Raw genomic sequence first — 278,371 nt, forward strand, 5'->3', positions numbered from 1 at the left:
CTGCTTTCAGCTCGGGTCATGATCTCGGGGTCCTGGGATCGAGTCCCACATCTGGCTCCCTCCTCAGCGAGGAGTCTGCTTTTCCCTCTCCCTCTTCCTCTATGCTCTCTCTCTCAAATAAATAAATATAATCTTTTACAAAGTGTGTGTGTGGGGGGCAGCCCAGGTGGCTCAGCGGTTTAGTGCTGCCTTCAGCCCGGGGTGTGATCCCGGAGACCCGGGATCGAGTCCTACGTCAGGCTCCCTGCATGGAGCCTGCTTCTCCCTCTGCCTGTGTCTCTGCCTCTCTCTCTCTCTTTCTCTCTGTGTCTCTCATGAATAAATAAATAAAATCTTAAAAAATAAAATAAAATAAAAAGTGAGGGGGGGGAGGGACTGCTTTTTTTTTAAGATTTTATTTATTTATTCATAAGACACAGAGAGAGAGGCAGAGACACATGCAGAGGGAGAAGCAGGCTCCCTGCGGGGAGCCCTATGTGGGACTCGATTCCCAGACCCCGGGATCATGCCCTGAGCCAAAGGCAGATGCTCAACCACAGAGCCACCCAGGCGTCCCTAGGGACCGCTCTTTCATACTGCATTAAGTGTCATTTATCTAAGCTAGAAGTACTTTCAATCTGAGAGCAGGATTGAGAACACCAGCCAGCCCATGGGTAAGGACAAATGAAAGATATGAAAAAACCCCCATGGTGGCCCAGGTGGCTCAGCGGTTTGGCGCTTGCCTTTGGCCCAGGGCATGATCCTGGAGCCCGGGGATCGAGTCCCCCATCGGGCTCCCACGATCCAGCCCCAAAGGAGTGGTCCCCCCTTAGATGAGTGCCCCAACTGGGTAACAGTTCCAAATCTGTCCCTTCCGGGAAGCACGCAGTCAGACATAGCTAGGATTTAATGTTCATCAAGGGTTGAGTGTCTGCCTTCTGCTCAGGTTGTGATCCCAGGGTCCTGGGATTGAATTCCGCATCGGGTTCCCCACAGGGAGCCCGCTTCTCCCTCTGCGTGTGTCTCTGCCTCTCTCTCTGCATCTCTCTGTGTCTCTCATGGATAAATAAATAAAATCTTTAAAAATAAATAAGTATGCAAATAAATAAATAAATAAATAAAACAATGCAGGCTATACATCAGGCTTCTGGGCTGAAGATCAACTTTCTGGGGTGCCTGGCTGGCTTAGGCGGCAGAGAATTCGACTCTTGATTTCGAGGTTGTGAGTTCAAGCCCCATATTGGACACAGAGCTTGTAGAGGTTGCTTTTAGGCAAAGAGGCTTGAATGAAGGAATGTAGAAAGGGTCCAATGTGACCACCTGGCTGAACAGGGACAGGCCCATTAGGTGACCCAGCTCAAAATATCCATAGGCTCTAACTGATCAATGGGCTATTTGAAACCAGGTGTAGTTTCCAGAAAAGGAAGAATTCCGTATATCGTCAAATCTCCTCATCTTCTCCATTTATTTATTTATTTATTTATTTATTTATTTATTTATCTATCTATCTATTTATTTTTAACATTTTATTTATTTACTTGAGAGAGAGAGAGAGCGCACAGGAGCAGAGGGGAGGCACCGAGGGAGAAGCAGACTCTCCACTGAGCAGAGAGCCCGACCCTGACCCTGACCCTGACATAGGGCTCAATCCCAGGACCCTGGGATCATGATCTGACCTAAAAGCAGCTGCTTAACTGAGCCCCCAGGCCGTCATCTTCTCCCTTTAAAAACCACTCCCCCCCCCCAAAAAAAAAACATGCCTCCACCCCCTGCCTCCTTGCAGAGGAGGTGTATTCAGGAAACTTTTATCTCCTTTTCTGTGCCTCCGGCGAATTCTTTCACTGCCCTCACCCCTGGCTTCCGTCTAATCGTGGCCCCATATTTCGGGGCCCCCATCCGATCGAGAGACACCCCTTTAAGACACCAAAGAGCTTACTTAAATTAAAAATAAGACAATGGCCCAGAGCCTTAAAGAAAATAAGTGAATATTTTTCTGTTTCTCTCTGTCCTTGTAACAACGGATACCACCGTGTCAGGGCAAACCAGCTGAATGTCATCCGTGACTACCGAGTTAGGGGTGTGGATTGAGTAGTTCTAATTTCCTTGGTCTTTTGTAGCCAAGATCATTTATAGTGATGCTATTTAATTACATCTTGTTTTGGGGATCCCTGGGTGGCTCAGTGGTTTGGCGCCTGCCTTTGGCCCAGGGTGCGATCCTGGAGTCCCGGAATCGAGTCCCACGTCGGGCTCCCGGCATGGAGCCTGCTTCTCCTTCCTCCTGTGTCTCTGCCTCTCTCTCTCTCTCTCTCTCTCTGCCTATCATAAATAAATAAATAAATCTTTTGAAAAAATAATTACATCTTGTTTTTAATGTTGGGGGCACTTGGAGTTGCTTTGGGGATTTTTTTCCTATTCTCTTAGTAGTTCTCAGAGTTGAAGGTGGATTAGAGTCACCTGCAGAGGGATGCCTGGGTGGCTCAGTGGGTTGAGCGTCTGCCTTTGGCTCAGGACAAGATCCCTGGGGATTCTGGGGTTCTGGGATTGAGCCCCCTATTGGGTTTCCTGCTCATTGGGGAGCCTGCTTCTCTCTCCTTCCAGTTTATGTTCTTTCTCTTTCTCACTCTCTCTCTGTCTCTCAAATAAATAAACAAAATGTTAAAAAAAAAAAAAAAGTCACCTGCAGGGTTATACTGAAAATGCATTTTCTCCTAACCACCCATTCAGAGTTTCCACTCCAGTCAGTCTGGGGTCCTCCAGAAAATTTGCATTTCCAAAGAGTTCTCAGATAATTCTGATGCTGTGAGCACCACACTTTGAGAACCACTTTTCTTTTTTTTTTTTTTTAAGATTTTATTTATTTATTCATGAGAGACAGAGAGAGGCAGAGACACAGGCAGAGGGAGAAGCAGGCTCCCTGCGGGGAGCCCGATGCAGGGACTTGACCCCAGGACCCCGGGATCACTACCTGAGCCTGAGGCAGACACTCAACCACTGAGCCACCCAGGGGTCCCAAGAAACTTTTCTAATAAACATTTTAAGGTATCAAACATACAGGATTTTTTCTGGACAAAACAATAGATAGGAATTTTGTGCAGGGGCTCCTGGCTGGCTCGGCTGGCAGAGTGTGTGACTCTTGATCTGTTAGGATCAATAGTTTGAGCCCCACATTGGGTGCAGAGATTACTTAAATAAAACTTAAAAAAAAAAAAAAAAGAATAAGTGGAACATTACACATTTGTGTTTTTATTCCTTGTCTCAACTGTAAAGATGATCTCTTCGGATGGAAAGTTCAGAGCCTTATAGTTTCAGAGAGGCAACTTAGCAAGCCTACCTCTTCCTAAAAGAGGAAAAAATTATTGCAGGAGAAATCTGCAAAGCCCCATTTGGCAGTAAGAAAGATGTCCGTGAGTCTACAGGGACAGTTACCTAAGTTGCAAGGCTTCAAATTTCCATATCCTTCAGAAACAACAGCTCCCAGCACCAAACATGAAATTCTAGGAGGGCGTTCAATCATGTCAAAGGGATCCATTCCCTCTATCTTTCTAGCCAAGGATCTGTCAACATAAAATGAACAAACCTTTTAGAATCTCTCTCTTTTAAAAATAGGCTCTATGCCCATCATGGGACCCAACACAGGGCCTGAACTCATGACCTGGAGATCAAGACCTGAGCTGAGAGCAAGAATCGCTCAACCAATTGAGCCACCCAGGTGCCCCTCTCAGAAACTCTCAGAGTAAGAAAGAGAGTTTTTTTTTTTTTAAGATTTTATTTATTTATTCATGAGAGACAGAGACAGAGAAGAGAGAGAGGGAGAGGGAAAGGCAGAGACACAGGCAGAGGGAGAAGCAGGCTCCCTGCGAGGAGCCCAATGGGGGAGTTGATCCCAGGACCCCGGGATCACGCCCTGAGCCAAAGGCAGATGCTCAACTGCTGAGCCACCCAGGTGTCCCAGAGAGAGTTTTTATTCAAGCCCAACTGAGGACAGCTGCCCGGGAAACCTGCTCTGGAGAATGAACAGCCTTATACACTTCTTTACATCTTGTCAAGGGGTCCTGGGATGGAGCCCTGCATCAGGCTCCCACCTTAGCAGGGAGCCTGCTTCTCCCTCCCCTCTGCTCCTGCACTCTCTCTCTCAAATAAATCAATAAAATCTTTAAAAAAAGATTGTATCTACTGTGTCTAGCATGCAGTTAAGGCTTTACAAATATATGTTGATCAGTGAATGAATCCTTTAATATGGGCAAGGAGCATATTTATTCTTTAAAATTTTAATTTAATTTTAATTTTAGGAACATCTGGGTGGCTCAGTGGTTGAGTGTCTTTTTAAAAATTATTTTTTTATTGGAGTTCAATTTGCCAACATTTAGCATAACACCCAGTGCTCATCCTGCCGAGTGCCCCCCTCAATGCCCATTACCCAGTCACCCCCACCCCCCCGCCCACCTCCCTTTCCACTACCCCTTGTTCATTTCCCAGAGTTAGGTGTCTCTCATGTTTTGTCACCCTCTTGATATTTTCACTCATTTTCTCTCCTTTCCCTTTATTCCCTTTCACTAATTTTTATATTCCCCAAATGAATGAGACCATATAATGTTTGTCCTTTTCCAATTATTTCACTCAGCATAATACCCTCCAGTTCCATCCATGTAGAGGCAAATGAGCCACCTTCTAATGGCTGAGGAATATTCCATTGTATACATAGACCACATCTTCTTTATCCATTCATCTTTCGATGGACACTGTGTCGCTATTGTGGACATTGCTGCTATAAACATCAGGGTGCAGGTGTCCCGGCATTTCATTGCATCTGTATCTTTGGGGTAAATCCCCAACAGTGCAATTGCTGGGTCGTAGGGCAGATCTATTTTTAACTCTTTGAGGAACCTCCACACAGTTTTCCAGAGTGACTGCACCAGTTCACATTCCCACCAACAGTGTAAGAGGGTTCCCTTTTCTCCGCATCCTCTCCAATATTTATGGTTTCCTGCCTTGTTAATTTTCCCCATTCTCACTGGTGTGAGGTGGTATCTCATCGCGGTTTTGAATTGTATTTCCCTGATGGCCAGTGATGCGGAGCATTTTCTCATGTGCGTGTTGGCCATGTGTATGTCTTCCTCTGAGAGATTTCTCTTCATGTCTTTTGCCCATTTCATGATTGGATTGTTTCTTTGCTGTTGAGTTTAATAAGTTCTTTTTTTTTAAATTTATTTATTCATGATAGTCACACGGAGAGAGAGAGAGAGAGAGAGGGAGGCAGAGACACAGGCAGAGGGAGAAGCAGACTCCAAGCACCGGGAGCCCGATGTGGGATTCGATCCCGGGTCTCCAGGATCGCGCCCTGGGCCAAAGGCAGGCGCCAAACCGCTGCGCCACCCAGGGATCCCGAGTTTAATAAGTTCTTTATAGATCTTGGATGCTAGCCCTTTATCTGATAGGTCATTTGCAAATATCTTCTCTCATTCTGTAGGTTGTCTTTAGTTTTGTGGACTGTTTCTTTGGCTGTGCAGAAGCTTTTTATCTTGATGAAGTCCCAATAATTCATTTCTGCTTTTGTTTCTCTTGCCTTCGTGGATGTATCTTGCAAGAAGTTGCTGTGGCCAAGTTCAAAAAGGTGTTGCTTGTGTTCTCCTCTAGGATTTTGATGGAATCTTGTCTCACATTTAGATCTTTTTTTAAAAAGATTTTATTTATTTATTCATGAAAGACACACACACACACACACACACACACAGAGGCAGAGACAGAAGCAGGCTCTATGCAGGGAGCCTGATGTGGGCCTCACATTTAGATCTTTCATCCATTTTGAGTTTATCTTTGTGTCTAGTGTAAGAGAGTGGTCTAGTTTTATTCTTCTGCGTGTGGATGTCCAATTTTCCCAGCACCATTTATTGAAGAGACTGTCTTTTTTCCAGTGGATAGTCTTTCGTGCTTTGTCGAATATTAGTTGGAGTGTCTGACTTTGGCTCAGGTCGTGATCCCGGGGTCCTGGGATCAAGTCCCACATCGGGCTCCTCCCCGCCTCGGGGAGCCTGACTCCCCCTCTGCCTATGTCTCTGCCTCTCTTTCTGTGTCTCTCACGAATAAATAAATAAAATCTTTAAAAAATAATAATAATTTTAATTTTTTGGAGCATATTTATTCTCAGCCAGGCCCTTGAGTTAGGCATCGTTGGACACAGTGGTGAGACAGCCCCGGTACTGCCCTCAAAATACTCACAGTCCAATGGGGAAAGCAGACAATGATGACCCTGAGGGCACAGAGGAAGACCAAGGGGGCATCCAGGAGGGCTTCCTGGAAGGGATAACCGAGTTGAACATTGAAGATGAGTAAGAAATGAACCAATTGGGGGAGTGTTTCAGGTGGAAGTTCTGACAGTTTTGTCTTCCCTCCTTCCTCCTCTTTCCCCAATAAACTGTGACAAAGCCCCTCTGGGTTCCAGCATCCCCCCGACCTGAGGTGTCTCAGTAAGGGACAGATCTGTCACCCCCACACTGGCTGCCAGCCCTGGGAGGGGAATGCCATGGCCTTTGTGATCACTGCTGGGTTCCCAGGGCTGCCTAGCACTATAGCGGGGGCTCAGGAAATGTTTGCTGAATGAGTGTCAGTTTTACATGTGTGTTGAAGTGTCTGAAATAGTTGTAAGTGCTTTATATGAAGGGGTCAAAGTTCAAACCCCTCAACACTCAATTTCCAACCTGAGAAATAGGAGAACAGTGGTAAAAGCATTGGAGCCCAGCTGCCAAAACTCCTGCCCTTCGACCTCCTCATCTGTGCCTCAGTGTTCTCATCTGTGAAATGCTACTACCCTGTAGGTTTTTTGAGGATGAAATGAGATATTCACATGAAGTGCTTAGAACAGTGCCTGGAATGTAGTAAATGCTCATTGCATGTGAGCTGCCTCCCCCTACTTTGTAAAAATCCTGTCTTGTCTTTGCTATTTCAGCCAGAATCCTCTCCTGTCCCCATCTTTTATCTCCAGCCATTTGACTCACCCATATTTGGGCTCCTGGGTGGCTCAGTGGTTGAACTTTGGCTCAGAGAGTGATCACGGGGTCCTGGAATCGAGTCCCGCATTGGGCTCCCTGTAGGGAGCCTGCTTGTCCCTCTGCCTGTGTCTCTGCTTCTCTCTGTATGTCTCTCATGAACAAACATAAATATTTAAATAAAAAAAAGAATCACCCGTATTTGCCCTTCTTTGTGACATTTGGTGTCTCTGAACCTCCCTATATGCTATTTCCTCTGCACCTGCCACCACGTCTAGAAGTGTCCACTCAGAGAACTCCTACTCAACTGGCAACACTCAGCCTTCAAGTCACCCCTACAGATCTCCAGGTTTCAGAAGCCAGTTTCTGCAGCTCTCGGATCAAAGTCTCCTTTACTGCCCCCCACCTTTTGACTTTTTTCAACCATCCAAGCTCTGGAAGTGGTCAGGGCTGGTGACGCATCCTTTTCTTTGGTTCCCTTGGTGCTCTGTCGCCCCCTTGTGCCTAGTCTTAGACCTGCAGGGAAGAAGCGCAGGCGAGTCTCTCCACGTGCCCCCCCCCTTCCTTCTCAGCCTTCCTTCTCCTGCTCCGGACCTTGGGAGGCTGCCCTGCGTGGACTCCATCCGTGGGGATCCCTTGCCCTCCGCCTTCCGGTTGAGTTTTGCCCATTGGAGGCACTGACAGGAAATCGGAATGTGGGAGGAGAAAAGGTGGGAGTATTTATTTGGGCGCCCCTCCTTGCATCCCTGCTGTTCTGGCAGTGGCCCTGTTCTCTACCTAGAGTTCCAGGTTCTATGGGCTCCCCCCCAAACTCCAGCTTCCTGCCCTCGGGTGGTAAAGGCTTGCCTCTCCCTGTGGCTGGTCCCCTGGTGCCCTTCATACTATGTGGATTCCTTCATCCTGCCCACCCCTCTGAAATGTACCTTCATAAGTGCTCCCACTTAAGCTCCCAATGGGTACCTATTTCCTACCAGGACTGGATCAGCACAAACCTAGGGTGAGCCCAGGAGAGAGAGGGATCCTCCCCTACCAGTGGACCCTTAGAATTTCTTTATAGGAGGAGATTGAAATGACCAAGGTTGTGACAGGTGGGCTCTATGGGACTTGGTTTGAAACTGATAGGATGTGTATGGGGTTACTTGGGGAGCGGCCACAGCCTTCATGATACCTCCCTTGGTGCTTTCCCTGTCTCCTTGAGGGAGGATGAAAGGAAAATGCTTTTATTCCCTCGTGCATTGCAGGTTGCTTGGGTGCTCAGTTAACTCTCTCACTTTCTGTGCCTCTCAAGAGCCCTGAGAAGAAGTAGGTAATATGGCTCAGAGAAGTGAAGTCACTTGTCTGAGGACACACAGCAAATGACTATTAAGAATAGGTGCCTGGGTGGCTCAGTTGGTTAAGCATCTGCCTCTGGCTAAGGTCAGGATCCCAGGGTCCTGGGGTCAAGTCCCACATTGGGCTCCCCGCTGGGTGGGGGGGTTGGCCTCTCTCCCTCCACCCCTCTCCATGGTTGTGCTCTCTTCTCTCTCTCTCTCTCTCTCTCGCTTGCTCTATCAAATGGATAAATAAAATCTTAAAAAAAAAGAATAGCTACCTTAAAAAAATCCCAACTGTATTGCTTCATTTATTTATTTTTAAAGATTTTATTTATTTATTCATGAGAGACACAGAGAAAGAGGCAGAGACATAGGCAGGGGGAGAAGCAGGCGTTCTGCTGGGAGCCCGATGTGGGACTTGATCCCAGTATCCCTGGATCATGACCTGAGCTGAAGGCAGACGCTCAACTACTGAACTACTTGTATCGCTTCATTAATATGAAGTTCTAGAACAGGCAACACTAATGTCTGGTGTAAAAAGAAAGAGTTGCCTCTGAGGGTGAGGTAGACTGTATTACCTGGAAAGGAGCGAAGAACAATGCTCTTAGGTGCTGGACATGTTCTATGTCTCGATTTGAGTGCTTAGTCACACGAGTGTATCTGTTTGTCACAATTCATTGTATTGTTCCTTAAGATCTGGATATTTTCGTTTTTATTAACGATAAAGAATGAGGGGCGCCTGGGTGGCTTGGCAGGTTAAGCATCTGACTTCGGCTCAGGTCGTGATCTCAGGGTCCTGAGATGGAGCCCCATGTGGGGCTCCATGTTTAGTGCAGAGTTGGCTTAAGATTCTCTCTCCCTTTCCTTCTGCACTCCCCCCCCCCCAATCGTTCTCTCTCTCTTAAAAAAAAAATTGGGACACCTGGGTGGCTCAGTGCTTGAGCTTCTACCTTCGGCTCAGCTGTGATCCTGGAGTCCCTTGATCGAGTCCCGCATCAGGCTTCCTGCACGGAGCCTGCTTCTCCTCCCTCTGCCTATATCTCTGCCTCTGTGTCTCTTGTGACTGAATAGATAAAATCTTAAACAAAAAATTTTGTGAACCCAATAACTGTCATTTCTGAGTGCTACATGATCCTAGGTCTGTCTGAAGTGCTTTGACCAAGAATGAATTCTCACGACCACTTTATGAAGGACGTGATAGTCATGATAAAAATCAGCAAATACTTTTGAAGCACTTACCCTTCACGTATTCACTCCCTGGAAACATGTGTCTTGCACACCTATCATGTGCCTCCTCGTCTTCCCCCGGGGCAGTGGGCAACAGACACACAACAGTAAACAAACCAGATGCAGACAGGAGCCCTCCCCCCATGAGGGGGAGGGGACAGACAGACAATTTTAAAAGTTCTGTGGGGAAAAGTAAATAAAACAGGGAGGAATAGAAGGATCGGGGCGGGGGGCCGGGGGCATGTTTTACAGACTTGATAGTATTGACACTGAAATGACATCTCCATGCGGAAGACAGTGAGTGACCGCTTTGACAGAAGAGGAAACTGAGGCACAGAGAGGCCATCAGCCTTAAGGTCTGGCTGGCCAAGAGGTGGCCCTGACCGCAGGAGCGGGGACTTAGACTCGTTTGTTCTCTCCCTTGGGAAGGAAGGCGTGCAATGACCACGAAGTTAAGGACTCGGGGCCTCAGAAGGGAGGAAATGGCTCAGCTCAAGGAAGGTCAAAGGCTGAGGGCTGGGTCCAGCACGAGGTGTGCGGGTGGAGGGAGGGAAGCAAACGGGTTAATGAGACGGGGGCCTCCAGGCTGGGGACTCGAGGCGCAGGCGAGGTTTCCCCGGGCCTGGAAGCCTGCAGTGGGGGCAAAGCCCCAAGGGGTTAAGGGGCGGTGACAAGGGCGGGGCTAACGGGGGCGGGGCGGCGGGGGCGGGGCTTCGGCCGGCGGCGCGGCCCGGGGCGGGCACGAGTCGCCGCCGGGTCCCTGCGCCGCGGTCGAGCCCAGACGCCGCCGCAGCCCCGAGAGGCGCCGCCCGCCCCGTCCAGCCGCCGCGCGCAGGTAGGCGCCGCACCTCGGCTGCCCCGCGCCCCCGCGCCCCCGCGCCCCGCTGCCTCAGGCTCCGCGCCCGCCCGTCCCCGCCCCTCTCGGCTGCCCGCGCTCCCGCCGTCTCCGCGCCGACCGCGGCTCGGGGTCCGTCTCGCTGTCCCCGCGCGTCTCCGCTGGGTCTCTGGCCGCCGCCCCCTCTCCCTCCGGGTGCGCCCGCCCTTCTGCATCTCTGGAGGTCTCGGCGCCCCTTTCTCTCCCCGCTCTCCCCGCGTCTCCGTATCCCTTCCTTCTCCCCGCCTCCCCTGGCCTCTGTGCCTCAGTCTCTCGAACTCTCAACCCCTGTGGGTCTCTCTGTCTCCAACTCCACGGTTCTCCCCGTCTCTGTGCACCTCTGTGCCCTTTCCCTTCCTGTCTGGCTGCCTCTCTCTTGCGTTTCTGTCTCTTTCGCTCTCTGTCTGGAGACCCTGGTCTGGCACCTTCAGCCCACCGTCGTCTCATTCCAAATTCTCGCGCATCCCAGAGCTTTCCCCTGGGCTGAGGAGCTGCTTGGGAGTGTGTGTGTGTGTGTGTGTGTGTGTGTGTGGAGGAGTAGGGTTGCCACTTGGGCCAGGTGCACTCTGAGTGACGCTGTGACCCCAGTGCCCCCTTTAGAGAGTCACCCCACTGCTCCTGAGGTCCCACCCACCCCACCCTCCAATTTCAGGAATTCCTGGCTGGGGGGTGGACTTCCTCCCCCACTTCCTCCCTTCCAGGATTTGGCTAGGTCACCATTAACTCCTTCCTGCCTCCACCTCACTCCCCCCCCTCCCACCCCGCTTGAACTGGACAGCCCACCACCCCCGACAAGGCTGAGAGACAGTTCTGGAATTTCTGTGAGCCATTGTTGGTAGTGGGATGTGTATTGTGCACTCAGACAGGATGTGTGCTGGGGGATTGACTTGCTGGCACAGATGGAGATGATAGGGGCCCGCCCCACTAGTACCCCCCACCCCAGGGCCCTGCTACCCCCCCCTCCTGAACCCACCAAGAGGGCACCTTCCAAGCTCTGTCTCTGTGAATGAACTCAACTTCGGGTTTGGGGGGAGGATGGGGAGGTTTTCCTTGGGGGGGGGGTTCCTACTAGGAGGAAATAAGAGATGATGGGCTGCTCCTGAATTCTGGAAATCATAATCAAGAACCCATGAACGTAAAGTCTTTGAATGGAAGGATTCAGGATGTGAGAATGATCAGAGGGAGGACTGGGGCCGCACAAGCTCCAAATCAAAGATCCTCGGGATACATGAACACTTCAATCCAAAAAGATTAGTGTTGGAATCTTGGAAGCTTTCAGTGTTCAAAGCGGAGGAGCTCAAAGGGCTTATGGAGCCATCTAGGTCAAGCACCCATTTTACAGATGGGAAAACTGAGGCCCAAGAGCAGGAGTCCCCACAATGAATCCATGCCAGGCTGGGGGCTGGGACTCCGGTTCCACCGAAGCCCCAATCCAGAGACCTGGCTTCTTTTGCTGCCACTAAGTCGGATTAATTTGGGAAAAGAGGTCTTCACAGTGAGGAGGGAAGAATGCCAGGGTGAGTATGAACAGCTGGAATCCTGAGGGAAGCATTTTGAGAAGCAGAGAAGAGAAAATATTTCCAAAACCATGGTGGTAGGGAGGGGAGAGGGGACCAGAGTTGGTTTGGGTGGAAGGGTGGAGTTTCTGAAGGGGGAGGGAAGTGAGGGGGGTGCAGGGATTAACTCCCGCCTGCTTCTGTCTCCTGACCCTCCCCATGAAGCCCACTGCTCCCTCGGGACAGGCCCTATAATTTGGTTTGTGTCTAGACAAATAATAACTCAGCTGGTGTGAGCGAGCTGGGAGGGATGAGGGAAGGCCGGCAGGACAAGGGGTACGGAGGCAGCCTGAGCTCCTAGCAGGGTCCCCAGGCAGTGAGACTTTAGGAGCTCGGTGGAGGTGACAACTCACTCCCCCCAACCTCCCGCGAATCCCCAGAGTCTTGGAATTCCGTGCGACCTTAGACCTTTGGGGTGCTGGGCTGTGAGAAAGCAAAAGAGACAAGGGGGGAATAGGAAGTGGGGTTCACCATATATCTGAGTATGTTCCCATTTCTGTAAAAATGAAAAGGGAAATACGTATTCGTGTTTGCTGGGCCAAGATAATAATCGCTGAGAGTTTAATAATAGATTATGAAAGTCGTAGAATGTTTTAAAAAAATCATAGAGCGTTCTAACAATAGAACTTTAGAATCTTGGAATGTGAGACTCCTGGAATATTAGAAACTGAGGACGTGGAAAGCCGCTAAAATAATAATAATAGAATGAAGAAAGGTAAAGCGCTAGAATGTTTTAATAATAGAACGGTAAACCATGAACTGGACTAACTATAGATCCTGAGGATTTGAGAGAGCTGGAATGGACAGCGTTGGAGGGATAGAGGAGGAGGAGGGGAGGACCCCGGTGTCCCTTCTGGGGGGTGTGGGAATGAGGGGGTTGGGGGGGACTCCTTTGATAGAAATGGGGAAACTGAGCCCCAGTGAGGTGGTCATGGTGGCCTGACTGTCCCCCGGTTTCCGCCGGCCCGCCAGGGCACCAGGTGGGGAGCGAGGCGCGGTGATCACATTTCGTCCCCTAATGAGCAGACCGGAGCCTGCCGGTCCCCCGGGGCTTCCCAGGGGGTGGAGGTAAGCGGGAGCTTGCAGAGGAGGGAAGGGGGTGCAGAGAGGCGGCAGTCTGGTTGCTTCCAGGACAAGGCTGGTGAGTGAACCCTGAGGGTGACCAGGGATGTGGGAAGCCACATCACCTCTTCCTCTGGTCCTCTCGACTCTCCGGAGTCCTTTAACCTTGCTTGATTTCGGGGTGGCCGCTGGGGCGCAGGGACTTATCTGGCTTGAACAGCCAAGGCATGAAGTGGGGGCGGGGGGTCTGACCAGTCTTTCCTGTCCCTGCACTATCGCTCCACACTCGGTCTTATCTCCCTTCCCTGCCCTTCTGGGAGGGGCTAGTAGGGACCAGAGAGGGGGGACTGTGGGGTAAGGGGAGCTTTTTGTTAAAGATTTGGGGGTTGAATCGGCAATAAAGCTCAAGTAGGGGAGAAAACCCAGATCCCAGCTGAAGAGGAGCCGGACCTCCCCGCCTCCCGTCCTCCCCCCATCCCCCCCTCCCCGCCAGGAGCCTGGGGCAAGGGAATCAGAAGGGAGTCAGGTGATGGAGGGGCACAAAAGACGGCCACCTGCTTTTTGGCGGTGAGAAAGTCCTTGTCTCTTTTAGCAGATCCTCAAAGGGGGTTGACAGCCCCGGAAAGACTTGAGAACCATTGCAAGGAGCACTGGGAGTGAGAAGACAAAACATTCGGGGAAGGGGAAGCTCTCCGGTTAAGGTTAAGGACGGTTAAGGTTAGGTTAAGGTTAAGGATGATGGGAGATCTGCCCAGTCCTGACACATCGTGTGACTCAGACAACTGTGTGGCCACTCTGGGCCTCGGTTTCCCCATGTGTACCAGGAAGAGATCAGAAATAGCCTTGCACTCCCAGTTGGAGCATATGGACCTGTGGCACTGTGGAATTCTTAAGAGTCTCAGGCTCTGTGCTTTTGAGGGTTTCATGGTGGGCAGATCACAGGGGGGTAGGGGTGGGGAAGAGAGAGCTGGCTGCCCCTCCCCCATGCCCAGAATCCCCAGGAAGCAGGTGGGTTGAGGAGGGATGGGAGGAGGGTGAGATGAGCACCCAACCCATTCCTCCTGGAGGAAATTAGCAATGAGAAGTGTATTTCCTCTGGCTTCTGGAAATAAGTCTCATGCCTGTCTTACCCGCTTCCAGCTTCAGCTGAGCCCAGAGGGTCTGGACAGTGTTGGGTAAAGGGGACTCCTAGCCTTGGTTCCTTTCTTGTCTCAGCTCTCCTGTGCCCATGGAATAACAATTGTTCAAATGCTGCGTATGTTATAAATGATACTATGTCCTACCAAAGATTTTGTCTGTGATGGGACTAGTATAAAAGTTTGCCCCCCCCCCACCTCCTTTATGCAGAAGGAGAAACTGAGGGACGCCTGGGTGGCTCAGTGGTTGAGCACGTGCCTTCAGTTCAGGGCGTGATCCTGGGGTCCTGGGATCGAGTCCCCTATTGGGCTCCCCGTGGGGAGCCTGCTTCTACCCCTGCCTATGTCTCTGTGTCTCTCATGAATAAACAAATAAATAAATAAATAAATATCTTTAAAAAGGAGGAGAAACTGAGACTCTCAAAAAAGAATGAATTTTCTCCATGTTACAAGAAGAGGGAGAGACAGGTGAGAGAGGCGGATATCAGGGGTCAGGAAGAAGGGGAGACTGAGCAAGGGTTTTTTTTTTTTTTTTTTTTTTGTGAGTGACTTGGTCTGGGTGGAGAAGATTCAAAGGGAGGGGCCAGACTGCACTGTTCCAGCCTCGAGCAAGCCCTGTCTCCACCCTTTGTCCACAGGATCCAGGAACCTTTGTCCGTGAATCTGGGGTGGGGGAGATGCTGGGCTGCTAAGGACCCCACAGGAGGTAGGGAGGGCTTACTTAGGAGGACTCAGCTCTGACCTTTCATTTTTTTATTTTATATATTTTTAAAGATTTTATTTATTTATTCATGACAGACACACACACACAGAGGCAGAGGGAGAAGCAGGCTCCATGCAGGGAGCCTGACGCGGGACTCGATCCCAGGACTCCAGGATCATGTTTGGACCAAAGGCAGGTGCCAAACCGCTGAGCCACCCAGGGATCCCCAAAGATTGATTTTATTTATTTATTTATTTATTTATTTATTTATTTATTTATTTATTTATGAAAGACACACAGAGAGAGGCAGAGACATAGGCAGAGGGAGAAGCAGGCTCCCTGCTGGGAACCAGACTCAGGACTCCATCCCAGGACCCCTCTGGGATCATGCCCTCAGCTGAAGGCAGAAGCTCAACCACTGAGCTACCCAAGTGTCCCAGCCCTGACCTTTTAAAGTCAATTATGCAGCGGATAGATCCTGCCCTTTTCACTTTTTCCCTCCCAAGCTCTTTTCCTGGGGACCCTGCAGGGGACTTCTTTGAACTTGTAGCTGCCTCAAGGGAAGAGGGAGCCTGCATTGTGGGATGGGCTGACCCATGCCTGTTCCTTCAACCCACAGTCATTTATGGAGTGTCTACTATATGCTGGGCCTCTCCAGTTGGTGCTGCTCCAGTTGGAGCAGTCAACACAAGGTTACTGCCCTCCTGGAATGTCCGTTTCAGATAGACAGACAGATGGGAACAAGATACAAGGTGATGTGAAGAGAGAGCCCTGGGGGTGGGTAGCATCTCTCTGAGGAAGTGCAGGAAGTGAGGTGGCTCAGTCCTGGGAAGATAGGAGAAAGAACAGAGGTTTTGAGGCTGAAAAGGTCACAGGCCTTGAGCCTGCTGAAGTGGGGGATGGAAGGGGGGGGGGCAGAAGGTCAGGCAGTGCCTTGTCACCTGGGGCAAGGAGTTTGCATTTTACCCAAAGTTCAGTCTACTGGGAAGGCACTGGGAGATATCAAGCAGGGAAGTAAGGAGAGCTGATTTTCATGTTAAAAAGACCTCTGTGGTTGCCCTGTGGGAAGTGAGTTGAAGGAAGCCAGAATGGCAGCCAGGAAAGCAGAGGAGCTACTGCAACAGTCCGAGCAAGCCAAGCCGCCGTGATGGTGGTGCAGAGCAGGGAGTGGCGGGGGGATTCCCAGAGACATGCATGGATTGAGGGCTTATTGTGGAGGTAGGGCCAAGAGAACTCTCCGTGGAAAGATGCTTTGGCATCTGAGTGGTTCCTGAGAACCCGATGTGTGATATTGGGCTTATCCTTTCCCCTCTATGTGCCTTGGTTTCCTGATAAGTCCAATTGACTCAACCAGTGGTTTTTGGTTTTGTTTTTAAAGATTTTATTTACTTATTCATGAGAGACACAGAGAGAGAGGCAGAGACACAGGCAGAGGGAGAAGCAGGCTTGCTGTGGGACTCAATCCCAGGACCCCAGGATCACGCCCTGAGCCAAAGGCAGACGCTCAACCACTGAGCCACCCTGGTGCCCCTCAACCAGTGGCTTTCTAAGTGTGTCCTGGGGATTCTGCAGAGGTGGCCCCTCTCCCCCGACCTCATTTCATTGAAAACACAGAGCAGCTGCTTTTTCCCACTGTCTTAGAAAGGTTTCCAGTTTACGATCTTGTTTAAAATGATAGTAATAAGAATAATAAAAGCTTTCACAGGTTAAAAAACTAACCCCGTGCAAAGCCCTGGATAGAGTAGCTTCCAAAGTAGCCTCTGATTCGGGACTTCATTCCCCCACCCTTTGGGGCTGACAGTGATCAGGGGCTGGCCCATGACTGTCCTTTTCCCTGTGTTTGTGGGTCTTCCCAAGGGGGGAACAGGCCCAAGGTTGTCACTCAGGTGGAGCAGAGGCCATGTGGGAAGTGGTCCCGAGGGAGGACCATGGGCCCTGCTGCCAGGCCTTCCCCTTGCTGCCCAAATGTGATCACATCCAGCAGCCCCTACCCCCTACCCCAGGGCCCCTCTCTGTCCAGTTATTCTTGGGTGGAAACATGCACTGGCTGGAGAAAGAGTGAGAGCTGAGATGGTCCCTCTGTCATCATCAGGACCTTGGACAGGTCTCCGAACTGCTCTGTGCCTCAGTTTGTCAAATAGGAAGGATAACAGTGCTTTCCTCGCAGGGTTTCTGAACGTGTAATGAGTGATTACCCATAAAAGTGCTTAGGACAGGGTCTGCGATGTAGTAGGACTTCATTCGACTTTATCTGTTAATATCCATCGTCACCATCATCAAGAATGGGATGTCTTGAGTTAGCAGTGGAAGACTGGTCCCAGCCCTCCTTCCATCATGGCCTTGCTCTGCATCCTTGGTGGGAGTGAGCAGCCTTTCTGGGTTTCATCTCCATGTCTGGGAAATGATAGGATTGCATTTTACACGGTGCATTTTACATGGTTTCTGGAAGCAAGTTCTAAAATCTGAGTTAAGTGTTTAACATCTATCAGGGGGCAGCCTGGGTGGCTCAGTGGTTTAGCACCCGCCTTCAACCCAGGGCGTGATCGTGGAGACCCGGGATCGAGTCCAATGTCGGGCTCCCTTCATGGAGCCTGCTTCTCCCTCTGCCTGTGTCTTTGCGCCTCTCTCTCTCTCTCTCTTTCTTTCTCTCTCTCTCTGTCTCTCATGAATAAATAAATAAAATCTTAAAAAAAACATATATCAGGGAACATAGACCTGAGCCCCCGAATCTGCAGTTATAGAGATGTGTTTCTTAGAATGAGGCCCAATTAAGTATTGTCTGGGCTCTGCAGCCCACAGCTTATGGTGAGGGTTGTAGGGAGAATGGGGTGCCCCTGACTCCCCTCACCGCAGAACTCTCTCTCCACAGGCACTGTCAAGTCAGCTTTGAACGGTGAGACGGGCCACCTCATCCCATCTGCTCAGCTCCCACCAAGACCAAGCTGGAGCCCCTCCCCTGCCCCCTTCAAATTCCTCACTCCATCCGTAGTCCTCCATAATAGCCCTTGCTCACCTTCTTCCTAAACACCCTGCTCACATTTCCCAGACCAAGGACACCCCTCCATAGTCTTCTCTTCACTGGTTACCTTGTTTGTTTCCTTATTTCTTACTGGGGTCCTGGGAAGCGCCAGCACCCTGACTGACCTTGCCTGGTATTCTCAACCCTCCCTAACTGTAGTCTGTCCTGTCTCAAAACTACCTCATAGATTTTACGCATCTTCTAGTACATTCCACCCCTGCCACTGTAACATGGCCACACGTGCTTTCTACATCCTGTACAAATAGGTCTCTTCCCACTGCCCAATGATGCCTTCATCTCCTCCATAAACACCCCCCTCAGCCAATTTTTGTGCTACCCTAATAATGCCCTCATTGACGCTCTGTTTGGGTCTATAAACGCCCCCTTGACAAAGCTCTTTTTTTAAAAATCCTGACATTCCCCCCACCCCCCGAGCCTCCCTCCTATCTTAATTCTATCCTTCCTCCAATTTTTCACCTCTCAAGCTCTACCCTTCCCTGCCCAGGCTGGCCCACAATTCACCGTCACCCTCACCTCTTCTCTGTGGACTGCCCCCCATCATGTCCCCCTGAGCCTCCAAGGAGGGGGCTCAGGGGGCCCAATGGCCTCCCGCCCCCTGTGGCCCCACAGCCCCCGTGGGCCAGGGGAAGTGCCTGGAAAGCCCCAGTGCCGAGGATGGGCAACCGCACGTGGGAGGGCTGCCACGTGGACTCGCGCGTGGACCACCTGTTCCCGCCGTCCCTCTACATCTTCGTCATCGGGGTGGGGCTGCCCACCAACTGCCTGGCCCTGTGGGCAGCCTACCGCCAGGTGCGGCAACGCAACGAGCTGGGTGTGTACCTGATGAACCTCAGCATCGCTGACCTGCTGTACATCTGCACGCTGCCCCTGTGGGTCGACTACTTCCTGCACCACGACAACTGGATCCACGGCCCCGGCTCCTGCAAGCTCTTCGGGTTCATCTTCTACACCAACATCTACATCAGCATCGCCTTCCTGTGTTGCATTTCCGTGGACCGCTACCTCGCGGTGGCCCACCCACTGCGGTTCGCCCGCCTGCGCCGCGTCAAGACTGCGGTGGCCGTGAGCTCCGTGGTCTGGGCCACGGAGCTGGGGGCCAACTCCGCACCCCTGTTCCACGACGAGCTCTTCCGTGACCGCTACAACCACACCTTCTGCTTCGAGAAGTTCCCCATGGAGGGCTGGGTGGCCTGGATGAACCTCTACCGGGTCTTCGTAGGGTTCCTCTTCCCGTGGGCCCTCATGCTGCTGTCGTACCGGGGCATCCTGCGGGCCGTGCGGGGCAGCGTGTCCACCGAGCGCCAGGAGAAGGCCAAGATCAAGCGGCTGGCGCTCAGCCTCATCGCCATCGTGCTGGTGTGCTTCGCGCCCTACCACGTGCTCCTGCTCTCGCGCAGCGCCGTCTACCTGGGCCGCCCCTGGGACTGTGGCTTCGAGGAGCGTGTCTTCTCAGCCTACCACAGCTCGCTGGCCTTCACCAGCCTCAACTGCGTGGCCGACCCCATCCTCTACTGCCTCGTCAACGAGGGTGCCCGCAGCGACGTGGCCAAGGCCCTGCACAATCTGCTCCGTTTCCTGGCCAGTGACAAGCCACAGGAGATGGCCAACGCCTCGCTGACCCTGGAGACCCCGCTCACTTCCAAGAGGAACAGCATGGCCAAGGCCATGGCAGCTGGCTGGGCGGCCGTGCCGCCCTCCCAAGCGGACCAGGTTCAGCTGAAGATGCTGCCGCCGGCGGCACAGTGAATCTCCACTGGACAGCAACCCCCCCCCCATGTTATCCCACAGTCCCTTCCCTGCTGGTCGGGTGTATGCAAATTTATGTAAATAAGGCAGTGTTAATATTCATGAGCAGAAGCACCAGGGTAACTAGTGAGGTCGGTGAGGTTGGTGGGTCACTGGTCAATCATCATCCTCCACTGAGATCCCCTAGGGATTCAGTCGAACTGTGCCTAGCGCTGTCCTGGGTGGTGCTAAGTGACTACAGGGGTGACAAATGACAATGCTGGCTGGCCTTCCTTCACATGCTCCCACTTTAATCAGGGAGACAGACCTGTCCCCAGATGATGATCCAGAGTGGGTAGGACTCAGACAGGTGAGCCCAGAGGGCATCTGACCCAGTCTGAGGGTCACAGAAGGCTTCCTGGAGGAGGGAACAAGTAAATTAAGTCAAACATTTGGTTTGTTATCCAGAGGATAACAACAAAGAGGGGGATAAAAGGATGATTTTCAACAAGGAGGTAAAATTGAGTGGCTGAAGGGGAATGTGGAAGAAAAAATTCACTGAGGGTATAGAGTGGGTCATTTTCACCCCTGGGAAGTCCCTGGTCGTCTAAGGGAGTAGGGGCATGAAGAACAAGTGTGAGTTTCTAGATAAATAACATTCTCCAAGTCAGGGCTGGAAGGAGGAGGGAGGCTGTCAGAACCCAAGTAAAGTCCAATCAGGGCAGACTGGCTGGAAGAGCAGTGAGCAGGACAGGCTTTTGAAGAGGCTCAGGACAAAAAAAAGGATATTTATTCATTCATTCAACAGAAATTTATTTATATCCACTCTTGGCCCAGTCCTGTGCTGGCTGGGGCTGGGGACACAAAGGTGACCAGGACAGCCTGGGCCCCACCCTTATGGGGTTCACAGGAAACAAGTAATAAAAATAAATATAATGTTTGGAATCGATAAGTGTACTGGGGAAAAATAAAGCCAAGTGAGGGGAGAGGGAATGACATGGACTCTGATCTAGAGAAAGAGGTGAAGAGACTGCTCACTGGAAGGCAACATTGGGACAAAGAACAGGGGAGGGGGTCAGCCCTGTGGCTGTGGGGGAGTGGAAGAGGACTTCAGGCAGAGAAATGAGTGCAAAGCCCCTGGAGCTAGAGAGTGCCTGAGTTTTGAGTGGGGCTAATGGAGCAGGCGCTGCTGGAGCAGGGGGAGGTCGGGAGGGGTGCAGCTGAACCAGGGGGAGGCCAGGTGGGTGAGAGGAATGGATGGTGATTAATGGTACTGGCAAGGGATGGGGCCAATCTTTCCATCTTTCGGGGCTTGTAGGTCCTGGTGAGAATTTTGCCTTTTACTCAGAAGTAAAGGGGAGCCACAAGATGGCTCTTAGCAGAGGAGGGATGGGATTTGACTTAAATATTAACAGGATCCTGCTGGCTGGCTGGCTGCTGAGTGGGCAACAGAATATGTGAGGGGCAGAAGCTGGGAGGTGAGAGGTTGCAGTTGTCTGGGCCGGGCCGGGCCGGAGATGCTGGCAGCTGAAAGGGGGTGGAGGTGGGGGGAGTGAGCAAGGAACAGTGGTTAACTTTGGGATTTATTTTGAAGGGATACTTCAAAATGATGGAAGAAGCATCCATCATTTTGATACTTTCGGGATTATGTAACATGAGCCCCTTGCCCATCCTGAGAAAAGGGTGACCAGGGAGCCTGAACTGCTGGGACCTGTGGGAATGATCCCAGGCCCTATTCCAGGCGGTCACCAGAGAGGCCAAATGACTAGGCCAGGGTCACACAGCGGGTGAGTCAGCACTGGGATTATCCTGGGCTCCTTTCCCCCTCTCCATCATCTCTGCCTCTGTTCCCATGCCCCAGGGTGGCTGAGGCTGCCTGCCTTGGCTGACGGTGTCACCCTCCTTTTGCTGGCCCTCAGGGATCACCAGGAACGGCCATCCTTCCATTAACCCGGCTGGAGAGCAGGAGGAAGCACCCAGCCCTGGACAGGCCTTGCCCTTTCTGACAGGTCACCTCCCGCCCTTCCTCCCAATGGATATGTAACAGGCTCCAAGCTCCTGATGAGACATGAAGGTCCTCCTCCTACGCACATGCAGCCTCTTGTCCCAGAAGTTCCCAGAAAAGGTTCCTGGAAACCCTTCTCAGAGAAGAAAGAGGAGGGAGGACGGGAATGAGAAAAATAAATGTATTTAATGAGGAAAATGGTTTTGCAGGAGGGGGGTTACTGAGATGCAGGAAGTTGGGGCTTTGGTATTGGGTGTGGAGAGAAAAGAGGGAAGCCTGGGATCTATGGGGCCTAGTAATTTTCCTACCCCAAAGCCATAAAGCTACTGGGATGGAGATGTAAGGGGCCAGAACCTTTTGGAACACCATCCCCTCGGAGTCAGATGAAAGCTTGCCCTCTACCTTTCCAACCAAATGCTCATTCCTATTCATTCAATAAATATTTATTGAGCATCTACTGTGTGCCAGGCACTGTTCTAGGAGTTGAGCAAACAGTAGTGAAATAAACAGAAAAAAAAAAGTCACGTACAGTTTGGAAGCTTCCTGAACCCATCATGGGGGACCTCAGCCCCCGAGTAGGTCTCTGGGCCCCTAACACCCCCAGGAATCAGGAGAAGACTTGGCTGGGACTCAAGAAATCCTGGCCTTGGCTCCATTCTGATTACCCCTGGAGCTTTAGGTAAATCCTTTTCTTCCTCTGGCCTCGGTTGGCTAGTCTGTAAAATGGGGAGGGGCTCAGTCCCACATAGATAATGGACCTTGAATAGGCCCCAAGCTGTCACACCTTCAGTCCAGAAGGGATCTTGGGGAAGGGTTGTGGGTTTTTTATTTGTTTTTTTTTTTTTTTTTGGGTCTGTTTTCGTTTTTTGTTTGTTTGGTTTTTTAAAGATTTTATTTATTTGAGAGAAAGAGTGGGGGCAGAGGGAGGGACAGAAGAGAGAGCGAATCTCAAAGACTCCCGGCTGAGCCCAGAACCTGACCCGTGGGGCTCGATCTCACGACCCTGAGATCATGACCCCAGCTAAAATCAAGAGCCAGACTCTGAACTGACAGAGCTGTCCAGGCGCCCCGGAAGGGTTGTTTTTATGGGGTCTTGGCAGGAATTTAGAATATTTGGGTTCATGCATGTCAGTATCATCATTACTGATGGAGGAACGGAGGTCCATCGTGTCAGGCATTTGACAAAGGACATTAAAGGAGTCAGAGTGGACACAGAGGAAAGCCCTGGGTCCCCTGGAAAACCCCAGGGGTCCCTGACTCTGCCTTCTGTTGGGTTGTTTCCTCCTACACACTGCTCCTCTGCCCTCTCCTCTCCCTCTCCTAGGCCCTCTCAATTACCCATCAAGACTCCACCATCCAGAAGTTTCTCTCAACCCCTTCCTGACCTTGTTTATATGATTTTGCTCCCTGCTGGCTAAGGGAGGACAGTCTGGGACATGTCCTTAAACTCCTTCTTGAGCCAGTTCCCTGGGGACCCTCACCCACCAGTAGAGCAAGTGGGGCTGCCTGAGAACGGGTGAGGTTTCATTAGCCAAGACTCCGGCTATCACCTTCTGTGGGCTGAGAGACCTTCTACCAGCAGTCCCCCCCACCCCCCACCCCGGGGCCCCTGTCTGGGCCTCAACTGGTCAGTTATTCAGGAAAGGGCTGGATTAGCTATTTCTGGGGATGAAATGCACCGTCAGGCTGGAGTGAGCGATGTCAGTGTTCAGACCCGTAGAGCAATACGGAATGTTCCTCGAGGGCTTACTGTCACTGGCACCATTCTAAGCACTTAGCACGGTTCACTCCCTGTTTTCACAGGCAAGATTCGCATGCAAGCCTTACTACTCCCCAACACGGCTGTTATTATTTTTCAAGATTTTATTTTTATTTATTCCTGAGACACACAGAGAGAGACAGAGAATGTTGGCAGAGGGAGAAGCAGGCTCCCTGCAAGGAGCCTGATACGGGTCTCAACCCCAGGACCCTGGGATCACGACCTGTGCCAAAGGCGGACGCTCAACCCGAGCCATCCAGGTGCACCGGTTAGGTGTTATTAAAATTCCCACTTTGCAGACGGGAATACTGATGCCCAGAAAGGTGACGTCACTGGCCTCACACCAGCATGTAAATGGCGGAGCTGGGAATTCCCAGCCCAGGTCCTTCACTACACGGTCGGTTTCTTCTTACTCCCAGTGAGAGCTCTCATCTGCGGGGAAAGCGTATTTGGGACTCATTAGCCCTAATTAGGACTAATGAAGAGCCTCCTCCAAGCGGGGAAGCCACCTAGGTACAAGACGTCACGAAGGAACACGGTGACAGCAGCCAAGACGGGCGTGGGAATCCAACCACGCTCCCGCGAACGGCCGTTTAACGGCACCGCCCCCTGACCCGCCTCACTTCCGCCTTTTATTTGCATATTCAGCGATCGGACGACAGGCGTCAGCGTCGACGCGGTGACATCAGAGAGCGCCCCTGCAGTGCTCCACCCCTGAGCGTACGCACGTACGCACGCACGGAGACGAGCGGGCGGGGGAGGAGGGAGAGATCGGAGGCGCCCCGCCCAGTGAGCAAGCTTGCGCGTGCCCCGTGCGACCGCCAAGATGGTGGTGGGCGCGTTCCCTATAGCGAAGCTGCTATACCTGGGCATCCGGCAGGTCAGCAAGCCGCTTGCCAACCGCATTAAGGAGGCCGCCCGCCGAAGCGAGTTCTTCAAGACCTATATCTGCCTCCCGCCGGCTCAGCGTGAGTTTGACCCCACGTCCCTCTACCCTTTCCATTCTCCAACCCCTTTCTGGTGGTTGTTCAGGGGATGGCTTCTGTTTACAACCAATCACAGCCTCAACCGGCAAAGTCCTGTAGCCAATAGGGAGGTTCCTTGGAAGAAGGGCAGGCAGGTAGCCCAATAGTAAGAACGGCCGTGGGGCAGGGGGCGGGGCAGGGTGCTGGTGCCCTAGTTGGGAATACCAGCCAATAGAAGAAGAGAGCGCGTGGAGACTGACGTGTGGACGAACCAATAGTACGGGGGACAGGAGTAACGTGGGTGGGACATCCCTGGACGGAGAGGAGGTAGGGGCGGGACCGAGGACGGACTGGACCTGGTCGTTTGTCAGGCCATCCCTAGATAGTTTGGTTTCCTAAACCCCACTCCCTGCCTCAGTTTCTCTCCCGTCCTGGGAGGTGAGATGCCTGGCATGGCGTTCAGGGAGGGTTTCATGGCAGAGGAGACCTCTGTGCTGGGACCTGAAGGGTGAGGAGAATCTCACCAGACAACAGGCTGGGGATGATGTCGAGGGAGAGCGGGGAGCTTGCTCCAAGGCCAGATGGTTGAGGGGAACGTACCTGTTTTCCTTCTAAGTCTGGGTGCTTAAAGTTTGCAGAATTGGCGGTCCTTTGGTGTTTAGTGGGGCCTCCTCCAGAAGTGCAGATCTTCGGAAGGGAGAAGTTACCAGAGTGCTCTCCTGTGGGCTCTCATTTGACCCTCACTTTTTTTTTTTTTTTTTAAGATTTTATTTATTTGTTCATGAGAGATACACAGAGGCAGAGGGACAAGCAGGTTCCCTGCGGGGAGCCTGATGAGGAACTTGATCCCAAGACCCCGGGATCATGACCTGAGCCGAAGGCAGTCACTCAACCACTTTGCCACCTCCTTGCCCGGACCCTCACACTGTTTTTGTCCCCATATCAGGGAGGGGAAACGACTCCCCCCAGGTTGCAGAAGAGAAAATGTGCCTTGACACCAGAAGTGAATTGCGTGGGTCACACATGGGAGTTTGTGCAGAGTCAGGACTGAAACCCTGCACTGCGGGTTCCCAGGGCTGGTTTCTGTTTCCTGCCACTGCTTTTCTCCTAAACACTGTGATGTGTCTTAGCGCCGTGGGGTAGAAAGTGACTTCTTGGGCGGGACTGACATGGATTCTAATCTGGTCCCGACGACTCCTGAGTCACTTACCCCTCAGAGCTTCGCTTTCTCTTCTGTACGATGGGTTATATATGATAGCAACATTTAATGGGCACTTGCTTTGTGCCAGGCCCTATGCTAAGCATTGCATAGTCTTTCAGCACTAAATCCTCAAATTATGAGGTAGACCCTGTTATTATTCCCATTTTGTGTATAGGCTGTATGTGCATTTATGCTGTAAATAATACTTACGATGTTGTGAGGAGTAAATGGATATAAAATGTTAAGTCAGTGGGTGGCACAAAGATATGGCTGTTGTATAGATGTTAGAAAAGAAAAAAAAGCGAAAAATCTTGTCCTTGGGGATTTTACATTCTTGGGGCAGGGATGGGGGGAACCGACCAAAAAAATAAATTGTGAAAATATGAATTATATTAGATAGCAGTACTTGCTCTGGAGAAAACATCAGGGATGCAAAAAGAGGACTGTCTGGGGGGAAGGCTGAAAGTTTAGATGGGGGGTCAGGGAGACCTCATTGGGAATAAGGGGGAGAGGAAGGAGCAAGCTGTGCAGGTATCTGAGAAAGAGCATTCTTGCACATGCAAAGGCCCTGAGGTGAGAGTTTGCCTGGTATGTGTGATGAACAGCCAGGAGGCCTGAGCAAAGGGACGGGGACTGAAGAGAGAAGGAAGTAGTGGAAAGAGGGGCAGATTGTGCAGGGCTTGTGGACCACTTCAGTGCTTTGGCTTTACTCCCAAGCGGATGAGACTCACTGAAGGCTATTAGCAGAGGAAGGACACGGTCTGAGGCACAGGTTGATAGGATCCCTTTGGCAATCATAGGGTTAGGTGTTGTTGTTGTTTTTTTTTTCTTAAAGATTTTATTTATGAGAGAGAGAGAGAGAGAGAGGCAGAGACACAGGCAGAGGGAGAAGCAGGCTCCATGCAGGGAGCCCGATGTGGGACTTGATCCTGGGACTCCAGGGTCACACCCTGGGCTGAGGGTGGCGCTAAACCGCAGAGCCACCCAGGCTGCCCCATAGGGTGAGGTTAGATGCAGGGAGGAGGTCAGCATGGTACTCCAGGTGGGAAGTGAGTGGGAAGGAGAGGTCAGTTTCTGAAGACATTTTCTCCCCTTCTTTTTATTTATTTTTTTTTTATTTTTTGCAGGTTGAATCACTGTGTTTTACTAAGTGTACAGGTCCACTGGGCATCCAAACAGGTCCCAGTGGCAGTAGAACTTTCCAGAACCTTCCACATGCATCCCTGCTGTCCGATTCCACCCCTGAAGCCCCTGGGCAAACCCGGGCGGGCCCCATCCCCCCCTTCTTTTTAAAATTTCAGACCCTCAGAACAGTTGTAAGAAAGAATGGTGGTAAAAGGGCACCTGGCTGGCTCAGTGGGAAGGGCATGTGACGCTGGATATCGGGATCAGGTGTTCAAACCCCATGTTGATAGTACAGATTACTAAAAATAAACTTTAAAAAAAGCTTAAGTTATTAAAAATAAAATTATATACCCTTCACCACCTAGTTCATCAGTTGTTAGCTGCCAACAGATTTGCCTTGTCATCACTCTTGTATATGTATGTATGTATATATGTATACACACACTTTTTTTCTGAACAGTTTGAAAATAAATTGTGGACGTAACACTTTACTCCTAAATATTTTAGCCAGTGTTTCCAAAGAACAAAAACATTTTTGTATATAACACAGCACCAGTATCACATGTGAAAAATTTAACATTGATACCAATGATATTGATAACAATATTATTTAATATATAACTAATATTTAATATATATAGCTCATATTCTGATTTCTCCAGTTATCTGCAAAATGTCCTTTTTTTGGCTCTTTATCATTATTTTTAATCTAAAGTCTGCTCAAGGATCATGCACCGTATTTGATTGTCTTCTTTTCTTTCTTTTCTTTTCTTTTCTTTTCTTTTTTCTTTTTTCTTTCGTATTTATTCATGAAAAGACAGAGAGGCAGAGACACAGGCAGAGGGAGAAGCAGGCTCCCTGTGGGGAGCCTGATACGGGACTTGCTCCCAGGACTCTGGGATTGCAACCTGAGCTAAAGGCAGACACTCAACCACTGAGCCACCCAGGTGTCCCTGTCATGCCTCTTTAATATCCTTCAATCTATAGCATGGCTCAGCCATCCTACCCACTGCCTGTCTTTGTAAATAAAGTTTTATTGGCACACAGCCACACTCATTGGTTTGCATCTTGTCTGTGGCTGTGGTATTGGGTTTTATGGCCCACAAATCTAAAATATTGACTCTGTGGCCTTTTATGGGAAAAGTTTGCTGATCCTGCTCTATACTGGTATTCTTGTTTTTTCTCTTCTTCTTCTTCTTTTTTTTTTTAATGGCATTGCCATTTGGAAGAATCCAAGCCGGGTTGTCCCATAGTGTCGCACAATCTGGAGTTTTCTGATTGCTTCCTCTGATTTGATTCACACTGAGCATCTTTGGCACAAACACCACACACACGATGGTGTGTCTAAGGACATCACCTCAGGGGGCTCCTGATGGCTGTTTGTTCCGTCATTTGTGATGGTGACTTGGATCCCTTAGCTAAGGTGGTGACCGCTGAAAGACCACCTTTCCTTTTCCCCTTAGGAATAAATACCCAGTAGATTTGTTTGGAAGGCAGCACTGGCAGGATTTCCCCTGGAGTGGGCGTGACAGGGCCAAGTGAAGGAGGAGCGCGTTGGACAGAAAGGACCAGAGGCTCAATTTGATGACCAGGGTTTAGTTGACAATGCTATTACACATTGGGCTGCACTGACTGATTATATTTATACTTTAAAAATTATGCTATTAATTAAAAAAAAGAAAAAGAAAAAGAAAAAGAAAAAAAAACTTATGCTGTTACCATCCTCACACAGCTGTTTGCCCTTTGCTGTGCGCCCCTCCTCCCCCCTCTCCCCCCACATCCCCGGCCAGGCCCGTGTGATTGGAATTTTCCAGCACCTATAGCAGCTGTGTGTTCTCCTGGGTTAGGCCTCTGGTGCTGACCAGCGCATCTAGCATCTGTGTCTCTGGCTGAGGTTCTTTTGACTCAGCAGGGTAGGGCTGGCTGTCTTCTCTCAGTGGAGGCTGGGGTGGGAAGGGTGGACGCCTGAGGAAAGAACAGTAAGTGTAAGAAGCATAAATCATCAGTATTGCGTTGTGTTGGGGAGGCAAGGATCTGTGTTATTTAATTTTATTTCATTATTTCTTTCTCTCTTTATGGAGGTAGAAGTTTATTGGATACACTGCATGGGAGAAAGCCAGCAGGATGGCAAAGGAGGGACTGTCTGCTGGGAGGCAGTGGTGGGGGGCTGTAGTTCAGGGGGACAGTGAAGAGGAAGGGGAACTATTGGGATTTTTTTGGTACCTGTGCCTGGTTGTAAGTAGCCCACTGGTCAGCCGGAGCTTATGGATATTTCAAGGTGGGCCACCCAGTGGGCCTGTTTGCATTTAGCCAGGGGTCACCTTGGGCCCTTTCTTTTTATTTTTTTTATTTATTTATTTATGATAGTCACAGAGAGAGACGGGCAGAGACACAGGCAGAGACACAGGCAGAGGGAGAAGCAGGCTCCATGCAGGGAACCCGACATGGGATTCGATCCTGGGTCTCCAGGATCGCGCCCTGGGCCAAAGGCAGGCGCCAAACCGCTGCGCCACCCAGGGATCCCACCTTGGGCCCTTTCACCTTTCCTCTGGTTTCCAGTGCTCAAGCCTGTTGCCTAAAAGCAGCTTCCACATTCCCTGCTGACAGATGGACAATGACAAGTCTTTGGCATTAGGGCAGAGGTCTCATCTTCAGTAGCTGCTTCATGCTGGAGTTGGGGGTGGGGGGTGCTGTCCCTCCCTAGACTTGTTGGTCCAGCATGGGGCGGGGGGTCTGTGCAATGACAGACCAGAGGATGGTATTAGATTAATGTGCTGGGACGCCTGGGTGGCTCAGTCAGTTAAACGTCTGCCTTTAGCTCAGGTCCTGGGGTCCTGGATGGAGCTGAGTCAGGCTCCCTGCTTAGCAGGGAGCCTGCTTCTCCCTCTCCCTCTGCTGCTTCCCTACTTGTACACTCTGTCTTTCTCTCTGTGTCAAATGAATAAATAAAATCTTAAAAAAAAAAAAAAAAAAAGATTAATGTGCTACTAGGCAATTTGAGTGGAATTCCTTGGTGGCCAGGGCCATGGCATTTAGGGGATGGTACCTCCAGGGGATGGACGGGAATTTCTCCTTCCTTCATTCCTCCGTACTTAAGGAAGGAAGGAAGGAAGAATGAAGGAATCCTTCAGGAGGCCGGAAAGGAATCAGCCTCCCTTCTCGTCCTCCATTCCACTTCCTCCTTCTTCATTCCTCCTCCTTACTTCCTCCTTCCTTCATCCTTACGTCTTCTTCCTTCACTTCCTTCCTTCCTTCCTTCCTTCCTTCCTTCCTTCCTTCCTTCCTTCCTTCCTTCCTTCCTTCCTTCCTTCGTCACACAGAGAGAGAGAGAGGCAGAGACACAGGCAGAGGGAGAAGTAGGCTCCATGCACCGGGAGCCCAACGTGGGATTCGATCCCGGGTCTTCAGGATCGCACTCTGGGCCAAAGGCAGGCGCTAAACCGCTGCCCCACCCAGGGATCCCCTGGACTGGAATTCTTGTTGAACTATGTCTCGTATGTGGAATTGTTGGATTCACTCAGATGCCTAGGAATGCATTTTGTCCGTAGATCGAGATGGTGCCTGGACCTATGAGAACAAAAGGAAAAGGGGATGTTGGGGGAAAAGCTAGGTGGCTGAAAGTCAGCTGGCAGCAGGGCAGGGACCCATCCGAGCCCATGACATGTGCAGGTTCGCCCCAGATGAGCTGCCACTGCCAGCTGCGCCACACATTGGGATTGGAGGCCGCACGGGGGCCAGAGTGGGAGAGGAGAGGAAAGAGGTCCTTCACCCCCACAGGCTCCGACACAGTCTGACCTGTTTGGCCTTAGACCTGCAGACATACCTGGGAGCCACCCTGGCCTTGGGTTGTCTGAGGAGTACTAGGGTTAGGCTGCCAGAGGGCCAGAAGGAGAAAAGAGAAGAAGGAAAGGATCCCTTTAAGAGGGCGATTCCCTCACCCTTTCGGGCTCGAGGAGAAGTCCCAAGAAATTCCCAGAGCATGGGGAGAGTCCTTAGCTGCAGAGGATCTCCATGAGGGCTACCAAATGTGGGGCAACCAGATGGGGGGAGGGTGCCAGCACCACAGGCGGTGAAGGAATTCACCCAGGGTCAAACAAAAGAACAGAAGTTTCTGGAATATACTGCAGGGGAGCAGCAGGCAGGACAGCGGAGGAGAGACTATCTGCCAGCAAGGATCTTTTTAAACCAGGGTTTCTGGGGGAAAAAAGAAAATAAAAGTTTGGTGATGCCAGGCAGGTTGGGACCTTTCCTGCAAGGAAAATCCCAGTTTGTTTCTGCTTATTCCTTTAGAGTATACTGGTCATTTTTCCAGTTTGCTGCTCATAGTAGGCAAGATAAGTGTGCCTCAAAGATGTCCAGATCCTAATCCCAGGAACCTGTTGAATGTGTTAACTTCCACGACAAAGATGTGATTAAATCAAGGATTTGGGCCTAGGGAGAGGTTCCTGCATCATCCAGGTGGGCCAGTGTAAGGGTCATTGTAATTGAAAGAGAGAGATAGGAAAGAGAATGATTTGAACATCCTGCCCTGCTAGTCTTGAAGCTGGAGGAGGGGGACGCCTGGGTGGCTCAGCGGTTGATCATCTACCTTTGGCTCAGGGCGTGATCCTGGGGTCCTGGGATCCAGTTCCACATTGGGCTCCCTACAGGGAGCCTGCTTCTCCCTCTGCCTATGTGTCTGCCTCTCTCTCTCTGTGTCTCATGCGTAAATAAATAAAATCTTAAAAAAAAAAAAAAAAGGTGGAGGAAGGGCCACGAGCCGAGAAATGCAGGCAGCCTCTAGAAGCTGAAAAAGGCAAGGAAACATATACTCCCCTGCCGACACCTTGAGTTCAGCCTCCTGAGCTCTGTTTCAGATTCCTTGCCTCCAGGTTCTGAAGGGAGGATCTGTTGCATGCATGAATATGCTTAGCATAGGCCTGGCACGTTCAGTAAACAGCAGTGTGGCTGAGCGATCCAGGTACCCCTCCTCTGGAGCTGCACTGCCTGTGTGCGAATCTGGGTCCTGTCACTTTCTGTGTGACCCTGGCCAGGTGATTTAGCTTCTTTGGGCCTCATTTTCGTTGTCTGTAAATTATATTGTTATGACAATTCCGTGAGCTAATATCCATAGAGCATTAAACAGTGTCGCGGCCCTGAAGTGCTGCATAAATGTTGAATGTATAGAAATGCCAGGCATCATTATCGTTGTTACTGTTGTCATCATCATCATCTTTTTTTTTAAATTTTTATGTATTTGATTTTTTTAAAAGATTTTATTTATTTATTCATGAGAAACAGAGAGAGAGGCAAACACACAGGCAGAGGGAGAAGCAGGCTTCCTGTAGGGAGCCCGATGTGGGACTCGATCCTGGTACCACAGGATCACGCCCTGGGCTGAAGGCAGGCGCTCAACCACTGAGCCACCCAGGCGTCCCAGCTTTTATTTGAGAGAGAGCATAAAGCAGGAGGAGGGGCAGAGGGAGAGGGAGAAGCAGGCTCTGCACTGAGCAGGGAGCCCAATGTGAGACTCCATCTTAGGACCCCGGGATCATGACCTGAGCCAAAGGCAGACGTTTAACTGACTGAGCCACCCAGGCACCCCATCACCATCTCCTTAATGCTAAACGTTCCAGTGTGATCCTCCTCATTGCACACTCCTGGCTTGCTGTCTGTAGCCCAGCAGTCAGTACTTCCCACCTGGCTATGGTATTGGTCCCTCTTCCTCAGTCAGCACTCACGGGCTTATCACAGGCAGAAGGGGCTGGGCTTTCCCATGAACCTTTCTCACCAGCATGGGGCAATTACTGTGTTTGATTAGGAGCCAGGGTTGGAGTTATAGCTCTAAGTCAAACAAAGAGGGCAGTGTGGGGGAGTAGAAGGCCTCTCACTACCTGAGGTTTCACAGAATATTTAAAGCATCCTTTGAAATGAATGGTGTACTTGCAAGGAAGGAAATCGACACCCCCCCACCCCAACCCCCACCGCCGCCCCCAGCAAGGAGAAAGTAGGAGCAAGGAGCCAAGGAGGGGAGTGTAAGTATTGAAGCTGCCTTATATACTACAGGGGTGTGGACAGATTCACATGCCCTTGGGAACTGGGGCTGACCTGTGGGAACACTGGGCAGGGGACCATCTTGTGCAAAACCAAATCCCAGGAAAGGCACTGCTTAGGTAAGGGGTGACCTAGAAAAAAACCCCACCATGCAAAGGCACAGCCTTAGGGCTGAATGGAAATTGAAAAAGTCTCCTTAGGGACACCTGGGTGGCTCAGCAGCTGACTGCCTGCCTTTGGCTTAGGACGTGATCCCGGAGTCCTGGGATCGAGTCCACATTGGGCTCCCTGCAGGGAGCCTGCTTATCCCTCTGCCTGTATCTCTCATGAATAAATAAATAAAATCTTAAAAAAAAAAAAGCCTCCTTTGACAACTTACAGCCACTGACTGCCCTTCTTGGGGTTCTGGAACCTAAATTATACTTTCTGAAAGGCCCTAGAAATAGCAAACTGAAAATGAACCTGTGTGTTCATGAAGTGAAATGAACTAGAAATAGCAAACTGAAAATGAACCTGTGTGAAATGAAGTCTGTGTGCCCTTGATAAGGACAAAGCCTCTCTGGAGGAGTGCCTCTGCTGCCTGAGCCTTGGAGAATTCCTCCAGATGGAGTTCCGGCACATCTCATGATAAATTACATACTGGGCGGAGAAATAGGCACCATGAGCGAGAGGCAGCAGACACCAAACACAAGGCCTGCAAACACTGGATATCAGAATGATCAGATGTGTTGCCTATATTTGTATGGGAAAAGGATAAAATAGGAGGGATATGAAAGCATGAGTCCAATCAGAAATGACCAGGAAGTTGGAACAAGAACCAAACAGAACACAGCTGATGTTCAGAGCTCAGTATAAGGACTAAGCAAATACCAGATGAGATGTAGCTGTGGAGAGGCTGGGTGCACTGAAAGATATCTGAAGGAAAAAAAAAAAAAAAAAACAAGTTTTGTGGGATGCTTCCCTGAGCTACTGAGGAATACCACCTGTAGGCCCTGAATGGGTCCATCTGGGGAAGGAAGGGCTGGGCATTTTTATTTTTAACATTGTCCAGAGAGGATCCTCCTGTGCCTGAACATTTGAAAATCACTTCCCTGGAGTCTATTTATAATCCCCAGAGCACCACATGAGTTATGTTGCATGACAGCTAGGCTGCTGCTGGTGACCTCCAAAGGCTGCTTTTATTATGCTCTCCTGTTAAGGAAACATGTTGCAAAGGCTACTTTTATTAGGCTCTCCTGTTAAGGAAACATGTTGCACATCCTGTGTGTGTGTGTGTGTGTGTGTGTAGTTAGCAGTCATATATAGTGCTGACATAAAATACCGTGAATATATGGTGTGCATTTAAAAATATTAAAAAATTGGATCCCTGGGTGGCGCAGCGGTTTGGCGCCTGCCTTTGGCCCAGGGCGCGATCCTGGAGACCCGGGATCGAATCCCACATCGGGCTCCCGGTGCGTGGAGCCTGCTTCTCAAAAAATTGGAAGGTGTGGAATCAATACTTTAAAATATTTAGTGATGCCTGGGTGGCTCAGTCAGTTAAGCGGCTGCCTTCAGCTCAGTTTATGATCTCAGAGCCTTGGGATTGAGCCCCGCATCGTGGTCTCTGCTCAGCAAGGAGTCTGCTTCGCCCTCTCCCTCTCTGTGATCTCTGGCTCTCACTGTCTCTCAAATGAATAAATAAAACCTTAAAAAAAATAAAAGTTTTATTTTATGTGTTCGTGGCCACCCAAATGCTTTTGCTCTTGCTAAAAATATTTTCTTATGCAGACATTGTTAAATACATTTGGAGACTCTTGCTGCAGCCCTCTGTGAGAGTCTAGTTTTGACATTCTTTGTGTTCGGCCAGCCGTCAGAGCTGGCAGAGAGAGCCAAATGAGAGACCTGTGCTGTCAGCTGTTTTTAATCCATTTAATCCCGCTGCTCGTTTTTTCTGGCCCACCCTTCACATGCAGAGGAGTTTGTTGGAATTTGCCTGAGCTCACATTGTTAAATCTTTAGTCCATGTTTTTTGAGCAGGAGGCTTCTTTAAGAAGCCTTAAAAAATATTTTTATTTATTCATTCATTCATTCATTCATTCACTTATTTACTTACTTATTTATTTGTTTGTTTGTTTATTTATTTGAGAGAAAGTGATGGGGAGGGGAAGAGAGTGCAGGGATACTGCTGAGCAGGAAGCCCGATGTGGGGCTGGATTCTAGAACCCAGGGATCATGACCTGAGCCGAAGGCATACGCTTAACCCCTTAACCGACGGAGCCACCCAGGGGCCCCTTAAGAAGCCCTTTTGTGCGGGCTGGTTGATTCGCAGCCTGAGACTGTCCCTGTCCCCAGGAGTCGATTTGTCTAGGCTGCACTATGCGGAGTGGCCAGGAGAGGGCGCCTGTGTCGCCCTTTCAGCATCTGAGGTTGCTGATGGCACTTGCCTGCTGGGAGGCACTAAAAAAGCCTGATTTCTTTTTCTCCTCCTCCTCCCCTTCCTTCATCTTGTTACTCTTCTTTCTTCACCCTTCCCTCCTCCTTCTTCAAAACATAAGCATAACCAGTTCTTTTTTTTTTTTTTTTTTTTTTTAGCATAACCAGTTCTGACATTTTCTTCCAAACACCTTGTCTGCTCCTCTGTGCTCACCCCTCCTTGAGACTCTGTAGTCATTTCCTGGCTCAGCCCCCCAGGATGTGCCTCTGCCCCTCACTGGAGTCTTACCCGCCATCCGGCTTCTTGACTTGACTCTTGACTCCTCCTCTTTTCCTGTTTTCCTGCTCTAGTTGGCCCCACCTAAGACTCCTAAGCCCCCACATAGCTGGTGATTTCGGCAGGAGCTCCCTTGGTCCCCCTCTCTACTCAGCTATCCCTCTGCTATCAAACCCCCCAGGTCCTACCTCTGATGAGCAAAGGGCCACAGCAGCTACCCTCCCCTGAGGGCCTAGTGTGCTGGGCAGCTGTTTTTATCTCTTTTGAAATGGGAACACATTTTATGTTACTTTTGGGTTTTAGGTGGTTGTTTTCTTTTCCTTCAAGGTTTTCTGAATCAACTAAATTTACAAAAATCATATATTGCTTACTGTGAAAGAAAGAACAAGATACGAACCACTTTGTGCTTATCCGTGATTAATTGAAAATCCAGCCAGTAAATCTTAATTAAACCTAAATCAAAAGAATGTTTTTTGTTGGGGGAGGAAGGTGGCTCTGTGGTTGGTTTGGAGTTAGTGGTGTCATTAGGGGCCTGAGGACTCTTTCTGTCTCTACCATCTTTGTGTTCAGTCAATAACTCTCCTCGAGGCTTCAAAGGGCTGCTGGAGCACCAGACATCGAGCCTTTATACAGCACTGTCCAAAGGAGGGAGTTTGTGTGTGTGTCTGTGTGTGTATGAGGAATTGGGGTGGAGGGCTGGGAACAGCATGCTTTTCAAGTAGAAAAGTCTTTTCCCAAAAGCCCACAGGAGACTTCCCTCACTGCTTATTGGCCAGAATTGAGTCGCATGCCACTGCTTGCTCTGTGGGAGGTCAGGAGGATGAATATGCTTCTAGACATTAATGGCAGAGAAGGATATTGTTAAGAAGGCAGTAAAGATGGGGATCCCTGGGTGGCTCAGTGGTTCAGTACCTGCCTTTGGCCCAGGGTGTGATCCTGGAGTCCCGGGATCGAGTTCTGTGTCAGGCTTCCAGCATGGAGCCTGCCTCTCCCTCTGCCTGTGTCTCTGCCTCTCTCTCTCTTTCTGTCTATCGTGAATAAACAAATGAAATCTTTAAAGAAAATAAGAAGGCAGTAAAAATAGTGTAATAAAGTGAGGGTGCCTGACCAGCTCTTTTGGTAGAGGTTGCAACTCTTGATCTCAGGGTTGTGAGTTCAAGCCCCACACTGGGTGTAGAGATTACTTAAAAATAAAAAAGAAATCTTTAAAAAAGAAGTATAAAGTAGCATTAATAATCATGAATACAGGGGATCCCTGGGTGGCTCAGTGGTTTAGTGCCTGCCTTTGGCCCAGGGCGTGATCTTGGAGTTCTAGGATCAGTTCCCACATCGGGCTCCCTGCATGGAGCCTGCTTCTCCCTCTGCCTGTGTCTCTGCCTCTCTCTCTCTCTCTCTCTCTCTGTCTCTCATGAATAAATACATTAAAAAAATCATCATGAACACTAAGGCTTAAGCATTAACACTGCCTTAATAGATGAAGAAACTGAACAGAGCTGTTCACTGACCTGATACCGTTCATGCACAAGCCCTGAATGTGCCAACTTCCCTACAAGCCAAGAACAATGATCTCCATTTTGAGAAAGAGGAACTAGAGACGCCAAGAGGTTGAGAAATTTGCCCAAGGTCAGAGCAAGTAATTAGCAGAGCCAGGACTTGAATCCAGGACCACCTGGCCCCAGAGCACACTCCAGAGCACTCTTAGCCTCCTTTATTAGCTGCTTCTCCTGTGCCTCCAAAATTCCCAGATGCCGCCTGTACTAAGTCGAAGTGGTCTCTCCAGTTGTCGATGGGGACTAAAGGTGGGATTATTGTCTGGAACAAGGACATATTTGGATAATCCACTCACTCAACAGATCTTTGCTTAGTTCTTGATGTATGCCAGAAACTATTCTAGGAGGTTTGACTTAGTAGTCAACAAAACAGACAAAAATCCCCTGCTCCCAAGGAGCTCACATGTGAGGATATTAATCACCTGCCTGGTGGGGCGCCTGAGTGGCTCAGTGGTTGGGCGTCTGCTTTTCGCTCAGGTCTGCCTTTGGCTCAGGGTGTGATCCTGGGATCCTGTGATCAAGTCCTGCATCAGGCTCCCCATAGAGAGCCTGCTTCTCCTTCTCCCTGTGTCTCTGCCTCTTTCTGTGTATCTCTCATGAATAAATAAAACCTTAAAAAAAAATTACCTGCCTGGTGCCTCCAGAGCCCAGAGAGGTCCTTCTTCCCAGCAGTCCCACCCAGATTCCCAAGCTGAATCTCAGTAGTCCAGTCTAGGCCATATCCCCATCCTTGAGCTAGTCATTGTAGCCTGAGGATTGCAGTCTGATTGGCCAGTCTGAAGGGTAGGGTTCCCCACTGCTGAATCCTTTAGAGCCAGCATGGGGGAGATGGGATTCCCCAGATGCGTGGTAGACAGAACCAACTATGTCCCCTGTGGTGACTGGTGGCAGCGTGCATCACTGCTGTCTCACAGAGGCAGTGATAGACGATGGGGCCCAGTCCGTGGGAGGAAGCTCCTGCCTGGCTTGAGGCACCACAAATCTTCTAACACCTAGAGCAGTGTTGGGATTGGCTTTCAACTGACTGGAACACATCCAGGAAAGGGCATCCCGGGCAGGGACCAGCTCGAAGCTATTTACTGTTTGTAATAATTCTCAACTGATAATAACAGTTTTCACTTATGCTTTCTATGATCTCAACAAATGATATTAACCACTTTATTAGGGAGTTTATATGATTGTCCTGGTTTTATGAATGGGAAAGAATCTCAGAGAGAGAGAAGCAAGTTCCCTGGGGCAACACAGAATAGGAAATCAGCCCATTGGCTTCCAGACTCCTCTTATGTTTAATTATTATTTTATTTTTTTGCATATTCCTTATTGTATAATATATTTATACAATGCAATGTGCAGATATAAAGTGTTAGTTTAAAGTGGCTCAGGTGGTTGAGTGTCTGGCTCTTGATTTTGGCTCAGGTCATGATCTTGGGGTCATGGGATTGAGCCCTGCGTTGGGCTCCGTGCTCAGCATGGAGTCTCCTTAGGGTTCTCTCCCTCCGCTTCTGCTGCCGCTCCCCCCACCCCACTTGTGCAAGTGCTCTCTTTCTCTCTCTCTGAGAAAAATACAGTAAGATAAAATGTGTAGCTTGATGAGTACTGATAAAGGCATATACCCATGTAACCAATTTCCAAGATCCTAAACATTTCCATCACCCCTAGGAGTTCCTTCCTTTCCTGGTCTGTCACCTGTGTGACTTCTTTCACTATAGATTAGTTTTACCTGTTGTTTTTTATTTTTTAAAAATATCTTATTTATGCATGAGAGAGAGAGAGAGAGAGAGAGAGAGAGAGAGAGAGAGGCAGAGACACAGGCAGAGGGAGAAGCAGGCTCCATGTAGGGTGCCCGACATGGGACTCGATCTTGGGTCTCCAGGATCCCACTCCGGGCTGAAGGTGGCGCTAAACTGCTGAGCCACCGGGGCTGCCCAGTTATACCTGTTGTTAAGCTTCATGTAAATGGAATCATGCATATGAACTCAATGTCTAGCTTTTGTTCATATTCTTTAGAGATATTTCTGCTTTATGTATCAATAGTTCATTTCTTTTAGTGCTCTTAGTATGTATTCTTTTATTCCAATATATGACCATGCTATATTTGGTTTATCACCTCTCTTAATGATGGACATTTGGACATTTGGGTGTCCTTTATTCAAGTTTAATTTAATTTAATTTTATACCAGTAAGGCTACTGTGAACATTCTTGTATGGGTCTATATAGGAGCATGTTTTCATTTATTTTGGGTAAATACCTAGGAGTGATATGTCTGAGTTATATGATTAAGATAAAGGTATTCTTTTTTTTTTTTTAATTTAGGGATTTTTAAATATTTATTTGAGAGAGAGCAAGGGCAGGGGGAGGGGCAGAGGGAGAGGGACAAGCTGACTCTGTGGCAAGTGCTAAGCTAGACAGGAGGCTTGATCCCTCAACTGAGACCTTAGCTGAAACCAAGTCAGATGCTCAACTGACCATGCCACCCAGGCACTCCAAAGATAAAGGTATGCTTAATTTTAGAAGAAACTGCCAAAGAGTTTTCCAGTGTGGGTCTAGTTGCTCAACATCCTTGCCAGTAATCATTGTTTTCACAGTTTAATTTTATCCATTCCATTTGGTGTAAAATGGCAACTCACTTGCTTTTCTCTGATGAATTGTGATGTTGAGTACTGTTTCATGTGATAATAAACATTTATCATCTCACACAGTTCCTGAGAATCAGGAATTTAGGAATGGCTTTGTTGAGTGGTTCTGGTGGAGTGTCTGAAACGGAAAACTCACCAGGCGCTGAAAGGTCTGCTTCCTAGCTGTTGGCCAAGAGCTCAGTTGCCCTGCACATGGACCTCTCCTTAGGGCTACTCATGATCTGGCAGCTGGCTTCCCCCAAAGAGAGTGATCCAAGAGTGAAGATGACTAAGACTGAAGAGTCATTGTCTTTATAACGTAATTGTGGAAATGACATGCTACCACTTGTGCCATATTCTATTGGTCATACAGACCAACTCTAGTATTATGTGGGAAAGAACTATATAATGCCAAGAGACAGGAATTATCGGGGGCTATCTTGGAGGCTGACAGCCACAATTCTATTGTTACCATGAATTAAAATATTAATTATTTTATTTTTTGAAAGATTTTATTTATTGATTCATGAAAGATAGACAGAGACCTAGGCAGAAGGAGAAGCAGGCTTCCTGTGGGGAGCAAGATGCAGGACTTGATCCTAGGACCCCAGGATTGCAACCTGAGCCAAAGGCAGATACTCAACTACTGAGCCACCCAGGCACCCCAAATTATTTTTTTAAAGAATAGTAAATCAATCTTGTATTCCTGGATAAATGCCACTTGGTCATGGTGTGTTATCCTTACATTTTGATGGCTTTGATATGCCAATATATTCCTAAAGATTTTTTTTATACCTGTGGCTATGAGTGATATATTATGTAATTTTATTTTCTTGTAATGTCTTTGACAGGTTTTAATATCATGGTTTTGCTGATCCCATTAAACAAATGGGAAAATATTCCCTCATTCTCTATTTTCTGTGAGATTTTGTATAAAACCGGTATGGTTTTCTCCTTAAATATTTGATATAAATGTCCATCTAGGCTTTCAGTTTTCTTTAAGGGAAGGTTTTTAATAACATTCAAGTTTCTTTTTTTTTTTTAATTTTTATTTATTTATGATAGTCACACAGAGAGAGAGAGAGAGAGGCAGAGACATAGGCAGAGGGAGAAGCAGGCTCCATGCACCGGAAGCCCAACGTGGGATTCGATCCCGGGTCTCCAGGATCGCGCCCTGGGCCAAAGGCAGGCACTAAACCGCTGCGCCACCCAGGGATCCCTTTTTCAAGTTTCTTTAGTTCTTATAGGACTATTCAGATTTTCTACTTCTCTGTATCAGTTCTCATAAGTTATGTTTTTCAAAGTATATAGCATTCATGTAAGTTGTTGAATTTGTTGGCATAAAGTATTTAATAATATTCCTTTGGTAGTCCTTTAAAAGATTTTATTTTTTAAAGTGTTCTCTGTATCCAACATGAGGATCAAACTTGGAACCCCAAGATCAAGAGTCGCATGTTCTGCTAACTGAGCCAGACTGCCCCTCCTGTTGTATTATTTTAATAATTGTAGAATCTGTAGTAATGTCTCCTCTTCCATTCCAGATAGTGGTAATTTATGTGTGTGTGAGTGTGTGTGTGTGTGTGTTTATTCTTGATTACTAGTCCTGCTAGTGGTTTATCAATATGTTTCAAAGAATCACCTTTGACCTTGTTATTTTCCTCTCATTTGTCTGTTTTCAATTTCATTGATTTCTTTGTTTTTTTTGAGAGAGAGAACGTGGGGTGTGTGTGCAAGTGTGAGGAAGGGCAGAGGGAGAGAGAGAATCTTAAGCTGGCTCCGAAGTAGGGCTTGATCTCATGACCCCGAGAGCATGACCTGAGCCAAAATCAAGAGTCAGATACTCTGAGTGAGCCATTTGAGTTTTCTTAACTGTTTCCTATTTCATTGATTTCTGCTCTTTCATTGATTTCTGCTCTTATCCTTAGTTTCATCTATTTGTTGGGTGTAATTTGTTCGTTTTTAATAAGATAGAACTTTAGATTATTGCTTTTTAAACTTTCTTCTTTTTTTGTATATTCAAATATGTTTCCCTCTAAGCACTACTTTATTTATTATTATTACTATTTTTTTTAAGTAGTCTCTGTGTCCAAGATGTGGCTTGAACTCATGACCCTGATATTGTTACATACTCTATTGACTGAGTTTGGAGCCTGATGCAGGCTCAATCCCAGGACCCTGAGATCATGACCTGAGCCAAAATCAAGAGTTGGATGCTTGCCACCCAAGCACCCCTCTTCTAGTAATTTTATAGTCCTGTTTGTGTACATGTTTAAGTCTTTGATGCATCTGCAATTTATTTGGGGTATTAGGTGCGAAGTAGGGATCCTTCTTATCTTTTCTTGCAGTTGGCTGTCCACTTGTCCCAACAGCATTGATTGAATAATGCATCTTTTTCTCATGAAGATGATATGGTTTTATAACTCAGACTTTTCACTTTTGGTCTCATTCTTTCAACATACATCTCATGAACATTTTTTTTTTTATTCCATGCTTTGTGCTAGGTGCTAGGGACACAGGAGTGAAAGACACCCTGTCCCAGCTTTGTTTATTCATCTGTTCTCATTCATCCATCCAGGACTTCCTGGAATCTCCTCCGTGTTGGGTCCTGTGCTAGGTAGCGGTCCCCAGACAAGTGGTCTGTGCTAGGCTGGGGGAGTCTTGAGGGGAGGGTCCTTAGCCAGTCTGGGGCTCGGGGAGGGGCTTGAGGAGGGGCTTCCAGGAGAAGCAGATGGCTCAGAGCTCAAGGAGAAGTGAGCCAGACAAAGTGGGAACATGGAAGCATAGGTAACAGCATGTATAAGGGTCAAGGTGTAACAAGGACAACTTATGGGAGGCTGGCATGGCTGAAAGTAGATGATGGGATCAGAAGTGGCAAGAGAAGAACCCAGATGGCTGTTCAGGGACAGATCACACTGGGCCATGTTAACACATTTAGACTTGATCCAGAGAGCAGCGAGGACTCTTGTGTTGTGGTCACAAAAGAAACTGAGGATAAAAAGGAATTGAAAGGAATTTGCTTTCCCATTTTTCAAAGAAAGTTTGATTCTGTTTATAAAAGTATTACTTGCTCTGTGTAGAAAATCTATCCGTGTTTGTCCTTCTAGCCTTTTTGCTGTGATTTGGTGTCCTGTTCTACACACCCACATTCATAGGTGTCTACTTCTAGGTGTTTCCCCTGCATGGCTACCTGCAGTCCTGTTTGTCAAGAAGGGGTGATGACCTCACCTTGGCTCCTCCCCCAGCCCTTATTTGCAAGCAACAGAATCCTGCTGTACTGGACAGATGCCTAAACACTCTGGAAGTATCTGGCTTCAAGCTCAACTAGGTTCAGGAACCCGGACAATGCCAGGAAGTCATTGTCTCATCCCTGGGCCCTGTATTTCTCTGTGCTGTTTTCTTTCTTAGGCAAGCTCTCTTTTTGGGGGGACAAGATGGCCTCGGTAGCTCCAGGTTCACATCCTGTTCACTAAATAACCCCAAAGGAGGGAGAGGACAACTTCTTTTCTGACATTCCTGGAAAAATCCCAGGGCTGAATGCTAGCACCTAAAGCTGAGGGTGGGGTTGGCCTTCCCTGAACCATGTGGAGGAAGAGTAAGGGATGAGTTTCCCCAAAAGAGAGTCGGGCAATTTCCAGAAAAAGGGGCGTGGATGCTGGGCCAACAAACCCAGCAAATACTCACTTCACTGTGGCTTTGGAGGGAGAGAGGGGAGGGGTTGCTGTGTTCCTGAAGAGGGGAGCAGGAGCCTGGAAGCCACTGAGATGTCCTTGGCCCAGTCTTTTCCAACTCCTGGGATGATCGAGGCTCACAGTTGAGGAGAGCCCCTTTTGGTACCTCATGGGAAGCTGTGGTTTCGCCTCCTTCAAATCCAAACCCTAGCAGACTCTTGACCTCTGTGCATTGGCCACCAGCCCCATGCTAGGGGGCAGGCCTGTGTTCAACATAGTACCTTGCCATCAGCTGTTCCAGGAGTCCCCCTGTTTTACCCTTTGAAGTCCCCTCTCAGGCCAGAAGGGTCCTGGGGGTCCTCAGCTTATCCTCACTCTCTCCATGGGTACCCAGGTCGGCCTCCATACTGGCTCAGTCACCTCACTGCCATCTGCATCCCTGAGGCCTGTCTGGATGCCTCTCTTTCACTTCCCTCCTTTTCCCTGTGTACTTGTGCCTTCTAGCTTCTTTCCACTTGACTGGCATTTCTGTGGGCTTGAGGAGAAAGTAAAGTGTCCAATCTAACAGGCTTGACCAGGAATCCTGGGTCCTGGGGTGGCTTGTTGTTGGTTGGTTTTGTTACTGTTGTTATTTTATGACAGCCTATTAAAAGATAGTAAGTTCTCATGGCTTAAGGTTCAAAAGAGGATGTAAAGTCTCCCTTTACTTCTGTTCCCTGGGGTACCTTGTTCCCCTCCGTGGAGACAAACCACTCTTATCTTGTGTATTTTCTGGAAAAAAACAAAAACAAAAAATGCATTTCCAAGCAAATGCTAATGCATACCCCCCCATACACACACACAACTTTTTGCCACGAGCATAGCAAACAGTGTACCCCATGCTAGACCTCACTGCTTTTTACTACCCTCATTATCCTGGGGAGAACATCTATCAGCACATAAAACAACTTCCTTATTCTTTTGTTCAGCTGCTCACAGAATTACTGTAATTTATGAGGCCATAGGTAGTCTGGTAGGGTCTTTGCTAGCTTTTTGTTTATTGTTATTATAAACAGTGCTGCCAGACTAACGTTCCAGGCAAGCCTTTCCCACTTGCTCGGGTAAATGTGGCATCCATTCCCAGAAGCAGAATTACCAACTCAAGGGTGTGCAGCACCCCTGCAGTTGGAAAGGGTCTCTGTCCTCACTGACTCACCAGCCAGAGGCTGTTTCTTTTTTCATCTCTTGCCTTCAGTTGATGTTGAGATTTACAGAAAAGTTGTAAAACCAGTGCAAAGAGTTCCTGCATCCCTTGCCATCAGCTGTTCCAGGAGTCCCCCTGTTTTACCCTTTGAAGTCCCCTCTCAGGCCAGAAGGGTCCTGGGGGTCCTCAGCTTATCCTCACTCTCGGTCTGCTTCCCCCGATGATCCATCCCTGTATAAACACAGAACACCAAGCAAACCCAGGAAGCAAATGTGGCTCAGTACTGTTCCCGCAGCAACGGGCCTCATCCACATTTTACCAGTTTTTCCACCAGTGTCCTTTTTCTGCCCCAGGATTTTATCCAGTATCCCATGTTATATTTAGTTGGTGTGTCTCTTTGGTCCCCTTTAACCTGTGATGGTGTCTCAGTCTTTGTCTTCCACGACCTTGATTCTTTTTTTCTAAATTAACTTCATTTTAATTCCAGTAGATTAACATACAGTGTTGTATTAATTTCAAGTGTACAGGGATCCCTGGGTGGCGCAGCGGTTTGGCGCCTGCCTTTGGCCCAGGGGCGATCCTGGTAGACCTGGGATCGAATCCCACATCGGGCTCCCGGTGCATGGAGCCTGCTTCTCCCTCTGCCTGTGTCTGTCTCTGCCTCTCTCTCTCTCTCTCTGTGACTATCATAAATAAATAAAAATTAAAAAAAAAATTAAAAAAAAATAATTTCAAGTGTACAATATGGTGATTCAGCACTTCCATATATCGCCCGGTGCTCATCATGACAAGTGCGCTCTTAATCGTCATCACCTATTTCCCCCATCCTGCTGCCCACCTCCCCTCTGGTCACCAGCAGTGTGCTCTCTATAGAGAGAGTTTCTCAGAGTCTGTTTCTTGGTTTGTCTCTCTCTTTCCCTCTCTCTTTTTTTTTTTTCTTTGCCCGTTTGTTTTGTTTCTTAAGTTCCACACGAGTGACATCCTATGGTATCTGTCTTTCTCTGACTTACTTATTTTGCTTATTAGCATTATATCCTCTAGATCCGTCTATGTTGTTGCAAATGGCAAGATTTCGTTCTTTTTTATGGCTGCATAATACTCCTCTGTATATATATATATATATATATACAGCACATCTTCTTTATCCATTCATCTATCGATGGACACTTGGGCTGCTTCAATAATTTAGCTGTTGTAAATACTGCTGCTGTAGATATCAGGGTGCACGTATCTCTTTGAATTAGTGTTTTTTATTATTTTGGTAAATACCTAGCAGTGCAATGACTGGGATGTAGGGTAGTTCTATTTTCAACTTTTGGGGAACCTCTGTACTGTTTTCCAGAGTGGCTGCACCAGTTTGCAGTCCTACCAACAGTGCAAGAATATTCCCCTTTCTCCATGTCCTCGCCAACACTTGCTGTTGTTTGTGTTTTTGATTTTAGCCACTCTCACAGGTGTAAGGTAATATCTCATTGCGGTTTCTATTTGCATTTCTCTGAGGGTGAGTGATATTGAACATCTTTTCATGTGTCTGTTGGCCATCTGTTGTGTCTTCTTTGGAGAAATGTCTGTTCATGTCTTCTGCCCATTTTTAATTGAATTATTTGTCTTTGGGCTGTTGAGTTATATGAGTTCTTAACGTATTTTGGATACTAACCCCTTATCAGATAAGTGATTTGCAAATATCGTCTCCCATCCTGTAGGTTGCCCTTTAGTTTTGTTGATTGTTTCCTTTGCTGTACAGTAGCTTTTTGTTTTGATGTAGTCCCGATAGTTTATTTTTGCTTTTTTCCTCCTTGCTTCAGGAGACATATCTAGAAAAATGTCCCTCTGAGACCTTGGCCCTTTGGAAGTGTACTGATTAGTTATTCTGTAGACTGTCCTTTAGTTTGATGCCTTCTCGTAGTCAGGAAGATGGTTCTGCTTTTTTGTCAAGAGTGCCACAGGACCGATGCTGTGTTCTCCTCAGTGTACCACATCAGAGCATCATGATGTCAGATTGTCTTATTTGTAGTCATATTACCCTTTGTCACGTGATTAAAGTGGTGTCTGCTGGGTTTGTCCACTGTATTATTTTTTTCCCTTTATGAGTTAAATATCTTGGGGAAGATACTTTGAGACTATGCAGATATCCTGTTTCTCCTCCAAGTTTTGCCCACTAATTTTAGCATCCATCAGTGGATCTTTCTGCAGAATTTTTATTATAGTATTTGCCTGGTTGATTTCTGTTTATCTCCTTCCTTCTCCATTTATTAACTTCAAGCCTGATGTGAGAAGAGCTGTCCTTTCTTCTTGGAGGCTGTTTTATCAGTCATCCTACTGACATGGAAAACGAGGCTCTTGGAGGAAGTGGAGACTGGGTATGAGTTCCGGCTTGGCCCCTCTCTGGGTATTGCTTGTCCCCCAAGCGTCCAGGAGCACATCCCAGTGTGTTTTCTGTCATCTTCTTCTACACCAGATGAAAGCTTTCAGTTTTGAGATTCAGCATCCCTGCGTTGGGCCTAATTATAACAACAGTGGCTACTCTTTATTAAAACCTTCTGATGGAGCCTGGCAACAGTCTTGGTGGATCTCACCTAACCCTGCAGGTGAGGATTATTATTAAACCCATTTTATTAAACCTAGGGTGCTGTACAGGTGGCTCAGTCAGTTAAATGTCCAACTCTTGATTTTGGCTCAGGTCGTGATCTCAGGGTCATGGGATCAAGCCCTACATCTGGCTCTGTGAGGGTGTGCAGCCTGTTTAAGATTCTCTCTCCCTCAGGATGCCTGGGTGGCTCAGTTGAGTGTCTGCCTTCAGCTCAGGTTGTGATCCTGGGGTCCTGGGATCGAGTCCCGCATCAGGCTCTGCCTATGTCTCTACCTCTCTCTCTGTGTCTTTCATGAATAAATAAATAAAATCTTTTAAAAATTATCTCTCCCTCTCTCCCCATGTCTTCTCTTTCTCTTTCTAAAAAAACAAAACAAAACAAAACAAAACAAAAAAAACAATGGGGGGGATCCCTAGGTGGCGCAGCGGTTTGGCGCCTGCCTTTGGCCCAGGGCGCGATCCTGGAGTCCCGGGATCGAGTCCCGCATTGGGCTTCTGGCATGGAGCCTGCTTCTCCCTCTGCCTGTGTGTCTCTGCCTTTCTCTCTCTCTCTCTCTTTCTCTATCATAAATAAATAAATAAATAATAAATAAATAAATAAATAAATAAACAAACAAACAAACAAACAACAAAAACAGGGCAGCCCCTGGTGGCGCAGCGGTTTAGCGCCACCTGCAGCACATGGCGTGATCCTGGAGACCCCGGATCAAGTCCCATGTTGGGCTCCCTGCTTAGAGCCTGCTTCTTCCTCTGCCTGTGTCTCTGCCTCTCTCTCTCTCACTCTGTATCTCTCATGAGTAAATAAAATAAAATCTTAAAAACAAAAACAAAACTACAATATTATTAAACCCATTTTATGAATAAGGAAACTGAATCTTGGAGAGAGGGTGTTGCTGTAGCTTCATCCTGGGAACCTCTGAATCCTACTAACTCTTAACCAGCATGTTCTTCTGGATGAGGGAGCCCAAGGGAGTCCTTCCCACCTTCTCACCTTCCTTCCCAGGCCACCCAGGGAGGGGAGTCAGAAATCCAGTGACTCTTGAGGTCCCTATTCTTGGAACCTTGGGATTGTACCCAATTCTGCCTCCATTCTTGACTAGGAGATTTCTCCCTCTGTTGGGCACCTAGCTGAGGCCAAGACAGCTGCTCAGTTCACCTATTACATTTCTATATCTGCCACAGAAAGCTCTCATCATTTTTGAGGTCCACTGCATCGTCAGGGGTCACCTTGGAAAGAAAACATTCTGGTTTTTCCAAGAAAAAAGGGTTTTTCTCCTCAACATTTTATTATGAACATTTCAAACATATAGTAGCACTGAAAGATTTTTATTTTATTTTATTTTTTGAAAGATTTTTAAATTGAACACCCTCATACCCACCATGGAGATTCTCCCACTAACATTTTACCATACTTGCTTTATCACACTTTGATGCATTGGTCCATCCCTCTGTCCATCCATCGATCCATCTTATTTTTGATGCATTTCAAACTAAATTAGGCAGAATGCAATTTAATACAGAGAGTGAGGCTTGCAAGTCATTGGAAGGGCTGTGTGAATCAACTCTTGGCTGGGCCTCTAGATGACCCTGCAGGACTGACCCACCACAGGGGAGCTTCTGCCTTTGAGGCTGCCCACTTAAACATTGTGTTGAAGAACCCATAAACCAAATGCCATCCAGGGGCCAAAAAGCCATGGTGTCCGCAGAGTTGGTGGTCCAGCCTTGCCAGCAGAACCCAGCCGAAGCTGCAGTTGGGAGGCCTTGTCTAGCTCCTTCCATCTTGCAAATCCTGGATGATGCATCTCATTGGTCCCCTCTCTCACATCCTGGGCCTGTGTGCCAGGGCACTTGGGGAAGTTTCCTTTAGAGCATTGCAGTGTCATGGGACAAGAAGGTCCAGTCCCAAGGGACTGTTGCGTGCAGGAACAGGGAATCATCTTCTAGCAGTTGGGTGGTTTCCACATTTCATGACTGCTCTCAGCTTCACTCTGGCAAACATCCTTGAATGCCCAGCTTTATCTTCTTGGACCTGTTGCCTCTCAGGTACAATGAGGATGACCGAGGAGAGGCCTCAGCTCAGGAGAATTGCCAGGAAGGAGGAGGTACAGAGAGAAGTTCCTACACCAGACTGGGGTGGACTCAGCAACCTGGGGCCTTCACTCAGTCCAGGAACTTGCTAACAGAAAGAAATCTCCTCCTCCACAAAGAACTCTGGGTAAGGGTTTCCAGAACTTCATGCTTCATCTTCCCTGGCCGTTGGGCCTTCATCCTTACTCCACAGTCAGAGCTGGAAGCTTCTCTGATTAGGTCTGTTTTGCAGACAAGGAGCCAGAGGCCCAGAAATATAAGGTGACTTACCCAAGATCATGCCATAGGAACCCATGGCCTCTAACCTAGATTCTTGGAAAGGAGGAACCACTGGGTATGTCCCAAACCCTTAAAAACGGAAGGTTTAGGGGACATCTGAGTGACATAGTCAGTTGAGCGACTCTTGGTTTCAGCTCAGGTCATGATCTCAGGGTCATGGGATCGAGTCTCAAGTTGGGCTCTGCGCTCAGTGTGGAGTCTGAGATTCTCTCTCTCTCTCTCAAATAAATATATATTTTTAAAATTACCAAAAAAAGCAAAAACAAAAACAGTGAAAGGCATAGGAGGAAAAAGGAGATGTTGAGGGGAGGGGAGGATGCTTCACGGGGTCTGGCTGTTCCTGTTATATTTCCTGCCATCATCATATTCTGACTTGGTACTCTTCTTGAAGATGACTGAGAACTCCTTCATCTCAGCTGCGCAGCAGCACCGCTGGAAACCCCACATGCCATCCTGGAGGTCCAGGCCTCCGTGTGCATCACCAGCACCTCACCTGTGTGCCAGAAACAGCTCAGCCTGGGTTGCCCTGGGTCCCCGCTTGCCTCCTCACTCAAGTTCAGCTCTTTTGTCCATTTGTTTAATAGCTTTCCTGTTTTATTGAACAGATCCATGTTTTGCCATTAAATACTGAGCCTAAGTATATCCTAGCCTTAGGATATACTTAGTAAATCTGAGTCAGGATTTCTGAAATGGGAAGCTAAAACGGGATGACTTTGAGATGCCTGGGTTGCTCAGCGATTGAGTGTCTGTCTTTGGCTCAGGGCGTGATCCTGGAGTCTGGGGATCTAGTCCTGCATCAGGCTCCCTGCAGGGAGCCTGCTTCTCCCTTCGCCTGTCTCCCTGCCTCTTTCTCTGTGTTTCTCATGAATAAATAAATAAATCTTAAAAAAAAAATAAAATGGGATAACTTTAAGGATGTGGAACAGATTGAAAACCAGAGAATCTATGGGGTGGGAGATTGCATCCTACAGTAAGCGGCACAGGTGAGCTCTAGGGAGAGGAAGATATATGTAAAACCATGCATTGGAATTGGAGAGAAAACCCACTCAGATCTGGAGGGTGAGGGCCTTGGCTGCTGACAAGAACCGCCCCTCAACTTCAGACTGCAGACAAACTGACAGTAGTGTCTATCAGTTGACGAAGGCCATGGAATCGCACACAGTCCCCATCAGGCAGGAGAAGCAGCAGCAACGGGGCAGACGGAGGGACTGGCTCCCGCCCACTGGGGCCTTGGGGCAGCCAGTCTGCAGAAGGCCAGGCTGGCTAGGCCGGAGGGTGGAGAGCCGGCCAGAGCTGCGGCTCAGCTCAGGGGTCATAGGGCACCAGCACCGGCTGGACAGGATAGAGGCAAGTGGTTAGTGCGATCCTCAAAAGCCCGTGCTTTCCAAGCTCTGGGAGGCTTCCCTCAAATAGGGTCAAGTGCAGCTCTTACCTCCCTCCCGGGAGCTGCTCCTCGTGCCCCTGCCAGTACCGACTCCTCTTCCTTCCTGGCCGGCTTGGTCTATCTGGTTCCGTTTTATTCTCACCCGTTTCTTTTATATTTTGTGGCTTTATTGAAGTGTAACTGACATACAATTAACTGCATATATTTAAAGTATTCAGTTTGATAAGTTTTTTTTTTTTTTTTTAAGATTTTAGTTATTTATTTGTGAGAAAGAGAGTCCTCTTGAGCCAGGGGAGGGGGGCATAGTGGGAGGGGTAGAGGGAGAGAATCTCAAGCAGACTCTGTGCTGAGCACAGAGCCTGACACCGGGCTCAATCTCAGGACCCTGAGCCCATGACCTGAGCTGAAATCAGGAACTGGACACTTAACTGACTGAGCTACTCAAGCACCCCACAATTAGAAAAGTTTTGATCATCATGTATATTCATGAAACTGTCACCACAATCTGGAGAGTGAACATATCTGCCACCCCCAAAGTATCCTTGTGCCCTTTTGTAATCAGCCCCTCCCCCCCCACTCCCCAGTCCCCTGGCAACCAATGATCTGCTGGAGATTAGTTTGCATTTTCCAGGATTTTTTTTTAAGGCTTTTATTTATTTATTCACAAGAGACACACAGAGAAAGAGAGACACAGGAGAAGCAGGTTCCATGCAAGGAGCCCAATGTGGGACTCGATCCCCGGACTCCAGGATCATGCCCTGGGCCGAAGGCAGGCTCTAAACCGCTGAGCCACCCAGGGATCCCGATTTTTTTTTTTAAGATTTTATTTATTTACTCATAAGAGACACACAGAGAGAAGCAAAGACATAGGCGGAGGGAGAAGCAGGCTCCTGTATGGAGATCCTGATGTGGAACTCCATCCCAGGACCCCGGGATCATGACCTGAGCCAAAGGCACTCAACCACTGAGCCACCCAGGCATCCCTGCATTTTCCAGAATTTAATATAATTGAAATTATACAGTATGTACTTAATTTTTTTTTCTATAAAGAGATGCTGGTCATTATACACAAGATCAGTTTTGCAGCTTATGATTGTAGATATGCAATTTAAAAACTCCTGCTCAGTGTCTCACCCCACCCCACGTTGTGTGTTCACCTCTCCTCAGAAGATCCTAGCCTTCACACCTCCTCACCCCTGTGCTCAGCCTTGGGTTCTAGACTCAGAGAGAGCAGGGAATGGCCAGGGTAATCCATCAGAGAATTGCCAGAGCAGGAGACAAAGGATTTCAAGGGAGAGGAGAGTGAGGGCTGGGTTTAGGGTTCCACAGATGAGTGTGGGGTCCCAGCACCTGAGCTGAAAAACGTTTCTCCATCTAGCTGGAGCAAGGCCCTTGGCCCCATTACACTGGCTGCTGGCAGAGCCCACCGTCATGCGGATGCACACTCAGCAGCAGCAAAGATTCCCGAAAGAGATCCAGAGACTCCTCAGATCCCAACTGAGATTAACATCCCAAGGACCCATCATCCTGATGAGGATTATTAAAAGTGACTTGTCATGTGGCCATAAAACCTTTGGGTCACCAGATGGTGCCAGGTACCACTCACGTGCCTCTTGCCCTACAGGTCACCCCTACACTCCCCTTCTCAGAGTCCCAGCAGCCTGTAGATCAGCACCTCAGGGGTGGCTGGTGCTCAGATTGCATCCTCCGCTGTTAGTGGCTGAGAGCAGAGCAGGTCCCTGGCCTGGAAGCTGAAGGAAGCTCCTTGCTAAATGGGCCAGGCATGTTGGGGGGCAGGAGTATGTTTCGTGGTATCTTTCTATACTTTCTGTAAATCCATAATTCCTTTCTTAGCAAAGGAAGTAACAAACTCCTAGAGTCAGAACCGTGGTTCCAAGGATATACAATTAGCATTTTTCCATGTTTGTTGTAGAAATAGAGGAACAATCCATGTTTATTGTAAAAAAATATTTCAATATAGATAAAAGAGCACATTCTATGTACTGGTTCTCACTAATAACTAGACGTTAACTTTTGGTGTGTTCCCCTCGTTTCTTTTTTTTCATTCCCTAAGCCCTGTGAGTATTCACTCTGAGTCCAGTTTTGTGCTGGACAGTACTGGGGCCCCGTCCCGCTGTCCTAGGACTCTGAGTCTATTGGAAGAGACATACTCATCCCTAGATGGTGGTGGCTCCAAGTGGGCATCGCCAGGCAGGGGACCTTAGGAGTCTAGGAGAGACCAGAGGGACACCTGACCTAGCCTAGGGGTCAGGGAGGGCTTCCTGGAGGAGAGGCCCCTGAGCTGAGCCCTGTGATGAGGGAGCACATGTATAACAGTGTTTTGAGGGACACCTGGGTAGTTCAGCGGTTAAGCTCCTGCCTTTGGTCCAGGGCATGATCTTGGAATCCCAGGATCGAGTCCCACATCAGGCTCCCTGCATGGAGCCTGCTTCTCTCCCTGCCTGTGTCTCTGCCTCTCTCTCTGTGTCTCTCATAAATAAATAAATAAAATCTTAAAACAACAACAATGTTTTGAGCACTGCAAGTAGTTCAGCACATATGGAGGACTGGTAGGAGAAGATATGCTGATCATATGGGACCTTAGGTCATTTTAAGGAATCTGGACTTTATCTTAGTCAGTAGAAGCCATTGATGGATTTTAAACAGGAGAGTACCTTGATCTGATGTTCATTTTAATATGATGACTTTGAGTATGGAATGTGCATGAGGATGGGACCAGAGATCAGGGAGGTAGCTAGGCCAGGGCAGAGGACTGGAGAGCCAAAGGCAGTGCTTACCCTTTTAGCTTAGAGAAGTTGTATTGTTTTGTTTTGCTTTACGTGGAGGTGTAATTGGCATGCACCATTATATTAGTTTGTTTTTTTTTAAAGATTTTATTTATTTATCCATGAGAGACACAGAGAGAGAGAGAGAGAGAGAGAGAGAGAGGCAGAGACCAGGCAGAGGGAGAAGCAGGCTCCATGCAGGGAGCCCTGACGTGGGACTTGATCCCGGGTCCCCAGGATCACACCCTGGGCCGAAGGTAGAAGGTGGCGCTAAACCGCTGAGCCACCAGGGCCGCCCTATATTAGTTTTAAGTATAAAACAATGTTTTTGATATTTCAAGTATGAAACATAATGATTTGATATTTGTGTCTCCACAGTAAATCTAGTTAATACCTGTCACCATGTGTAGTTATACAATTTTTTTCCTCATGATGAGAACTTTTAAGATTTACTCTCTTAGCAACTTGCAAATTTGCAGGATAGTATTATTAACCGTAGTCACCATGCTGTACATGACATCCCCATGACTTGTTTTTTTATAACTAAAAGTTTGTTCCTCTGAACTCTTTTCACCCATGGGCCTCCCCTCTGCCTTCCGCTTCTGGCAACCACCCATCTGTTCTCTGTAGCTATGAACTTTTTTTTTTTTTTTTTGGCTTTTGTTTTAGATTCCACATATCATACAGTACTTGTCTTTTTCAGATGTGTTTCACTTAGCATAATGTCCTCAGAGTCCATCCGTGTTGTTGCAAATGGCAAGATTTTATTCTTCTTTCATGGCTGAATCACATTCCATTGTACATATATGACACACTTAGCACATTTTCTTTTTTTTTTTTATTTTTAAAAATTTTTATTTATTTATGATAGTCACAGAGAGAGAGAGAGAGAGGCAGAGACATAGGCAGAGGGAGAAGTAGGCTCCATGCACCGGGAGCCCAACGTGGGATTCGATCCCAGGTCTCCAGGATCGCGCCCTGGGCCAAAGGCAGGCACCAAACCGCTGCGCCACCCAGGGATCCCGCACATTTTCTTTATCCATTCATCTGTCGATGGACACTTATGTTGTCTCTATACCTATTCCTTAGCTTTTTTTTTTTTTCTTTTTTGGTAGAGATTTTATTTGTTTGAGAGAGAGCATGAGTGGGGCAAGGGGCAGAAGGAGAAGCAGACTCCCTGCTGAGTCGGGAGCCTGACCCAGGGCTCCATCCCAGGACCCTGAGATCATGACCTAAGCCAAAGGCGGATGCTTAACCAACTGAATCACCCAGGCGTCCCTATACCTTGGCTCTTATAGATGAGCCTGCAGTGAATTAGTATTTTTTATTTCTTTGGATAAATACCCAGGGGTGGAAACATTGGATCATATGGTAGTTCTGTTTTCAATTTTTTTTTTTAAAGATTTCATTTATTTATTCATGAGAGACACACAGAAAAAGAGAGCGAGGCAGAGACACAGGCAGAAGCAGGCTCCATGCAGGGAGCCCAACATGGGACTCGATCCTGGGTCTCCAGGATCACACCCTGGGCTGAAGGCGGCACTAAACCGCTGAGCCACCCGGGCTGCCCTGTTTTCAGTTTGTTTAAGAATCTCCATACTGTTTTTCATAGTGACTGCACCAATTCACATTTCCATCAACAGTGCACAAGGATCCCCTTTTCTCCACATCCTCGCCAACACTTATTATTTCTTGTCCCTTATTTGTTGAGAGGTTTTTGATTACTGACTCAGTCTCCTTACTGATAATTGTTCTATTCAGATTTTCTGTTTCTTCATGATTCTGTATTGGAAGGTTGTATGTTTCTAGGAATTTATCCATTTCAGATTGTTTAGTTTGTTGACACATTAATTGTTTGGAGTAGTCTTTTAGTCTTTCTATTTCTGTGGTATCTGTTGTAACATCCCATCTTTCAGGTCTGATTTTGTGTTTGCTCTTTTTTTTTTTTAAGATTTATTTATTTATTTATGATAGACAGAGAGAGAGAGAGAGAGAGAGAGAGAGAGAGGCAGAGACACAGGAGGAGGGAGAAGCAGGCTCCATGCCGGGAGCCCGATGTGGGACTCGATCCCGGGACTCCAGGATCGTGCCCTGGGCCAAAGGCAAGCTCTAAACCGCTGAGCCACCCAGGGATCCCCTGTTTGCTCTTTTTTTCGTGGTGACTCTACTAAAAGTTTTTCAATTTCTTTATCTTCTCAAAGAATTGGCTTTTGGTCTTACTTGTCTTTTATATTGCATTTTTAGTCTGTATTTAATTTATTTTTGCTCTGATCGTTATCGTTTCCTTCCTCCTGCTAACATTGGGCTTTCTACTTTTTCTGGTTCCTTGATGTATAAAGTTAGGTTGTTGATTTGAAATTTTTATTGTTTCAGGGCACGTGGCTGGCTCAGAGGAGCATGCAACTCTTGATCTTGGGGTTGTGAGTGCGAGCCCCATTTTGAGTGTAGAGATTACTTAAAAATAAAATCTTAAAAAAAAAAGGAAAATTTCTTGTTTATTGCTGTGAACTTCCCTCTTTGAACTGCTTTTGCTGCATCCCATAAGTTTTGGTACATTGTATTTCCATTTTCATTTGTCTCAAGGTATTTTTCATTTCTTTTTTGATTGCTTCATTGGCTCATTGGTTGTAGTAGCATGTTTCATGTTGACATATTTATTTATGAATTTCTCAGTTTTCTTCTTGTAACTGATTTCTAGTTTTATACCACTGTGGTCAGAAAAGATGGCTGATGTAATTGCAGTCTTCTTAAATTTGTTTAAACTTTTTTGTGGCCTAACATATGATCCTTAGGGTCATAGAAGGGTCTGAGTTGCACCTGGAAGCGGAGATGGTGGAGAATGTTCCATGTGCACTTGAAGAATGTGGGTTTTGTTTTTTTTTTTAAGATTTTGTTTCTAAAGTAATCTCTACACCCAGTGTGTGGCTCAAACTCACAACCCTGAGATCAAGAGTCACGTGCTCTACCAACTGAGCCAGCCAGGCGCCCCAAGAAGAATGTGTATTCTGTTGCTTTTGGATGGGATGCTTGGCTTGGGCAGGTTTTAAAAATGTTTCTGTTTTAAACATTACATTAATTACTAATGTTGTCAAAGGAGTACAAGTGCTTAGTTTTAAGAGTCAGATACGTCTGTGATTTATGATAAAAAGAAGAAAATGCAAGGGCGCCTGGCTGGCTCAGTCAGAAGAGTGTGCGTGCAACTCTTGATCTCAGGGTCGTGAATTTGAGCCCCACGTGGGGCATAGAGATTACTTATATAAATAAACTTTAAAAAAAGAAGAAGAAAACACAGCTATTTCCTTTCCCACCTCAATTCCTGCTCTCCACAGGTACCCACTTTAACTCTTTGAACTGTTTCTCGTATTTACCACCATATTCCTTAAAAAGGTGCTAACACTTCTAGTTTTACATTTTTTCCATTTTTTACTACCTGCTGACCCCCTAATATGGAAGATAAAGATTAAGTGCTTTTATTCTCCCCCATATTTAAAAAAGTGCTTCTTTCTCAAACAGTTAACTATCCCATTACATTATATTTAGCAGTTCAGTATTTAGTGTCACTGTCCTGACCCTTCCATCACCCCAGGCTACATGAGTAGCAGGTACAGTTAGTAGGTAGTGTGGTTACGATGACTCTTTCATTGCTCACAATGGAGTGAAGGCCCATATTAGGAGCACTTTCCCTTTATTTTACAAGGAAGCAGCCACTGTGTGCATGCAGACATGTTTCCAATAGCAGGGAAGAGGCACTCAGCCCTGTCTCGTGTCAGTGAGCTCCCGAGGCGCCTGGCCCCCACTGTGGAGGAAGAGGAGTCCTTGTCTTAGCAGTACAGTTTCCTGAGGAAAAGGTTACATTCCAGCCACCTGCAGTTCCACGCTCAGGAAAACACTTTCACAATAGTTAGCTATGGCCAAGTACTTCATTTTAATGGGCTCAGTGGGTTAAGATAGCCTTCCTTTCCCCCTGGAAGACTCCTGGGGACTGGTCAGCCATTGTGCTGTGACCTGAAGCCTCTGAGGTGCCCAGGGTCTGGAGCTTCAAGCCCTGGACTTGGGGTCTTGAGGATCTGAGTTGTCCCTGCAAGTGAACGTGATGGTTGCGTGAGAAGAGGGCCCTGGGCAGCAGTACCTTGAGAAATACCAGTCCCTAAAGCCAAGGAAAGGATACTTGAGACAGATAGGGGCAGCCTGAGGAGTGAGGAACTGGAGCCAAGAGAAGCAAACACCTCCCAGAGCCATTGGGTTGAGGGGACAGATGAGATAGCATGAAGGGCGTGGGTAGAGTCAGGTGAGAGGAAGGCATGTCTAGGATCCTTGGCTACCTCCTGTGGACTTCTACGGATCAGCCCTTCCATTGAGTACCTGCCCTATGCCCCACCCAGGGCTGGAGACACTGCAGTGACAGAGTCAGCCCCAAGCCCTGCCCTCGTGGGGTTCACAGTCCAGTTGGGGAGATAGGTTTGTCACCATACAACGATTACCCAGCTTGGTTAGAGCTTTGGCAGGGGTCCGGGAGTCAGGGCAGACTTCGTGGAGGAAGGGATATCTGAGCTGGGATACTCTGTGATACAGAGGACAGATCGAAGGGAGCAAGACTAGGACACAAAGACCAGTGGGGAGACCAACAACAATTTTATGTAGCCCAAGGGCAGAGCTCGGACCAGTGGGTAGGACCTATTTCCAGGAATAAAATTCCAAACGGGAGTCAGGAAGAGGATGCTAATTAATTAACATTTGCTAAATTTAGCGATTTCTCACTTAGCCTCTCATTGCCATTCTCCCAATCCTGACGGTTGGATATTTTATAATAATTTACTGACAGGGAACTCAGGCTCAGCTGGCACATCTAGAGAGTGAGAGAGCCGAGATTTGAGTCCAGGTCTGTCTGACTCCAGAAGCCCTGCTGACTTCTATTAACCCTGGTCCTGAGCTGAGAGGTTTTTGCGTGATCTCATTTAGTTATTTCAGCAGTACTGTCCCACAGGTGGAAGTGTCCTCATTTTAAAGATGAACTAATAAGATTTGGAGTAGAGAGAAGAGCACTCCTTTACCCACAGCCAAATGGCAGAATGTGGCTGGTGTGCCTCTTTATCAGATGCACAGGCAAGAGGTGAAAGCAGTACCCAAGAGGGTGCAGTGGTGAAGTCCCAGCAGGGTGGCTGAGGGCTAAGGCCTAACCTGTTAGGCCGAGTATTGCCTTTTCCATGGCTAAAGCAACCTGTTGCTTTCTCTCCCTCTCTGGAAAAGCAGCATTCTTTTGATTTTTTGGAGGCAGGCCTGAACATCAAACTTTAGTAAAAGTATAAAATCAGTAACAGAAAAGAATGCTTTGACATAATTTGGATGTTTATAATGGCATTATATACCGTAAATATGAGGAAACTTCAAGGAAAGATGAGCTGTTCATCCATTCATTAAATACTCCCTAGTGCCTCCTATTTTAAGAAAGAGAATCTGCATGGTATTTTAAAATAATTTTACCCAGAATAAAAAGTGTTGTGATGAGGGAAGCCTAGGGAGCTTTGGGAACATAGGGCTTGTGTCTAATCCAGCCTGGGGATCAGGGAAGACTTCCAGGAGGAAGGAACACTCCAACTGAGACATAAAAGATGAATTGGGGTGAGGTAAGAAAAGAGGAGTGGGCGGGTGGTATCCTTGGCAGAGGTGAATTTAGGTGTGAGATAGAAAGGTGAGCAAAATAGCCATGAGTCCAGCCCTTGAAGAGCTCATGATCCAGTGGGGGAAATAGAGTCAACAAGTGACACTCAAGATTGATCAGGACTAGGATGTAGGAACCCAGGGGACATGTAACTCAGTCCTGAAGAAGGAAACACCTGAGCTGCATCCATGCAGGACGACTAAGAGTTTGCAGACAAGTAGTAGAGAAATGCAGCATAACCAATAGATAGTTCTCTAAAGAGATTAATACTACTCAAAGGTTAAAAAGAAAAACAAATTTCCATTAAAAGGAATGAAAAGAATGTGGCATCTGTACAGATCCTAACTATAGGATGACAAAAGGTTACTCATCAACTTTAGCCAGTAAATTTGACAATGCAAAGGAAATGGGCAGTTTTCTTGGGGAAACAGAGTTTAACAGTATTGACGCAGAAGAAATAGAAAATCTGAATAGTCTGGGTGCCTGACTGGTTCAGTCAGTAGAGTGTGCAACTCTTGATCTTAGAGCTGTTAAGTTCAAGCCACATGTTGAGTATAGATAGGGATTACTTAAAATCTTTAAAAGAAAGAAAGAAAGAAAATCTGAATAATCTTGTATCTGTTAGAGATTGAATCCATAATTAAAGACTTTCCCATAAAGAAAACTATGGACCCTGGGCACCTGGGTTGCTCAGTCAGTTAAGCTTTTGTGGGGGTTTTTGTTGTTGTTATTGTTGTTTTAAAGATTTTATTTATTCATGAGAGACAGAGAGAGAGAGAGGGAGAGAAGCAGAGACACAGGCAGAGGAAGAAGCAGGCTCCATGTAGGAAGCCTGATGCGGGACTCGATCCCGGGACTCCAGGATCACTCCCTGGGCCGAAGGCGGATGCTAAACCACTGAGCCACTCAGGGATCCCCTCAGTTAAGCTTTTGATTCTCGATTTTGGCTCAAGTCATGATCTTTGGATTATAAGATTGAGCCCTGTGTTGGGCTCCTGGCTCAGTGGATTCTCTCTTTCCCTTTGCCCCCCTTCCCCTGCCTTATGCGTGTGTGCGTGCATATTCTCTCTCAAAAATAAATGAATAGGGATCCCTGGGTGGCGCAGCGGTTTGGCGCCTGCCTTTGGCCCAGAGCGCGATCCTGGAGACCTGGGATCGAATCCCACGTCAGGCTCCCGGTGCATGGAGCCTGCTTCTCCCTCTGCCTGTGTCTCTGCTTCTCTCTCTCTCTCTGTCATAAATAAATAAAAACTAAAAAAAAAAAAACAAAAAAAAACTACAGGCCCAGATGGCTTTGCTGGTAAATTCTTCTAAACATTTAAGGAAGAAACAATACAGGGATCCCTGGGTGGCTCAATGGTTTGGCCCCTGCCTTCCGCCCAGGGTGTGATCCTGGGGTCCCGGGATCGAGTCCCACATCGGGCTCCCTGCATGGAGCCTGCTTCTCCCTCTGCCTGTATGCCTCTGTGTCTCTCATGAATAAATGAATAAAATCTTAAAAAAAAAAAAAGAAAGAAACAATACCATTTTCTAAACTCTTCTAAATAATAGGGAAAGTGGGGACACGTCCTTATTTAATAAGTCCTTACTTAATTCAATAGGATGCTAATAGCAAAAACCTAACAAAGTCATTACAAGAAAGGATGGCCAAGGTCTCTTGTGAACATGGATTCTCATATCCTTTTTTTTATTTTTTTAAGGTTTTATTTATTTATTCATGAGAGACACAGAGAGGCAGAGACACAGGCAGAGGGAGAAGCACGCACCCTGCGGGGAGCCCCATGTGGGGACTCATCCCAGGATCCCTGGGATCACGACCTGAGACAGGCAGGCACTCAACCACTGTGCCACCCAGTCGTCCCTCTTACAAGTTTTAGAATCAACTTGTTCCTAATTATAAAAAGCATGTTAGGAGGTTTACTGGGCTTTTTGAATCTATAGTTCAATTTGGAGAGCCTTAATAACATGAGTGAGTCTTCCAATCCATGAATAGGGTAATAATCTGTTTTGTTTGTTTTTAAGATTTTATTTGTAAGTAATCTCTACACCCAATGTGAACTCACAACCCCGAGATTGAGTCGCATACTACCAACTGAGCCAGCCAGTTGCCTCTTTATCTCTCTATTTTTTATAAGTATTCTTTAATTCCTCTCAGCAATATTTTAAGTCTTCAGGGTAGAGTTCTTGCACATCTTTTGTCCATATATTTCTATATATTTAAAGAGTTTTGGTGCTATTGTGAATGGTATTTTAAAATCCATTGTCTAGGGACCCCTGGGTGGCTCAGCGGTTGAGTGTCTGCCTTTGGCTCGGGTTGTAATCCTAGCGACCCAGGATGGAGTCCCTCATCCGGCTCCCTGGGGAGTCACTTAAGTGACTGAGCCACCTAGGCATCCCAAGTGCTTTTCAAATAAATGCAAAAGGACCTTGCGGTCTTAGAATAAATCCCACTAGATCATGATTTATTATCCTTCTTATATATTGCTGGATTCTGTTTGCTAATATTTTTGTTTAGGATGGATTAGTTGGATTCTGGGCGCCTGGGTAGCACAATTGGTTGAGGGTCTGACTGTTGGTTTTGGCTCAGGTCATGATCTCAGGGTCGTGAGATTGAACCTCAAGTCAGGCTCCACACTCAGCATGGAGTCTGCTTGAGATTCTTTTTCTCCCTCTGCCTCTCCTGCTCATGCTCTCTGTCTCTAAAGTGAATGAATAAATCTTTAAAAAATGAAAAGAGAGCTATGCACTTTAATTTGTATGGTATTGAATGAGCTGGTTTGTCTCTACATTATTAAAATGTATTTATTGATTACCAACATTTTACTTCATTTTGTGATAAACCTCTTCTCTGCTTTTATTTACTGATGACTTCAAGAGTATCACTTGTGATTCCAGGAATGATAAGAGAAAACTGAGAGCTAATAGAACATACCATATGAGTCCAAAAAAACAAAACAAAACAAAAATCCCAACCCCTTGGACCATCTAGAACTTACCCAGGAGGCAGCAGCAAAGGAACCCACCGAGGACAAACAGTGAGCTCTGGCATTTTTCCCATCCAAGGACCACCCTAATAGAAAGATCCTCAACCCTGGCTGCTCTCCCAGGCTGTGTGAGTTAAATCCGCTGATGGATGAGGAGTACCGTCTCCCCATTTTCCGTCTTCTGGGTGAGGCAGAGTTCTGTGACTCAGCTGTTTTACTGCTGGAAAAGCTGCTATTGTAGGTGCCCTAAATGCCCATGGGCAGGGCATGGAAGGCCCAATTGGTCCATCCACATGACAGAAGACAACTCCTTGATAAAAAGAAGCCAAAGAAGTCTGTGGCAACACAAGAGATCTCATAGGCATAATGCAGAGCAAAAGAGGACAGAGCAGGGAATACAAATGATTAACTACAAAGAAATCAGAATAGGACTTAGAGTATACTTATAATCATCTATCATGGGAGGTCAGAATAGTGGTTTCTGGGGGTAATTGGAAGAGGGCTTGAAAGTGGGAGCCTTTCAGAGTGCAGAAATATTCTAGATCTTAATCAGGGTGATGCTTACATATTAAATTTTCTGCTGGTACCTAGCTGCTGAGTTGGAGCATAGGACTCGTGATCACAGAGTTCTGAGTTTAAGCCCCACACTGAGTATAGAGATTATTTAAATATCAAATTAAAAAAAAACATTTTTTTATTAAAGATTTTTTTTTAATTTATTTATTCATAGACACGGGGGGGGGGGGGGGCGCAGAGACACAGGCAGAAGGAGAAGCAGGCTCCATGCAGGGAACCCAATGTGGGACTCCATCCCGGGTCTCCAGGATCACACCCCAGGCTGCAGGCGGCGCCAAACCTCTGCACCACTAGGGCTGCCCCCCAAAAAAAACATTTTTTAAGACACCTGCATGGCTCAGTGGTTGAGCATCTGCCTTTGGCTCAGGTCATGGTCCTGGGGTTCTGGGATCGAGTCCTGAATCAGGTTCCCTACAGGGAGCCTGCTTCTCCCTCTGCCTATGGCTTTGCCTCTCTCTCCCTGTGTGTCTCATGAATAAATAAATAAAATCGTAAAAAAAATTTTTTTAAATTATCCTGCTCTACACTTACTGTGTATTTTATAGAAGTTCTATTTCATTAAAAAGTTAAAAAAAAAAAAAAAAAAAAAAAAGGGCAGCCCAGGTGGCTCAGTGGTTTAGCGCCGCCTTCAGCCCAGGGCCTGATCATGGAGACCCAGGATCAGGTCCCACGTCAGGCTCCCTGCATGGAGCCTACTTCTCCCTCTGCATGTGTCTCTGCCTCTCTCTCTCTCTGTGTGTGTCTCAAATAAATAAATAAATAAATAAATAAATAAATAAATAAATAAATAAATAAAAAAATCTTAAAAAAAAAAAGAATGAATTTAGTGAGGTCACTGGTTAAAAAAAACTGCATTTATATTACATAACTCAGTTTTATTTCTATATACCAGCTGCCACCAAAATGAAAGTGGATTTTTTTTTTTAAGATTTTTTTTTATTTGAGAGAGAGAGAGAGAACATGAGCCGGGGCAAAGGGAGAGGAAGAAGCACCCTCCCCACTGAAAAAAAAAAAAAGACCAACATGGGGCTCAATCCCAGGAACCTGGGATCATGACGTGAGCCAAAGGCAGACACTTAACCAGTGAGCCACCCGGGTGCCCTGAAAGTGGAGTTTAAAATGCTATGAATAATACCATCAAATAAATCAATACAAGGATGCCTGGGTGGCTCAGTGGTCGAGTGTCTGCCTTTGGCTCTGGGCGTGATCCCAGAATGCCAAGATCAGGTACCACATCGGGCTCCCTGCATGGAGCCTGCTTCTCCCTCTGCCTGTGTCTCTGCCTCTCTCTTTCTCTCTGTCTCTCATGAATAAATAAATAAAATCTTTAAAAAATAATCAATACATAACAATAAATACAATCAAAGAAACGGAGAGAAAAAAAATTTAAGCTACACCCAACATGGGGCTCAAACTCACAACCCTGAGATCAAGAGTCACGTGCTCTTCTGACCCAGCCATTCAGATTGCAAAGAAAATTAGAGACTAAGTGGAGACCAAGAGTACATTTATGGATTGTGGATTGAGAGACAACATCGGGAAGATGCCGCTGTCCTGGAAATGATCTGTAAATTCACTGGAATTCCAACCAAAATCTGGGACAATGGCTTTTAGCCTTTTGACTGTATTCCAGTTTACACACACAGTCACACACAAAACAAGGACAAAAGTTTTGTGAAACCATATTTGTCCTGACTACTTAAGATTGCCTTTGATGTTTTCTGTTATATTCTAGGGTGTTTGTTTGTTTTAATATCCATGAGCTTGGGTTCGTTGTTTAATTCCACATACAAGTGAGATTATATGGTATTGGCCTTTCTCTGACTTATTTCTTTTTTCTTTTCTTTTTTTTTTTTTCTGACTTATTTCTCTTAGCTATACACATCACTTATAAAAATAGGGAGTGGAGGAAGGACAGGCTGCATGGGGATAAAGTGATAATCTTTTCTACTGGGACTGAGGGCCCAATAGAAAATGTGTAGAAGGCAGCAAATTTCCAAGTGCAAAGTTCAGAAGAGAGGTGAGCAAGGTACACTTATTTTCAGATGTCAGGGCAATGATGCTAGCAGAAGGCAGGCTGGTGAGGGTGAGATTTGGGGGGCCATTTGGGGTGGACCTAAGGATCAGGGCCAGGTGCATGGGACCCTCTGACTTTCAGCTTTATAGTTTGATTACTTTATTTTCATTCAGTGTGTTACTTTTATTAATGAAAAGAATGGCATTTTTTTGGTGTGTGTTTTTGTCATATTTTAACCAGCTCCTGACTGCTGCCATAGGACAGCCACAGGGGCATGAGGCTGGGGTGGTGACCCGCTGACGCATTCAATGGGGATACTCTAAGCATCACCTGTGTGCCTGGCCTGCTGCTAGCAGGTGCCAGGGATACCCAGTGACTGTGACCATGGGGCTCACGGGGCAGCATGGGAGACAGACTGCAGACAAGTGACTGGATGACAAGACTATTCCCAGTTGTGATAGGTGCTCTGAAGGAAACAATGGCAGGAGGGACAGAGGTCTCTGAATCAGGAGGTCAGGGAGGGGACATTGGTCACAGCCAAGATGGAGTGGATGCGGGTATGGGAGATGTATGCTGAGAGGCCGTGGGGCAGGAGAACACCTGAGTCCCAAGTCTCTGGCCTGGTGACAGGATGGACGAAGAGGAGGAGGAACTGTCCAGTGGGCCAGGGAACCGGGGTCATGTCTGGACACAGTGAATGTGAGGCGTCTGGAAGGCATCTGGGGACCTGCTGGATCTCAATTTTGGCCTGTCCTGGCTCCTCATGGCTGCCCCCTTTCCATCCCCCCATTCCCTCATGGACCTTGTTTCCTGAACCCCAAATCTGGCTGCTGACCTAAGAGACTACCATCAGCCCCTGCTCTGAAAGCCTTCTCTCTCTCACACACACACCCCCTACTTCATTTCCTATGCCTGCGTATGTGCCCCCACCCCTCGTGCCTACACTCAGGCCCGACTGCTGACCCAGGTCTTCGTGCTCTGTCCACAGTGCCATGTGGGGACATTCCCCCAGCAATGCCAGTAGAAGTGGTGCTTTACTTCGTTACCACTTTCCGGCCACAATGCCCTGTGGTCCCGGCGTGAAGGATCAGGTGACAGTTACAGGCCTGGCACCCTTGCGGCTGGGGTTTGGTCATCACCTCCCCATTTTACAGAGGGGGCTCAAAGTGGGCTGTCATTGCAATAGGCGGCAGAGCTTCAGGCTGACCCCGGCTTGACCTCAGTGTGGGAGGGGTCTGGACAGCCAGGACTCCAGGAACCCCACAACACCAGGGCCTCCATAACAGTTCGTGGTAACAGTGCGTGCCGCAGGGGCAGTTCTCGGGGGGCCCTGGGTATGCTCCTTTAGATCTTAACTGCTGAAGGCAAGCAGAGCTCCTCTAAACATTTTTGCTGCCTCACCCCTTTAAAACATTGAAAAGTTATATACCCTCTGGTGCATTTTCAAGGTGACAGCTAAAACTTCTGCATGAAATCAAGTAGATGCAGAGGATATAATTTCTGGTGTGTCATGAATATTGACATTTCCAAGCAGAGTTGGCGCCATCCTTCCTTGGAGGTATCTAATGCAGTCCCCATAACTCTTGTGATTTGGCGCCTGCTACTCTTGGTTTGAAGGGGAGAAAAAAACGAACCTTTTTTTACACTCAGAAATTTCACATTGTTCCTTGACCTTTGTCCTTGAACTTCTACTTACATTTCCCTTGCAGCATTCTTTCTAATAAAGTCTGTGTCAGCAACCAAAACATGTACAGAAATCCAAATTTCAATTTTTGTTTCATTTCTGGTGACCTTAAGGTTATAAATGTTTAAAAATATCTTCCTCTGAAATAAATAAATCTTTAAAAAAAAAAAAAAAAAAAAAAAAGGGCAGCCCTGGTGGCGCAGAGGTTTAGTGCCGCCTGCAGCCCAGGGTGTGATCCTGGAGACCCGGGATCGAGTCCCACATCGGGCTTCCTGCATGGGGACTGCTTCTCCCTCTGCCTGTGTCTCTGCCTCTCTCTCGCTCTCTCTGAATGAATAAATAAATCTTTAAATAAATAAATAAATAAATAAATAAAAATATCTTCCTCTGGATTTTAAAAATTATTAGTGCACACTTCACTTAAAACATTTCATACAGGGGATCCCTGGGTGGCACAGTGGTTTAGCGCCTGCCTTTGGCCCAGGGCGCGATCCTCGAGACCCGGGATCCAATCCCACATCGGACTCCCGGTGCATGGAGCCTGCTTCTCCCTCTGCCTATGTCTCTGCATCTCTCTCTCTCTCTCTCTGTGTGACTATCATAAATTAAAAAAAAAAAAAAAAAAAAAACATTTCATGCATTATGCGTTTGTGTGGATAATTATGAAACATTGAAAGCAAAGCGCTGTTGGACACGAACCTCCAAATGAACTAGACAGCGATGTCATGTATCCTGGATGAATATGAATTACTGCAGAGGGAGTCAGGGTCCGGCATCAGTTCTGCCTTGGTTTTTTAAGACTCACATGCTGAGAATCTCCCTGCACAAAGAAACAGCTAGGCAAGAAAGCTCTCGTTCCAGCAGTACCAGTCAGCTCATGAGCTTCTTTCAAGGTACGTGCCCTACACCTCACCACGAAGAGCTCACAAGGCCGTTAGCTACATCCTCAGGGTTGGTGAAAATTAAGGATGGGAGCCACCAGACCTGCCGAGAGGATGGTCTGTGGACAGGTCTGTGAACCCCTGTTCACAGTTGCTTTGCGTGCATTCCCACATTCCGGCTCCCCTTTCTTTGGAGCTAGGAGGTCCCACTACCCTGCAGCACTAACTCGGAATTAGGGGAAGATTCAAAAAGAAAGACAGGGCAGGGGTAGGGGGTATTGAAGGTCTGCCTTTCTTCTGAGAAGTGGGTTGGAGACTGTGTCAGGGGAGGAGGATGCTTGGCTGTCCTGCTGGTGGCTTGATGGGAGGAGCAGAGGGAGCTAAGACTCTGGCAATTAAGCCTTCACACCTTCCAGGGACTTTGTGTCCTGGGAGCTCCTTGTAACCCTACAGGGGCGTGTGTCTCCATCCCACCCCCAAGTCTAAGGATTTCCCCTCCTGGGCAGGGTTTCTTATTCCTGGATGCTTGGCAAAATCCTCTGGGAATTTTTAAAAGATACCTTGGGATCACCCCAGGCCAGTGACACAAGATCCCTGGGCTAGGCCAGTGCAGATCTTGTTTAAGGCAATGCCCCTGGTGATTCTGGCTGTGGTGTCCCAGGTGCTCCAGCCTGGACACCGAAATGCGGAGGGGTGGGGTTTGTAGGGGTCTCCTGGCGCACGACCTGACCCCTCTCTTCCCCCACAGTGTACCACTGGGTGGAGATGCGGACCAAGATGCGCATCATGGGCTTCCGGGGCACAGTCATCAAGCCCCTGAACGAGGAGGCTGCCGCCGAGCTGGGTGCTGAGCTGCTGGGCGAGGCCACCATCTTCATCGTGGGCGGTGGCTGCTTGGTTCTGGAGTACTCGCGCCACCAGGCGCACCAGCGTCACAAGGAGGAGGAGCAGCGCGCCGCCTGGGACTCCATGCAGGACGAGGTGGGCCGCCTGGCGCTGGCGCTGGAGACCCTGCAGGCGCAGGTGCAGGCGACGTCGCAGCAGAGCGCCCTGGAGGAGCTGCAGGCGCAGATGCGAGAGGTGCGCGCCCAGCTCTGCATCCCGGAGCCATCGTCGGTGTCCCAGGCCACATCCACGTCCAAGGCAGTGTCCGCGTCCCAGGCACAGGAGCCTGCAGAAGTCTGAACTTGGCCGTGGTTGTGTGTGCTCTGATGTGGCCTTCTCCCCATACTCCCCGCTGCCTGTGCTGGCCCAGCGGAAATCACCCGGATCTTGATGGACTTGGATTCAGTCGGCCCCTACCGACCAGTGGTACCTTCCACTGGGGCCAGCCCCCAGCCAGTGAAGGTGCCAGCGTAGCACCCTCCAGCTCTAACTCATAGGTACAGACCACGTGCCCATCGCTGCCCCCTCAACCACACTGACCTGTGAGGTCCTAGCCAGAAGGACAACAGGCTCACTCTTCTGGCAGAAGAGAAAAGGGACCCAGACTTGAGCTGAACCAAGCTGTTACCCCACCCTCACCCCCATTTCTGTGATAAATGTTACCCTTCCCTGGGCGCTCATCGTGTTCACTGGAGCACCCCCTTCCCTTTGTCAATAGGCACAGACCATTGTAAAGAAATGCGGTGTCATTCAGTGAACTTCTGTCCCCCTCATCTAAGATTGGCTCTAGCTGGTTTCCCCACTCTTTGAGGGGAATAAAGAAGGGATCCTGCCTTGCAGTGGATCCACTGAATGTTATATCTTCCCCCTTAACCTGATCTGTGGCACCCTACCGAGACCCCCAGATGACTATTCCAGCAGATTCCCCACCCCCCAGTCCTGCAGTCTGGCACAACCCACTGGAATGTCTGTGCAGCGCCTCTCCGGCACTGCCCTCCCAACACCACTTCCATGGGTGGAAAAATTGAACCTGCTCAGGCTGATCCAACCTGCCTTTCCGCCTGGCCCCCTGTCCTCCCTCCTCCAAGTCCCTGAACCTTTCCTGACATGTTGTTTCCTACCTTCCTCACTGTCTCCTTCAGTGGCCTCTCTCAGCGCACTGCCAGCCACGGATTAGATGATCACATTCCTCATGTTCCATCCAAATCTCTTGACCTGTGTGCCCTCGCCCTCCCCCACTGAAGCTCTGGACTGGTCCCACAGCCGCCTTCGTCCAGCGGTGCCCCCCTGCCTCCAGAGCCCTCAGCCCCATCTCCCTCCCATTGGGCCAGGCCACCAGTTGGTCCTAACCTTTATTAGATTCCCAGGGTGACCATAACATGACCACAAATGTGATGGCTTACAGCCACAGAAATGTGTTCTCTCACAGTTCCGGAGGCTGGAGATCTGGAATCAGAGTGTCAGCAGGGCAGCCCTCCATCTGAGGGGCATTGGTGGGAAGATCCTTCCTTGCCTCTTTTAACTTCAGTGACTGCACATCTCCAGTCTCTGCCTCTGTCTCCATGTGGCCTCTTGTGTCTCCTGGAAAGGCACCTGTCATTGGATTTAGGGCCCACCCTAAATCTAGGATGATGTCACTTCGGGATCCTTATTTACAGAGTTGGGGTTTTGTTGTTTTGTTTTCCCAGCTATGCTTACAGTCACAGGTTCCATGAGTTATCGTGTGGGAGCCACTGTTCAACCCACTATACCTCTGCACCCCAAGAGTATGCTGGGACTCTTGCCCATCCCACGGGATGTGTGGCCTTTCCCTCAGGGGTGATAGGAACCAGGAACCAGCCTTTGCTGCTGGGTCTCTTCCAGGAATCTCACTGATGCAGGAGGGCTGTGGCTCCCAGCAGTCTGCATTCTGTTCTGCAAACTGTCAATGCTCTATTGCCTGAGTAAAAGCCCGAGAGTGAGGAAGTCATCTTAAGGATGTCTGAGGACATAAGGATCCTCAAAATTGGTACAAGCCTCGTTAAAATTAGAGAAGCTGATGTGCACTAAATTAGGGCAGTCATCTTATGAACTCTTTCCCAGATTGGGAAATAAGCCGAGGGGAAGCAAAGGGACATGCCCAAGGCCACGAAGCCAATGAGGGACTGGCTGTCCATGGTAATAAGAGAAGTAATAAGTACATAAGAAGAATGGGGGCGAGGGCTCAAGGAAGGAGATGGGGAAGGGGTGCAGGGTGCTGGAAAGCGCCAGTGCTAGCCGAGGAAGGGGAGCAGGGAGGCAGTTACTGGGGAGGAAGAGTGGTTAGGGACCTACACAGAAGCCCAAGGCATTTCCCAGAGACAGTGTTGAGAGTGGGGCACCTTCAATTTCCAGTCCAAGCAGTCCCAGACCACACCCGAAATCTTAGCATTTAATGAGCAGAGTTAGATCCAAGATCCACCTTACCTGGCCAGGTTCCAAAAAACTGTAGGTGAAGTGGGAGAAACAGGCTTGCTCACCACTCTTTCCTTCTTCACCTCACCTCCAGGGGTTGGGGTGGGGGTTGGCGGGGTGATCTGGACACCACACCTCCCTAGACAGAAAACCAAGACACTGGGGTCCTGAAAGATCATTGTAATTCCTTCTAGAAGGGGAGGAGAAGCTGACCGTAGAGGGAGCTGAGGAGGTGGGTCCTGGGTGGAGGTGTCTTTAAAGTCAGAAGTGACCTTACTGGATAAATGAGAAGATGGCCAGAGATATCAGTGTGGATAGAGCCAGCTGAGCAGGCTTAGTACCCAGTTTCCATGGCTACTCCTGGAGGCCCCCTGTGGCACTGATCCGTCTCTGGAGCACAGGTTGCTGGACGTCAGCGACTGATGTATCCTCCCCTCCACCCATCATGTCAATACATAGTGGCCATTAACAGTATTTTCTCCATTTCATTCATGAGAAAATCAAGGCACAGAAAGGGGAGAGTCACCCACCCAAGGACACACAGGCAGGAAAGAAGCAGGAGTTGGACCAGAAGATGGACAGTGCACCAGAGCCCGAGGTCCTAACCCTTGCACCATCTTGACCCTGATGTGGCATCATTCTCACATCCCTGAGACTCAGAACTCAGCCCTGCGTGGCCTTCCATGAGGCAAGATCTTGTGGGATGCATGGGCTTCACCCACTGGGTGGGATCAGGGTGTGTGGAAATGCAAAGAATCCCCTCTCAAAATGCACAAGGCTGAGACCAAAGGATGGTTCATCACTCTGGTTTCCTGCTAAAGTTTTGTATACATTCTCGACTTGGGGAAGGGGGTAGAATAAATTTATAAATGAGGTTGGTTGTCTTCAAGTTCGTGTATTTTTTCATATGTGTGTGTGTGTGTGTGTGTGTGTATACACACACACATTTTAGAAACCCCATTACAACCTTAGAAAAAATGTCTTTGATTATTCTTTCATTCGAGAAACTTTCAGTTGTCCACTGTGTGCCCCAATCTGTTTTGTGTCGCGCTGGGGTCCCAGCAGTGAGCGGGACAGCTGCAACCCTGCCTTCACTGCTCTCCCAGTCAGAGAGGGGAAGAGCACATACAGACATTTGCTTTTCCAGCATTACCTGCCTGCCCCTCCATGACTGGGGAAGAAGGAGCCCGGCTGAATCCAGACCCTCCCCTTCCTGAGCACTCAGCACAAGCACAGGGGTAAAACACAAAACCCATGAACACTGGCTCCTAGAAGCCTCATACTGTCCCCATCCCTGGCTAGGCCCTGTTGTCCACTCTGTTGGTTTCCCATTCAGGCAGGCCTTGCCTGGAGAAAGCCACCCCTAGAGAAAGTGGATTTCAGTAAGCCCCTGCCTGATTCATGGGGCCCTATGGCCGTCCCTGTGCTAGCCACTGTTAACTCTTGAAGGGCCAGGCCTGGGCTCCCCACCCCAATGGACTGAGGGAGGGAAGCGTGCCCAAAGGAGAATCCAGTAGGCATCTTTCCACCCACTCGTTAGACAAATGTTTACTGAGCACATGCTGCATGCCAGGCCCCATTGTAGTAGCTGGGAATGAGCCAGGAACAAGACGAGGGCTCTCACCATCATGGAGCTGACATGTAGCGCGGGAGATGGGCAGTAAAGAGGTGAAGGGCTGGTCCTGTGGCAGTGTTCAGGATTAATGGCTCATTTAGATCAGGATGGCTCTTTTGAGATGAACCCCAATGTCAGAGTTGAGTTTTTGCAATAGATATCATATGGCCTTCAGAAATGAAACCATTTACTATCTGGCCCTTTACATCAAGAGGTTACTGACCCGGAGCCCCTGGCTGGCTCAGTCAGAAGAGCATTCGACTCTTGACCTTAGGGCCCTTGACCTAGGGGTCATGAGTTCGAGCCCCATGTTAGATGTAGAGAGTACTTAAATAAACAAACCTTATAAAAAGAGAAAAAGTTTACTGATCCATAAAATAGACTAAGGAAGGGGAGTCAGCGGGAATGAAGACTGGCACCCTTGTCTCAGTTGTCCTAGTTCTGGAGGCTCCTGCCAGCTCTGGGCACCGTGTAGGACCGAGAATGAGACCGGTGACAACATCTCGCTTCAATGACTCCAGACCCAGCTCTGCTTCTTTCCCTCCCCACCTGTAGGCATCATTCCACCAAAGACTCTGCCATAACCCTATCACACACACATCACAAGTGTCTATGGGGCGCCTGGGTGGCTCAGTTGGTTGAACGTCTAACTCTTGATTTTGGCTCAGGTCATGATCTCAGGGTCATGAGATCTGAGCCCTGCGTTGGCCTCCTCGTTCAGCGTGGAGACTGCTTGTCCCTCTCCCTCTGCTCCTCCTCTCTCTCTCTCTCTCAAATAAATAAAGTCTTTAAAAAAAGTCTCCATCTCAGCCCATGGTGGCAAGCCATAGTGAGAAGCAGAGTTTATGCCATATACCTATTTATATAATTCACTGTTCACACTTACGAATGTATTATAAATATGGCATAATCCATGCATTATGGGACAGTATATAACAGAATATGAAAATATTTTTATGTAATATGTAACAACATTGTATAGCATATGCTGTGTGTGCTTGTCATTGGAATGAAAATTTCACTAAATACCGTTAGTATGTACAGTGCAATCTGATACTTCTTACTGTGTTCCTTTTCATGAAGAAAAGCTACAGATACAGATGTGTCCTATGTGCCTAATATGTGTGATAAACATACACAACTCGTTCTATGTATTCTCTAACACATATGCTGACGTCATACATCATATATTACATATGTGGTCAGAACAGAAGTTTTGCTACCTGCTAATTGCCCTTACCACGTGCCATGCACTCTGTTCCTTTCTTTTTATTCTATCTCATAAAGAAAGGCCCATATATATGGACGAATTATGCGGATCTACATAAAGGGGGCTGCCTTGGGCCCTTGGCTTGTGTTCTAGGTGAGGCATGAGCCACAGGAGGCTCTGAGCAGAGGAGGGACGTGAGTTGACTTAGGATCCCCCCTGACCGGCTGTGGGGGGCAATGATGGAAGCTGCCAGCCCAGGGAAGAGATGACTGTGATTGTCTATGTGTGGGGGTCACGGTGGCTGGACCGGGGGGAGACAGCAGAGGTAGGGAGAAGCGGGATTCTGGGCATGCTAATATTTCAGACGTGGAGCAGAGAGGATTTGCTAAGCGAGGGGATGTTGGGGAGTCGCTGACAGCTTCCAAGTCTTGGGAGTCTTGGCTGTGTGCGTCTAGAAGGGAAACCCTGGCAGGTTCTGAGATGGTGAGGCTGCCGCAGACCAGGCACGAGGAGATACTGAGACCCCCTGCCCTTCACTGTCCCCAGATCGCCTCAGATTTGGGCGCCCTCTGACAGGTTTTTGTTATTTGTCCTGAAGTGTATTGGCAAGGGCTGGAAACACGGTGCTCGTCTTTAACAAACCTCTGACATCACTGAGCTCACGCTCAGGCTGCGTCTCTAACATTCTTTCTCTCGACTCCTCCATCAGGGAACGCTCTTGATGTCCATTTGGGACCTCCTAGAGGAAGGAGGAAAGGGAAGGGTGGCCTGGGACCTGGAATCCTTGGTCTTAGAGTGTCTCTTGGCCCTGGAATGGCAGTGCCCAGGCCAGGCTCCCCGGAAGTGCTCCCGCCAGGTAAGGGTGATTGTGCACCTGGCGGGGGCAGGGGGGGGGTGTCACCGATGACTCCGCCACGTCCAGTGTGCCCACCTTGCTCAAAGGGCCCATCCCCGTGCCTTGATCTGAATTTTGTTCTAAATTGCACACTCTCTTCAAAAAGTTCAGCCATTTCAGAGAAACCAAAGTCCCCTCCTCAAAAGGAATCCTGTCTCCAGTTTGGGGAAACTCTGGCAGCCCTTTTAGGAATGGTCTGGCCATACTTGAGATCCCTTAGGAGCTGTCCACTGCTCTCCTTTTGGGACACTGAGGTCTGCATGTGCTTCTCTGGCCAGTGTCTTTCCTTAGGGAGATACCAAGAGCTGAAGGAACCGAATGCATTAAAAAATATTTATAGTTAATACTAAAACACTCTTAAAAATTCTGTGGAGTAGTAGCAGAGGAACTGTCAACACTTGGAATGTTCCAGCTTGAAAATTTTTCAAACCATAGAAATGCACATGAAATGTAATTATTCTTTTAACTTACATTTTCCTGCTTACCTGTAGGTTGAGTGTCTTGGTAGGCGTTTATCGGACATTTGTGCTGCTTTTGGGAAATGTCTGTTTTCATTGTGCCTATAATATCTGTTTCTGGTATGTGTTGTTCAACTGAAGTTTTTCGTTTTAAAATAACCAAATCAGGGATCCCTGGGTGGCGCAGCGGTTTGGCGCCTGCCTTTGGCCCAGGGCGCGATCCTGGAGACCCGGGATCGAATCCCAAATCGGGCTCCTGGTGCATGGAGCCTGCTTCTCCCTCTGCCAGTGTCTCTGCCTCTCTCTCTCTCTCTCTCTCTCTGTGACTATCATAAATAAATAAAAATTAAAAAAAATAAAAATAAAATAAAATAACCAAATCTGGGGTGCTCGTATGGCTGAGTCGGAAAGAGCGTGTAATTCTCAATCTTGTAATTCTCAATCATGGGGTTGTTTGAGCCTCGTGTTGGGTGTAGGCTTGACTTAAATAAACTAAAAAAAAGTAATAAAATAACCAAACCTGTTAGTCTTTTTCCTTTCAAGCATTTGCATTTCTTTCTGGCCTTATTTGAGAAGGACTCTTTTACTTCAAGGATATCTATCTACAGCTCTATTTTCTCATACTTTCATTCAAGTTTTCTTTTGAGTCATTTGTCAAGAATAGGTTTTTGGGGTGCCCTGGGGGGCTCAGCCAGTTAAGCACCTGCCTTCAGCTCAGGTCATGATCCCAGGGTCCTGGAATCAAGCCCTGAGTCCGGCTCCCTGCTCAGTGAGGAGTCTGCTTCTCCCTCTCCCTCTGCTCCTCCCCCTGCTTGTTCTCTCGCTCTCTCTCCCTCATAAATAAAATCTTTTTTTTTTTAAGTAGCTTTTTGTTATGTTTTAATTTTTGAGGCATGTAAGGTTGGGATCTACATTCCTCAGTTTCCAAATGAATGGTTGGCCCACATCTTGAAGTGTGAGGGATGCCCCATCCTTTCCCACCTCCCCTGAGACTGGACAGCAGTACCTGCTATGTCCCCTTGACACTGGTGCCTCTTTCTCATTCCTGTCCCACCGTCCATTTATGTGTCATGTCCCAACACCATCTTGTTTTGAATGACGAGTTTGAAAATATATTTTGATCTCTTCTGAGCTACCCGGCAGTCTCGTTCTTATTTTCAGATTTACCTGAGTTATTTTTTTGTGCCTTTGCTTCTATTTGATATACATTCTTAAAAAGTTAATAGATTTTATATTTTTTGAGTAGTGTTAAGTTTGCAGAAAAACTGAGCAGAAAGTACAGAGAATTCCCATATATCTCTCCCCAACCTCCTATACACACAAAGCTGCCCCTGCGATTAACATCTGGTGTTCATGAGCTGTATTTGTTACAATTGATGAGTCGATATTAACATTACTAAAGTCCATAGTTTTCTTTTTCTTTTTTTTTTTTTAAAGATTTTATTTATTTATTCATGAGAGACACAGAGAGAGGCAGAGACAGAGGCAGAGGGAGAAGCAGGCTCCTTGCAGGGAGCCTGATGCGGGACTTGATCTTAGGACCCCAGGATCATGTCCTGAGCCAAAGACAGTTGTTCAATCACTGAGCCACCCAGGTGCCCCAAAGTCCTTAGTTTTCACTGGGTTTTCAACTCGGTGTTATACATTCTATGGGGTTGGACAAATGTATAATGCCATATATCCACCAGTACAGTATCACATAGAACAGTTTCCCTGGGGGCATCTGGGTGGCTCAGTGGTTGAGCATCTGCCTTTGGCTCAGGGTGTGATCCTTGGGGTCCTGGGATCAAGTCCCACATCAGGCTCCCCGGAGGGAGCCTGCTTCTCCCTCTGCCTCTCTCTGTGTGTCTGTCATGAATAAATAAATAAAATCTAAAAAAAAAATGGTTTCACTGCCCTAAAAAACCCCTGGGCTACACCTGTTCCTCCCTCCCTCCCCACTCCCTGAGCCTCTGGCAACGCTAAATACTTGGAATCCTATGACACGCAGCCTTTTCAGACTGCCTTCTTTCACTTAGCAATATGCATTCAAGGTTATTAGATGTCTTTTTGTGCTTGGTAGCTCATTTATTTTTATCCTTGAGTAATGTCCCACTGAATGGGCATACCACAATTTGTATATCTACTCACCAATTGTTGAAATGCATTTCTGAAACAGCTCGACTTCCTTGAAAAAAAAACGTCTGCCTTCGGCTTCAGGTCGTCATCTCAGAGTCCTGGGATCGAGCCCCACATTGGGCTCCCGCTCAGCAGGGAGTCCTGCTTCACCCTCTGCTTCTGCCCCTTCTCATGCTTGCTCTCTCTCTCTTTCTCTCTCTCAAATAAATAGGAAAAATATTTTGCTCTTTATGTTGCAAGATTGATTTGGGGGAGAGTTTTTGTTTTTTGTTTTAGGTGTCGTGTTTCCTGTAGAACATCTAGGTTCTGTGGAATAAATTAATAATAATGATGTCAATCTATTGAGTGTTTAGTATCAAGCTGGGTGGTCAGTGCTCTTTATCACAGACCCATTTAATCCCTCCATTACCTCTACCGCAGAGCTTCACTTAGCATCCTAAGGTGCCAGGAATATTGTTGGTGGGACTGAGAGCCAACATCAGTCTTTCCATCTGCAGTGAATGTCATGTATTATCTTAAACGGTGTTCTAAGGGAGGTGCCGCATGTGGCGGATCTGCCAGTTTGGAGTTGGGGGGACGGGAACATCTAAGCACAGGTTAGAGTTTGTCTTCCAGGCCTTAGCATGCCCAGAGTTGCCACGTCCTGCACGAGCGTGAGCATCTCCTAGGGCCATGCCACCAGATGTTGTGCCAACCGTGTGTCTGCATCTCACTTGGGACACACTATGGTCACATGGAAACATAGTGCCTGGCTAGTCACGACCGAGCAGGGAAAGTGGTAGAAGATGAACACTCACTCTGCTCTCTGCAGCTCTCCTAAACCAAGTTCCAGTTATGTAAAAACAGAGAAATGCAGCATCACTGAGAAACAAAAGGTGTGGGGTAAAGAGAAAGTCCCTCAGAGGGCCCTGTTGCAGCCCTGTGCCCTCTCCTCTCACCCCATGTCTTAGTTACTGCCCAGATGACTCAAACTTTAACAGTTTTTTTTTTTTTAAGATTTGATTGATTTATTTGACACAGAGAGAAAGAGCGTAAGCACACAAGCAGGGAGGAGAGCAGAGGGAGAGGGAGAAGCAGACTCCCCAAGGAGCAAGGAACCTGATGTGGGGCTCAATCCCAGGACCCCAGCATCATGACATGAGTCAAAGGCAGATGCTTAACCAACTGAGCCACCCAGGTGCCCCAAACATTAACAGTTTAAAGCAAAAACCAATATTGCTGAGGCTCAGAAAGTTAGGCTTAGCTGGGCACTTCTGGGTGGTTCTGGCCCTGGATCTCTCGTGAGGTTCAGACTGGGGCTGCAGTCATCCAAAGACTTGACAGGTGCACAGTCCAGTTGCAAGGAGGCTTACACACGAGGCCAGCAAATTGGTGTTGGCTGTTGGTAGGTGCCTCAGTTTCTCCCCACCAGGACCTCTCTAGTGTGGACCCTTTACGCCTCCCTCTGTCTCTCTCTAATACTCCTGCATTTGCTGAGTCAGTGAATCCTTGAGAATCACAGGATACCTGGCCAAATCGCAGCCAGCCTGTAGCCTCCAGGCCCTTCTACCCTGAATCTGGAGTGGGCTGGTGCTCGCTTCGGCAGCACATATAGTAAAATTGGAGTGGGCTGAATGGTGCGCTCCCCTCCCTCCAAAGAGCACAGGTCCTAATCCGTGGGACCTGTAAATGTGACCTCATGTGATAAAAGTTTTACAGATGTGAGGAAGTTAAAGATCTTGAGATGCAGAGATTTTTCTGGATTGTCCAACCGAGTCCTAACTGCCATCACAGTGTGCTCACAAGAGATGGTCAGAGGGAGATCACACACAGAGGAGAGGCCATGTGAAGGTGGAGTTGGAGATGGGGTGGGGCAGCCAGAAGCCCAGGAATGCCAGCAGCCACCAGAAGTTGGAAGCCACAGAGAATCGACTCTTCTCTTGAGCTTTTGGAGGGACTGCAGCCCACCTGACACCTTGATCTTGGCCCAGTGATGCTGATTTTGGACTGTCCTCCACAACTGTGAGAGGAAAAAAAATCTGGATTAAGTCCTCAAGTTCATGGTAATATGTTACAGCAGCCAGAGGAGACTAATACATTCCCACAGTCTCTGATGACTCCCCCTGAATAGCTCTGACCTCTCAAAGAAAGAACAAGCCTACTCCACTTTGCTGGTGGTCTGAGGGGGCCCGGATCTTCCAGAGACTTCTTGTGACTTTCTGCTGTGTTGTCTGGGACCAAAAAAATCATTTCTTGACTATGGATATAGATATTTTCATGGGATGTTTGTTTGTTTGTTTGTTTGTTTAAAAGATTTTATTTATTTATTTCACATAGAAAGAGAGGGAGAGAGAGAGAGCATAAGCAGGAGCAGCAGGCAGAGGGAGAGGGAGAAGCAGGCTCCCCGTGGAGCAAGGGTGCAGGGCTCCATCCCAGGACCTGGGGTCATGACCCAAGCCAAAGGCATATGATTAACCAACTGAGCCACCCAGATGCCCCTCCACTGGGATATCTTCACACAAGACTGTGCACAAATCTTCGTATGGATTTTATTTTCTTTTTCTTTTTTTTTAAGATTTTATGTATTTATTCATGATAGACATAGAGAGAGAGGCAGAGACACAGGAGGAGGGAGAAGCAAGCTCGATCCCGGGAACCTGACGCAGGACTCGATCCCGGGACTCCAGGATCACGCTCTGGGCCAAAGGCAGGCACTAAACCACTGAGCCACCCAGCGAGCCCCTCTTTTTTTTTTTTTTAAGATTTATTTATTTATTCATGAGAGACACACACACACACACAGAGTGGCAGAGACATAGGCAGAGGGAGAAGCAGGCTCCATGCAGGCAGCGCGATGCAGGACTCAGTCCTGGATCCTGGGATCAGAACCTGAGCCAAAGGTAGATGTTCAACCACTGAGCCACAGGTGTCCCTTTACGCGGATTTTCATTCTATTCTGTAACACGTAGGAAGAGAAACCCAGACACCCTGGTGTCCAGGTTTAGAGACAGAGTTTCTCTTGGCCTTGAAATACCCCCATGAGAGAACCCTTGAAGGGGGCAGCAGGTGGCACTGCTGGTGGCTGGTGGCCATTGGGTGGTTTCCACGTGGCCTTGACTTCCAACAACCAGATGAGCCTCTTTTCTTGGCCCACACACCCATTCCTGCACACATGTGGAGTCAGACATTCTTGTGGGACACCCAGGGGACTTCCTATCACAGACATGGGGATCTGGGACCTGGGGGGCAGTGAGGATGGACTCAGAGAACCAGAGGAGGTGCCCCACTGACTTGCAGACAAAAAGGACACTCCTCTCCAGACATGTCACTTTGGGGGCTGTGGGGAGAGACCACGAACACCCCAGCCCACCTCTGGCTGGATAAGAAGTTCTTCTGCGTACCCTTCACCTGGTGACAGGTAAACTGGGCCCAGAGAGGGCGGGACACTTGTCCAGGGTCACCCAGCGGGAAGCTGGGTCACAGCTAAGTGTTGACACTGGTAGCATATGTCTCTCCGTGGAGTGCAGAGCTCCTGGAAGGAAAGGAAAGAGGAATGGGTCTCTGTGTCCCCAGGAGAGCCGAAGGATCAGAAGGGGAAGGAAGCCACCAAAAGGGCCAGGACCTACCTAGGATTTTCTGGATGTAGGTCCTGCAGTCTTCAGCCTCAGACTTCTGGGGATCCATGGGGATGACGATGAACTTGTCCCAGGTGTAGCAGCATCTCTGGGTGGGGCGTTGGAAGGGATAGAAGTCTCTACAGCAACTCCACTTGGAGTCTCTGGGGCCCAGGGCCACATTGCCACAGAGCAGCCTTCTTTCCTTTCTTACCATTAGCACCTCTCCTGGGGATCAGACACGGCTCAGCCTCCACCCTTCTTCCACTCCTTATTTCCCTCGCCCTTTTATTTCTTTAAGATTTTATTTATTTATTTATTTATTTATTTATTTATTTATTTATGCATGAGAGACAGAGCGAGAGGCAGAGACACGGGCAGAGGGAGGATCAGGCTCCATGCCGGGAGCCGGATGTGGGACTGGATCCCCAGGACCCCAGGATCACACAACCTGGGCTGAAGGAGGCACTAAACCGCTGAGCCACCTGGACTGCCCCTTATTTATTTATTTGAGAGTCAGACAGCCAGCCAGAGAGAGCACAGCAGGGAGGAGAGGGAGAAGCAGGCTCCCCACTGAGCAGGGAGCCCACTGGGGGGGCTGGATCCCAGGACCCTGAGATCATGACCTGAGCCAAAGGCAGATGCTTAACCCACTGAACCACCCAGGTGCCTCGCCTTTTTTTTTTTTTTTTTTAAGACACCAAGTGGGGTTGCAATACAGAAATGCTCATAGAGAAGGTTCACAAAAAAAGAAAGAAAGAAAGAAAGAAAGAAAGAAAGAAAGAAAGAAAGAAAGAAAGAAAGAAAGAAAGAAAGAAAGGTTCACCAGGACAGTCCCTGTGGCGCAGCGGTTTAGCGCCACCTGCAGCCTAGGGTGTGACCCTGGAGACCTGGGGATCGAGTCCCACGTGGGGCTCCCTGCATGGAGCCTGCTTCTCCCTCTGCCTGTGTCTCTGCCTCTCTGTCTCTATGAATAAATAAAATCTTTAAAAAAAGAAAGAAAGAAGAAAGAAAGAAGAAAGAAAGAAAGAAAGAAAGAAAGAAAGAAAGAAAGAAAGAAAGAAAGAAAGAAAGAAAGAAAGAAAGAAAGAAAGAAAGAAGAAAGAAAAAAGCTTCACCAGCTGGGCCCATAATGAGACGGGCTTCTTGACTTTAGCACTTTTTTTTCTTTTTTTTTTTTAAGATTTTATCCACTTACCCAAGCCAAGGGCAGATGCTCAACCACTGAGCCACCCAGATGTCCCGACTTTGGCTCTTGACATGGCCGATCACACCCTTTCTCCCTCTGAGCCCAGCAGATGTCCCATTTCTTTTTTTTTTTTTTTTTTTATTCATCAGAGACACACAGAGAGGCAGAGACATAGGCACTTATGTCAGACACCTTAACCGCTGAGCCACCCAGGCGACCCAGATGTCCCATTTCTGCTCCCACCCAAGAAGTACTCCCTAGCTCCAGCACCCACACTCAGCTTGAGGGGTGTCCTCATAGGGGCTCCCCAAGAACCCGAAGCGGGGAGTGGCAGGAGGTAGGTCAGAACTGCAACCCTGAGGCTGGCACTTGAGCAGAGCAGAGATGCTCCCTGACTGCAGGCAACCCTCTAGCCCTTCCCTTCTGGGCCCCACCCAGCACCGCCTGCCTTCCCTGTCCAGGCCCCTGTGGGCCGAGGATGGGGTCCCCAATGGCAGCTCTGTCCTAGTACCGGCCCCTCTGCTTTTATGGTTTGGGTTTGAGGTTTGCATAATCCCAGTTTGTGAGAGCCCTAAAGATCTGACCCTGTCTCCTGCTGTTTCCCTGACTTACCTCAGGTCATGGGGGGAAGGGTCCCACCCCCACCCCCACCCCGCAAAGCCAGCTCTGCAGTCTCCCCTTCAGAGGAATCACAGCCTGTGATTCTTAAGGGGCTGGAGCCCTTGAACCCCTGGCCAGGGATCCCAGCTCCTCCAGAGATTGAGGTTCAGTTTATCACTCGGTGTCTCAATTGAACTGGCTGCTATTTCATATTTGCCTCTCAGACATCCCCAGAAAGCCCTTCTGTCCTCTGCCTCTCACTGCTGCTCGGCCACCTCAGGGGGGTCAGACCTCCCGGCCCCCCACACCATGCATACTCGCCTTTGGAGGGATGGAGGCTTCCGTGCAGAAATGGAAGCAGCAGGTGGAAGAGAACTGCAAGGGAGAGAGATATGAAGGTGGAGGAGCCTCTGGAGAGAGGGAACAGGTGGTGGGAGGCCCTTACCTAAGAAGATGAGGAGTCTGGACTCCCAGCCAGTGCTGCTCCTGGGCACTGGCCTGCACCTGGCTGTCCCTTGTTGGTGCCTATCATGGCAGCCACAGCTTGTGTGTGGGGAGAAGGTTACTAATCACCTCCCTTTGTAATTGGAGGGTAATGAAGAACATATCTGTTGACTGGTTTTACCAGTTCCATATAGCTTTGGAAGCCTTTGTTAAATTCCTAAGTGATAACTGTATTTTTGTTATGCTCCTAAAGTGACTTTGAGTGGGGCTGATTGGGAAGACCTCACATAAGATTATGACTAAACCTGGGGGGTGGCTCAGTGGTTGAGGGTCTGCCTTTGGCTCAGGTCGTGATCCTGGGGTCCTGGGATGGAGTCCTGCATCAGGCTCCCCGCAGGGAGCCTGCTTCTCCTTCTACCTGTGTCTCTGCCTCTCTCTCTGTGACTCTCATGAATAAATAAATAAAAACATAAAATATTTTAGCAGCCACATTCAAAACACAAAAAGAAACCAGTAAAATTAATTTAATTTAATTAATTTATTTTTTTAAAGATTTTATTTATTCACAAGAGACAGAGAGAGAGACAGAGAGAGGCAGAGAGACAGGCAGAGGGAGAAGCAGGCTCCATGCAGGGAGCCCCACGTGGGACTTGATCCCGGGTCTCCAGGGTAAGGCCCTGGGCTGAAGGCGGCGCTAAACTGCTGAACCACCTGGGCTGCCCCAGTAAAATCAATTTTAAGGATATATTTTGCTTTGCCTGATATGTCCAAAATATTATCATTTCAACATGTAACCAGTATAAACATTAGTACTGAGAAACCCTACCTTTTTTTTTTCATACCAAGTCTTCAGATCTATTTCTGTGTTTTCACCTACAAAGAAGCCACTTTTTGGCTAGTGACATTTCAAGTGCTCAATAGACACCTGTGACCAGTGGCTAGGAGAGTGTTGCTTAGCTCTGGAACCTTCTAACAGAAAGGGAAACCTAGTACTAGCCATTAGAGAAAAGGAACTTTTTATTTTATTAAGAGCAAAAATTGGGACACCTCAGTGGTTGAGCACCTGCCTTCAGCTCAGGTCATAATTCCACGGTCCTGGGATTGTGTCCCGCATCAGGCTCCCCACAGGGAGTCTGCTTCTCCCTCTGCCTGTGTCTCTGCCTCTTTCTCGGTGTCTCTCGTGAATAAATAAATAAAATCTTAAAAAAAAAAAAAAAAAAGAGGGATCCCTGGGTGACGCAACAGTTTAGCGCCTGCCTTTGGAGGCGATCCTGGAGACCCGGGATCAAGTCCCACGTCAGGCTCCCGGTGCATGGAGCCTGCTTCTCCTTCTGCCTGTGTCTCTGCCTCTCTCTCTCTCTCTCTCTCTCTATGTGGGACTATCATAAATAAATAAAAATTAAAAAAAAAAAGATTATGACTAAACCTGCCTGACTTTCTGGCTCAATCACAGAGCCAGGAATTCCATCCCTCTTGCCCACCTGGTGGGCCTGAGCCAATTCCTGGTTGGCAGCCCTATTTGAAGGGCGGGTGGAAAGCGTTCTCCCGTGGAAGCTCCAGGATCCCTCCTACGCCTTACCTCCTGTGTATCTTTTATTATAAAACCACAACTGTAGGCATAATGTTTTCAGGGCATTCTGTGAGTTGTTATAGCAAACTTTTGGACCTGAGGGAGTTGGCAGGAGCCCTCGAATTTGTAGCTGGTTGGTCAGAAGTGCAGGTGGCTTGGGAACCCCTGCTCATGGTTGCTGCCTGGGGTGGGAAAAGTCTTTGGGACGGAGCCTTCACCCTGTGGAGTCTGCACTGATGCTGGGGGATTATTGCCAGAATTGCATGGCAGTACACCATACCTGTCGGCCAGCTGGGGGTGAACCAAAGCAGTACCTGGACTCGTTTCTCACGACCAAATTATCTTTTCTTCTTAAGTGGACAAAATGTACATAACATACACGCAATCATTTTAGCCATTTTAAGTATTTAATTCAGTGGCATTAAGTACACCTACAGAGTTGTGTAACCATCACCACCCTCTTTGTCTAGAATTTTTTCATCATGCCAAACAGAAACCCAGTACCTCTTAAACAACCAAGTTAGTTTCTCTTCCCCCTTTTTTTGCTACAAATAGGGCCCCTCATTCCTCTCTTCAGAAAGTAATTACAGGAATATTGGGAGAATGAATTGCTGCTAGCCCTAGACTGTTTGAGGGGGAGGCACAAGATGTTCTTTTGGACGAAAGTGAGAGGAGAGAGGAAGGAAGTCTTTACAAGGTATTTAGAGAACAGGTTACTTCTGTGGGCATCTGCTGCTTAATCTTGCAAGATACAGTGTGTGTGTAAGGCACCTGAGAGCCCCCTGCCTCTCTGACTTTCCCATGAGTCTTGAGCTTTATTTTGATTTTTTTAATTAAAAAAAAAGTTTTGGGACGCCTGGGTTGTTTAGCAGTTGAGCGTCTGCTTTTGGCTCAGGGTATGATCCTGGAGTCCTGTGTCAGGCTCTCTGCATGGAGCCAGCTTCTCCTCCCTCTTCCTATGTCTCTGCCTCTCTGTGTGTGTCTCTCATGAATAAATAACTAAAATCTTAAAAAAAATGTTTTTAATGTTTTAAGTAATCTCCCATACCCAATGTGGGGCTTGAACTCAGAACCCCAAGATCAAGAGTTACATGCTCCACCGACTGAGCCAGCCAGGCTGCCCTGGGTCTTGAGCTTTAAACTTAGAAGAGGGACATGTCACACACCATACAGTGGCACAGCCTCTCCTTGCCCTGGAGGGCACTACCCCAGCAATTAGCAGGGAAGGACCCCCTCAGAGAGCCATGCTAGGCCTCAGGGACCCTGGGCTAATTTTTGTGTGTCCCATTGTTACTTTCTTAAGAATAATTCCTGGAAATGACAATGGCTGGATCTGATCACATGTACATTTTGAATTTTCCTCTTTCATTTAACTAAGCAAGTCCTCAGTATTCATAGGAGAAAATTTAAAAACCAAGAGCACCATAAAACCTACCTGCTAGAAATCATCAGCACTTACTTAAATTTTGGTACATTTTCTTTACAAACTAAATTTTTTTTTTTTTTTTTTTTTTTTTTTTTTTTTTTAGTTCTCCCCAACATCTTAATCTGGAAAACTGTCAAACTTACAGAAAAATAGAAAAAACTGTACAATGAACACCCAGGTGCCCTTACTAGATTCGCCACTTGTTCAAATTGTGCCCTGTCTGTGCCCTTCAGAGATCTTGGATCTGCATGTTTATGTCTATGATTATGTCTGCTGCTCTAGCAAAATGCCACCGGATGAGGGGCTTAGACAACAGACATTTATTTTCTCACCGTTCTGGAGGCTGGGAAGTCCAAAATCAAGGTGTTGGAAGATTCGCTTCCCAGTGAGGTCCTGTTTCCTGGCTTGCAGACGCTGCCTTCATGCCCTGTACTCATATGGCAGAGAGAGAGAGAGAGAAAGCCCTGGTGTCTCTTTCTCTCCCTTCTTTTTTTTTTTTTTTTTTTAAGGATTTTATTTATTTATGCATGAGACACAGAGAGAGAGAGACAGAGAGAGATGCAGGCTCCACGCAGGGAGCCCGATGTGGGCCTTGATCCAGGGCCTCCAGGACCCCACCCCAGGCTGAAGGTGGCGCTAAACCGCTGCGCCACCGGGGCTCGGGGCTGCCCTCTTTCTCTCCTTATAAGGACACCAATCCCTAGGGGGCGCCTGGGTGGCTCAGTCAGTTGAGCATCTGACTCTTGATTTCTGCTCAGGACATGATCTCAGGGTCCTGGGATCAAGCCCTGTGTTCATCTGGCTGCCTGCTCAGGGGTGTCTGCATCTGTCTCTCTTTCTCCCTCTGCCCCTCCCTCCTGTGTTTTCTCTCTCTCTCTCTCTCTCTCTCTCTCTCTCTCTCTCTCTCTCTCTCTCTCCCTCTCAAATAAATAAAAAAATTTTTGTAAAGGACACTAATCCCATCCTGGGGGGGTTCTTGCCCCATGAACTTATACAAACCAAATTAACTCCCAAAGGCCCCACCTCCAAATACCATCTTCATGGTATTTCTAGTCCTGGGGGTGTGCACAAACTACATGTAGTCCAAAACACTTCACACCTCTATCTGTCTCTGTCTCCATACATACACAGATTTTTTTTTTCCACTGAATCATTTGAAAGTAATCTGCAGATGTCATGACACTTTACCTTAAAAACTTAAGTGTATGTCTTCTAAGAATAAGGACCTTCTCCCACACAGTCCAAAAAGGCCATCATACACTATACACATCATAAGAAAATTCTTAATAATTTCAGAATGTCATCTAAGAAACTTTTTTTTTCAGATCTCTCCAACAATGTCAAAATGTCTTTATAGATTTTTTTCCCATCCAACCCAGGATTTAGTCATGGCCCACACATTACATTTTATAGTCATCTCTTTAATCTTTTGAAATCTAGGGCAGCTTTGCCTTTTTTTGGATTTGTATAACTTTGGAGTTTTGGAAACTTCTAGCTCAGTTGTGCTGCAGAAGATGCCCCACACTCTGGACTCATGAATAGATTCAAAGTGAGCATGGGCACCTGGTTGGCTCAGTGGTTGAGTGTCTGCCTTTAGCTCAGGTTGTGATCCCGGGGTCTTGGGATTGAGTCCTGTACCGGGCCTCCCACAGGGAGTCTGCTACTCCCTCTGCCTCTCTGTGTGTGTCTCTCATAAATAAATAAATAAATAAAATCTTAAAAAAAATTTGGGGATGCCTGGGTGGCTCAGCAGTTGAGCTCCGTCTTCAGCTCAGGGCCTGATCCTGGAGTCCCAGGATCGAGTCCCTCATCGGGCTTCCTGCATGGAGCCTGCTTCTCCCTCTACCTGTTCTCTGCCTCTCTCTCTCTCTCTCTCTCTCTCTCTCTGTGTCTCATAAAAAAATAAATAAATAAAATCCTAAAAAAAAGATTCAAAGTGAACATTTTCAGCAGGAAAACCCTGTGGGTGATGCTGTGACTGTCCCCTGAGGACTCCATTGGGTCACAATATCAGTTGGTCCCATTATAGATGATGCTGAGTTTGATCACTTGGCTTAAGTGGTAACCACTGGGTCTATCCACTGTGAAAGTAAAGTGCCTTTTGCCCTTTTGTAATTAATCAGGAGGTTATTTATTCATTGGTTGACTGATTGATTGATTGATTGATTGATTGATGTTTTTAATAAATATTCCCTGAGTACCTGCTCTGAGCCTGGCCCCTTACTAGGCAGTGCTGGGGGTGATCACAGGAGTGACCAAGACATTCTTGGTCCTCCATTCTTGGGACTCCCAGTCCATGGGGGAGACAGACTGCTCCCCAGATGGTGATGACCCAGAGTGGTTGGAGGTTGGATGGCAGAGCCGGTACAGAGGGTGACAGACCCAGCCTGGGTGGTCAGCAAGGGCCTCCCACAGGAGGAAGCATGTGAGCCAGGACCCGAAAATTCAGGGTGACTCTGGTGGGAAAGGAGTGAGTGTTGCAGGCAGAGGGAATGGCATATGCAAAGGCCCAGAGATGAGAGAGAGCACAAAGGGGGCTGAGTACTGAATGAGGTTCCGTTGGAAATGGCCGGAAAATCAGCAAGGGGAAAGATCACATACGGCCTTGTGAGCATTTTAGAGTCAGGACTCTCAGTTCTTCTGTCTGTTTCTAAGCTGCTTATCCTGCTTTACCTTTTTTTTTTTTTCCTGAAAGAAGCTTTAGTGAGATGTAAGTGACACACAATATAACGCACATATATAAAGTGTGTAACTTGACTTTTGACAAATGTGTGTATCTGTGAAGCCACCTCCACACTGGAGAGAGTGACCGCATGTCATCACTCCCCAGGTTTGCTCAAGCCTCTCTCCTCTCCCCTCGCCCAGGCAACCACCACTCGGCTTCCTGTCACGACCCAATACAAATGCCAGGCCGCAGAGCCTGTGGACAGCACAGTTTGTTATCTCTGTGGCTTCTTGCAGTGAGTGTAGCTCGAGGGGGAGGGACATCCTTGAAGCCTTGCTCAAGATTTCAGGTCCAGAGAGGGAGCAAAACGACTGAGCCTGGCCCACCAGTCTGAGAGCTGTTTGCCAGGGCAGGAGAACAGCAAAGGGTCTTCGGGTGGCTGTAGAGAGGTGAGGTCCCACCAGCGGCACTCACCTTGGCAGACACTCTGCTTCTTCCCAAGTCACCAATCTCCCCCACCTCTCTCTCCATCACGAGAACCCCAGTTTGATTAGGTAGAAACATGTAGCCAGCCAAGAATGTTGGACTCGCCTGCAGTGAAGGGTGGCCCCAGGGTATGGAGGCCAATCTACTCCATGGGGTTTTCATGAAATCCAGTAGTTTCCTCATAAAAAGGGACAGATCAGATGCATGTGCTTTCTGACCACCCCTGCCCTGCCCACTGCCCGGAAGGAGGATATGGCACCCAGAGGGGCAGCAGGCATGTTTTGGACCTGTGGCTAAAATCCCCATAATCATAATGAGGGAGAAGAAGCTGAAAGAGAGAGAGTCTGGGTCCCTGGTGACATCCCGTGGCCACCATGTCAGCCCTGGCTGCTGGCCTCGGGCCCTGTGGTTGTGGGAGAAGAGGAATCCCCATCTGGGGAAGCCATGGGATTTTCCAATTTCTATTACCTGCTGGTCCTGGCTGACAGCAATGGTGCATCCCCAGACCAGGAGAGGGGTTTAGATTTTGGAAAACTGAACACCCCACAAATCCAACCACTCATTCTTGAGGCCACTGCCCTTTGGCGAGATCCCACTTGGGTTCAGCAGGGAGCCTTTGTCGTCAGTCCGCACACCTGCTCATGACAGCATCCATCAGTTTCAGGGGCAGCCACTCTGAGACCCTGACATTTTGCTTTGTTTGTTGGAACAGTTTTTATTGAGGTATTATCTACATGCCATAACATTCCTGTTTCTTTTTTTTTTTAAACATTTGTTTTTTTTTAAGATTTTATTTATTTATTCATGAGAGACACAGAGAGAGAGAGAGAGAGAGAGAGAGAGAGAGAGAGAGAGAGGCTGAGACACAGGCAGAGGGAGAAGCAGGCTCCATGCAAGGAGCCTGATGTGGGACTTGATCCCGGGTCCCCAGGATCACACTCTGGGCTGCAGGCGGCGCTAAACCTCTTCGCCACCGGGGCTGCCCCAACATTCCTGTTTCAAGTGGATACTTTAATTATTTTGGGTAAATTTACATAGCTATGCATCCGTTACCAAAATTCAATTTTAGAATATTTCATCACTCTAAAGAGATCCCATGTGTCCATTAGCAGTCACTCCCCACCCCCACCCCCGCCCACCTCTCACCCCTACCTCCACACTCCCACACCTCACCCCTACTCCCACCCCACCCCCCACCCCCCCCCACCCCCGCCCAGCCACCCCTAATCTACTTCCTGTCTCCAGAGATTTCCCTGTGCTGGATATTTCATATAAAAGGAACCGTACACTATGCGGTCTTTTGTATCTGGCTTCTTTGACTCAGTGTGATGTTTTCAAGAATTCATCTGTGTTGTAGCATGGATCACTGCTTCACTCCCTTTTATGTATTAATAATACTTCACTGTATAAATACACCAGATTTTATTTATCCATTGACCAATCGATGGGCACTGCATTATTTCCACTTTCTGGCTCTTGTGAATAAATGCCACTGTGAACATTTAGTGCACAAGCATGTGATTGTATGTAATTTATCTTGCATAGATACCTAGGAGTGGGTTTGTTGTTTATCTTTTTAGGAAAGTGCCAAACTGTTTTTCAGAGTGGCTGCACCATTTGACTTTCCCACTAGAGGTACATGAGATTTGCTTTTGCTCTGAAACCTTGAAAGCACTTGGGTTTTTTTGTTGTACTGATTATAGTTATTCTAGTAGGTGTGAAGTGGTACCTCATTGTGGTTTTGATTGGTGTTCCTCTAATTATTAACACGTGGAGCACCTTTTCATGTGCTTATTGGCCATTTGTATGTCTTCTTTGGTGAGATGTCTGTTCAAACCTCTTGCCCATTTTAATTGGATTATTTACCTTCCTAATGTTGTGTTTTAAAAGCTCTTCATATGTTCTAGATACAAGTCCTTTGTTAGATAATAATTATATTATTATTATTAGGTTATATTATTTTAAAATAAATACATTATTATATATAAATATATAATAACATTATTATATATTATCTGCAAATATTTTCTCCCAGTCTGTGGCTTGCCTTCTCACTTTCTTAATGGTATAAAATTTCTTTTGTTTTTTTTGAAGATTTTTTTTAAAGATTTTATTTATTTATTCATGACAGACACATACACACACACACACACACAGAGAGAGGGAGGCAGAGACACAGGCAGAGGGAGTCCCGACGTGGGACTCGATCCTGGGACTCCAGGAGCACACCCCGGGCTGAAAGCGGTGCTAAACCAGTAGGCCACCGGGGCTGCCCTTTTTAAGATTTTATTTATTTATTCATGAGGGACACAGAGAGAGACAGAGACACAGGCAGAGGGAGAAGCAGGCTCCCTGCATGGGGCCCAATGCGGGACTCAATCCCAGGACCCCAGGATCACGCCCTGAGCCAAAGGCAGACGCTCAACCACTGAGCCACCCAGGCGTCCCCCATTTCTGTTTTTTAAAAAGTAAGCTCTATGCCCAACTTGGGGCTTGAACTCCCAACCCCAAAATCGAGAGTTGTGCATTCTACCCACTGAGCCAGCCAGGTGCCCCGAATATTCTTTTTTAAAAAAGATTTCATTTATTCATTAATTTATTTATTTAGAGAGAACATGAATTGAGGAGAGGCAGAGGGAGAGAGAGAATCTCAAGTAGACTCTGCACTGAGCACTGAGCCAGACGTGGGGCTCAATCTCATGACCCTGAGATCATGACCCAAGCCGAAACCAAGAGTTGGACACTTAACTGACTGAGCCACCCAGGAGATCTTGAAGTTTTTTTTAAAGTAGTCTCTTTACCCACTGTGGGGCTTGAACTGAGATCAAGGGTCATATATCCTACTGACTGAGCCAGCCAGATGCTCCTCCTGTTTTTTAGAAGACAACTTCTTTTTTTTTTTTTAAGATTTATTTATTCATGAGAGAGACACAGAGAGAGGAAGAGACATAGGAAGAGGGCGGAGAAGCAAGCCCCACAAGAGCCCAATGCGGGACTCAATCCCGAGACTCCAGGATCACAACCTGAGCCAAAGGCAAACACTCAACTGTTGAGCCACCCAGGGGTTCCTAGAAGACAAAACTTAAGCCTCATTGGTTCTCTTCCCTCTCCCCGCACCTGTCCTGAGGATGCTGAGTATTATTCCATTGAGACTTTATACTTTTCCTAGATACGTGTCTACCATCAATGCTTATTCTTGTTTTTATCCCACTGTAGGTACCTTTCAGAACTTTTTTAAAAATTTTAATGTTTATTTTTATTTATGATAGTCACACAGAGAGAGAGAGAGAGGCAGAGACACAGGCAGAGGGAGAAGCAGGCTCCATGCACCGGGAGCCCGACGTGGGATTCGATCCCGGGTCTCCAGGATCGCGCCCTGGGCCAAAGGCAGGCACTAAACCGCTGCGCCACCCAGGGATCCCCACCTTTCAGAACTTGTATGTGTTTCTCCACTTGACATTATGTTTGGGGAATTTTTCTGTGTTGAATATATAAAGCTCATTTTTTTCCTTTTGAAATTTCCGTTTTTTTCCCTTTTGAAATTACGACATTTAATAGTGAAACATTTCAGCATTGTTGGTCCGTAGGCAAAAGCATGGCTGTGGTTGTAAGTCACTGCTAGGGAAGCAAACATGAGTGATTTCACCATTTCTGCTTCGTTTGCTTTTAACTACTGGGCTTCACAACCACAGCGTAATTTACAGATTGTGACATAAAATCCCCCTCCGTTTTAGGCTGTTTCCATTTCAAGCCTTTACCTTAAGGAACTGTGTTTAGATTTAAGGAGGACATGGACATAAGAAATTTGAGCTTTGACAAAGAACTGTGGTAAAAATCACATGCTAAAATTATATAAAGAAACCATGGAACACCTTCCTAACCATTCATCAAATTTGTGTATTTTTTCCATCATATTTTTTTAATATACTCATGATAGAGAGAGAGAGAGAGAGAGAGAAAGGGGTAGGCAGAGGGAGAAGCAGGCTCCATGCCAGGAGCCTGATGCGGGACTCGATCCCGGGACTCCAGGATCACATCCTGGGCCGAAGGTGGCGCTAAACCGCTGAGCCACCCAGGGATCCCATACACATCTGGCATTTGTGGTGAGAAACCCCACTCTAGGGAAAACTAAAAATTTCATACAGTAAAATAAAACTCTAAAGATGAGAAAACTGGGCACCTGGCTGGTTCAGTTGTAAGAGCATGCAACTCTTAATCTCAGGGTTGTGAGTTCAAGTCCCATATCGGGCATGGAATCAGCTTAAATAAATAAATAAATAAATAAAGTATGAAAAGACTATTTCTGGCATGATATGTAGCACTGTTTAGAGCTGCCAATTAATGTTACTGCTTCAGATGGCAAACACAAAATTACATCTTCGTTATGGATTTACAGTGATTAGTATCTACATAACCTTAATTATATACAGGATCTATATTTTCACTTTCAGACTCAGTCTATGGACAGAGCACTGAAGACTTATTTTAACCTTAGAAAGACACCATGGCAGGGCACCTTGGTGGCTTGGTCGGTTAGGTGTTTGCCTTTGTCATAGGTCATGGTCTCAGGTCCTGGGATGGAGCCACATTGGTCTCCCTACTCAGAGGAGAGCCTTGCTTCTCCTTCTCCCTCTGTGCTCTCTCTCTCTCTCTCTGTCATATAAAAAGTAAAATCTTAAAGAAAAAGAGAAAGAGAGGGATCCCTGGGTGGCGCAGCGGTTTGGCGCCTGCCTTTGGCCCAGGGCGCGATCCTGGAGACCCGGGATCGAATCCCACGTCGGGCTCCCGGTGCATGGAGCCTGCTTCTCCCTCTGCCTATGTCCCTGCCTCTCTCTCTCTCTCTCTCTCTCTCTCTGTGTGTGACTATCATAAATAAATAAAAATTTAAAAAAAAAAAAAAAAAAAAAAGAGAAAGAGAGTATGGCAATATAAAAGTAATAGTATGAGCTACTGACCATAGGAGGTAGGGGAGTGGAGGGTAGGTACTTATGGGTACACTGTCAGGAAGTTCAGGTAATAGGCATATTATTCACGATTACAACGATTACCAATACACAACAAAAAGTTAAACTAAGGGGATCCCCGAGTGGCTCAGTGGTTCAGCACCTGCCTTTGGCCGGGGGTGTGATCCTGGGGTCCTGGGATTGAGTCCCGTGTCAGGCTCCCTGCATTGAGCCTGCTTCTCCCTTTGCCTGTGTCTCTACCTCTCTCTCTCTCTCATGAATAAACAAATAAAATCTTAAAAAAAAAAGTTAAAATCACTTATAAAAATCGAGGGGGGGAGGACAGGATATAGAATATGTGATAAAGTCCCATAATATGGGCGGGTGGCAGTAGAACAATCAAAACATAATATTTTTGAAAATTCAACTTAGAAAATCAAGAAATGGAGGCGTAAGCTTGTTATTTGGCATCACAGGGTTAAACTGGAATAAATAAATGCAGAACAGACCAAAAGTGGTTGTAGTAGGAGCAGGACTGAAGCTGGAACTGGGAGGGTGGACTTCTGTTTTTCAGTCTAACCCCTTTTATGTGGTCTTAAACCATACCCCCACCCCCACCCCCTCACACACGTGCATATGTTATTCTTCTACCTAAAAGGAAGGAAATGGGATGAGATCAGCTGTGGCTGCTGTGGCAGGGGCGAAGTATAAGATGTTTTCAGAAATTCGTTTCCTAATGAGCCAGAGGCCCGGGATTTTCCCCATCAATTCCTGTATCTGTGGATGGATATTAATTATTCGTGGAGTGACTTGGGGTTTCAGCACCGTGCTCTATGCTTGTGTTGTGTTTACGAACGATGACAATGCTCATAACCCTTATTCACCTGAATAATTGATTAGGTAAAGAAGCAGTTAGCACAGCCTGGCTCAAGCCCTGAGCTCCTCCCAAAGCCCCAGGCCCCACAGTGAACACATCTCAGGGCAGCGAAGCGTCGGGGCCAAGTTCAGGGGAGGAGGGAAGAGCCTGGCTGGCGCTGGGCGCACTGGGGAAGGCGCTGAAGGAGCAAAAGCTTTACACCTGCCCTGGCTTCGTAGCACCCACCACCGCCCCGTCCCAGAGGTGCGGCCCCCACGCAGGACCCCCCCCCCCCGCCCCCGAGCAGCATTTCTCATCCCTGGCTGCTCGCCAGAATCTTCTGGACGCTTTCAAAGGGGCCACCCCAGGCCAGATGGCCAACCCGGCCCCGCGCCGGCCCCTCGGTCAGGCGCCCGCTCCCTAACGCGGGCGATGCCGCTGCCGCGTCGCGGTGGCTCCGGGGACGCCCGGGCGTCGAGCGGCGGGGACTGCGGCGGCCCCCGGCCAAGATCCCTTACCCCTCTTCCCCGCAGTGTACCACTGGGTGGAGATGCGCGCCAAGATGCGCCTCATGGGCTTCAACGCGGCCGCCGTGAAGCCGCTGAACGAGGACGCGGCCGCCGAGCTGGGCGCCGAGCTGCTGGGCGAGGCCACGGTCTTCGCGGTGGCCGGCGGCTGCCTGGTGCTGGAGTTCTGGCGCCACCAGGCGCACCACCGTCGCAAGGAGACAGCGCGGCGCGCCGCCTGGAGCGCGATGCGGGACGAGGTGGACCACCTGGCGCTGGCGCTGGCCGCCCTGCACGACCAGGTGCGGGCGGCGCCGCAGCAGAGGGCGCTGGAGGAGCTGCAGGTGCAGATGCGGGAGGTGCGCGCCCAGCTCTGCGCCCGCGACCCGCCGTCCGCGCCCCAAGCGAAGCCCAAGGAATAGGGGGCTGCCGGACCTTGGGCCTCCATGTGGCCGTGGCCTGGGCTGTGACGTCTCCGACACGACCTTCTGTCCACACTGCCCCTTCCTGAACCGGCCCAGCTAATACCACCCGGTCCTCTCAGGGGCAGGAGGGAGGCTGGACCGGGGCTGAGGCAACCAGGCTCTGGGACACCTCCCTACCCCAGTGGTACCATCCACGGGGACTCCCCACCCACTGGTGGAACATTCCAACAGGAGTTTCCCACCCCTTGCCCTACCCTCACCTCCACCCCCAACCCCAGCCCACTGATTTAGCAGTCTTCCCCCTGGATCCCACCCACCCACAACTAGGTGGGCCAGCAGGACACGTGGACCCAGCTAACTCATTCTGTCACTCACACCTCCACTTACCTGAGTGGCTTTCCCGGCCGGGACACTCCTCCAGTATACCAGAGCACCCTTTCCACATTCTTCATTGGTACAAACCATTGTAATGAAAATGCAAACTCCCAGTGACTTTGGACCCCATACTTTCCATCTACCTCGCTTTGGAGGGGGCAGAGAAGGATGATCTTGGAGTGCCTTAGCTCCACTGAGTCACCCTGTGGCTCCTGCCTTTGGCCCACCAGCCATCGGTACCTCAGTTGATCACCCCCTCAAGCAGACCATTCCAACAGATACCCTCACTTTAGTGGGTGCCATAACCTATGGAAAGGCTGTGCAGGATCCCCCCGCCTTCTGTTGTCTGTTCCAGCAGGACTTGGTCCTTTGGGGTAGAAAAATCAGTTCTGTCCAGGGATGAACCATTCTGTGTTTTGGTCTCAGCTGTTTACCTGTCTGACCTACTGTTGTCCCTGCCTACTGTCCTCCTCAGCTGGTCCCTCATAGAGACCCCCACCTGTTCCCCTACCACCTGGGTCACTTGTCACATCTGCCATCTCCCACCCGAACCTGCTCTTGAGTACTCTGGGATTCCTTCTTCCTGCTTATCCTTCGACTGGTCACCCAGTCCACCCTCACCCTCCTTCATACAAAGGCTTCCTCAAGTGGGACCATCTGGCCCTCAGCCCTGAAGTCGCCCCACATCCAAATGGAATATTCCAACCAGGCAGGGTTATCTACCCCCCAACCCCCTACCCAACCAATGAACCCCTGAAGGGGGTGTATATGAGCTCTGTGATTTCTGAATTCTATTTTTTTTTAAGACTGTAAATATTTTATAATTAAAGGAGCTCTGGGGTAAATAAGTCATCTTTAAGAATGTGTCTGAGCACCATGGCGTACATCTGCAAAATGGGTACAGGATCATTGGAATTAGCAGAGAAGCTGGGAGGATTCCCACTGGAAGGGTCAGAGTCATCCCACAAGCCATTTCCCAGATGGGGAAACTGAGGCCCAGGAGTAGCAACAGGACTTGCCTGATGCCACACTGTGAGGGACTGTCCTTAGCTTTCTCCAGGGTGGCAGATTGGTTGTCGGAGCCTGTGGGAACTGGAGCAGATACAGGATGGAAGAAGAAAGAGGAGGGGAAGGCAGATCACTGCCGGGAGGGGCACACACACACCTCCACCCTCACCAGAGCAGCCCTCCGAATCAGTCCAGAAATCTTCATATTTATAAAAAACTGGCAGATTTATTCGGTAGGGGCCCATTTTCAAGAAGCTAAAGGTGAAGGTGGGAGAGGGGAGGTTTCCTCCCCCTTTCCTTTCTCCCTCATCTTATTTCCCCAGGGGGACCCCAAAACCTACCCAAATAAAAAACCAAAAAACTGAGGTTCCAAAAAGTTATAGCATCTTAATTCCTCATAGAAAAGGGGAAGGAGCCAAAGGGAAGGGAGCTCCCTGGGGTGGGGGTGGGGGTGGGGGAGGTGCCCCCAGCCTGGTGGGACATCCTCCCCCTTAAATAGCTGCTCCAAAGGGGACAAGCCCTGGGCATAGCATTTAAAAACTCCCCACACCCCAGTTTTATCAAAACGAAAGAGAAACAAAATTTCCCTTCCCCCCAAAACCTAAATATATATATATTTTTTTTTTTCCTTAAAAAAACAAAAATTCGAAGGCATTAAGCGTTAAAGTGAATCTAGAACAAGGGAATGTGAGATTCCCTCCTTCCTTCCCCCTTACTGTGGGGTCACTTGGTCCCCAATCCCCAACAGAGGAACCAGCCCCAAGGGGATGGCGAAGGGGAAGGACCAAAGGGAGCAAAGGGTGGGGGCCTCCCCAGCCAATCAGCAGCCAGTATGGGTGTGGCCCTGGGGCCACGGAGCCACACCCCCTTGGTATTTTCCAAGTAGGACAGGGAGTGGGGGAGATGCATTCCTGTGTGGTCTTTAGCCAATTCCAAGTCGAGTTGAGGCAGGGAAAGCAGGGTGACAGGCGGGGTGTGCAGAAAGGAGATACAGGATCTTCTGGAGCCCTGTGGTCAGGGGGAACCCCGCTTCCTCAGCTCCTGGACAAACGCTGGAAGGAAACAAGGAGCAGGGGTCATGGGCAGAGCCTCTTCCGCCTTCCCTTCCAACAACAGGGCCCTTTCCAGGAGACGGGATGCCTCCAAAACAAATGTTTAAAATTCAAAAACCACCTCACCTTCAATGATCTCTTCTTTTACTTTCTGCAGTTCCTTCCTCACCTCTTCCAGAAGCTCCTGGAAATAATGGGGTGCAACCAATCAGGAAGGGCACCCTGGACTTGCAGAAATGAAGCTCCCCTTTTTTAAAGAGAAAGTCCCCTTTTAAAATAACTCCCCCCCTTTCTAAAGAGAAAGCCCCCCCCCCCCCCCTTTCTTAATGGCCAGAGGAAGAAGGTTCAAGACCCTTACCCACCCCAACACACACGCGGGGACACACACACACAGTGACATCATTGATAAGGCCAGAGAGTGACTGGAGAATTCTCAGGGAAAATTCTGGATCGTTGGAGCCAGATGAAAAGGACTGGAGAGCATCCAGTATTAGGGCTGGCAAATATATTTCTGTCTCCTGCCAATTCCGATTGGTGCTGTCTGGGGCTAGTGTGCTGGAAAGGACTCTGGGTGCTCATCAGGAATGAGTGCAGTGATAGATTAGTAAGGTCTGTGACTGGCGCTGGAAGAGGAGGCTGTGGTATGTGTGTCATCCCTGACCTGATTCAATCTCTCCATTTCTCAGGCTGAATAACTGAGGTTTCTGAGGCCTTTTCACAGAATCACAGGGCAGATGGATGGCGGAGTTTGGCCCCAGATCTCCTTTCCACCTGTGGCCCCTTTCTAGCCGGGGCCTCCCAACACCCGACCCCGCACCCTCCACCCCCCGCCAAGCTACCTGTTTCACTCTCTCCAGGTCTGACTCGTCACTGGAGCTGGGCGTGGAGGGGTGGGCCTCGGAAGTGGTCACGGATGAAGAGGACTTCATCCTAGGAGAGTCAGTGTGGTTTGGGACAGAAATGAGGTTAGAGAAAGGGTCGGCCTCCCCTGCTTCCCGTTCCAAGGGTCGCCTGGTGTCCCTTCCTACAAAGGTGACAGATCCATCTATTTATGGGAGGGGAGGGACCCAGCACTGATGGCGCACCTTGGCAAGGTTGTGCTGTTCTTCTCCCAGGGTCTCCGCACAGTTTCTGGAGGACAGGCAACAAATCAGGAAGATCAGGGACAAGGAAGGCCCCGCCTCAGTCTCCCCACAGCCTCATCAGCTCCTGTTCAAAGGGTCTCAAGGGACTACAGTCCGCAGCATGGCCTGCAGACTCCCCCAGGAGGGGGCATTCCCCCTGAGAACAGGGCATCCGGAGGCCCTACAGGCTAGACAGGCTCCACTCACCACTCTGGGCTGGGACTGGGACTCTGGCCTCTGGCTCCTCCTGCTGGTGGGAAATAAAACTGCCATGAGACCGCCGGCTGATCCTCGCCTTGGCGTCACCCCGCCCCGTTCCTGTCGCACCCCGGCCCTCCCCAGTATCCCTACCCGAATGGTACAGCCTAAGGTGCACCTGGCAGGAAGAGCCCCTAACTCACATTGGCAGATTCATCCTTGGGGGGTTTCTCCCCAACTTGTGTGGCTTTCCTTCTGCAGGAGGGACAGGCAAAAACAGATGACTTCAGCCCTCCCTCAGCCACTCAGTAATTCTTACCAGAGTTCTAGAAAGGTGGATGCTAAGGTGTAGAGTTCTGGAATCCTCAAAGGGTAAGGAAACTGGAGTTTTAGAAGTTAAAGAGAGTGCTGTTCTCCAACTGGGGTGTGTGTGTGGGGGGAGGGGGGGTTAGGATTCTCACATTTGGGAATCACAAAAGTCTAAGGGTGGAGGATTCTCGATCTTACATGGCTGGGATTCTAGGAATCTGAGTTTCCAAGATTTCGAGGCAGGATCTCCTCTAAGGGGAGACCTCCTCAGGTTCTAGAATTCAGGGTTTCAGAACATTCTGGAGGCTACCCCCAGGTGATTCCAAACCTCAGCCATCTCAGGAGAATGTAATCTCCAGCACTGTCGATCCCAAACCTGCCTATCACAGAAGGAACTTTCACCCAAAGAAACAAACCAGATGGGAATCTGAGCCCTCCCCCAACCTGGCCCTACAGAACTGGAATCTCCAGGTGCTAACTGCAGGTCTGAGAGGTTTCTTCCCAGAGCTTTCCAAGGCATTGGCGGCTCCAGGCTCCAGGCTCAGGCTCACCTCCGGGCCAGCATGGCATTCATCTCTTCCATCAGCCCCCCGCCCGTGCTTCGAGTGCTCTCTGCTTTAGGGACTGGGGGCCCCCCTGAGGCCTCCTCTTGCTGGAGAAACGACAAAGAAGAAGGGGCTTTATGGGTGGGCCTCCTAGCCCCCCTGGCCCTCCTGTGGCCCCACTCCCCCCTCCGACCCCTGCAACTCTGGTCTCATCCCATCAGGGCCATCCCCCCACATCCAGCCATACGTGGCCCCCTCACCTTGCTGACTTTCCTGAGTTTGGCTCCGGCAATGGCTGCTGCAAGACCGGGGGCCCCTGTTCCCCCACCACTGGTGCCTTGTGCTGTGGGGAGAGGGGGCGCAGGGGGTGGGCCTCCCCCTGCTCCGTGCCCTGCCGCAGAGCCCCCTGAGAGGGACACACCAGGGGGTGGGGGGGGACCCGGAGGAGGAGGAGGTCCTGGAGGGGGAGGCGGTCCCCCAGCTGGGGGAGCAGGAGGCCCTCCTGGAAGAAACACAGAAAAGGAGGATGCTAAGAGAGGAGCCTTACTCCTTCCTATCCAGCTGGCCCACCCCCTCCTTGGGAGGTCATCCCCCTACCCCTGTCCCCATCCCCCCAAGGCCACTGAGCAATCACCTGCATTGGAGACTCGGCGCTCCAGGTGCTCTGGTGGGCCCGGCTGCTGCCTGTGAAGGGGTGATGGAGCTGCCATCACTGAGGGCCCCAAGGATGGCCAGCAACCCCCCCTTCTCTCCCAGATCTCCAGGGAGGCTGACTGCCAATCCCCACCCTCGCCTTCCTCCCCCAGGGACCCGGGGAAGGAGTTGGGGGGAAGGGCAGGGACAGAGTGAGACCAAGATGTTAGCATTCTTGTCATCAGACTGTCAAGAACATCTGAATTACAAAATGCCCAAGATCTTTTAAACAGCCAACTTCTGGATTCTGGGAATGTGGGGGGCTGGGATTTGAGGGGTCAGAAGGTTCTGCAACTCTGGGTATGGGAGTTTCTTGAACTCCAGGAGGTGGGGTTTCCTGAAAGCCCTTCATGTCTAGCCTCCTGGGAGTAGGGACATTCTGGAAACTGAAAGTTGGACAGTTCTGGACTCTGGGAGTCTGGGGTTCTGGAACATCCTAGAGCTCTGGTGCTGGTAGGGTTCTCCACCCAGGGGCTGGCCCCACCTTTTCTGCTGCTCCACCTCCTCTGAGGCGGGACCATTCTGGACAGACCAGGTGGGAGGTGCTGCAGGTGGCGGGGGTGGCGGAGGCCCCCCTCCTGGAAGGTAAGAGTTGGAAAGTGTGGTGAGTCAACCCCGGAACTTGGCCCCACCCCATGATACTCTCACTCAGCTCTCCCAGGAATCTGTGCCAGAGGCACTGGCTTCGTTCTTTCTCCAAGAGTCTGACCCTCAGGCTGGGGCGTGGGATGAGGGGCAGCACTGGCCTCCCCTGACTGGCCTCCCGTGACTGAGCCGATAAGAGGCAGGTGCTGTGATGATGCCGAGCAAAAGCCCAGAACTTTCCTGAGTCACTTGCCCATGTCTTACAGACCAGAATTTGCATGAACAAGACCAATTCAGGCTGATTTCTAACATCCAGGCTCTTAACCACTGTCACCGCCACTCAGACCCCAGCCCAAGAACACTGGAAGGTTGGGAGCCTCTTCCTCACCCACCTCCAGGCCTCTGGCTCCTGCAACCTGAACCACCCACCATACTCTTCTGTGCCCCCAGCCAAGCAAGCCCTTCCCCACTGGCACTGAGGCTTCTCCAGGAAGCAAATACCTCTGCCCCCAGACCCTGGATGCACAGCGGTTTCCTAAAGCCTCGCTCTGCTGTGCCCATGGAGTGGCAGCCTTGTCATCACCAGGGCACTGGTTACAAATGCAGAGGCTCAGGCCACGCCCCAGCTCAGGGGATGAACCAGGATCTGCATTCACCCCCATGCTCAGGGGATGCGTGTGCATGCTCACGTCTATGAAATACCAGCTGGAGAGCTTTCTCTTAATAGTGATGCCAGAAAACTAACTGATGACCCACCACTACAACGGGGATCTAGTAAAGGGCACAGGGAGCCTTCTAGGGGCTGGAAGGATCTGGATCGGAGAGGCGGTCACCGGTCACCGGGGGAAAAACTCACGGAGCAGGCCGCACCCTTAGGAATTGTGTGTTTTAGACAGGGGTGCGCATGGGGCACACAGGCACCTCTACAGAGTCCGCACCATAATCCTCCCACGGTAGCGGTGCAACAGCAGTTCGTGAGAAGGGGGCTAATTTGCGAGTGGGGAAGCGGCGGCCCCGGGCAGGGCTCCGTGCTTCCCCGCTGCCCACTCTCACCTTCCAGAGCCTCAAGGGCGCTGGCCATGGCCGCCGCGAACTGGGTGGCATCCTCCTTGCTCCCAAAGTTGAGGCCCCAGACCTGGCGGGCATCGCGCCACTGGTGGAAGGTGGGGGTGGCCTGGTTATACTTGATACCCCGGACGATGGCACAGTTGATGACCACCTTGGCAGGAGGGGAAAGATGGGTGAGGATGGTGGGTGCAGGGCGCAGCCTGTGGAGGGAGAGGGGGAGGGAGAGGGAGGCGGAGGTTCACCTGCTGGTCTGGCTGCATCTTCCAGCCCACAACCCGGAAAGAATTGGCCGTGGGGTTGTGGTAGATCTGGACGCGGCTGAAACTCTGGGGGCCCGTGCCTGCCGGCAGCCATCGCTTATTGCTGTCATCATAAAGCATCACAGTGGCCCAGCTGGAGCAGATAACCGTCTCACTGCGGGGAGGGGGGGAAGGGCGGGTTAGTGGAGGGGGCACGGCCTGCACCCTCCAGAGGCCAGTCACCTCCATCTCGGTCACCTGGGGACACTCAGAGATTCCCGGCATGTGATGTGGGGGGGAGTGGGGGGAAGGAGAGAGGCAGACGGGGAGACGGAGGCAGAGATGGGGAGAGAGAAGCAGACAGGTGGACAGAGACAGATCTGGAATAGGGGAGAGAACAAACAGAAAGGCAGGGGCTGGAGAAACAGAGACAGCACAGAAGGGAGTGAGACAGGCAGGCAGATGCGGGGGTGCACAGGTGAGAGAGCCGGCAGGGTGGACTTGGGAGAAGGGCCGGTGGGGACCGAGCAGGAGTTCCGGGACTAGCTCCCCCCTGCTGATCTCAGCCTCGGTTTCCCTGCTTGACCATCCCCCCCGGCCCTCACTGCCTGCTCCGGTCCCCAGGGGAAGCTGAGACGCGGGGAGGGGAAGGGTGAGGTCCGCAGGGTGCTGGGCATGGATGCAGGAGCCTAGACTCTTCCGCCCCATCCATCCGGCTCCCCGGGCCCCGGCGGCCACCAGCAGACGCTCCCTGCTCTGTCAAGCCTGGGTTTTGGGCAATGATCCAGACAGTCCTGGCCCCACCCTCTGGGGTAGGAGCCAGTCCTGTCCCCAGACAGTGCCAGCCCCGGCCCGAGGGTCAGGGAGGTCTTCCTGGATAAAGTGACATCTGACTCAGCTTTGGCAGGGAGGGGTCAGGAAACTGGTTCAGAGTTCAGGATCTGACATCCACAGAACTGGGTTCGAATCCTCACTGAGACACTGACTCCATGACTCAGGGAAGTGACCTCCCCACCCTGTACTCATCTTCCTTGCCTGCAAAGTGGGAAAATGACAGTCCCCCCCCCTTCCTGGGGCAGTGGGAGGAGTAAATGGAGTCCAGGCACAGAACACTTGGCACAATGCCTGGCACATACTGAGTGCTTAGTAACTGTCAGCATCCCTTTCACGGTCCCCTGAACAGACACCACTGGGGAGCCAGACAGCCACATCCCTCCGGAGCCCCCACCAGTCCCTTCTGGGGAGGTTCCAAGTCCCCTCCCCCCAGTGAGGAAACTCAGGCTCCCAGACGGGAAGTGACTTGCCCAAGGTCACACACAGACCAGGGGGAACCACTAGTCCCCACCCCCACCCCCAGCAGACTTTTTCCTTAAAAGAGGAAGTAGGTGGTGAGAGGTTTCCGGGGAGATAAATTATACCGGGCAATGGGCTGTCTCCACGAGGCCGAGGCTGGGGCGTGACGCTGATGTGGTAAAGGCAGGGCAGGGAAAGCCCCTTCAGCTGACCCAGCTCCTGGTTCCTAGGCCAGGAAGCTGAGCCCCATTCCCCCCCATAAGTTTATACAACCGCAGCACCTCCTTCTTAGGGTGTACTTCAGCGAGTCAGGCACTCAAGGCCCTTTCCAAAGAGATGCTCATTTTATTCTCACCACAGCCCTTCAAGATGGACACTAGTTCATCTTTGTTTTGCAAGTGAGGACTATAAATGGAGGCCCAGAGAGGTTGAGCGACTTGCCCCTGATCACACAGCTGGGAAGCAGCAGAGCGAGGATTTGAAGCCCGGCCACCTGGCACCCAAGTCCACAGTCTTAACCCCCCAAGACTGCGTGGGCCCTACCCAAATATCAGGTGCTGTTTCCAGACAAGTGCAGCCTCGGGGATTGTTTCTGGTTCCCACTGCCCTTGGCAGCGCAGGGTTAAGGCCTCGCCCACACCTGCTACCCACACCCAGGGCAGACTCTGGCCAGGCGCCCGAGGCTATAGCTGCTTCCCCACCCTGGCTGCACTTTGCTCTCCCAAGCAGTCTTGCCCTGCTGAGTCTCTGGCCTGGCTGGAGAACTGGGAGTCTGCTGAGTGACCCCAGGCTGGTCCTGCCCCTCTCCAGGCCACAGTGTCCCCATTATGGCAGAAGGATCCTATTAAGGGATCCCTGGGTGGCCCAGCGGTTTAGCGCCTGCCTTTGGCCCAGGGCACGATCCTGGAGACCCAGGATCGAATCCCACATTGGGCTCCCGGTGCATGGAGCCTGCTCCTCCCTCTGCCCATGTCTCTGCCTGCCTCTCTCTCTCTCTCTCTCTCTCTGTGACTATCATAAATAAATAAAAAAAGAAGTAAAAAAAAAAAAAATCTTTAAAAAAAAAAAAAAAAAAGAAGGATCCTATTAAAACACCAGTCAGATCAGGTCCCTCCTCTTCTCGGAAAGCTCCCGTGGCTCCCCACAGACTAAAAGCCGAGTTCTCTCTGTGGTTTGTGTGAGCTGTGGGATCTCTGACCTCATCTCTTCCCTCCCTCAAGCTTGCTGTTCCAGCCCCACTGCTCTGTTCCAGCCCCACTGGGCTCCGTGCCGCTCTTTCAGCATGCCAGACAGATCACCCTCTCGGGCCTGTGCACTTGTTCCTCCTCAACCTAGTCTTGTCTCCTTGGGGTCTCCACTTCCACGTCACCTCCTCTGAGAAGCCCTCCCTGACTACCCTGTCTGGAAAAATTCCTCCTTCTGGTCCCAAGTTCCGTATTTCACAGCAGGGATCCTACCTGAGAGAGACCCCTGTCTCCCCTACCAAATAGTCAGGGCAGAGATTCTTTTTCTTTCCGTCCGCCTGCTATGTCCCCACAACCTAGCACCGTGCCTGGCACATTGTAGGTACTCGCTAGTTGCCAAATTAGCTAATGAGTCATTAATCGTTAAAAGGAAAAACTCTTAACAAAGGCGCTGATGTTTATGGGTTGGCCTGAGTCCCGGACACTGTTTGGGGTCCTGGGCCCCAATTTACACCTGACCTCATGGCACGGGCTCTGGCACTTACCCTTTTTTAAGGGATGAATGACCATGGGCACAGAGAGGTCAAGACGCTTGTCCCGGGTCATTCAGCAAGTACACGGAGGGGCTCATATTTGAACCCTGGTCTACCCAAGTTCTCAACTTCATTTAAAGATGAGGAAACAGCTAGGCTGAATCTTTTAAGAGGCGAGGTATAAAGTGGTGCATATCAGGGGTTTAAAAAAAAAGGTGAAAGGATATAAATATATCCGCACACAAGGCAACGAGGTGATAGAAGCAGAGGCCGCTTCTCAAGCTTCTCAGGAGACTAACAGAGGCTGTCTCCTAGGAAGAGGGCAGCTGGGGCCGGAGGAAGGAGGGAGGAAATGGATGTTTAGTGCTGTTTACGCTTTTGAATTGCTCATTTCTTTTTTCTTTTTCAACCTCTGGGCGGTATTACCTAGAAAACACCAATTCATTACTTAAGTTCAAAACAACCAAAACTCTAAACCAGGTAAAAGCTTGATGGAAAATCCCACAGCCCAGGAAGCGGGGAGTGGGTCTGAAACAGGGGTGTGCCTGATTCCCATGGGGCTCCTGGGGTCTTGCTCCCTCAATTTCCCAGGAGAGAGTCTTATTCTCAGCCAGCTCAGGACCCTCCCCCACCCCCACCCTGCACCTCCCCCAGGAAGTCCCTGCATTCTGGAAAACATGTGGTGGATGACAAAGGGTTCAAGTCACTCCCTTGCTATGTGGCTTCACCTCTCTGAGCTGCAGTTTCCAGGCCTGGAAACCAGAATTCACTGGGTTTGCTGTAAGGATTGAAAGAGATAAGAAAAGCCCTAAGTTCAGGACCTGGGACTTGGCACACACTCTGCATGAGGGAGCTGAACGTCCTAACTGAGAAAGAGAGTTTCTCATCACTGGAGGCAATCAAGCATAGTCACTCTGGTTTACTCAAGCCTTCCAGATTAGAGGCTTGCCCTTCCCTTCACCCCTTCAATCCCCCCTCAGGATTTACCCCACAGTCTCTCTAAACCATAAAACTGGGATCCCTGGGTGGCGCAGCGGTTTGGCGCCTGCCTTTGGCCCAGGGCGCGATCCTGGAGACCCTGGATCGAATCCCACGTCAGGCTCCCGGTGCATGGAGCCTGCTTCTCCCTCTGCCTGTGTCTCTGCCCCTCTCTCTCTCTCTCTGTGACTATCATAAATAAATAAATAAATAAATAAATAAATAAATAAATAAATAAATAAATTTAAAAATAAAAATAAATAAATAAACCATAAAACTTGTAATCCACTCCCTGCAAACCCCCATGCACACACCAACTATAACCCTTCCAAAACTGCAAGTCTTTGAAGCAACCTTGTACAAAGAACCAGATCTATGGGCTTTGGGTTTGTGTGGGTTCACTCTAGCTGCTCCTTCCCTATAAGCCTCAGTTTCCCATAAATGAACAGAAAGGTAAAAGATTCTTCTTGCTTATCTGCATTATCTTAAGTGTTCACATAGTGCAAACATGTTACTTGTTTTTTTTTTTTTTAATACCATTAAAACGTTTTATTTTCCTTTTTCTGTAATAGCATCGTAGTCTGGAGACTGCCCTAAATTCAAATCTAGAGCTGCCTACTTCCAAACTGACTTGAATAGGTTATTTGCTTAATTTTTCTGTGTCTCAGTTGACCCATGGAGGTGGGGCAGTCAGAATAATACAGTGCCTGGCACAGAGCACATGTTTGATCAGATGGTCTCTTATTATTATTTAAAAAACAACAACTTTGTAAGGTAATAATAATTACCATTCCTGGAAGAGGAAAGAAATGGACCTAAATACCGCTTGCAGCCCTCTGCCCTGAGATTCTCAGACCTCTGCCCCCTCTCTGAGCCTTCCCAGAATCCCAGCTGAGTCTCGCACACAGCAGACACTTAACAAATATTTGTCAAACTGGGAGAAAAAGAACTATATCTTGTAACTTTCCATTTTAACATCCTCTCTTCGCCCAGCCAAAGCAGACAGAAGTCAAGTCGCAGGATCCCAGTCCCCTCCCCTCCCTCAACACTGCCTGAGGGATCTAGGGCGAGCCTCAGTTTCCCTGGCTGCCCTCATGCAGGGGCAGGGGTCTTTTGGAATCCTAGAGGTCCTGGAAGAGGGGGCGCAGCGAGTTGGGCGTGGCCATCAGCAGGGAAGACCCCCTGGGGAGGTGCGAGTGACCCTCCGGTGGGAGGCCCAGCAGTTCAACCCCTGCCCACCGCCCCCCCACCCCCCAGGAGGTGGGAGCTTTGGCCGCGGCCAACAGTAGGGGGACCCTGTGGGAGGGCGAAGGCCTCCGGGCCTGGGGGAGGGGGGGCGGGAGGCCGGCCCAGACACTGCTCCTGCCCTTTTACGGTCTCACAGTGAGTGAGGCAGCACTAACTCGGACATCCGCCATCCGCCTTCCACGGTGCCTGGGACCGGAAACGCGAGGGGGGGCGGGGGGCGGGGCGGGGGGGCAGCCGTGGGAGAGGAGGGTCCCCTGGGAAGAGGGTGAGGGAAGAGAGCCTGGCTCCCCCCAAAATGCCCCCTCTCCGGGGCAGGCCTCGGAGGGATGTGGCTATAATGGGGGGTAGGTAGGCGGGAGACCTCGAGGGTGGGTGTCCGTGGGTGCCCCCTCACTCCAAAATGCTCCAACACTTTCACATCAGAAGGAACACAGGCGGAGGGGGTCTCTAATGGTCCTAAAGGGCAATGCGACTCTTGATGTCAGAGGGCAGGGGCGTGTGGGGGTAGTGGGAGGATGTGGGCACCAGGGGGTTAATCCCCAGTCCTCCTCGGGGGGCCTCCCCCTCAAGCTGGGGGCTTTGGGGGCAGGAAGTCCCTGAGAGAGTGGAGGAAGGGAGATAGTATTGTCAGGCTCGGGCCCCAAGGGAGAGATTATGGGGGGCCAGGGGGAGGGGAGAGTGGGGGAGGGTCTACTCCGGTCTCCCAGCCCGCCCCGGCCCCGCCCTCAGGTGAGCCCAGGAGTTCTGAGGTCCGACCCGGTAAGACAAAAATCCCTGGGTCCTCTGGGCCCCCCAACCCCAGGATTAAATTCCTGGGAAGGTGTCTGGGACTGTCTTGGGAGCCTGGGTCCCAGGGGGAGAGGGCTATGACCTTGAAGCTTTTTACAGCGCCCCCCCCCCCACCCCACGGCTCTGGAGGGCCGGGTAGGGGGGCGGTGGTGAGAGCAAGGGGCGGCGCGTGGTGGGGAAAGCAGCCGGCCCACTGCACTCCTTGCCCGCCCCCCCAACACCAGCTGTCTCGACAGGTGAGTCAGGAAGACAAAGGCCCCTCTTCCCGCAGCTGCCGCGCCCCCTCCCTCCCCAGGACGCACAGGTGGGGGCGCGGGGCCGCCCTCCTGGCCCCGGGCCGGGGAGCCGCCCTCCGCGCCGAGCCCTGGAGCTCCGTCCTAGGCACCGCTTGTTTTAAACAGAAGGTGGGTGGGGAGCGGCGGGGGAGGGGAGTCCCAACCAGACCCTCGAGGCTGTCCGGGTCCGTGGGTTCGTCTGCACTCACCTCCACCGGAGGACGAGAGCCCCCCGAAATTTAAGGGGTTAAGTGCCCCCGAAGTTAAGAAGCGAGGTCCCACTTGGGAAGGCTTTTTCCAGCGCCACGTAAAAGCAGACCCGGCAAACCAAGGTCTACGTCCCGAATCTCTCTTCCAGGTCCCAGGAACCCCCAACCCGGTCCCCTCAATCCCTCCCGGAGCCCGAGTTGAGATTTTTGGGGGGGTAGTCTGAGCCCTGCCTTAATTCTGGCCTCCATGCTGGCAGGATCTGGCAACTTGGAGGTTCTCTGAAAAAGTCTTTAAGAAATTCGGGAGTCCTCGGGGCGCCCCCAAATCTGAGGGCTTCCGAGAGAACCTCTGAGGCACCACCCGAGCCTTAGGAGTCATGGCGAAGCGGTCAGTATTTGGAACTCGTCCAAGGGGGCTCGGCCTCAAATCCGAGGCCCCCAGTGCCCTGTCCCCAAATTCCAGCTGGGGGAGGGGGACAAAGGCGGGGCGGGGAGCCCGCGCGGAGCGCGGAAGGGTTTGGAGGCAGTTCGAGGCTCACCTCATGGCTGCTCAGCGGGAGGGCGGCGCACCCACGGGTGGGTGCTCCCGGGGCGCCCCTGGCTCAAGGTTCAGGGGTTCGGGGCTGGCTCCAGGTTCTGCTCAGTCTCCCCCAGGGTCCCGCCCCATAGAGTCCGGCTTCCTGGGGGGGAACGTGGACGGGGCCGGGGCGGGTCCTCAGGCGCCTCCTCCCTCTGGAGGTTTGATCGGGGGTCCCTGCGGCAGAAAGGGGGTGCGGCGTCCCGTCCCCGGCGCGCCCCCTCGGCCGGCGGCGGGTACAATGTTACTCTTACTACTGTACTTCTCTTCGCTACATTTCGTTCCAAAATTCCACTCCCCGCACCCACAATGCCCTGCGCCTTAAAGGGGCCGCGGACACCTCTAGGCGGTGGGGGGGGTGAAGGGCGCTTAAAAGGGCAACGCGGAACCCTACACTTCCGCTATTTACCTCTTCCCCAACGTTAGAGAAATGGGGATGCACGCTGAGGGTCACCCCCAAATTAGGGGGTAGGTCTGGTGGAGGGCAAGGGATCCTTCCTGATCGCTCATTCGCTCCTACGATGGAAATTCTTAGGAGGATCTTAATGGGGACAATTCCTGCTCACCCTCCCCAACGACTTCTCCATTTCTTCACGTTCTGCTCAATTTGGGGGGTGGGCGCGAAGACGATCCTCTGGTTAAGCATAGATTCTCTCAAATTTTCCCCCTTAAATGATACCTTAAATGCTACCCCCAGCGTCTCTCTTCTCTGCTAATATATGAAAGGTGACTAAGGGATGAACCCCTTTCCCCAGCACAGGGGGGGGTGGGCGGGGAGGGCCCCATCCCTCTCGCCGCCCCCCGCCCGCCCCAGGAAGGTGAGGAGGAAGTGGGCCGAGGGGGCGCGGCCGGCCGCTGACTCACTGCCTGGGGGTGGGGGTGGGGGTGGGGGCGGGGGCAGGGGTGAGGGTGCGGCGCTGCCCCTGGGTGCGGATGGGACTCCAGGTTCCTGTGTGGTTAAAACCCCTGGAACCTCTCCCCACGCACCCCCGCCGTGACTCAGTTTCGCCCGCAGAGGATGGCGGGATCATCCAGCAATAGGAGGGCGCGGAGGCAGGGGCACCCACCCACCTGGTGCTGGCTCCTAGGAACCCCCTCCCCCACGCAGTAGCTTGGGTCTGAGGCCCAAACACCCTCCCAAGCTTCCGCAGCGGGTCCCGCAGGCCCCGCCCCATGTGACTCCACTGGTGGCCACTCCCCTCCCGCAGAGCGCCACCTGGCCCGGGTCAGGTACCCTGGGGCTGGATGCCTGGGAAATCATAGGTTCAACGTTCACAAGTGGGTAAACTGAGGCCTGAAGGTAAAGGAAGAAATCTGGGCCATAGCCCTCTTGCCTGAGCTCCTGAATCACAGGGGTGCCTAGGTGCAAGGTAGGGGTGTGAAACCAACAATTCACAGGACCCAGCTGACTAGGGGAGAGAACCACCATTCCCAGCCTTTGTTCAAGCCAGGTCCTCTACCTGGATTCAGACCTCCTTCACCTCATCCTTCCAGGCCATGCTCTGACATTAATTCTTCTCTAAATAACTGAGTAATTTTCTCCCCTTTTCTTTTTTTAAAGATTTTATTTATTTATTCATGAGAGACTCAGAGAGAGGCAGAGACAGGCAGAGGGAGAAGCAGGCTCCATGCAGGGAGCTTGATGTGGGACTCGATCCTGGATCAATGCTCTGGGCCAAAGGCAGGCACCAAACCGCTGAGCCACCCAGGCTCCCCTCATCTCCCCTTTTCTGCCCTACTCTGGGAGAGCTTGAACTCTCCTCCATCTAGGTTATAATTATTTCCCACTGTCTCTCCTAAGCTGTGAGTTCTTTGGGTTCAGGGGTAGCCTTGATCAGTATCTTTTTTTAAAAGATTTTATTTATTTATTCACTAGAGACATAGAGAGGCAGAGACATAGAGGGAGAAAGAAGCAGACTCTCTGAAGGGAGCCTGATGTGGGACTCCATTCCAGGACCCAAGATCTCGACCGGAGCCAAAGGCAGACACTCAACCCCCGAGCCACCCCAGTTCCCCAATTTGATCAGTTTGTGTGCCTCCTTCAATCCAGCTGGGCCCACAACAGCAGTTCAATAGACATTTATCCAACAGAATGAGAACCCCAGTTCCGGAAGATTTGGGGCAACTTTTTTCTCATCCCTGTTGCTCAGCTTTCACATCTGTGAAATAGGAGGGTGAGGGCTAGTCCTTCTGTAGAGGGCTAGCACTTTAGTCAGCAAATTTTCCTATAAAGGTCCAAATAGTAAATATTTCGGGCATATCAGACGTAGGGGCTCTTTCACATATTCCCTTTTTCCTCTGATCCTTTTAAAAGTGTAAAACCATTTTTTAAAAGATTTTATTTATTTATTCATGAGAGACACAGAGAGACAGAGACAAAGACAGAGACAGAAGGAGAGGCAGTCTCCTCACAGGGAGCCTGATGCAGGACTGGATCCCCAGATCCGGGATCACGCCCTGAGTGGAAGGCAGACGCTCAACCACTGAGCCACCCAGGCAGCCCTGTACAAACCATTCTGAGCTCAGGTGCTGTACAACACAGGTAACAGGACCCTTGTGCTAGAGAAAGTGGCATGTGTACACAAGAAGCCTGATCAAGGATCTTTGTGGCAGCAGTGATGTGAAAGCAAAAAATTGGAAATAGTTTGAATGTCCGTCAAGGGGCACCTGGGTGTCTCAGTTAGTTGAGCATCTGCCTTTGGTTTAGGTCATGATCTCAGGGTCCTGGGGTTGGAGCCCCACATGGGACTGTCTGCTCAGCAGGGAGTCTGCTTCTCCCTCTCCCTCTGCCCCGCCTTCCTGCTCATGCTCTCTGTCTCTCTCAAATAAGTAAATACTAGCTTTTAAAAAAAAATAAACATCCATCAAGAGGAGAATGGATAGCAAAACCATTGTACATTGTACCTTGTCTGCAGTGCTGGGCAGCAGAAAAAAAAAAAAAAAAGAGGTGTGTAAACGGCATGAAAGTAGTCTCCAAGGTATCACCGAGGGGAAAAAAGTAACTGCCAAATGATACACGGTATGAAAAATAAATAAATAAATAAATAAATAAATAAATAAATAAATAAAAAGAAAAGAAAAAAAAAATCAAGGAAACACCAAAGCTACCACACACTGCCGAGTAAAAGGTCTGGAAAGATCCACTCCAAACTCATTACAGTGGTTACTAATAGGATAGAGAATGGGTATTTGATGGTCATAGACATCTCGAGACATATCAAACTTCATCTTGAAAATACCAGGTTCCGTCCAGCCTCTAGGCTTTTGCACTGACTATTCCTTGTGCCTTGGGACACTCTTCTCTGTGATCTTTGCACTCTTCTCAGAGATCTCCCCGGATCCCCTGTTTAAAACCCCAGGTGGGGGGGATCCCTGGGTGGCTCAGCAGTTTAGCACCTGCCTTTGGCCCAGGGCCCGATCCTGGAGTCCCGGGATCGAGTCCTGCATTTGGCTCCCAGCATGGAGCCTGCTTCTCCCTCTGTCTGTGTCTCTGCCTCTGCCTCTCTCTCTCTATCATAAATAAATAAATAAATAAATAAATAAATAAATAAATAAATAAATAAATAAATCTTTAAAAAAATAAAAATAAAACCCCAGGTGGGAAATTGAGTGGCTAAGGGGTAGGGAGGAGAAAGACTTTTCATTTTTGTATACCATTTTGTACCCTTTGAATTTTGAATCCAGGGAACTTATTACCCATTCAAAAACAGGGGGGGTGCCTGGGTGGCTCAGTCAGTTGGGCATCTGCCTTTGGCTCAGGTTGTGATCCCGGGGTCCTGGGATCAAGCCCCACATCCAGCGCCCTGCTCAGCAGGGTGTCTGCTTCACACTCTACCACTCCTCCTACTTGTGTGTGCTCTGTCAAATAAATAAATAAAGTCTTTTTTTTTTTAAAAAGAATACAATTTAAAAAACAAAGTAGCCCCCCCCAGACATCTTACCACCCTACCCTGTTTTATTTGCCTTAAGACACTTATCAGTATCTGAGATGGTAATATCTGTTTCCTTGTTTGCTGTCTCCCCACACACTAGGAGGTGTGTCCCTCGGGGTGACAGGGATTTCAGTGGTCCCGCCTGGTTGATGGCTGTGAGCAGGGTCTAGCACACAGCAGATGCCCAATACATATCTGCCCCATGACAAGAGAAATAAGGTCTAGGGTTTTTTATACATACATACATACATATATGAAATTTATTTTGAGTTATATCATTAAAATTTAACAGTAAGTCTTCTCTCCTAACTCCCTCCAAACAGATGAAAAAATGGGAAGGGAAGAGAAGGTTATTGAACTGGGTTATCACTCAAGGATCCATTCAGCTTAAAATATTTCAGAAGCATTTGATTTGGTTTGGGGTGGGTTTTTTTTTTCCTTTTAAGTTCAGATGGGTGGAATTTCCCCATAAGACTTTGTGTGAGAGGGAAGTAGGAGAAGGGGAAATAAGCATTCTGGGGTTCCTCCCTCGGGTTGTCTTCCTTCCTCTGGCCTGTGTAGCTGGGGAAGGGGAGTCTTCTTCCTCAGTTCCTTTGAGGCCCTGGCTAGGCACAGGGTCCTCAAAGGGCAACAGCTGTCAGGCCTCCAAGTCCAAGGAAGAGTTTCAGTGGGTGCCAGTGGGCTTTCTGGCCCCAGTTGGGCCCTTTTGTAACAAAGAAGGTGGGAAACGGCTGATAAGAACCTCCCCTTGGTTCTCAGTATCTGCTTCCCTATATTCTGGAAGCACCACTTTTATTTTTCTTTGAGGGGCCGCCATTCCCCATCTGTCCATCAATCCTTCTGGGTTGGGTGGAGTGGACCTCAGCCCCAAGTCCTAGGGGTGGGCATATGACCCCAGCCTGGCCAGTCAGAGACACAGTGACTGATCAGACATGTGGGCCAGTGTGACCAGTGAGAACCAGCCATGGAACCAGAGCTTCCGCTACTGGGAACCTGGTGAATTCTCTCCACTGGGGATGTTGGGCTCCTGGGACATGAGGCTGCTAGAGCTGCAACTGTCTGCTACCTCATGCGGAGATCCTGCCTGGAAATGAAGTCAATGCAGAGAAAATAAAACCAAGAGATGGTTCCTGATATCATCTGAGAACTGGATGTAGTCAATGCCTTATGCCTGAACTCTTCAATTAAGTGACCCAGTAAGTTCCTTGTTTTTCTGTCCCAGGTGGAATTGGGTTTCTGTCGATTACAAATCAAACAATCTTGACAAATACCTCCTTCTGCTGCTGGGGAACTATCAACAATCTCCCCTCCCTCCATTTCCTCCCGGACTCCCACCCGTTGCCTGACTTTATTTGGCTCCACCCACCACCTCTTTGGATAGCTCCAAATTCTTGTAAGCTATCTGGGCCCTACTCACTCATCCAAGACCCTGACCATCCTCACATCCAGGTCTTGGGATTGGTCATAAACATTCCTTGAATTTTTCTGCCTTATTTATGGATGAAAGGGGTGGTGCTTGGGATAATGGGTTGTACGGGCTAATGCAGGGGACACCTTTCTTGGGAAGAGAGGCAGTCTCTTCTCTGCTTCTGCTTCCCCCCTCCCCTACCCCTATCATGTCTAGCACAATGATTCAGGGCCAGGAGTGAGAATTTATTAATATGTCAGGAAAGCCGCTTGTCTCCTCAACTTCTCCAACACTAAAGGAGGTAGGAGGGCTGGGTTACATGCTTCCAAGAGAAACATTCAAGAACATGAAGTCCTTACCTGCCTTTCGTGTCCTGAGGCTTGGTAGAGCTGAGAATAAACTTCAGCAATGACAGCCGCCCTGGAGAGCAGAGAGAGGCCCAGAAGGGGACCCTCCTTCTACTACCCCTCCCCCCATTACACCTCACCACGCCCCCCCACACTCACTTGCAGTGCAGCCCTCCCCCAGGAGGTAAATCTGGGATGTCCTCTGAGGCCAGAGTCCAGAAAACCGTGTTCAGGCTGGGGGGCTCCTGAGCAGAGGAACACAGCGCTGAGAAGGAGGGAAGGATTATGGGGGTGTCCTTGCCCACTGACCACCCCTCCCGCTATGCTCTTGGAGCCTCCTCACCGGCGACCCTGTGGCCCAGGGCTGTGTCCAGCGCTAACTCCTTCTTGATCGCCTCCTCACAAGGCCTGGGGGCCCCGGGGAAGCAGACCAGGATGCAGGTCATGTTGTCCAGGCTGCCCTGGAGAAAGTGGAGAAAAAGGAGCCTGATGGGATGCAGAGCTTCCCAACAATCTCAGCTTTCTAGTGTCCTCCTCCCCAGTCTGGTTAGGGCCGTTTCTCTGATGTCTTGCCCATCTGCCAGTGTAAACCAAGTCCTCTCACCAGGACGGGTCACCTAGACCTCTCACTGTCCTAGCCGCACTCTATCAGAGAACCCTGCCTGCCCCTTCGCCGAGGCTCCTCCCACTCCGCCGTCCTGCTGCTCTTCATAAAGGCGTGAATCAGACCTCAGGATCCACTACTAAATCCCAAGAAAGACCACGCCTTTCTCTCAGGTCCCTCCCACTTACCTATCCATCACTATGGCTTTCGGATCTTGCACAGACAGCCCTCTGTCTCGGCCCCTCCAAGTTTTGGCCCTGCCCACTCGGCAGGCCACGCCCTTTACTGAAGCCTAACACCCTCCTGTAGTTCGAGGGAGCCCTTCCCTCAAAATCCCTTGCTCCCTAGATCCTTTAAATTCTTCCCCTCAGTGACTCCAAGCCCCGCCCCTAGGACCTTGCACAGACACGTGTCCAATAGCTGCGCGCAGAGAAGCTCCGGGGCCAGGCCCAAGCGGAGGCGCGACGCCACCAGTCCCGCCAGGGCAGCGCCAGACATCGCGTCCCACACACCGTCAGAGGCCAATAGCAGGAATTCGTCCTCAGCCTGGCGAGCCAGGGCGGTGACCTCAGGCTCCGCAGAAACGAGCTGCAGCTCAGGGGGCCTTCCCGGAGCCTCTTTGTAAGCAAAGTCGCCCAGCGCTCGGGATACTGCCAGTGAGCCTTCGAGGCGCCGGCGGCGGATGGTGCCCCCCGCGTTGTGGATGCGCTCCCGTTCCCGGGGCCGGAGGGGCCGATGGTCCTCGGTGCTGAAGGCCACGGCGCCGGCGCGACTCAGCATCGCTCGGGAGTCACCGCAATGCGCCAAGTATAGAAAACGCGGGGAGACTAGCAAAGCCACGGCCGTGGTGCCCCCGGGCTCGCCACGAGGCCAGAGCGCACGCAGGCGTGCGTCCGCGCTCAGGAAGGCTCGGCGTAGCGCCCCGCGCACTCCCTCGGGCTCGCCCGGCGCGGGGCCCAGAGCCTCTAGCACGTGGCCCGGCAGGTGGCGCGCACCGAATAGGGCAGCTCGCGCCCCGCCGTGGCCGTCGAGGACCGCGAAGAATGCCCAGCCTGGGGGTAGCCCGGGCAGCTCGAGCCAAGCGCAGTGCGCGTCCTCCATGTGCGCGCGCCAGCCCTGCACAGCGCTGGCCCCGAAGCGCAAGCCGCAAGACGCCGCCGCACCCCCGTGCGGCCGCTGGACGCATCGCGGCGCGTCCAGGAGCGACCGAGGCCCGTGGTGAGACCTGCGCCCCTCCTCCTCCTCCTCTGCCTCCTGTTTTTTGCAAGCTGGCCAGAGGAGATGCTCCAGCAGGCGGGCAAAGGCAGCCATTCTTCAGCCCTGGGATCAGGACGCCTCCACCCTCTGCACCTACCCCCCCCCCCAACTCCATTAATCCCCTCCACTGTGAGATTTTAAACCACCTAAATCTCCTTCCTGTACCCTTGACCTGCACTCAAGTCGAGTTACTAGAAGAGATTGGACTCTTGGGGGTCTTCTCTCCTGTACCTTCAAAATGACGTTTGGGGATCTGGGTCACGAAAAAATAGTAGTAAACAGCACTTACCATGCGCTACCACTATTTTACATCATCTCCGATGTACCGAAGAGGAAACTGAGTCATAAAAGAAGTAAAGAGTGTTTCGGAAAGAGCTTTAGAATCCGTGTTCTATACACTGTTAGTTTAGTGTCCTGCCCCCCAACCTCCCCAGTTTCAAAATCTTTAAATCCTTTATTTTTTTCAGTTCGACCGCTCCACTTCTGGGTCTTGCCCTGGGTCTTCGTTTTCTCCGTTTCCAGGTCCCACCCGTGCATTCAACCACACAGCCTCAGACACTCCTAATTTTCAGTCTTAGCTCCGCCCCTTAACTACAGACCCAGTCCCCACATTCTGGGGAGCCTGGCCCCCTGCTCTGTAGGTTTCTCCTACCCTCTGGGCTGCGCCCCTTCCCTGCCTGCTCTTTCCTACTTTTTCTAGGCCACGCCTCTACCTTCTCCGTCTTTGACCCCGCCCAACTACCTGCTTAATTCTAACTTAACTTAAGCCCCGCCCGCATCTGAGCTCCTCCCCTTGCCTCAAACTTTCCGTGTAGTTTCTCCCGCCGCCTATCCCACTCCCTCTGGGGTTCTCAGCTCCGACCCCTCCTCAGAGCGGTGGTCTTTACATCCTCTGCTGAATGCCTCCCCTGGCTCCGCCCCAACCCATACTGAGATCCACGCCCTCATTCTAGGCGCGTCCATCCTTCTCCCCCCGAGCCCCTCCCCGGGTCCTACCCTAGGCTCCTCCTCTCTTCCGCTAGAGGCCGCGCCCCGTCCATCAGGCCCCGCCCTTCAGACCGCCTTCCGCGCCTTTTCCGCCTAGTAGCATAACCTATTAGCCCCGCCCCCTTCGTAGAAAGGCCACGCCCCTCCTTGCCCCTTGGTGTTTACCCGCCCCCCGCCCGCTTCTGAGCTCCGCCCGCTGGTCCTCTGGCCCCGCCCCCGGCCCCGCGCTGCAGTGCCTTCCCCACCGCGGCCCCGCCCGCCCCCGCCGAGCGGAGCAGAGGGCGGCGGCGGCGGGTGCTGCTGCTGCTGCTGGAGCGGCCCCGGAGGAGGAGGCGGCGAGGATGGCGGCGGCGTCGTGGGCGCGGCGGAGATGAGCGCCCGCGGCCCCAGGCCCAGGGCGGCGTGGCCGGAGTGGGCGGGGGTCCCGATGCAGGCCCGAGGAGGGCCATGGGGCAGGTCCTGCCGGTCTTCGCCCACTGCAGTGAGTAGGGGGAAGCTCAGGCCTGGTGTGGGGCCCAGAGGCTCGGGTGGGCTCCTCCCCAGTAACCCCTCCGTGCCGGGTCGCGGGAGAATTGGGATGGGGGAGGAGATGAAGGAGACAAAGGAAGCTCTCCCCTCCCCCCGCATTCCAGTGGCGACGGGGGCAGCCTGACCCGGAGGACCTAAGTGAGTCCAGGCGGAGGTGGGGGGCACCGAGGTAACTGGCGAGGGTCGCGCCGGGCTCTAGGATATGGCGCCGGACCCCACCCAGGGATGAGGACGCTCTCCGGGAGCTGTCCCCTCGCCCTGGTGCTGGCCGCAGCCTGCGGGGAGGGGAGTTGAACGGAGGGGTAGAGCCAGGATAAAGAAGAGGGATCCACACTCCACCCCCCCTCATCCATCTTCGCATCCCACCTCCGTCTTCTGCCCAGACCCAGAGGCTTCCCCGACCTCGCCCAAATTGTCCAACATCCTGTCCCTTGGAAACAGCTATCCCTGGGTTGGGGCCAGGACTCCTGGGTCCTTACTTGAGCTTTACCACTGATTAGTAGTAACCCTGGAAGACACCCATTATACTCCGGGCCTCCGATTCCCCAGCTGCCAAAACGAGGTGGGGACGGGGGTGGGGGGTGTGCATCTGATTTCAGTTTCCAAGCAGCATTGAGCATCTCCTGTAGGCAAAACCCCAAGCTAGCTTTGAGGGGCTAGGTTCCACAATTGAAAAATGCCTTATCTGATCCTCACGATCTCTGAGATCAGGGCTCTAACAGTCCTGGGCTAACATCTTCTGTCTCACACCCCCGTGGTTCCCGCAGCTGAGAATTTCAACACTCTCAGATCTGGCCACTTGCATGTCCTAGGAGTCCAGATGCCAAAATTCTGAGCATTTGTTATTTTAACATTAAAGGACATCATCCCAGCATCCTAAGATCTTGCCCTTACTTTGGCTTACAAAGGAAGGCCCTACATAATCCCTACTTACCTCTCTCTGCCCTCATCTCCCACCCTTCTTCCTCCCAGTCACTCTATTCCACCTCTCTGTTCCTCAGATTTGCCAAGCATAGTGCCTGTCTCAGGGCCTTTGCACTGGACTTTTTTCTCTGCCTGCAAGACTCTTCCCTAGACACCTGTAGGATTCCTCACTTCATTCAAGTCTCTGCTTAAATATAATCTTATCATAGAAGTCTTCCTGATCCACCTGTCTGAAATAGCATCCTCTCACTTTCACTTCCCTTACCCTGCTTTATTGTTTTCTGCACACTTAGCACCCAGCATCATATATTTGTGTACTGTCTATCTCAACCACGTAGTATAAGCCCTACAAGGCAGGGATTTTGTCTGTTTTGTTCATATTTGTATTCTCAGTCTAAAACAGTGCCTGGTACATAGTAGGTGTTCAATAAAAGGTTTTTGAAAGAATAACTGATTGAAGCCTCCTAAAATTCCTAATTTGAAGACTCTAAGATTAAGATTCCTGGATTTGAGGGGCACCCGGATGGCTCAGTGGTTGAGCTTCTGCCTTTGGCTCAGTCATGATTCCGGGGTCCTGGGATTGATTCCAGCATTGGGCTCCCTTCAGGGAGCCTGCTTCTCCCTCTGCCAATGTTTCTGCCTCTCTCTCTGTGTCTCTCATGAATAAATAAAATCTTTATTTATTTTTAATTTTTATTTATTTATGATAGTCACAGAGAGAGAGAGGCAGAGACACAGGCAGAGGGAGAAGCAGGCTCCATGCACCAGGAGCCCGACGTGGGATTCGATCCCTGGTCTCCAGGATCGCGCCCTGGGCCAAAGGCAGGCGCCAAACCGCTTCGCCACCCAGGGATCCCAATAAAATCTTTAAAAACAAAATCCCTGGATTTGAGCTTATAAGGGTGAACTTCTGATAGCACTATAGTAAGGTTTTACAGTCTGTAGAATGTTCTAAAGGTCCTGTGATTCAACTATTCTAAGATTCCTTAATTCGGACCGTCCAAGTTTCCAGGACTGGCACACTTCTGTGATTCCGACAGTCTAAGCTTCTAAGAATCTTCGATTCTTTCCTTCTCGCAGAAGAAGCTCCGTCTACAGCCTCCTCTACCCCTGACTCCACAGAAGGTAAGTGGAGGGGGAGGATGTGAGAGTGAGCCTTGAAGGGGCTCACAGCTGGGCCGGGGGGTTGAAGAGAGGGTCAGGGTCCCACTTAGAGTAGCTCATACCCTCCTTTGCTCACTGCAGGAGGGAATGACGACTCAGATTTTCGGGAGCTTCACACAGCCCGAGAATTCTCAGAGGACGAGGAGGAAGAGACCACGTCGCAGGACTGGGGTACCCCTCGGGAGCTGACCTTCTCCTACATCGCCTTCGATGGTGTGGTGGGCTCTGGGGCCCGCCGGGATTCAGCTGCCCGCCGCCCCCGACCCCAGGGCCGCTCAGTCTCTGAACCGCGAGACCCGCCCCCTCAGCCTGGCCTGGGCGACAGTTTGGAGAGCATCCCCAGCCTGAGCCAATCCCCGGAACCTGGGCGCCGCAGTGGCCCTGAAACTGCCCCTCCGGCCGGACGCCCCCTGGAGGACCTAGGGCTCCAGCTGGACCAGCTGGGCTGGGCGGCCCGGGGAGCGGGGTCCGGAGAAGACTCTGCCACAAGTAGCTCCACCCCACTGGAGGACGAGGAGCCCGACGGCTCGGAGGCTGGAGAGGCTGGGAAAGGTGAGATGTCAGAGGCGCTGGGACCGAAGCCACAGGGTGGGTGGTCTTTCCTCAGGGCAGCTGCAAGGTGAAAACTCACGGCCTTCTCTTTCTAACGCGCCAGAACTGGACCTACAACTCGGACTCCCTCAGTCCTTACCGCCGCCGTCGGAAGTCTTGACTCCGCAGCCCAGCCCGGGCTCTGGAACCCCTCAGGCGGGTACCCCGTCCCCACCCCGATCCCGGGATTCGAACTCTTGGCCTGATGAGCCCTCCCCGGACCAGAAGGAGGAAGAGCCGCGGGGGCATCTGGAGCAGGAGCCAATCACGGGGCAGTGCCTCGATAGCACGGACCAATCAGAATTCACACTGGAACCACTCCTTCTAGGTAATGTGCGTGAGTGAAGGTGCTCCTTTGGACCACAGCGAAAGTGGGAGGGTCGGCATTTAAAGGGACCCACCTCGCGAAGGAAGTGAGGATCCTGGAGAAGAGAAGGTATTGCCGTTGGCTAGATATAAACTCCGCCCTTTTAGGCAAATTTTCCCGTTATCTAAGATTGCCATTGGCTTTTTATATGGTTGTCCCTCCCACGTTGAGACTTGAGCCCTCCTTTGAGCATTACGATTGGCTGGTGGCTAAAAAAAAATTCCCCTTTTGGGGTGCTCCTCCTAGAGGCTGCTTTTGGACAGGACAGATCCCCGAAAAAATAACTGCTGTCTTCTGGTTGTGGCCATGGGACATTAATAAGTTAACTCTGCGCCTTTTTGAAACGCTCCTCTGCCCTGACCGCATCCGTTGGCCCGTTGCAAACAGACCCCACCTTCCTCTAAAATACGCTTAGCCTCCACGAATGGCCGTGGGTTGATTACAGACAGCACTGCCTTTGGGTGTTTACAAAGAAAGCCACCCCTTTCTGGAACTGTCCCCACCTCTAGGGAGAGCCATTGGCTGGGTACAAAGGGGCCCCGCCCCCTACTCCCTCCCTGCGAGTTCCACCGAAGCGGGCAAAATCCCTGAGAAGTAGCGGTGTCCGCAGCCTCTCACTTGGAGCCGAGATGGGGAGTAAAGGTGGGCTTGCGGAGCGGGCTGGTGGGACGGGGTTGGGGAACGGCGTCAATGGGTCCAGATTCTCTCTTATGCCCCTCAAATCTGCGGGTATGTTTCCTACTGGTCCCAGATTCCCTGGAGCTGCCGGCGGAGGCTGGGGGTGTGTGGGGGTGTCTAGAGAGGGAGTGGAGGGAGCACGGGGTCCCCTCTCCCCCGAGCGGAGGTTTTGGGGCCTGAGAGCAGGGAGGCCCCCTTCCCCCAGCCTCAGGCCCAGGCGGCGCTGTCACTCAGGACCTGGACAGGCCAGCACAGCTGTGGGCCAGGCCCCCTCCCCCCAGCGTGCCTAAACTTAGCCCCCGCCTAAGACGACCCGGCCCCTCCCCCACCAGTTGGCACAGGCCCTGGGGAGCCTGCAAGGGAGGGCCCTGCATTGCGGGTAGGGGGAGGCCTGCCCTAGTTAGAGATAGATGGGAGGACGTGTTATCAGGATACAGAAGTGAGGAGAGTCAGACTCTGAGGGGGATCAGTTTGGAAGGGTCAGAATTTGATCCAAGTGAGGGTCAGAGGGTGGAGCATCTGGAAGGGTATTGGGCTCCTGGTTCAGGTCTCAGATGGGATCACATTATTGGGAAGGCTGTTAACATTTAGATGGGCAAAATGAAACGTTGGAGGGGCACCTGGCTGATTCAGTGGGTAGAGCATACGACTCTTGATCTCCAGTGGTGAGTTCAAGCCCCAGGTTGCACATGGAGCCCCCCTCCACCCCCCAAAAAATGAAGCATTAGAGTCTGGAGGTCAGGGCTCAGGGTGGGCTTGTGAGGCAAATTTAGCATCTCAGAAAGGAGTCAGAAATTTGAATCAAGGCTTAGAAAGGAGGATTTTTTTTTTTTTTTTTTTGAGGATGGTATTTTTAATACATTTAGGACTTAGAAGAGTGTGCTGGTGGGAGTATCAAGAAGATACCACTTTACACTTGTCAGGTTGGCAAAAAATGAAAAGAACAATAACACCCATTATCGGGCAGGATGTGAGAAAAGATCACTCTCAAGTTGCTCATGGAAATGAAAATTGTTAATAGTTCTGCTAGTAAGCAATCTGATAATACTAAGGACATTCAGAAACACAGGACTAGTCCACCTGGCCATTTCACGTCTGGGATTCTATCTCAGAAATAGAACCTCCCTGCAGGGAGGTAAGAATATCTGTAGAAGGCTGGTGCTTACAGCACTGTTGAGGAATGGGGGTTAAGAAACCAAATGAATGACCCAGCAATAGATAAATGTTGAATGAAACGAACGATGGTACAGCCACACTACAGAATACTGTGGAACCCTTATAAAGAATGAATTAAGAGGGATGCCTGGGTGGCTCAGTGGGTTGGGTGTCTCTGCCTTCGGCTCGGGTCATGATCCCAGGGTCCTAGGATCAATCTTGCATCAGGCTCCTTGCTCAGCAGGGAGATTGCTTCTCCCTCTGCCTGTCACTCCCTCTGTTTGTGCTCTCTCTCTTTCTCTGACAAATGAATAAATAAAATCTTAAAAAAAAATGAATGAATTAAGAGCTATTCCAACTGACGAGGAAGGAATTCTAGGAGGGAAAAGAGTAGGACGTGCATGATGCAGAAAAGTGTATATATGATTCTATTTTTCATAAGCAATGACCAAAAATTGCATCCACACATACTCTATGGGCAGGACTGAGATTAAGGGAATTTGCTAGATGGTTAACTTGGGCTTTCCAGGAGAAGAGGGGAAGCAGCTCGGAATAAAAGAAGATAACTAGAAATTGGGAAATTGAGTTCAGGTGCAGGCCAGGTGTGTTCAAGAAGTCAAGGTTCAGTCCTGAGACAGGAAGCAGAAGGTCAAGAGATCAGTCAGGCCAGGTCCAAAGCCCAGACTGATGGTCCCCTCTCCCTCCACAGTGGCGGACCTGCTGTACTGGAAGGACACAAGGACGTCAGGAGTGGTCTTCACAGGCCTCATGGTCTCCCTGCTCTGCCTCCTGCACTTTAGCATCGTGTCCGTGACCGCCCATGTGGCCCTGTTGCTGCTCTGTGGCACCATCTCTCTCAGGGTTTACCGAAAAGTGCTGCAGGCCGTGCACCGGGGGGATGGTGCCAACCCCTTCCAGTGAGAACCCCTGGCCCCTAACCTTGACCTCTGTCTAGACCTCAGTGTTGACCAAATGGGTGGTGTGGCCCTTGAACTCCAACCAGGCACAACTCACATTGACCATGACCCACCTGTTCTTGTTTCTGACTCCAACCCGACTCTGACCCCGATTTCCAGCCCTAACCTCTCTGATTCTAACCTCTTACCCTTAATCCTTGACCTCATCTCTTGCCCCTGACCTTGACCCTAGGCCACTACACCTGGCCTCCTCACACCCCTAGTTATTGCTCATGTCCCAGACACACCCCTCAGACTGGGCTGGTCCACACAGTGAGGTGCCTGACACCTCTTTGTCGTCCCAGGGCCTATCTGGATGTGGACCTGACCCTGACTCGGGAGCAGATGGAACGTTTGTCCCAGCAGATTGCGTCCCGAGTGGTCTCTATGGCCATCCAGCTGCGGCATTTCTTCCTGGTAGAAGACCTCGTGGACTCCCTCAAGGTGCCCCCGAAACCCCCACTGCCCTCCTGGGTTCCCAGCTTTCACCTTGCTGCCCCTGGGGGGTAGGAGGGCCATTGCTGGGTAAGGTCACAGCCTGGGGACTGCCCTGCGGGCTCTGCTGACACTGACCCTCACCTCCAGCTGGCCCTTCTCTTCTACATCTTGACCTTCGTGGGTGCCGTCTTCAACGGTTTGACGCTTCTCATTCTGGGTGAGTTGGGAAACCTGTGGGTGGGGAGGTGGGTCACTGGGGTTTGGTGGGGGACAAGGTTCTAGATGGAACTGTTAATCTCTTGGGAGAACCCTGATCCCCATTTCTGTACTTACAGGAGTGATCGGTTTATTCACTGTCCCCTTGCTGTACCGGCAACACCAGGTGGGTGTGACAGGCCCTCCATTGGCAGTGTCCCAGCAAACACAGGTGGTCTGACTCCTCCCTCGCCCCCCACCACAGCCAGTGTCCTACTGACACATGTCCCAGCCAGGCACAGGTGGTCTGCCTACGGCCCCTCCTCAACACAGCTAGAGTAGAACGGATATGTTTCAACAGCCAGAGATAATAAGCATTTTGATTGGGGTCCCCTTAGCAGAGCCAGGATCCTATTGACACGCCCCAACCCAAGGCAGGAGGACTAACCGATGCTTTCACCCCCAAACTGCCAGGGACTGACATCTCGGTCAACCTTGGGTGGGATGGCTGTGGCCCAGAACACTGAGAGAACCGAGGCCAACTGCCATATATCCTATCCGGAGACAGGCAGATGGACTGACATTCCCTTTCCCGGCACAGCTGAGAGCCAAATGATACACATGTCTGCCAGAGATAGTACTAACTCCCTCACATGCTGGAATCATCAAGACTCTCAAAGGCGGTCACACTGTGATTTAAACTAGTATTTAAGTCAATCCACGCAGCGACTTGACAACCAACCCCAATGCCCCATACTCTCACCCGACTCACACACAGACACACGCACGTACAACTCACTCGAAGATTAATAGTCATTCCCGGGAAACAGACTTACTGGCAATTTCCTGCGTGTCTACCCGACATCATTCCCCACGCAGAGCTCGGCCCGACCGACTGACACCTCAGCTTGAACTTCTGACTTTCAAGGGTATTTTATTAGGCTTGGAGTCGAAGGTCCAGTGGTGGGCCACTCTCCCCAATTGCTCATTTGGAGGTGGGAGAGGAAGCAACCTCCTGAATGAATCCGGAAGAAGCTCTCAAATCTCTCCTTTTTGGTCTTTTCCAGGCCCAGATGGACCAGTATGTGGGATTGGTGACCAATCAGTTGAGCCACATCAAAGCTAAGTAAGGGCATGGGATGGAGATGGATGGGATGGGGGGGGGGGGGGGGGAGAAGCTTAGGAACTTTTTCCCGGATATTATCTATCCCTAAATTTCTTGGGGTTAATGTCCCCTCCTCAAAAAAGTTTCAACGCAGGCCATTAGGTGGAGGGCAAGGACTGGCTCGGGGCACTCAGCTTGCCCGCGCACACACACACACACACACACACACACACACACCCCGCCCCCCATCCAGATTTCCCCCTAGTTCTTAGATTCCTATGGGTCTCTTGCCCCACCTCATGACTCCACTTGTTTCTCCCTCAGGATCCGAGCTAAGATCCCAGGGTCCGGAGCCCTCGCCTCGGCAGCAGCTGCAGTCTCTGGATCCAAAGCCAAAGCCGAATGAAAGGGGTGTCTCTGCCCTCGGGACGCCTGCCCCCATCCCCTGCAGCCCTCTGCCCAACTCCATCTCCCTTCCGTCCCCGCCCGCCCTCCGCCTCCGCCCGAGCCATTTCCTGAGCGGCCAGGACTACATCTCCCAAGAGGCTCTGCTCTAGGAGTCCCGGAAAGGCGAGGCACCTTTGGCCGTGGCGCCTGCTGGGACTTGTAGTCGCCTAGATAGGCCACCCGCCCTGCACTTCCGTGACCCCGCCGCTGGAGGCGCCGTGAGAGATTGGTGTCTCCTGGACGCCACTAGCCCCAAAGCCAGGGCTTTGCATGGGGCCCAGGGGAGGCCTGAGCTTGGATTTACACTGTAATAAAGACTCCTGTGGAAAACCCAAGGCCTCCTGTGCTTCCAGCCTCCTCCAGCTTTCACCTTCCTGCACCGAAAAGCACCTAAGTGGTATTCACGGAGGAACCTTCCCCAGCCTTCCAGAAGAAGCTCCCTCGTAATCTGTTTATATTATGAAATGATCGAGGGGAAGATGCTGAGAGACCCTCTGTCCCAGGGCTAGTGTGACGGCAGCTTTCCATGCCTCTGCCCAAGGCAGACATCACTAGTCGATCCCCGCACCCTACCTGCCAGGCAGCCCTCTCACCTGAGCCCCAGACCCATGCCCACCTGCCTTCTGGACAACTCCCCCCACAAACATGTCCACACCTTTTATTGCCCTACCTGATTTCCAGCTCAGGGATATCCCCTATGCCACTTTGTCACCAGGCAAGAGACCTCTTTACAGCCCTAGATTCCTACTTCCTCAGCCCCAACACCTAATAAGTCAGGAAGCCACGGCTATTCTCTTTCTCAAATGTCCTCATCCAACCACCTCTTTCTATCTACTTGCCTTGGGACCAAGTAAAGGGCCTCATGGCTTTTCTGGGCCTCAGATTCCAAAACCAAGGGACAAGGAGGCAGGAAACTGGGTGCTAATGACCCAGAGACCTGGATTTGAATCCTGGCTTCACTACCTCTTGGCCATGTGACCTTGAGCAAGTGACTTCACTTCCTTTTTTTTTTTTTTTTTTTTTTAAGGATTTTATTTATTTATTCATGATAGACACACACAGGGAGAGGCAGAGATATAGGCAGAGGGAGAAGCAGGCTCCCTGCAGGGAGCCTGATGTGGGACTTCATCCCAGGACCCTGGGATCATGACCTAAGCCAAAGGCAGATACTGGACCATTGAGCCACCCAGGTATCCGGTAATTTCACCTCTTGAAGCCTCAGTTTCCTCAAATGGAAAACTGTCATCATAACTGTGTGGACTTGTAAAACCCTTGGTGCAGGGCCTAGCACACACTAAATGCCCAGTAAACAGAAGCTGCTTGTGAGCTATGACATTGTTTCCCCGAATCTCAGTCATTCCCTCATTAACCTTCATGATCTTTCTATCACCCATTCTGCTTTTCATCTAATATTTTTCTTTAAATCGGTTAATTAAAAAGAAAACAAATGTCTTTTAAAAATATTTTTTTTATTTAATTTTTTGAGGGAGAGCATAAGCGAGCGGAGGGAAGGGAGAAGCAGGCTCCTCATTGAGCAGAGAGCCTGATGCAGGACTCGATCCTAAGATCCTGAGATCATGACCTGAGCTGAAGGCAGACACTTAACCGATTGAGGCACCCAGGTGCCCTGAAAACAAATGTCTTTAAAAAAAAAAAAAATATTTCACGTCTATGGAAGTATCACTTGCTAGAAATAGAAGGTAACAGTAAAAATAAACACAAAAGTATTAACATTTAAACGGTTTGTTCGTGCATCACCTAAAATCATCTCACTTGCAGCTAGAGACGTATGTCACATTTTAGGAGATAGATAATGATGTTGCAGGACTAGTAGTTACAGCCCCGGTCTTTGTGTGTAGGGGTTGCCTAGCAGCAGCTATGTAACAAAAAAGAAGAAAAGAAAAAGAAAGAGAGAGCTTAAGGGGGCTTCGCTTGAATCTAGACCTGCTAAGCAGGGACCATGTTCTCCATTTCCAAATTTAAAAATAATGAGATTTCCTAAATATGTTTTTATTCACACTTTCCATAAGATAGTGTCGCTTCGTAATGAAGAATGGAAGACGGTGTCTGGCTTGCTTAGTGGAGCTTCTATTCTTGATCTCAGGGTTGTGAGTTGGAGCCCCGCATTGGGTGTAGAGATTACTTCAAAGTAAAATTAACTACAACAACAAAAAAAACCTATAAAAAATGAATGGAGAAAGAGGGACTGGTTGAAATTATGGGTTGGGGCACTTGGGTGGCTCAGTTGAATGTCTGCCTTTGGCTCAAGTCATGATCCCAGGGTCCTGGGATCGAGCCCCACATCCGGCTCCCTGCAGGGAGCCTGCTTCTCCATCTGCCTATGTCTCTGCCTCTCTCTGTGTGTCTCTCGTGAATAAATAAATAAAAATCTTTAAAAAATAATTATGGGTCCAAGAATGGTTAAAGCCCCCAAGCCCATCCTTAGCACCCTTACAAGAATCTAGAAACAGGTTGGAGTTTGAAACAACCTTTAGGGAGTGCACCCCAGAGTTTTATATCCATCTGCTCATTTTGATTCCTCCACAACTGGAATCAGTTGTACTAATCTTGTTTTCCAGATGAGGAAATCGAGGCTCAGAGAAGCATGGTCTTATATCCATCCTACAAACATTTACCAAGCATATGCTAAGTTCTCAAGCTCTCTTTAGGCAGTGGGGACTCAGAAATAAACCAAAACAAAGTCCATAGTGTAATGGAACTGATATTCTAGTGGGAACAGACAGACCATAAGCCAACAGGCATAGAATATGGTAACTGGTGATCAGAAGTGGAGAAAAGCCCATCAGGGTAAGGGGATAGAGTGCCAGGACTTGCTATTTTAATTTTTTAAGGTTTTATTTATTTATTCATGAGAGACACACACAGAGAGAGGCAGAGACATAGGAAGAAGCAGGTTCCCCATGAGGAGCCTGATGTGGGACTTGATCCCAGGACTCAAGATCAAGCCCTGAGCGGAAGGCAGATGCTCGAGCACTAAGTCACTCAGGCGTCCCCAGGACTTGCTATTTTAAACTGAGTGGTCAAAGAAGACCTCACCAGGTGGTGGTATTTGAGCAGAGGCCAGAGCGATGGGGGGCAGTGAGTCAGTGGACATGTGGAGGAAAGGAGATTCAGGCAGGAGGATCAGCAAACACAAAGGCCCTGGGAAAGAACCATGCCTGGTGTGTGCAGCAGGAGATCTGTATTCCAGATGCCAAAAAAATGAGGACAGCAGATTAGGAGATGGGGTCAGAGGAATGAAGGAACTACAATATAGAGATTTTTAAAGGCTGTGGTGAGAACTTTGACTTTTATTCTGAGATGGGAGCCCTCGGTAGGTTTCATGTGGTCCAGAACGAGTGACTTAAATTATAAAAGGGTCACTTTTTTGTATTAACAATTACGATGGCACAGGTTTGATTCCCCCAGGTGAATGGGTCGTGTAGACCAGGGTACGGTACTAATCTGCTTCTAAGCCTAGATTTCCTTGGCCATAAGATATAGGTGCCTAAATTGATGACCTCTAGTGTCTTAAGCTCAACGGGTACAGAATTTCTGTCATCCCGTGGCCTAGGACAGTGCCTGGGACTCAGTAGGCGCTCAATAAATATTTGAAAGAACCCTGGACTCTGTAGGCCGGTGAAGTTCCACAAATGAACAGCAGGTGTCGCACCAGCCCCATAACCGCCTACCCGGAGTCCGCGGGGCTGGGTTTCATCAAACTCTAGCAGGAACTCGCTCACTCGAATTCGGGTTTTTTTTTTTTTTTTCAGGGAACGGGCTTCTGAAAGCCGACTTATGAGTTTCTCCTCCTAAAAAAAAAAAACCAAACTTCTCACTTGGATAAGGGGACTTCGGGCCCTTTAACAGCTAGAGGCGACTGGGTCCTGTCCCTGTCCCAGAATGCGCGGCGCTATGCAAATGAAGATGGTTTCCAAAGCGAGGATGATTCATACCATGCTAGAAAAAAGGTAACATTTTGGAAGGATATATGTCGTAGTTGGGGAGAATTTATAGATATCAGAGCCGACAATCTCACACCCTCCCAAACTGTACGACCATAATTGTAAAAAGATAGCGATTTCTGAGTTTTATATAGCTGTGTGGAGAGAAGCGAGCCTTGCCCGGATGATCCTCAGTGGTCTGGGGTGCAGGCTTCAAACCTGTAGCTGTCTAGCGACAGAGTGGTTCAATTCCACCTTTCGGGCGACACAACAAACTTTTTTTATTCCTTTCAAACTGCACATTAGAGCGGATTGTCGTGAGAAAGAACATCCCTCTGCTCTACGCCTAGTCACGTCACTGCAATCCTCGGCTTCACATTTTAATCTCCGCCAGTCGGGTCTCTTCCCACGGTGACACTTTTCCTGGGAATATCAAAGAAGATTCCAAAAGATGATGAAAATCGTCCTTGATCTCTCCCCTTCACTTGCTTATTCTCCTATTCAGTGTATTTGCTCATTCGTATATTTAATCACACATGCACTTCTTCATAGGTCAGATATTCATTCATTCATTCATTCATTCATTCATTCATTCATTCATTCATTCAACATGTATTTACTTGGTGCCAGGTGCTGGCACACAGTGTTGATCACAGCCCTGGCTCCAGCCTCATGATGTTCCCAGTCCAGTGAAGGAGACCAATATTAATCAATCATTAATTACACATTTAATGAACAATCACAAAGGTGATAACTACTGGGAAAGCAAGTGCCAAACTTAGAGGCCATGTAATAGGGAGACCTGAGTTCAGGTGAGGTGTCAGAGTTGCATGTGGGCAGACACCTGAAGGATGAGAGGGGATGAGCCAACAGAAGGGGAGAATATTCCAGGCCAGGGATCAAGGTGGCCCCAATAACAGCAGTGAAGAGGGTGATAACTGTACCTTCGTTCTGCACTCAGCATCGGCAGGCATAAGCTTCCCAACACCTCATAGCCCCATTCTGCAGATGAGAAAACTGAGGTTCAGAGAGATGAAGCCTCTTGTCCGAGGTCATCCAGCCTTGGTCCCAGGGCTCCAGGACTCTCAGACCCCTGGCCCATACTATTTACTACTGCCCTGTGCTGACTTTCACAAGCTAGCTTTTCACTGAGTCCTGTCTGTTCTGCCTCCTACTGTCTTTTCAATTCCGGTCCTCCTCTCTATCTCATAGCCTTGCCCCTATTCCAGGCTTCCCCGACACACACCAGCATGCCCACCTGAGGCCCCTCCCTGGTCTCCTGCCCCAGTCTTGCCCCTTTCTCGGCCAACTACCCTCCACTTGGTGGCTAAAGCTGTCTTCTTGAAGCAAAAACCTGCCCCTACCTTTCGTGCACTCAAAACCTGCCATGGCTCCCCAGTGCCCACAAGAAAAGATTTAAATTCTTAGTCTGGAACTTAAGCCTGCAGAATCCTGTCCTTGCTAAACAATTTCTCTACACACTTTGCTCCATGAACCTCTAGCTCCTTCAATGTATCAAGCCATTTCCCTACCAACAGCTCTTTGTACTCACTGCATCTTTTTCTATCCCCTTCTGTACTTTCTGTTTAGCCTCCAGAACTCAACTCATCCATCCCTCCTCAAAGAAGGATGACTCCCAGACCAGGTTATGTGCCCCACTGGGCTCCCCCAGCCCCATGGATTCCCCCAACCCTGGGCACTTTGGATCATTCCCGACAGATCTATGTCCTTCACTGGACTGTGAACCCTAGGAGGGCAGAGTCTGGAGCTGTCTCAGTCCCTGCTGTGTCCCCCACACTGCCCAGCAGTGGGCTGGGCACAGAGTAGGTACTTAGCAAATGTTTCATACTGATTAATAAATTAAGTGATTCCATCATGACAACTGCCCCTGCTTATTCTTTTACAAAGGCTTCCAGACCATCACTTCATTCCCAGAGTACTTGCTGCCGTGCAAATAAGACAGGGCTTGAATTTTGCAGTGGGGATGGTTCATCTGTATCTTTGAAAAGATGAAGTGGCAATATTTTTGGTTCATTCCATTTTAGGTTGGCCTCTATATGTTCATAATCCAGAAAATATGGTCATGGGAAAAGTAAAAGGAAACTCATCTTCGGTGTAAAGTGATCCATGTTTTTGTGGTTCATATAACCCTGAGGATTGCTAAGTATTTTTTTTATCTCTAGTACTGTGGGATGCGTGGTTCGAATTTCTCTACCTGTTCAAGCTTCACTCAGCTCATCCTGAGCATACAGGGGCTGGTTAAGTTCCTCTATTGTCAAGAAACCCCTAAAACACCCTTTGGCATTTCAGTTCCTCACGCCCACTGTTCTGCCTCAGTCCCTCTAAGAGGAGGCAAACTCTGTGGGAAGTCCTCTGACTGCTTAGCCTCCTCTGTCCTGTGGTCCTGCTACAGACTGATTCACAAGTGGGAGTCCCAGAATGTGTGATGTGTGTGTCCAGCCCCCTCAGCAGATCTAACCTGGCACCCTCCTGCCAAAGGAGGGGGACGGGTATCAGGGACAAACAGACCCTACAGCTTGGCAGACTCATATTTAAGAGCTTTTTATTGGCGACAGTGCAGAACCATGGCGGGAGGGTCGTGGCCCAGTGCCAGCCAGCCCCAGCCCCCCCACGGTCAGGTGCAAAATACAAAAAAAGAGAATCACAAATACAGCATGGGGTGGGGGCAGTCGCGGAGTCAATAAGTTGTGGTCCGGCAGGGGCAGGCCCTGCTCACAGTCTCACACTCACACCCAGAATCCTTAAAAGATACAGGTTGTAAAAATCTACGATCCCTCAGGCTCGTTCACAAGAGTAAAATCTCATGTCCCCAACACACCCAGAGTCAGGAGACAGCTGGGGAGGATGGGGGGGCCATCAGAAAAGAGACACACTGGGGGGTGGGGGGGAGCGGGCACAAGACCAGGTGAGAACAGGCAGAGAAGAGACCAGCGTGGGAGGGACTCGAGAAAGAGACAGCCAGAGACACTGCCCCCAAACGACCAGAGGGGCCCGGGACAATCAGAAGAGACAGCTAGAGACAGCCAGAGGAAAACGGGAGCCTGACACAGGCTGCCTCGAAGGTTCCAGAAGCAGTGCTTCCAATTCAACGGCACTGCTTTGGGGGGCCGGACGTGACCTAGGCCGACGCTGCAGAAGCGCTCACACACACTCACGCGCACGCGCACACGCACACCCATATATAATATATTTATTTATACATAATAGATATAAGTGCCTTTCGGAAACCAGGAAAGGGATAAATAGCCACGGGGACGGGGGGCGCGGGGACGGGGCACGTGGAATGTTTCCCATGCAGCACAGAAGGCGGCGTGGCCCACCCGAAGTTAAAATTAAAAAAAAAAAAAAAATACCAATCAGCCTCACGGTAGAATTCCCATGAGGTGAAGCACGGGGAGAGTAGGGATGGGGAGCCCAAACCAAGAATCTGGGGCTGGGGGCCTGGGGGGCTAGGAAGCTGGGACTGTGGAAGTCCAGCCCCTTTGAGTTTGCCAGTCCGAAAATATTGGGGTTGGGGGGTTGGGGGTGGGGACAAGGCCTCAGCCTTTAAATCTTCTCCGGAAAAAAATACTGGGCCCCCTGGCAACCTCCCATTAGTCTCTTTCTAGAAAGGATGTAGGGGTGCCACGAGGAGGGAGAAGTGGGCGTCCTAGGCCGGGGTAGGGGGACAGGCCTTAGAGAAGAAGGCCAGGGCTGGGGGCTGCGGGGTCCTGAGGACAGAGGCCACGCGGGTGGATAACTGTCACCCCCACTCTTGATACTGTCACCCCTGGAGTCTAACTAACTCACTGTTGAGGGGAGGAAGGAGGCGGCTGGGAGGAGGGGAGACCAAGGAAAGGCTTTGAGGCGTGGGGAACACAATTCTCTCCCCGCCCCCAGGAAGGGTTCTGTCCCACTGGGCTTCCCTCCCCCGCCCCCCACTCCCCACCCCACAATCCGGCCAACCCGGTTCACAGTATAAAGCACTCCAGCAGGACGGGCATCACAGCGCCCCCCTGCTGCCTGAATCAGAGAGGCCCAGCAAGGAAGGCCAGGAGGGAAGGCTGAGCCAGGCTGGGAGGCTTGGGGTAACACTGTAATCAGAAAGGAGGACTGGGGGCTGAATTGGACGGTGGTTGTGATGGGGGATCCTTAGGAGACCAGAAATTCAGAGCCACTTTTGCTGGGAGGGAGAGGCTGGACAGCCAGGGAGGGAGGTTCACATTTCAGACTAAGTCTGGGTGGCAGGGAAGGAGATTATCATAGGGTGCATCAACTTCCCTTAAAGGGAGGCTCAATTCAGAGGAGGATCTAACCACGTGGAAATGTCAGATAAATAAGCTAAGGTCCGGAAAGCAGGGAGAACCGGCCTGGTTACCCCCTGAAGGGTGGGCGTGGGCAACATCGTGGGGCAGTGGTCTGTGGCGTTTCCTTGTCGGTCCTCTCTGGGAAGACTCCAGTCCACCCCGCAGCTCACCACCAGTACCCCTTTCCCTCCGCCCAAAGCGAGACACCCTCCCCCCACCCTCTCCCCTCCCATCCCCAGAGGTTGGGTTGAGGTGAAAGGGCCAACAGGCAGCTGGGGGGAGGGGGTCCATTCCCTCCCCAACCCCTGCCCCCAAAGTCACCAGCGTTCTGGCCTCACCGGGCCACAGAAACAAGAGGCGGCACAAAACACAAGGAGGTCCTCCTGTCCGATGACAGTGGTCGCAGAGAGTCAGACAGGAGAGGCAGGAAGGCCACACACCCGCTTTGTCTCTTCCCCTCTCTCTCATCCTCCTCCTCTTCCAAATCTCTCTCCCTTGTGTGTTTGTTTGTTTTGTGTCTAAAGAGTTCACAGAGCAAGAAGGGAGGGCGAGTTCAGGGGGTCGGTGGGCTGGTCACTGCCGCTGGGGCGTTGGGTGCCGGCGAACGCGGAGACCTCCGGGCAGGTGAGGACAAACGAGGAAGTGTACGAAGGGTTAACAACAGGGAAGGGGTCGCCGAGGACTTGAACTTCACTGTGTGTAAAGAGAGAAGCTGTCAGGTTGGGGGCTGCGTCTTGGCTGGTCTGGAAGGGCAGGGGCGGTGCTGGCGGGGGCGGCAGCAGCCAGCTGAAACCATCTTCCTTAGTGGATGCTGACCCCGGCAAATCTCTCACCTCCGCCAGCGGGCCAGGACCCGGCCCCTCTTCGTAGGGAATCTTGCAGCCCGGTTTGTGGGCCACCAGCACAAACTCCAGACGCTCCTTCTCCTTTTGGAGCTCAGCGATCTCCGACTCCAGCTCTGCCTTTTCTTCCTCCAACTGATCTGTCTCCTGAGGCGCAGTCGTGGAGAGGAGGGAAGGAGAAAAAGGCGGTGAGTGACCAGAGAAGGTGGGTCGGCGGAAAGCAGCTCCCTTAGACGTGCTGCGGAGGCCCCGGGGGCTGGAAGGCAGCTCCACATGGAGAGGAGAGACCTCCTGATATGGGGGTCCCGGTGTGCTATGGATGGGACTTGGGACAAGGGTCTTGCCTCCGAGGAGCCCATTTTCCCCATATGTTCAGTGGGAACTGAGAACGGTAGACATGGGGGGCTCTGGTTGCAAGAGGCACTCGGAGGTTTGTTGAACGAATGAGCAATCGTTACATGATTTTAATGCCACCTCCTCTTCTCCGTTATCCTTCCCTCCCCGTCTCCCAGGGAAGAGGCCAGGTGGCACAGGGAAGGAGAGGATCCCACCCCCTCTGCCCTGATTTCCTCAAAGGGCAGCGGGTCACCCTGCAGGCACAGCTCCCAGACCGAGGTGAATTGTAAAAAAGGGAAGGGAGCGGTGGCAGATGCCACCTGCCCATGGTCTGAGAAGCATGGGTGCATGTGACAAGAAACTGACCTAGGAGAAAAGCATTTTGTTTCCCAGACTTTCCGGAATGCCAAAACTAGGAGGAACCAGGAAGGTTCCACGAGGGATTGAAGAGATGGAGAAACTGAGTCCAAAATGGGTTATGGCTTGCCCAAGCCCGAAAGGGAGGAGAGAGGACAGGACCTCTCTTAAAGGTCATAAGCCAGGGCAGGCAGGGCAGGGAGTACATGAGGGGCTGTGTGTGCGGGGCGAGGGGGGGGTGTTTTACCCTGTCTGGCCACACCCGTACCTAGTTCCTTGAGAGGAACCTGTGGCAGTGAGCCAGGCCAAAGGCGCAGGTGGCAAGGGGTAGTGGATGGGGAGCCCCCCACCTTGGGTCAGTGTACCCTCACCCTGCCCCAGGGACCATGCTCACCGCCTGGAGCCGGTCAGTCAGCTCCCTCCGACGATTCCTACACTTAGCTGCTGCCAGTTTGTTTCGTTCCCGGCGAACCCTTCTCTTCTCCTCCTCCTCCGGAGTCAGCTGAATAGGGGAGACAGAGGCCATGAGGTTTGGGGACATGATGCACTGCCTCCATCCATTCCAAACCTCCTCTTCTTCCAGAAGGCCCAAGGGCCAGAAGAGGACCCCTCTGGTCCTCACTGACTGTGGGCAAGGTTTCTGTGGCACTAAAGCCTTGCTGGCCCCTCACCCCATGAGTGAGAAAGTTCCCACCTCTCTTGCTTCCCACTCCCAGCCCCAAGTTCGGGTGCGCCTTACTCACCGTCTCCTCTCGGGGTCTCCTAGGCCGGGCTCGGGCGGGGCGGGCAGGCCCAGGTCCACTGGTGGTTCCGCTGGTGGAAGGCCCACCGCTGCCACTAGCTCCGCCACTGCTGTAGCCACTCATGCCCGGCGTGGAGTAACTGGTTCCTGGCATGTCGTAGGGGTCGACAGCCGGGGGCTGGGAGGCCAGTGGTTGCCCCTGGGACTGGGCCATGGAAGAGATGAGGGTGGGTTGCACGAGCCACTGGAGGTCCTGGCTGGTTGTGATCGCGGTGACCGTGGGCACGAAGGAACCGGGCATTTCCCCGAGACCGGCGCACTCCTACGGGGTGACACATACACACACAGGCGTAGACACACAAACAGAGACACCGACACACACACACCCAACACACATACACACACCGACCCCGTGAGTGAGCACAGGGCGAGCGGGTGTGGATGTGTGTGTCACAGGCAAAAAGCCACAACACCCACCCTTCCACTACACCGTGACGCAGTGGTTAATGAGAGGATTTCTGCTCAACTGGCTTCTACCTCCTCCTTCTTCTTCGGGGAAAGGTTGCACGGTTCCAGCGGGTGGTGAATCACACCCCGGGTTGGTGACTCTTAGGTGGGGGGGTGGGGAGGAGGCTGGACACAGCCGGGTGACAGAACCCCCGGGAAGGAGTCACAGCCACACACACAGCCACAACACCCCACCCCCACCCCAGAGGCAAGGGGAGGGAGAGGGAGAGGCCTTAGGCCAAGCCTTCCTCCACACTCACACACATACACACACTCCTCTGAGCCGGGGGGACGAGAGACTGGAAGGTCCATGAGACCTCCGTGCAGGGGAGGGGGGTGGTTCTTAGTTAAAGGGGTGTTGGGGGACTGGCCTAGGAGTTTAGAACAACGTTTCAAGTAATTGTCTCTCCACGGAGTGAGGCCGACAAGTGACAGGTTACGGTGGACGGACAGGTAGAGAAAAGTGACGACCCGGGTTCCCTCAGCCTGCCACGGGGAACGAATGGAGCAGGTCCCGAGCCCCCCCAGCCCCAGCGGCGCTCAACTACCCCCACCCCCAAATGGAATCCTAGAACTGCTCGGCAGGCTTAACTACTCTCCCGGGGGCGTGGTGAGGGATGGGCTGGCTCACTGGCCAATCAGAGCCCTGGAAACCCAGAGGGGGCGGGGCTCCTGGAGACCACCTGGCTGGTTCCCCCAGGGTTAGCGTTTCTAGTCCCCTCTTCGGACACAGCGGAGGGATCGGGCGTCCGGAGCAGGGGGATTGGGGCTGTGTCTGTGTGTGCCCTGGGAGGAGGGTGACGGGCACCCATGTTTCCCAAAGAGACCCCGGCGCACGGACGCCCGCCGCCCCTGAGATCGGAGAGTCCTGATCCCCGCAAGGTCCTCGTGGATCCATTGGATCGCAGAGGGTCGCTCCTGTCGCGACAGGAATCCCATCACTCGGTCTCTAGAGGCCCGTAACAGAGACCCCAGTGCCGAGGAACCACGAGTTCCGGGGACGGAGGGGAGGGGGAAGGGAACCGCACCCTACAAATAGGAAGGGAAAGTTGATTGGCCAAACCCCGCGCCGCGGCGGCCAATCGGAGCGCCGGGCTGCCCCCTCCCTTAGCAACGTGGCCCCGGCGTTCCAAAATAGAACGCTCCGGGACGTCAGGGGCGGGGCGGACGAAGGGGGCGCCGCGCGCCGTGCGTGCCCCGCGTCAGACGGAGGATTCCAGCGCGTCAGCCGTTACGCACGGGTCCCCCGTTACGTCTCCGCGCAGGAGGCGGAGGCTGCGCTTCCAGGCGAGGGTTCGAGGCCAGCTTGCCGGCGGGATCGAGGGCAGCCCGATGCCGGAGTAGGCGCTCCGATGGAGAAGGAAGGGGGAGGAGGTCACTGGCAGCTTCCCTGGGGTTTCGCCCACCTGCCTAACTGCTCTAGCTTCAGGTTGGGGACTGAGTCGGGAGCAGTCCCGGAGCGAGCTAAAAGTTCTCAGCCCTGCCACCGCATACACGTTGCACTGAACGGAGCATTCTCCCCACCCCCAAGCTTACCCCTCCGCGTTCCCTCCCTGCGAGCCGCGCACACCACCAATTGCAAACGCGTCCCGACTCTGCAGTTTGCAAAGTGTGCGGTGAGCCTGTCTCTTCTCAGATCCTGAGTTTCGGTGCGTCTTTATTTGGGGAGGGGGGATTGCTCGCTCCACCCCGATTTAAAAATAAATGAAATAAAACCCGTAAAGCAGCAGCCCAACCCTCCAGAACTTACCTGGGAGGCGGCGGCGGTGGGTGGACTGCCGAAGGAGTCCACCGAAGACAGATACTGAGACTCGGCGGAGGGTGAGGAGCTGCACCGGGAGCCGGAGTCGTAGTCTCCGGGGAAAGCTTGAAACATTTCCCTGGGCACAGGGGGGGCCCTGTGACCACGCTGAGGTCGCCGGGAAGCCAAGGCTATGGCCGGGTGGAAAAGAAAGGTGCGAGTCCGGGGTGAGCCGAGCGCGTCCCCAAAGCGCGCTGTCCGAGAAAACTCGGGATGAGGGCAGCGTCCCGCTCCAACAATGGCAAAGTTTCTGTGCAATTCCTCTGCGGTGCCCAGGCCCCCACAAGATGCCGCTGTGCCTCGAAAGTCCAGGCTCCGTAGGACCCAGGGGCGTGGGGGGGGATCGCTCCCCCAGAGGCTGAAAGCGCTGTCTTGCCGTACAGAATCTGCTTCGGGTGCGGTCTCCTCCACGCGTCCAGCGGGTCCCACGGGGGGAGGGGAGTAATAAAGAAGACAAAAAGAGTAAGTCGCTCCTCCAAAATAAAATGTAGAATTATCTAGAAGAATCCAGCCCCCAAAACTTTCTCGCCGGAAAAAAAAAAAAAGCTGAACTTCACAGCCCCCAAGAAGAACCACAACAATCAAGTCCCCAAGTCCCAGCTCCGCCTGTCCCCGCCGAGGCCGTAGCTCTCAGTTTTATGAATGAAGCCCAAAGCCGCCAGCCTGTATTTATATGCCCGGGGCCCGCCTCTCTGCTTACGTCACCCTACCCAAGCTCCACAAACTTCCTAAAATCTCTGGCCCCGCCGAACGCAGCCCCGCGCCGTCCGGCAAGAGGTCTGCCCTGGCCTCGGTCTGTCCACCTGCATCACCTTCGCGACCCTGGGGGTCGCGGGGGCTACGTTCCAGAGCCCTCGGCGGGAGGGGATCCCGGCCCCGCCTCCCAGAAGTTCCTGTGACGCAATTAGCCATATAAGGAGCTCGGCCGGCGCGGCTGAGTGTTTGTTTGGTATCCTAGCAATTACGTCAGAGGGAATCCCTCGCTCGCTCGCGCGCTCACCCCGCGCGCCTGCGGAACCCGCCCGCGCCTGCGCAGTACCGCCCCGCCCCGGGGGCTGAGTATTATTAGGCTCTGAAACTAGCCTGGGGAAGACCCCGAGAAGCGGGTACCCCTCACCTCTGGCGGGCCCCCTCAGTTCTCCCGGGGGTGCAGCGCCCCCGCTCAAGAGGAAGGTCAGATCCCCAGGAAGAGACCCTGGCTAGCGTGGCGTGAGTCACGTAGGTGGGGAAACTGAGTCTCGAGCGGAGTGGGAGGGGTTTTGCTGCTCCAGGTGAAAGTGGAGGTGGGGGTGGAGCCCCGAGGCTCTTGGAGGCTTTCGGCCCTGACTCGGGAAGTGTTTTCCCGCTCTGAGTTTCAGCTTCAGTTTTCCCGGCTGGACAAAGGATGTGTGTCTTGGAACCCGCTGGCCCCGCAGCCCGGCGTTCGGGGGAGGTATGCAGGTTCGGAGCGGGTAGAGAGCGAAATTCAGGATGAAGCGTCCCTGCTGACGGGGTTGGTAACCTCTCCTTCCCGCGTTATAATCCTACCTGTAGACAGAACGAATGTGTGCGTGAAGAATCATTAATAGTAATAATAGATGCTGGGCGCCTGGGTGGCTCAGTGGTTGAGCGTCCGCCTTTGGTTCGGGTCCTGATCCCGGGTGGGATCGAGTCCCGCATCGGGGTCCCCGCAGGGAGCCTGCTTCTCTCTCTGCCTATGTGTCTCTCAGGAATAAAATAAAAATAATAATAGATGCCCTGTATTTAACAATGACCAAATACCAGCTCCTGTACTAAGCCTTTGAATATGAGATTTGTAATCCTCGAAACGGTGTTTGAAGGTTAAGGGAGGAAAATCTTCACTTTATAAAAGAGGAAAATAATACTCAAAGAGGTTAAGGGACTTGCCTGGGATCCGATGGCAAGAGATTCAAACCCAGAATGTTTAACTCCAGAGCTCCTACTTTCTTCCTGATTTCTGAGAACTGCCTGGTTCAGCGAAACTCCCTGAAGAAACTGGGTCTTGGGATTGTTGAAATGATAACGGTGATACTGAGCAGAAGCTCTAAGCCTTGAGAACCTGCCTGTCTGCTCCCAGTGTACTGTTGTGACCCAGGCACAGAGGGGTAGAGTTGCTTACCTGCGGCCCCTCCCAGTTAGGAAATAGAGTTCAGGAGTTTAATCTGGGTATTTGGGATGCCACAGTCCCTGGCTCTTAAGTGCCCACTGGAAAGAGTCCCACCTGCTGCTTCACAAATCTCAGAGATCCTGGGTTCGGTACTTCCCCTCCAGTGTGGAGCCAAACCCGGCCCTGGAGGGAGAAGCGCTTTGAGATTGCTGAAGCCCAGAGAGGGGGAGGCTCTGGCTCAGGGTCACACAGCAGGTCTGAGGCAGAGCAGGAGGGGGTGGGTGGACCCTGATTCTCAGCAGAATCTTCGTACCCTGCTTTGATAGTGGGGAGGGGATGGGGAGACGTGGAAGGCTGGAGGAACACAGGGGGCAATCTGGGCAGGTCAAGGTTTCCAGACAAAAGTCCAGCCTCAAGCTTGCCCTCCACCCCATTCCCCTACGCCCCCTCTGTCTGCCATCAGTCTGGAAGTAGGGACAAGGACTAGGAGATGACACAGCAACCACCAGCAGGCAGTGACTCGGCTCCAGCAGCAGACAGGGAGTGACCCCTCGTTCCCTGTCCTGTCTAAGCCCCTCATCTCTCCCACAGAATTAAGGAGACACACAAATACCCTGGCTGCCCAAAGATCTTCACACCCTTACACCCCGACACAGGTGGCCCACACGTCCACACAGTCACCGGCACATACTCACAGGGTCATGCGGGCATTCAGACATTCACCCACGACCAGCAACATATATGGCCACACAGAAAAACAGCTTCACCCACACCCATGTATTGAAATACACAACTGTCATGTGGTCACTGACACACATGACCCACACACCTTCACTGTGGATGCACATGGACGCTCTGCACATGATCATAATGAGGGCTAACTCTTCCCCAGCCCTCCTACTAATTTATTTTCTTCTCACCACACTCCTGTAAGGTAGGAACTTTCATTTAACCTGCAAGGAAATAGAGGCCCAGAGAGGTAGAGTCACTTTCTTAGAGTCACACAGCAAATTAGCGGCAAAGCTGGGATGCCAAGACAGCATGTCAGAGCCCATGCTTTTATTTTGTTTATTTATTTTTTTCAGATTTTATTGTTAAATAATCTCTACACCCATCATGAGGCTTGAACTTACAACCCCGAAATCAAGAGTCGCATGCTCCACCTGCTGAGCCAGTCAGGTGCCAAGCCTGTGCTTTTAATGAGTTATGTATGTCAATATATTCACATGCATATGATTATGCTCATGTAGACACTTTGCATTTATGCTCTTGACAGGCAGACCCAGAATCTAGACACCCTGGGCTTACATTCTTGTCCTACCACTTAGTAGTTGGATGACCTTGATTTAGTGATGTTTGGAGCTTCCATTTCCTCATCTGGGAAAGGAGGACAGGAATAGTGCCCAGCTCATGGAGCTGGTGGGGGACAACATAAGATGAGTATCAGGAAAGCTTCTGGATCACACCTGGCACATTGTAGGGAGTTGTTTTGTTATGAAAACAGAGCCACCCTGGGGGACCTGGGTGGCTCATTTGGTTAAGCATCTGACTCTTGATTTTAGCTCAGGTCTTGATCTCTGGGTTGTGAATTCAAGCCCTGTGTTGGGCTCCACACTGGGCATGATGCTACTAAAAAAAAAAAAAAAAAAAAGAAACAGAGCCATCCTGACCTTTGCAGATGTGCACCCTCCTAAAGATGTCACCCTGAAGCAGAGATGCACAAGGTCACATTATAAGTCTCTTGAGCCATGGATACTTTTGTTTTCATTGCCTTCTTCCTCCTTAAAGACATCTAAAATTATATTTTATGCAGCACTTGGGTGGTTCAGTCATTTGGGGGTCTGACACTTTTGATTTCGGCTCAGTTCATGATCTCAGGGTCATGAGATCGAATCCTGCATCGGGCTGTGCACTCAGTAGGGAATCTGCTTGAGATTCTCTCTCCCTGACTCCATCTGCCCCTCTCAATCTCTCTCTCCCTCTCAAATAAATAATCTTTTAGAAAAATAATAAAATGGGATTATTATGACTGCATTGGTATAAAGACAGAGAATACTATATATTAGAACATTTTCTTTTACTTAGAAGTTCAGGGTTTGTTTTTTTTTCTTCTGATGTTAAAAGAAATTGCATTTTGGGGGTGAGGCCCTAAAACTATCATAGGCCCTAGTGTCGTGCCCTCTGTGCCTTAGGGAAACGTTAGCCCTGGTGACCACACATGCACACACACACAAACACACACACAGGTATGCACACCTTGTTCACAGAGTATGGGGTGAGCAAGGCAAATCTTTCTTCACAGGGCTCAATCCCAGGGAGCTTCCAGGAGGAGGAGGACTGGAATATAGGGGAGAGGGCAAGACACACACACTCACTCACACACGTACATACCTGCTCTGGCTCTGGAGGGCTTGGCTCTGCATGGGGAGGGGGAAGAGGGAACCCTCAGCCTTCTGCCCCCATGGGTGGGGGCTGGGGTGGCAGTGCCAACTCCCCCCTTGCTCAGAGGATCCTGTAAGCAGCCCTGGAGGCAACTCTGCCAAAGGTGGACCTCAGCACATCCTTCTATCTTTCCCTGAACAAAACTCTTGCAACCCTGTTCCTCAGTTTCCCCATCCACAGAGCAAGACAGCTGGATGACAGTGGGCTCTGAAAGCCCTTTCTGGCTCTGTAATTTAATACTGAGAAGAAGGAGGAGGAGGAAGAGGAGGAGGAGGAAAGCAAATGCTTAGTAGGCTGTGCTGGGTGCTTTTATGCACGTTACCTCAGTTAATCTTCACAGCGGGCCAGCCCCAGGAGGAGGTTGTGTTATTATCCACATTGTACAGAAAAGAAACTAGGATGTGAAGCCTGAGAGCAGGGCGTCTCAGCTGTTGGTGTGATGGCGAATCAGTTGGGGAATCTGGTTACAGGGCTGATCTGATGGAGCCTTTTGCATTTCCAGCAAGCCCCTGGGTGATGCTGGGGCTTCAGCCCCCAAGAGAAATGTCTGTGGGGGTTTCTGCGTCATGGAGTTGGGTGGGGGTGGGATGCACCTGCAAGTGTGTGTCTTGCTGTTGTGACTGTGACCTCCATGACTGTAGGGCCAGGCGGGTTAGTTACTGCTGGCCCCTTGGTACCCAGCATTGAATAGTTTTACTGGCTAGCTAGGCCAGCTCCCCACTCAGCAGTCCTGGAGGCCTCCTGGAGGGGGTGTCTGTAGCCTGCAAGGGAAGCCAAGTAGTCCAGATGAGGGACTCCTAGCTTGACTTTCCCAGCACACTTGCATTTGGAATTCAAACTCCTCATTCACCGTGGCCCACAAGGTCCACCATAACCTGGCCTGTGCTAACTCCATGTTCTAGACGTCATGGTCTCCCTCCTTGTCTTCAGGTATTTGAATGTGCTCTGTCCTCTGCCTGGAGCACTCTCCCTGTCCCTTGCTTAGCCTCTTCCTCCAGGTAGCCCTCCGAGGCAGCCCCCCTCCCAGCTCTGTCGCTCTGTATTCATCACCCTCTGGGAACTGGATCTTTCTCTCCCACCAGGCTGCATTGTAATTGAGGCCTGGGCTGAGGCTGTCCGGGTCACAGCCAGGTCCAGCACAGTGCCGGGCATTCAGTAGGCACTCAATAAACATTTGTTGACTAAATGAATCTTCACCATTCACTCATTTATGCATTCAAACCCTGACAGATTGTCTCAGGCAGAAGCATATCGAGGCCTCTCTGTTCCTTTGCCATCATGCTCTTTGAGGGGTAAAGATGTTATAGACCAGTTGACAGGCGGGGAGGCTGTACGTGGGTGTTGGGGCCTGGCTCCAGGTGTTGATAAACAGTCGGCCTGCTCATACTTCCTGCCTGGATCTAAGGGGGGAACTGAGCCGAGCTGGTGACCTTGGGTCTTTCCGATCCTTGGTGAGTTGGGTTGGGTTGGTGTGGACACATTTTTCAGGGGTACAGCAAAGAAGCAGGTTTGGTTTACAGAATCCAAACCGTGGAGGCAGAAAGACACGTACACGCAGCAGATACACAGGCACATGCCTTTCACTTTTGTCTGCATAGATACACAGATAACGAAGTCAGTGCACAATCACACACACACACACACACAGCCAAACACACACCATTGTGCATCCACAGCACAGAGGCGTGCATACACCAAACCACATAGGTACTGACATGCTCCTTTGTCTGTCTGCACAGACACACAACTCCACATGCACAAACTGGCTGAGTTTACCCCACTGCCAGGTAAGATCCCCCCAGAGCTGTGGACTCACGGAATTTCTTTGTGCTGAGATGCACCCACAGATGCATAGGCCCAAAGAGCCTCCATGGACTTGCTCAGAGTTGCATGAAAACCTATAGAACAAGGCACACAGATCACACACCCTGCTCCAACATGCACTCACACACACAGTTCTACATCTGTGGGCCTGCAGACCTAGCTAAGCAGACGCCACTCTCAGCTGCTGGCCTGTCTCAGGCCATGGGCCAGGGGTGCTGTGAACCCCTTCACTGTGCAGGCTAGCTTCTCATTCACCCCCAACCTAGACCCGCACAGTGCAATGGTGTGTCACTGGCTATCATCACTCCAGGCATTGGGTGGCAAAAGTGGTCTGCGATGTTGGAGCAAGCCAGGAGAACTTCCTGGTAGAGGTGAGTCTGGACAACCACCACCAAGTCCTGAAAAGATTTAGATAAGGAGCACTCTCTCCCTACTGTAGACATGTAAGACCAAAGAAGGGGAAGCAGCAGAGACTGTGGAAAGCTGAGAGGAAGGACCAGCCCGAGGTGTTGAAGATGACTGTTTTGAAGACCTTTCTGGCTGGATTTAAGATGAAAATAATCAGAATAGCAGTAATAATATGGTAACAGTCATTTAAGAAAACGACCATGTGCCAGGTGCTATGTTATACAGAACCACTCTATTCTCTTCTTTAAGCTAGACAACTCAGTGTGGGGCTCCAACTCATGACCCCAAGATCAAGAGTCACATGGTCCACTGAATGAGCCAGCAAGGCCCCCCTAGAACCACTGTATTTTTATTTTTTAAGATTTTATTGATTTATTGATGAGAGAGACAGAGGCAGAGACACAGGCAGAAGGAGAAGCAGGCTCTCCATGGGGAGCCTAATGGGGGACTCCATCCTGGGACCTCGGGATTGAGCCAAAGGCTTAGCCACTGAGGCGTCCCACCCAGGCATCCCACCACCGTATTTTCTTGTTTAACCCTTCCAGTAACACTATAGGGTGGGCACTAGCTGTGTGACCCTGCACAAGTAACTTAACTTCTCTGAGCCTCAATGTCCTCATCTGTGAAGTGGGGAGAACCAGGACACCTCCCCCCAAGCCTGGTTTTTAGGAGTACATGAGTTCATATGCAAAGTGCTTAGAACAGTGTCTGGCAGAAAGTATGTTCCCCCTGAGCTTAAGCGCTCAGGGCAAAAAGTAGTATCATCCCCATTCCCCAGATAAGGAAACTAAGGCCGGGAGCCCTTGCTGAACTTGCCCAACTTGCAGGCTTGCGTGTGGTGTGAGGCCCAGGTGCCAACCCAGGCAGGGAGGCCCCGCAGCCCCGGGCTGGATGCGCTGGATGGCTACAGGGCCTCACCACCTGGGGATAGGAGTGTGCGAGATCGCGCGTGCCTGCAGGTGTGGGTGTGCGTGTGCGTGCGTGCGTGAGCGCATTGTATGGCGATGGCCCTGTTCCCTGACCCGGTGGCTCCCTGCGCAAGCAGCGGGGGCCCACCCCACCCCGGCAGGTCATCCAGCCGCGGCCCGCAAGCCACAGCCTCCCGGTCACACCCACGCGGGCTTCCTCCTCCAGCGCTGGGGCCTCCCCGCCGCTCTCCGCCCCCTGCCCCCCCCCCCACGCTGTCCCTCCTGCACGTCGGGGATGCCTGCGGCCGGTGGTCCCCGCCGGTAGCCGCCCCGTCCCTGACTCAGGCCCCGGTGCCCCCTCCCTGACCCCCGTGCGGCCTGCCGGCGGCCCCCGCACCCAGACTGGCCGCGCGGAGGTGTCTCCTGGGGGGGTCACAGCGGGCCACGTGCCCGCGCCCGCGGTGGCTGAATTCCGCCTGTGATTCAGTCCGCTTGTCTGGGCTGCCGGGGGTGCCCTGGCTGGGTGATGTCAGCGGCCAGGTATGCGGCCCCGGGGTTTCTCTGAGGTGACTCAGGCGCCTGAGCTACCCTTTCCCTCCTGCAGCAGACACTCCGGGCACCCGTCCAGGGCGGGCAGCGGCCGGCCGCTTGCCACTCCCTTCCCGGCCCCTTCCACGCCCTCCGCGGCGCTGAGCTGTGGGAACGGCAGGGTGGGGGTGGGGGCAGGCCCGGGGGAGGGGGTACCCACAGGCCGAGGGCCCAGAGCCAGCCCTGCATGCCCTCGGGCCTTCCCCACTCCCCCCCAAGACCCAGACTCACGGGTTGTTGTGGGATGAAATTCATCGTATTCATCCAATCCACCAAACACACTCCTCAGCGGGGCCCCTGTGTCAGGCAGTCAAGCCACTGGTGTCAGAGCCGAGAACAAGACAGAAGGCCCCCCCCCCAAAGCCCCTAATGGCATCTACACACTGTACCTTAGGATCATTGCTACTGTTACACCCTCCCCAAATCCCACCAACCAGCCTGCAATACTCAGGCTGGTCTCTCTTCCTCCAGGCAGCTCTCCTGACAGCTCCAGCTTCTTTTAATCCTTAGCCCTTCATGGTCCTTGGAAGAAGTCCTTTCTGGAATCTGACCTTCCGTCAGCCTGCCTCAGTGGATACTTTTTCTTTTTTTCAACTCTGCATTCCTGGTCCCCTTGAAGGATCTGAACCTCTACTCCTTCCCCCCCACCCCCAAACTCCACCCCTCCTTGGCCTTCCCAAGAACCTGAGCTTCACAGTGATGATCGTCATTGGGCCTTGTAGACTCTGAGTGCTCGTTGCATTCTTACACCAGGACCAAGACTTAACAGACATGGCTTCATTTGGCTACAGTCACTTCTGGAGGAGAAGTGCCCATTTTATAGGAAGGAAACTGAGACTCAGAAGTAGGTCTCGACCACACAGCTAACACCTGAGTCTGTAACTTGAATTCAGGACATACGCATCCAGGGCCGAATAAACAGGAAGTAATAATACTGCTGACGATCAAAAGTGCTATTTTTGTAAATATTTATTGTGTGCCAGGCACTTTCTAAATGCTCTCTGTACAGACTCATTTACTTCCCACAACAGTCCCATGAGTGGGCCAATTACTATCTCCATTTGACAGATGAGAAAACTGAGGTATGTAGAGGTCCTAATGCTAAAAGAGAGAAGCACACAGTTTCAAGTCCACAAATATTGACTGAGGCCCTCCTATGAGTCACATAGGGTGGCGAGTACTGAAAATTAGAGCTGCGCAGCCAGACACAATGCCTCCTCCTGTGATCCGAACCGCACAGAGGAGACCACCACCCAGAAGCACAGAACCACCCTCACAGTTACACCAATGCGTGCACTTGACATGGACACACATGAATCATTGATTTATTCACTCAACAAATAATTACTGAGTACCTACTGTGTGCAGGGCAGTGCTGGGGACCCAGCGGTGACAACAGCTCTGGGCCCTGCCTTCATGGGGCACACAGTTCAGTTGAGGAAACAGACTGTAGATAAACAAATGTATAACTAGTAGAAATTGTGAAAATGCTGGAGAGAGAACTCTAGAGATAATCTGCTCACTACAACAGGTACCTGCATATAGTTACACGCACGTGACCTATATGAGATTCAGAACCACACACACTAAGGACTAGAAATGCAAACCAGAGGCAAAACCGTACACAAGCACTGTGCTTACACAGTTTCCACATATGACCACATGCAGAGACACAACTACACACTGGCATGCACGAACACACACACACACACCAAACACACACAGAGTTAGCAGGGCTCCAAATACTCATATATCCAGATACACAAATGCAAGCTGGGGAAACTCTGAGTCTGGTAATTAGTTGCTCTTTCACACACAAAGGAAGCCCTCATGATCATGCTTTCACACAGGAAATACCAGATGTACACATTGTCACTGGCAGAGTCATGCACCTCCAAGTCACATCCATTCACACTGTCACACACCCAATTTTTTCTCTCTGCTTGGAGATCCGCCTCAGCCCTGGTCACATGAAGCTACTGCATGGGGGTGTTGGTGGGGGGGAGAAGTTGGGAATGAGTTATTAGACCCTCCCAGCTGTGGATAGCATCGCGGACACAGGATGGAAGGACCACGGGGCTGCCTGTCTGATCAAAGAGGCTCAAGGACAGGCAAGAAATCAGAACCCGAGGGGGAGCGGGGGAAAGGCACAGGAGGGTGCTCTCTCGGGCTGTGGCTCCAACCGTGCGTGCGAGTACAGTTTTGTCTCCACTGGTTGACCTCCATAACAACAGTGCACCCAGAAACCCGGGAGGCTGAGGCAAAAGCTTGTGTCTATTTTGGTTGTTATTGTTTTGGGGGGGAATATGAGACAGCCACGGCTCGGGAGACGCTGGACAAACAGACATGCCGGGGAGGAGGGGGCCCAGACGAACAGATACCCGAGCGGAGGCGGTCCGGGGTCAGACAGGAGGAGCGGGCGACAAGCAGACGGCGGTTGTCTAAAGGGAAACCGGCAATTTGGGGACCCGGTTCACCCCCGCTCCCATCACCGCAGCCCACCCCCCCCACCCCGGGCTCCCGGTCGGCCTGTCTGTCCGCCCGGGCCGGTCCTGGTTGCGCCCTGTGCGGCCGCGCAGCCGAGCCGGGACAAACAGCCTTTCCGTTGCTAGGCGACAGCGTTCCACAGCCCGTCGCGTCACCACGTCTGCGCGGGCGGGAGGGGGGGTGCGCGGAGACGGCGGCCGCGTCGTTTGTTGACGTTGCCTGGCAACCACGTTGGTGCTGCTGGGCAACGCCGGCCGACTGTTCGCTCTCTTAAAGGGGCAGGAACCTTTTACAGGCGCCGGCCGAGCGGTGAGACGGAGGCTGCATGGAGAGGAGAGGGTCCCTCCCCAGGGGTAGGGGAGGTGAAGTGGATTGCAGGCCGGGTTAGGTCCTCCTGAGCAGAGAAAGAATATGAGGCGGGAGATCTGAACTAAAGTATTTAAGATGTTGGTGCTAGATGTTAGACTGATTGCACGTGTGCACCGGTGTACTGCGGGCACGTCTCGGGGAATGGGTGGCAGCGATAACCAGCCAGACCGACCTGGGTTCAAATATCCCTTCTATGACCTTGGCCTGTAACTTCCTTTCTCCGACCCTCTTTCCTTCCTGAAATGGGGGTGATAACATCACTCACCTCCAGAACTGTGACTCTATGAAGTCCTGTTAAGCACCTAGCACATAGTAAGTGCTCTGTACATAACGGGTATAATTATGTTATTTAATAACTGGGTTCTGTCCTTACCTCACTGGGTTTTGGAATAAATGAGATGGTGTTTGTAAAGTACTCACTACAGCACAGTGCACTCAATACATGGTGTGTGTGTGTGTGTGTGTGTGTATTATTATTATTAGTGTCTGTATTTCTTATCCTCTGGAAAGCACATCAGAGGGTATTGACAGTCATTGTCTTTCTCGGTGCCTTGTGATGCAAAGGCTATGGAATCAGGCAGATATGGCTGGAATTCCCGTCCTGCTGGATCCTGGCTGTGTGACCCAGAGCAAGTGCCTTGCCCTCCCCTGGCCCTCTGCTTCCTCTTCAGTGAAACGTGTGATCCCTCACATCTCGCAGAGTCACTTACAGATAATGGTCCTGGGTGAGGGGGTCCCCTCTTGTTGGGTGTGTCGGGTCAGTGCCCCATGTCTGCAGCATGACTCACAGGGCTATGTTATGTAAAGCTCCTAGATTCTGCACAGAGGGCAGGTTATATAAATGCATTTAATGTGCATCCTACATACTGGGCCTGGGGAGGAGACCTGGCTTGGTAAGCTTGCAATTGCCAAACTATGGCACAGGCTGCTTCTAGGAAGGAAGGCCTGTAAAACATGGGCCATGTGTATACTGTCTCATTGAAAAGAAAATGTTCCCTCTTGGGGTATCTCTATCCCCCTAAATGGCTTGGTCCTGCCTCTTAATGTGTGTATCTCTCTCTGTGTCTTTCTGACCCCTACTTCTCTGTCTCTGTCTCAATATCTCTGTGCATCTCTGTCCCTGTCTCTGTTCCCCTAAGTTCCTTTCTGAGGCTCTGCCTACCCCTGGTACTCCCTCTTTTCCTAAGTCTCTATATCCTGAGTCTCCATTCATTTCTGGGTCTCTCTTTCTGTCTGAGTCTTTTTTTTTTTTTTTTTGTCTGAGTCTTTTTTGATTTTATTATTTAACTACCAAGGGGATTCCACTGATTCTGGAAAGCTCGGAGTCCCTCACAGTGACTACTGTATGATGTTGGGATGGGGCCTCTGCTCTCTGAACTTCTGTTCTTCCCCACGTGCAAAACTAGAAGGAGTAACTAATGCAGGCCAACAGGGGTCCCAGTCACCTAGGGAGCTTTTTAAAGGTGGATTTCTCCAGTCCCCTACCCAGAAGCTGTGGGTCAGAATCTCAGAGAAAGAGGTGGCAGGGATTAGAACATGTGAGACCCTCCCCACCACCACCTGGGGTGCTTCGGATCAGCTAGCCAGAACCGCTGACCTAGGGCCTCCACATACTTGTTCCAGCGCCAGGTTCTGATGCCACATAATGGGTGAGGTTCTATGGAGACTGATGGCCAGGGACAAGAGTGATTTTTCACTGTAGGTAGAAGATCAGAGTGTGGAGATTCAAATAAGAGAAGGGAGTGGGAGTGGCAGTGGGGGTCCGAGCAGACAGCAAGATAGAGACTTGGAGTCAAAAAGAGAGGAAGAAAAAAATAGAGGAACATTGAGGGATAGAAAGACACAGAAATTCAATGTTTTCTGCACAATGCCTACAAATGCACCTCCCCGGTGGAGGGCCACGTCCCTGTCTGCGTGCGAGCTGGTGACAGTTTAGCAGGTCGCTGCAGGCAGCGCTGGGGTGTGCCAGGACCAGCGCTGGGATTAAGCGTGGGAGGCAGATGCTGGGCTGGGAGGTTCTGGGCGGACCCTCTCTGCGTGTACCTGCCTGCCTCTGAGCAAGTGTCCCCGGCCAGCATGGGTGACTGGCTAACAACCTGAACACCAGTCAGTTGGCATTCTCCTGTTGGGCCACCGCTTTGCCTACTGGGTATGGCCAAGGAGGATCTTGCTCCAGGAGCCCTGGGGCTCACAGAGAGGAGTTTGAGTGTAGCTCCGGGCACTGAGGGTGTTGTGAATTTGACAACAGCCACCTTGACAGAGAAGTAGAACCATAGCATCTTTGGAGCCTGACCGAGCTGTGAGTCCTTAGGCAAGTTGAGTGACCTCTTTGGGGCTCAGTTCCTGCATCTGTGAAACGGTGTGTGTGTATGTGTGTGTATGATATGACTTCTATGGAGATGCTGTGAGCACCACCTAACATAATGGTAACTACTGCCATCTATTGAGGGCTTGCCATGAATGTGCTTGTCAGCAAGTTTTGTAGCTCTCAGTTCAAACACTTCCAGAATGGGACCCCTGCTGCCCCTAGTCCGAGTCACCATCACCTGTTATGCAAAACACCTGGCCTGGGGCTCTTCCCTGGTCTCCCTACCTCCACCTTTGCCTCTCAAAATCCATTCCCTACATACAGACCCAGAGATGCTGCTCAAATCAACATCAGTTCGTGCCCCTCTTTTGCTCAAAACCCTCCCGTGACTCCTGACTCACTCAGAGTAAAAGTCAAAGGCCTCCCCATGGCCCATAAAGTCCTGCACAATCTGACCTTACTCCCTCTCCCTTGTCTCTGCCACTCCCCTCCCCTTGTTCTCTGTGTTCCAGGCACTCACACCGGACTCCCTGTTCCTCCAAGACTCCAGACATGTTCCCACCTAAAGGCCTTTGCACTTGTTGCTGGCAAGATGAGATACTCTTAGGTGGGATTCCTGCACGGCATCCCCATCACTCACCTCTGGTCTTTGCTCAGACACCACCTCCTCCTATAAGCCTTCCCTGATACTCTATTTAAGATGACACGTCCAACCCTCCCTTTCTCCGCACTTCCCCAGCGCTCAGTACTTTCCAGTGGCTGCATACCTTGTTTATTTATGTTTATGCATCGTTCACCACCTCCCTCCCCACTCCCAAAGCTAGAGCTCCCAGGAGAGCAGAGACCTTTGTCCTAGTCAGGTCGTAGACCTAGCAAATCATAGGTGCTCGATGCATATCTGTTGCACGAATGAATGTACGGTATGTGCCAGAACTGTGCTCCGAGCTCTAAGTCGGCGAATTAACTGAATCATCACAACAGCCCCACATGCTAAGCGCGCTACCCATTTTACCGACGCGGAAACTGAGACTCAGAGAGGGGAAGTCCCTGTGACAAAGTGCAAAGGCCCTGAGATCAGAGGTAGATTATCCAGCCTTCGGAGACGTCCCTGCGGGCCTGGGGTTGTGTTGTCCGTGTTCACCTCGCTATCTCGGTTTTTATTTGCCCCCCCCCCCCCCCGTCCTTGCTCGCTTTGACTCGCGTGGCCCAGCGTCCCAGACAGCTCCCTGTGGCTTCGGCCTCCAGGAATTTCCCCGTAAGCTTCTTGCCCCGGGGCCCCGAATCTACAAGTTCCGCGTTGCTGGCTCCCGGCTCCGGGTCTCTGCGCCCCGCAGGCGTCCAGGGGCGAGGGATCCGGACTCCAGTCCCGGCCCCGCAGCCTCGCCGCCCCCCGGCCCCGGCCCGGCCCGGCTCGCTCGCTCGGGCCGCCCCGGGAGGGCGGGGCCTGTTGCCCGGAGACCAATGTTTTGCGGCCGCAAACTGGGTCTCTGGGCCACCGCGGGGGGGCGGCCTGGGAACCCGCGCCGGGCGTGGGAGCGGCCGGGGAGGGGCGCGGGCCGGCGGGGCCTGGGGGCGGGGAGCGGCGGGCGGGAGGGAGGGGCGGCTGGGGGGGAGGACGCAATGGGGGAGGGGGGACAGGAGCTTGGGATATCCTGGTAGTTTTGAGAAGACCAGAGGAGACTTGGGACCGAGATCAGGGACAAGAGAGAGGAGTAGGGGGTCGGTTTAGGGACGTGGAGGGGGGTTTGGGGAAGACTGAGATCACGGTGGGGGATGGGCCAAGGGAGAAGATTGGGCGGCCGGGGTAGGAGGGTGGAGGGGTTTGAGGGAGCCGGAAGAGGGGCCCTGGGATGGGTGAATGAGGGCAGCCACGGGAGAATGGAAGTTTCGAGAAGCACAGTGGCCGGAGTGAGGGCTGGGAGCTGGGAGGAGGCGGAGTGTAAATATGTGGTAGGTCGTGCAAAAAAGCCGAGTTATAGGGGGTGCGAGAATCGAGGGTAGAGAGTTTGGGGGAGTTAAGGATCCCCGGGGAGAAGGAGGAGGATGAAAGGGGCCGGAAACAAGGGTGAATAGAGGAGGGGGCACCCCTGCCACTTGGGCTCCTGGCAGGAGGGGCACTCTCCGCCCATTGTCCCCGGACCGGTCAGGACGTCCGGCGACATCCTTGGGGACGCGACGTCGGGTTGTGTAAGACCGCCAGGCCTGGAGGAGGGGCCAGAGTCGGGACTCCCGGTTCCTCTCCACGCCCCATCCCAAGGGAGGGAAAAGGGTCGGGATCCCCTAGCCGCTTGTTACATCATATGTGGGCGGAGGCCACCGGAGGCGCGGACTTGTTTTCCTGGTCACCCCTCGGCCCCACTGGAGAAGCAACGGCTGGGGTCCGAGACCTTCAGTGGGGAGGGGTATTGCTACGGGCGCCTTTGGCTGAGGGGGTCTGCTGGCCACAGCTTTTAGGCAAGAGGGTAAACTGAGTCCCGGAGAACGCTGACCCCTTTCATTTGATGCTGTCATTCAACAAAGATGTATTGAGGGGGCAATGTCCTAGGTGATGGGGACACAGCAGTGAACAAAGCATTAGTCCCTGATCCCAGCAGCCTCGGGCTGACCCCTGATTCTGAGCCCAGACCAATTCCACCCCAGCCCCAGCTCCTTGAAGCCAGACGTCCTTCACTAGAAACAGCCCCCAAAAGATGGGTCCTCACATCCCACCTCTGGGCCACCCTTCCCCAGGGCAAAGGACAGAATACATCCTGAGTCCCTGGTCTTTGCACGACTGCCTCCCTGTCGCCCCCACTCCCACCCATGGCCTGTCACTTCCTCCTATCCTCATCCTCCCCCCCCCCCCCACAGGGCATGACTAGAGATGCTGGTTGTAATAGGCAGTTGGCGAATCACTCAGACGTCATAACAGCCCGCTGTGCTATCACTGTGTCCCTGAAATGTCATCAAGCAGCCCCAATCTCCTATAAACACCTCTGGGGTCCTGCGGGCCTGAGGAGGGGTGCTGCCCTGCTGCCAGTGATAACTCAGCCGCCTCCCCCCAAGGAAGTGATTTCATTCCATTCAAACTCTTCATCAGAAGGCTCTGGAAGCCACCTTTCTGACTACTCTCACTTCTCCTCCAGGCAGCCTTCCTTGACCCCACCACTGTGCTCTCTCCCCTCCCCCTCCTGCTCCCCCTCCTTGGTGCTGTTCCCCATGGGTCTAGACTCTAGCCTTATGGACCTTCCCTCTCTGATTTCATCAGCTCCCAAGCCTTCAATTTTGAAAAGCCGTCAGAGCCAGGCAGGTGAAAGGACTTCCATGCACCTCTCCAGGCCTTAGTTTTCACTTCTCTAAGATGGGCACAGCACTGGTGCCTAGCCCACACACTGAGTGGTGATTTGAGCGAGGTCACCACTCCTGGGCAGGGGTTTAGCACCGGCCAGGAAGAACATGGTGAAAGCTCTTTGAATCCTATTGGCCAACATACACAAGAAATAGTTAACAGTGAGAAGTAGGGATCAGAGGGAGGAACGACATAAACTTTTTCAAGGTATAACCAATATATTTTCCAAAAATTAAAAAATACCATATTATTTAAAATTTACCATCTTTGGACTGGTTTTGGAATTTATCTGGGTATCCTCCAGCCACATCTGCTCCTTCCTCCTCCTAGGCCTCATCTCAGGGGGATCCCACCACCCACCCTGATACCTTGGCAGGAACCTGGGCCTCATCCCAGTGGCTCCCCTCCGTCCACAGCCTCTTGGCCACCAAGTCTGGTCCTCCCTGCCTCCCGTCTCTCCTATCTGCCCTGTCCTCCTCTGCCCCTCCTCAGTCTACCTCCATAAGGCTGGAAAGATCTAAAGCATAAATCTGTCCTTGTCTCTCCCCTGCTCAGAACCTGCTGTGACTCCCCAGTGCCCCTGGGGGAGTAGTCTGAGCTCCTCAGCATGGCCCACAAGACCCAGTCTGATCTGGTCCTGGCAGACCTTTCCAGCTTCTTCATTCCTTGATCCCAAATACATGATTCTTCATGCCTTAGACCTTCCAGTTCAGTCCATTTGCCTGGTAGTGAGGTTCCCCAGCCATCCAGACAACAAAACAAGTGGGCATCTGGCTGAAGTTTGGTGTCCTCTAGGGACAGGGACCTTACCACCACCTGAGGCCTTCCATCCATAGCCAGGCAGTTCTACCTGAATCAACATCTGTCTACTACATCCTGCTTTCTGGGGCCACAAAAGAACAGGGCAGTCTGTCTGTCCTGTGATGTTTCAGACACTAGAAGATGTAGGTGTTGCCTTTGGACCTTTAGAAAATGCAATGTAAGATTCCTTGAAGCTGATTCTTGGACTAAGCACTGAAAGCCACAGGATATCAGAATGGGAAGGTGCCTTAGAGGATCCAAGTGCAAAGGGGTCACTTGGGCCCAGAAAAGGCAGGGTTCTGGCTGTTTCAATCAATGCCCATTCCCAGGCCTGGAGCTGTTGTGTCCAATCACAGACTTGCAAGGGAGCAAAGAACTGTGTTGGGCTTAGGATTGCTGGGAACAACACTGAGCGCAGGGCTGTGCACAGAGGGCTGGGCTGCCGGCTCGGAGACCCCCAACATTGGTGACCGGAAGACCTCCTGTCTGGCCCCAGCCTGAATCCTAAGGCTGGACATAGGGGAGGAAACTGGCACCGACCCAGACATAAACCTACCGGGTCCACTGTAGAAGCAAACCAAGAAGTCAAGGTGCCGCACCCCAGCCCTCAGCTGGTCGACTTCCTGTGGTCTCCCCACCCCGTCCCCTCTCCCCACAACCCACCCCTGCCCATTAGAAGTTGGGCGGAGAACTGGACGGGGGGCGCAGAGGCAGAGTCAGGAAGGCCTGAGGTCGGGGCGGTGGGGGGGGGAGCGGGGCCAGGGCTCAGGGACCGGTAGGTGGAGGGCCGAGTGCCCGCTGGGGACGCGGGGGCGGGGCGGGGCGGGGGAGCGGAGCCCGGCGCTCGGGGACGAGGGCTGGAAGGGCCGCTGGATGGCGGGGGGCCGCGGGCAGGGTGAAGCCAGGCTGGTGACGGGCGCGGGGCCGTCGGGGGCAGCGCGGTGGCCCGGGCAGGGGGGCCCCGCGGAGCCGGCTCCATCCTCCGCCCCCCGCTGCCTCCCCTTCCGCTCCCCGGAAGCGCTGAGTCGTCCTGCCTTATCTGGGGGCCGCTATTTCGGGCTCGGCTCGGAGCGCGGCGACTATTTTTAGCGGCGCTCGGGTAAAAATGGACGCGGCGCCGCGCGGGTTCCCGAGGCCGTGCGCGCCCCCGCGCCAGAACCGGGGGCCGGGGGCGCGCGCCTGAGTCACCTCCCGCCCGCCCGCCCCCCTGCGCGGCGAGGAGCGCGGCCCGCCGGCCTCGGACGCCTCGCATCCGCTCCAGCCTCCCGGGTTCCGCTCGCCCGGGGCGCAGAACATTCCAGGGACGTCGGGACGCGTCCACCGGGGCTCGGCGGCCGCGGGCGGGCTGTGGGCAGGGGCGCCGCGCCCCCTGGTGGCCGCCGCGGGGATCGCAGGCAGGAAGGGGGCCTGGGGCCACCTGCCCGCGGACCGCTTCACTAAGGAGGACACTGAGGCCGGAGAGGGGCCTTGCAGCGTGAATTGCGAGGTGCGATCCCTCTGCTTCAGCCTGGATGCCTCTGCCGATGGGGGAGCTTACTGCCTCGCAGAAGTGATGTTTATCTCGTGTTCAAGGAATATTTATCAACGGCCGCCTGTGTGCCAGGCACTGGGGGCAGGTGACCGGGGCAGAGCGGTGAACAAGATAGGGATTCCTGATTCCTGCCCTCTTGAGGCTACGTTCTTTTTTTAAAAAAATATTTTATTAAAAATATTTTATTTATTTATTCACGAGAGACACACACACACACAGAGGAGCAGAGACACAGGCAGGAGGAGAAGCAGGCTCCATGCAGGGAGCCCGATGCGGGACTCTACCCCCGGGGTGGGATCATGCCCTGAGCAGGCCTCCCATGGGACTGACGTTCTAATGGGGAAGCAGAAAGTAAATAAGATGCTTTCAGATTGTGATTAAGTGCTATAAGAAAAGTAAAATGCAATGATTTGTTAAAATAAAGGGGGACGGGGCACCTGGCTGGCTTGACCTGGGAGTAGTGAGTTTGAGGCCCATGCTGGGTGTAGAGATCACTTGAATGAATGAATGAATAAATGAATGAATGAACGAGGATATTTTGGCAAGAGGAGTCAGGAAAGGCTTTTCTCTGAGAAGGTGAGCTGGCTGCAATCTGATGAGAAGAGGCATCTAAAACAGCCTTGTGTTTTAATTCAAACTCTCTTCCCATTTCACAGATCTGGTGACAGAAGCCTGGAAAGAAACCAGTTGGGCACTGAGCTTGCAGGAGGTAGACTGTATGAGCTTCCAGTGTGTGCTTGTTCAATTTTAGGTCACATCCTGTGCCTGGGAACTCATGACCTCCCAGCATACAGATTCTGTTTATCCTCAGCAGTGGCAGTATTGATTACTATTTTATTTATTTTTAAAAATATTTTATTTGTTTATTCATGAGAGACAGAGAGAGAGAGGCAGAGACACAGGCAGAGGGAGAAGCAGGCTCCATCCAGGAGCCAGATGCGGGACTTGATCCCATGACCCAGGGATCATGACCTGAAATGAAGGTAGATGCTCTCAACCACTGAGCCACCCAGGGATCCCATTATTATAATTTTTAAATTAAAATTAAAATTAAAATTAGGGATCCCTGGGTGGCGCAGCAGTTTGGCGCCTGCCTTTGGCCCAGGGCGTGACCCTGGAGACCCAGGATCGAGTCCCACGTCGGGCTCCCGGTGCATGGAGCCTGCTTCTCCCTCTGCCTGTGTCTCTGCCTCTCTCTCTCTCTGTGTGTGTGACTGTCATAAATAAAATAAAATTAAAATTAAATTTAATTAATTAATTTAATTTTTAAATTTAAATTTTTATTTATTTATTCATGAGAGACACAGAGAGAGAGGCAGAAAGAAGTATTTTAAAAATAATAGCTGCAGAGGCACCTGGTTGGCTCCCTGCATGGAAGTGTGTGACTCTTGATCTCAGGATATAAGTTCGAGCCCCATATTGGGAGTAGAGATTACTTAAAATCTTAAAAAAAAAAAAAAAAAAAAAAGGTGCCATTTATTCGCCACTTAGCTCTTTTTCGCAGAAGTCTGCTAAATGCCTCACCTGCATTATTTCTCTGAATCCTCTCTCTAGACCTAGGAGATAAGGTACTATTCCCATGCCTCGTTAACAAATGAGGAAGCTGTTTCCCCGCCTCCCATTTCTCTGAGCCTCATGGACATCTGTAGCTTTGCCAGCCTTCTGCATTCTCCTTGTCCTTTGGGAAACCACCCCTGCCTAAATTTCAGTTCACCTGTATATCTCACCCCACTCTTCCTTTCCCGGGAAGGGAACATGATCCAGGATCAGCCAGTCAGAGCATTCCAGTTCTGCCTTCTGATGAAAGTGCTTGTTTCAAGGGTGGACATGTGGCCCAATCCAGTTTGTGAGTGATGGAACCACAGGGCAGGAGACCTTTCTTCCCTTTGGGGTCACTAAGAGGGTGGGATGTAAGCTCTAAGCTGCTGGGGCCATCTTCACTACCTCAAAGAAAGTCCTCTGGAGGAGAAAAAAAATCAGAGAAAAATGGAACCTAGAGATTGGATAGTGACTTCATGTCATATTTGAGCTCCTGGATCAAGCGGTGACTGAAGGTGGTATTACCCTTGACCTTTACTTATTATTATTATTATTATTATTGTAAAGATTTTATTTATTTATCCATGAGGGACACACAGAGAGAGGCTGAGACACAGGCAGAGACAAAAGCAGGCTCCCTATAGGGAGCTTGATGCAGGACTTGATCCCAGGACCTGAGCCCAAGGTAGACGCTCATCCACTGAGTCACCCAGGTATCCCATTATTATAATTTTTTTAATGTGAGACAATACATTCCCCTAAATGTGTTTGCACTTGAAGCTGAGAGACTTCTAATTAATTCCCTTTCCGTTTCCAAGCCCCTTCTAGGAACTGGTCCTGACACTTGCCCTGTCCCTAGTCCTTAGGAATGGATCTCTGTACTTCCTGGAGCCCATGTTCATCATACACTTCCCCCTGTGGAGGCATGGACTGCTTGTGTGCATCTGGGCTCTTCCACTGATCAGGCTCTCCTGTGGGGCTCTGGGCTTACCCATCTCCATGTCCCCAGGTGTAGACAGACATGAGAACCTGGGGGCCAAGGCTGCTGTGCTGGGCAGGGCCACTTCCCACAGTCGTGGTTGCCCGATGTGAGATTACCCTGCTGCACCCTCCACCTCCCACTGTCAGGATTTCAGCCCTGTCTGAACTCTGACAGCCTCCTGGTCTCAGCCTGGCCAACTCTTCTGCCCTTTAGACTCAACTGTCTGGGCAGCTCTTGGATGTTGCCTCCTGGATGTCCCACAGGATTTCACCCTGACCTCAATAGCTTCCTTCCTGTGCCTCCTCCTCCAGGGTCCCCAGCTCAGGCATAGGCCCATCACTGACCCTGTCTCCTGGACCAGAGGCCTGGCCTCATCCTGGATCCTTCTTTCTCTTTTCCCCCATAGCTTGTCCCTCCTCTTCATTCTATCTTTTAAAGATTTCATATGTTCTTTTTTTTTAAAAAATATTTTATTTATTATTATATATATATTATATATTTATTTATTTATTATAATTATTGAGAGAGAAAACAGAGCGAGCATGAGAAGGGGTGAGAGGCAGAGCCAGAGGCAGAAGCAGACTCCTTGCTGAGCAAGGAGCCTGATGTGAGGCTCGATCCCAGGACTCTGAGATCATGACCTGAGCCAATCAAGAATCGGATGCTTAACCAACTGAGCCACCCAGGCGCCCCAAGATTTCATATGTTCTGGCTCTTCCCCCTTCCAACTTGATCCCCTATCCCCACTTCATCCTGCCCTCCACTCCTCTGTTTTCCTGCCCCAGTACTACCTACCTCCCATCCAGAAGGATCTGGCAAAAAACACAGACTTGCTCCTGTCAGGTCTTTCTCCTGCTCAGAGCCTACTATGGTTCCTCAGTGCTCCAGTCCTATCACCTACGAGACCCTCTGTGGCCTGAATGATGCTGCTTCTTCAACCTCATCTCTTGCCCCCCTCCTTTGCCCCAGCACACTTTCATTTTGCCCTCAAATCATACCTGAGCCCCCTTGCCTTTTCCTGATCATATTGTGCTTTGGCATGCTACCTGAACTTGAACTTTGGTTCCTTCTGCCAGGATACCTTCCCCATGCTTCTCCACCTAGTGAATTTTTCTCCATCCTTCAAGGTCCATTTCAGCCATCCCCTCTGCTCAGAACCTAGCATGGAATCCCTCTACTTAAACCCCCACTTCCCCCGCTCCCTGCCTAAGAAACCTGGTCAGTGTAGATTATTTTCTGCTAGGCAGTGTGCTGGGCACTTTGCACATTCTACCTCATAGAGTTCCCCCCAATAACCCTTGGGGCCAGGAACCAACATTCCCAGTTTCTGGATGAAGGCACTGAGCCCCAGTGAGAACAAGTGACTTACTGAAAGAATCACAGCCAGGAAAGGGACAGAGTCTGTAGTTGACCTCTGGACCTTGAGGCAGCCTGGCTTGTCCAGTTGTCGATCATGTATCTCAGTTTTTTAAGTTTTTGTTTTATAGCATTCTCCGTAGAGGCACACACTTATATGAATGAAAAATAAACTCTAGGGATGCTTGGGTGGCTCAGTGGGTTAAGCATCTGCCTTCAGCTGGTCATGATCCCAGGGTCCTGGAATCCAGCCCCGCATCAGGCTCTCTGCTCAGCTAGGAGCCTGCTTCTCCCTCCCCCTCCCTCTCTCTAAAATAATAAGTAAATAAATAAATAAATAAGTCTTTAAAAAAAATAAACTCTATATATAGAGTGACCACAAAATCCTATATGTGGTACTATGGCCTCTCAATCTGGGCATGGTGGTGGAAAGGATTTTAGAAATTCCTTTAGGGGCCACATTTTGACCTATCAGTCACTCTACTTGACTGTGCTTCTGGGACGGATTGTTGTAGCACATGGGAAGAAATCTCAAGGTTCAGTGGCCCCAGAACAAATGGTACCTCAGCACCCAATGTCCTCCCAGATGGAGAACATGCTAATGGCAAATTCGTGGACCACAGCTGCCCGTGAAAAATACGATGCAAGCCACCTGTGTAAGTTTAAATGTTCTAGTAGCCACCCTAGAAAAAGTAAAAAGAAACAGGTGAAAATAATTTTGTTCATGTATATTATTTAAGCAGAGAGCTGCAAAATATATCATCATGTGCTCAATATCATCAGCATACTTTTAAGTCTATCTTTTTTAGTAGTCCCTACATCCAGCACGGGGCCTGAACTCTTAACCCTGAGATCAAGAATCACATGTTCTTCTGAATGAGCTACCCAGGCATCCTTCAAAACCAGGAACTTTTGGGACACCTGGATGGCTCAGTGGTTGAGCGTCTGCCTCTGGCTCAGGGTGTGATTCCTGAGTCCGGGGATGGAGTCCTGCATCAGGCTTCCTGCAGGGAGCCTGCTTCTCCCTTTGCCTGTGTCTCTGCCTCTCTGTGTGTCTCTCATGAATTAAAAAAAAAAAAAAAAAGATTTTATTTATTTATTTAATTCATGAGAGACACAGAGAGAGAGGCAGAGACACAGGCAAAGGGAGAAGTAGGATCCCCGTGAGGAGTCCTATGTGGAACTTGATCCCTGGACTTCGGGATCACACCCTGAGCCAGAGGCTCAACCGCTGAGCCATCCAGGCGTCCCAAATCAGCAATTTTTAATGAAATATTTTACATTTCTTTTTCTGGCTGCCCTGTCTTTTGGACCAACCATGTTTCAAGCACTCAAGAACGCCATGCAGCCAGTGGCTGCCCTATCTGACAGCATAGCTGGACAATTTTCTGAGCACAGATCTAGGAGTGTGGTTTCCTCAAAGTCCAGATTTTTTTTTTTTTAAGATTTATTTATTTATCTGAGGGAGAGAGAGAGAGCGCATCAGGGGGAGGGACAGAGAGAAAGGGAGCCCCATGTGGGGCTCGATCCCAGGACCCTGAGATCATGACCTGAGCTGAAATCAAGAGCCAGCCACTTAACCAGCTGAGCTCACCAGGAGTCCCCTCAAAGTCCAGATTTAGCATGTGACGGTTTATCTTAGGTTACAGTCAAGCCCCCAGACTCTGCACCCAGACTGCAGGGTTCCAGTATTAGCTCTGTAACTTGCAACCTGTAATTGCAACCTCCTGGCACCTCAGTTTATTCTTCTATAAAAGGACCTCAAAGGGATTTTGGGATTTTGTGTGGATTAAGTGAGTTAATAGATCTTAAACGTTTAGACCAGGGCCTGGCATAATTAAGTGCTGTGTGAGTGTTGCTTTTTACTATTGTTTGCTGCTTTTGTGTAAGAGAAGGTCCCTTGACCCCACATTAACAGTTGAAGAAGGGGGGGGGCCTGGGTGGCTTAGTCGGTTAAGCGGTTAAGCGTTCAACTCTTGGTTTCGGCTCAGGTCATGATCTCAGGGTCCTGACATCTAGCCCGCTCTTAGCACAGAGTCTGCTTGTCCTTCCTCTGTTTCTCCCTTCCCCTCCCCTCCCCTTCCTTTCTCTCTCTCTCTCTCTCTCTCATTCAAATAAATAAAATCTTTAAAACAGTTGAAGAAAAGCTCCCTTCAAAACTTCCCATCCTCTGGTGACACCTGAGTGGCTCAGTGGTTGAACGTCTGTCTGCTTTCTGCTCAGGGTGTGATCCTGGGGTTATGGGATCAAGTCCCACATCGGGCTCCCTGCATGGAGCCTGCTTCTCCCTCTGCCTCTCTCTCTCTCTCTCTCTCTCTCTCTCTCTCTCTCTCTCTCTGTCTCTCATGAATAAATAAATTAATTTAAAACATGAAAAGACTTCCCATCCTCAGAGTTGAGGATGTCCAGGAGTAAGTAGGCAGCACACACGCAGCCTCTAACAGTGACGTTCAGGTCACTTGGGTTCTCAAGGGAGGGTCTCCACCATTCCACGCTGGAATAGGCATGTGCAATCACGAAGTTTTGGACATCTCCCAGTCTAACTGCCACATATTCATTTCCCTGTTATGGGTTTTCCCGTTTGATCTGTGTCATGGGTTGAATGATGTACCCCTCCCCACCCAAGATATGTCCACCTGAGCCCTGTGGAGGTGAGCTGATTTGGACAAATGGTCTTTGCGATGTAATTAAGGGGAGGATCTCGAGGTGAGATCATTTTGGATTATCCAAGCAGCCCCTAAACCCAGCGGCAAAGTGTCCTTAGAAGAGAAAGGCAGAGGGCGATGGGACTCGCACGGTAGAGGAGAATCTTTGTGAAGAGGAACACAGAGACTGGAGTGATCCGGCCACAAGCCCAAGAGTGCCTGGAGCCACCAGAAGCTGCAAGGTCAAGGAAGGATCTCCCCAGAGCCTTCAGGGGCATGGGGGGTGGGGACTGTGGCCCTGCTGCCAGACACCTGGATTTAGGATTTCCGGCCTCCAGAACAGTGAGAGAGTAAACTGTTGCTTTAAGCCTCCAAGTTTGTGGTACTTTGTTAGGCAGCCACAGGAAATGAACATGATCTATTTGGGGGCCTGTCTCCTCCACTCCGAAGGCAGAGTTTCTGTGGCTTTCAGATACCATCTTTTCCAACCCTCCATCACCAGAGGAAACTGAGTCTAGGCAAGGGGGCGGAGCCAGAACCAGACCGCAAGTCCCCGGCTCCTCATCCAAAATTCAGAGATCCCTGTGGAAATTTGCAGAGTATTTTGCCTGTTGAAAAAAATATGCTTATTGAGTTTTCTTTTAAGGCAGTGGTTGAGAACACAAGCTTTGGTTGTAATCCAAGTTTGACTGATTCCTTGCTGTGTGGCCTTGGGCAAGAGACTACCTTCTCTGTGCCTCACTTTCTCCCTCTGTAGAATGGAGATAATGAGATGAGTCATATTCGAGGGTTGTAATGTGCAGTGCATGAGAATCGATCAACTTTGCCATTTGTCACAGTCCTGGAAGTCTTTGCAAATGCCGTATAAGACAAGAAAAATAAACGAGGTGTAAAGATCAGAAGGCAAAAGAGAAAACTGCCATTTGGATAATTTTCTTTTCTTTTTTAAAGATTCTTTATTCATTTATTCATGAGAGACACAGAGAGAGAGAGAGAGAGGCAGAGACACAGGCAGAGAGAGAAGCAGGCTCCACGCAGGAAGCCCAACGTGGGACTCGATCCCAGGGCCTCCAGGATCTCGCCCCAGGTTGAAGGCGGTGCTAAACTGCTGTGCCACCCGAGCTGCCCCATGTGGATCATTTTCAAGGAAAAACTTAAAAAATCAACAAACTATTTTAGTATGAGATTTTGGCCAGTTTGCCTGTTAGAAGGCCAACCACCAAATATTTGTGTGAGCATCCAACTCTTGGTTTTGACTTAGGTCATGGTCTCAGGGTGCTGGGATCGAGCCCCATGTCTGCTCGTCCCTCTCCCTCTGCTCTTACCCCCACCCACACTCTCTGTCTCTCAAATAAATAATAATAATAAAAAATCTGAGAGTCACCAGTGTACATGCAGTTGGTATTTTTCTAGTTTGCTAACTCCTTATTTTTATTATAATTTCTAGCTGATTACTGCTACTAGACATTGTTGGTTAAAGACCTGCAACTATTGGGGCACCTGGCTGGCTCAGACAGAAGAATATGTGACTCTTGATCTTGGGTCTGAGCCCCACCCTGGGAGAGCTTACTTAAAAATATTTTTTTTAAAAAAAGATCTCCAACTATCTTTGTATTTTTAATAATAGATAAAATTCCGTTCACACAAATATTTGGTGGTTGGCCTTCTAACAGGCAAACTGGCCAAATTCTCATACTAAAATAGTTTTAGCTTTTAATCTTTTTTTTTTTTTTTTTTTTTTTTTTAGATTTTATTTATTCATTTGGCAAAGAGAGAGAAGAAGCAGGAGGAGCAGCAGGCAGAGGAAGGGGGAGAAGCAGATTCCCCACTGAGCAGGAAGCCTGATGAGGGGCTGGATCCCAGGACCCCGGGATCCTGATCTCAGCCGAAGGCAGACACTTAAATGACTGGGCCACGGAAGCACCCCATATTTTAATCTTGAGCCTGGAACTCCCTTCTATTTATTTGACCTTTCCCCCCAGGATGTCTTAGAGGTTTCAACAACCTGAGGAGGCTCAGCCGGAATTCTCAACTTTCTTCCCCAGTCTGCAATTGTGGTTCGTGTTACTGCCCTCAAACCTAAGCTTTGTCCTTGACTTTCCATCACCCTAGTCCAGGTTACCATCTGACAATGGCAGTCCCTTTTTCACGGGCCTTCCTGCTTCCATCTTTGCTCCCCTATAGTTCATTCTCCACTCAAAATAACATCTAAAATACTTACTATATAGCCTTCAAGGAATCTGGTCCCTTAATTGCTCTGCCTTATTTCTTGCCACTCTCCGCTTTGCTCCCTGTGCTCCAGATACATGGGCCTTCTTAAAACCCACCTACTGGGACACCTGGGTGGCTCAGCAGTTGAGCACCTGCCTTTGACCCAGGGCCTGATTCCAGGGTCCCCGGCACGAGTCCCACATCCCCCTGTGGGGAACTTGCTTCTCTGTCTGCATGTGTCTCTGCCCCTCTCTCTCTGTGTCTCTCATGAATAAATAAATAAAATCTTAAAAAAAATAAAAAATAAACTCACCTAGCAATTACCTATCAGCCTTTGCATAAGCTGCTTCGCCACCTTGAAAGCTCTCCCTTGGGATCCTTGGGTGGCGCAGCGGTTTGGCGCCTACCTTTGGCCCAGGGCGCGATCCTGGAGACCCGGGATTGAGTCCCACATCGGGCTCCCGGTGTATGGAGCCTGCTTCTCCCTCTGCCTGTGTCTCTGCCTCTCTCTCTCTCTGTGACTATCATGAATAAATAAATTAAAGAAGAAAAGAAAGCTCTCCCTCCCTTCACCTAGCCAATTCCCAATCATCGTTCCATTCTCTTCTTTTATGCATATATGTATGTATTTAAGTAGGCTTGAACTCACAACCCCAAGATCAAGAGTTACATGCTCTACTGAGTGAGTCAGCCAGGTGTCCCTTTAGGTCTCTTCTTAAATGCTACTTTGACAGAGAAACCTCTCCTGTCCTCAGTGGAAATGATGTATAAAGGACAAGAATGTCCTTTATATAATACTTACCAAGTATACATGATTATTAGTTCAGTGATTTGTAAACTTTTGGTCTCAGGCCCCCTTATGCTCTTAAAAATTATTGAGGACTCCAAAGAGTTGGGCTTTTTTTTCTTGCAAAGAGGTTTTTTTTTAATGTGGATTATATCTATCAATATTTACTGCATTAGGGATCCCTGGGTGGCACAGCGGTTTGGTGCCTGCCTTTGGCCCAGGGCGCGATCCTGGAGACCCAGGATCGAATCCCGCATCGGGCTCCCGGTGCATGGAGCCTGTGTCTGCCTCCCTCTCTTTCTCTCTCTCTGTGACTATCATAAATAAATAAAATCTTAAAAAAAAATTTACTGCATTATAAATTAAAACTAATTTTTAAAAATTAATTTATTTATTCATGAGAGAGGCAGAGACAGGCAGAGGGAGAGGCAGGCCCCCTGTGGGGAGCCTGATGTGGGACCCAATCCCAGGATCCCAGGATCACAACCTGAGCTGAAGGCAGACGCTCAACCACTGAGCCACCCAGGCACCCAAAACTGAGAAATTTATTTTTTTTTATTTTTTTATTTTTTTAATTTTTATTTATTTATGATAGTCACAGAGAGAGAGAGAGAGAGGCAGAGACACAGGCAGAGGGAGAAGCAGGCTCCATGCACCGGGAGCCTGACATGGGATTCGATCCCGGGTCTCCAGGATCGCGCCCTGGGCCAAAGGCAGGCGCTAAACCACTGCGCCACCCAGGGATCCCTATTTTTTTTATTTAAAAAAATTTTTTAAAATTTATTTATGATAGTCACAGAGAGAGAGAGAGAGAGAGAGAGAGAGGCAGAGACACAGGCAGAGGGAGAAGCAGGCTCCATACACCGGGAGCCCGAGTGGGATTCGATCCCGGGTCTCAAGGATCACGCCCTGGGCCAAGGGCAGGCGCCAAACCGCCGCGACACCCAGGGATCCCCCAAAACTGAGAAATTTAAAAAAACATTTGATTCATTAAAAATAAACAATTTCAGGCAGCCCAGGTGGCTTAGCGGTTTAGTACCACCTTCAGCCCAGGGCCTGATCCTGGAGACCCTGGATCGAGTCCCACGTCAGGCTCCCCGCATGGAGCCTACTTCTCCCTCTGCCTGTGTCTTTGCCTCTCTCTCTCTCTGTGTGTCTTTCATGAATAAATAAATAAAATCTTTAAAAAAAATTCATGTTAACATAAAATCATATATATATATTTTAAATATTTATTTATTTATTATTTATGATAGGCATAGACAGAGAGAGAGGCAGAGACACAGGAGGAGGGAGAAGCAGGCTCCATGCCAGGAGCCCGACGTGGGATTCGATCCCCGGGACTCCAGGATCGTGCCCTGGGCCAAAGGCAGGCTCCAAACCACTGAGCCACCCAGGGATCCCCAAAATCATATATTTTTTGATTAAAAATAACCATATATCCCCAAACCAGAAAAATTTAATGAGAAGAGGGGCATCATTTTATAATTTTTGCAGATCACTTTAATGTCTGGCTCGCCGGAAGATAGTTATGTGTTGTCCTCACACCTGCTTCTGTGTCTAGTGTATTGTGATATTATACAGGCTGCACCTTGCACACATGAGACAGTGAACGTGAAAAAGGCAAGTAAGTGTCTTTATATTATTATAAACATTTTAACCTCTTGAACTCCTTGAAAGAGTACTGGGGAATGGGCCAGGGTTCCATGGACTGCACTTTGAGCATCATTCGTTGGCTTCGGGTTTGACAGAGCCCAGAGACAGTATCCTGGGAAACTGAACATCTTTGGGGACCAGGGGCCTGGTTCAAGAGACAGCTTTGACTACAAGCAAGATGAGCTTATATTCTTTGAGCTGAGATACTGTCTGAGCTCAGATATTCTCTGAGCTGTGGTTTCTTCATCTCTAACGTGGGGATAGTAATCATTAAAATAGTAAAAGCACCTCTCCCTGCTAAGGTTATAGTGAGACCCGGGGGAGATGACTCTCCGACTCACGCCTGGCTTGTAGCATATAATAAACACTTGCTATTATAATTTGGGCAACGTCATTTTATTTTATTGCCAACATTTTTTATTCATGTAGTTAATTTCTCCAGAGGCCTGTCTTGTGCTGGGCAGTGCTAGGGACGTAGTGATGACTGAGACGGGCCTGGCCCTCCTTTGTGGTGCTCCAAGTCCTGTGGGTCACAGAGTTGTCATTTGGGAGGGACTGCCTTTAGCACTGGGTCTCTGAGGGACACCAGTTCTTTTTTTTTTTTTTTTTTTTTTTTTGACACCAGTTCTTATAAATGGGGAAATAGGGAAGGGCATGCTAGGCAGTGGGAAGAGCATGCCAGGAGCCCTGGAGAGATGGACAGCTCTGGTCTGGTGACTGGCCAGGTTATTGTTTCTCTGTCCACAAGATGATTTGGTCCTGTCGCTGGTGGGAAATAGGTGTGTGTGTGTGTGTGTGTGTGTGTGTGTGTGTGTGTGCATATTCTAGTTCTTAAATCTTCCTTCCTTCCCAATCTCTTTTTATATAAAGTTAGTTCCTGGAAGGGCACCTGGCTGGCTCAGTGACTGGTAGAGCAGGCGACTCTGGATCGCAGGGTTATGGGCTCAAGCCCCGAGTCAGGTGTAGCACTTATGTGAAAGAAGGAAAGAAAGAAAGAAAAGAAAAGAAAGAAAGAAAGAAAGAAAGAAAGAAAGAAAGAAAGAAAGAAAGAAAGAAGACAGAAAGCAAAAGCAAGAAAAGAAAAGATAAATCTCAGAAATAAGAAAACCAAAAAAGAAAAAACACCCACAGTACCCCAGAACCCCTACCCTCCACCCAACTCCGCAACCCAAACCTCCCCTCCCTCCCTCCCACTTCATTCCTTCCCTCCCTCCCCTCCCCTCCCCTCCCTCCCTCCCCTCCCCTCCCCTCCTCCCTCCCTCCCCCCCCTCCCCCTCCCTCCCTCCCTCCCTCACCCCAAACCCGAAAGAAAGAAAGAAAAAAAAAAAGTTCGTTCCTCGGTTCTGGGCCCTTCGGCGGAAGTCCCACCTCTGATCTAACCTCAGGCTCTCGCGCTGCAGATCCTCGCTTCTGCTGCATATCCCTCCCCAGCGACGGGTGGAGACTTGGGACGGCCGGACAGAAGAGGTGCCCGGGATGGCGCGGGGTCGGGGCCGGGCGCCTCCACTGTCCCCCCATCCGGGGGCCGCCGCTCGGGGCCGGGTGAGTCAGTCCCCGGCGGCTCCCGCGTCATGCAGGCCGCTCGGCTCCGCGCTATTTCGGGCTCCGGGCGCTATAAATAGAGGCTCTCGGAGCCGAGCCGCCCCCCTCCGCTCCGGCCCCCCTGCGTCCCCAGCCCCGCCGCGATCGCCGGGCCGCGCGTCACTGCGGCTAAGTTTAGAGGCGGGTGGGAACGCCGGCCTGGTCACTGCGCCCCTCGGCCGCACCCCGCTTCCAGGGCCTTCGGATGGCGCCTCCGTGCCCCCCGCCCAGGGTTCCTCCGGCGGAATCGGGGGCGGGGGTCCCCGTAGTCTCCATCCCCACTCCAATGCCTCGGAGGCGCCCAGGAACCTCGACGTTAGGGTTAGGGGACGCTGTGGGAGTGGAGCTGGGGCCGGATTCTCGGGGAGTCCCCCCCGGGGAACTCGAATTGCAGTTGGAATTTGAACTTGGAGCGTTTGGAAGGAGGACGACGCGGAGTCGGAGTGAGGACAGGTGGAACGTTCCAACTCGCAACTCTGGGAGCCGGGAAGCTTCCAATCCAGGATCTGAAAGTTCTATTGGGGAATCGAGGAGAAATCAAAATGGGGGGGGGGCGCACCTGGGTGGCTCAGGGCATGATCCCGGGGTCCTGGCATCGAGTCCCACATGAGGCCCCCCACAGAGCGTGCTTCTCCCTCTGCCTCTGTCTCTACCTCTCTCTCAATGTGTCTCATGAATAAATAATAAAATAATAAAATAAAATAAATGAAATGAAATGAAATAAAACTAAACTAAATTAAATTAAATTAAATTAAGTTAAATTAAAAAAGGAAAATCAAAACTTGGAAATGATGTAGAACCGAGGGCAACGTGTCCCGGCGGCAACTACCGCTGACAGGCTCCCCACTACGTTAACCGCAGGTGGCAGGGCCTTCGCTGCACTTCCTGCCACGAAGAAACGAGAGGGAGGTAGTGAAGGGGCTCCCTGCGCAGGGTCCTCTGTGTGTGTGTTGGGGGCTGCTTTGGGGGAATCCTAGCCGAGCAGCTCCCCGCGCCCCGGCACCCCAAATCCTCTTGTGGGGCGCCATCGCCCCCTGGCGGAAAAGGCTCGAGCTGCAGGTTTGTTTGGCAATTCCATTCTCCAAAGGGAGAAACTAAGCCCACCCAGGTTGGCCTCCTTCTAGAATAAACTCTCTTGCCCTTGGATTCAGGAACACATTGGCATGGTCCTTCTCTGTGTCACTGGGGCCTCAGTTCCCTCGCATGTCAAGTGACCTATGAATGCCTAAGGGGAAGATTATTGTGAGGCTAACTTAGCTCAGAGTAAGTGCTCTATCTATTTTGATGGTACTCTACGTGGCGGTAATATTTTTATTATTTATAGAGCTCCTCATCCGTGACAGTGTGACCTTCCCTCCTGCATCACCTGCTTCAGGGCACCGTGCTTTATCTTCTTCATAGCACATGTGGCCCGCTGAAACTCTCTTATTTGTATGCTGCTTTTTCTTTTTTCTAAAAGATGTTATTTGAGGGGCACCTGGGTGGCTCAGTGGTTGAGCATCTGCTTTAGGCTCAGGTCCTAATCCCGGGGTCCTGAGATGGAGTTCTGCATTGGGCTCCCCACAGGGGAGCCTGCCTCTCCTCTGTCTATGTTTCTGCATCTCTCCCTGTCTCTCATAAATAAATAAATAAATAAATAAATAAATAAATAAATAAATAAAATCTTAAAAAAAATAATTTATTGGGACGCCTGGGTGGCTCAGCGGTGGAGCATCTGCCTTTGGCTCAGGTCGTGGTCCTGGGGTCCTGGGATCGAGTCCTGTATCAGGTTCCCTGCATGGAGCCTGCTTCTCCCTCTACCTTTGTCTCTGCCTCTCTCGCTCTCTCCCTGTCTCTCATGAATAAATAAATAAAATCTTTTAAAAAATTATTTATTTGAGAGAGAGAGAGAGAGAGCTCACAAGCAGGGGAAGCGGCAGGCAGAGGGAGAGGGAGAAGCTGACTCCTCACTGAGCAGGGAACCAGATGCAGAACCTGATCTCAGGACTCTGAGCTCATGACCTGAGCTGAAGGCAGACACTTAATGAACTGAGCCACCCAGGTGCCCTTGTGTGCTTCTTTCTCATGGTGTGTCTCCTCCATGAGACCACCAGCTCCACAGGGCAGGGACTTGGGCTGATTTAGTCACAGCTATGTCCTCCGTGCCTGGCACATAGTAGGTGCTCCATATATAGTTATTTAAGGAATGAGTGAACCATCCATCTCAATACAGTTCTCTGTGGTCTTACTGAGTCCTCAGCTGTTACAGATGGGGAAACTGAGGCTCCCAGCAGTGCAGTTGCTTGCTGTAGCACTCGGCCTCTGTTCTCTGTTCATTCACACAATACATAGTTTGGTAGCCTATTCTGGTTGCCAAGTGCTTAGGGGTGGAGGGTGGGGAGTGGGAGGTGGGGGGGAAAGGGGGACAGCGTAACAAGGCCCACTGTGATACAACAGTGGCCCAAATAGCTCCAGCCCCTGCTGGACTTGGTTATGGTTATTTATTTATTTATTCATTTAATATTTTATTAATTTATTCATAAGAGAGAGACACACACACACACAGAGGCAGAGACATAGGCAGAGGGAGAAGCAGGCTCCCCGCGGGGAGCCCCATGTGGGACTCGATCCCAGGACTCCGGGATCACGACCTGAGCCAAGGGCAGAAGCTCAACCACTGAGCCACCCAAGTGCCCTGCCCATCTTATTTATTTTTAAAGTTTATTTTATTTATTTTTAAGTAATTTCTGCACCCAACACGGGGTTCAAACTCACCACCCCAAGATCAAGAGTTACACACTCTACCAATTGACCCTCCCAGGTGCCCCAAGGAGATTCCAATTGTGAGGATGAAATGAAGGCATTTTGAGATGAGCAAGACTCAGAACATGATTAGCCAGGATGCTCTCTGAAAGAATTAGAAGTGAATAGACTCTGTAGCAAGTAGTCAAATGAATCTAGAAGGAAGAAGTTTATAAAAAGTAACAGAATTGTGGGTTAACTCCTGTCCTCCAAAAAAGATACCTTGGAGTCCTAACCATGGTACTTCAAATTGTGACCTTATTTGGAAATAAGGTCTTTACAGAGATAATCAAATTAAAATGAGGTCATTAGCATGGGCCCCAATCCAATATGACTGGTGTCTTTATGAAACAGGGGAGTTTAGACACAGAGATAGACACACACAGAGAAAAGACCACCACACAGGGAGAAGGTGGTCATCTACAAGCCAAGAAACTCCTGACACTACCAGCAGCTAAGAGAGGGGCCCGCAACAGATCCTTCCCTTGTGCATTCGGAGGGAACACAGCCCTTTCAACACCTTGGCTTTGGACCTCTAGCCTCCAGAACCATGAGACAATTCATTTCTGGGAACTAAGTCACCCAGTTTTGGGTACTTTGTTATAGCTCTCCTAGAAGACTAGTACAAAAATGTATTTATGAATCAGTTGTGCAAATAAAAATTATTTACAAAAAACTTTTAATAGTAGGTTCCTAACAAAAGCTGGAATCATTGGAGAGATAAAGGCAATCCATATATTCATGTATATGAAAAAGATGTTAGGGTGCCTGGGTGGCTCAATCGGTTAAGTGTCTGCTTTTAGCTCAGCTTATGACCAGGGTCCTGGGATCGAGTCCTGCATGGCTCCCTGCTAGGTGGAGAGCCTGCTTCTCCCTCTCCCTCTGCTGTTCCCCCTGCTTGTGCTCTCTCTCTCCCTGTATGTCAAATAAATAAATAAAATCTTTTTAAAAAGATATCAAACTTCTTTGAATTAACCCATCAATTCATTGAAACTCCAATATCAATCTCAATAGGATTCTTCATGGAAGTGGAAAAACAGCTGCTAAAATCCATCTAGAAGAGAAAAGGTTGGAAGAATGGTAAAGGCAGATTTGAAACTGAACAGAGAGGAGACTTGCCTGGTGTGATCACAAAACATATCCAAATAAAATATTTGAACAGGGCAACATGAAAAAAAAAAAAACAGTGTAGCATGGAGGCAAGGAACAGATATAAAGATTAATAAAACTTAATAGAGGGGCCCCTGGGTGGCTCAGTGGTTGAGCGTCTGCCTTTGGCTCAGCTCATGGTCCTGAGTTCCTGGGATCGAGTCAGACAGGGAGCCTGCTTCTCCCTGTACCCATGTCCCTACTTCTTTCTCTGGGTCTCTCATGAATAAATAAGTAAAATCTAAAAAAACAAAACCAAAACCCCCACTTTAATAGAAATGTCAGAAATAGATGCCTGTATATGAGAATTTGGTTCATCAAAACTAGTGAAAAGATGGATTTTTAAAATAAATGGTTTGAGTACAATTGGCTACATTCATCATAAATTCCTCCCATCGTGCAGTTTCAAAAATAAGTCTTGTATAAAGACAAACAAAATCCAGAGTCGGAAAGTACTAAAAGTAATTACAGGATATATTTATGACCTTGGGGTACTGCAGGTCTCAAACAATACACCAAAAGCCAAAGTCAGGATGAACAGACTGATAAGTGGTGTGAATAAACACTAAGAATTTCTCTGTGACATAAATAGTTAAAGTACAAAGTACAAACTAGGAGGGAACACTGGAAATACACACAACTAAGAATTTGAATCGGAATCCGTAAAGTATCCTTACAAATAAATACTAACAAAAAAAAAAAAAAGAAAAAAGAAAAAAAAAAGGCATACAACCCCATTTAAAAAACTGTGCAAAGGATATGAGCAAGCCATCCACAGAAGACAAACTACCTAAGACCAATAAACTAAAAAAAAGATGTTCTCTCTCCTTAGTAACCAGAGAGCCGCAAGTTAGAACAGTGTGATACTGTTCTTTCAGGAAATGACTAATACTAACTCATCGACCAGGTCTCTGCTCAGATGTCCCTTCCTCCAGGAAGCCCTTCCCTACCCTGGGGCTGGGCTGGGCGGCCTCTCCCCTCTCCCCGGCCATCGTGGGGTCTCCCATTCCAGCCTTGCCCTCTCCGGGTGGTCACTGTTGGGGAACCAGTCTGTCTCTCCCACTGGACCACTGGACGGGGACCGCTCCAGGAGGACAGGAGGGCGCTATGGTTGTCAATCAACGGTCACCGCTGAGTCGCCAGCACTGCCCCGCACAGGGCGGGGAACAGAGGCGGCGCAGGGGGAATGCGTGTGGAATGCAAGAATGAATGAATGCGGACGCCGAGGCCAAGCCAATGGCAGGGCTGGGATGCCAACCCAAGCCTGGGCTTAGAGGAGGAACCCAATTTGATCTCCTTCCACCCCTCCCACACTCCCCACCCCCACACTGAGTCCTGTCCAGAGGTCGAGCACAAGGAGGTGCTTAATAAGGACATCCAGGGACGCCTGGGTGATTCAGTGGTTGAACGTCCGCCTTGGGCTCAGGTCTTGATCCCAGGGTCCTGGGTTCGAGTCCCGCTTCAAACTCCCCGCAGGGAGCCTGCTTCTCTCTGCCCATGTCTTTGCCTCTCTCTGGCTCTCATGAGTAAATTAAAGAAAAATCTTAAAAAAAAAAAAAAAAAAAAAAAAAGAGCATCCAAATGGAACTTGACAACCAGAGACGACCAAGGGGGTAGGTCCGCGGCTCTCTCCCACCCAAACCGCCGCAGTCCTCCAGGACCATAGAGAGCGGCGCGGGGACCGCCCCTCTCGAAGCTCTACCCGTCTGGGGAACGCGGAGGGCGGGATCGAGGGCTAGAGAGGCCGGAAGTGCGGCGAGCCCGGGGACGCGCTGGCCGCGTCGGCGGTGGGTCGCCTCGCTGTCTCTCCGGTCTTCCGCTCCCGGCTCGGGGTCGAGGAGGTGAGTCCTCCCGGCGCTCCGACGGCGGGGCTGGGTCGTGAGGGGCGGACGGGCGGGGGGCGGGAGGGGAGGCGACTGGCACCCGCAGAAGCCAATCAGTCGTCGCAGTGTCTGAGAGATGGACGGGATGGGGCGAGGGGAGGGTATCAGGTGCGAGCCTGGAGGCGGGGCGGAGGGGACGGAGGCTGGACTGGGCAAACCCAAGGCGGGGAACAGTGAGGGCGGGGTGGATAGGACGTGGGGTGCTTGAGGGGCGGCGCTAATGAAAAGTCTGGACGGTAAGGGGCGGGGCGAGCTGGAGGTGCCGGCTCCTTGTGGGCGGGGCCCTAAAAAATCTGGGGCACCGGCTCTTTGCAACTTGATGCTCTGTGGAGCCCTGGGGTTTTGAGGGCGGGATGGCAGTGAGTGGGGGTTCCTGCGGGGAGGATGGGAAGGCAGACGCTGGTGTCTCCCTCGCTCCCGCCGCCATGTCTTCATCTTCAGGCCCCAGAAGAACCCTGGGATGGACGGAGACGCAGTGCGGCCCCCCGCCGAGCCACCCACGAGGAAGAAATTCTTCATACCACTGGGCGAGGATGAGGCCCCTCCTGTAGGGGTAGGACGAGGAGATGGGGAGAACGCTGGGAGGTAGGGGGTGATTGAGAGGAAGGGTCCGGTCCGGTGGCCGCCGTGCGGGTTAGGAAATGTGGCCTGGGTCACCTTGGGAAAACACCTTTGCTCTCCGCAAGTCTGTTTCCCTGTCTGTCACATGTCATGGTGATTCCAAGAGGGGGCTCCGGCAAGCAGCCTATGGCCTTGGCATGTGTTTTCTGTGGCCAGCACCCTGCCTTGCAAAGCATGAATTTATTGCTGACATTGGAGAATTGGAAGGCTTTGCAATTAAAAAAAAAAAAAAAAGTCTGCCTTTTGACATCTTTTGGTAAATTGAAGGATCTGACCACACTGTGATCGCATTCCCACAGGAAAACAATCGGCTGGTGTTGAGTACTGGCTGCTCCCTATGGGCTAGGAAGGACAACAGAGTGGGCTAAAGATATAGGGGATGATGGAAGAGAGGGACTGCTTCTCTGAGGAGGTGACATCTTGGCAGTGAGGTGAAAGAGCGAGCTATGTGAGGACATCTAGAGGCAGAGGGGGCAGCCAGTGCAAAGGCCCAGGGTCAGAGAGAGCCTGACAATGTTGAGGGCAAGCAAGAAGGGCAACGGGCCTGGAAGAGAGAAAGCAAAAGGAAAGAGGTAGGAGGTGAGACCCCTGAGGCAAGGGGGCAGGGACTCTTTTAGAGTTTTGTGGGCTACAGTGACAGCTTTGGCTTTTGCTCTGAGATGGGAGCCGCCAAGGTTCTGAACAGAGGGATGTGAAATGACAGTGAACAGACTGTGGGCAGTAAGGGTGTAGGCAGGGAGATGGTGAGGAGGTGACTGTGGTGGTCCAAGGGAGAGAAGATGGTGGCCAGGACCAGTGCAGAGGCTGGGGAGTGGGGAGAAGCGGCTCAGACTTAGATTTTGACACTCCCCTCCCCTGCACAGGTCAAGCCCTTATTCAAATCCACCCGGAGCCTGCCCACTGTGGAGACCTCGGTTCAGGCAGCCCCTCAGACCTATGCAGAGTATGCCATCTCGGGACCTCCAGGACTGGCTGGAGCTCCACACCCCACCGGGCCAGAACCCCTGACAGGAGAGACCCCCAATCAGGCCTCCAAACCAGGGGCGAAATCCAACAGCATCATTGTGAGCCCCCGCCAGGTGAGGAGGGGATGGAGAAGTGGGGCTTTGAGCTTTCTGGTTGGGAATAGGGGTTCTGGGGGGGGCATTCTAGAGGACCGTGGAAGGGAGTCTGAACTATGGCTGTTGTGCTCTGAGCTGTGCCCCTCTTGCATTCATCCATTCAAGTATCCTGTGTGCCTTGAGATTGCCCCATATCCTATTATTTTGTTATAACAAAAATACCATAGACTGGTAGTTTATTTTATTATTTATTTATTTTTAAAAAATATTTTATTTATTTATTCATGAGAGGCACAGAGAGAGAGGGGCAGGGACACAGGCAGAAGAAGAAGCAGGCTCCCTGCGGGGGGCCTCATGTGGGACTTGATGCCTGGACCCCAGGATCATGACCTGAGCTGAAGGCAGATGTTCAACCTCTGAGCCACCCAGGCGCCCACATAGATTGGATAGTTTAAACAGCATATATTTATTCCTCATGGTTCTGGAGCCTAGGAAGTCCAGGATCAAGGCACTGGCAGATTCAGTGTCCAGAAAGGACCCACCTCCTGGTTCATAGACTGCAGAACCTTCATAGAAGAACTATTCGTAGTTCTCACTGTGTCCTCACGCGGCAGAAGGAGTGAAGGAGCTCTCTGGGGTCGCTTTTATGAGGGCACTAATCCCATTAATGGGGGCTCCACCCTCATGACCTAATTGCCTCTCTTTCACTACCTAATACCATTACACTGGGGATTAGGATTTCAACATGTGAATTTTGGGGGCACACGAATGTTTAGCCTGTAACATCCTGTCTTGTCTTTTTGGGGGATATGACCATGTTAGTGCAGCTAAAATTCCTGTCCCTGGGTTTGTTCATTCATTCAAAAACTGTTTCTTGAACACAGGTTTGAATTCAAATCCTGCTCTGGCATGCAGTAGCTGTGTGATCTTGAGCAAGTGACTTAACTTATCTGTGCCTTTCTTTATTTATTTTAAAGATTTTATTTATTTATTCATGAGAGACACACACAGAGAGAGAGAGAGAGGCAGAGACACAGGCAGAGGGAGAAGTAGGCTCTTTGCAGGGAGCCTGATGTGGGGCTTGATCCCGGGTCTCCAGGATCATGCCCTGGGCTGAAGGCGGTGCTAAACCGCTAAGCCACTGGGGCTGCCCTATCTGTGCCTTTATTATTACTATTTTTAAAGATTTCATTTATTTATTCATGAGAGACACATAGAGATGCAGAGAATAGGCACAGGGAGAAGCAGGCTCCCCATGGGGAGCCCGATGTGGGATTCGACCCCAGGATCACGCCCTGAGCTGAAGGCAGATGCCCAACCACTGAGCCACCCAGGGGTCCCTCATCTGTGCCTTTAAAACAAGGTTTTGTTCACTTGTAGTCCACAAATATGTTCAAAAGTTGTCCGGTGCTGTTCTAGGCTCTGGGGATAGAGCAATTGGAAAGGCAGCAGGTGAGGTCTCTGCCATTGGTGGAGCTGCCATTCCAGAGGAAAGCAACTACTCACAGAGATAATAGTAGGACTCAAGAATGTGAAAAGAAGCTCAATATTATCAGCTACCAGGGAAATGCAAATCAAGATCACAATGAGATGCCAGTTTACACCCTCTAGGTTGGCTGTAATCAAAAGGCCAAAGGATGATCTCAAGGCTATGGAGGAATTGGAACCCTCATAGGCTGCTGGTGGGAATGTACAGTGGTGAGACACTTTGGAAAACAGTCTGGCAGTTCCTCAAACTTTTAATATAGAGTTACCTGGATGCCTGGCTGGCTCAGTCGAGGGACCATGCAACTCTTGATCTTAGGGCTGTAGGTTCGAGCCCCATGTTAGTTGTAATTATTTTAAATATTTTTTTTCTTTATTTATTTATGATAGTCACACAGAGAGAGAGAGAGAGGCAGAGACACAGGCAGAGGGAGAAGCAGGCTCCATGCACCGGGAGCCCGACGTGGGACTCGATCCCGGGTCTCCAGGATCGTGCCCTGGGCCAAAGGCAGGCGCCAAACTGCTGCGCCACCCAGGAATCCCATGTAATTACTTTATTTTATTTTATTTTATTTTTTTTTTAATAAATTTTTATTTATTCATGATAGTCACACACAGAGAGAGAGAGAGAGAGAGGGGCAGAGACACAGGCAGAGGGAGAAACAGGCTCCATGCACCGGGAGCCCGACGTGGGATTCGATCCCGGGTCTCCAGGATCACGCCCTGGGCCAAAGGCAGGCGCCAAACCGCTGCGCCACCCAGGGATCCCATGTAATTACTTTAAAAAATACAATTCTTGGGGATCACTGGGTGGTTCAGCGGTTTAGCGCCTGCCTTTAGCCCAGGGCGTGATCCTGGCTGGAGTCCCGGGATGGAGTCCCACATCAGGCTCCCTGTATGGAGCCTGCTTCTCCCTCTGCCTGTGTCTCTGCCTCTCTTTCTGTGTGTGTCTCTCATGAATAAATAAATAAAATCTTTAAAAAAAATACAATTCTTTTTTTTTTTTTTTAATTTTTTTTATTTATTTATGATAGTCACAGAGAGAGAGAGAGGCAAAGACATAGGCAGAGGGAGAAGCAGGCTCCATGCACCGGGAGCCCAACGTGGGATTCGATCCCGGGTCTCCAGGATTGCGCCCTGGGCCAAAGGCAGGCGCCAAACCGCTGCGCCACCCAGGGATCCCAAAAAATACAATTCTTTAAAAAGATTTTATTTATTTATTTGAGAGAGAGAGAGAGCAAGCGTGGAGAGGGGCAGAGGGAGAGGGAGCACCTCAAGCAGGCTCCCCGCTGAGCATGGAGCCCAGCTTGTGGCTTGATCCCAAGACCCTGAGATCATGACCTGAGCCAAAACAAAGAGTCAGATCTTTTTTTTTTTTTTTAAAGATTTATTTATTTATTCATTGAGAGAGAGAGAGAGAGAGAGAGAGAAAGAAAGAGACAGGCAGAGACACAGAGGGAGAAGCAGGCTCTATGCAGGGAGCACGACATGGGACTCGATCCCAGGTGTCCAGGATCACAGCCCGGGCTGCAGGCAGTGCTAAACTGCTGCGCCACCGGGGCTGCCCAAGAGTCAGATCTTTAACCCACTGAGCCACCCAGGTGCCCCCCAAAGATAAAATTTTAAAAAATAAATAAACATAAGCGTTGCCATATGACCCAGCAAGTCTATGTTTAGGTATATGTGCAGAAGAGATGAAAACATACATCCATACAAAATCCTGTGCACGGACTGTCCCAGCAGCTTTGTTCACATTAGCTAAGAAGTGCAAGCAACTCAAATGTCTATTGCCTTTCACTCAGCACGAGGTAGTGTGTGCCCATGCTTCTTTCCTTCCCATTGCTGGCCGAATAGTATTTGTTGTATGCAGGTGCCATGCTGTGGTCTCCATCCAACCACTGATGGGCTAGCCATTGGATTGTTTGTACTTGTTGGTTATTCTAAAGATGCTGGCGTGAACATTTGTGTTTGGGCTTTTTGTAGACATGGGTTTTGAGTTCTGGGTATTTATGCAGGTGTGGACTTAATGGGTCGTGGGGTGACTATTGAGTTTTTGCAGGAGCTCCCAAACCATTATCTTTTTAAAATTTTTTTAGGTTTTATGTATTTGTCTGAGAGAGAGAGAACACAAAGGGGGGAGTGGCAGAGAGAGGGAGAAGCAGATTCCCCACTGAGTAGAGAGCCTGATGCGGAGCTCAACCCCAGGACCCTGGGATCATGACCTGAGCCAAAGGCACACACTTAACTTACTGAGCCACCCAGGTGCCCCTCCCAAACCATTTTCTAGATGCAGCATCATTTTACATTCCTACCAGCAGCTTGCGGAGGTTCCATTTCCACCAGATGTCCTTATCTGCCTTTTTAATTTCAGCCATTCTAGTGGGTGTCAAGTGGACAAAGCAATCCTTTAAAAATGAAAATAGGATCCTGTCTCAGGATCCTGGGATTGAGCCCCAGGTCAGGCTCCCTCACTCAGTGGAGAGTCTACTTCTCCCTCTCTCTCTCTTTTTTCTTTTTTTTAAGAGTTTATTTATTTATTAATGAGACAGAGAGAGAGAGAAAGAGAGAGGCAGAAACACAGGCAAAGGGAGAAGCAGGCTCCACACAGGGAGCCCGACGTGGGACTCGATCCTGGGTCTCCAGGATCATATCCTAGGCTGAAGGCGGCGCTAAACTGCTGAGCCACCCAGGCTGCCCATACTTCTCCCTCTGCCCCCCACTCATGCCCCCTCTTTTTCTCTCTCAAATAAATAAAAAATTTTAAAAAATTTTATTTACTTATTCATGAGAGACACAGAGAGAGGCAGAGACCTAGGCAGAGGTCTTCTTACAGGGAGCCTGATGCAGGACTTGATCCTAGGACCCTAGGATCACAACCTGAGCCAAAGGCCGCCACTCAACCACTGAACCACCCAGGAGCCCTAAATAAAATATTTTAGAAAATAAAATAAAATGAAATAAAACAGGATCCTGCTCCTCCTTTCTTCGAGGCCCTTTTCTGGCTCCCAGGTGCCTCACTTCAGGCACCTGACTGGCCTCATGGCCTGTGGGACTTGGGACTTCTGCAGACCCTGCTCATCCCAGCTACTCTGCCCACCCACACCCTACCTCATGTAATAATTACTTACTCATCCGTGACGTGATTTTCTTTACTGTCGTGTCCCCTGCAAGGCAGGGATCTTTGTATCTTGGTCCCTGCCATGTCCACAGCACCACGACACCCAGTGGGCACTCAATAAATACTGATGGGATGGATTAGAGCCTGGCTTGCTCAGAGAATTTTGGTCTTGGGCTATGTTTATTTTTTATTTTATTTTTTTAAAGATTTTATTTATTTATGAGAGAGAGAGAGAGAGAGAGAGACAGATACACAGGCAGAGGGAGAAGCAGGCTCCATGCAGGGAGCCTGATGCGGACTTGATCCCGGAACTCCAGGATCACGCCCTGGGCCGAAGGCACCACTAGGCCACCCAGGGATCCCCTTGAGCTATGTTTAGAGTGGAGTGAGAGGCAGGAGACTGCTCAGCTGCAGGGCCTACCTGATCTGTGTGTAGGGGTCGCAGGGCACATGGGGCTTCCGTGGGACACTGGAAACCACAGCAGGGTTGAGAGCAGGCAAAGGGCAGTTTTGTGCTTTAGGAAGATCCCTATGGCTACTGTCCAGAGGCCAGGGGCAGGGGCTGTGGCAGTGGATGGGGAGGCATTGATGGGGATGCTTAGGAGTTAGATGTTCCTCCTGGAGAAGGAGGGGGAGACGGACATGTCCATGGCCAGGGTGTGGGGTCTCTGGATGGTGGGGCTGTCCCTGAAGTGGGGCCAGGAGGAGGACAAGTGTGATGACTGATGCTGAAGGCACTCGGGATGCAACAAGGCAGGCATCCTGGAGGAAGTTCCCATAACCCCAGGACATACACATGGGGTGAGGGGAGAGGGCTGAGCTGGAGAGGGAGACTCAGGGACCCTTTAGTTAAGGCCTAGGGCCAGGGGGAGGAGCCTAGATCAGAGCCAGAGCACCAAGGACATTTCAGGCTGAGGAGGTGGGCTTTGCAGGGAGGCACCCTGGGATGGCAGTGATCCCAGGGCCATCGTGGTTAATCGCCTCAGCTCTTCCTCCCTCCCCAGAGGGGCAACCCTGTGCTGAAGTTTGTGCGGAACGTGCCCTGGGAATTTGGTGACGTGCTTCCCGACTATGTGCTGGGCCAGAGCACCTGTGCCCTGTTCCTCAGGTGAGCTCTGAGGGGCTGCCCCACCTTCCAGGACAGCCTGGGAGTGCATGCTTCTGTATTTTGGACTATTCAGTGGGAGACCTTTGGGTGTGGCCCTGTCGGCTCTAGGCCTAGGTGGGACCTAGTATAGGAGGAAGGGGTCTTAGTCTGGAGGTGCCCAGAACAATGAGAGGTGCAGGCCCAGACTCCAGGTCTGAGGGAGGAGGGACTGGGGGCCTGGACTCCTGGGTCTGAGGGAGGAGGGGGCTGGAGGCCTGGACTCCCAGGCCTGAGGGAGGAGGGGCTGGGGACCTGAGCTCCTCAATCTGGGGGAGGATAGGTTGGGGACCTGGGATACTCAGTCTAAGGGAGGAGAGGGTCAGGTCTCCCATGTCCTAGGCATCCAGGACAAGTTGATGAGAGCCAAGATTCCTGTAACCTTTATCCCAGTTAAGCATGCTCCTCCATTCCCTGGGGCTCCTCTCCAGACAGAGCTGGGGGGAAGTGAAACTTCTTTTTTTTGGTTTGTTTTTTTTGGAAGTGAAACTTTTAAGTTTCTATCTTCCCTGCAAGGTATGAGAGCTGGCAGCTCCTGGGCAGAGATGTCCCTGAGTTCCCTGGGTGGAGAAGCCACCCCATCCCCTCCCTGCCAGTGGCCTTTGAGGTCAGAGCAGATATTCCCTGGGATGGCCTGCCTCCCAAGACCCAGTGTCCCCCGTCTATACTCTCTAGGGTCTAGTCTGTCCTCTATGCAAAGCCCAAGTCTCTTCCCTTCTGCAGTGAAGAAGGGTCCCTCCCTCCAAGGAGCCAGAGCCAGAGCCAGGCAGCCCTGACTGCCAATCCCCCGTGCCCTTTCCTTGGTGGGTGACCGGGGCAAGTCACTTCTCTGAGCCCTAGGTCCCTATGCTGCCGGCGCCCTCTGTATCCAGTGAGAGTGAAGAAGGGTTCTCGGGGTCTCGGGGAGACCGAGACCTCCCAACTCCTCCCTGTCTTCCATTCCCCAGCCTCCGCTACCACAATCTCCACCCGGACTACATCCACGAGCGGCTGCAGAGCCTGGGGAAGAGTTTTGCGCTGCGGGTCCTGCTGGTCCAGGTGGACGTGGTAAGCAGCAGTTGTTTCCCCACCAGCCTCATTGGCCCCGTCTGTGAAATGGGGCACATTGGCTCTTGGCATCCTAACCTGCTGTGTTTTCAAGACTATAATTCCTTGCTTTCGACCAGATTGCTCATTCTGTTTTTCTGTTCTACCCAGAAAGATCCTCAGCAGGCCCTCAAGGAGCTGGCTAAGATGTGCATCCTGGCCGACTGCACCCTGGTCCTTGCCTGGAGGTGAGACCGAGGCTCCCTGCCCAGGTCAGGCTCTATCTGAGCATCATTCCAATGCTTTGCCCACCCCCAGACCTTCTCCTGCCGTGAATTTCCTGTACAACCCTGGTCTAGGCACTGCCCCTCCCTGGGCCTCAATTTCTTCATCTTTAAAATAGGGTCTTAATATCTTAGAGTGCTGTAGTCACAAAAGCAGGTGATGTAGATCAAATTGCCAGGACCATACTAGGCACTTATGAGTTAGACATTAAGTCTGTCTGAATAATTAATTCCACATCTAGGTTTCTAAAGACTATTTAGATTGGCTAATTTCCTTTTTTTTTTAAGAATTTATTTATTTATTAGAGAGAGAACATGAGTAGGGGGAAGGGCAGAGGGTGAAGCAGGTTCCCCACTGAGCAGGGAGCCTGAAGTGGGACTCCATCCCAGGACCCGGGGATCATGACCTGAGCTCAAGGCAGATGCTTAACCACTGAGCCACCCAGGCGTCCCTAGGAAAAGTCTTCTAAAGCAATACTCAAAACCCCAGAGCCATAAAGGAAAAGACTGGCTGATTTGAGAATATTAAATTTTAATATTTAATATTAATATTAAACTTCTGGGTGGTTAGAGATACTGTAAACAAAGTTAAAAGACAAGTGACCAATTATGAAAAACTACTTGTGTGTCGGTATATATATATACGTGTGTGTGTATATTTGTCTATATATATATAAATATATATTTATGTACTTTAAAAATATATTTATATATTTATTAAATATATATTTATATAGAGAGACATATACACAGACAGCATTTCTATTTTATATGTGTATGTATAAATTATATTTATAGTGTGCAAATACATTTAAATATTAATACTTATATGCATATACTTAAATATAGTTATATATTTATGTATGTAAAAAACTTCCTGCAAGTCAATAAGAGCCCAAATAAGAGGTTGCCAAGACACATGAAAAAAAAAATCAACCTTATAGTTTATCAAGGAAAAAGTAAATATTATTTATTTATTTTAAAAAAATTTTTAAGGATTTTATTTATTTGAGAAAGAGCACGAGTGGGGTGGAGCAGAGGGAGAAGGAAGAAGGAGCAGACTCTCCACTTAGCGGGGAGCCTGAAATGGGGCTCAATCCCAGGACCCCAGGATCATGACCTGAGCCACCAAGGCACCCCAAAAAAAGTATGTTTTAAAAAATGAGGTGTCCAGGGATGCCTGGGTGTCTCAGCAGTTGAGTGTTTGCCTTTGGCTCAGGGAGTGATCCTGGATTCCCGGATGGAGTCCTACATTGGGCTCCTTGCATGGAGCCTGCTTTTCCTCCCTCTGCCTGTGTCTCTGCCTCTCTCTGTGTCTCTCATGAATAAAAAAATAAAATCTTAAAAATAAATGAGGTGTCCATTTTTCGCCCTTAAATTTGGTGAAAACTTCTCAGATGGATAGTGTGAAATGGGCACCTGCATGTTTGGTTGGTGAGAGACTTGCTTGGCTATTAAAACAAAATAGACATCCGTCTTCAACGCAGACCAGGATTAGCTACACCAGGATTAGCTCTGCTTGTGTGCAGATGTGCATCCATGATGACGTGGGCCATCTCTGCAGCATTGGCAGGTGAAAGCCAGAGTGATAGAACCAAACAGCATCATATTTTTATATATAGACAGAAGGAGGGAAAAGGAGCTGTGTTTATGAACAGACACGTATGTGGATACACTAGAAACGGTTAGAGAGTCACCAGGCCCTGGACAGTGTTGACCTCTGGGGAGGGTGTGAGGAGTCCGCAGTGATAGGAAGGGGACTTTCTCTCTCTCTCTCTTTTTTTTTTTAAGATTTTATTTATTTATTCATGAGAGACACAGAGAGAGAGAGGGAGAGACACAGGCGGAGGGAGAAGCAGGCTCCCTGTAGGGAGCCGAATGCTGGATTCGATCCCAGGACCTCAGGATTACAACCTGAGCCAAAGGCAGATGCTTAGCCACTGAGCCACCCAGGCGTCCCTCTTGTGTTGCTTTTACTGCTGGTACAAAATATACTTCTGACCACTAGATGTGTTGAGCTTTTTCCCACACCAAGCCGTTCTCTGCAACACCAGCCCGGTGTCCTAGCATTTAATGCAGTTCTGACACTGTCTGCGTAGAGATGGAGTCAGGTCACTCCGGTGAAGGGCTCAGTCCAAGACTGCCCCCCACTTCACCAGCCCAGCTTGTACTTCTGACCAGCCCACTTCCAGTGGCCCCCTCCTTGGGTTTAGTTTACTAGAGCAGCTCACAGAACTCAGGGAAAAACATTTATTGGTTTAGTAAGGGGTATGATAAAAGGTCAGAATCAACAACAAGATGGTGAGAGACATAGGAAGAGAGGTCTAGGAGCTCCTGTTCTTGTGGAATGGGGGTATGTGCCCTTCCCCCATGATCATGTGTTTGCCCATCTGGAAACTCTGAACACCCTGATATCAGAATTTTATGGCACGATCAACTGTTAACACCATTTCCAGTCCCTAAATGGGTGGGGCTGGAACCTCCCAGCTTCTAATAGTTTCTGGTGACCAGTCCCCCTCCCGGAGCCAACCCAGAGTCTCCTCACAATAGAACAAAGACACAGGGCACCTGGGTAGCTCCATTGGTTAAGCATCTGCCTTCAGCTCAGGTCGTGATCCTGGGGTCCTGGGATTGAGTCCCATGTTGGGCTCCTTGCTCAGCAGAAAGTCTGCTTCTGGGATCCCTGGGTGGCGCAGCGATTTAGCACCTGCCTTTGGCCCAGGGCGCGATCCTGGAGACCCGGGATCGAATCCCATGTCGGGCTCCCGGTGCATGGAGCCTGCTTCTCCCTCTGCCTGTGTCTCTGTCTCTGTCTCTCTCTCTCTCTCTCTCTCTCTCTGTGTGACTATCATAAATAAATAAAAATTTAAAAATAAAAATAAAAAATAAAAAAAAAGAAAGTCTGCTTCTCCCTCTTCCCCTCCCCTGCCTCATTCTTTCTCTCTCTCTCTCAAATAAATAAAATCTTAAAAAAAAAAAAAAAAAAAAGAACAAAGACATTCCTGGTGCTCTTATCACTGAGGAATTTACAAGGGTCTCCAGGAACTCTGTGCCAAGAACCAGGGGCAGAGACCATAGAAATTTCCTCTTACCTCCCAGAAGCCTTTTCAGATTGGTTTCTCTCACTTGGCAATATGCTTTTAAGGTTCCTCCGTGCCTTCTAATGCTTTGGTAGCTCACTTTTTATTGCTGAATAATATCCCATTGTCTGGATACACATTCTTTCCCAACTGTGTAACATTCCATTGTGCAGCTAGGCCGGGTCACAACCTTGAACTCATGATCCCGAGAGATTAAGAGTCGAATACTCAACTGACTGAGCCAGATGGGCACACCAGTGTTAGTTGTATATTAAAACAGAAGTCAGGATGCCTGAGTGGCTCAGCGGTTTGGCACCTGCCTTCGGCCCAGGGCATGATCCTGGAGTCCCAGGATCGAGTCCCACATCAGGCTCCCTGCATGGAGCCTGCTTCTCCATCTGCCTGTGTCTCTGCCTCTCTGTCTCTTGTGAATAAATAAATAAAATCATAAATAAATAAATGAATAAATAAACAAAAGCAAGCGTAAGCATTACGCTATTTTGTGGGAAGTCGTGCCATGTAAAGTTAAGAGCCCAACTTGGTGACTGTGCTATTTCTTCTCCTGGCTAGCTGTGTGATTTTAGGCAAATGAGTCCACCCCACTAGTCTCTGCTTCCCCCTCTGTATAATGGTTTGAAAATAATAAGTGCCTTAAAGGATTGCTCAGAGGAGGAGGGGTTCTGGAAGCTTCTGAACCTAAAGAGTTAGAGCAGTGCCTGGCATGCAGCTAGGCCCCCACAAGGGGAATGTTTCCTGTGGCTTAACATCCAAATCATGGAATGTTTTGCAACCGTTAAAAGAGGTCAAGCTCCTTCTGCTGACATGGAAAGCCATCTGCTTATATCTCAGAGTGCAAAAACGAAAGCAAATTCTAGAACTGGACACAGCGTGCTAACTTGAGGGGCTCTTGAACAAATTATTAAGAACCATAACAATAATCCTGCTGCAGTAAAAAGCTACAAAGCCCATTTAATGGGGAAAAAAACAATTAGAAAAATGAATGTTTCTTTCAAGAATATAAACCATTGCTTAATCAAAAAACATTGCTAATGGGGCGCCTGGGTGGCTCCATTGGTTAAGCATCTGCCTTCAGCTCAGGTCATGATCCTGGGGCCCTGAGATCAAGCCCCACATCTGGCTTCCTGCTCAGCTAGAAGCCTGCTTCTCCCTCTCTTTTTAAAAAAAAAAAAAAACATGCCCCTACTCATGCTTGCTCTCTCTCAAGTAAATAAATAAAATCTTTAGAAAATTGTTTATTAGCTAGGATCTGAAGGCCAAGAAGATACTCAACCTGAATCCTTTATTTACTTGGACTCCACTCCTCACAAGTTCCCCAAACAAAAAAAGGCTTGTACTTCTGACCAGCCCACTTCCAGTGGCCCCCTCCTTGGGTTTAGTTTACTAGAGCAGCTCACAGCTCACAAAAAAAGGCCAGCTTTTTCCCAGTGCCAATGAAACTCTTGAGTTACTTTCTTCTGCACACAGACCCTTTTTAAGATTTGGCTGTGTCACCTACCTTTGAAGCAGTTCATTACATGTCAGAAAAACCAGTGCCTGACGTGAAAATTAATGGCAATTATTAGATCCCGTTTGCCGCTATAAAGGATTCAGCAGTCAGCTCACCCACAGCCTTTCTCTTGAAGGTGTGCTCTATTAAAAACCTTCAGTGGGAACTGAGTGCCTCCTGAGTTTGTCTTCCGTGGCTGGGAAGAGAATAACTGTTTTTGGTTTTTCTCCCTTTCAAACTCCATACCCACTTCCCTTCCAGAATAGCTCATGTTTCTTAAACAGGTCTCTGAGTGTCAGGTGTGGCTCTGAGCGCTTGGAGCCGGCACTGGTGTAATTGTCACAATCCTACCATCCGCTCCACTTTACAGATGCGGAGGCTGAGGTCCCGAGAGAGAGAAAATCATGGGCCCAGGGTCACTCAGGTGTGAAGGGGGAACCTGAACCCAATGGCTCAGGCTCCCAAGCTCTGCCCCTTAGCCAGCAAAGATGCGCCTGGTTGGGGTTATTGCCAGGGAAGCATTTAGGGGAGGAGAGATCATTTTTCTCCACATTAGAGTTAGCGTCATGATCTGAGTCTAAAACATAACATAACCGCCTCACCCTGGCTGACCCGAATGTTCTCACCCCAGCCCCGAGGAGGCCGGGCGGTACCTGGAGACTTACAAAGCCTATGAGCAGAAGCCGGCCGACCTCCTGATGGAGAAGCTGGAGCAGGATTTCGTCTCCCGGGTGAGGCCCCCGCATCTCCCTGCCTTGGCCACCCCCAGCTCCTTCCTGGTGCCTGAATCCTCCTCTCTCCTCCCCAATCCCTCCCTCCTTTCTCACCCAAAGGGCAGCTAGAGGGATCTTCCTAAGCACAAAGTTGGTTCTGCCCTCCCTCTCTCAAAACCCTCCCATGGCTCCCCAGTGCCTTCAGGGAAAGCCGGGCTGCTCACCACTCTATAGGGCCCTGCCTCTTCCGCCCAGCAGCCCTGTCCACCCCTGGCTTTGTAATCTCTGTCACTTCTCCCAGACCTGGCCCACTCCTCTAAGTATGTGCCCTTCTGTCCCCCCCTGCCGGATTATCTGCCTAATTCCATCTTTCACATCTCAGCTCTGAGACCTCTTTGTCCAGGAAGCCCTCCCTGACAAGTGCCCCTGCTGGGGTCCCCCATCCCAGCCCTGCCCATGTGGGTCACCACTGTCAGGAGCTGATCTGTCCTCCACACTGGACTGGGAGCCCCAGGAGGGCTGGGCTGGGGCTGGCTCCGTTTCTGCTGTGTCCTCAGAACTATGCAGCACTCAGGGATACTCAGGGAGTACTGGCTGAATGAAGTGTGTAACCTGGGCTCCAACCACTAAGTAACGGTGGACGTCCACCACCACCCCTGAGGTGGGTACTCCTAGGGCCCCCATTAGCCTGAAAAGAGGCCCAGAGAGGTCAATTCTATTGTCTCATAGAGAGTAAGTAGTGGGCCCTGGTTTTAGACTCAGATCTGCCTCCAGAGCCTATGGGCTTCCCCTGGGCAGCACCAGCTCAAGATAAATGGTATTTATCTTATGTGATCGACACCCTCTCACCTAGTTGGGGACCACTCTGAGAACTTTTATTTTTTAAGATATTTTATTTATTTATTCATGAGACATACACACACACACACAGAGGCAGAGACACAGGAAGAGGAAGAAGCAGGCTCCATGAAAGGAGCCTGACGTGGAACTTTAGTATATGTGCTGTCGAAGCGAGCACCCAACGTGGAACTTGATCCCGGGTCTCCAGGATCATGCCTTGGGCCAAAGGCAGGCGCTAAACCACTGAGCTACCCAGGGACCCAAACTTTTATTTTTTAAAGATTTATTTGAGCACATGCATGCTTATCTGAGACAGAAGGAGAGAGAAAAAGAGAATGAGCATGAGCAAGAGGGAGGGGCAGAGGAAGAGGGAGAAGCAGACTCCTTGCTGAGCAGGGAGCCCTACGTGAAGCTCATGTAAAGCTCAATCCTAGGACCCTGCACCCATGACCTGAACCAAAGGCAGACGCTTAACCGACTGAGCCATCCAGGTGCCCAACCTGGATGAAGTTTAAAAAAAAAAAAAAAAAAAAAAAAAGAGGCATTTATTGAATGCCTCCTGCATTCTGGACAGTCTGGGGACACATTGGGGACCTGTGCTACCATAGGGGCTGTCTTGCAGTTATATCTTCTCGTGATGCATCTCTGCTTCCTTCTCCCCTTCCAGGTGACTGAATGCCTGACCACCGTGAAGTCAGTCAATAAAACAGACAGCCAGACCCTCCTGACAACTTTTGGGGTAAGCCCTCGTCCCAATGGGCATTTTGACCCCCTTGCCCTTTCAATGAACTCCCCCTCCCCTCATCCTTCCTGGCTCCTCTGCACTCCCACAGGACCTCACTTCCTTTCAGGGATGTCTTAGATCTCTGGTCAGCTGGGCACGCTAGTTTTGTGCTCCCCATCTCTGACCCCTCACTCCCATCTTCCTCAGTCTCTGGAACAGCTCATGGCTGCATCGAGGGAAGATCTGGCTTTGTGTCCAGGCCTGGGGCCCCAGAAGGTAAGAGCTATGGGGATGGGCCTGCGGGGTTGGGGACAGGAGGGAGCTCCAAATAAATGGGACCTCGGATCCCAAAACTCTGAGGTTTTGGAAGGCCCACAGTGCTTCTCCTACAGATGGGGAAGACTGAGGCCCAGAGAAGGTGGGGACCAGCCCAAACTCACACAGCCAGTCTGGGATGGAATCAAGATCTGGCTCTTTCTCTCCTAGCCCCCAGAGCCCCCTCTGAGCTGAGAGAGAAAGAACTTAAGTCCACTCCGGATGTAGAAAACAAATGGCTCATTTAATGACTGGTTCCATTTCTCTCTTGCTCTCACCCAGGCCCGGAGGCTGTTTGATGTCCTACACGAGCCCTTCTTGAAAGTGCCCCGATGACCCCAGCTGTGAAGGAGGAGGCCCTCAGTGTAACAATAAAGCATTTTTCCTGGCCCAGGCTGCTGCTGGCATGCTGGGGCAGTCACTGGGAGGGGGGTTGGTCCTCTGCTCTTGCACTCTGCTGGCCCAGGCGGTCACCTCCAGCTTTCCTTAATTGCGGCCGTTTCCCTGGAAGAGTCTACACAGGATCCTGCTGTAGCTTTTTCCGCTTTTTTTCCCGTCCTGTGGGAGCCACCTCCGCAGACCCCAGATCCAGCGATGGCTCCAGCGTCTTCTCCTGGGTTGTGATCTCAGGGACCCCACTTCCCCGGTCTTGCTTCTTCCTCTTCCTGGTGGATGCAGGATCTGCCCTGGCCTCAGGCTCACCCTCAGCTGGCACCTCGAGCTCCACCACCCCGCCCTCCTGTGGGCCAGTCGTCTCAGCCCTTGGCTCTATTGCTTTCTGCCCCCGTTCTTTCCTCTTCTTTTTGGTGGGTGCTGGAGCTGTGTGAGGCTCAGGGTCACCTGGCGGCTTAGGCTCCATCGGAGGCTCCGTCTCCTCTGCCCCCAGCTCCAACATCTCCACTGTCTTGTTTTGCCATTTTTCTTTCTTCTTCCTCTTTTTGGTGGGCACTAGAGCTGCCTCAGCCTGAAGCCCAGCTTCCTGTAGTGGCTCAGGCTCCGTCATCTCGCCCAGGGGCTCCAGAAGTCCCATCTCAGGCTCTGCAGCTTCAGTCCCTGGCTCCATCATTACTTTGTATCCCTTTTCTTTCTTCTTTTTCTTCTTCGAAGAAGGCAGTGGGATGGCTTCCTCCTCTGGCTCCACCTTCAGCTGCAGCAGAGACTCACCTGGTATCCCTTCCCCTGACTCTCTCCCTTCTGTCCCCTTCTGCCTCTTCCTCTTCCGGGTAGGGGACAGGATTGGCTCTTCCAGGGGCTCTGTTTTAACCATGAGTTCCAGCTCCGCTGTCTTTTCTTCGGGCTCTGGTGTCTGCTCTTCTGGTTCGACCATTTCTGCCTCTTTGGGCTTCTTTTTCCTCTTCTTGGCGGGAGACGGGAATGGTGCTACCAGGGGTTCCGACATCTCAGGGGGGGCTTCTGCTGCTGCTGGCTTCAAAACCTCTAGTTCTTTTGGCTCCTGCTTTTTTTTCTTCTTCCTCACCTCCGTATCTGGGGACCCCAAGACTGTGTCCACCTCCAGGGCCCCAAGCCCATTCACTGCCTCCTGGGCAACTGAGGCCTCTGACATATGCATCTTCTTCTTCCTCTTCCTTGAGGCTGGTGAATTCAGTGTCAAGACTGATCCAGGCCCTGTTACTGGTAGGTTACCTCCAAAGGCACAGAACCGAGGCCTCAGGCCAGGGGGGATTTGTGGAGGGGGGCTTGCTGGAATGGGCTGCAGCAAGGTCCCTGATGAGGGTTCTGGGGGACTATCAAAGATCCTTAGGCTGCCCTGGGGGGCTGGAGCACAGGTGAGTCCCCCTGCTGCCTCCTCGGAGGGAGCCAGCAGGATTGCTTCTTCAGCCTGGGGGCCACTGCTTCTGAGGACCCGGTAGCGGCGCCGCTTGCCTGCCAACTTGCCCTTCACAATCTGGGAGCCTGAAAGAGGCACTAGCCGCCCATTGAGGCTGGAAGGAGAAAGGGGAAGGCAGAGTTTCATCAGTTTCTTGTGGTGAAAGGGAGGAAAGGAGCTGAGAAACGGCATTTAAAAAAAAAGATTTTATTTATTCATTTGAGAGAGGGAGCACTAGCACAGGAGGGGCAGAGGGAGAGAGGGAGAAGCCGACTCCTGCTGAACTGGGGCTCCATCCCAGGATCCCAGGATCATGCCCTGGGCCAAAGTCAGATGCTTAACCACTGAGCCACGCAGGCATCCCAGAAAAGCCCTTCTAAACTTCCCCCCCAAGTTCAGCCACCGGAGTGAGGGGTAGTATTCCCAGGAGGTGGCGTGGGACCACTCACCAGTCTGGGACAAAGTCCACAGGAGCCTGGATAAGCCACAGTTCCGTATCTGGGTCCTTTAACGCCTCCAAAGAGAAACGAGTGGGTTCTGATGCTGGGGACGTCGCGGTAAAGTTGGAGGGACAGGAGAAGGGAGCAGCACCTGCAGAAGAGGAAACGGGGATCTGCTGACACTGCCCCGCGGCTCCAATCCTCCCGGGCGCCTATCGGCCCTTGGGTCCCAGCCCCCTGAGCGCCTCGATCCCCTCACCCGGTCTGTTAGCTCCTGCCTGTCTCCCAGAGGCACTCCAGTCTCCACCGAGCCAATTGCTGGGGGCGCCCTTCGTACTCAGGTTAGGGCGCCCTAACCTGTACCCGCCGTCGGTCCGAAGTCCCTTCCTCGGGTGAGATACTCTCTCCACGAGTCCCGTCTCCGGGATGTCCCTTTTTCCGTCCCAACCCACCACCCGGGGGCCCCTTTCTCCTCCCCAGAGCCAACTCCTGCACCCCGTCGGCCCGCCCCGATGCAACTCACCGCCGGCCGGGGTCCCCGCCATCCCGGGACGCGTGCCTCCCTCAGCCCCAGTAGCCAGAGCCACTCGAGCCCCGCCGCAGACCACGTGGAACCAGGGGGCGGGGCCTCGTCCGGGAGCGCCCATGTGGTGTAGGAGCGCGGGGGTGTCCCTCGGAGCCCGCGCGCTCTGCGAGCACAACTGGGGGAATCTCCGTTTGTGCCGAGCAGACAGCCGAGGAAGAAGTCTTTCTCCGAAAACCTGCTCCCCAGAGCAACTGACTGGCTGCTGGGCGGGAGTCAGAGCCTCACCGGGTCCCGGCGGGCGTCCCCCCCGTCTCAGCCATCATTGGCTCCACCGTCGCCTTAAAGGGGCAGCCACATTGGTAGCTCCTAACTCTTAAAGAGACAGGAAGCTCGATTGGTCTGAGATTCTTAAAGAGACAGGTAAGAGTCGAGGTAGGCAGGGCCGTGCTTTCAGTGTTACAATCCCTTCTTGGGCGGCCTGGATGCCTGGGAAATTCGGAACTTGAGTGGGACAGGTGGGAAAACGGAGAAACTGGGTCGTTCCTCCGGAGGGCGTGAAATACCAGCTAGGGGCGGGGCTTGTGAACTCCTTGGGAGCGGGAAACGCAGAGGGAGGAGCCTGTGGGCCACGGGGCGGGGCCTCCAGGCTCCGGAGCTAAACACGCGTGGGGCGGGGCGGGCTATGGGGTGGGGTTTGTGGACCGAGTGAGACCGATAGACGCCCCCGAGGACTTAGTCTAGTGCGTGGGGGACTTTTCCGAAGGTTTTGAGGATGGGAGAGGGAGTGGAAAGTTCAATCAGTGCCCTTTCTCCCCGGGGGGAGGGGTCTAGGGGGGGCGCGTGTAAACAGCGGCACGTGGATGCAGACTTGGGGGTCGCGTCCACGCCCCTTTCCACGGAGACCGCACAGCTCGCGGCGGCGGGCGGAGCCGGGGGACCGCGGCTAGACAGGGTGACCCGACTGCATTCCTGGCGCGTGTGTCAGCGCCACTGCCCGCCTCCTCTGCCGTGATTTCGGATCCTGTTCGAGAATCGGGGCGTCCCCTTTTCCCAGGGTGTGAGCAGCTCCCCAGAGCGGAAGGAGGATCGGGGGAAGGGGACGCGTTCCCTCCGCCGGGGATCACCGGGCAGTCCCCCCAGCGTGGGCGAGACTCCAGGGCGCCGCCCCTGCGGGCACGGAACTACAATTCCCAGGCGACTGGAGGAAGGGAGACGCCCGATGTCCGTCGCGGAAGCTGCTGGGGATTGTAGTCCCAGCCTACAACTCGGGACTCGGTAGCTGGGAAAATCTGTAAAGATCCAACCATCCTTTTCACCGACGGGGAGATCGAGGCTCGGAGACTCGAGCAAATACTGATTTAGCGAGTCTCTCTTCTCGCCTTACGGGCGAGGCATGTGAGTCCCTTCCCAACCTCTAACCTTTTTACTCCTTTGGTGGCGTCCAAATCTTTCTAGAAGGGGGAAACGAAGCCTGGAGGGGTCGGGCAGGGACTCGGGAGTCTGTCTCCCGCTGTCACGGCGAGATTAAAGTCTGGATTCTATCCACGGAGTCAGGTCGCCCTCGGCTTCCGGACCTCGCCTTTTCTGTCTGTGAAATGGACTCTGAGTGATTCCCAGTGGGAACGTCTCAGGCTGCGTACTGCCCCTCCAGGACTACAAGTCCCAAGGTGCTCGAGGCGACCCCTACTCCCCCTCCCCGCTGGGACCCGCCTCCCTCCTGCCGGAGTCACGTCGTCTAACCTGTTCCCGGCGCCTGCCCCGCCCCGTCCTCGGCTCCCCGCAGCCGGAGCCTGAGCCGGAGGAAGTCCCCCCGGTGCCAGGATCTGCCCCGGATCCGTGAGTTCCACCCGCCCCCCTGGGGTCCAGCGGCTCTGGAGGAGGCCGACATCTCGTCCCTGGGAGGACTGGGAAGGGACAGGGACGCCCAGTCCCAGGGCGGAATTGGGGGTGCGCAGATGAGTTCTTTCCTTCGGAGGAAAGAACTCAGATTTACTAGGCAAAAGGAAAGGGGACTCCGATGCCAGCGTTCTTGGGATGGAGGGCTCGGACCCGTGGTCCCGGGGACACGCTGGACCTGGGACTCCTGGGTCCCACCAATTGGGCGCTCCCAGAAGCCCGAGTCTTTGAGTAGAATGGGGGTATCGGATCCCTGAGTCCCGGGCAGAAATGACAAGACTCGGGCTGGTGGGTCTCTGGAAAGGGTGTGCCGCCCTCCAGCTGTCTTCTCCACCGAGCCTCTATCTCGAGGCAGAATTAGGCGTGGGATGGGGATAGTGGAATTCGGGTCCCTGAGATGCAGCAGGACGAGGCCCCGGGGTCCCTCTGGAGGCTGGGTTCCGGCGCTCCCTACACTTTCCGGCCCTGAGGTGAGGGCCGGCGGTAGGGGTGTGTGTGTGGGGGGGGACCGGGGCAACTCTCCAACCTGTGTGCGCCTGCGAGATCCCCAACATATCATTAACCCGGGCGTCAGACCTGCCTAACCAGAGGAGGGACCGCCACCCCAGGGCGCCCCCTGGTGGGGGCGGGGTTGTCCCATTACCCGGTGGAGGTGGGAAATATTTGGGGTTTGCACAGGGGGTTCTAGAACCCAGGGCAGAATTCCAGAAGGTGGGATTGGATTCTGGGAGGCTTGCATGGCTGGGCGCTACACAGCCATCACGCAGAGAGGGGCATGGGGGTAAACTGAGGCTAAGAGGTCACACAGGTAGAGTTGATTAGAGTTTGGCTCCTATCTTCTGTGACCCTCTCAGATAGCAGAGTTGTTAAGAGTTTGGCTTCCTCTTCCTTCTGCAGCTGTGGGGGGACGGGATTCCATCCATTCCCACCAGATTTTCTGACTAACCTTCTCCCTTCTAGGGCTCCTTGCCCTGACCCTGAGGTGAGAAATGTCACCTCCACCCCCATCTGTCTGACCTGAGGTAGTGTGGGAGATAAGCGAGGGATAGAGGCTAATTCTGGAGGTGTGTGTCCGTCCTTGAAGCTGGGGGAGGGCAGGGACCAGCACCTCCCTCTGTCTCCCCTTCTCTCCACCCCCCTGTGTCATGTGAGGGGATGGAACAGGGCGGTGGAGGAGGCAGAGGGTTCTGATGAGAGAGGGAAGAACTTCCTAGTGTCTGGGCTTGAAGGGCATTCGGTGATAGCCTGAGATGAAATTAAAAATAATAACCAGCCGTGGCTGCCAAGACAGAGCTCACAGCGGGCCGGGCTCAGCACTGGTAGGTAGATGGGGTGGTTCCCACTGTCTACAGAGGTCTACACCCTACACCTACACCCTGGGCTTTTGCCACCTTCTCTCTGGAATCTTCCAAGGCACCCCATGCCCCTCTGCCTGAATTTTTGGGGATGACCACTAGCCAGAGCTCACTAATGTACAGGAAGAACTTAGGGCTTAGGAAGTTGAGACTCCAGAGGTCAAAACCCATGGCTTTTAGACTCTCAGAAAGAGCTGAAAGGGCTCTTGGGGTGGGGGTGGGGGTATTACTCCGGGTCTTGAGCCCTCGCTGTGTCAGATCCTGTTATCTTAATGAACAGCCGGGGAAAGTCCGGAATTAAGAATCCAGTATGTGTGAACTTTATTTGGTGCCCCGCATCGTTCCCAACACTGTACAGAAATTATGTCACTCAAACCTCACACCCTTTGGAGGTGAAGGTATTAATTTCCCCTTTATACACACGAGGAAACTGAGGCATGGAGAAGCTATATAACTAGCCCAGGGTAGAGACTTAGGGGAAGGCCCTAGCCTGTTCCACAGTCGTCGGCAGAGGGGAAAACCAGGTCCCAGAAAGGGTGGGGTCTCTTCCAGCGTCAGTGTGTCGGGACAGAAATGTAGGATTCTAACCAGGGTATTCCCAGCCTAGCCTGGCGCTCTGTCCCAGTTCCCACTGAGGATGATTCCTCCAGGAAGCCCCCCGGGATCCTTAACCCCCAAGAACGTGCTTGGCCTGGCCGCGTGCACGAGTCCCCGGGAACGAGCGTTAGGGGTGGAGAGAAAGGGGAGGAGTGGGAGCTGGGGTTAGAGGGTACCCAGTGGTGGACTAGAGCCCTCCGGAGGGGGAGCGGGGAGCTGGAAGTGGACGGCAGGGGCCTGGGAACAGAGGGCGCGGCCCGCGCCGCCCTGGTGCCCCGCCCGGCCCCCGCTCCCCGCTCCCCTGCCGCGGGAGGTGAGGCACCTGCCCGGGCCCGCAGCGCATTCCCAGGGTCTGAGCTCAGGCGCGGTCCGCCCGCCCCACTGGGGTCGGGCCGTGACCCGGAGCGCCCCCTGGTGGCCCCGACAACCCCTCTGCCCGCACCGGCCCTGGGAGGGCCCCACGCCCAGCCTTGGCATTTCCTTAGAGCCAGAGGATGTCAGCATGGGATAGGAGAGGCTTAGAAATTTGGGAATCCTGAAATCCCCCCAAAGAACATCTCGTTGCCAGGATGCTGGCACTGGAGGCTGCATAGAATTGTTCGTTATTATATTTTAACAGAGTTTCTTGTGGATCTGAGGTTCTTTTCTTTTAAGATTTTATTTATTTAAGAGAGAGAGAGAGCGAGTGAGCAAGAGAGAGAGAGAGCACAGGAGCAGGGGCAAAGGGAGAAGCAGACTCTCCTGCTGAGCAGGGAGTCAGAACCAGGATTTAATATCAGGACCCCAGGATCATGACCTGAGCCAAAGGTGGCCACGTAACCAACTGAGCCACCCTGTACCTCTATTGGTCCTTTTTTTTTTTTTCTATTGGTCCTTATATCTGAAGTTCTAAGAGCCCCGAGTTCTGATTCCTGTAATCTCTACTTTCTCAGGCCTGAATTCTCAGAACCTTAATTCTTCTTGCATCGCCCAGCCAGTTGGATCTTCACTATAGTCCTCCTAGTGAACTCCTATATATCTTCATTTTACAGATCAAGAGGCACTCTTGTCTGGGTCATAGTGGTGCCACCAGATGTGAACCCTGGAAGTCTATCTCCTTACTTGTGATCTTACCCGCTCCACTACCCATGCATTCAACTAGACTTGTAGGACAACGGAGCCTGGGATAGATAGAAAAACATGGTGCAAGAAGATGGAGAAATCTAAACTAACAAAACTGGAGAATTCTAGAATGTTCCAAAGATAGACTCTAGGACTTAGAACTTTTGGACAAGAGACTCTCAAGCTGAGAGTTTTAGGCTTTGTAAAGTTTTAATTACACCCTCAAGGTCCTTACAATTTCAGAATCTAGGCCTCTAGATTCTGAGAGATTGAAGAGGCCTCTTAGAATAGCTGATTTGCCTCCTCCTTTCACTGTTGGGGAAACTGAGGTCCTAGGAGTGGATGGGACTTGTTGCCCAAGGTCACATGCTCCCAACCAGCCCCAACAGGTTCTGTTCTGAGGCTTCCCAGACAGAGGCCAGAATCAGCATGCCCCAGCCCGCCCTGCTGCCCACGCCTGCACCTCCAAAGCTAAGCAGTTGGTGCAGCCTGGGGAGGTGCAAAGCCACCTGGGCGTGGTGGCTACCATGGGGATGGGGATGGTGCTGGCTTGACTGGTTCCTTGTGGCCTGGCTCCTTCCCACTTAGCCAGTGACCACAGTGGCCCAGCAGCCCCTAGCTACTTCCCTCCTCTTTCTGTTAACACTGGGTCCCATGAATAAGGTCGGCTCCGGGGAGAGGAAGCTGAGTGGTCCCTGCCTTCTGGGACTCTTCCAATCTGGTGGAGGCGACCCAGACTAACAAGTTAGATTCAGGTGTGAAACCTAGTACTGCTGACTCCTTACAGGGTGATCTTGAACAAACAGTTCTGAGGCTCACGTTTTTGCCTGCCACTGTGATTTTGGCCACCAAATGGAATGTTGGGTGCAAGCACTCGGCACAACTCTAGGAGACCGTGGCCGCTCAGTTAATAGTCATTATTTGATTTCTTTATGGCCTCAAGCAACTATCACAGGTACACGGTAGGCAGCACAATTATTATTTTTAAAAATATCCCTAGCATAAATAAACAAATGATATCCCTAGGATCTAACACACTGTCTCCTGGTCCGTAGTAGGCACTCAGTAATTGATAGTTATTTTGTATCCTTTGTTCCCCAAAATACCTGGCACACAGTAGGTAATCAGTGGATAATTGTCAAAAGAGTGATTTAAGTCTTATTAGGACCGATCTAGAAAGATGAGCAAGGAGCCACGTAAAGAGAAGGAATTGTCCAGGGCCATGCAGGAGGATTTGAAGGAGTTGGCATTTCCCGGCCCGGGAAGTGGAGGGGCATAGCGCTTCCAGTGGAAGGAACCAGGAAAGTAAAGGCTCGGTCTCTGGTTCCCAGCGGGCGGGGTCTGAGAAGGTCCCCCCACCCATGCCCCCGCAGGCGCCCCGCTTCGGCCGGCACCATGGACAGCGAGGCATTCCAGAGCACCCGGGACCTTCTGGACCTGAACTTCCAGTGTGAGCTGGGGTAGGGGGCGGGGCTTGCCCCGGAGGGGCCCTCCAGGGTAGAGGCGGGGCGCTGCCTGGAGGCCCCCCGCCGTTCTCACCGCTACTCCCTCTTGCCCAGCTCTGGCCATGAAGCACATGGACCTGAAGCAGATGGAGCTGGACACGGCGGCGGCCAAGGTGGACGAACTGACCAAACAGTTGGAGTCGCTGTGGTCAGACTCGCCGACGCCTCCGGGCTCGCAGGCTGGAGCCCCTACGAGGGTGAGCCCACTCGCCTTGGGCCCCACCTTGGCCCCCAGAGCCAGCTTCTTTCTGCCTGACGTTCTGTCCCATAGGGTTATACGGCCGTGAGCTATTTAAAGGGCGCTTGAAAGAGGGAGCCAGTGACCACAGCCAGTGGTCTACATGGAAATCTAACAGGACCCTTGGAAGGAAAAGACTTTTTCTAAGAGGCAGGAAGGCGCTGTATGGGCCAGCCTCAGCCCCGATTTCAGGGCTCTCTCACCAGGACCCCTCACCAGGGCTCCCCGTGCCGCCTGAATCTCCAGCCCCGGTCCCAATCCCCAGGTTAATTTTCAAAGACCTCTTTTGATCTGCTCACCCCTCTACTAATGTCTCCTTTGACCCTTCAATGTCCCGGCCTCCCCACAGGTGTCCCGGTACAGCTCCAGCCCTGTCCCCGAGCCCTTCAGCAGCCGCGGGTCTCCCCGGAAGGCGGCCACCGACGGTGCAGACACCTCGTTCGGACGCTCCGAGAGCGCGCCGGCTTTGCACCCCTACAACCCGCTGTCCCCGAAAGGCCGGCCCTCGTCACCGCGCACCCCGCTCTACCTGCAGCCGGATGCCTACGGCAGCCTGGAGCGCGCGCCCTCGCCCCGGCCCCGCGCCTTCGATGGCGCAGGGAGCCCCCTCGGCCGTGCGCCCTCCCCGCGGCCCGGGCCCGGCCCGCTCCGCCAGCAGGGCCCCCCCACGCCCTTCGACTTCCTGGGCCGCGCCGCTTCCCCGCGCGGCAGCCCCCTGGCCGAGGGGCCCCAGGCCTTCTTCCCCGAGCGCGGGCCCTCGCCACGCCCCCAGACCTCCGCCTACGACGCACCCGTGGCCTTCGGGGGCCCCCTACTGGGCGCGGGCGGCAGCGCTTTCGCCCCGCCTCTGCGCGCTCAAGGTGAACGCGGGGGCCTAATTTTGGGGAGGCGTGGGAGGGAGCCGGCCTGGGACCAGCGTCCCCCTATATCCCGATCTGCCACCTCTCCCTAGACGACTTAACGCTGCGCCGGCGGCCCCCCAAAGCCTGGAATGAGTCTGACCTGGACGTGGCGTACGAGAAGAAACCTTCGCACACGGCGAGCTACGAACGTGAGCGCTGGGAGGCCAGAGGAGTGGGGGAGCCGGAGAGGCAGCCCCCAGACCCTAATGATTCCCGCCTTGCAGGCCTGGACGTCTTCTCGCGGCCTGCTTCGCCAGGCCTGCAGCTGCTGCCCTGGAGAGAGAGCAGCCTGGATGGGCTGGGGGCCACCAGCAAGGTGAGGGGCGGCTGGGGAGGGGGCCAGTGGAGTGCCGTCAGGACCATCTCCTGCTCCCGGCTGCACCCCCAGTCTCCATCCACCCCAAGCTCTTCTTTCTGTATCCTGGATTGCCGCCGTGTCCCTGACTCTCTTTCCCGCATTCCCTCTGGCTTCCTTCACCTTCTCTCCCTTCTGACCCCTGTCCTTACCTCCTTCCTCCTTTATCATGCCCTCCCCCTCACTTCCTCCCACCTGAACCCTTTTTATTCTCTTTCTCTTTGAACCCCAGGACAACCTCACCAGCGCCACTCTGCCCCGCAACTACAAGGTCTCTCCTCTGGCCAACGACAGGCGTTCTGATGTGGGCAGCTACCGCAGATCACTGGGCTCCACGGGGCCATCAGGCACTTTGCCCCGCAGCTGGCAGCCCGTTAGCCGCATCCCCATGCCCCCTTCCAGCCCCCAGCCCCGGGGTGCCCCGCGCCAGCGCCCCCTTCCCCTCAGCATGATATTCAAGCTGCAGAATGCCTTCTGGGAGCACGGGGCCAGCAGGGCCATGCTCCCTGGCTCCCCCATCTTCTCCCGAGCACCCCCACCTAAGCTGCCTCCCCAGCCCCAGGCACCTCCCCAGCCCCAGGCACCTCCCCAGCCCCAGGCACCCCCCCAGCCCCAGCCCCAGCTTCCACCCCAGCCCCAGCCACAGCCCCAGACTCAACCGCCTGCCCCAGCCCCCCAGTCTCCCCCACAGACTTGGCCCCCTGTGAGCGAAGGTGAGTCAGCAGTGGGGGGCCCTGAGGGCTGGTTAGAGGGAGGACAAATGGCTGGGGACCAGAACAGCTGGGTGAGCCAGCACAGCCAGACACCTGTTTTCAGACACTGTCCCTACAGAGAGCTGAGCTAGAGGAGCTTGGGAATTTGCTTAGGAGCTAGGGATAGCATGGTGGTTAAGCACAGACTGCCTAGCTCCATGCTGTGTGACCTTGGGCAAGTCACTTAACCTCTCTGGACCTCAATATCCTTGAGTGTAAAAAATCTAATACCACCTTATTGAAATATGGTATTAGATTATTTAATCCATATAAAGTCATTAAAATAGGGCCTGATGCATAGGAAGATCTCAGTAGCTCTTATATGAATTAGAATAATTATTAATATGTTTATGTGCATAAAACTAGCACAAGGCAAATAAGATGCCGACTCCAGGTCTTGGAAGTTGTGGACTTAGAGAAGGGAATCTTGGGGTTCTCACAGGGACCCATTCTCTGGTGAGCTTCTTGTTCCTTCTAGGTCCCCCCAAACCTCCCCCTGAGCTGGAGCCGGAGCCGGAGCTGGAGGGGCTGCTGACACCGGTGCTGGAGGCTGGTGATGCAGATGAAGGTGCTGTGACTCGACCCCTCAGCCCCACAAGGCTGCAGCCAGCACTGCCACCCGAGGCACAGTCGGTGCCCGAGCTGGAGGAGGTGGCACGGGTGCTGGCAGAGATACCGCGGCCCCTCAAACGCAGGGGCTCCATGGAGCAGAGCCCAGCCGTAGCCCTGCCCCCCACCCACAAGAAGCAATACCAGCAGATCATCAGCCGCCTCTTCCATCGTCACAGTGGGCCTGGGGGGCCTGAGCCCGAACTGTCCTCCATCAGTGAAGGATCTGAGGCTAGGGCAGGGCCCCCTGCTCCTGCCCCACCAGCTCCCATACCACCCCCGGCCCTGCCCCAGATCAGCCCACCAGAGCAGCTGCAGAGCATGGTGAGTAATACACAAGGACACCCGGGTATAGTAGTTAGGGCATGGAAGTGCCCCTTCCCTTTTAGGACCAAACCTGGAAATTGCACACATCACATCTTCCATTTGGTCAGGAACCCAGCTGCAAGGGAGGCTGGAAAATGTAGTCTTAAGGGGTTGCCTGTGTTCTAAAGACAGGGGAAATGTCTATGGAGAGGCATTCAGAAGTCTTGGCAACACAGAGACTTTCTCTGCTGCCCCCAAGGGTATCCGATCTTCAGGAATCTTTGAGTATTACAACCTGGAAATGAGTGTGTCAGTGGGTTTATTCCAGGACCCGAAAAACCTGCCTGAATCAAGACAGTCACCATTTATCTCCCCAGCTGCTGCATGGTCTCTTTTGTCTGCCTTCTCTGGGGATCTGTGCTTTCTCCTCTGACCCCAGCAAGCCGGTGCTATGGCTAGAAATGGCCCATCTAGCCATTGCTAGACTTGCGAGAGCAAGTCTCTGGTCTCTGAGGCTGTGGGTGTTGTGATTAAGGGTACCAGCTGCAGGACAGTCCTGGTGGCCCAGCAGTTTAGCGCTACCTTCAGTCTGGGGCGTGATCCTGGAGACCTGGGATCGAGTCCCACATTGAGTTCCCTGTGTGGAGCCTACTTCTCCCTCTGCCTGTGTCTCTGCCTCTTTCTCTCTCTGTGTCTCTCATGAATAAATAAATAATCTTTTTTTTTTTTTTTTTTAAAGGGTTCCAGCTGCAGAGCTAGGCTGCCTGGTTCAAATCCCAGGTCCATAGGAGTTATCAGCTATGCAGCCTTGCCCAAGATATCTTGCCTCTCTGGGCCTCAGTTTCTTCATCTGTAAAATGGGGATGAGAACAACCATAGGGTTGCTATGAGCATTACGTATATGAATATAGTGCTTAGAACAGTGCCTGGCACCTGTTAACCACTGTGATTATTGTTAGTATTTTACCTGGGGATGGTCTTCTGCTAAACTTGCTCCAGTCCCTGCATCTTGGCTTAGGGTGGGTGGTGTCACATGGAACAGTCCTGTTCTCTCCAGGTAGATGGACAGAGAGAGGGGAACGATGCCCAGAGAAGAAGCAGGGGCTGGGTAGACACCCTAATACACCTATTTCCAAACCTTCCTAATAGGAGAATGGAGCCAGGAGATGTTGAGATTCAGGATCTTGAAATCAAGAACAGAAGAATGAAAATCACCTTATAAAATCACAAAGTCCTGGCCGTAAAGAAACTTGAAAACTCACAGAATTCAAGAATTAAATCCTGTTATCAGTCTCAGAACAGTGAAGCTTCAGAATCCTAGAGCGCAGAAGGTTCAAAGAACAGGATCTTAGAATTTAAAAGTCAGTAACACAGACCCTGATTATTAACTGATTTGTGAAGTCACCAAAACTGAAAATTAAAGACTCTTCTCATTTGAGTCAGAAAAATCACAGATTAGTGCACTAATATGTTATAGAATTTTATTTTATTTTTTAAAAATATTTTACTTATTTATTCATGAGAGACACAGAGAGAGAGGCAGAAACACAGGCAGAGGGAGAAGCAGGCTCCATGCAGGGAGCCCGACATGGAACTCGATCCCGGGTCTCCAGGATCACACCTTGGGCTGCAGGCAGCACTAAACCGCTACGCCACCAGGGCTGCCCAAAAATGATTTTATTCTTTTTTTTTTTTTTTTGATTTTATTCTTTTGAGTAATCTCTCCACACCCATCATGGAGCTCAAACTCACAGCCCCAAGATCAAGAGTCTCATGCTGTGCCAAGTGAGCCAGCTAGGTACCCCCAGAATTATATTGTAAGTGAACATTTTTCACTAGAAAATACATAAACACCATAGTAACTAGGAAGACATAGATGAAAAAACGAAGAGGCCAAAATCACAGCATTCAGAACCATGATTAACATTTTGAGTATCTCCTTTCAATCTGTTGGAATGAAATTCTAACCATAAAACGTTAAGGTTCCCAATCATAGAATCTTGGGAATGCAATGTCTTGGGTCTTCAGCAATTTGACGTGGCATAACTTAGCATTTCTGGACTCACAACATATTGGAGATTTGAAATAGCTGAACCTCAGAGAATTTTGAAATCAGTGGCTCTTGGGATCTCCAAATTCCAGGATCTTTAAGTCATCGACATCAAAGACCAGAATCACAAATCCGACATGCTCAGAAGAAATGAATCTTGTAGGAGGACCCATGAACATCAAAAATACGAAAGCACGGGAAATGATAGGCTAAATATTCTCATCCCAAACATCTGGAATTAACACTGGGCAACATTTTGTTGGGTGTGCTTCATAGCATTTTTTCTTTCAAAGATTTTATTTATTCATGAGAGACACACACACAGAAGGGTCCCTTTGGGGAGCCTGATGTGGGGCTCCGTCCCAGGACCCTTGGATCATGACCCCAGCCAAAGGCAGATGCTCAATCACTGAGCCACCCAGGGGCCCCAGCATTTATGTTTTATAAAAGAAATCTGGCTTCCACCATCATAAACTCATTGGTCTGCCAGCTTCCTTTCAGGTCTCAGGGCCCAAGATCCTATGATCACCCCATTCTCTGACTATTGTAGGGAACAATAGCTGTGGAGCTGAGGCATCCCCTTCCCTAAGCCCCTCTGGACTCAGGCTCTGTACCTCCTTGCGTTGCAGCCCCAGCCCCACCTCTGGCTAGTTGGATGACCTGGGGCGGCTATTGCGGGGTCCCTGAACCTCTGTTTTCCTCTCCAAGTAATGGGTATATTAACAGTCTCCCTAAGTCACTGAAGCCTCCCCCCCCCCCGCCCTGTCCCCCAGGAGATGCGCTCGGTGCTGCGGAAGGCGGGCTCCCCCCGCAAGGTCCGCCGCGCGCGCCTCAACCCGCTTGTGCTCCTGCTGGACGCGGCGCTGACCGGGGAGCTGGACGTGGTGCAGCAGGCGGTGAAGGAGGTGAGTGCTGCAAAGTGCAGGGCAGGCGGCGCGGGGTGGGGGGTGATGCGAGGTGACCCCTGCCGCGGGGACTGAGCCTCGGCGTCCCCGCCCCGCCCAGATGAACGACCCGAGCCAGCCCAACGAGGAGGGCATCACCGCCCTGCACAACGCCATCTGCGGCGCCAACTACCCCATCGTGGACTTCCTCATCGCCGCCGGCGCCAATGTCAACTCCCCCGACAGCCACGGCTGGTGAGCCCTGACCCTGACCCGCGCGGGGTGCAGTGCGGGCGCGGGTGCGGGCGGGACAGCGCTGCCGGGGCGGGGGGGGGGCACCCGCTGGCGACCGCGCGGCCACTCACGCACGCCTCCACGCCCAGGACACCGTTGCACTGCGCGGCATCGTGCAACGACACGGCCATCTGCACGGCGCTGGTGCAGCACGGCGCGGCAATCTTCGCCACCACGCTCAGTGACGGAGCCACCGCCATCGAGAAGTGCGACCCCTACCGCGAGGGTTACGCTGACTGCGCCACTTACCTGGCAGGTGCGAGGCAGCGCAGGGGCGCCTCGGCGGTAGGGAGGAGGTCTTGGGGACTGGGCCGCCCAGCTGGCAGCTGGGGGGGAGGGGGGCTGACTGCCAGTCGCAGGAGAGAAGATGTGAGGGCTGTCCCAATCAAGAGGCAGGATTACAGAGGAAGGGTGGAGGGATGAACCACCTCGGGGTGTGGGGGGGACCGGGCCTCACATCTGGCAGGTGCAAGCGGGGTGTGTGGGGTGAGCAGACTGCCAACCTGAGGGGTGGTGGGGAGACATGGGCAGTGTGCCATGCAGACTGGAAACCTCTGGGGAGAAGAGTGGTTTTGGAGATTGCACTGTTCACCTGCTTTCTCACCTTTGGGCATGGGGAGTTGGACGCTCCAACTATACCATTTACCTGGAGTTGGGCAGCGCAGGTGGGCTGTGCTACCTGTGGGAGACACAGTGCCACACAGCTGGCGGGTGAGCAGGCCACCGCTTCTGGGGAGGGGCTTGGAGACTCTTCCACTTGTAGGGAGACACGAGGCTTCCCTTAGGAGGGGGGCCATATCACCTAACCAGGTGATTGGAGGAAGTAGGTAGCCTGGACCATGAGAGTGTGCAGAGCGTCTATATTGCACACCTGGAGTGGGTGGGCAGATTGTATCATAGGGTGACGTTAGGAACATCCCACAGAAAAAAAAAACAAAAAAGGAACATCACACAGTTGGAGCAAGTCAGGCTCCAGGACCTGGGGGTGGGATAATGTTTCTGAGAGGTGAGCCTGGATGGCCACAGGACAGTCACACTGGCCGAGAGCCTTGGGGCTTGTGGGTGAACAGGGGTAGACAGGGACTGCACCACTGGTGCCAAATAGGCTATAGGCTTTGGGGAGCAGTGTTGGGCCAGTGCACATTTGTACAGGTAGGTGGAGCCTATGAGACATGGGGATCACACCGTTCTGCTTGCCCGGGACATGGAGAGTTATGTGAGGGTGAAGTAGAGGTTGGATATCACACCTGGCAAGGCAGGCAGGGACCCTGGAACCTGGTGGACTGCCCCACTAGAGAGAGGGAAGCATGGTGGACTGTACCATTCAGTACATTATGGGGTGGGGCCAGGGGGGTGTTGGAGCAGTTGGGCTGTACCCTCCAGAGAAGTTATTACATCCTCTTTGGAGATTTCTGTCTCTTGGGGAGGGGGAAGCAATGTGGACTCACCATCTGGGAAAGGGGGAGATGGGCTGTACTGTTGGAAAGAGGGGTTGAGGGCAGCCCCAGGTGGCCCAGCGGTTTAGCGCAGCCTTCAGCCAGCCTTCAGCCGGGGGGCGTGATCCTGGAGACTCGGGATCAAGTCCCACGTCAGGCTCCCTGCACGGAACCTGCTTTTCCCTCTGCCTGTCTGTCTGTCTGTCTCTGTCTGTCATGAATAAATAAATAAAATCTTAAAAAAAAAAAAAAAAGGAAAGAGGGGTTGAGGCTATGGAAACTATAGCTTGCTGGGGAGTGAGGGGTGCAGTGCGCAGATGATTGCATCTCTGGGAGTGACACAGGGACTTGATGATGTTCCAAGAGGGGATGGGGGCCAGTGACCCTGCCTCTGGGGGTTGGAGGCCCAGTCTGATGCACCCTGAGCGTTCTCAAATTTTCGAGACTGCCATTCCTGGCAGCTGACTCCAGCTTAGGCAGCCTTCTCCAGACAGGGGTGCACAACTTTGCAGGTGGCTCATCCCTCAGCTGCGGGGGTGGTTTGCCAAATCCCAGGGCATGTCCCTGTCCTCAGTGTGTCTTGTGAACCTGAGTGTTGAACCCCACCCCCACCCTTCCACCCGGTGCTCATAATCCCTTCCCTTTTATGTTTCAGATGTGGAGCAGAGCATGGGGCTGATGCACAACGGGGTGGTGTACGCCCTTTGGGACTACAGCGCGGAGTTCGGGGACGAGCTGTCCTTCCGTGAGGGCGAGTCGGTCACAGTGCTGCGGAGGGATGGACCAGAGGAGACGGACTGGTGGTGGGCTGGGCTGCACGGCCAGGAGGGCTACGTACCTCGTAACTACTTCGGGGTGAGCCCAGAAGAGATACTGTCCCGGCCTCCTGTGGCTATTTGGGGGAAAGAGTGATTCTGGGAAAAAGAGGGGCAAGAGGGACAGCCCTTTCATTATATTGGGGACAAGGTAGGCCAGAAGAATCCATTCAAGTTTGTGGGGAGATGAGGAAAATTAATTTAAAAAAAATTTTTTTATTGGAGTTCAATTTGCCAACATATAGCATATCACCCAGTGCTCATCCCATCAAGTGCCCCCCTCAGTGCCCATCACCCAGTCACCCCAACCTCCTGCCTACCTCCCTTTCCACTACCCCTTGTTCGTTGGAAAATTAATTCTAATAATGAGGGATGTAGGGGAGAGCCCCTTACAGTTAGGGAGAGAACCCCCTTCCTGGTGAACTCACTGCCTTACTATTTACTTGATTGGTTCATGCTCAATCAAATATTTTTATCAAAAAAAAAAACAAATATTTTTATCATCCCTAGTTATATTACTGGGGCGGTAAGGAAAAATGTAGTGTATTTTAGTAACTGGAAGTGATGAAGAATCCCATTTTAGTAATGGGGGATGTTAAAGAATCGTGGAGTACTGGTGTGGTAGTGAGGAGCTTTTTTTTTTTTTAAGATTTTATTTATTTATTTGTGAGACACACACACAGAGAGACAGGCAGAGACACAGGCAGAGGAGGAAGCAGGCTCCCTGGGGGGGACTCTATCCCAGGACCCTGTGATCATGACTTGAGCCAATGGCAGACGCTCAATCACTGAGCCACCCCAGTGCCCCGAGGAAGTTTTTGTTACAGGGCTGAGGCAGGGAGAGGAAGGATCCATTCTTTTTTTTTTTTTTTTTTTTTTTTTTTTTTTTTTTTTTTTTTCTTAAAGATTTTATTTATTCATGACAGAGAGAGAGAGAGGCAGAGACACAGGCAGAGGGAGAAGCAGGCTCCATGCACCGGGAGCCCGATGCGGGACTCGATCCCGGGTCTCCAGGATCACGCCCTGGGCCAAAGGCAGGCGCCAAACCGCTGTGCCACCCAGGGATCCCGGAAGGATCCATTCTTAAAATGATGATAGAATCCAGGGAGGTTCTACTAGGTTAAGGGAGGAGACCAGGAAGATTCCATTATATTTCTAGGGGAGAAGATTCTTTTCATTTGGGGATTGGCGGAGGTGGGTCCCAAACACAATGGTGATGGTAGGGAGAAGCAGGTGTTGCTTTCATGGCAGTATGGAAGACCCGAGAAGTTCCATCTCATCAACTGGGCTGCTGACTCTGTCTCCATCTGGTGCTTGGTGGTGACAGGGCCCCCGGGGATTCTACTGGAGAAGTCTGTTAGGAAGGGAGAAGAGGATGGAGACAGCCCATCTGTTTGGGGGTGGATTAAGTGACTCCATTAAATTTGGGGGTGGGATGAGGGAGTGAGCATTCCTCATGTCTAAAGATCCTGTCTTCCTCAGCTCTTCCCCAGGGTGAAGACTCAGAGGAATAAGGTCTAGCTGCACAGAAGGACATTTTCAAGGGAGGCAGGATAGAGCCATCCTGCCTTTGCTTCAGACCTCTTCATCAGTAACTGCTGCCTCTCCTTGGGCTCCCAGCCCAACAGGGCTGGGGTCCTCACCTCCAGCTCTCTGCTTCCCTGGAAGCCCAGGGGAAAAGGAGAACCCCAGCCTTAAATTTAGAAACTGCCTTAGCCATGGGAGATTGCCTTGGGGTTGGGAATCATTGGAGGCAAGAGACCCCACCACCAGCACCACCAGCACCACCACCTCCACCACCTCTATTTGCCAGATCAGATCCCGTCCAAAGTGCCTCCCACTCCTACTGCCAACCCCTCTCACCCCCTCAAAACAAGCCAATGCACCATCCTAGTGGAGCCTGGGATGAATCACCTCCACTGGATTTCCCTGGGAGTCACCTCTGCCCCCATCTCTCCAGGGCTGGGTGAGACACACTGGCCTCTACCAGGACCTCTGTCCCACCTCTCTCCAGTCAAGGGCTTTCACACAGTGCTGGTTTTATAACCAAATGGGGGACATTTTCCCTTATAAATAAAGGTAGTTTGCACAGAAATTGACTTCCCTGTCTTTGGATCCCCATCTGACTTAATAAGTGCTCATCATTATTACTACATTTGGCAAACCAGTCTTTTTTTTTTAATACATATATAAAGATTTTATTTATTTATTCATGAAAGACACAGAGAGAGGCAGAGACACAGGCAGAGGGAGAAGCAGGCTCCCTGAGGGAAGCCTGATATGGGACTCGATCCTAGGACCCCTGGATCACTACCTGAGCTGAAGGGAGATGCTCAGCCCCTGGAACCACCAGATGCCCCCACCTTCTGGGCTTCGTTATTTAGTCCAGTCTCTCTCACAACAGAGGTGTGTCGGTTTTCTATTATTGTCATAACAAATTACCACGAATATAGTAGCTTAAATGACACAGACTTATTATAATTTGGGGGGTCAGAAGTCTGAAATGGGGACCCCAGGAAGCGATCAAGCCAATTTAGGCTGCTCACCTTGGCCTCAGAGCAGCCGCTGCCATGACCAGCTGAGGCAGGGCATCTAACAGCTGCTGCAGGCCTACAGGTGGGCTGCTGAGAAGGTGTCCGAGGCCTACAAGCCAAAGAACTTGAGGCTGAAGCAGGTGGAAGGAGCAGCTGAGGCTAAAATTGAATAGTACTGCCTGTAAAGAGGGAAGGACTTCAAGGCCAAGGAAACTGCAGCTCTGAAGTCCTTTGGCAGCTGCAGCCTTGAACTGGAGAAGGCGACACAGGAGAAGATGACCATCCTCCAGACCTACTTCCATCCCTTCCAACAGGGACAAAATCCTGGACAACTTCTTGGCCTTTGTCTGTGACATCCGGCCAGAAATCCATGAAAACTACTGCATAAATAGGGAAGGAAGGAGCAGCTCTGCATGTGGATTGGCATTTTATTCATTTTTAAAGGTTTATTTATTTATTTTAGAGAAGAGGGTGGGGAGAGTGCAAGCAGGGGGAGGAGCAGAGGGAGAGGGAAGAGCAGACTCTGCACTGAGCAGGGAGCCCCATGTGGGGCTGGATCCCAGGACCCTGAGATCGTGACCTGAGCCGAAGGCAGATGCTTAACCCACTGAACCACCCAGGTGCCCCTTTTTCTAGTTTCTAGAGGCTGTCTGCATTTCTACCAAAGGTCTATTTATGATGATTTAGGTATTCTCTGAAATGATACAGATTTTCTCTACCTTGCTCCTCACTACCTTCTGAGCCCCCACCAGCAGAATTAATATACATACTCTACTAACAGTCTGTTCCAGGCAATCTAGGCTTTTTTTCCATCATTTTCTCAACATTCTTCCAGCCTCTGCCCATTGCCCAGTTCCAAATCCACTTCCGTGTGTTTAGATATTGGTTACAGCGACACCCCACTTCCAAGAGCAAAGTTTGTATTGGTTTCCCATTCCTGCTGTAACCAATTCTCACGAACTTTGAGGCTTAAACAATAGAAATATGTTACAGTCTGGAGGTCAGGCATCTGAAATGAGTCTCATGGAGCTAAAATCAATGGGTCAGGACTGCTGAGTTCCTTTCTAGAGTTTCCTTCTAGACACTAAGGAAGAAGCTCTCTCTGCCTTCTCCAGCTACTAGAAGTTGCCTGCATTCCTTGGCTCAGACTCCTCCCTCCATCTTCAAAGCCCATGCTTGCCTCACTCCTGTCTCTTGTTCCTACTGTCACATCTCCTTCTCTGTCCCTCCTGCCTCCCTCTTTCACTTATAAGGAGTCTTGTGATTACACGGGTCCCCTCCAGATAATCCAGGATGATCTCCCCATCTCAGAACCCTTAACTTAATCATGTTCGAAAAGTCCATTTTGCCACACAAGGCAAAAAAAAGAAGTAAAACAAAAAGGAGTCCCCACCCTCGAATTCAAATACTGTCTGGAACCTTCGATGATATTAATCAATGATTACTACATTTTTTGGAGGTGTGCTCATGATAGAGTGGTTATGTTTTTAAGGAGTGTTTGCTTATAGAAATACATTCTGAAATACCTGTCATAAAATGATATGTGTCTGGGATTTGCATCATTTTTCTTTTTTTTAATTTTTCTTTTTAAGATTTTTATTTAAGAGAGAGAGAGCAGGAGCAGGGGTGGGGAGAGGGAGAAGCAGACTCCCTACGGAGCAAGGAGCAATCAATCTCAGGACTCCAGGATCATGACCTGAGCTGAAGGCACTCAACTGACTGAGCCACCCAGGTCCCCTGGGATTTGCTTCAAAACAATTGACTGGTGGCAGTGGTTGGGGTGTACATGAAGCAGGATCAGTCCTCAGTTGAAAATTATTTTTTTAATTTTTTATTTATATATGATAGGCACACAGTGAGAGAGAGAGAGAGGCAGAGACACAGGCAGAGGGAGAAGCAGGCTCCATGCACCGGGAGCCCAACGTGGGACTCAATCCCGGGTCTCCAGGATCGCGCCCTGGGCCAAAGGCAGGTGCTAAACCGCTGCACCACCCAGGGATCCCCCCTCAGTTGAAAATTAATGAAGCTCAGTGGACGTTGGTCTTCATACTATTCTCTCAACCTCTGTGTCCATTTGAAATTGTCCCTAGTAAACAGTTATAAAATGACTGTGATATTAGAGCTGATATTCTAGTGGAAGAGGTAGACAATACAGAGAATAATTAGCACATACACACACACAAATCTCATATGCTGATCACCATTAGGGAAAAAAATGGAATCAGGAGAGGTGGATATATTTCTGCACCTGATTAGGAGGTATATTCATTTGCTATGGCTGGTGTAACAAATGACTCCAAGCTCAGTGGCTTAAAACAACAATTATTTTCATACCATTCTGAAGGTCAGAAGTTCAAGATCAGTTTCTCTGGCTGAAATCCAGGTGTTGACAGGGCCGGGCTCCCTGGGGCTCAGTGGGAGAACCCATTTCCTCGCCTTTTTCAGCTTCTAGATCCGTGTTCCTTGGATTCTTTCTTTTTTTTTAAAGGTCTTTATTTATTCATGAGAGACACACAGAGAGAGGCAGAGACACAGGCAGAGGGAGAAGCAGGCTCCATGCAGGGAGCCCGATATGGGACTTCATCTCCCAGGACCCTGGGATCATAACCTGAGCTGAAGGCAGATGCTCTACCACTGAGCCACCCAGGTGCCCCTCTTTTTTGCTTTGTTATGATTTTTTAAATTTATTTTGAGAGAAAGAGACAGGAGCACGAGTGGAAAGAGAGGGAGAGGGAGAGAGAATCTCAAGCAGACTCCACACCCAGCGTGGATTCCATCTCAGGGCTCCATCTACGGTCCTGAGATAAAGACCAAAGCTGAAACCAAAGTCAGGTGCTCAACAGACTGAGCCACCTAGGTGCCCTGAGATGTATTCTTTTTTTTTTTTTTAAGATTTTAATTTATTTATTCATGAGACAGAGAGAGAGAGAGAGAGAGAGAGAGAGAGAGAGAGAGAGGCAGAGAGAGAGAAGCAGGTTCCATGCAAGGAGCACGACATGGGACTCGATCCCGGGTCTCCAGGATCAGACCCTGGGCCGAAGGCGGTGCTAAACCGCTGAGCCACCCGGGCTGCCCTCCTGAGATATATTCTAAGAAATGGGACACAGCAGAAGGGATGGACTGTCATTTCTGACATCAGATTAGAAAAAACAGTGACTTCCCTCTTGGCATCTCTCTCGGGTTTCTCTTGCTTCTCCATTTGATGAAGCCAGCAGCCTTCAGAGGTGCCCATGTGGCAGGGACCTGAAGGTGGTCCTGGCCAACAGCCAGCAAGGAAATGAATCTTGCCAGCAACCACCTGGTGAGGTTAGCAGTGGATTGTTTCCCAGATGAGCTGGGATGTCTGCAGCTGTGTGCAATTCCTGACCTACAGAAACCGTGAGATAATAAATGGTGTTGTTCTGGACTATTACACTTCGGGGTGATTTGTTATACAGATTAGCCAACTTGTGCAGGTCTGGTGCCTGCGTGGAAGAGTCAGGAAGCCAAGTGTGGCTGGGAGGAGTAGCTTGGGGGCAGGGGGAACAGTAAGAAATGATGTCAGGCAGGGAGCAGAACGCTTAGTATGACGCCTGGCTCATGTCAGTCCAATACTCAATTTCATTTTATTATATTCTTGATTTTAAGACGTCCTTTTGAGACGCCTGGGTGGCTCAGTGGTTGACATCTGCCTTTGGCTCGAGTCGTGATCCTGGGGTCCTGGGATCGAGTCCTGCATCAGGCTCCCCACAGGGAGTCTGCTTCTTTCTCCCTCTGCCTATGTCTCTGCCTCTCTCTTTGTGTCTCTTATGAATAATAATAATAATAAAAAAGACATCTTTCTTCCCCGTCTCCCCGCTTGAGCAAAGTAATCACGGATAGGCTGGGGGAGCCCAGAGAAAGTGCCTGGCCCAGACTGGGGGGGGTCAGAGAGGGCTTCCTGGAGGAGGGATATCTGAGACCTGGAGGAGGAGGGAGGGCAGGATAAGGTGGGGGAGATGGCACAGGACACCATCAGAGACAAGTAGAAAGCACGAGAGTGAGCAGCAGGATGGGGCTGGTTACTGCATGGGGGGCACAAACAGTGGGAAAGCATTACCATGGTTTACTCCCAATGATCTGAAGTCATGCTGTGCAGGTTCTCTGTTTTATTCTCCTTGGACGTGATACTGCAAGGAGCATCAGTGTATGTGTAGCTTTGGTTCAGGCTCAGGGTCATGTCAACAAGCTCATGAACTGGCTTGACCCCTGTCCCCACCATCAGCACCACTCTGAATCCTACTGGCTCCCTAAGACCTATTTTTAGAGACTTTGTCTAACTTTGGAAGTATGTTATCATTCATATGACTGTATAGCAAATGTCATTTGTTGATATAAGCACCAGTTATTCCCATCCCACGCCTATCCCAGCTCTGCTCACTGTGGGTCATCACCATCGGGTTGGTTCTGTCTCCTCCACTGGGCTATGTGCCCCAGGAGGACAGGGCTGAGGCTGTCTTGGTCACCGCTGGGTGCCTTTTGCCTTCGCAGCTCAGAATGTACACAAAGTAGGGGCTCAGGTAATATAGGATGGGTGAATGAATTAACAAATGAAAGAGCAGATTTTTTTTATTTAAAGATTTTATTTATTTATTCATGAGAAAGAGAGAGAGAGAGAGAGAGAGGCAGAGACATAGGGAGAGGGAGAAGCAGGCTCCATGCAGGGAGCCTGATGTGGGACTCCATCCCAGGACCGCAGGTTCATGACCTGAGCCAAAGACAGATGCTCAACCACTGAGGCACCCAGGAGTCCCAAGAGAAGATTTTGAAGGAAGTCACAACCTTGGGTGGCCCACTCCCTCCTGCCTTGTGTGTCTCTTGCTGAACCCCGTAGTCATGTTAATGAAGCTCCTTCTCTAATCTCAGCTCATCGGAGAATTCAAATTCAAGCCTCATTCTCCTTCTCTGCCCAGACCAGCTCCAGAAACTATCACGGCACAGACATAGACACACAGATACCGGAATAAAACGGGCTCGGAGCAACTCACCTCACCTGAGACTGCTTTTTCATCTGTGAAATGGGGGTAATAAAATCACGTGATTTATAGGACCACCACGAGGATTCAATGACATAATTCTCTCCACTACCCTAGCCTGAGCCACTGACTGGTTCTGTTTGTCAGTCTTACTCCTTCTGGTTCATGTGACACAAGGCACCCCCAGTGACTTATGGGTTCAGAATGCAAATTTGACCATTCCCCCTTCCACCCCCACCTTCCACCCTCGCTTATTTTGCCCTTTCAACAGATATTTGTTGATGCTCCATTGTGTGACAGGCACAGCAGCAAGGACCACAGATGCAGGAGTGAGTAAAATGGACAAAACCCCTGTCCTTATGGAGCTGACCTTCTAAACAAAATAAATAAGTCAGGGGCACCTGGGTGGCTCAGTTGGTTAAGCATCTGCCTTTGGCTCAGGTCATGATCCCAGGGTCCTTCTCCCACTTCTCCCACTTGTATTCTCTGTCAAATGAATAAATAAAATCTTTTTAAAAAGTCAAATATTTGGTATGTCAGATTGTTAGATGGGCTCTGAAGAAAAACAAAGCAGGCAAAGGAACTGCAGTGGGTAGTGTATGAGTCGGTGTGTGTGTGTGTGTGTGTGTGTAGGGGGTTGAATTTAATTTGGTGCCACTAAGGAGGTGACATTGGAGGCAGAACCTGAAGGATATGAGGAGGTCCACCCATGTGGATGTCAGGGGAAAGAGCATTCCAGGCAGATGATGTAGCAGGTGCAAAGGCCTAAAGTAGGATGTGCCTAGAGTGTTCTGGAAACAGCACAGAGGATGATGGGACTGAAATAGAATGAGCTAAGCAAGAGAGGAGGGGATCACAGAGGTAAGGTAGGCTGGTGTGGGGTGAGGAGGGGGTATGCTGGTTAGGATTCTGAAGGTGAATCCTAAGAATCTTTGGATCTTTGGCCTGGCCCTATCGCTCGCTCCCTCCAGCTTCATCCTTCAACTATACAGGCTTCCCTTCAGCGCTTGGACACATCAGCTTTCTTCTGGCGGCAGAGCTTTTGTATACAATGTTCCCTCTGGCTTGCCCTTTCTCACATCTATCTCCTTTGGTTGGTTGGTTCCTTCTCATACTTTCTATGTCTACTCAAGCCTCATTTCCTCAAGGAAGGCTTTTCTGACCACTCCACCCACCCTCCTTTGGTTGACAGCATGTTTCCCATACGTAGCCCTTATGGTTTTCAGAATTTTCCCATCAAAGTACTTGTCATACTTGTAACCATATATTTACCTGTATGTTTAATGTCCGTTCTTTGAGGACATGAGCAGGGGCTGTCTACTGCCTAGCACAGTAGAGATCCCATATCTATTTGATGAACAATCACATAAAAGCTACTAGCTACTGAATGCTGAGGATGCGCTAAACCCAATTTTAACTGTTTTATGAGGGTTAATTTAAGTAAGCATCATCTACATTGTAGGTAATCTTTTTTTTAAAGATTATTTATTTATTTATTTATAGAGACACACACACACACACACAGAGGCAGAGACACAGGCAGAGGGAGAAGCAGGCACCATGCAGGAAGCCTGACGTGGGACTCCATCCTGGGTCTCCAGGATCACACCCTGGGCTGCAGGCGGCGCTAAACCGCTGCGCCACCGGGGCTGCCCCTGTAGGTAATCTTTTAAAAAAATATTTTTTACTTTTTTTTTTGTAACGTAAGGTCTGTGCCCAATGTGGGGCTTAAACTCATGACTCTGAGATCAAAAGTCCCCTACTTTACCGACTAACGCAGCCAGGTGCCCTCATGTTATAGATAATCTATTGTTCCTACTTTGTGGATGACAAGTTAATTTGACCAAGGTCACACAGCTGGTAGACACTGGGGCCAGGATTTGGACCCAGGCATCCTGGTTCCAGAGTCCACACCTTAGCCACCAAGCGACAGTGCCTTTGCATGACTGCCTGATAAGGACAGTGTCTGTCTGGCAAACCATGGGCGTTCACCAAATAGGAGGAGTTATTTATCCCAGAGAAGTCTAGGACACAGCAGGCATTTTACAGGTGCACGTTAGTCTGGTGCGATGAAGCCATTCCTAACTCGTGGGTTCCGTAAATGTCCTCAATTTCCTTGTCGGTTCTTTTAGAGGATCCGCTGCCAGGTGATCTGGGCAGACGCCAGAAGACCAAATCCTAATGAATGGGATCGATGATCTCGGTTCTCTTCCTTCAAGTGTTGCTCTGGGTACTCTGCGATCCTCAGCGACGCCTCCGCACCTCTTCTCCCGGGAGCCCGCCCCCGCATTGCTGTGCGCATGCGCATCAGCCGGCCCCAGTAGAGTGACAGGCAGGATCAGCCAATGGAGTCGTGAGAAAGGTGGAGCGGCACCTCGAGGACGCCCCACGGGTCCTGCTTTCTGAATATTTATGAGGGAGGCGGGTCGACGCCGCTTCTCGCAGCGCCCGGCGCCATGAAGTGAGGGGGGTCTGGGGTTCGCCCCTCGCGAGCCGGCTGGTGGGGGTCGGGCGGGGGGCAGGCTAAGAAGTTGGGGAGGCCCAGGCGGCGCTGCCGGGGTCCCGGCGGGGCGAGGGGGTGCTGGGGGAGTGGGGTGGGGATCGCCGCGGGGACCCGCGGGGCGGTAACGGGGACGGTCAGCGAGGTGATGCCGGAGGGACCCGAGGCTCCTAGGAAACTGGGGGGCGCCCGGGTGGTGGTGGGGGGGCCGGCGCCCGCAGGTGACCCCTCCGGGCCCCACGGCAGGGGAGCGTGGCGGCTGGGGAGGGGCTGCGGGACGGGGCACTGACCCGGCCGCCCCCGCCGCCAGGCTCAACGTGGACGGGCTGCTGGTCTACTTCCCTTACGACTACATCTACCCGGAGCAGTTCTCCTACATGCTGGAGCTCAAGCGCACGCTGGACGCCAAGGTGGGGGCCCGGCCCGCTCCCAGACCTCCGGTTACCTAAAAGGATAGTTCGTGATAGCAGCACCTGACGTTTATCAAAGGCTGCGCGCCTGGGAGCCGGCTGTCTGGGTTGGAATCCTCGACCCACAGCTGTGTGCCCTTGGGTGAAGCCCTTCGTCTCCCTGTTTCACAGTTTTCACCTCTGTAAAACGGGCTTAGTATGATTGCCTACTCTCGGAGGTTACGGGGAAGGTTATGTGGGTTAATTTCAGTAACTTAACCCGGGATGATTTTGACACCCCCCCCCCCCCCCCCCCCCCGCCGCAGAGACCGTGCCTTGGTTGTCATATTATTGGAGTGGAATGCTAGTGGCATCCCGTAGTTAGAGACCATGGACACTGCTAAACATCCTGCAGTGCGCAGTTCAGCCCCCCACAACCGGGTATTATCTGGCCCCCAAAGGTAGAGCCTAGGTTAAGAAAACTGGATGGAATCTTAGAAGTGGTGCCAGGCACAGAGTAAGTGCTGTAACTTATTTGCTAAGTTAAAGAAAAAAAATGGATTGCTACAAATCAGTTATTTTGCCAAATATTCAACCCTCAGTTTCTCATTAGTCCTTAGTCATGATCTGAAGAAGTACTTATGAGCCCAGTTTTATTTATTTTTTTAGTTTTAACTTTTTAAAAAAAAAAAGATTTTATTTAATCATGAGAGACAGAGATCTCAGAGAGAGGCACAGGCAGAGGGAGAAGCAGGCTCCATGCAGGGAACCTGATGTGGGACTGGATCCTGGGTCTCCAGTGTCATGCCCTGGGCTGAAGGTGGCGCTAAACCGCTGAGCCACCAGGGCTGCCCTAAAATGTTTTCTTTTTTTTTTTTTTTTTAATATTTTAATTATTTGAGAGAGAGAGAGGAGAGAGCACACACCCAAGCACGGGGGAGGGCAGAGGGAGAGGGAGAAGTAGGCTCCGCACTGAGCAGGGATGAGGGGCTGTATCCCAGGACCCTGGGATCTTGACCTGAGCTGAAGTCAGATGCTTAACTGACTTAGCAACCCAGGTGCCCCTAAAGTTTTTTTTTTTTATTTTTTTTTTATTTTTAAAGACAATTATTATTATTATTTTTTTTACGATTTTATTTATTTATTCATAGAGACCTAGAGAGAAAGAGAGAGAAAGGCAGAGGGAGAAGCAGGCCTCATGCAGGGAGCCCGACGCGGGACTCGATCCCGGGTCTCCAGGATCACACCCCGGGCTTCAGGCGGCGCCAAACTGCTGCGCCACCGGGGCTGCCCTAAAGTTTGTTTTTAAAGTAATCTCTACACCTGACATGGGGCTTGAACTTGAAAACCTGAGATCAAGAGTCACATGCTCTTCCGATTGAGCCAGCTAGGAATCCCTTGGCCCATTTTAGAGGTGAGGTGAGGCCAGATAGGTGAAGGTACTTGCCTAAGACCACTCAACAATGAGGTGGCAAAAGTGGGGTTCAAACCCATTGCCCCTGGGGCCTAGCTTTTTACCTGCTGTTGTCTCTATATTTCAAGATGGTGGCATTCTGGGAGTGGTCCCCAGAGTTTGTATCCCTGAAGATCTGTCTCTCTCAACACTTAGGGTCATGGAGTCCTGGAGATGCCCTCAGGCACTGGGAAGACAGTGTCCCTGTTGGCACTGATCATGGCATACCAGAGGGTAAGTGCCCCCTGGGCCCAGGGAGGGAAGCAGAGTAAAGGGGTCCCAACAGGGGCTGAGCTCATTGTCACTGGCAGGCATATCCACTGGAAGTGACTAAACTCATCTACTGCTCAAGAACTGTGCCTGAGATTGAGAAGGTGAGCCAGGGCCATCCTGGGGCTCCGCCACTCCCACAGGACTTGCTGGACCCCGGGTGGTTGCCCTCATAGCTTTCAGGGGGTGTTGGGAAAGCTGGGGAAGGACCAGGCTGGGCAGGGTCTTATGCTGGAGTCCCCCTCCATCCTTGACTGGAACAGGTCATTGAAGAGCTGCGAAAGTTGCTCAACTTCTATGAGAAGCAGGAGGGTGAGAAGCTGCCATTTTTGGGGCTTGCTCTGAGCTCCCGGAAGAACCTGTGTATTCATCCTGAGGTGCGTGCCCATTTCTCCCCTTGCCCTAAGCCTCCATCCAACCAGAGTCCTAAATCCCCAAGACCAGATCTCTCAGACAGTCACAGACTTCTCACACATCAAATTCTGACTCCTGATGAGGTGGCCCAAACAAACACACCTTTTCCCCAGCCTTAGAGAAGTTAAAAAGGCAGTTCCTGGAGTCTTGCACTCCAGCTTGTTTGGCTTTGAAACTTAATAGTTGTGTATTCTTAGGTGATTTTTATAGTGGAGCTTCAGTCTTCCTGTCTGTAATATGGGGATAATTACCTGCTTTATACAGTTGATAAGACTGGACAAGAGGAGAGAGGGTGAGATGGGCAAAGGGGGTCAAAATGTACAAACTTCCAGTTATAAAACAAATTGGTATGGGATGTATTGTACAGCATGGTGACTATAGTTAATACTCTATTGTATATCTGAAAGTCACTAAAAAAGTAGGTCTTAAAAATTCTCATCATACGCAGATGGCTGTATGGCTCAGTAAGTTAATCATCTGGCTTTTTTTTTTTTTTTTTTAAAGATTTTTATTTATTTATTCATGAGAGACACACACAGAGAGAGAGGCAGAGACACAGACAGAGGGAGAAGCAGGCTCCATGCAGGGAGCCCAATGCAGGACTCGATCCCGGGTCTCCAGGATCATGCCCTGGGCTGAAGGCAGGCGCTAAACCACTGAGCCACCCACGGATCCCCTGGCTTTTTTTTTTTTTTTAAGATTTTATTTATTTATTCATAAGAGACACACAGAGAGGCAGAAACAGGCAGAGGGAGAAGCAGGCTCCATGCAGGAAACCCGATATAGGACTTGATCCCAGGACCCGGGGATCACTCTTGATTTCAGCTCGGGTCATGATCTCAGGGGTCTTGGGATTGAGCCCCACATTGGGCTCTATGCTCAGTAGGGAGTCTGCTTCAGGATTCCCTCTCTTCTCTGCCCTCTTTCCTACTCGTGTTCTCTGTCTCTGTCTTCATCTCTCTCTCTAAAAATAATTTAAAAAGTAAAAAGAGTTCTCATCGTAAGAAATTGTGGGGTGCCTGGCAGGTTCATTTGGTAGAGCATGCGATGCTTCATTTCCAGATCATGAGTTTAAGCCCCGTGTTGGGTGTAGAGCTTACTTCAAAAAAGAAAAAAAGAGGAAAAAAATTGTAACTCTGTGGTGATGGATACTAACTAGCCTTAACTGTGGTGGTCATTTTGCAATATTTGTGAGTACTGAATCATTATGTTGTACATCTGCAAGTAATACAGTGTTTTTTTTTTTTTTTTTTTAGATTTTATTTATTTATTCATGATAGTCACAGAGAGACAGAGAGGCAAAGACACAGGCAGAGGGAGAAGCAGGCTCCATGCAGGGAGCCCGACGTGGGATTCGATCCTGGGTCTCCAGGATCGCGCCCCGGGCCAAAGGCAGGCGCCAAACCGCTGCGCCACCCAGGGATCCCAATACAGTGTTTCATATCCATTTATATCTTGATAAGTAAAAAGATTGGGTGAGAAAATGCATGTATAGCCCTAAGCATGTACAAAATAGTAAAACAACATTAGAAATTATCGTGATACTAATATATATAATAACATATGACACATAGAATATTGGTATTAAATTATGTTACAAAACTACGGTAACTCACGGAAGATATATTCTATAACATGAATTGTAAGAATATGAGAAACGGTGGATGTGATGGGTGATAATTATAGTAGCACAGGCCTTGGCAGGTGATGAAAAGAGAAGGGAGAGGGAGGGTCAGCAGCCTCAGAGCCTGCCCCTTGGTGAAGGCAAAGGTTTTGTTGTGAGAAAGGACAGTCCTGGGCTGTGAGAGTGTCACCCATAGAACCTCGGAGGGGGCAGGGCAGGGCAAGGGCTCTCAAACCATTCCATAGAACCTCCTCTGATTCTTAGATTTGCCAAGGTTCTGGGTGTTTTGGCGTTTAGAAGGATGAAGCAGTTATCCTTAATCTACATGCTAAACATTCTTTAAGGCTTGATTTTTTTTTTTTTAATCCGGTAAAATTGACATATAATGTTAGTTTCAGGTGTATAGTGTAATGATTCGGTATTTGTATATATTGCAAAACGATCACGGTAAGTCTAGTTAATATCTGTCACTTAACATAGTTACAAAAATTGTTTTTCTTATAAGGAGAACTTTTTTTTTTTTTAAATTTTTTTTTTAAATTTTTTTTTATTTATTTATGATAGGCACACAGTGAGAGAGAGAGAGGCAGAGACACAGGCAGAGGGAGAAGCAGGCTCCATGCACCGGGAGCCCGATGTGGGATTCGATCCCGGGTCTCCAGGATCGCGCCCTGGGCCAAAGGCAGGCGCCAAACCGCTGCACCACCCAGGGATCCCTATAAGGAGAACTTTTAAGATCTCCCTTAGGAACTTACAAATGTGCATTGTGGTATTATGAACTATAGCTCCCATGCTGTTTGTTGCATTACATCCCTAGGACTTAATTATTTTATAACTGGAAGTTTGTACTTTTTGATCCCCTTCACCCTTACCCCCTGACCTCTGACAACCACCAATTTGTTTTCTGTATTATTTTTTTTAAGATTTTATTTATTTTTTTCTTTTTTTTTTTATTATTTTTTTTTTGTGGAGGGCCAGGTGCGCCTGTGCAGCTGGAGCCCCCCCAAGATTTTATTTTATTTTTTAATTTTTATATTTTATTCTTTATTTATTCATGAGAGAGCGAGAGAGGCAGAGACACAGGCACAGGAAGAAGCAGGCTCCATGCAGGGAGCCTGATGTGAGACTCGATCCCAGGTCTCCAGGATCCTACGCTGGGCTGAAGGCGTTAAACTGCTAAGCCACCCAGGCCGCCTTAAGATTTCATTTTTTAGTAATTTCTGCACCCAACATGGGGCTCGAACTCACAACTCCAAGATCAGTGTAAGAGTCCAACACTGCTCTTACACTCCCGGGGTCTAAGTTCCCAAATGTCTTAACTGTTTAATAATGTAACAAGTTGAGGTTTCAGTTTCCCCCAAAATTCCTCATTCTTACCCCAGACGGAACAGGACAGCCCCCCTCTTCCATCTAGCTGGCAGGTATAGAAACCCAGGTTCAAGGAATGGTTCTTATGACCCCCCCAATCCTCGTCCCCCCAGGTGATGCCCTTGCGCTTTGGGAAAGATGTCGACGGGAAATGCCACAGCCTCACAGCCTCGTACGTGCGGGCGCAGTACCAGCAGGACTCCAGCTTGCCCCACTGCCGCTTCTACGAGGTGCCTGCCGACTGTGTTCAGGGAGGGAAGGGCAAGACGGTGGCAACGGCATACCTCCCTGACCCCCAGGTACCCTCTTGCCCCCCAGGAATTTGATGTCCATGGGCGCCAGGTGCCCCTCCCTGCTGGGATCTACAACCTGGATGACCTGAAGGCCCTGGGGCAGCGCCAGGGCTGGTGCCCATACTTCCTTGCCCGCTACTCGGTGAGGAGGCTGGTGGGGGCCGGGCAGAGGGGCAGGTGTGTGGGTTAACAGCCTGCCTGCCTGCCTGCCTGCGTGTCCCTCTGTCTCTGTCCATTAGCTTATATCTCTGCCTTGCCCGTGTCTGTCTCGCCTTGCCTCTCTGGGCCCACGAGGGGGTGATGAGGTGGGGTGCAGGCAGCGGGCGGCAGGGCAGGGTGCTGTCAGGTAGGCTGGGCTAACCCTGCCCTCCTCGGCCCCCTAGATCCTGCACGCCAATGTGGTGGTTTACAGTTACCACTACCTCTTGGACCCCAAGATTGCAGAGCTGGTGTCTAAGGAGCTGGCCCGGAAGGCTGTCGTGGTCTTTGATGAGGCCCACAACATTGGTGAGTCAGGAAGGCAGGCCTCAAGATGACGCCGGCCCCTTTGGCTGCTGCTCCGCTGCTCCAGCTGCCTGACTGAGCTCGGCCTTCTCCCCTCTCTGCTCCAGACAATGTCTGCATCGACTCGATGAGTGTCAACATCACTCGCCGGACCCTTGACCGCTGCCAGGGCAACCTGGAGACCTTACAGAAGACGGTGCTCAGGTGGGCTCAGCGGGGCTGCATGACCTGTTGCCTTCCCCTGCCCCCTGGCCCCACGCCTTTCCTGGGGCCCTGTGTTCTTCCTGACTTACCCCCGGGACCAGCCCTGTTCTAGTGACCACCTCTGCCCCCAAATATCCCCCATTCTTCCCACACCCAACTCCCCCCTCCCCCACCACAGGATCAAGGAGACAGATGAGCAGCGTCTGCGGGAGGAGTACCGACGCCTGGTAGAGGGGCTGCGGGAGGCCAGTGCTGCCCGGGAGACCGATGCCCACCTGGCCAACCCCGTGCTTCCTGATGAGGTGCTACAGGGTGAGCCGATGCTTCCTCCCGCCACCGCTCCCTGTCCCGCTCCCCCCCTCCACCCCATGGTGGCTGATCCCCTCTTCCCACAGAGGCGGTCCCCGGCTCCATCCGCACGGCTGAACACTTCCTGGGCTTCCTACGGCGGCTGCTGGAATACGTCAAGTGGCGGCTGCGGGTACAGCACGTGGTGCAGGAGAGCCCCCCTGCCTTCCTCAGCGGCCTGGCCCAGCGTGTGTGCATCCAGCGCAAGCCCCTCAGGTGTGGCCCCATGGCAGCTAGGGGTGTTGGGTCCCCGTGGGGGGTGGAGCAGACCCCAGGCCCTCTGTGCCCGGGGCCACCATGTTGCCAGTGTGGGATGTGGAAGGATCCCGTGGCTTCCTCAGCTTACCTGAGGAGCACTTGGTGGAGGGACTACTGACCAACGGGGGGCCCCTCGGACTACTAACAGAGGGTCCCCCAGGGGTCCTGTAAGAGCTCAAGTATTACAATGGCAGGGGAGGGGGCAGCCCGGAGGGGGGCTCTTGACAAGACCCAGCAGGGTGGGAGCTGAGGGCTGAGAAATGCTGTGGATCCCCTGGACCCCTGTCTCCTCCTACCAGTGCTTCTCATGTCCCCCAGAAGCCTGCAGGCAGGAACACCCCAGCAGGCAGGCGGGGGGTGGGTTGGTCTCCCCAGCACAGAAAAGGCAGAGCATGGACCTGGCAGTGGGGTGGGGCCTTCTGTCCTGTTCCTCTGCTGTTTGGGAGAAGTCCTGGGTCTCCTCTGAACCTCAGCTTCCTCCTCTGTTGAATGGATAGGGCGTTACCACCTTTCCTCTCTGGTTTCTGTGGTGGTTAAATGAGAAAGCAGTGATAGAAGTAACTCCCTTACGTCTTAGGCACCGATGATGAGCCAAGTGCTAGACGTTCCGTAGCTTGTGGAATCTCTGTGCAGCGTCCCTGGCTGTGGATGAGGACAGTGTGGCCCAGAGACGGGAAGCTATCACCCAGGGTGACATGGCACCTCGTGGGGTAGTTGTCTGAAGCCAGGCCTCTAGGGCTCTCCGAAGCCCCTGGCTGTCCTGCATCTTGGGGTGGGACGGCCCTTGGGGTGGCTTCATCTGTCCCTCTTCATGAGAGACTTGCGAGGGCAAGGATGGGATCTTAGTCATGTTCTCTGAGCACCTGCTCTGTGCTGGGGCCTCTGCTCTGTGACCAAGACCATGTTGGACTCTGCTCTCCTGGGGCTCAGAGCCCACTGGGGAGACAGACCTGTCCCCAGATTAGGACGACCTCGAGTGGTACGGCGGGGATGGGGGACCCCCCAGGAGGTGCCTGATCCAGCCAGGATGTGGGCACAGAGAAGATGGACTTGAAGCAGTGATGTCCGGAGTCTGGTTCTAAAACTCTGACCGTCTGCCTGGCTCTGAAACCAGGCGCTCCTGTTCTAGGACCTGCCCTCCTTGAAGGGTGACAGCCTCAAGCCTGACTGTCGGTGTTTGTGACTGGGTGACCTTGTGTGTGTGTGTCCATGAAGGGTGTGTGGGATTGTACCCTGTGAATGTGTGGTTCTCTGAATGTATGTGTCACCAGGGTGGCCGAGTGTGACTGATGCAGTGGGAGGGGTCCTGGGTGTGAGTGTATGTGTGGCCATGCAGGTTCGGGTTGTGACTGGGATTCTGGGTGTAGCTCTGGGTCTCCTCTTTGAACCAAGAGCCTGCGTGAGATTGTGTGACCACATGGGACATGTTTCCATGTGACTCGATGTATGGTCACTGCTCTGTATACACCATCATCTGGCCGTGGCTCTGTAGGACATGCAGCTGTACGGTGAGGAGACACTGGTGACTGAAACGGCTCCAGTCTCTCCTCATGGAGCACCCAGTCACCTGGGGAGGCGTGTGTGGCCGCGCGCTGACAGTGGGTAGAGAGGGACTGACCTGACCCCACATGGCTTCCGCCCCAGATTCTGTGCCGAACGCCTCCGCTCCCTCTTGCACACCCTGGAGATTGCCGATCTTGCGGACTTCTCTCCCCTCACCCTCCTCGCTAACTTCGCCACCCTCGTCAGCACCTATGCCAAGGGTAAGCTCATCTCCTGCCTCTGCCAGGCCCCCTGGCAGCTGGAATCAGGATCCCAGCAGAGTCCAGGGGGTTGGGACTGGGACCTTCAGGACCTTGTAGGGCTGGGCTCAGGAGTTTGGGTTTTGTTTCGAGTACAGTGAGGTTCCACAGATAGTCCTTGAGCTAGTGAAGCCTTGTGCTCAGATGTATATTTTCAGAGGCTCCCTCTGGCTGCAGAATGGAGTAGGATGGGGGACGAGGCCAGAGAAGCTCTGTGGGGTCACTTACACTGTAGGGTATGGTGGTAAGGAGTTGGCCCTTCTACTTCTGGGAAGTGGGAAGCCATGGAAGATTCCAAGCAAGGGAAGAGCAGAGGCAGGGACCTGAGGCAGGATGGGAGGATGAGAGGGGCTGGAGAGAGATGTGGGACCTGGTACCTAGGATTGGGGGGGCAGGAAGGCATGGCAGGGAGGGGACAAGGAGCTGAGTATAGCACTCAGGTGCCAGGGAGAGGGGACCAGAGACTTTACTGGTCAGCACTACCTCCCCTTCCTTAGCATTAAACTGGCTGAGGGCTCAGTCTGATCCCTGGGGATTACTACTCTATCCTGGAAACCAGGTCAGGCTTCCTGATACCCTGTACCCAGCCTAGAGGATAGAGAGGCTGTCCCCCAAATCAGCATCCATCAGCAGCAAGTCCCACTAGAAGCTTCCTTCCGTGTCCATCCCCCTGTCCTTCCCCTTCTTCCTTCTGGGGCTGGCTTTCTCCTCTTCTGCCCACTTCCCTGTCCACCAACACCTCACATTCTTCTGCCTGGAATGTCTATCCCGATATTCCTTAGCCCCCAACTACCTCCTACTCATCCTTCAGTTCTTGGCTTGTTAAAAATGTTCCCTTCTCCAGGAGGTCCTCCCTGACCCCCCAGGGTGTGTCTCTTCCTCTTGGCTCTCCTGTTCCAGCTCTGTCTACTCTGAGTGGTCACTCTCTGGGGACAGGACTATGAGCCCTGAGAGGGCAGGGCCAGAGATGTCATGGTTCCCACTGTGTCCCCAGTACAGGGCCAGGCACAGAGGATTTTTTTTTTTAAGATTTTATTTATTTATTCATGAGAGACAGAGAGAGGCAGAGACACAGGCAGAGGGAGAAGCAGGCTCCCTGTGAGGAGCCCGATGTGGGACTCGATCCCGGAACTCCAGGATCACACCCTGAGCCAAGGGCCGACGCTCAGTCACTGAGCCACTCAAGCATCCCAACTTTTTTTTTTTTTTTAATTAAGTAAAATTGAATATGTGAATTCATTCATTTGCCTATTTTTTTTTTAAATTTTTATTTATTCATGATAGGCACACAGTGAGAGAGAGAGAGGCAGAGACACAGGCAGAGGGAGAAGCAGGCTCCATGCACCGGGAGCCTGACGTGGGATTCGATCCCGGGTCTCCAGGATCGCGCCCTGGGCCAAAGGCAGGCGCCAAACCGCTGCGCCACCCAGGGATCCCTCATTTGCCTATTTTTAAGAAAAATTTTATTTGTATTTATTCATGAGAGAGAGCGGCAGGGAGAGAAGCAGGCTCCCTGTAAGGAGCCCAGTGTGGGACTGGATCCTGAGACCCCAGGATCAAGACCTGAGCCGAAGGCAGATGCTCAACCGCTGAGCCACCCAGGCATCCCCACCTGTGTTTTTGGTTTTTTTTTTTTTCAACAAATGGGTCCTGCCCAGCACTGAGGAAGTGGCAGAAACCAAGAGGGACCCCATTCCTGATCTCCTGGCAGTTACACTGTAGAGGAGAAGACAAGTAACAAAGACTCAAATAAAAAAGATAATTCCAGAAAGGGATACTTTTTCACAAGAAAAATGTTGCCATGTTGGAGCATGCCTGCAGTGGCCAGGATGGCCAGGGAAGCCCTGAGGTGCTGACATTTGAGCTGAGTTCCAAATGACCAAATGGAACCAGCTGCCTTGGGAAGCTTTTCAGGCTGTGAGGCCAGCAAGTACAAAGGCCCTGGGGTGGAGTGAGCCTGGTGGTTTTTGAAACTTAGGAGGCCTGTGAGCTAGGAGAAAATGGGTCAGCGTGGCGGGTTCTCGCAGATAATTTTGGACTCCGGAAGGAGTATGGGGAGCTGTGCAGGGCTTCTGAGCAGGGCAGGGATGTGACCTGAATCAGAATTTTACAGGGTCCCTCTGCTTCTGGGAGGGGAGCAGGGGCAGCAAGAGCTGGATGCCCAGTGAGGTGACTGCAATGGTCCAGGCTAGAGGTGATAGTGGGGGAGGGAGTGGGGGCAGTGGTCAGATTGCAGATAGGCTTTGGAGGCAGAGCTTGACCCATGGCTTAGATACCATGATCATGGAAGGCTCCAGGCTTTGGCTTGAGTGGTGGTGTGGGTTCTTAGAGCCTTGAGAGTGTCTGAGGAGTAAACCTTTAGTGCTCTCTGCTCATGATGCTCCCTGAGTGGATGTCAGCCCTGGGAGAAGCGGGCAGGTTGGGGTGTACTTTGGACTCCCAAAGACTGGGTTTTAAGCTTGAGCAACTGGTGGTTGGCCCCAATCACTAATGGGGGGAGGAGGTAATAGACAAGTGGGCTTGGCTATGACCGGTGACCTGGAATCTCACCCGGTTGTAGGTTTCACCATCATCATCGAGCCCTTTGATGACAGGACCCCCACCATTGCCAACCCCATCCTGCACTTCAGGTGAGACCCAACCGCAGTGTGAGGCTGTCAACAGACCACGGGGGCCCAAGCATGGTCCTCACCACCCTCCTCTGCTTCCTATAGCTGCATGGATGCTTCACTGGCCATCAAACCCGTGTTTGAGCGTTTCCAGTCTGTCATCATCACATCTGGGGTGAGGACCCTTATCTGCCCTAAACTCCCAGTCCTCTACTATGGGGATCCTGGTTTCTGCCCGGTCCTGCTAAGATCCCTCCTGCTGTCCCTGCTATAGACGCTGTCCCCACTGGACATCTACCCCAAGATTCTGGACTTCCACCCCGTCACCATGGCAACCTTCACCATGACGCTGGCCCGGGTCTGCCTCTGCCCTATGGTGCGTGGGAGAGGGTGGATGCTGGGCCAGGGGAGATGTGTCAGCTCTCGTCCTCCTGTTCCCTCTCAGGCTGCTCAGGCAGGAGAGTATTAGCCTGAGGGCATAGGCTTTGATTCAGATAGATCTGGGCTTGATGCTACTGCTTCCTGTGGGTCTGACTCCCCAAGCCTCAGTTTCTAACCTGTAACATGGGGATGCATCCTCCCTGACCTCCCAGGGCGGTTGAGGTGATAGTGAGATAGTGGATACAAGATGCTTATGTGGCCCAGAGCCTGGCACCAGTCGGCCCTCAGTCAGCATCTTGGTTAATGTGGGCTTTGCCTGGTTCATCATCTGGTCATGACCTTGATGATGACCCTTCTCTGCCTCAGCCTCCTTTGTAAAACAGGCATCGTAACATGAGCCCTTAATTCCTTATCTGAATCCCTTGGGCCAGATGTATTTTAGAATTGAGAATTTTCCAGATTTTAAAGACAAACCACATGCTGTACAGTATGTGACATCCCCAGTGGGGTCTGGGCAGCTCCCTCCAGTGAAAGTTTTATTTCAGCAGGAACATGTTTTGAAACGTCAAACTAAGGGAGGTAAGTCAGGACTCTGAATAGACTCAGGTCAGGGCAGATTTTGCCACTATAGGAGTTTGCACCAAACTTAAATATCTGGAGTTCCTTGGGTCTTGGAATTGCCCTTCAGGGGTTGTGGACTGGTGACGGCCACATTCTGCATCATGGTTTTGTGGAGTTGCTGGGGGGGGGGAGGGGGGGAAGGGGAGGTGCACCTGTGGCTGGCGGTTGGTGAGGTTGTGGTGGAACCCTTTCTTCTGGAACTGTGTGGCTGGGAGGCTGAGGCCAGTAACACATATTTGCTGGTTAGCAACACAGACAGACTTGGGTTCAGTGTCGGCTCTGCCCTTGATTTGCCACGTGACCTTGGGCAGGCAGGCAGCTCACATCTGGGCCTGAGGTCATCCATCCGTGCAGTGCAGATAACAGGGGAGCTGAGGGTTCACTCAATGACATTGTGTCTATAAAAAGCTCAGCCTGGCACCGGCAGGCAGCTAACGCATCAGAATGGTGCTGTTTGCTTATCGTTTGCTTATTGTGACGTCTGTTGCTCTCTGCAGATCATTGGTCGTGGCAATGACCAGGTGGCCATTAGCTCTAAATTTGAGACCCGGGAAGATATTGGTATGCTGCTCATGGTGGTTTGTGTGGCTCCTGAGAGGGGAGGTGTATCAGTGGGCTAAGTCATGCTGCAGTAACAAACATCCCCAAATTACAGTGGCTTGACACAGAGGTTACTTTTTGCTCACAGTATGTGACACTGTGGACTGGTGGGGGCCTGCCCCGTGGTTTCTCACTCCAGGAACCCTTACCACGTCCCCTAAATTGTGACGGCAAGGATCCTGGTAATGGTGCTGGGCCTCACGAGGGTTTACCTGGAAGTGACACATAGCCACTTCATGCATTTCATTGGCTAGGTCGAGTCACATGGCCACGCCTAACTTCAGGGGCGGGGGGTGGGGTGGGGTGGTGCAGTTCTCTCAGGCCAGAAAGAGAAGTGGAAAGTATGTGAACAGCCCTACTGGTGGCCTCTGGGATTTCTAGGAACTCCAAGTTCAAGACAGGGCATTAGTTAGGAAAGCTCTGACGAGGGAGTAGGGAGCAGGACCCAGGCACACTCTGACCCCTACCTCCCCACCCCTAGCGGTGATCCGGAACTATGGGAACCTCCTGCTGGAGATGTCTGCTGTTGTCCCTGATGGCATCGTGGCCTTCTTCACCAGCTACCAGTACATGGAGAGCACCGTGGCTTCCTGGTATGAGCAGGTAAGCCCAGCCACCTGCTCTCCAGGAAGGCCCCACTCTCCTCTGTTCTTGGCTCTGTTCCTCTGTGTGTTGGCTTTGTCTGTCTTGTGTTTTAAGTGGTAACATGGATCTAAAACATCTGAACAGTTCAAAGAATAAACAGCATCATACCCTGGTCCCCCCCTTCCTCCCACATCCCGGTTAAAAACTTAAGAGCCCCTGTGGGACAGTGCAGGGGTGAGGTCATAGAGCGTTCTGGAAATGGGGCTCACCACAGCCAGGCCCTGGGTGGCTGCAAGGATGGGAGTGTGGGAGGGGCCTGCCGTGACATGTCTGCTTCTAGGGCACCACGGCCCAGCTCTTGGGTGGGTGAAAGCAGGTGCTTGTTAAGGGTGAGAGGAGAGAACTTGGCTAATCACTAGAAAGCACTTGCCCCCCTGAATGGTACAGGTGACCCATCGCTGTGGGGGTGTGTTTCTGTACCTTCTGTCCCAGCGTCTGTCCTTGATCAATGTCGCATGGCTAGTGTGGGGTCACTGAAATCTCTGGGCAGCCGTGGCCTGGCCTCCATCAGCCCCTCCACTAACCACCAGCTGGAGGGGCGGAGTGTCCCAGTTGGCCATCTTGAGCGCTCTGCCTGCCCCACTTATCTGAAAGATGGGGGGCAGGGGTGGGTTCTTGCCTGGATTGCAGAGCTTCCCGCAAGGAGTGAGGCCAGCCTCAGCCTATACCACCTCCCCGCTCCCTCCCCGAGTTTCTACTGGCCTGCCAAGGCCTGGGAAGACAAGTGGTCTATAGCATGGGAATCGGGGCAGAGTTGACTTTAGCCAGGATGCCTGTACCAACCCCCAGCCTGACCTGCCTGCTGTCTGTCCTTCCCTAGGGCATTCTTGAAAACATCCAGAGGAATAAGCTGCTCTTCATTGAGACCCAAGATGGGGCTGAGACCAGCGTTGCCCTGGAGAAGTACCAGGAGGTGGGTGGGGGTGTGGGAGGGTGCCCTAGGAGACTGTGTGCAGAGGGCCCGAAGGAGGCAGTTCTGAGCATGTGTCTCCTGTCTTGGCCTCCCCTCCCCAGGCCTGTGAGAATGGCCGTGGAGCCATCCTGCTGTCAGTGGCCCGAGGCAAAGTGTCCGAGGGAATTGACTTTGGTGAGTGGACAGGCTCTCCCCTTCCAGGTGCCTGCCTGGAGCTCTAGCTGTTTGTTCACACGGGACCCCCCCTTCCACACAGACACAGCCTGGGCACACAGGGACCTCCCCTCCCCTCCTCTCTATCCCTGGGCACCCAGCTGGGCCCTCGAAGCATGCCCATGCTTTTCCCCACTCGAACAGCACAACCTTCTGGGCCCTGCAAAGTTGGCCCCTCCAGTGCACCACACTGGTAACCCTGCTCCCCTTCCTGTGCTCGCTCCCCCAGTGCACCACTACGGGCGGGCTGTCATCATGTTCGGTGTCCCCTACGTCTACACCCAGAGCCGTATTCTTAAGGTGAGCAGCACGTGCAGTTGCTAAGGATGTTTGGGCCTCTTGGGCCCTCCTGGGACTTGGGTGGAGGAGGCAGGGGGACCACTCTGGTTTCTTCTCCGGGCAGGCACGGCTGGAGTACCTACGTGACCAGTTCCAGATCCGAGAAAATGACTTCCTCACCTTCGATGCCATGCGCCACGCAGCCCAGTGTGTGGGTCGTGCCATTCGGGGCAAGACGGACTATGGCCTCATGGTCTTTGCTGATAAGGTGTGTGCATAGGGGCCTCTGCCTGCCAGGCTCTTCCTGGGCCATGCCCACCCCCACCCCCAGGGTCCTGATGTTTCCCTCTCTTCCTTGCCCTCTTCCTGAAAGCGGTTTGCCCGGGCAGACAAGCGTGGGAAACTGCCTCGCTGGATCCAGGAGCACCTCACTGATGCCAACCTCAACCTGACTGTTGACGAGGGAGTCCAGGTTGCCAAGTACTTCCTGAGGCAGATGGCTCAGCCATTCCACCGGGTGAGCTGACGTGGCCTGTGCTCACTTCCTTCACCTTCCCAGGCTCAGCTCCTCCTTCAGGAAGGCCCCTTGACTTTCTTTTTCCTCAGGCTCCAACCCTAGCCTGCCCTCAACAGGGGTGTGTGTATGTGTGCCCACACGCCAGGTCTGGGGCCATGGGGTTGGGGCACAGCCAGTCCTCCTCGGACTTGGAAACTGGTTGGCTGCTTACAGGGATAGGCTGTTCCCCCTTAGATGGGCGTTTCCAGATTCCAGCGTCCTGCCCATGCCTCTGTGCAGGCCGCCTCCTGTCAAGGCTCTCAGGTCTTGTGCCCCTGTGTCCCAGTGGGGCCTGCGGGGAATCGCTACAGCCATCTGGCCCTCTCTCCCCTCCAGGAGGACCAGCTGGGCCTGTCCCTGCTTAGCCTGGAGCAGCTGGAATCAGAAGAGACGCTGCGGAGGATAGAGCAGATTGCTCAGCAGCTGTAGCTCCAGGTGGGGACAGGGCCATAAAAGGTGTTTGTGGTGACTCCGGAGTCTTACCTGGCCCTGGGTCCCAGCGGCTTGGAGGTGGCCTCGGGTCCTTACAGGAAAGCTGAGGCAGACATTCCTGGCTTCCAAGTCTACAGCCTTTAATCGCAGGGAAGCCCCGTACAGAGGGTGCCCCCCAGGAGGTGTGGGGGCAACTCGGAGAGACAGAAGGCCGTCCCCTCCCCCCCTTTCTGAGAAGCAGCAGCCACACTGTCCTGTCAGCTTCAGCGGGGGCCCAGGTCCTGGGTGCTGGCGCTGAGGGTCCGTGCGGCCTCGCTCAGGTGCTGATGGGGGAACTGTGGACACGGCAGGGGATCGGCAAGGGGCAGGATACAGCTGTGCTTCGGTCGCCACAAGGGCCTACCCCCTAGCATCCTCGCTGCTGGCTCGTCCCTCCCGTCTCTATCCCAGCTAGAACCTGTCCGTTCTGACCCTACCCACCTCTCCCTTGCCTCTGGGCCTGCCAGCATGGCCTCCTACTCCATCCTTGCCCCAGGTGCCCCTGTCCCCTCTCACCTGGGTCCCAGCAGCCTTTGGACCATCTGTGTTCAGCATGTTGAGCGACATGGCTCTCTTCATCCTGTAAGGGGAGGGTGGGAGGATGAGTCTGAGTGTCTGCCTCACACTTTGGGGAGGACTTCCCTGACACTGGCTTTGACTGTGTGGCAGAGGAGATGGGAACCCTGGAAGGTTCTGGAATAGGACAGGGAGCGGGGTGGGTTGCAGAGGCTGCAGCCCTCGGGGCTCTTTGCTGCCCCACTTGAACACTCACCCGGCTGCCCCTGCCACCCCCTCGCCTCGGAGACGGGAGACCAGCTTCTCACTTCCACGCCTTAGGGACTCACGGATCTTGGAGAAGGAGCTGCTCCGACGGAGGGTCTGGGGAGGGCGCCAGGGACACCGGTCAGTCCCCCCTTCTCATCTGCTCCCCACCCCAGGAGCCAAAGCGAAGCCCCTCCTCCATCCTCACCTGTTCTGCATCACCAGTTGTGCCCACGTTGGGGGCTCCTAGGAACAGAGAGGGGACAGTGCAATGGAGACACTGAGAATGTCACCTGAGGGGGGAGGGGCCGGGGGCTCACCCAGGGGAGCAGGCAGGTCCTCCCGGCTCAGGATCTCTTTGTACAGCTCTTCTGCTTGCTGGTACTTGTTCTGTTTTAGGTAGGCCGAGGCCTGCGGGGAGGGTGGGTGATCGAGGCTCAGATCTGGAGCTCCCCAGGCATATCCTCTCCCTCTCCCCCCTCATGACCTAGGGCAGGTGATTGGTTCCTGCTCCACCTTGGGCTAGTGATACCACCGTTGTGCCTCAGTTTCCTCATTTGCAAAATGGGGTGACAGGAGCATCTACCTCCTAGTGTCCTTTAAGAAATGGACAGTATAGGGAAAGTATTAAGAAAGGGGGTCCAGAGCTCAATAAATATGAGACGGTCATCTGGCCCCACCAACTTGTGTGTTTCCTGATTTTTCTATGTTCTAGCTGTGCTGAGCAAGCTCACCAGTTGGGGCCCAGCTCAGAGGCCAGGTCTTTGGGGACTCTTGCACTGGGAGCTCAGCAGAGGGCTCCAGGGTATCCCACCCTTGAGCCAGTGGGTGCCTCTCCAGGGGAGCCCCTGGCAGTCAGCCCCAGGGCCCTCACCAGGTTGTTCTTGGTCTTGGCCACATTTGGGTCGTGGGGCCCTCCCAGGGCCTCATAAATGCTCAGGGCTCGGGCATAGTGCTGCTCCACCTCCTCGAACTTGCCCTGGTTCTGGCACAGCAAGGCCAGGTTGTTGAGCTGCTTGGCCACGTCTGGGTGGTCGGTGCCCAGGACCTAGGGGTGGGGGCATCAGTGAGCCACAGGATGCCTGTAGCCATAATAGGGGTCATGAGTTAAGGTTCATAGGATCAGTGGGGAGAGTTACATTAGGTTGTGAGCCAGAGGGTGGAAGTGACACAAACTGGGGATTAATCGGGTCAAGATCAGGCTGGTCACATGGGATTAGAAGGTTAGGACTGGGTTGGGGGGCATATGAGGTGATTTCTACAAAGGATCAGAGTCAAGATTGGGGAAGTTCACAGAAGGTCAAGGGTAGTGGGTTGCGAGATTGGATCATTGAGGCTCAAACTGAGGCCTCACGGTATCAGATGGGAAGGACATCATAGGATCAGGGTTGCAACCCCGGAGCCAGTGAATTGAGCACATCAGGATCAGATGGGAGGGGCCGGTGGCCTAGGGACTCCGTGGGGGCTGGGCAGGAGGCAGGACCTTCTCGCGGATCTCCAGGGCGCGCTGGCAGAGGGGCTCCGCCTCCCGGTACCGCCCGCGCTTCCCGTAGAGCACAGCCAGGTTGTTGAGGGTGGCAGCCACCTGCAGGGTCGGGGAGGCAGGTCAGGGGCGGTAGGCTCCACCCCACGGCCCTCACTCCTGGGCCCCCACTCACCGCAGGGTGCTCAGGGCCCAGTGTCTGCTCCCGGATCTGCAGGGCATCATGGAGAAGGTCTGTGGCCTCTTTGTACTTGTTCTGGTCCCTGTGATGTGGCCCAGGGATGGAGGGGGGTCAGACATGCTGGGGCAGCACCTGCCGGGCCAAGCCTGGGTGGCAGGCGCCCTTCCATGGTCGCTTGTGAGCCACACTTTCCAAGTCTGGCACAGGGTCCCTTTGCTGTCAAGCCTCCAGCCCCCACAGGTCTCTTGCCTATGGTTGTCTGACTCCTTGCTTGGATCACTGGCTTCTCCAGATCCCTGTCGACACCCCCTGCTACCACCAATCCAGGTGCCCCATGCTGGCAGAGTGGGACGCCAGCTCCCCTGCCCCCAGCAATGGGTCCGTGGCCGGCCGCAGCCCTCACCGGTACACCAGCGCCAGGATGTTGAGCATGGTGGCCACATCGGGGTGGCAGTGGCCCGAGCTCCGTTCCAGGTCCTCTAAGGCCTGGCGGCACAGTGGCACAGCAACCTCGTAGCGGCCCTGCCCTGCGTACTGGATCACAAGGTTGTGCAGGGTCCGAAGGCGGGCTGGGATCTCGTAGCCACCCTGCTGAGCCGCTGCCGCCCCCGCTGCCTCAGGGCCTGCGAGTGGCAGATGGACATCAGGTCACTGCCAGCCTCCCACCCTTCCCATCCCCAAAAAGAGGAACATACTCCAGGGCTATAGCTGCCTCACTGGCCCATTGGTCCCTGGGATGACGGATCCCCGCACTGACCTTGGAGATTGGTTCATGGGATGTGAACGCGGGGTCCGCCTGGCGGGTGCGGCTGTGGCACGCCTGGTTTCACAGCTTCCAGCCTCGGCTGTCATGCGCCCTGGCCCGGCCCCTTGCCTCATGCTCCTGCCGCCCTGCCCTGACATCCACCTTGGGTCTCCGTCCCTCCCCGGCCTCAGCCTCTTATCCTCCGTGGCCGAGTGGCCCAACAATTGCGTGCTCCCCCACACCCACCTTTCCTCTCTTCCTCCTCGCTGGAGAACAGGGGGGTTAGGCTGTCTCGTCGAGGAGGGGATTCAGGCCGCTGCAGAGGGCAGGAAAGTGAGGAGTCAAAGAGGGCTGGGAGTTTGCTTTAGAGACCAGGGTCCTGGACCTCCGAGTTTGAGGGGGGTTTCTGAGGGCTTGGGGAAGATCTGGGGATTTTGTGGAAGCTGGGAGGGCTTCTGTGGAAATTTTACTGAGTCTGGGGGTTGTGGAACCCTGTCGAAGGTCTAGGGCTTCTTTGGAGGGTCTAGGGCACTGGGGGCTCCATGGAGTGGTACAGGTCTGTGGGGGATCTAAGGAGGATGGGGGCCCCCTGGCTTGCCCAGCCCTGCAGCACCTGGCTCTCGGCAGGGGGGTCATACTGGCGCAGCTGCCCCAGGAACTCCAGGTGGCTCTTCTCCTCCTCCAGTTGGGCCACGGCCTCCTCGCTGGCCCGGAGGCGCCGCTGCGTCTCCTCCAGCTCCTCCCGCAGCCACGAGTTCTCCTGGGCCAGCCGCCGGGCCTGCGCTCGCAGCCGCTGCTTCTCCGCCTCCAGGGAGCCCACGTGCGCGGACAGGGCCAGCAGCACCTGCAGGGGGCCGGGGATCAGGGGCCCAGTCCCTCTCCTACCAGGCAGTCCCTGGCCCAACCCAGGGCCTCATGTCATGCCAGAGCACCCCAACTCTTGGCCCTTCCAAGTGACTCTGAGGATGTGCAGAAACTCCCAAGGGCACACCCAAACCCCACCCAGGGACCCTTCTGATTTCATTCAGGCACACAAATCACGTGTAGGGCCACTTCATATCCTACCCATGTGACCCCAACATCTCCCTAGAATCTACAGTTCTATAGATGGATGCCATTGGTTCAGGGGCTCCTGTCACACAAAAGGACCCCCTAATGCCACCCAGGGATCCCATTTCCAGCCTAGAACCCCTCCTCCCCAGGCCTGGCTCCCCTAGGCCTCCCCTGCTCCAGGCTCATCACCCCCTACATACTTGCCTCCCTCATCCCGGGCCTCCTCCCAGCTCTGAGCCTCCCCCCCCATGGCTGGATAGCTGCTCCCCCCCCCATACCTGGGCCTCGCCCAGTCCCAGCTCGATGGCCTCCAGCGCGTGGCTCACCACCTGCTGCTTTTCTTCCAGCAGTTCCAAGCCAGCCACCAGGCCCTGTCCTGCCAGCGCCTCCGCCAGGTGCCTGGCCAGGCCATGGTGCTCTGCTCGCAGGGCCTCCAACCCCTGCACCACTTGTCGCGTCTGCCGCACCAGCTCCTCGGGGCTCAGGCGCTCCGGGCCCAGCCCCACACTTCCAGGGGCTGCCACCTGCACGGACATTGCTGTTCCTGGGGTGGGTAGCAGGGATTGGGGGGTCAGGGCCAGGCAAGCAGGCCCATCAGTCCCTCCTCACCCTGGCCGGCTCCCTGTCCCGCACCCATCCCAGCCAGCTGGCAACTGGAAACATTCTAGTCTAGCTTTGCCTGTCCTCAGCCATGGGCCCTGCCCTGAGGGCCACTCAAAATCTGGGGCAACCAGTGGTCTCGTGGCCTCTCACCTGCCCTCAGCTCACCTGGCCAGCCCTGTCTATCCCAAGGGCCCCAGATACCTGGCCCCAGGACTCCCCGTGTGACCTGGACTGGAGGCACACGCCTCTGCTGGGTGTGTGGGGCGGGGCATGTGGAGGCGGCCTCTCCGTGAGCTCATTCTTAGGGTGTTTTTGTTGGGAACCAGTCGGACCACTGGGGCTGGAGGGGTGGGGCCGGAGGAGAGGGCCAAGGGGCTGGGGCACTGGAAGCAGAGGAGCCCTCTAGATTTAGGGGGATGGGGGGGTGCCTGTGTGTCAGCTCCCAGGGCCTGATGGATCCCAAGGGAACAAGGACTCCACCCTCCACTGCAGACAGGCTCCGCCAGCCCAAGGCATGTTGGGACACACGTGTGACAGGCACGGCCCATGGATGTCACACTAGCCCTGTGACAGCTCAGAGTCTGAGGCCTAGATGCTAATGGGTGGGGGTCTCATGTGTGGCACTTTATGTGGTTGTATGTAGGTGACAAAGTCAATGACACAGCTGCTGGAGCCTCTGTAGCCTCTGTATTCACACACAAGCACACTCACTCCCCTCCCAGAAACAGACCCCAACACACGCACACCCTCCCTTCTTAAATACACAATGCGACACACACGTTCTCCTCCTCTCAGAAACTGAATACCTGCTCTTTCTTTTTTCAAATGCAGTGCAATATATACGTACTTTCTCAGAAACACACCTGCTCGTACACACACACACTCCCCTCTACAAGAAGACGGCTCAACATGCACACTCCTTTCTTTCTTAAAAACATAATATACATTTTCTCTGAAGCAAGACATACAGGACACTCTCTTTCTCCTCTAAAAAATAAAAATACAATCCTACACATCCACATTTTCCTTTCAAAAAACCTAATCCAAGGGTGCCTGGGTGGCTCAGTTAAGCGCCTGCCTTCAGCTCAAGTATGATCCAGGGGTTCCAGAATTGGGTCCCACAATAGGCTTCTCCCTCTCCCTCTGCTCTTCCCCTGGCTCATTCTCTCTCTCAAATAAAATCTTAAAAAAAAAAAAAAAAAACGCAACACACTTACTCAGGCTCGTGCACGCACACCCACATACTCTTTCAGAAACAACACATGTATGCTCTCCCCTCTTGGAAATATAATCCCACACACTGGTGTATTTTCCTCTTGGGAAAAAAAGCCAACACACACAGAAACTCTGTCCCCCCTCACTAGTGAAAAGATAACCAAATCCCAAATCACTCACATTCAGGCTATCTCTTTGCAGTTACCCCCATGACACACCTTTCCCGCACTTATAAGGTCCTGCAAGCAGCTAGCTCTCCATTACATGCCCATCACCTCCTCCAGGCACGCATGCGCGCGCGCGCGCACACACACACACACACACACACACACACACACACACACTCTTGGGATTCACTGTGGACCTATCATCTCCTTCCCCACTTCCCCCAACACCTTGCCCGGCCAGCCAGAGATTCACGCACCTGCACACAGCATACACACAGATACACAGAGCTTCAAACACGGACATACAGACAATTCCTGAACTCAGATTCAGTTGTGGAGACACAGAGAGGTGTTTGCATAGACCCTCTCGGGCATGTGCCTCACTCAAGCCACCAGGGCGCCGTAAGCAGCCTAGTGGTTTGGGTACCTACTTACCTGCTCACGAACATCATACACCAAGACACACAGGAAGGCAGGCACATAATCCACGGATTTTCTACACTGCAGGCTCTCCCCTGCCATCAATCTCTACATATACGTGTGTGCAGACACCAGTCTCTCTCACTATACGTATATATGTGTGTACATGTCTCACCATACTCCGTGTCACACACAAGCCCCACAAAGTTACGATCACACGTTCATGGAGTCATTCAGACAGCTCCATTATTCCCATGATTTTTGCCCACACTCAGTCCCGTGAACAACAAACTCCCTTTCACACACGTACAACCGCACAGCTGACAGTGTTAATCCCAGGCACACCCTCCCCGTCCATGCGGGTCCCACATCGCCCACCTCCCTGCGGCTCCCCGCGCCTTAACAGGCAGAAAGACCGCCCCAGCCACGCAAGCTCTGAGTCACGCACCTAATCCTATAAACAGAGCAACTCCCTCCCATACACACGGCCCCCACCCCCATCATTAGACGCACAGAGGTCCGCCCACGTGTTGCATCTGAGACAGCTCCACGTCGTTCCCACAGTCCCTGGGCGCCCGCACACGGTTACACGGACCATCCCTGTCCCTTCCTCGCCCGCACCCACCGCCGGAGCCCGTCGCGCACACACCTGAGCTTCGTACACCATCACACACACCTGAGCCTCGCACACCGCCTCTCATACGCCCCATCTCCACGCCCGCACCTGCAGGCCAGCCCCCTAAACCGCACACCTTACCGCGGCCGGCCTGGCCCAGCCCCGCGCACCCCGGCTTCCCCACCCCCGCCGTCACAAGGGCCCCCGCCCTCCTCCCCCCAGGCCCCGCCCCGTCTTCGCTCCTGTTTACCTGCGCACCGGGGAGGGGGCGCGGCCCCAGCTGGGCCTCGGGACCCGGGAGGGGGGGCCCCAGGGCGGGGCAGGAGGGCCCAGGGGGCCCAGGAGCCCCAAGGCCCGTCCCCGTCGCCAGGCCAGCGGGCCCCAGGGTGCGCGGGGCCCAGCCCTCACCCTCCGCCCCCATCCTCGCGGTCCCCGGGACTCCCCCGCCCAGCACTCGAGGGGCCCACCTGAGCGCCGGCGGCTCCGGGACCCGCTCCGCCGAGATGCGCCGGGCCGCGTCCCGCACACCGCGCACGCCCGGCGGCTCCCAGCTGCGCCCTGGGTCTCGGGCCGCGGGCGGCTCCTCCGAGGGGCGGGGCGGGCGGAAGCCCCGCCCCCGCAGGTGAGCCCGCCCCGCCCCCCGCCGCTCCCGCGGAGCCCAGCCCGCCCGCCGCGGGGGAAGCGCCAGCGCAGCAGCGGACCCGCGAAGCCCTCCGCGTGCCTGTCGGGCCCGTCGAATCTGAGCGCGAGCCCAGCGCGCTGGAGGCTGCCAAGCCGGGGTGCAGCGCAGCTCGACCCTTGGAAACTAGGGATCCCAGGCCGAGGGCTTTCTAGCAGCGCCCGCCGCCCGGCCTTGCCTTCGGCTGTGCCCGCTGCCTGGGCCCCCCCTATTCCCACAGACGCCATTCGTTAGTCTGGTAGCTTCACAAAGGCCGCTTCCTCCGAGAGGCCTTCCCTACTGGCCCTTTTTTCTTTAAAAAAAAAAACTATTGGAGTTCAATTTGCCAGCATATAGCATAACACCCAGTGCTCATCCCATCAAGTGCCCCCCTCAGTGCCCGTCACCCAGTCACCCCCACCCCCACCCACCTCCCCTTCCACTACCCCTTGTTCGTTTCCCAGAGTTAGGAGTCTCTCATGTTCTGTCCCCCTCTCTGATATTTCCCACTCATTTTTTCTCCTTTCCCCTTTATTACCTTTCACTATTTTTTATATTCCCCAAATGAATGAGACCATATAATGTTTGTCCTTCTCCGATTGACTTATTTCACTCAGCATAATACCCTCCAGTTCCATCCACGTCGAAGCAGATGGTGGGTATTTGTCATTTCTAATGGCTGAGGAATATTCCATTGTATAGTAAACCACATCTTCTTTATCCATTCATCTTTCGATGGACACCGAGGCTCCTTCTACAGTGTGGCTATTGTGGACATTGCTGCTAGAAACATCGGGGTGCAGGTGTCCCGGCGTTTCATTGCATCTGTATCTTTGGGGTAAATCCCCAGCAGTGCAATTGCTGGGTGGTAGGGCAGGTCTATTTTTAACTCTTTGAGGAACCTCCACACAGTTTTCCACAATGGCTGCACCAGTTCACATTCCCACCAACAGTGCAAGAGGGTTCCCTTTTCTCTGCATCCTCTCCAACATTTGTGGTTTCCTGCCTTGTTAATTTTCCCCATTCTCACTGGTGTGAGGTGGTATCTCATTGTGGTTTTGATTTGTATTTCCCCGATGGCCAGTGATGCGGAACATTTTCTCATGTGCGTGTTGGCCATGTCTATGTCTTCCTCTGTGAGATTTCTCTTCGTGTCTTTTGCCCATTTCATTTTTGGATTGTTTGTTTCTTTGCTGTTGAGTTTAATAAGTTCTTATAGATCTTGGATACTAGCCCTTTATCTGATAGGTCATTTGCAAATATCTTCTCCCATTCTGTAGGTTGTCTTTTAGTTTTGTTGACTGTATCCTTTGCTGTGCAAAAGCTTCTTATCTTGATGAAGTCCCAATAGTTCATTTTTGCTTTTGTTTCTCTTGCCTTCATGAATGTATCTTGCAAGAAGTTACTGTGGCCAAGTTCAAAAAGGTGTTGCCTGTGTTCTCCTCTAGGATTTTGATGGAATCTTGTCTCACATTTAGATCTTTCATCCATTTTGAGTTTATCTTTGTGTATGATGTAAGAGAATCGTCCAGTTTCATTCTTCTGCATGTGGATGTCCAATTTTCCCAGCACCATTTATTGAAGAGACTGTTCCAGTGGATAGTCTTTCCTCCTTTGTTGAATATTAGTTGCCCTTTCTAATGACACTGTCTCACCAAAACACTACTCCATTTCCCTGCTTCATCTCTTTTTTAAGGATTTAGTTATTTGACAGACAGAGAGAGCACAAGCAGGGGAGCGTCAGGCAGAGGGAGAGGGAGAAGCAGGCTCCCTCCCCACTTAGCAGGGAGCCAGACTCGATACCAGGACCCTGAGATCACGATTTGAGCCAAAGGCAGATGCTTAACCAGCTGAGTCACACAGGTGTCCCTCCCCTGCCTGCTGTTTACAAAACTTCTCAGGACCTAAGATTATTTTATGTAACTTGGTCATACGATATTTCATTCCATAATATATTAGCGAGGTAATTGCAAGGACTAGAAATTGGGCTCTGGGTTCGAAGTTGATTTTCAGCATTTGGTAGTGAAGGCCTTGGGCAAGTAACTTAACCTCTGTGTGTGTCAATTCTCTGAATCTGTGAAATGGGGATAAAGGCTGCGAAGACTGAATGAGGTACTGTATGGACAGGGCTCTGTATGGTCAGCACTGCATCACTAGCGCTAGAATAGAGTCCGGTGCAAAGTGCTTGCTCACTGAGTAGTTGAATGAATCAAGTCTTAGAAACTTAAATCGGCCAAAGCTGGGCGCACAGGAATCTCAGATCTCAGATCATAGAATTTGGTTCAACGCCAAACTTTTCCAAACCCTTGCAGTACCTCGACCGCTCCCTTCAGGATGCTTCCAGCAGAGGGCGCTGCTGGTCCGTGATCCCGGCCTCAGGCTGCCGCGCAGACCCGCCTCTTCCCTCAGAGCCAAGGCCCACCTGCCCTCTGCTCCCTTGTTCTCTGAGCTCCAGTGCAGCTGTTCCCTCCTCCAGGAAGCCCTCTCCGCCCCCACAGGGGCCTGGCAGCCGCCCGGGCTCCCCCACGTTTCAGCCCTGCCCACTCTGGGTCATCGCTGTCTTGAGGACAGGTCTGTCTCCCACGTTGGAATGTAAGTCCCAGGAGGGGACGGTCTCAGGCACCACTGTGTCCCCAGTGCTCCCCAGCACAGACTGAACACAGAGAAGGCACTTGGGCGAATAGCTGTTGATTGAATAATAGCAAATACAACTCAAGCTCCTGCTCTAACATCCCCGGGGGGTTTCTAGGGAACAGGGTAGAAGGAGGCAGACAAACCCTACCCTCCTCCCCACACTGGGCCGGCCTCAAGGTGCTGGGCACCAGTTCTGGATCTGCCACATGCTTAGGAAGAGGCAGGGCAGGGGCACATCCCAGCTCCACCGTGTGCTGGCTGTGTGACCCCGAGCCAAGAATGAACTTCTCTGGGCCTCAGGCTCCTGGTCTGTAGAATGGGACTCACAGGTAACCTACTTTGTGAGGCTGTTGTGGGGATTAGTGAGTAATCCCTGTAAAAGGCTCAGAACAGAGTAGCACGTGGTTAACACTGTGGGGGAGGCAGTTGGAGCCTGGCAGGTCTGAGTTCAAATTCTGATCTTGCCATTTCCTTTCCATGTAACCTGGGGCAAACAATGTTTCTGAGCACCTATATCCTCCTCTATAAACCCTGAATGATCATGCTCCCCACACAGCATAGCAGTTAGGATTAAATAGGATCAAGGCTGAAAGGAGAAAGTGTCAACTGAGGTAACTGTCTGTTTCTTTCAGCTGGCCCCGTGCCAAGCACTTTTGCACAACACCAACGAGGGCTGGGGTTTCTGAGTTCTTACCCAGGGTAGGCCCGAGGCCAAATCTTGTAAGTAAATTAGCTCTGTGAATGTACACCAACCTGATAGGGTAGGTGCCGCGATTATCCCCATTCTACAGGTGAAGAAGATGAGGCACAGAGAGGCCAAATGACTTGTCCAAGATCACACAGCCAAGGATTAGCAGAGCCCCTGAATCCAGACAGCCACCCCCTTAGGTAGGCATCTCTAGCCCTATCTAGAGATGAGGAAGTCGAAGCTCAGAGAGGGGAAATCCATTGCTCAAGATCATGGCCAAGAAGGCACTTAATGGAACCCCCGTCCTATCACTGAAGGCCACAGTTTGCTATGACAGGAAAATGGATAGATGGGTTAGGGGCTTTTCTCTTTTCACCCCCTGGCCAGTTTTTATTTGTGTTTATTATTTCTTTAAGATTTTATTTTTAGGGATGCCTGGGTGGCTCAGCGGTTTAGAGCCTGCCTTCGGTCAGGGATGTGATTCTGGAGTCCTGGGATCGAGTTCCATGTTGGGCTCCCTGCACGGAGCCTGCTTCTCCCTCTGCCTGTGTCTCTGCCTCTCTCTCTCTCTCTGTCTCTGTGTCTCTCATGAATAAAAAAAATCTTTAAAAAATTTTTATTTTTAAATAACCTCTATAGCCAGTGTGGGGCTTGAACTTACAACCCTGAGATCAAGAGTTGCATGCTCTACCGACGGAGCCAGCCAGGCGCCTGTCTTGGTGATAGTTTTTAAAAAGCTCACCACTTTCTTTTTAATTTAAAAAGTTCACTGTCAGAGTTTTACAGAGAGTAAAAGACTGAAAAGTAGATCTTTGTCTCTCCTTGATCCCCAAACCCCTTTCCCAGAAGCAAACATGACTGCCAGTTTCTAATATCCTTCCAGAAATATCATGGATATGAAGTGTATGTGCCTGTATGAGAGTGAGTGCCCATTTTAGAAAAAAGCACAAAAAGACCCTTACCTGTGGAGGTAGGCCTGAATGATGGCCTTGATGTTAGGTGTGGTCATGTGACTTGCTTTGGCCAATGGCAGAGTGACTATTATGCCAGGCCTGAGCTTAGACCTTCAGGGGCTGACAGAGTGTTTCCTTTTGTGACTGACATAGGCAGGAGAAAGGTTTTCCTTGTGGGGCTGCCCCTCTTCTGCCTACACCCCACAATGTTGAAAAATACACTGAGGCATATTACACATTTTAAGAATTTATTTGAGCAAAAATCAATTTGAACCAGGCAGCATCCAACCTAGCAGATAGAAAGGAGGTTGTGTGTGGGGGGTGCCATTCAAAATGAAAAAGACCTTTTAGGGGCACCTGGGTGGCTCAGTAGTTGAGTGTCTGCCTTTGACTTAGGTCATGATCCTGGGGTCCTGGGATCGAGTCCTGCACTGGGCTTTCTGCAGGGAGCTGGCTTCTCCGTCTGCATGTGTCTCTACCTCTCTCTCTGTGTCTCTCGTGAGTAAATAAATCAAATCTTAAAAAAAAAAAAAAAAAAAAAAAAAAAGACCTTTTAGGTGGAAGGGAGCAGGAGCAAGGAATTTAAACTATGCAAAAAAGTGGGCTGATTATTGCAAGTTTCTTTTTCCTTTAGGGGGTTACTGGGGTCTATCAAGCAGACGACCTAAATTGTGCTGATTAGGTGATTCCTGACTGAGTGGTTTAAGATTCCACTTCTGGGAGAGCCGAAACAGTCACAAGTCCCAGTTTGGTGACATGGGGCTTAGCATAAGTAACTCTGTCTTGGGCAGTGTCATCTTGTTTTTAACAGTATGGGGCAGAGTTTCCCAGCTGAGCCTGGCCCAGATCAGCCCACTCTGAGCCAACCCCACAACTGTTTTAAAGCTACTGCCTTTTGGGTGGATGTGTTTCACAGCATTTTTGTAGCAAGAGGTATATATTTTTCCCATAGATCTTGGTACTATGGTCTGCATGTATGTGTTCCCTCTAAATTCATATGTTGAAATCCTAACCTCTAAAACTGTTGGTATTAGTCTGTGGGTCCTTCAGGTGTGATTAGGTCATGAGGGTGGAACCCTCATGAGTAGGATTAGTGCTCTTAGAGACCCCAGGCACCTGGGCGGCTCAGTCAGTCAAGCGTCCGACTCTTGGTTTTGGCTCAGGTCATGATCTCAGGCTTGTGAGAGGGAGCCCTACATCAGGCTGCCTACTTATTGGAGGTGGAGGGGTCTACTTGGGATCCTCTTCCTTCCCTCTCTTTCAAATAAAAATAAATCTTTTAAAAATATCTTTAAAAAAAGGGAGGGGGCTCTACAGAGCTCCCTCATCCCTCCTTCCACATGAGGATACAAGAAGTCTGTGTTCTAGAAGAAGGACCTTCACTCCACCAGGCTGGCACCCTGATCTCAGACTTCCAGGCTCCAGAACTATGGCAAAAATTTCTGTTATTTATAAGCCCTCCAGTCTGTATTATAGCAGCCTGAATGGACTAAGACACTTGGCAATTGTTCCAAAGCAGTACCTATAGATTAGCTTTATTCTTTTTTTAGAAAACATTTTATTTATTTATTTATAGCGTGAGTGGGTGGAGGGGCACAGAGAGAGAGAAAGAATCTCACGCAGACTTCGTGTTGAGTGCAGAGCCCAACATGGGGCTCCATCACTCGACCCTGAGATCCTGACTCAGGCTGAAATCAAGAGTCTAATGCTTAACCGATGAGCCACCCAGGTGCCCCAAGGGACTAAAATATTAAGAAATGTGACCATCCATACACTCCAAATATAATATTTTCAAAATAAAGGATAAATTTGAAGTAAGAGAATGCAAAACCCAATATTAAGAGATTAAGATGTAGCTAAAGCAACACCTAGAGGAAAATGTTGATAAAGATTGATTTGGAGGGAGTGGAGTGGGGTGGGAGGGGAGTCATGAAAGACTATTTTATTTGCCTGTCTTCCCAGCAGCATCACCACCGTTGGGGACTGGGGATCCAGTTGATTACAGGGCTGCAATGGGCTTGCCCTTGGGGAAAGAGAAGGAGGGGATGGGTCTTTAACTCTCTGGGTCTCTGGGTCTCCAGTTCTGGGGCTGGCTTTGATTTATAACTTGTCTTCCCTGAACCAGTTGGCATCATGGACTGCCAGGATTGGCAGAAGAATTTGGGAGTTGAATGAGGAAAGCATTCTGGGGTGATGGGCCATGGGGGTGGAGGGGTGCCTCCCAGAGTTTCTGCCCCTAGGGCAGCCTCATCCCTGGGTGGGCTAGCAGGGACAGGAGAGATGGAGGATAAAAGGGAGGGTTTGGGAGCAACGTTGCTCTGTAACACCAGGGCTTGGGGGTGAAAGGAAAAGAACACGGACTCTGAAATTTTAGAATACTGGCTGTCACCTTAGGCAACTCCTTCCTTTTTTGAGCCTCAACTTCCATCTTCTATAAAATGGGGCTTCAGCACGGGGAGATGGGATTGAGGAGGGATGAGAAATACAAGCTCAGGGATTAACTACGTGGTCCAGTTTGGTTCTGTAATCTCCCAGCTGTGTGACTCTGGGCAAGTGACTTGACCTCACTGGGCTTCACTTTTCTGACTTGTAAAATTTGCAGTACCCACCTCATAGGACTGTTGGGGAATTAAACCGTTAAATACACATAAAGTGCTTGGGCCCTGAAACCAGATGGCCGAGGTGATGAAGAGGGCATGGGGAAGTAGGTTCAAATTACCAGGGCCTGAAGACCCACCTGCAAAGGGACTCTTGGGTGACAATATGACTTTGTTGAGAGGCCTGTAAATTATCTTCACCGAAGCCAGAAAACCCATTCTTGGCAGCCCTGTGCCAATTTGATTCCCAGCTCTGCCCCTTTCCTGGCTGTGTGACCTTGGGTAAGTCATTTAACCTTTTTGAGCTTTATTGTTGGGAGTGTTAAATGAGTTGATATATGCAAAGCACTTAGCATTCTACTTGATATTTGGGACTGTTCCATAATAGCGGTTAGGGTGGGGACTGTGGAGTGGCCACTCAACATCCATGCTAACCTCTTTCTGGCATGTTCAACTTTCCAAATGGAGCATGGTTCTGGGGGTGAGAGATGTTCCTAGTGGCTCAGCCCAGAGTGTGCTCCTTCAATCCTTTCAATTATTTTGAAAGATCCTAATATCTGGGGTGAGGCCCTTTCTGCATAAACTGGGGAGAGTAGTTTCCAATCGACTGAAAAGGCTACTATTATTTCCTTAGTCAACAAATACTCATTTATCCTGAGGGCGCTGGGAAGCCACGGTGGGTTCTAAGCAGGGGTAGTCAGAAGGCAGGGACGAGGTGGGAGGGGACAGACTGGGGCTGACCTGGGGGGAGGCTAGGGTGGAAGGGAATGTGGAGAGGTCTGGAGCTAGGGTAGGAGGAAGGATGGACGGGCCTTGGAGACTGACAGGCTTTGGAGGGTTGGGGGTTGGGGTAAAGGTACACCATGGGGGTCTTGGCTCCCCAAAGCCAACTATTTCTATGAGACTCAAAGAAGATAAAGGAGTAGAGGGATCCCTGGGTGGCGCAGCGGTTTGGCGCCTGCCTTTGGCCCAGGGCGCGATCCTGGAGACCCGGGATCGAATCCCACATCGGGCTCCCGGTGCATGGAGCCTGCTTCTCCCTCTGCCTGTGTCTCTGCCTCTCTCTCTCTCACTGTGTGCCTATCATAAATAAATAAAAAAAAAAATTAAAAAAAAAAAAAAAAAGGAGTAGAGTTCATGACTGAAGTGTTGGGGGGGGTGTGTCCCTCAGCCGGGTCACATGACTAGAACGTTGCTGCAAAGGATTCTGGGAAACTGAGTTTCTGACCTTTTAGGCTTCTCTAAAGGAGGCTGTTATAGGGTGGGAAACTCTCCAAACACAGAAAGGGCTGTATGGCCAAATGGAATGTCAAATGTGCCAGTAAGTGGCTACTAGGGCTCCAGGGTGGGGGTGGGGGCTGGGCTGGATCCTGTGTGTGCATGTGATGTGGCTGGATCGTGTCTCTCCCCTGCTCACAGCCCTCAGTGGCTCCCATCCATCCACGGTGGGATGGAAACTCCTCCATGGCCCCTAGGGTCCTACAGGTCTGCTTCTATCTCTCATCTTCTTCTTTCCACTCTCCCCTCTGGCCCATCTGCTCCAGTCCTCTGGCCTCTTCCTGTCTCTCAGATATGCCAAGCCACTCCTACCTCAGGCCCTTTGCACCTGCTGTTCCCCTTCCAGATCCTCACATGGCTGGCTCTCACCTCTCCCTCAGGTCTCTGCTCAGATGTCACTTCCCCCTAGAGGCCTGACCTGACCTCCCCTGCTGTGCCATCACTCTGACCCTTTACTCTCTTTGATTTCCTGTCAAAGCCCTGTTGTCCCTGCCATGACAGCATATACTTACTTGTTCATGCTCACTACAATGTCACCTCCATGAGACCAACGGTTTTGTTGTTTTCTGCTGTGTCCCCCATAAGTGCTTAATAAAGAATTGTTGGGGCACCTGCGTGGCTCAGTCAGTTAAGCCTCTGCCTTTGGCTCAGGTTGTGAGTCCAGGGTCCTGGGATGGAGCCCAGGGCTCCCTGCCCACTGGGAAGTCTGCTTCTCCCTCCCCTCGACCCCTCCTCCTGAACATCATGCTCTCTCTCTAATAAATAAAATCTTAAAAAAAATTGTTGACATGATACATGCCTTCCTATTCTAGTCTGGTTCCTTTTAGTTCTCTGGGCCTGGAACAAGAACTTTGTCACTCTGACCTTGGTGGGAAGGGACAGTGGGTGGAGAGATCAGGGGCTAAGCCCCAAGGTAAAGTTTTCTAAGCGCCCCCTCCCCACCAGGAATCTGGGGAAAAGACAAAGAGGGGCCCCTTTCCCTAGATCAGACCCCTCCTGCCTGGGAAGAAACCCGGGAGACCCGGGAGGAGGGAGGAACCCCGGAGGGCAAACGAAGGTGTCTTCTTGGTTGTAATCCAGGGCGCTCCCTGGACTTGTGCTACAATCGGGAAGGACTGCGCTCCCCAACCCTGGAGGTCCCCGTGGGCGGGGAGCTCCTGCTCCGTGGGGATCTGCAGGCCTGTGAGTCCGGGGTGCCCAGCCCCCTTCCCCTGCGGGGCGGTCAGGCGGCTGCCCTTGTAAGGAGGCGAGCCCGGGACACCCGACACGCGGTTATAATTAACCCAGACACGTGGCGATCCCACCCCCCCAACACCTGTCCCTGCCTCCCCCCAGCCCCAGCGCCTCGGGTCTAGGTCTCTGCAAAGGCGACATCGAAGCGCCCTCTAAAAATAAGCTCCTCTCCGGGGTGAGTCCCTCTCTGTCCCCTCCGCCGCTGAAGCGTCCCAGGGTCAGCCGCAGGGACTGGAGTTTGAATCTTCTCAGCTCAGGCAAGACTCAGTTTCCCTCCCACTCACTCACAAGGAGGAAAGTGCGTCCAAACATGGATTTCTGGGGTCAGGCAGTTCTGCCTTCAGACCTGGGCCTTGGCCAAGGGTTCCCCATAGTTGGGTGACAACAGGCAAGTGTCTGGAATACCAGATACCTGGCTCTCGTGGGACTGTTGCAAGGTTTTCCCTGGGGCCCGTCTCAAGACCTAACTTTTACCCAGGTCAAGGCCACTGGGGGCTGAGGAGAGGCCGGGCCATAGGAGGGGCTGGAGGGCCAGGGGAGGGTGGCTTCTACGTGCTTGGGACGTCCCCTGGCATGGTCTCGTGTCCTGGGCAGGGGGCCAGCTGTCCTTGCCAGCCCGACTCAGCACTTGGTCGGGGAATCAGCTTGATGGGGGGCGGGTGGGGATCTGGGCTCAGTCCCTGGGGCGGCCCATACAAGGCCTGATAGGGCTGGGCGCAAGGCGTGCCTGGGCTCAGGGTGGGCACCGTGCCCGGGCAGTGAGCTGGAAGGCTCAGCTGCCTGCCCTCCAGCTCCCTTCCCTGGGGGCAGCCCCTCCCAGCCAATAGCACAGCCCGGCCCCCCTATATAAGGCCTGGGCTGCGGGCCCTTCCTTTGGGTCAGTGTCACCTCCAGGATACAGACAGCCCCTTTCTGCACAGCCCAGCCAGGTACTGATGGGGGTGGGAATCAGGGTGGGGTCCAGACCAGGCCAAAGTGTCGGGGGGTGCATGGCACCAGCAGCCGATCTGGTCTCAGGAGCCTACCCCATATCCTTCTACACAGAGGAGGGTCAGTGTGTGGGAAGGTTGACCCCGTGTCTGGGAGTCCCCTCCACCTGTGAGCCCCCCTGCCTCCCACAGGGTCTGTGGCACAGGGTCACGGGAAGGGATCTTGGAGACAAAAGGAGTTCTGACAGCTGCCAGCTGTCCCCCCTGCAAGGGGCTACAGGCTGGGCCCATGTTCATGATGGTTTGTCACCAGAACTGGGCGCCACAAGCCGTGGGAGGTGTCTGTATGTCAACTGTCGTGGTTTGCAAGAGCAAGCACTGTGGGTTCATTGCACTTGCAATTCTGTGGGTCCCTGTTGCATCCCACAATGGTGTGACCTTGTGTCTGACTTTCTGTAGCTCCTGCATGGGTGCCTGTATGTTGGGTGTGTCCCTGAGCTTGGAGGGATGTGTGTGTGACTCTGTTTACTGTGTGATCTGGGGGTTATGGGGATGTGTGTGTGGGTGTGTGTGTGTGCTTGTGTGTGGCTCTGGGGCTCCCCCCACCTTGCCTCAATGCCCTCTGCTAACATGTTCCTCGCAGGGTGGGGTGGGACACCCTGAAGTGGGGGGCGGTTCTGGGCTGGAAGCCCTGGAGCCCCGAGGCCTGGATGCGTGTCCTCCTAGCCACCCTGGCCCACCTGTCTCCGGCCTGCTGACTTGGTGCAAGTGGAGCCCCTGGAATGTGGGGGGTTGGTGGGGGAGGAGCAGTCTGCCAGATTCTATAAATAATCCCCAACCCTGGATAGTAGCTCCAAGGATCTTTCGTGAATTCCATCCGCTCCTGGCCTGATGCCTCAGCCTTCAGCTCGCCTGGTCCCGATTCCCTTCCCACCGTCCTACCTGCTTCCCATCCCTGGGGCCGCGGAGTGAGCTCCCACGCCGACCACCACCACCTCCTTCCTGGGTCCAGTAACGGCAGCCACCCCCTACGGAGCAGGCCCCAACTCCATGTGAGGGCACGTGCTCAGCCGGCCACGTGCCTGAGCCAGAAGAATCTTCTTGGCAATCCCTTAGGCCAGGCTCAGTTCACAGGCGACAGAGGCTCAGAGAGGCTGAGCACCTGGCTTGGGGTCACACAGCAAGGGAAATGGTAGAGGCAGGATTTGAACCCAGCTCTGCTGACTTCAGCTGCTGGGCTTTTCTTCTCAACTGAGCCCTGCAGGAGAGTGGTCAGCAAACAGAGGTGGGGACGGCCACGCAGCCTTCCCTTCCACCCTCCCCCTCATCCCTTGACCGAGCACCCGGGACCCTTCGTGGAGAGAGTGTCCCTTCCCTGCTTGCACATATGTTCCCAGCAACGCCCTCCACCTTCTCCCCGGCTCCTTACCCAGACTTTTAAAGTAATAGCGACGAAAATTATAATAATAGCTAAGCAAAATACAGCTTATCGTGTGCCAAGCGCTTTACATACATGAACTCCTTGAAGCGCCCCCGGAGATGAGGGTTACTATGACCCCCTTTGTACATACGAGTAATCTGAGGCACAGAGAGGTTAAGCAAGGTGCCCAAGGTCACACAGCTTACTGTATGTGACAGAGCTGGAATTCAAACCCAGGCTATCTGATTCCAGAATCTACACTCTTATCCATGCCAATATTACTGCTCCATCCCAAAGGCTTCCCCCTTCATCATTCAGCTGGAGAAGCTGTCCCTAGCAAGGTGACTCGTCTGGGGTCACCCATCAGGGTGTAGCAGAGCTGGGATCTTAACCACAGAGTCCTGATGCATCCTGTCAAGACACAGGGGCTCAGAGAGGGGCCCCTCTTGTTCCAAGTCACACAGCATATGAGTCAGGACTGGCCATCAGGGCAGCCCAGGTGGCTCATCGGTTTAGTGCCGCCTTCGGCCCAGGGCCCGATCCTGGAGTCCCGGGATGAAGTCCCATGTCCGGTTCCCTGCATGGAGCCTGCTTCTCTCTCTGCCTGTGCCTGTGCCTCTCTCTCTCTCTCTGTCTCTCATGAATAAATAAATAAAATCTTCTAAAAAATATTTAAAAAAAAAAAAGGACTGGCCATCAGGTCTTTCTGACCCCAACACCTTGTCCTGGTCCCTTGCTGGTCTCTGCTGGATGCGGGATAACCTTCTTCGCCCCCCGCCCCACCCCCCAGGCCCCCCCACGCCGCCACCATGCCGTTCGGTAACACCCACAACAAGTTCAAGCTGAACTACAAGCCTGAGGAGGAGTACCCTGACCTCACCAAGCACAACAACCATATGGCCAAAGCGCTGACCCCTGAAATCTATAAGAAGCTGCGGGACAAGGAGACCCCATCCGGCTTTACTCTGGACGATGTCATCCAGACAGGTGTGGACAACCCAGGTAAGCCTCCTTGGTGGAGCACGGACAGGGGCTTGGATGGGCGGGCGGGGCTGCCTGCCGGGGACTCTGTTTCCCCATCTGGGAAGATGAGGATCTTTCAAGCCTCTTAGGATCTGTGGGAGCTGAGAATCTAATATATTTCGAAAATTTTTCAGGGAAGAAAGAGTCCGTGATCTGGGGGCTCTCAAGTAGTAATATTTTTAGGACCTTGTAACTGACCCCCGGAGACTCTTTCTCCTTTGCCCAGATGCCACCTGGACCTTTCCCAGCCTTCCCTCCCCATACTCACAACCTTCAGTCTCTGCAGCTCCGACTCAGGTCTCGAATAAACCCCTGCTGACCACACACGCACACACACACGCACTCACACATGTGTGCATGTGCACATACAGTTTCTATAGGACCAAGGAGCCTGGGTCTTCCTTGCTGGGCACAAGCGCCTCTGACCTTACCCCAAATCCCCAGGTCACCCTTTCATCATGACCGTGGGCTGTGTGGCCGGTGACGAGGAGTCCTACCAGGTGTTCAAGGATCTCTTCGACCCCATCATCCAGGACCGGCATGGGGGTTACAAACCCACCGACAAGCACAAGACTGACCTCAACCATGAGAACCTCAAGGTCAGCTGCCCACAGGGGAGGGGAGGGATGGGGAAGAGAGGGAGGATGACGGAGGTGGGAAGGGATGCTCCAAGAGGCAGAGATGGAGGGCAGGAGGGACAGAGAGGCATGCAGGACAGACAGGGAGACCAGGACACAGCGGGGGAGACTCAGATGGGAGGAGAGACAGGGAAGAGATGAAGAGAAACCGGACGCGGGACAAAAATGGGACGGGGGAAAAGAGATGTATGGAGGAAAGGGGCAGATGAGAGGCTGGGAGAAATAGGGAGGGAGAGGCCGAGAAGGGAGAGGCCGAGCCAGGGTGGTGGTGGGAGAAGCCAGTGGGCAAGGAGGAGCCGAAGGAAGTAGCAGAGTCAGAACTGGGAGCCCTGGGTGGGGGGGCCAGGGAGGACATGGGCTTGCAGTGGAGGGGCGGCTTGTGGGGGCCGTGCCCAGCCCTGACCCCCCTCCTGCCCTCCAGGGTGGAGACGACCTAGACCCCAACTATGTGCTCAGCAGCCGCGTCCGCACGGGCCGTAGCATCAAGGGCTACACACTGCCCCCCCACTGCTCCCGGGGCGAGCGCCGGGCAGTGGAGAAACTCTCCATAGAAGGTGAGAACCCCACCCTGCCCACCACTGGGTAAATCGTGGGTGCTTGATGAGTGACAGCTGGCAGCATTACCCCTGCTGGAAGTCTGGGGGCGCTGTCAAGGAACCCTGAGCAGATCCATGCAGACTTTCAATTGCACCAGGGTCCTGACCTCCATCCATCCATCCATCCAACCAGCCAGCCAGCCAGCTAACCAGCGTTTACGGTTGTCATGGTCCTGAGTAGGGGGCCGGGGCTCCCATGATGAATAAGATGGACAAGGTCACTGTTTTCACAGAGCTGTCAGCCTGGTGGGGAGATAAGAAGAAACACAGAAACCAGCAAAAGAATGATTAATTCCAAAATGCCGTGTAGCCGAGAAACAAGGGTGCATCATAGAATGGCTGGGGGGAGCTCCCTGAGAAAGGAGGAGTTGATTGACAAAAAGGAGCCTGAAGATTTCCAGGCAGGTGGAGCAGCAAGTGCAAAGGTCCTGAGGTGGGGAAGTGTGTTGGAGGAAGAGCAAGGAGACCAGTGTGGCCAGAGCTGAGCAGACCAGGGGAGGAGATGCAGTCAGAGGAGTATGGGTGGCCTGCTTGTGCAGAGCCTTGTGGGCCATCAGGGGGGCTTTGGCTTTGACTCTGAACAGATGAAAGCCATGGGAGGATGGTGACTGGAGTAAGTTCAGACTTACATGGGCAGTTTCCTGGCTGTTGAATAGGGAACAGACTGTGGGCAAAGGTAGGAGCAGAGAGGCTGTAAGGGGCAACCACAATGGTGCAGGCGTGGGGTGAGGGATAGGCAAAGGGATGGAGAGAATGAGCGATATATTTGGGAGGTAGGATCATCAGGACTCGCAAGCATGTTTGTTCTAGTAAACATCTAACAACCAGCTCTTAAGAAGAAAAAAAAAGCCCCAATTTGTAGCGACTGCCAGTTTCCATGGTATAAATTCTCCTGCCACAGCCAACTTTAAACTATGAACATGATATCATAGAGAGATGGGAAAAGATACACATCATTACATACTATTCCCACCAAAGGGATAGAGATGAAAAAAGCTTCAAGAACATAGATAATAAAGATGTAGTAAAATAATTAGGAAGTGATAATTTTGGATATTTATAACCTATGGCAGTGTTTTGACTTTATTTATGTTTTATTTTTATTTATTTATTTTTGAGAGAGAGAAAGAGAAAGAGAGATAGAGAAAACGGACAGAGGGAGAGAGAGCATCTTTTTTTTTTTAAAGACTTTATTTATTAATGAGACAGAGAGAGAGAGAGAGAGAGAGAGAGAGAGGCAGAGACACAGGCAGAGGAAGAAGCAGGCTCCATGCAGGGAGCCCAACGTGGGACTCGATCCCTGGTCTACAGCAGGATCACACCCTGGGCTGAAGGCGGCACCAAACTGCTAAGCCACCCGGGCTGCCTTTTTTTTTTTTTTTTTTTTTTTTTTGAGAGAGAGAATCTTAAACAGGCTTCACTCCCAGTGCAGAGAACCTGACTTGGGGGCTTGATCTCACAACTCTGAGATCAACCTGAGCTGAAATCAAGAGTTGGATGCTTAACCAACTGAGTCACCCAGGCACCCCTTATTACCTGTGTTTATAAAATAATTTATTTTATTATAAGTTTATATAATTTTTTAAAGTAGGCTTCGTGCCCAACATTGGGAGTCACATGCTCTACTGACTGAGCCAGCCAAGCGGCCCCAGATAAATTATTTTTATTGTACTTTATTCTTTAAGATTTTATTTATTTATTCATGAGAGACACAGAGAGAAAGGCAGACACAGGCAGAGGGAGAAGCAGGCTCCCTGCGGGGAGCCCGATGCAGGACTCGATCCCAGGACCCTGGGATCATGACCTAAGCCAAAGGCAGATGCTCAACCACTGAGCTACCTAGGTGCCCCAATAAATTATCTTTAAAAATATAGTATATAATATGTGATACATAACATTATATACTACACTATATTAAAATGTATAACATGTATATAAATACATATTGTATATTGTGCATATATACATAGTAAACATTTATTCTACATATGGATATATACAAATACTATAAATGCTATTTTATAATAGTTTTTCCTGTTGGCTCCCCAAAATCCTAAGATTTTGATTGTCTGTCTTCCAGCCAGTCGGAGGGGCTCCAGCACACTGCTGGTCATAGGTGGATAGGATGTGAAGGTCAGGGAAAGGGCAAATCCATGTTTCCTGGCTGAGCACATGTCTTGGCTGCTCCCAAAGCCTGGGAGAGGTCGCAAATTTGGGTTTCATCCTAGTGTTCAGGAGCCATTAGGACATCCACGGGAGCATGCCCCAGGCTTGTGTGGGCAGCAGGTTGGGGTCCCCAGGCCTCCACGCCCAGGTTGTGGTGGAGCAGGTTGCTGACCACTGCCTTATATGGCCCCTCAGCCCTCAACAGCCTGACAGGCGAGTTCAAGGGGAAATACTACCCTCTGAAGAGCATGACCGAGCAGGAGCAGCAGCAGCTCATCGACGATCACTTCCTGTTCGACAAACCCGTGTCCCCACTGCTGCTGGCCTCAGGCATGGCCCGAGACTGGCCCGACGCCCGCGGCATCTGGTGAGTTCCCCACCCCACTACCCTCCCTGTTCCTCCACCAAATCCAACGCCATAAAAACAATTATGTTTCCAGATGCTCTAGAAAAATGACCTCACCTTCCACCCCTTTGTGACCTCGGGCACAATATTTAACATTTCTCTGTCCTGGTTTCCTTATCTGTAAAATGGAGAGCACAGTAATTGAAAACAGTGTCTGGTATATAGTAAGTGCCCAACATCTTGGCTATTAGTTTTATCTTTTATTGTTGCTAGTTAGGTTTCTATGAACCTTTGAATCTCTGATTCCAATAGTCAAAGATTTTCAACGGTTTTTCAAAACTTAGGTTTCAGATGATTTGGAGAGTGTGAGTTCTAAGATATACAGATGGGATGATTCTAAGGTTCCAAGATTTTGAGTATTTTTAGGTTCTCGGATTCCACTAGTTCCAGATTCTGTGATTCCATGGTTTCAGACCTTTCCACATCTTAATGGTTTATGGTTCTAGGACTCTGTTTCTGAGATGTCGCAAGGTGATGGGAAGATTGGTCTTGAGACTGGATGTAGGGTTTCCAAGACTTATCAATTCTGATTCCCAGTTTCTGTTTTTCAAAGATACTGAGATTCTAATAGTCTGTAATGTAATGCTATCCAAAAATCTAGGACCCTGAGAGTCCTTGATCCTAAGATTGGCGATTTCTCAGATCCTGTGCCCTTAGGGTCTCCAGGGGTAGAGCTTCTGAGATTTTGAGGTGCCCATGCCACCACCTCGCACTCCTCAGGCCCGCTGCCCCCTAGCGGTGGGTGTGTTTGCGAGAGGCCAGGAATGGGGTTGCCACGCGGAGCTGATGGGTGGCCTCTTCCTGCGCCCCACCCTAGGCACAATGACAACAAGACCTTCCTGGTGTGGGTGAACGAGGAGGACCACCTCCGAGTCATCTCCATGCAGAAGGGGGGCAACATGAAGGAGGTCTTCCGCCGCTTCTGCGTGGGGCTGCAGAAGGTGGGTAGCGGGCCCCTTGGGGCGGGCCCCTGACTCCCCCTGAACGCCCCGCCCCCCGGGGCAACCCGGCTCCACCCTCCACCCAAGCCCCGCCCCCAAGATGACCTCAAGCCCCGCCCCGCCAGCATCCCGCGGCGGCGCCCGGGTGGTCCGGGCTCATCCCGGGCGGTTTTGCAGCCCCGCGGTCTCGGAATTCCCCCCACTACCCACGTCCTCACGTCGTGTCGCTCCCAATCCCGACGGGTTGCGGGAGTATTTGGGGGCCCCCGCTGGCGCTGACCCCAGGTCCTCTCCCCTTACCTCAGATTGAGGAGATCTTCAAGAAGGCCGGACACCCCTTCATGTGGAACGAGCACCTGGGCTACGTGCTCACCTGCCCATCCAACCTGGGCACCGGGCTGCGTGGAGGTGTGCACGTCAAGCTGGCGCACCTGAGCAAGCACCCCAAGTTCGAGGAGATCCTCACCCGTCTGCGCCTGCAGAAGCGGGGCACAGGTGCGGCTCTGCATCCGCGCCCCGCTGCGTCGGGGGAGGGGCGGGCCCTTTGCGGCGGCGGGAGGGGAGGCGGAGCATCCACGCGAGTTCTGGGGTGGACGCGGGCTACTCCTCTGTGAGCCTCAGTTTCTTCCTCTGTAAATGGGTGTCAGCACGCTTTCTCTCATGGGACTCGATAGGATATCATGGCTATATGATATATATTGTGTCTGTCCCCTGCCCCTAGGGACCTCGGTCTCCCATCTGTAAAGGAGAGGATGGTCAGGATTCAACCCCAGGCAGCCTGGCCCCAGAGCTCACACAGCCACCACGCTGTATTTTCATGTTGAATGGTTGAGGTGTGAGGTACCTAAATTAGCCTGAGATGTGAACCTATGAATAGCCATTTAGGAGACTCTGAATGCCGTAACCTGTCACACCGTAGGCACTCAGTGCGTGCGGCCGTCTCAGCTGGCACGGGGGGCAGCATCCTGGGCCCCGCTTCCGCATCTCTGCTCCCTCCTTATGCCCCTGCCCCCTGCTCCTGCAGGTGGTGTGGACACAGCTGCTGTGGGCTCAGTGTTCGACATATCCAACGCCGATCGACTGGGCTCATCCGAAGTAGAACAGGTGCAGCTGGTGGTGGACGGTGTGAAGCTCATGGTGGAGATGGAGAAGAAGCTGGAAAAAGGCCAGTCCATCGACGACATGATCCCCGCCCAGAAATAGGCGTCCAGCCCGCCCGCCGCCGCCTGCTGGAGCCCCAGCCAATGGGAGGACTCGGCCCCTCAGAGGCCCGCCCCTTTCCCGCAGCTCCGCCCACAGGGGGGTGGGCCACCTGGGGGCTCTTTTCACCCATCTCGGAATTCCAGGTCCAACCAGAGTTCCGACCAATGGGCTTCGGCCTCTGAGTTCTGTTTGGCCAATGTAAAACCTCCCTCACACCTTCCTCTCCTTGCCCCGGAGCTCCGGCCACCACCAGGAGCTCAGGGTCGCGGGGAGCTCTCCAACACATCTGGAGCTCATGCTTTTTCTACACCCAAAGCAACAAATAAAAGCAATGGTGGCCCTAGCTCTTGTGCGACAGTTACTGAGCAAGAGGAGGAGGGACGTTTGCCCTCGGCTGCTGTGTGACCTCGAAGTGGCTTGCCCTCCCTGGCAAAGTTTAGTGTCCAGTCTAATGCAAAACTTCTAAGGTTCTATGAGGAATCCGAGACCCAGGGACGTGTGGCCCCTTCCAACCTCAGCTCCTAATCACGCATGCTCAGATCTCAAGCACAGGGTCCGCATGATGGGGAAATGTAAGCCAAACAAAATGCCTGAGACGTGAACTTGGCCCGCGGGTCTCCAGTTTGAGACCTACCGTGCATCTCATCACATACACTTCATTGTATTTTTCACTGGCCTCCTGTGTGATCTCACTTCATCCCTCTATAGCTGTTACCACGCCTCTGAATTTCCCCTTCTGTGCTCAAGAACCTCCCATAGTTTCCCTCACCTCCTAGAAGGCACTCCTATTATTTGCGATTCTTCAAGATCAGACTTAAATGTGCACCATTCACTGAAGGCTCATCTTTCCAGTTCTTTCCCCGTTATTCTTCTATACACTCCTGCTCCTTACACCCTGCAATTCCCACCTTAACATCTTTGCCCATGCTCTTTCCTCCTTCGGACTAGGGCTTGGCTCACAGCATCCCCATGACATCTTGAGGGATCTAGTTTTGGGGAGTCCCAGGAAGGGGGGTGGGGCGGTGGGAGGGGCAGGTAATAGAAATCAGGAGACATCTGAACACGTTCCGGGTTTTGGCCACATCAATCACCTCTACTCGACCCAATATGCTGAGGCCTCCATCAGCAACAGCAGCGTGGTGGCCTCAAAAACAGACAAAAGTTTCAGAAGGAAATGTGAGGCAGAGTAAGTGGAAGACAGAGCCCCAGGGACCTGGAAGAGGGACTTTTTCAAACCTGAAGTCACACCGCGAAAGGGCCCTTAGAGATCAAGAAATGTACTCTGTTGTAGAGGGGGAAACAGGCCAGGGGATGTCCCTGAGAGTTCCTAGAGATTAATGGAACAGGAAGGCTACAAGAGAAAGAAAACCTGTCGGATGTCATGGTGTCCTTTACAATACTGTTCCCAAATGAAGAGCCCATCACCAACCCCAGCTCCACCCCCTACCCCACCCGAGGCCACACCGGCAAGCACGCCAGTGGGACCTCTGAGCCTAACCTGCAGTGCAGGCACCTGCAGCGACCGTGCCTGTCCTGCTTATCTTTACTCATCAGGCGTAAGTGCACCCCTTCTCTCCCCACCTTCTATCCATTCAACCTCCTCCCTACTCTCCTGACCAGTCTCCTTCCCTCCCTTTGCAGCATAAACCTGTCCCTGCCTCTCCCTGGCTCACAACCTCGCCAGGACTCCCTGGTGTCCTTGGAAGAAAGCCCGGGCCCCTCTCCATGTCCTTCAGGCTCCTGCCAACATCTCCAGCCTCTTCTCTCCCAGTGACTCTACTCACTGCAAATTATATGCCATTTGCTGTACTGTCGTTCCCCTGCCTCTCGGCCATTGTACAAGCTGTTCCGTCTGCCTAGAACACCAACCCCCTCCCCGCCGTGTCTAGCTCTCCCAGGTGCAGCTGGGCTGTTCCTCTTCTAGGAAGCCCTCCCTGGCTGGGACAGACACCCCCTTGGCCTATCCCCAGCCTCTGCCCTGCCTGATCACTGATGCAGCTGCCTCCTCCACTGGACTGAGCCTCACGAGGGCAGGGCTGGGGCTGCCTTGGTCTCACTACATCCCCAGCACAGGGCTGGGCACACAGGAACCCCCCCCCCCCCCCCCGGCAAGGATTGAAATTTCCAGACGGAGTTGGTTGTTTCCCACTCCCCAACCTCCGAATCAATAAACACTTTTCAGCAGATCCCTGTTCTGGCCTCTCATAAGACAGGAATGCAGTTCTGCCCCAGACCCTGAATTTTTCAACACTGACCACTCAGTCTCTATCACCCTTCATTTCTCACTCGACTTTCCTATGAAGTCCCAAGAACAGAAGACAAGGATTGACCCTACCATGCCCCAAGTGGGCAACTGAGGCACAGCAGACTAAGCCTCCTCCACACATACAACTCTCCATGGCTCTTAAGTGCCCTTGGATGAAAGCCCAGCTTGCTTTGACCTATGAGGCCCTGTGTGTACAAGCCCCACCCTCTACTGCTCAGCTTCATTGAGCTTCTATTCCCTTCCTCTGGCTAAGGACCCTTGGCTTTCCTCTCCCCTCTAAGTCCAGCTTAGGGAGCTCGTGGCTCCAGAGCAACACTGACTGGTTCGGGGACAGTCATGTGTTCTCTGGGCCAATAAGAGTCCATCTTGGGATTTCTGCCAAAAGTTCGCAATGAGGAACTTACTGGGGTGGGAATTAGGCAAAGGGACGATATGTTGGAACTGCTGGGGTCATTTCTGCCATCAGGGAGAGCCAGGTGAAACTCTGGGGTGAAACTATTAAACTGCTAAATTCACACTAAAAAAAGCCAAGAGGAGATGGCCGGCTACCTGGATTCAGCCTTACCTGAAGTCAGGCACCCCCACACTATTAAGGAACATAAGCCAAATAACCTTTTTGCTTAAGTGTAGATGGATTATTAGTCCTAATACAGCATTTCTCTTGCTAATTCTCCACCAGCCCCCACACAGCACCCACATCGAAATTACCCACAGTTTTCTGAAGGTCTGTCATGCACTCTGACTCCCAGGCTTTTGCCCAGGGCATACCCAACACCCGGTCAACTCCTACTCATCCTTCAAAGCCCAACTCCAGCATCATTTCCCCAACTTCCCTCCCGTTCTCTTCTGGACTCCCCAGTGCAACAGTTTCTCCAGTGTTTTGTGTCAGAACCCACATCCCCCACAGACAGGGGCTCCTTGTGTCTCCGTGTCCAGCACCGGGCCTGGCATGGAGTAGGCACAGGTCAATGACTGTTTATTGAATAAATGTACTACTGGTGTAAGAAGTGGCTTAGAGTCCGCTATAACATGTGGGTGGGCACGTGAGTGAATGAATGGGGGACCGATATAGGAACTGGGGGCCTCGTGGATGAGGCCGAGTTCTGTCCTGCCCTCCACCATCATCATCCTTGACCCTCACACCCCCACTAGGCCCATTCTGCAGCTGAGAAAATTGAGGCTCAGAAAGGAGGAACCATTGGCCCAAAGTCACACACTGCCTCCTCCTCGTCTCACTCGTAGGTGAGGGCAGGGAAGGAACAGCCTGGGGTCAGCGTGGGGGAGGGGGACTCTCCTAAGTTTATTGGGCGACAGGCTGCAGGTGAGGGGGCTGACAGGAGGGGGGGTGTAATAACTTAAAAACCGGAGGTGACGGCGGCAGCTCCTCGAGAGATCTCTGCAGAGGGGAGGGGGTGGGGGTATTTACAAGGTTTGTACAAAGTGCCCCGCGCCAGCCTGGGGCAGGAAGGGGGGGTTCCAGCGTGAGGGGAGGGGTGGGGAGGGGAAGGAATCTGCCTCTCTGACCCCTCCCCCACTTCCAGCCCCCCCCTCCATTCTCCAGTCTTTAGGCTCAGCAACCTTTCCTACCCCTGCCCAAGGCCTAATTCTTGAGCTGCTGGGGGTGGGGGGATGGGGCGGGATGGAAGAGGTTCCTCAGTTTCCCTTTCTGCCCCTTCCCGGCCCCCAAAGTCTTTTCGGGTGCCCCTCCCCACAGGGGGAGGGGGGACAGGACCAGCTGGAGGCTCCAGGAAGGTGCCAGCTCCCCCTGCTCAGCCCCCTCCCGCTTCTCCCATGCCCAGGGCCCATGGAGATTGGGCCACAGGGCGGACCATCTCTGTCCCCACATCGGATTCTCGGGAACCGAGGTGATGACAGAGGGGAGACTCCCCTCCCTGACCCCTCTCCCCCGGGTGGCAGAGGTGAAGGGGACGAGGGGGAGGAAGGGGAGGGGACCCGGGCCGTGGTGGCTCAGAGCTCGAGGTCGTTGGAGATGCGGGTGACGAGGGTGCGGAAGGCCAGGGCGGTGCCGGCCACGCGGCGGAACAGCACTCCCCGCAGGCCGGGCCGGGGCAGCTGGCAGACCTCCACTTCGAAGTGGGACAGGGGCTCGGGCCCGCCCGCACCCCCGTGCAGGCAGGCCAGCAGGAACGGCTGTGGCTGGCGGCAGCGGCAGCGGGCGGCCGCGGTGGCCTGGCGCAGGGCCGCCATCAGGGCCTCGGGCGGGCGCGAGCTGGTCAGCTTCACACTCCAGGGGAATCGGAGTAGCCGGGGGGCGGTTTCCGTTTGATCCCAAGGTAGATGGCAACTGGGGCGAGAACACGCAGCGGTCAAAGGCGGCGGGCGGGGGAGCGGAGAGAACGGTGCCCCGCGGCTCCCACCCGGACGGACTCCGCGCCGCCCTCTCACCCGGGGACAGCGACAGGCTCGGCTGTACACACCGACCGCCAGCTGGAGCCTCCATCTCCCAGTGCCCCCCCGGGTCTCTAAATTCCTGGAAGGGAGTGGAGGCGACGCGTGCAACCTCCTCCCATCGCCTCCTCCCACGGGGCAGCTGGAAATTTCTGGGGGCTTTTTGATTATTGCACTATCTTGGGATGGGGGTGCTGCTGGGCACGCTCAGGGAGGACACAGGTTCTGCGGTGTGTGAGAGGGCCCCGGACAACAAACGAATGTCCGGCCTGAAGGGCCGAGGGTGCTCCTCTTGGGAAGCATTGCACACCTCGTGCTCCTGGCTGAGGCTGGGGGCACTAAGCCTCAGCCCCAAGCTGAGCACGAGACTGAGTTCTGGCCAGTGAGAGCATTCCGCCCCCCTGCCTGCTGTGATTGGTTCAAAGAGGAGTGCTTGACCGGGTCCTACCAATCAGAGTATGCCACCCTTCTGGCCACAGGCGTTGGTTGAGGGGTGGACATGTGACTCAGTTCCAGCCAATGAGAGTCAGTCCTGGGACCTTTGGAACTGGTGGGGAGGTCCTTTATTTGCATAGGGAGCTTTACAGGGGGTCGTGTGGAACTGAAGCAGGTTGTGGAGGGACAGGGCCGCCTGCTTTTGTAAAGCAGTGTTAAGGGAATCCCACGGCGCCCCTTGGTTTTTGTACTGACTGTGGCTGCTTCTGCACGACAGACTATGGCGGACCCAAAACGGCAAGACAGAGATTACCTGGCCCTTGAAGCCTCAACTATTTATCATCTGGGGCTGTACAGGTAACCTGTGCCTGAGCTGTTGGCAACAGTGGTGCTTCGTTGGATGACGGGGGGAGGTGTGTGGTCATACGTGGAAGAGGCTGGACGTTAGGATGGTCAAGGGATGGTGTTCACGGATGGGGGGGGTGAGGCACGAGAGGAACACGCAGAGGGGTGCCTGGGGGGCTCAGTGGTTGAACATCTGACTTTGGCTCAGGGCGTGATCCCGGGGTCCTGGGATCGAGTCCCACATTGGGCTCCCTCTCTGCCTCTTGCTTTGTGTCTCTCGTGAATAAATAAAATACAGTCTTAAAAAATAAATAAAGATAAGCGGGCAGAAGAAGGAGGGTCCGAGGGTGAGTTCAAAAAGCTGGCTTGGAGGATGAGGCTTAGGTCCCATCTGAAGGTATGGGGGTGGTGGATGGGGTGGTGTGGACACAAGTGGGATCTGAGGCACACAAAGGGGGAGGGGCTGGTGTGGCAGGCAGAGGGGTAGGCACATGCACTCACCTTGTGACCTCAGGTCCCCCGATTCTCTCAGGTTCGTCTGTGACCCTAGAGGGGGGAAGGGGAGCAGGGTGTCTGATCTGCACCTCTGGCGTCCCCTCCCCCAACCCACTGCCTCCAGGACTCTGGGCAGCCCCTGCCTCAGCCCTGGTCCCAGTCCCTCCCTGCTGGCTGGAGCTGGGCTGGGAGTCAGGATTCGAACTCCCTCTCCATGCCTAGCACGGGAACCCATTCTGAAAGGGTTAGTGGAGGTCAGAGGAGAGATACTGAAGAATTTGGAAGGCGAAAGAGAAAGGGGGTGGGCAGAGACAGGCACCTACATATAGAAGGACACGGACACACACACGCACCCCTCCTTCGGGCTTTGCTCAAATGGCACCTCCTTAGTGAGGCCTGTTCCATTTAAAACTGTACCTCCCTTCCCTGCTCTATTTTTCTTCTCTGTACGCTGTCTGGATCTCCGAGGAGAATATCAGCTCTCCCTGGGCTGGGATTTTACACATTCTGTTCACTCTATTCCAGGGTTTAAGAGAGTGCCAGGCACACAATAGGCGCTTGGTGAATAAACATAAATCATTGTCCAAGGCAATATTCTAAGCTCAGTCCATATATCATCTCATTTAGTCCACATGACAACTCTAGGAGGAAGGCACTGTTATTGCTATCTCCATCTTACAGAAGAGGAAGGCGAGGCCCAGAGAGGTTGAATGACTTGCCCAAGGTCACTCAGCAGAGCTGGGGTCTGAACCTCAAAGGTCTGGCTCCCGAGGCCAGACTACTGCTTATTAACAGCACATGGACAGCCAGACCCCACAACCAGTCCTCCTCCCGCGTGCACACGCCCCCCCCCCCGGCCCCCTACACTCAGGTCGGACATGCAGACAGGGAGGCAGAGCCAGGGACAGCAGAGGCTGGACGGGACTTACTGATCTTGGATCCCTGGGGCAGAGAGGCGCCCGAAACGCAGCGGTTAGAGTTCTGCCGTTTAGAGGGATCGAGGGTAACCCTGTAGTGTGAGGGGGGAGGTGAGGGGTGACGGAGGAGGAGGAGATAGAGGAGGAGGAAATGATGTGGGGGTACAGGAGGCAGAGCAGAGCAGAAGACAGGTTAGGCCCCATTGCCCCCCACCCCACCCCTGCCCCCCACATCCCATGGGACTCACCTTCTGGTCAGTTTGGAGGTCAGCTTGGTGAAGAGGTTGGTGGTGGGGCGGGGCCGCCCAGTGGGCAGGGGGGTGGCCTCGTGGGCCAGCGTGGGAGAGGCGGGGGGTCCATTCTGCACACCCCCGCCTCCCCCGCCCCCTGCCCTCCGGTCCCGGACCTGGCCACCGTGGAAGGTGCTGCGGATGGTGGAACCGCGTGCCAGGCGGCTCCGCTCCCCCGATGGGGGAGCCAGGCTGTGACTAGAGGGAGAGGCGGGGGGCACCCGTGGGGTACCCGAGCTGTGGGCAGAAAGGGACAAGTCAGAGTGGGGCCTTGAGGCTGGCCAAGGCCCCAGGTCCTCTGATTCTTTACTGTCTTGAGATCACAGTAAAAAACCTAGTTCTCAGAGACAAGGCTGCCACGTACAGCTGGGCAGGCTGTGTACTATACAACCCTAGCTATTTTACTGACTCTTCTTTCTTCCTAAGTCGGCTGTCCTTTAAACTGTCCTTTCTTCAAACCCTACATACCCCAAATGTATCCTAATTCTTCTCTCTCTGAACTCAGCAGTTGAATCGGTTCAAATACATTTTTTGATGAATCTCTTGCCATTTGCCATCCAAACCCCAGGAACCAAAGCAACTTTGCAAATACTTTGCTATCTGAACTTTCATTATTCAAACTTGGGACAGGAATAGATGTGAACATCAAAGGGACTTCTCATTACAATGATTTTTTGACAGGTAAGAAAAGACTCTTCCTAATTGTCTCAAGGTGTTGTGTGGGCAGTGGTGGCTCCTGCGTCCCAGGACCCTCCTCCAGACCCTCCCAGTCCTGACAGGCGGGGCCAAATCTACAATTCCTATCCTTCGGAGGACTCCAGGACCAGCCTGGATCTCAAAGAGGGAACCCTGACGGCGGCAGATGCCACTACCTCTCCTTCGGAATCTGTCCTCCTGGTTTTACTTTTAGTAACCAAACTTCTGAGCGTATGAGCCGTGCACACGGCCACCTGGCCAGAGACTACATTTCCCAGCTCCCTTGCCGTTAGGGCAGGTCACATGACTATTCTCTGGCCAATGGGATACAAACAGAAGTATTTTGTCCCATTTCTGGGTCAGGCCTCTAAAAAGAATGCAGCTTGCGCTCCATTCTTTCCATCCTTCTTGCTGGTTGAGAAATGGTGGCAGCTGGTGCAGTGGCCTCGGTGCCAGAGCTGGAGCTTCAGGTTGAGTTTGGCAGACTCAATCTGGGTCCTTGGAAGACCCTGCCTGCCTGCCTACCTCTGGAAGGCTCTATTGGAGAGGACTACACCTCCTTCTCACTTAAGCCACTGTACCTTGGTTTCTTTTTGATCTACAATCTAACTAATACACCGTCTCTCGACCAGAGCTGGAAGGCTATGCATTATAGTGTTTACAAATACGCTGGAATCAGTCTGGAATCTCTGCTCCTTGATTTGCCAGCTGTGTGGCCTTGCACAAGTTACCTAACCTCTCTGTGCCTCATTTCCTTAGCTGTAAAATGGAGGTACCAGGATCTACCTCACAGAGTTGTTAGGGGCATTCAGCCAGTGAACTAAGGCCTGGCATACAGTTCCTGCTTGATGAATACTCACTACTGTTTTTATTTAATGACCGTGAAATAAGCACTCACTCAATGAATGCCTTCTACGTCATGGACCTCGTGCCAGGTACAGGACGCACCTGATCTCCACTGGATCCCTCTAACAGGGCCTAGAGGCAGAGAACATCAGCCCCATCTTACAGAGGAGGAAACAGAGGCTCAGAGACTTGCCAAAGGTCATCCTGCTAGCAGAGTGCAGAGGCAAGATTTGACCTCAGAACTTAGTAGCCACAGAAGCACTGCTCTCAACCACTCCATATCCTGTCCCCACCCAGCAGTAACCCGTGTTGATCAAGTGTTCCCTAGACCCCACCAGGACTCCTAGTGGGTGCGAGTGTCATTATCTTGAAGCCTGCCCCACTCCTGAACTTGAATCATGATGTGAACTAATTCATCCCCTGTGCCTTTTTTCTAAGTAGGCGCCACACCCAACGACCCAACGTGGTGCTTGAACCCACGACCCTGAGATCAAGAGTCACATGCTCTACCTTTGGAGCCAGCCGGGCACCCCTAATTCATCCCCCTTTTATGCTCCAGCCAGTCTGCACTGGTTTCCCTCCCCTGCCAGCTGAGAGAGACCGAACAGACTCAGGAAAGCTAGTTTGAAAACCAGCCAACAAGAGGATGTTGAAGCTGTGACATTCTGGGGCTTCTCTCAAGTTCTAAAAATTGATCATTCAAAAAAAAAAAAAAATCAACTCAGTTTCCCAAGGCTCGTAGGTGGAGAACAGGGCAGACTGCTTTCTTGGGGCCGATGACTAATTAATTAAGAGGGGAAGATTATCACGGGGGTCGGCAGTGGTGGGATGGGTAGGAGATGGGTAGATTCAGCCAAGGGAAGGGCAGACACACACTCCCCATTCCCCATGGTGCCCCCCTCCCCACAACAGTTATCATCTTCTATAAAGGAGGGCCCCGCTCCCCTACACCCCGCTCCCCACTACTGCCCCCTCTCCGTACCTATTCTCTTTGCCATTTGGCAACAGGGATGGGCGCTCAGCCCCAGGGCGTTCTGTGCAAACGTAGGTGTTTCTGCGGGTCATCATACTGGGAGGGAGGTTGTTCTGTGGGAGACAAGGCCAGGAGGAAGTGAGGGGGTGAAGGGACACCCCTTAACTCCCCACTTATCCTCCCGGGCCTCCCTCATTATAATCAAGGCAGGGGCCAAGGCTGAGTAGATGATGGTTTACTCCAGGAGAAAAGGGAAGGTAACGAGGCATCCGGGCAGCACAGGCTAAGAGTCATGGGGCTGAGACAGGGGTGCTGAGGAAGAACGGGTCAGGGGCGGTGCCTGGGGGGGGCAGCCTCACCCACTCTTCTCCCAGCTCTGTCCCACCTGGGTACAGTTCAGCCACGTCAAGCTTTTCGCAGCATACTTATTCATGGCACACTTGGTGTCTCCTCCTGGCCTTTGCACGCCCGGCCCCCCTACTTGGATATTCCTCCCACCTTTCCCCTTGACTCCCACCTATGTATCTTTCATAATATATCTGGCTGAGTCAGCTGCCTTCTTGGGGTCCCCACCCGCCACCTTGATCACTCTGTATTGTCAATATCTGTCCCCCTTTATCCGTCCCTACCCTGCTCTGGACTGCGAACTCTCTCAGGTCAGGGAGCGCAGGTGGAGGCTGCCTCCCCGAATGTGCTGGAAGTGATCCCTCATTTCCTATCCTCTGGGAGTTTCTTTAAGGTTGGTGTTATTCCTTCCTTCAGTGTTTGGCACAATTCCACTTAGAGTCAGGAATTTTCTTTCTGGGAAAGTTTTAAGCTATGGATTCCAGTTCTTGAACAAGAATATAAGACTGTTCGGATTTTGTTTTTTCTTGAGCCACTTGTGATTTGAAAGACATCTGTCCATTTCATCTAAGAGGTCACACTTATTGGCATAAGGTGGTTCCTGATACCTTCTGTCTTTTTGCATTGGGACAGAGTTTTCCTTTTCATCCCCAATATTAGTAATTCGTGGGGCCCAGTGATTGTTTTACTCTTCCTAAGAACTGGATTGCAGCTTTGGTGGGTTTCTCTAGCATATAGCTGCTTGTTCCCTTATTGACTTCTGTTATTTCCTTCCTTTTACTTTTTTTTTTTTTTTGGAGGGGGCTTATATGCTGTTCTTTTTCTATTTTTTTTTTTTTTTTTTACGATTTTATTTATTTATGAGAGACACACAGAGAGAGGCAGAGACATAGGCAGAGGGAGAAGCAGGTTCCCTGAGGGAAGTCTGATGTGGGACTTGAAACCAGAGCTCTGGCACCACGACCTGAGCCAAAGGCAGACGATCAACCACTGAGCCACACAGGTGCACCTTTTTTCTATCTTTTTAGGTATGGGTTTAATTTAACAACAACCAGAGCCTTCATATATTGAGGGCTTACTGAGCTGGACACTGTGGGACGTTAGTTTATGTCTTATGAGAGCCTGACAACAATCCAAGTCCCCTAATGCACCCATTTCACAGGGTGGAAGACAGGCTCAGGAAGGGGGTCACACAGCTTGCCAATGCAACTCAAGCTCTGGCCTGTGTGGCCTCAGAGGACTGACCGCTTGCTTATGACCTGCCTCCACTCTTGTCTCTGATGGGGAGGCCGCTTTCCTTCCTCAACCTACTGTTCTGAGATGCTGCAGAACAGGAGGGTCAAGTACTACATTCCCCAGACTCCACTGCAGCTTGGGATCCATGTATGAACAGGTTCTGCCCACCCTTGCATTCTGGAAGATCTGGAAGATGGCAATGGGGTGGCAGTCACCTTCCTGTCCCCTTTGCCTTCTGCTTACATGGGCAAGGTCATGAGGTGAGGCTCTGGCTCAGAAAGGCCCCAGTCCCTCTTTTTAGACTTCCTGGCATCGTGGGCCCTTCTGGTAGAGAAATGTTTCTGAGCCTTGAATTACAGTCATGACCGCGTGTTCTGGAATTCAACCATGCTACGGTCTGCCCCGGCGGTGGCAGTTCCCTTGGCGGGTCAGTTCTGCTGTGCTGATGTGTCATTCCTGTGGGGTTGAACCCACTGCCTGCTGCACTAAGCCCTTCCTTCAACTTTGTAAGTACTTCCTTCCCTGTTTGAAATCCCCCTCCTGCCTAAAGCAAGTGGAGTGCTTCTTTCTGACACCGAATGCTAATTTATACGCTAGCATCCAGCGCAGGCTCAGGCAGAGAGAGCACTCAGATGTCTAAGGGATGAACGAATGAACAAAGAGAACAAGGAGTGCTGTGTGGCAGTCTGGGGAACAGGACGGGGAACAGCAGGGTCTGCAAAATGTGAGCCAGGCGGTCAGACCCCCAGCCCTGGCCACTCACAGGGGTGCTCGTGCTGTCCTTCCGCCGCTCTGGGATCTCTGCCTTGTTGGGGTTGTGGGCGCTGCTGACCATGGGGCTGGAGGGGGGCAGCCCCCGGCTCCCGCTTCCGGCAGCACTGCAGCTCGCCTTCCGGCCTGGCAGTCGCTCCTCCTTCAGCTCCGCGTCCCCGGTGCTGGTTGGGCTGCGCTTGGGGTGTAAGGGGTGCGGGGGATGGGCCACCTGGTGGAGGGAGGGGACAGTTAGGGCTCGCGTCACCTGGAAGAGCCAGAGCCTACTCTGAGTGATCCTGAGAACCTCAGAATTCCTCACATAGGCTGCAAGCTCCAGTGTGAGCCATACTGACCCTATCTGTCCAAATGACAAATGTGCACCCTGACCCCCAACTCCATGTAAATGACATGATGCATGAGCAGGTTATTCACTGCATTGGTTTTTTTTTTTTTTAAAGATTTTATTTATTGGGTGGGAGGGGAGCATGAACAGGAGGGGCAGAGGGAGAGGGAGAACCAGACTCCACGCTGAGTGTGTAGCTCAACATGGGGCCCGATCCCAGGACCCCAGGATCATGACCTAAGCCAAAGTCGGACACTTAACTGACTGAGCCACCTAGGCACTCCTCATCATGATTTGTTTTTAAGGCCAAAAGACTGAGAGCAGCCTAGGTACCCCTTTAGGAGAGGAATGGCTAAATGAAATTAAGCTATTTCTATACGATGAAATACTCTACAGCTATGAGGAGGAAGCTGCTTATGTATCTTATGATCTTTAAGACTGCAGAGCAGAAAAGGCAGGGCCTGTGGTCTAAGGCGTGCTGTCATTTGTAGAAAGGAAAATGTGTAGATCTCTACATTTCTATTTATCTACTTGCTTATGCGTGAACATCTTAAAAGGCTCTCATTTGTCTTAAAAGGTGAGAATATAGGCAGCCCAGGTGGCTCAGCGGTTTAGCGCCGCCTTCAGCCCAGGGCCTGATCCTGGAGACCTGGGATCGAGTCCCACGTCGGGCTCCCTGCGAGGAGCCTGCTTCTCCCTCTACCTGTGTCTCTGCCTCTCTTTCTCTCTGTGTCTCTCATGAATAAATAAACAAAATCTTAAAAAAAAAAAAAAAGGGTGAGAATATTGGGACGGCTGGGTGGCTCAGTGGTTGAGCATCTGCTTTTGGCTCATGGTATGATCCTGGAGTCCCGGGATCGAGTCCCACATCAGGCTCTCTGCATGGAGCCTGCTTCTCCCTCTGCCTATGTCTCTGCCTTTCTCTCTGTGTCTCTCATGAATAAATAAATAAAATCTTTTATTTAAAGATCTAAAAAGAGAATATTACCTTATGGTATGTGAATATGTTAGTATTGTATTTATGTATCTTTATGTCTCTCTTTTTTTTTTTTTAACTTTTTTTTTGCGGGGGGAGGAGGGGTAGAGGGAAAAAGAGAATCTCAAGCAGACTCCTCACTGAGCATGGAGCCCAAGGCAGGGCTCAATCTCATGATCTGAGCTGCAATCAAGAATCGGATGCTTGGGGGCAGCCTGGGTGGCCCAGGGGTTTAGCACCGCCTTCAGCCCAGGGCGTGATCCTCGAGACCGAGGATCGAGTCCCACATCGGGCTCCCTGCATGGAGCCTGCTTCTCCCTCTGCCTGTGTCTCTGTCTCTCTCTCTCTCTGTGTCTCTCATGAATACATAAATAAAATCTTAAAAAAAAAAAAAAAAAAAGAATCGGATGCTCGGGCAGCCGGGGTGGCTCAGTGATTTAGCGCCGCCTTCAGCCCAGGGCCTGATCCTTGAGACCCGGGATCAAGTCCCATGTCAGGCTCCCTGCAGGGAGTCTGCTTCTCCCTCTGCCTGTGTCTCTGCCAATCTCTTTCTCTCTCTCTGGTCTCTCATGAATAAATAAAATCTTTAAAAAAATAAAATCAGGCGTTATATTAAAGTATATTAAAAAAAAAAAAGAATCAGATGCTCAAGGGATGCCTGGGTGGCTCAGTGGTTGAGTGTCTGCCTGTAGCTCAGGTCATGATCCCGGGGTCCTGGGATCAAGTTCCGCATCAGGCTCCCTGCATGGATCCTGCTTCTCCCTCTGCCAATGACTCTGCCTCTCTGTGTCTCTCTGAAGAAATATATAATATCTAAAAAAACAAAAAACAAAAAACAAAAACCAAAACCAAATCTGGTACCTTGGAACATCTTAGGAA

At 51.5% G+C, this 278,371-nt stretch overlaps 13 protein-coding genes, 1 non-coding gene and 1 pseudogene across 33 annotated transcripts in view; 9 read left to right on the forward strand and 6 right to left on the reverse strand.

Annotated features, from left to right (window-relative positions):
- The first annotated feature begins 10,264 nt into the window (after positions 1–10,264).
- On the forward strand, positions 10,265–22,060 carry GPR4 (G protein-coupled receptor 4). 2 transcript variants are annotated; one of them, XM_038528565.1, is made up of 2 exons: positions 10,265–10,337; positions 17,703–22,060. In XM_038528565.1, the coding sequence occupies exon 2, from the start codon at positions 18,528–18,530 to the stop codon at positions 19,617–19,619; it is 1,092 nt and encodes a 363-aa protein (XP_038384493.1). In that variant the 5' UTR covers positions 10,265–10,337; positions 17,703–18,527; the 3' UTR covers positions 19,620–22,060. The 2 variants fall into 2 exon arrangements, with proteins under 2 accessions (XP_038384493.1, XP_038384494.1); XM_038528566.1 differs by lacking the exon at positions 10,265–10,337 and adding an exon at positions 11,442–11,893.
- A 1,771-nt stretch (positions 22,061–23,831) lies between these two features.
- Positions 23,832–96,857, forward strand: OPA3 (outer mitochondrial membrane lipid metabolism regulator OPA3). 2 transcript variants are annotated; one of them, XM_038528568.1, is made up of 2 exons: positions 23,832–24,330; positions 95,240–96,857. In XM_038528568.1, exons 1-2 carry the CDS (start codon positions 24,189–24,191, stop codon positions 95,632–95,634), a joined length of 537 nt encoding a protein of 178 aa, XP_038384496.1. In that variant the 5' UTR covers positions 23,832–24,188; the 3' UTR covers positions 95,635–96,857. The 2 variants fall into 2 exon arrangements, with proteins under 2 accessions (XP_038384496.1, XP_038384495.1); XM_038528567.1 differs by lacking the exon at positions 95,240–96,857 and adding an exon at positions 68,069–71,527 and having other exon boundaries at positions 24,071–24,330.
- A 367-nt stretch (positions 96,858–97,224) lies between these two features.
- On the reverse strand, positions 97,225–109,931 carry VASP (vasodilator stimulated phosphoprotein). Its single transcript, NM_001003256.1, is given in 13 exon segments — positions 97,225–98,072; positions 98,199–98,256; positions 98,912–99,002; positions 99,158–99,203; positions 99,404–99,443; positions 99,598–99,649; positions 100,255–100,355; positions 100,509–100,750; positions 100,883–100,932; positions 101,426–101,519; positions 102,580–102,745; positions 102,837–103,008; positions 109,882–109,931. Coding segments are annotated over 13 exon segments (1,155 nt in total). The 5' UTR covers positions 109,887–109,931; the 3' UTR covers positions 97,225–98,034.
- Positions 109,932–114,262: 4,331 nt separating this feature from the next.
- On the reverse strand, positions 114,263–117,741 carry PPM1N (protein phosphatase, Mg2+/Mn2+ dependent 1N (putative)). Of its 2 annotated transcripts, none has more exons than XM_038525657.1 (5): positions 116,607–117,741; positions 115,950–116,067; positions 115,766–115,871; positions 115,619–115,679; positions 114,263–114,554 (listed from the first exon to the last, which is right to left on the reverse strand). In XM_038525657.1, exons 1-5 carry the CDS (start codon positions 117,519–117,521, stop codon positions 114,516–114,518), a joined length of 1,239 nt encoding a protein of 412 aa, XP_038381585.1. In that variant the 5' UTR covers positions 117,522–117,741; the 3' UTR covers positions 114,263–114,515. The 2 variants fall into 2 exon arrangements, with proteins under 2 accessions (XP_038381585.1, XP_038381584.1); XM_038525656.1 differs by having other exon boundaries at positions 114,263–114,935; positions 116,607–117,738.
- A 1,025-nt stretch (positions 117,742–118,766) lies between these two features.
- RTN2 (reticulon 2) lies at positions 118,767–127,334 on the forward strand. 2 transcript variants are annotated; one of them, XM_038528569.1, is made up of 10 exons: positions 118,767–118,935; positions 120,987–121,031; positions 121,152–121,622; positions 121,726–121,989; positions 124,571–124,778; positions 125,123–125,261; positions 125,403–125,472; positions 125,591–125,637; positions 126,518–126,576; positions 126,880–127,334. In XM_038528569.1, exons 1-10 carry the CDS (start codon positions 118,902–118,904, stop codon positions 126,959–126,961), a joined length of 1,419 nt encoding a protein of 472 aa, XP_038384497.1. In that variant the 5' UTR covers positions 118,767–118,901; the 3' UTR covers positions 126,962–127,334. The 2 variants fall into 2 exon arrangements, with proteins under 2 accessions (XP_038384497.1, XP_038384498.1); XM_038528570.1 differs by lacking the exons at positions 118,767–118,935; positions 120,987–121,031; positions 121,152–121,622; positions 121,726–121,989 and adding an exon at positions 122,520–122,670.
- Positions 127,335–131,124: 3,790 nt separating this feature from the next.
- On the forward strand, positions 131,125–131,211 carry TRNASTOP-UCA. The gene has a single exon. It is a non-coding gene; the product is annotated as a tRNA-Sec (tRNA).
- A 4,569-nt stretch (positions 131,212–135,780) lies between these two features.
- On the reverse strand, positions 135,781–139,913 carry FOSB (FosB proto-oncogene, AP-1 transcription factor subunit). The gene is given in 4 exon segments (NM_001013844.1): positions 135,781–136,242; positions 137,183–137,290; positions 137,532–137,852; positions 139,788–139,913. Coding segments are annotated over 4 exon segments (1,017 nt in total).
- A 37,404-nt stretch (positions 139,914–177,317) lies between these two features.
- Positions 177,318–193,818, forward strand: ERCC1 (ERCC excision repair 1, endonuclease non-catalytic subunit). Of its 4 annotated transcripts, none has more exons than XM_038528580.1 (10): positions 177,318–177,467; positions 177,951–178,062; positions 178,994–179,209; positions 184,799–184,902; positions 185,886–185,985; positions 186,136–186,212; positions 191,467–191,566; positions 193,056–193,127; positions 193,320–193,388; positions 193,710–193,818. In XM_038528580.1, exons 2-10 carry the CDS (start codon positions 177,970–177,972, stop codon positions 193,761–193,763), a joined length of 885 nt encoding a protein of 294 aa, XP_038384508.1. In that variant the 5' UTR covers positions 177,318–177,467; positions 177,951–177,969; the 3' UTR covers positions 193,764–193,818. The 4 variants fall into 4 exon arrangements, with proteins under 4 accessions (XP_038384508.1, XP_038384505.1, XP_038384506.1 ...); XM_038528577.1 differs by lacking the exon at positions 177,318–177,467 and adding an exon at positions 177,503–177,617 and having other exon boundaries at positions 184,781–184,902; XM_038528578.1 differs by lacking the exon at positions 177,318–177,467 and adding an exon at positions 177,513–177,617.
- Positions 193,651–196,334, reverse strand: POLR1G (RNA polymerase I subunit G). The gene is made up of 3 exons (XM_038528576.1): positions 196,219–196,334; positions 195,705–195,846; positions 193,651–195,370 (listed from the first exon to the last, which is right to left on the reverse strand). The coding sequence occupies exons 1-3, from the start codon at positions 196,238–196,240 to the stop codon at positions 193,942–193,944; spliced, it is 1,593 nt and encodes a 530-aa protein (XP_038384504.1). The 5' UTR covers positions 196,241–196,334; the 3' UTR covers positions 193,651–193,941.
- A 178-nt stretch (positions 196,335–196,512) lies between these two features.
- On the forward strand, positions 196,513–213,415 carry PPP1R13L (protein phosphatase 1 regulatory subunit 13 like). Of its 5 annotated transcripts, XM_038528572.1 has the most exons (14): positions 196,513–196,641; positions 197,276–197,616; positions 202,544–202,620; positions 202,730–202,872; positions 203,263–203,773; positions 203,866–203,964; positions 204,040–204,131; positions 204,403–204,883; positions 205,401–205,855; positions 208,661–208,792; positions 208,893–209,026; positions 209,155–209,321; positions 211,157–211,356; positions 212,799–213,415. In XM_038528572.1, coding segments are annotated over exons 2-14 (2,532 nt in total). In that variant the 5' UTR covers positions 196,513–196,641; positions 197,276–197,614; the 3' UTR covers positions 212,838–213,415. The 5 variants fall into 5 exon arrangements, with proteins under 5 accessions (XP_038384500.1, XP_038384502.1, XP_038384499.1 ...); XM_038528574.1 differs by lacking the exon at positions 197,276–197,616 and having other exon boundaries at positions 196,575–196,641; XM_038528571.1 differs by lacking the exon at positions 196,513–196,641 and having other exon boundaries at positions 197,148–197,616.
- A 404-nt stretch (positions 213,416–213,819) lies between these two features.
- On the forward strand, positions 213,820–214,493 carry LOC102152843 (annotated as a pseudogene).
- A 6,744-nt stretch (positions 214,494–221,237) lies between these two features.
- Positions 221,238–239,004, forward strand: ERCC2 (ERCC excision repair 2, TFIIH core complex helicase subunit). Of its 4 annotated transcripts, XM_038528582.1 has the most exons (24): positions 221,238–221,305; positions 221,655–221,754; positions 223,343–223,420; positions 223,498–223,560; positions 223,720–223,833; positions 226,976–227,092; positions 227,181–227,297; positions 227,539–227,662; positions 227,767–227,863; positions 228,042–228,175; positions 228,259–228,427; positions 230,114–230,232; positions 232,832–232,901; positions 232,986–233,055; positions 233,155–233,256; positions 234,380–234,443; positions 234,964–235,085; positions 235,948–236,040; positions 236,142–236,214; positions 236,483–236,553; positions 236,657–236,800; positions 236,906–237,049; positions 237,425–237,523; positions 238,397–239,004. In XM_038528582.1, exons 1-23 carry the CDS (start codon positions 221,301–221,303, stop codon positions 237,515–237,517), a joined length of 2,283 nt encoding a protein of 760 aa, XP_038384510.1. In that variant the 5' UTR covers positions 221,238–221,300; the 3' UTR covers positions 237,518–237,523; positions 238,397–239,004. The 4 variants fall into 4 exon arrangements, with proteins under 4 accessions (XP_038384510.1, XP_038384509.1, XP_038384511.1 ...); XM_038528581.1 differs by having other exon boundaries at positions 237,425–239,004; XM_038528583.1 differs by lacking the exon at positions 221,238–221,305 and adding an exon at positions 221,326–221,344 and having other exon boundaries at positions 237,425–239,004.
- Positions 237,636–256,818, reverse strand: KLC3 (kinesin light chain 3). Of its 6 annotated transcripts, XM_038528587.1 has the most exons (13): positions 244,838–244,936; positions 242,062–242,327; positions 241,344–241,574; positions 240,977–241,046; positions 240,389–240,608; positions 239,980–240,067; positions 239,805–239,906; positions 239,196–239,369; positions 238,642–238,732; positions 238,530–238,567; positions 238,332–238,438; positions 238,076–238,139; positions 237,636–237,855 (listed from the first exon to the last, which is right to left on the reverse strand). In XM_038528587.1, exons 1-13 carry the CDS (start codon positions 244,896–244,898, stop codon positions 237,784–237,786), a joined length of 1,584 nt encoding a protein of 527 aa, XP_038384515.1. In that variant the 5' UTR covers positions 244,899–244,936; the 3' UTR covers positions 237,636–237,783. The 6 variants fall into 6 exon arrangements, with proteins under 6 accessions (XP_038384515.1, XP_038384518.1, XP_038384516.1 ...); XM_038528590.1 differs by lacking the exon at positions 244,838–244,936 and adding an exon at positions 256,717–256,818 and having other exon boundaries at positions 237,636–238,139; XM_038528588.1 differs by lacking the exon at positions 244,838–244,936 and adding an exon at positions 245,272–245,389 and having other exon boundaries at positions 237,636–238,139.
- CKM (creatine kinase, M-type) lies at positions 255,726–264,510 on the forward strand. The gene is given in 8 exon segments (NM_001313776.1): positions 255,726–255,774; positions 257,985–258,196; positions 258,662–258,816; positions 259,277–259,409; positions 261,813–261,984; positions 262,841–262,964; positions 263,270–263,459; positions 263,989–264,510. Coding segments are annotated over 7 exon segments (1,146 nt in total). The 5' UTR covers positions 255,726–255,774; positions 257,985–258,003; the 3' UTR covers positions 264,168–264,510.
- A 2,873-nt stretch (positions 264,511–267,383) lies between these two features.
- MARK4 (microtubule affinity regulating kinase 4) overlaps positions 267,384–278,371 on the reverse strand; it is a 29,939-nt gene continuing 18,951 nt past the window's right edge. Inside the window, 6 exon segments of the mRNA XM_038528595.1 lie at positions 267,384–268,738; positions 270,124–270,168; positions 271,283–271,561; positions 273,849–273,952; positions 276,184–276,384; positions 276,386–276,402. Of these exon segments, the coding sequence (XP_038384523.1) occupies positions 268,402–268,738; positions 270,124–270,168; positions 271,283–271,561; positions 273,849–273,952; positions 276,184–276,384; positions 276,386–276,402 (983 nt within the window). The 3' untranslated portion in view covers positions 267,384–268,401.

This window comes from Canis lupus, chromosome 1 (assembly GCF_011100685.1).
Source record: "Canis lupus familiaris isolate Mischka breed German Shepherd chromosome 1, alternate assembly UU_Cfam_GSD_1.0, whole genome shotgun sequence".
In the NCBI taxonomy this organism is placed as follows: domain Eukaryota; kingdom Metazoa; phylum Chordata; class Mammalia; order Carnivora; family Canidae; genus Canis; species Canis lupus.

Excerpts from the sequence above, each read along its gene's own strand:
- GPR4 (XM_038528565.1), top strand. The coding sequence starts at position 18,528 with ATGGGCAACCGCACGTGGGAGGGCTGCCACGTGGACTCGCGCGTGGAC.
- ERCC2 (XM_038528581.1), top strand. Across the intron at positions 223,834-226,975 it reads ACCTGTGTATTCATCCTGAG|GTGATGCCCTTGCGCTTTGG; the intron begins GTGCGTGCCCAT and ends TCGTCCCCCCAG. Across the intron at positions 236,041-236,141 it reads CCCTGGAGAAGTACCAGGAG|GCCTGTGAGAATGGCCGTGG; the intron begins GTGGGTGGGGGT and ends TCCCCTCCCCAG.
- PPP1R13L (XM_038528572.1), top strand. Across the intron at positions 209,322-211,156 it reads CTGCGCCACTTACCTGGCAG|ATGTGGAGCAGAGCATGGGG; the intron begins GTGCGAGGCAGC and ends TTTATGTTTCAG. Across the intron at positions 211,357-212,798 it reads TACCTCGTAACTACTTCGGG|CTCTTCCCCAGGGTGAAGAC; the intron begins GTGAGCCCAGAA and ends TGTCTTCCTCAG.
- KLC3 (XM_038528585.1), bottom strand. The coding sequence starts at position 244,898 with ATGGGGCGTATGAGAGGCGGTGTGCGAGGCTCAGGTGTGTGTGATGGT. Across the intron at positions 241,575-242,061 it reads TGGGACTGGGCGAGGCCCAG|GTGCTGCTGGCCCTGTCCGC; the intron begins GTATGGGGGGGG and ends GGCCCCCTGCAG. Across the intron at positions 240,068-240,388 it reads ATCCTGGCGCTGGTGTACCG|GGACCAGAACAAGTACAAAG; the intron begins GTGAGGGCTGCG and ends GCCACATCACAG.
- RTN2 (XM_038528569.1), top strand. The coding sequence starts at position 118,902 with ATGGGGCAGGTCCTGCCGGTCTTCGCCCACTGCA. Across the intron at positions 121,032-121,151 it reads TACCCCTGACTCCACAGAAG|GAGGGAATGACGACTCAGAT; the intron begins GTAAGTGGAGGG and ends TGCTCACTGCAG. Across the intron at positions 121,990-124,570 it reads ACTGGAACCACTCCTTCTAG|TGGCGGACCTGCTGTACTGG; the intron begins GTAATGTGCGTG and ends CTCCCTCCACAG.
- OPA3 (XM_038528567.1), top strand. The coding sequence starts at position 24,189 with ATGGTGGTGGGCGCGTTCCCTATAGCGAAGCTGCTATACCTGGGCATC. Across the intron at positions 24,331-68,068 it reads CTGCCTCCCGCCGGCTCAGC|TGTACCACTGGGTGGAGATG; the intron begins GTGAGTTTGACC and ends CTTCCCCCACAG.
- ERCC1 (XM_038528577.1), top strand. The coding sequence starts at position 177,586 with ATGGACGGGATGGGGCGAGGGGAGGGTATCAG. Across the intron at positions 177,618-177,950 it reads GGGCGAGGGGAGGGTATCAG|GCCCCAGAAGAACCCTGGGA; the intron begins GTGCGAGCCTGG and ends CTTCATCTTCAG. Across the intron at positions 178,063-178,993 it reads ATGAGGCCCCTCCTGTAGGG|GTCAAGCCCTTATTCAAATC; the intron begins GTAGGACGAGGA and ends TCCCCTGCACAG.
- POLR1G (XM_038528576.1), bottom strand. The coding sequence starts at position 196,240 with ATGGCGGGGACCCCGGCCGGCG. Across the intron at positions 195,847-196,218 it reads GGCGGGGACCCCGGCCGGCG|GTGCTGCTCCCTTCTCCTGT; the intron begins GTGAGTTGCATC and ends CCTCTTCTGCAG. Across the intron at positions 195,371-195,704 it reads GTGGACTTTGTCCCAGACTG|CCTCAATGGGCGGCTAGTGC; the intron begins GTGAGTGGTCCC and ends TTCTCCTTCCAG.
- PPM1N (XM_038525656.1), bottom strand. The coding sequence starts at position 117,521 with ATGGCTGCCTTTGCCCGCCTGCTGGAGCATCTCCTCTGGCCAGCTTGC. Across the intron at positions 115,872-115,949 it reads CCTGGGCCACAGGGTCGCCG|CGCTGTGTTCCTCTGCTCAG; the intron begins GTGAGGAGGCTC and ends CCTCCTTCTCAG. Across the intron at positions 114,936-115,618 it reads CCTCAGGACACGAAAGGCAG|GCAGGATCTCCGCATGAGGT; the intron begins GTAAGGACTTCA and ends CTTCATTTCCAG.